The following is a 288358-nucleotide window of genomic DNA, read 5'->3' on the forward strand; positions in this document are numbered from 1 at the left end:
TTATTTTAATAGAAAAATGGCTCATTGTTGAGCTTTCTAAAAGGTACAGTCCAGAAATACCACTAAAGTCCTTAAAGCATTCTGTTTGAAAATGTACAGATAGCAGTATAAATAAGTGTTGTAATATCTTGAGAGATTTTTACTTGAATGCCTTTAGGCTTCTGCATACATGGATTGTGGCAGAGTCAAAATGACACCCTGAATTTCAAACCAATTCACATTTGAAAAGCAGCATTTATACCATGTTCATGGCAATAAGTGGCATTTAACATGTAATAACAGTAAATAGCAGCTAAAAATCAAGCAAATGCTTTGCACCCGATTGAATATTAAAAATGTTGAATTTGGAGAGTTAATCAGTTCATGAAAATATGAAATGTTAGCAACATAAAAGGTTAGTGGTGACAATTACCATTAACAATTAAAGTTATACAAGCTATATTCAAATGAACATCTGCTAAATAAAATGTTATTAAATCAATAAACCAGACAAAGGGATAGCTCACAAAAAAAGAAAGAAAACTCTATCATAAATCATTATCCTTTCACTGGAACAAAGGGGCCAAGCCCAACCTCTAAAAAACAACAACAACCCAACACCATAACCCCTCCCTCCATCAAACTTTACACTTGGCACAATGCAGTCAGGCAATAACCCATCTCCTGGCAACCGCCAAACGGTCGTCCATGGGATTGCCAGACAGAAAAGCATGATTCATCATTCCAGAGAACACGTCTCTACTGCTCTAGAGTCCAGTCGATGTGTGCTTTACACCACTGCATCTGACGCTTTGAATTGCTCTTGGTGATGTAAGGCTTGGATGAGCTGCATGGAAACCCATTCCATGAAGCTCTCTGTTCTTGAGCTAATCTGAAGGCCACACTAAGTTTGGAGGTCTGTAGCTATTGACTGCAGAAAGTTGGCGACTTCTGCGCACTGTGCACCTCAGCATGCGCTGACCCTGGTCTGAGAGTGCCGAGAGTCTGAGTCTCCTGAGTGCGACACATTCTTTCACACATGTTTGTAGAAGCGTATGCATGCCTTAGGTGCTTGATTTTATACACAAGGCCATGGAAGTGATTAGAACATCTGAATTCAATGATTTGGAGAGTGTATAGTTTATATATACACACTGTGGAAGTGAGTAAATAATGAGTTTTGAGCTATCCCTTTACACATTAAAACACAAATGTGATGCTTCTTTCACATGTCAATGTTCAGGAACATGACAGGAATGTTCTGGGTTCAGAATGTTTAGCTCTATCAGCATCTGCAGCGTTCTGCCAATTTCCGCAGACAACTATTTCATAATGTCCCTCAGTTTGTAAAAAAAAAAATGTTTTTTTTTTTTTTTCAGTAATGCATTTACAATGGAAGTCAATAGGGCAAGACTTTCCAGAGGGCATAAAAAAACAGAAATGTGAAGTTTGCAAAATCATGTTATTTGATCTGTAAATTGGTCCTGATTGCAGTGGCACTGGCGTTTAAACAGAGCTTAACTTGTATTTGACCCAGAACATGCCTTTAATCTAGTTTATTATGTTGCTTTACAAACATATCTATAATATACAAATTATATATAATGCAGCTGTTAAGGTTTTTGTTGTTTAATTCATTCAAATGGAATACAGTAAAGTAAAAAAATATAATTATACAAAATTAATGCTTATAAACTCTATGGGGAGCTGGGGCAGATTGCCACAATAGAGTAGTCACAAGGGCTAGTAACTATAAGGTTTGAGTCAAAAGCTTATTAGACATTAAATATAGAGAGGTGAAACCAATCAGTAGATTTGGGGCATGATTAGGAGGCCATGATAATGGACAGAGTCCAATGGGCAAATTTCGTGAGGATGCCTTATGAATGGTTTAGTTCAATTTCACTTAAACACCTAGACTGTTTAGGTTCCCCTTGTGATAACATACCCCTATTGAGTGTGAAAACATGTCTTGCTTTTGGGGCATGTTGTCACAGAAGTTCCATGTGTGTTTAATGTGTATTTTTTTTCTTCAATAATAAATGTAGAAATGTTTTTTTGTATCCAAGTCTTTAAGGTACACTACAATTCAAAAGTCTGGGGTCAGTGATTTTTTTTGTTTTTTTGTTTGAAAGAAATTAATACTTTTATTTAGCAAGAATGCATTAAATCGTTCTTTAGCACATGGTATTAATCAAAAAATTCTAGAGGAAAATTTAAAAAAGTGTATCAGTTTCCATTAAAATATGAAGCAGCACAACTGTTTTCAATAATCAGAAATGTTTCTTGATAATCAAATCAGTATATTAGAATGATTTCTGGTGGATCATGTAACACTGAAGAATTACTTTTATCAAATAAATGCAGCCTTGGTGAGCATAAGGAACTTCTTTAAAAAACAATTTAACCAATCTTTCCAACCCCAAACATTTAAACAGTATTGTATCTGTCCGTATAGAAACTGACTTTCAAAAATTAGCCTACCCAAAGGCGCTGATCTCCCCTATACAGACAGAGATGTTCTGGCCCTGCGTTCAGATGGATTTGTTGCTGTATTTCTGCATCTCTTTGAGGGTCAAATATCCACTCCCGCTGGGCTCAATCATGGAGGAGGGTCTGACCATGGCGCCCTCTGCAGGCTCAGTAGTGGAACCACAGCTGGGTGCTCTCACAGGTTCAGACCACGGTGTAATAATGGGCACTGGAGCGAAAGTCTCTGCTGGGCGAACAGCACCGAGGGAACCCTGCGACAGTGACATAATGAAGGAAACCAATGCGTGTCCTTCTGCCGCAGCCCTATCTTCACCATCGAACTCTTCGACATCTAGGTCTTCCTCATCATTCTTCTCTCCAGGCATGATGAACCCTGAATCTGGGCTCATCGGCTGTTCCATCTGGTAACTCGGGGTTTGCAGGCAGTCGTATGAAGACCCAGGTGACGAGAGAGTGGAGCTTGTGCCTCCTTCAGGGTGATAGGTGAAGTACACAGGGCAGGATTCCAGGAAAAGTGAGCCCGAATGCGACTTGCTATAGAAGTAGCCCATATTAGAGAAACCAGATGATGAAGCTTGGCTGGTGCCGCTGTTCTCGTGTCCAGAGTCCCTGTGACGAGAGTGAAAAAGCGGAGCAGTAGACATCTGAGCGTCGGGATCCATCAAGGACAGGTCCCAATTGTCAGAGATCTCAACAGGTGAGATGTCGTCACATGACTGAGGGGTAAGAAATGGCCCAACAGAGTTCTGACAGCCGAGCCAATTCTGTGGACAAGTAAGAGGAAATGCATGTGGTCAGTGTGTGTGTGTTCTTTTGGCTTGCTGAAGGAAGATATGAGTAAGCATTTTACAAGAAAAGCAGTTCTAGGCCACATCTGTACATTTGGGTATGTGTGAGAATTTGTACTGCAACGATTTTACATTGGAAGAAAAACGTGTGAACCTGAGAATCTTATTACATTAATGCATGCTCAAATGCGTTGGTGTGAATTCACAACATAGAAAGTGAAAGAGTGAATTGCCACTATACAGCTGAAAACAGCAATATAAGTACATGCTATGGTGAGTAAGACTGTTGTTTTAAAGGAAATGTATACTTAAATTCAGCAAGGTTGCATTAAAACAATCAAAAGTAAAACTAAACAAATGTATAATGTTACAAAAGCTTTCTCTTTAAAATAAATACTGCTGTTTTGAACTTTCTATTCATCAAAGAATCCTGAAAAATATACAATTTCTACAAGAACATTTTAATTTCACATTAAAAATAAAGGATTCATTTGCTATGTTTTTTTAAATTGATTGACAGTCCTAATTATATACAGCTCTGGAAAAAATTAGGAGACCACTGCATTTTTTTCTTAAATCAGCATCTCTACAAGTATGGAAGCCATTCCATGGTAATGTTTGTTGAATTCCAACACAGGCAGACCTCGTTCTACTGAATGAAGTGCTGATTAGATAATCACCTGAACCAAATCTTATTTAATAAGGAAAAGTATAAAAACACACTTCTGTGGTCATCACTATCCTCTTGCAGTAGGACCAGCTGGATGGCAAAAACAGTGCTTGTAGTACCTCCAAAGTAATTGGAATCAAAAAATAACTATTGACCGTGCCAAAAAAAGTTGAAAAGGAAAGTTTTGAGTGAGGAAAAGAAAGGTTCAATTCTGGCTTTACTGGCAGAGGGATACAGTGAGCGTCGGGTTGATTCCATCCTTAAAATTTCAAAGACGGCGGTTCATAAGAACAAGGTCAAGCAGCAGACATCGGGGACAACACAGCTACAGACCGGCAGAAGGCGAAACGACTCTCCACTGACGGAATCGATGGCAACTTATTCGAATGTCACTCAACAACCGTAGGATGACATCAAGTGACCTTCAAAAGAATAGCAAAAGGCAGCTGGGGTGAAGTGCACGGTTTAGGACGGTTCGAAAAAGGCTCCTAGGGGTAAGGCTGAAGTCATGCAAAGCTTGTAAAAAAGCCCTTCATCAATGAGAAGCAAAGAAGAGCCAGGCTGAGGTTTGCAAGAGACCATAAGGATTGGACTGTAGAGGACTGGAGTAAGGTCATCTTCTCTGATGAGTCCAATTTTCAGCTTTGTCCAACACCTGGTCATCTAATGGTTAGACGGAGGCCTGGAGAGGCCTACAAGCCACAGTCTCGCACCCACTGGGAAACTTGGTGGAGGATCAGTGATGATCTGGGTCTGCTTCAGCAAGGCTGGATTCAGGCAGATTTGCCTTTGTGAAGGACGCATGAATCAAACCACGTACAAAGTTGTCCTGGAAGAAAACTTGCTTCCCTCTGCTCTGACAATGTTCCCCAACTCTGAGGACTGGTTTTTCCAGCAGGACAATGCTCCATGCCACACAGCCAGATCAACCAAGGTGTAGCCGGAGGACCACCAGATCAAGACCCTGTCATGGCCAGCCCAATCTCCAGACCTGAACCCCATTGAAAACCCTCTTGAACTCACCTGGAAGTTTCCACCGTGAACAGTGTGAAGAGGCTGGAAATATCTGGAGGGGTCTGGAACATGTTGATGGTTTGATTTTAATAACCTGCAAAGAAACAATAACGCTATTACAGCACAAACAAACACAAATATCAGGTACAAAAACCAACGGGTGCATACCTACACGGAAATAGTGTAGGTAGAAACACACACACCCACACTACAGATGCCTACACAGCACTTTCCACAAATGGGGTAAAAACTAGGTCAAATATTTGTTCTTTTCTAACACAGGTTCAATAACAACTAGGTGTGTAACAATAAAAAATTTGGCATTATCAGGACCCACAAATATTACCCCATTGCATTATTACACATTACATTCAACATTATATATAGTAGTTTAATGTAGTACTGACTGGAGTACAAATTTTTCCTCGCATAGTAATTTTCATTTTGGATGAACTATTCACAATACATAGTTGCATTTTTGTATAGCGATATATCACGACGGCTTTACCCTTCAGGATATATTTGTCCACTCCAGGAGGTCAAACTAAATATTAATACTTTATTTTCTAAATATCTACATATACCCCAAAGTGGGTGGAGCCGGCCGTGACGTCACTCATCACTCCCAGATAACCAAAAATGGGCAAAGAGGCTGGATGTGGGTGGAGCTAAGATGGCAAACCACCTGTCACTCAAGTGGCCACAGCCTTAATTATGCAGAACTTTAAGGCTTAATATAATTTAAACAGATGAGTTATAAAAAAAAAGTATAAACACAGTTGTCACGAAGGGAGAAATTAGCTATATAGACCAAGACCACTTTTTGTACCAGACAGTAAACATTTTTTTCTTCTGCTGTAAAGTTGGGCATTTTACCATGTGGAGATCCAGATATGACTCCCTTTTGGAGCTTGTCTCTAGCGGCCAATTGATGAATTGCAGTTAAAGTTACTTCCGGTTGGCTTCAAGAGAGACAACGGCATGTTGCTGCTTGGTCTTAATACAGTTTAAAACTCTGATTTGTGTCAAAGATTTGTTGGGAAAAAAAATATAATTATAAATATAAAAAAAAACATTTAAAAAAAAAACAATTTAAAAAAAGAGAGAAGGGGCAAGAAAAGGTCAGTGACAATGGGTTACTAACTTAAACATACACATCTAATACTCACCGTTTGCTTTTTTTTGCCTTAGAGATCACCAAAGATAGAATGAGAGTACAAGCGAGAACAAGCAAGACGTGGAAGCCAATGATCAGAACTACACGTATATCACCAGAAACTGATGGAGAAAAAAGACAGAAACTGCTGTCATAGAATATATTATAATCTGAGCTCGCAAACAAATATTATTATATAATATTACTTGGCTTGCAAGAGGCCCCACCTGGTGATGATTTACCATTCTCCGTTTTCACTAGAAGCGTTCCAGTCTCAGACCTCCAGGACACAGCAGGACCCCAGTCGCTCCATTCCCCCCGAAAGTAACCATCATTTTTGGGTTCAACAGGCTTCACACGCACCCTGGCCTGGTACTCTTCTCCTACAGTCAGTAAACTGTTGTCCAGCTGCACGTAACTTCCATGAGTGATTTTCAAATGTTTTGCCATCTATAGTACGCAATTATACATGAACAAAAATAAAAATACACAAAATAATTTTGTAATTGACTGTGTACAGGATGCTTTCCAATGAATTAATTCAAAAGGTAAATGTTAAATAAAACAAATGTTTACTTACCTCCCAGCTTGTATTTGCAGTTGTAAACTGCAGTTGGAATTCATAATCTTTTATGGATTTCGGAAAATGACTGCCTTTACTCCAAGTTATGTTATCCCTGCTTACAGTGGGCTTATCTGGTGGTTGCGTCTTAACTGTTATTCAATGAAAAAATAAATAAAAGCACAAGTGAACAGTTAGGCTATACTGATAAACGTGCAGTGTATGGTGCTAGCGACACTTAACGTCATCACAGGTTCAATTGTTCTTAAACAAATCCAAAAAAAATGTATGCAATTTATACTTTGACTGTGATGCAAGTCACAAATGCATACATGTAAACGTAAACCAAAAAAGTAACATCTTCAGCCCCATCTCTTAGCAATCAGTGTTCAGAGTACTGTGGGTTTGCGATATCTGACACCTCTAATTATGGCTTGAACAGCAAAAAGACGTAACCCTCAGCCTCTTTGGTCAAAAGCGAAATCTGCAAAATTTTACTTTTTGAATTTTCTTTTGCTTCATTGGAATGGGATGACTTTTGTCGCATTAGTTATGTGAACACACATGGACATGATTCGGATATGTTAAAGGGTTGGAAAAAAGTCACACTGGGCTCCTTTGCAGTCAAAAATGACAGACATAGAAAAGGAATGGCAAGAAAAAGTGCACAACAATTAAGAAGTGAAGCTCTAAAAAAACAGATACATATACATATTGAGATACATATTGGATTGAGATCTGGGGGATTTGGAGGTCAAGTCAACACCTCAAACTCGTTGCTGTGCTCCTCAAACCATTCCTGAACTATTTTTGCTTTGTGGCAGGGCACATTATCCTGCTGGAAGAGCTACAGTCACCAGGGAATACCGTTTCCATGAAAGGATGAACATGGTCTGCAACAATGCTTAGGTAGGTGGTACGTGTCAAAGTAACATCCACATGGATGGCAGGACCCAAGGTTTCCCAGCAGAACATTGCCCAAAGCATCACACTCCCTCTGCTGGCTTGCCTTCTTCCATTGCTTAGTGGTCCAGTTCTGATGCTCACATGCCCAATGTTGGCACTTTTGGCAGTGGACAGAGGTCAACATGGGCACCCTGAGTGGTCTGCGGCTATGCAGCCCCATACGAAACAAATTGCGATGCACTGTGCATTCTGACACCTTTCTATCAGAACCAGCATTAACTTCTTGAGCAATCTGAGCAACAGCTCGTCTGTTTGAATGGACCACACGGGCCAGCCTTCTCTCCCCATGTACATCAATGAGCCTTGGCCACCCATGACCCTGTTGCCGGTTTACCACTCATCCTTCCTTGGAGCACTTTTGATAGATACTGACCACTGCAGACCAGGAACACCCCACAAGAGCAGCAGTTTTGGAGATGCTCTGACCCAGACGTCTAGCAATCACAATTTGGCCCTTGTCAAACTCGCTCAAATCCTTAAGCTTGCCCATTTTTCCTGCTTCTAACACATCAACTCTGAGGACAAAATGTTCACTTGCTGCCTAATATATCCCACCCACTAACAGGTGACGTGATATAGAGATAATCAGTGTTATTACCTTCACCTGGCTGTACTAATAATCTACCTTTCCTAAAATTGGATTTTAAATGGCTCTATTTTTACATGGAACACTTTAACATGGTTCAATAAAAAATATTATTGAAAAAAAATATATTAGCTACATTGGTTTACCTGAAAAAGGGGTAAATTTCAAGGCTTTAGTCACGTTTGACCACAAAGAAGCCAAGTGTGACCCCATAAACAAAGAGGATCAGAGGGTTAATGCTACACATTATATAAGGAGCAGCTCAACCACAGAGTTCATACGAGTGCATATGTCACGTTGCGTCATCAAACACATTCATTAACGGAAGTCACACTTGCAGAGAAGCAACCATTGCAACTGTGAACAATGCAAGGAACATCAATAAATTAATTACATTTTTATAGATTTACATACCAAATGTATGTACTGTTTACCAATAAATGCACTGTTTTTGTGTTTGTTTTTTGTGATTTTGTCGAGACCACTTAATTCCAATACCAAAAACAACAACAAAAACTTTTAACATGTTCTCACCAATTTTTGAAATGGCCTTATTATCAGATTAATTATTTTGTATTGCAAGGTTTTGTTTATTTAAATAGCAAAATCGTTTTCCAGGCAAATTTTTAAATTTCACTGTGTTACAATTACCCCCTTCTTTCCTCTAATTTCTGTATGTGTTTTTGCATTAATCTGCCATCTACAACTCACTAATACTAGAATTAATCCACTTACTGTGTCGGCTAGGCTGAAAATGCTGTTTAGTTCTGACAGATCCATTGCAGGTTACACTCAACCAGATTTTGTTAATGAAGAAAAAGTACTGTGTGCGAGAGAGAGGGGAACATAAGAAGAGAATGCATGCTGATCAATTGGTGAATAGTAATTTAACTTGAATTTGATCTATTTCTACTCACTTTGCTTCCATAGGTTAAAGAACAACTTCTGGTGGAATGTGGTTGACTGCTCAGTGGCACCAGCTCACATCTGCACACAGATTCAAATTTGATTCACATTTGAGAAGGTTTATTTATCAACCTTAAAATGATAAAGCTCTCTGACCCCTCTATAGACAGCAATTTATTTACCACTTTCAAGACCCAGAAAGGTAGGAAAAGCAGTTTAAATGTGACTACAGTGGTTCAACCTTAAAAGGGGAACTTCAGCGCTTAGAAGATTAATCTGTATTTAAACTGGGTTATTAATGTAGTAGAAATGTGAATTATTTTAGAATTTGGTGCTTTCTAGAATGAGAAGACGGAAAATGTAATTTTGTCTCATGGGGATGAAAGACTACAATTCCCAGAATGCTTCGCTGCCCTGTGAGGCCATTCCCAAAGCCACCGCTACTGAATCACTTTAACTTTCCCACCACCGCGTTTATCTTCATAAAATCAGTTCAGTTAGAGAACAGACACTACAATTAAAAACTGAAAGTGTCTGTTCAATATATTGTGATTTAGCCGCTGAGGAAGTGTCAGCACAAACGCAGCAGGAGTCAGATTATACGCATCGTGATGAGAGCTGAGGTAAACGCGTCCACGCTCGCGGCAGTAGTTCTCAGAGCGTGTTCAGTCTGGCGCGTTTTCAGTTCATGCCTTTGGAAGAGTAACTTTCAAAGGAATTAACTTGGGAAGATAAAATACTCACTTTGCTCCGCCAGCCGCACCGTTCCATGAACGCCTGAGCCACGTTGAGCTGCGAGTGGGATCTCCCATCCCCCATGTGCGAGTTGAAAACATGCGGAAATAGCTCCCTCTGCTGGCTGTAGTCTTTAGCGTCTGGCCAAACATTTTACCGATGACGCAAATGGACAATATTTGCATCACCGGAGTAATTTTTCCAGAAATAAAATGCATAAATCTCTCGTCTCAGGGAGATATGAGAGGGGGGAGCACGATCATTCGAATATACTCCAGGGTTTCTACTGATAGAAAGCCATATGCTAATTGCTGAAGTAACCCTTTAATGTTGTGATGCGATGAGAATACTTTTTAATTAGCTGAGTGACAGAAATCGCTCAGATTTAATCAAAAATATCTTAATTTTTGTTCTGAAGATGAACGAAGGTCTTGCAGGTTTGGAAAGACATGAGGGCAAGGAATTGAAGACAGAATTTTCATTTTTTGCGTAAACTAACCCCTAAATTTGTTTATTGTCACAAACCTTTTTTTTTCTACGTCCCCCATAAGCTCACATCGCTGGCCGGAGTCATTTGTAGAGCTCCTCCACACACAAGAAATCTTTGTCAAGTAGTCGCTCACACAGGAAAGATCTTCTGTTTTTGGTAAAACCAGAGGACAAATGACATTAGTGAATGGAAGTTAATATTTATCTTGTCTTTCAATACTTGTAAAGTTAAAGGGTTAGTTCACCCAAAAATGAAAATTCTGTCTTCAGTTACTCACCCTGATGTCGTTCCAAACCTGTAAGACCTTCGTTCATCTTCAGAACACAAATGAAGATATTTTTGATGAAATCTGAGCGATTTCTGTCCCTCCATTGACAGCCTACGCAACTATTGACTTGTGACGCAAGTGCTTTGTTTGCACAGAAAAAAAAAAAAAACATAATTTAACACTTTAGTTACAAAATATGAATCTCCAACATGCAAACAAAGCATTCGAGTCACTTCATAAAATGAAGATTAAGCCATTAGAGTTGCATGATATCTTTACTACCTTTCTAGGGCTTAAAAGTGGTAGTTAGGTAGGCTGTCAGTGAAGGGAAAGCTCTTATAGTTCATCAAAAAGATCTTCATTTGTGTTCTGAAGATGAACGTACGGGTTTGAAACGACATGAGAGTGAGTAATTAATGACAGAATACTTCCAAAATACTGTACCAAATACTAATGTTAGGGGAATGTTCTGCATTTGCTCGGTACCTGTTGGTGTGTTATTGGACTGTCCGGTGCCATAAAGTAAGATGAAGATGAAGAGAGGAATATACCAGTAATCCTTCATCACTACTTGGATCTGAAACACACATATAACATCTTTTGTACAAAATAATATTTCAATTATGTTCTAAACAATGAAAGTAAATGGAGAGAACTCAAAAAAGCTCAAAAATGATAAAAAGCTAAATGTGTCTTCTAAAGCAATATTTTTTTTTTGTTTTTTGTATTCAGAATAGATAAAAACAAATAAAAATAAAAAAAGCAATTCACTTTCACTGTACGAAACCGATTAGCTTGGACATTCTGCAAAACAGTTCTCATTTCTGAGTCGTCAAACACTTCAAAATGAATATACCGCACAGGTATTAACAATATTTCATCTATAAGTGATGCACACTCCATAAGCATATTAATTAAAAATCTGGCTTCCTTAGGTTATTTATATTAGGTTAACACTTACGACATTGGCTGCCGTATTAATAGTGTCTAAATATTAATATCTATGATGATATCTGTTGTGGTGATCAGGTGATATGATCTATGGTTATCTGTTAATAATAATCCAGCAGCAAAAAAAAAAAAAAATGAGATCAAAAACTGTCGTTATGGAGATACGACGAGCGCAACCACAAATGAAGCTGGTTTTTACCTGTGGCTGAAAGTGTGACACATTTAGAAACACAAAATTGCTCCTGGGAAGGAGAGCTAAGTTTAGTCACACTGAACTGGGATGGTAACACAAAGGTTCTGGGTTAAATGTCAGACCTGATATAATCTAATCTATGCAATGAAAAAATATTTGATCCGTTTTATCATCTGTAAGGCAAAAGGACTTGACCTGTTAATACTAGCACTTACTATTCTATCAATACATTTGTTTATGGTAAGGGTACTGTGCTAGACAAACTGGCTCTAGTCACATCACTTGCATATTGTTGCCCTGCTGTTGATTCGTTTGCTTTTATTGTTCTCTTTATAAATGAGTCGCTTTGGATAAATTTCTAAATATTAAAAAAAATATTACAAAGCGCTGCACTCTTCAGAAGCTGATTCAGTTATGCAGCAAAGTTACATCTTTAACCCAGACAGCAATATAGTGTCGGTTCAGATCCGGGGCCACATCAACACTCAGCATATGTGGGAACTACACGTATATCACCAGAAACTGATGGAGAAAAAAGACAGAAACTGCTGTCATAGAATATATTATAATCTGAACTCGCAAACAAATATTATTATATAATATTACTTGGCTTGCAAGAGGCCCCACCAACATAGTGTCGGCCGGATCCGGGCCGACACTATGTTGCTGTCTGGTAAACCTTTTCATTTATCAAAAAATATTTTTAGATTTTTTATTGTTGCTGCATTTTCATGTATTTATTTATATATCATTTACTCACCCTCATTTCTTTCTAATGATGTATGACTTTCTTTTTTTCTTTCTTTCAAAAGAAGATCATATGAAAAAATGTCTAGAATGACAAAACGCTGAAAAAGGTAACACGGCATGAGGGCGAGGTCAGAATTTAAATTTTTAAGTCATTCTAAATGTTTTTCGATAATTGTCAACTATTTTTTGTCAGCAATTTATTTGCTGCATTTGTGCATCATAAATAGCTAATCAGCCAGGGGAGCTTCATTTTTTTTTTTTTTTTTTTTAAATGTAGACTTTCATTTTTAAATGGCATGGCTGTGGTTTTTTACCTGACAGGATGTTGCCCAAAGAAAACGGTAAAACTGCAAAGTGCGCATATTGAATTCCATTGCAAAATTCTTGACATGAACTTTAGATACGCATTTATGACGCAAGCTAGCTTCGGCTCTTTTGCTGAGTGGGCCATTGTCAGCAGCGCACCCCTTTGTGAGTGGGTGGTCAATCTATATACAGGCAATTTCCACTAACACTACAAAAGGACTGTAACTGTAACTTCTCGTAAAAAGGTGCACTTGTATACTGCTGGCCCTGAAGATGCTTTAAGAGGTATCAAACTGTGACAGGACACTCTACAGCAAACACTGACGGTGCGGTTTCCCTCGAGCACTTTTAAAAGTGAGCGCTGAGTAATTTGGATAGCAGTTTATTTGACACAGACGCTCGAACCTCAACTTGTGTTCGCTGCAAACACTCTCGGTTTCACAAAAGACTTCAGCACTTCCTAACTTATTGGGTTACACTTAAGAGCACATGAAGTTTAATAGGAGCTTACTTGTACTTTGCATTGGTAAATGAACAAAAAAAAGTGTATTTACCAATGCGTAATGAGTTTTTACCACTCATTTATTTACTAATAAGTGCCAACCCATTCAATGACCCCGAGCATCCATGCAGACACTAAAATCACACTTAAAATGTCACCTAAAAGTGGCACCTGCTGAAAAACTATTCTCAGAACTCACTTTTGAGTCATTTTGAGATTAAGTGATTTTTAGTGACTGAAGTCAGTTTTTACAGGAGCACATTTTCCAGATTGATTCACGTCCACAAAAAGTCACAATACATTCAGTCGTTAACAGTACATCTATTTTAAAACCTAACAGATTTCTTCATGTGATATGTTTTGAAGTAAATGCTCAGTGTAGTATATAATGCAACGACATCTGTTTTTAATAGTGGCTTAATTGCGGTCGTCATCCCATACAATACATCATTGCTCAGCAGTTATTTAATCTTGGAAGTGTAAGACTTACCCTTTGCCTTCAGCTGTCTGCAGAGGCACCATGGATGCTGAGGTCTGTCTGTCTACCTGACCACCTACCCTTCATCCTCCTCTCTTTACTGCTCTCGCACTATCTGCCCCTCCCCTTCTACCTCCATCTGTCAGGAGGATCTCTCTTTCTCTATCACTCTACTTCTTCCTTTCTCTAACTCATCCTCTCTCTCTCTCTCTCTCTCTCTCTCTCTCTCTCTCTCTCTCTCTCTCTCTCTCTCTCTCTCTCTCTCTCTCTCTCGGCTCGACATGACTGAGTAACCACAATGTTTGCTGACATGTTTACAAAGCATAAAAAGCTAAACCAAGAGGTCATGGGGCCCAAAGAGAAAAAAAATCTCATCTCTCATCTTTCTTTGATGCAAGGATGTTCTCATTTATTCTCGTTATTGACATGTATTATTTTATTGCTGTATCTTAGTATAACACATTTTTTTGACAGTCTGACGTGTTGATTTTAGACCAAGATTATTACGTTATTGGAGAGGCCAGGAACATTTGAAGTTCTTGGCTTTTGATAAGAGTAAATATTAGCCACCTGGGCCCCACGGCGCCTGAGCAGTGCTAAGAAGCACAAAAGTTTGATGAGGACCACATCCTGTTTCATACAAACTTTTTATACCCACAGACTACACACACACACACACTAAAAATATGCAGATAAACAAACACATGCATGCATGCAAGAATCCACATGCACTGACAAATAGGCTCTGCTGAAGCATAAGGATAACCAAAAGTATGTAGAGAAATGAAAAGGAAAAGCATCTCTGCAACAATCTGTGCTTCTATTATTGAGAAGTATGCATCTTATTCAGTCTGTATAAAAGACCTAATTTACTAAATTTAGCAACACATCATCAGTCCATGAGTAACTTTGCCAATGGATGCTCCTAAACTAGTTTAGTATAAGCGATACCACATTGTATCAAGCAAATACACACCACACAGGTCGGTCATTTCTGCATCACTATACCAAAAAAGAAGAAAAAAAGAAAATGTTGTAAAAATGTTTCTGACACTGTAGAAAAAAAATTGGGTCTCCAATTGAAAATGTTCAAGTGACTGATCACATCTACATTTTTCAGTTGGCCGAACTGAATTTCTGTGAATAAAATTCACAGAATTTCAATTCGGCCAACTGAAAAATGTAGATGTGATCAGTCACTAGAGACTAGGAGACATTTCATTATTATAATTTTTTACAGTGTAGTAGATTATAAGTAGTTTTTTCATTCTGGATGCTCCCCGCATCTCCCATTGTTCGATCAGACAAATTGCCCCGCCATAAACTCACAGTCAAGGAGTTAATATTGCTGTGTCAGGTTGGTTGTGAAGCTTAAACAAACAAAATAAAATAATAATTTGAGGCATCACATGAGCAGATAAAACTGTATGATATGTATGTTTGGCTTGTATTAAAAGCTTCTACTATTTTCCCATTTTCGCTAATAATGGTTTTAGGTTTAGGGTTTGGATAAGGGGGTTGGAATGTATTAGGTTTGGTTTATAGGTTAGTTTATAAAAAAATTATAAGAACAAGATAAGAATCCACATGATCTAGAAGGCGTGAGGGCGATAGAGTTTCTCAAGTTTGCACATTTACCAACAGAAAGCTGCTTGGTTTGAAATATAGTATTGCTACACTATTGACAATGAACCATTATTACAACTTCTCATGAGACCTGCTAGAAAAATCGAATGGCTACGAATGGTTTAAACGGATAGTTCCAACTATCCATTTAATGTGCTTTCACATTTACCACAACTAGGCAACGGTTTTGCAGTCATTTCGACAAGAACCCACGCATTCGTGAATTTGAACTGGAATAGAAGAATACGCATGAGATCATTGTTTATATTTTCACATTCTCCAACAGTTCAGCCGCACGTACAATCCCACAGCTACATGCACAACCTCAAGGTATGGTTTTGTTAACAGCTTGTGAGCTTGCCTCTGTCGCCTTTGGCTTGGCTTGAACAGTTGGGGACACTACAATTTCAACTAAATATCCAAATAAATTTAAATACTAAACTAAATTAACTATATCAACTAAATTACTGATCTGCCAACATTGTCACTGTATAATAACTGAAATGAGCTGATGACATCACCGTTTTCTCAAGAGTGGCTGTACGCCCGAATCATATTCTGTTGTGTTTTTTCTTATTTACACTGTGAAGCTGCTTTGAAACATTTGGCATTGTTAAAAGCGCTATATAAATAAAGTTGACATACACATGAGGTCATTGTTTATATTTTCTAAAAATAAAAAATAAAAAAAGCAGACTGAACAATGATTCTTCAACAGTTCAGTCGCACTTACAAGCTCACGGCTACCTGCACAACCTCAAGGTCTGTTTTTGTTAACAGTTCGGCATTGTAAGCAGATAACGGTTTGTGCGATGATTCAAAAGAGAGCACAAAGTTTAAAGTCCTCAAAACTAAATAAAAACAATTGACATTTGGTGCTGCACAAGAACAGGAACTCAAAAGAGTGAGGTGAGCCGACAAGACGCGTAACACGCTGCTCTGGTAAAGGTCAGTTGTCTCGGTGAAGGGAAGGGGGAGGGATTGACACTCATGCAAAACAAGAAAACAGCCTCGGATTGCAAGACCGCAAAGAGAAGGTGTTTGAGGGGTCTTAGGTAGGTGTTAAGAGTGTTTGTGCACATGTGAGGGTAGAAACTTCAACCTAAATTCAGAGCACTTGTTTGCAAATTGACCAGCAATACCCTAAATAAACCAAATCAATGTGTTTTACAACGTCACCATATTAGCAATAGGATATTATTACCTGAGTACCACTTTTCAACAAGGCTGTAGCCTAAATATTAACATTAGTTAGCACAACAGTTTACATAGTATATAAAAAATTAAAAAGATTTGTTATACAAAAGATGAAAAATAACTTTATAGCAATGTTGTAAAGTTATTTTTCATTTTTTAATAACAAATTACAGTTAATTTGTGATGCATAAAGCATTAAATATATTTAAATCTACAAAACTAACATAATGTCACTATTATCTGATTCAGTGTTTACAGGTGATGCTAACACAATAACATTGTTAATATAACAGCAGCAACACATTTTCTCTCTTTCTGTCTTGCATTTTACTTCTGATCTAGTTTATGAATTAATGTTATACTTACAACAAGTTAGCTCTCATGGAAAATAGTTTTTGATGGTCCTCATTTGCATGTCACTTTAAACGACTGGTTCTGCAGGATACAGTGTCTGCTGAATGAATAAACATTCATGTTTAATGGCATAATATAATTTTTAAAAAGGACAAGAATGAAAATGATAGGAATACAATACAATAGAAGAGAACAAACTTTGACAGCATGCGTCATCCCATCGATTACACCAAAATGTTTTTGGAATATAAATTATGCAAAAAGAAAATATGTATAGAAATGCAGAATGAAAGATGTCTCTTTTTTGTTTTGTTTTTTTTGTTAACATCTCTAAAGAATGATCTCCTGAAATCGACAACATGGCACAACCAAGAGCTTCACTTATGCAAACTGGAATATTACAGTTCATTAATAAATTAATATTATTAATAAATTAATAAGAAAAAGTTACATTTGTGGAACAAAAAAAGCCTTCCTTTTCCCACCAAAGGAATTATTTAAAAAGGCCAGCTGCTTATATTAAAATACATTTCATATAAATATACTACGACATTCATAGCCGTGTGATAATGAGTGTTCACATATGATCAAAAATGAATCTCTTTGGCACAAAAACATGTAGATGTAAGTGAGATTTCAGCAAGTTCGGATTATTGTTGCTGATTTAAATATTGCCTATTTTAAGTATTGTGTTACTTAATGTTTAGTACTGCTGTGAACTTAAGGTTCCAAACTGTATCAGAGAAACTACCAGGCTTTAAAATAATAGCCTTTAAATAAATAATCTTTTAATTCTTATTAAAAGAGACTTAATGAGAATCAAGTGTTTGGTTATAAACTATATAAAAAACAACAACAAAACAACACACACACAAACTTGTGATTTAAAAGGCTGAGATGTTATTTGTTAAATCAGCAGTAGTGTTGCGAAGGTGTCTGTTTGCAGGAAGACCACAAATAGAGGAAAATATTATGCAACGAAGCACAGATCTTACGTAATATATTTACCCCCAAAATTCACTCAAATTCAATTCATGACAGGAATCCGTTCAAACAGCCTCATTACAATGCATTTGTCAGCATTGTGAAATATTTCAGCAATTCCGCATACAAACAACAACCTACAGTTTTTGTGCATTTGATGTGTGATGCAAACATGTGAATCACTCCTGGATTCTGAGTTGTGCAAACCACAGAAACAGCGGTATAAACAACCTGTGGTTCAACAACTATCGAGATAGGAAAAAAAACAGAATGTGGTGATAGTGAATTTTTTTTTTTTTTTTTGTGCTTGAAATCTGATACGAGTTGCGGTGTTTACTAAAAGATACTGATAAAATGGAGACAAACATGAGAGTGTAGAGTTTTCACAAACAAATATACTAATTAATTAATTAATTAATTAATTATCTTTTCATTTCAAAAGTGTTTTTTTTTCTTCCAGCCGATAAAGTATCATGTTTTTTGTTGTTTTGTTTGTACCACCTGATATCATCTCTTTACTATGGTACTATCACAGTACTTTTTTGTGCACTGTTCTGTTTTGGTGCTGAGTGGGTGTTAAAAAACCTCTTCTTAAGAAAGTGTTGTTTAATTATGTGTAATGCCTCTGATTTGACACCGGATTTACATGAAAAGAACAAGCCATCACAACCGGAGAGGGAAAAAAAGACAGGTTTCGGTGGTTTTTGAGATCAAACCACGCAAGTGAGACTGTCAATTTTACGTTATGTTCATACCACATCTTACAGCAAAATAAAGACATCAGTCACAGAAACTTTCCCCACAACACCTTGCCGAATGTCTTTAATGTCTTCTATATCTGTCATATACCATCTGCTTTTATCCAAAAATGCTAAACCTGACATTCAATCCATTACATTTGACTCTTTTATCCAAAGAGATGTGCGCATTGCATTCAACATCAGTACATGCATTCCCTGGGAATCAAAACCATGATCTGGAGTTGCTTGTACAATGCTCTACAAGAATATCCATAATGATCATGAGTATTCTGATAAATATATTCACTTTCCAAAAGCAAAGCTTTAGCACAACAGGGCTATAAAAAATGGTCTTTAAAAGCGCATTTAGGAACAGCACATGAAGCAAGAAGGAATGACTAACTTTTCAGAATAACTTTTGCACGTCATTTCTAGACACTTCTGGTCAAGTTATTTTCTCATAATACAGATATTGCTACATGTTCTATGTTGCTAAGATTACTAAATCAGTCAGAATTATGAAGTATCATATTTAACATTTGTGTTTGGAATATCTGACCGTTCAAGAAAGGTTCAGTTATATTTTCGCAAAGCTTCAGTGTATCAAAAGTCTTTTGACAACTTTTTCCCAGCATGAGCTACAGCATGATGAAGACTGAATTGTTCAAAGTTCGAGTTTTTCAGAAAACCGAAAATACAAGGAAACATAAATGGAAATTAAATATGGAAATTATTTTTCTAATATGCATTAATTCATGCTTAACTAATGCACAAATAATCATAAGTTAATGTGTGATTCATGAAGAACTAAAATTAGGATTCTATATGATTAATATATAAGTAATCAATAAATTGTTATTAGTTAAATGTGTAAATGTATTAATTCCCTATTATATTAAGTAATAGATTAAAATGATGTGTTAATTACCACAATGGTTTGAAGCCATGCATTTCAACTTCCAGATGTTTGCTTTAATGAATCATTAGATGATGATTTGCAAAGATATAACGGTAACACTTTACAATAAGGACACTTAATTTAAATGAATGGATTAGTTAACATGAACAAACTACGAACAACACCTCTGTTTATCATTAGTTAATATTTGTTAACGTTAGTTAATAAAAATGCAGCTGTTCATGGATTGTTCATGTTAGTTCATAGTGCATTAACTAATGTTAAGAATATTTTAATAATGCATTAGTAAATGTTGAAATTACCATTAACAAAGTTAAATAAATACTTTAAAAGAGCAATTCATTATTAGTTCATGTTAACTAATGTAGCTCACTAATGAAAATAATGTTGTGGTCGATAGTATCAAATACAGCACTAAGAGAGATAAAACCAGAATTGGATGATAAGAGCAAATAATTTCTAACTGTAATGAGATCAGTCTCAGTAATATAGAATCTAAATCTTGACTTGAAATCCTCACAGATAACATTTCTTTCGGAAAAGGAGCATAGTTGTGAAGACACTGCCTTTACTAGTATTTTTGACAGAAAAGGTAGATTTGAAATTGGCCTGTACTTGACTAATTCTGTAGTATCAAGTTGCTTTTTTTAAATAAGCAGTTTAATAATAGCCAGCAAATATCCTAATGACAAAGATTAATTAATTAATGATATTAAGCATTTCCTCTGGAAGCATCTCTTTTAATAGCCTAATCAATAGCTTAGTCAGTATAGGGTCAAACATACTTGTTGTTGATTTTGATGATTTAACGAGTTTAGACAATTTTTCCTCTCCTATAGCAGTGAATGAGTGTAACATTTTTCTCAGTGACACTACAATGCTCTGTACAACACAATGTACAAGCACCACTTCCTGCAAGTGAGGTCAAATTTACAAGATACAGCGTATCTCAATGGGATACAAGCGACGGAAGTGAACTATAGTTTCTTGTGAACTATCACTTTAAGTATGTGAATAGTACATAAAAACGTAGTAAAATAAAATATAAATTATATATATATATATATATATATATATATATATATATATATATATATATATATATATGCTACAAATCGGTCAATATCTAAGTGTATAAATGTGTATTAAGTGCAGTGATGCCAGTAACGTGTTACTTAGTAACCCGTTACTCTAACTCTTATCTGACTACTTTTTTCCAGTAACAAGTAATCTAACGCATTACTATTTCAAAACCAGTAATCAGATTAAAGTAATTTATCCAAGTCATTGTGATTTACTTTTTTTTTGTCATTTTCCTTAGTAAAACATTTTAAAATATATTTTTGCTTTCTTTTTGCATCTCGGGGAGAGTATTTTTTTCTGGAAATATTTTTTAATTATAACACTGATTAAGTGTAACATTCAACGTACATATGTAAAAATATTTAAACAGATTTAAAAAAATGCACGTATACAGTGCAAGTATATCGATCCAACTCGACCTGCTCCGAGTGAGATTCAAACAGACGTTTCTGGCATTGCGCATTCTTTACAAACCTAAACTTCACCTAAAAAGCCTGTAGGTGGAACACTGCCTTCACTTAAAGGAAAACTCCGGGGAATATAAAGAGTTAGTTCTAAAAATGAAATTTAGGTCATTAAAGACTCACCCTAATGTCGTTCCACACCCGTAAGACCTCTGTTCATCTTCGAAACACAGTTTAAGATATTTTATATTTAGTCCGAAAATAACAAAAACTACGACTTTATACAGCATTGTCTTCTCTTCCGGGTTTGTTTTCAATCTTCAAACAAAGATCCAAACAGTTATGAATCAGCGTATTGATTCATGATTCAGATCGCGTGTCCGTCCATCCATCCATCCATCCATCCATCCATCCATCCATCCATCCATCCATCCATCCATCCATCCATCCATCCATCCATCCATCCATCCATCCATCCATCCATCCATCGTCTTCGGCTTATCCGGGGCCGGGTTGCGGGGGCAACAGTCTAAGCAGAGATGCCCAGACTTCCTTCTTTCTGGCCACTTCCTCCAGCTCCTCCGGGGGAACCCCGAGGCATTCCCAGGCCAGCTGGGAGACATAATCCATCCAGCGTGTCCTGGGTCTTCCCTGGGGCCTCCTCCCGGTGGGACGTGCCCGGAACAACTCCCTGGGAAGGTGTCCAGGAGGCATCCAAAATAGATGCCCGAGCCACCTCAGCTGGCTCCTCTCGATGTGAAGGAGCAAAGGCTCTACTCTGAGCTCCTCCCGAGTGACCGAGCTTCTCACCCTATCTCTAAGGGAGCGCCCGGCCACCCTGCGGAGAAAGCTAATTTCAGCTGCCTGTATCCGGGATCTTGTCCTTTTGGTCATGACCCACAGCTCATGACCATAGGTGAGAGTAGGAACGTAGATTGACCGGTAAATCGAGAGCTTCACCTTAGGGCTCAGCTCCTTCTTCACCACGACAGATCGGTACATCGCCTGCATTACTGCAGATGCTGCACCGATCCGTCTGCCAATCTCCCATTCCATCCTTCCCTCACTCGTGAACAAGACCACCAAGATACTTAAACTCCTCCACTTGAGGCAAGAACTCTCCACCAACCTGAAGTGAGCATGCTACCCTTTTCCGACTGAGAACCATGGCCTCAGACTTGGAGGTGCTGATTCTCATCCCAGCCGCTTCACACTCGGCTGCAAACCGTCCCAGTGCATGCTGAAGGTCCTGGTCTGAGGTTGCCAACAGGACAACATCATCTGCAAAGAGCAGTGACGAAATCGCGTGGTCCCCAAACCGGACACTCTCTGGCCCTGGCTGCGTCTAGAAATTCTGTCCATAAAAACCCCTCTTTGAACTGTCACCTTATCATGGTGGAGGGGTTTGAGTACCTGAATGATCCTAGGAGCAATGTTGTCCGGGGCTTTATGTCCCTGGTAGGGCCTCCCAAGGCAAACCGGTCCTTGGTGACGGGTCAGACTAAGAGCAGTTCACAAGCCCACTATGATGACCAACTTAAAATCAAGGACAGAGACGTCTCCCGGCATGGCGCAGCCGGGGCCCCACCCTGGAGCCAGGCCAGGGGTTGGGGCTCGTATGCGAGTGCCTGGTGGCCGGGCCTTCCCCCAGCCCGAAAGAGCGACATGGGGCAGCCTTCCTGTGGGCTCACCACCTCCAGGAGGGATCATAAGGGGCCGGTGCATAGTGGATCAGGGGCGACAGTCGAAGGCGAGGCCCCCGACGACCCGATCTCTGGAGACGGAAACTGGCTTATGGATCGCGTGTCAAACTGCTGAAATCACGTTACATTGGCAATCCGAATCATGAATCAGTCCGCTGATTCATAATCATTTGAATCTTTATTTGAGGATTGAAAACAAATGCGGAAGAGAAGACAATGCTGAACAAAGTCGTAATTTTTGTTATTTTTGGACCAAAATGTATTTTCGATGCTTCAAGAGATTCTAATGAACTAACCGATGTCCCATATAGGTACTTCCACCATCAGCTGTTTTCTGTTCACCATCAGCTCTGTTTCTGTTTTCTGTGTTGGTTGATTGTTTGTAGTATTCTATATTTTTACTTGTTATTCATTTTTTGTGTTATTTCCTTGTTGCACTTTGAGATTCTTCGGAATGAAAAGTGCATTATAAATAAAATCTATTATTATTATTATTATTATTATTATTATTACTTTGATGATGCTTTTATTCCCTTTCTGGACATGGACAGTATAGTGTGCATACACTTAGATACGCTCTCGGACTAAATATAAAATATCTTAAACTGTGTTCTGAAGATGAACGGAGGTCTTACGGGTGTGGAACGACATTAGGGTGAGTCTTTAATGAAATAAATTTCATTTTTGGGTGAATTAACCCTTTAAGTTATACCTTTGTGAGTACATTCAATAGGAAAAAAAAACTGAACAGGATTAGTGCTTGAAACACAAAGCTGTTACAGTTAATGCCCAGAGCTATGTTATGGGGGCATAAATGTAAAGGGGGTCTTTGTGCCTCTTAACAGAGGCAAGGCACGGCAAGGCAAGTTTACAGTCCCTGACAAAAGTCTTGTTGCTTATCTATTTTCTAGAAAAACCTGATATTAACCTGACTTTAAATTAATTAATTTGTGTTAGAAATAGCTCCTATGAAAAGCTAAAACCCTCCCAAATGATGTTTAATGCACTGAAATAAATAATTTTCACAGAAAAAAATATTTATCATTTAATCAAGACAGAAAGGTCAAATTTTGGCAAGACAAAAGTTTTGTCGCCTATACAGAAATTGAACAAATTTACTGCAAATACAAAAATATGTCAGCAAATTAAGTTGTGGTGCTGTGAGATCCAAATTTAATATCTTGTATGACTTCCATGAGCTTGAAGGACTGCATCCATGCGGTTTGGCAAGGATTCATACAATTTATTGATGAAGTCATCAGGAATAGCTAAGAAAGCAGTCTTGCCTCCCAGAGTTCATCAATATTCTTTGGTTTCGTCTTCCATGCGTCCTCTTTCATCCTACCCCACATATGGTCAATGATGTTCATGTCTGGTGACTGGGCTGGCCAATCCTGGAGCATCTTGATCTTCTTCGCCTTGAGGAACTTTTATGTGGAGATGGAAGTATGCGATGGAGCACCGTCCTGCTGCAGAATTTGGCCTCTTTTATGGTTGGGAATATAAGAGGTAGCTAAGATTTCTTGGTATTTTAGACTATTGATGTTGCCTTCCACCCTGCAGATCTCTCGCACACCCCCATACTGGATGTAACCCCACACCATGATTTTTCCGCCACCAAACTTCACTGTTTTCTGGGTGAATCTCGGAGCCATTCGGGCACCAGTAGGTCTCCTGCAATATTTGCGGCGACTGTGGTGTAATTCAACAGAAGAATCATCTGAAAAATCCACCTTCTGCCACTTTTCCTGCGTCCATCCTTTTAGCAGGCTGTGGGCCTTGGCAAATGCCACACGGTTTTTCAATTGTTTTTTGTTTAGTGGAGGCTTCTGGGCACTGATTCGACCATGGAGGCGATTTCGAGACAGAATCTGACAAACTGTTCTGGTTGACACAGGGACTTCAGGTGACCAGGTCTTGTGGAGCTCTGCTGCAGTGGAAAATGGGCTGGCCTTGGATTTTCGAGCCAACAAACGGTCCTCTTGAGCAGTTGTCTTGCAGGGTCTGCCTGACCTGGGCTTGTCAAAAACGTCTCCAGTCTCTTAAAATCTTTTTTTTATCCTCTGTACTTGACACTGAGACACATTGAAGGTGTCTGCCACATCAGCAGTGGATCTGGTCTTCAGCCTCTTGATAATCAAAACTTTAGTCGCAGGGTGAATCTTAGGCATGTTTGCAGAGGTCTAGTTGCAGTTGATGTGAAGGTCTAGTGTACTGGGGATCTTTTTATACACACTTGAGACCTAATTGATCCATTATTAGTCACAGGTGAAGCTGTGACAAGGTGATAACACTTATGTCTTTGCAAAAATTGACTCAATGGGCTTTACCAAGCTGTGAATATTAGAATACTTTTTGAAAGTTTAGTTTTTCACTGAAACATTATCACAAAAGCTGGTGGGATTAAAATGAGCCATTTCTTGTAAAAAAAATCTTGATTTGAAATATATTTCAGCAGCACTTTAGTTCAATTTGTACACAAGCGACAAGACTTTTGTCAGGGACTGTATTTATATAGCACATTTCATACACTGTATGTATGTATTCAATACAATGTAAAGAGAATTAAAAATAATAAAATGATAACCAAAGAAAAGAACAAAGGTAAACTAAAACAGTTATAAAAAGAACTTAAAAAAAGATGCATAGATAAGGTGCAATCAGTCAGACATACAGTGGCTCAGAGCTCATTCAGTAAATGCACAGCTAAACAGATGTGTTTTGAGTCTGGATTTGAATGTGGCTACTGTTGGAGCACATCTGATCTGTTCAGGAAGCTGATTCCAACTACGGCTTGCATAATAGCTAAAGGCAGACTCTCCTTGCTTTGAGTGAACTCTTGGTATTTCTAACTGATTTGATCCTGCTGATCTAAATGTGATCTGTTGTGTTTGTATTTAATCAGCATATCTGCAATGTATTTAGGTCCTAGCTCATTGAGAGATTTATAAACAAGTAGTAGTACTTTAAAATCGATCCTAAATGTAACTGGAAGCCAGTGTAAAGACCTGAGGACTGGTGTGATATGGTCATCTTTTCTGGTTCTGCTCAGAATCCTGGCAGCAGCGTTCTGTATGAGCTGCAGTTGTCTAATGGTCTTTTTGGGAAGGCCAGTGAGAAGTCCATTACAATAGTCCACCCTACTGGTGATGAAAGCATGAACCAGTTTCTCTAAGTCTTGCCTGGAAACAAAACATCTAATTCTTGCAATATTTTTCAGATGATAGTATGCTGATTTAGTTATTGCTTTGACATGAAACTCAGGTCTGACTCTAGCCTGACAAGCCAGACCCATATCAAGATGTTTGGTCTGGAAACTCACCATAGACAGGGCTCAATCCGAGGGGCGGGATAAACGGTTGTCTTTCAAACTCCCTCTGCACAAGATAGGATAGCGCTACACCAACCAGAGCAACGAAGGTGAAACAGAGCTTGTTGATAGATTAAACATTCACCGTATCCGGTCGGCTAAACTCCGAACACATCTTCCCTTTGTAAGAATGACTTCAGTGCTGTTCTTTGTTCTTTTCACAGAGAAAAGCTTAACTCCAAGTCTTCCAGAGTCATGGTCAAAGCTGATTCGAAAGACCGCCGCCATTCGCCAGTTTCTGTGTTTACTAGAAGCACGCAAACGCAACTCGGCCGTCGTCATTATGGCCCCGCCCGCCGACTCTATACACAACGTAATGGGCCGTCCAGATTGTGAGGAATACAGCTCAGAAGGGTATTGAGAGTTCCTAGACGACACTTGCGGGCAGATTAAATTTGCTGCCGCTAGGGTGCGGCTAGATTTCTAGGCTAGTCTGACTTCAAAATCACTCCAAGATTCCTGACTTTTGTTATCAGACCTTTAGCCTCAAGATATGCGTTCACCTTGAGAATTTCATCTGTGTTTCTAAATGTAATGATTTCAGTTTTTTCTTTGTTTAACTGAAGATAGTTTTGGCACATCCAGTTGTTAACTTCATCAATGCATTTGCACAGTCAATGGGGCTGACCCAGTTTTCCAGCCTGTCTAGAAGTATGTTGTGGTCAACAGTATCGAATGCAGCACTGAGGTCGAGTAGAACCAGAATTGATATTTTACCTGTATCAGTATTTAAGCGAATATAATTTATAATCTTTATGAGCTCTGTGCTGTGATGCGGTCGGAAACCAGATTGAAAATTGTCAAAGAATCCGTTTGAGTTTAAGACATTTTTCAATGATCTTGCCAATGAAGGGGAGATTTGAGATTGGTCTGTAGTTGCTCAATATGGAGTTATCCAGATTTCTCTTTTTCAGAAGAGGCTTAACTATTGCAGTTTTAAGGGAGTTTAGAAAAGTCCCATAGAGAAGTGAGGAGTTTACCACTTCTAGGAGATCTGCTTCTAAACAGTTAAACACACTTTCGAAAAAAGAAGTGGGGAGTGCGTCAAGGGCGCAGGTAGATGTTTTAAGGTGCTGTTCTGTGTCTTCTAAGATTTTACCGTCAATCGTTTCGAAATCAGACAAAGTAATTTTCTGAGGTTTTGGTCTGATCTGTCTGACCCCAGAGACTCAAGGATGTGCCTTTCTGATATTTTTGATTTTCTCTGAGAAGAAGGAAGCAAACTCACTGCATTTGCTGTCTGAGAGCATTTCTCTTGGAATGTGACTCGGGGGGGTTTGTTAGTCTGTCTACAGTAGCAAAAAGAGTGCATGTGTTGTTAATGTTTCTGTTTATAATATTTGAAAAGAAGGTCTGTCTAGCTTTGCCTAGTTCAACATTGAAAGCATGAAGGCTGTCTTTATAGATGTTATAATGGACTACAAGTTTTGTCTTCCGCCACTTTCGTTCAGATTTTCTGCATTATTTTTTGCATTATTTGAACTGCTGTTGAGTTTCTCCATGGTGCCTTTTGTTTGCCACTCTTTTTCTTGACTTTCAGAGAAGCAATATCATCAATTACACTCTTAACTTTTGAGTTAAAGGAGTCAAGTAGAAAATCAACAGAGTCTGCAGATATGCTTGGTGTTAGAGAAAAAGCCTTCATAAACAGCATATTGGTGTTCTCATTTAAGCATCTCTTTTTTACAGAGACAGATCTAGCTTCAATGGCAGGAGAGATTGATATAGCAAAGAAAATACAGAAATGATCAGACAGTGCCACATCCTTAATAACAATTGATGAAATGTTTAGACCCTTACTGATAAGTAAATCTAATGTGTGTCCAGGATTGTGTGTGGGTCCATTTACATGCTGTGTTAAATCAAAAGTGTTAAGAACAGTCATGAGCTCTTTTGTTGTACTGGATTCAGCATTGTATATGTGAATGTTAAAATCCCCAGCAATAGAAAAAACAGTCAAACTCGGAGGAAATTATTGATAACAGTTCTGTAAATTCCTCAATAAAGGTATTTTACAGACACAAAATGCAATTAAAACATAGGGGTGTCCCTGACTAAGGATTTACACATTCAAATCAGAATTGTCGATCTTTCTATAGTTGACTGATAGTCGAATCATCTATGTATGTGTGTAAATGGGTTGGGAGGGGCACTAGTCAGCAGGGTGGTTAATCTTTTTTTATTTTCCTTTACACACTGCACACAGCAACAACTCGGTACAGTAAAAAGTCCCGGCCGAAACATCTTTCCTCACACCTCACCCTCACTCTCTCATTTCTGTCAATAGGGAGATGTGAGGGAAGATGTTTCGGCCGGGACTTTTTACTGCGCCGAGCCGAAGTACTCTCAGAAGTGCTATTCCGCCATACATTATAGTTCTCCTTTTTAATCCAATTAGAAACGTGTCACGTTTTATTTTGTCACCATACTTGATCGTTCAACTACTCGTGTAACTGTATTTAAATAGGGGAAACGTGGAGGTGTTTGGTACTTCTAACTTGATCTCTGTTTGGTTCCATAGTGAATGAACTGGGCTGAGGGAGCTAAGCTAAATGCTATCAGATCGTCACTGCGTGTCAGAGAGATTAAGTGCACGCACTGAGACGAGAGAGGTATGTATCAACTCGTTTTAGTTAAGGGAATAACATAGTTTAATATGAAAAGTCAGTGAAGTATCCCTTTAAGTTACACTCATTGAAAACAATGTGTTCGAATTTTAAAGGCGCTGCGCAGGGCCTAGCCTAGAGCCTAGCCTAGCCTCAGGGCCCGTAAAGGGGTCACACACCGGATGAAAAGCTCAGCGCCATGTCTTTAAAATATTGTGCAACCCCCTATATTGCCAAAATGGTATGATCCTCGTTTCATAAGTTTCGACTGTGAGATCAGTGGTCATATCCGGCTCCACATATCGATGTATCGAAACTTCGACTATTCGGGGTTACCCCTATTGAAATGTCTGCCAAAATGAACAGGACCCTTACATGACAACTAGATGCATTTAGCCACTTAGCCATTGTTAAAATTCACCTAAATAAAGTTTTAGACGGCTAGCTGTAGTCTCTCGCTTAAGTCCCGTGGGAACTCCCGTGGGAACCATTGTAGCTGGAAAAGGGTAAATAGTCCAGTTGGGAGGAGCGTCGGTAGTATGATGAGTAATCTCATTGCTCTGCTCATCTGTTTTCAGTATCGAACGTGTCCGGTTTTCAATTTTGTACTGGTGATGGGAGAACCGCTGTACGCTAGGATACATGCGCATGCTCAGTATCGGCTGCTCGTGAGTTCATCATTTCTCTCAGCAAAACATGTCTCAGTTCAGTTAACGGTTGGAGTTACAACATATAATTCAAGATATTCATTTATTTCTAGTCGGAGGGACTGTCACTCATGTCAGAAAGTGAGAAACTAAAGTAACTTGTGGGATCAGCGCTGATTAGAGACGCGGACCGTTTAGAATGATTCACTCCGATTTGGTGAACTGGCTCGACCGGTTCAATAAAAAGAACCGGTTAAAAAAAAGATTTGTCACTAGAGTGATGATCCGATCGGGCTCACAAGTGAAGAAGAAATGGTTCGCGTTTGTGCCTTTCCGAATTGTGGCAACAGAAAGCGAAAATACAAGAATTTACATTTTCACCGTCTTGCTTTCTATGAACTCAAGATTCTGCAGTTTTGGCCAGTTGTACTTCAACTTGATGTGCACACTCCCATAAAAGTACTATGTGACAAAGACATTTTTTGATGTATAAATCATACTAACAATATAAGTACACCTCAGGAAATATTATAATATAATAATAAAAAATCCATGCCATGGGACCTTTAAAGGTAAAAGCCTTCCTTAGAACTGTAGGAAATGTAGACTTTAACTTCTAACACTTATCAGTGGTAAAAGGAAAGATTCTCAAAGCCTTTAAAGCAGGAAAAGTCTTTATTAAGGTCAACAGTTACCTTTCCTTCTTATTCTCTGAGCCAAGCATTGTGAAACATAAGTTTCATGAGTGGAATACAAACACTAAAACCAACTGACTAAAACTTGAGATTCAAAATCTCTTTTTCAAGGGAGTCCTGGCCAAGACAGCAGAAAAAAATACATACAGTATAAACACAATTAACCCGAAGAAGACATTTAACAATTTAACATCATCTCAAAAATCAACAGCAGCACTCAGTAACATCACATGTGCATTTAGTATTCAAATAGTCCTTTATCCTAGTTTTAAATTGTGTCAACCTAATTTTACTTATGCCTATTATTGGAACATATTTCTATCAGCTGACCCGCTGCAAAGTCAGTTGTTGTTTGTCACTGCATTTGACCTATGTTATAAACACAGCACAGAAAGTGCAACAAAAAGCAGCTGAAGTGAGATTAGGAGGGTCCATGCGTGAACACTGAGGCTCACTTGTGGTTGTATTTGCATATGTTTGTGTATGTGAATAGCTAAAAGTGTGTGTGCAGTGACAACACTTCTCTAAAGGTGTGATTGTTAATTTGCTGCGGTTTTCAAAAATATCAGGCTCGTTTTGCCACACCCTTGACCTCCATTTCCTTCAGCAGCTTATGCAATTGCTTGTTGAGAAAATTCTGCTCTGTCCACTTCACTGCAGGGGGTGGGGGGTGGGGAAAAGGAACAAGACAAAAGTGGCTTAGATATGGCAAAATGATGATACTTCTTTATATATATAGTACAAAATAGGACTTGTCTTTAAAGAGTTAGTTCACCCAAAAATGAAATTTATGTCATTAAAGAATGTCGTCCCACACCCATAAGACCTCCGTTCATCTTCAGAACACAGTTTAACTAAGTGTATGCACACTATACTGTCCATGTCCAGAAAGAGAATAAAAACATCATCAAAGTAGTCCATATGGGACATCAGTTAGTTAGAATCTCTTGAAGCATCGAAAATACATTTTGGTCTAAAAATAACAAAAACTATGACTTCTTCCCTTCCCTGTTTGTTTTCAATCTTCAAAAAAAGATTCAAACGGTTATGAATCGATTCAAGATTTGGATCGCCAATGTCACGTGACTTCATTAGTTTGCAGTTTGACATGCGATCCGAATCATGAATCTAAATATAAAATATCTTAAACTGTGTCTGAAGATGAACGGAGGACTTACGGGTGAGGAACGACATTAGGGTAAGTTAATTACATCAATTTCATTTTTGGGTGAACTAACTAACTAACTAACTAACTAACTAACTAACTAACTAACTAACTAACTAACTAACTAACTAACTAACTAACTAACCTTTAAGAGTGGGAGACTTTTATAAAGAAGCTAAAAGAAACTTTCAGCAAAGTACTGATTCTTAAGTACTGACTGAGGTGGAAATGAAGTGAATTAGGAAGTGAACAAACAAGGACAAAGTCAACCCAAAATGGCCGCCCTCAGCCACTGAATCAGCTATTAGTGAGCCTGCAAGGGTGAAATCAAAGCAGCATGACATCAGTCATTTAATATAATTGTATCAAAAATCTTTAAGACACTGAATCTTTAAGTAAATTAATTAATTAGTACTGATGATATACACCGATTAGGCATAACATTATGACCACTGACAGGTGAAGTGAATGACACTGATTATCTCATCATCAAGGCACCTGTTAGTGGGTGGGAAATATTCGACAGCAAGTGAACATTTTGTCCTCAAAGAAGTTAATGTGTTAGAGGCAGGAAAAATGGGCAAGTGTAAAGATTTGAGTAAGTTTGAAAAGGGCCAAATTGTGATGTTAGTCGACTATAGGTCAGTCAGAGCATGTACAAAACTGCAGCTCTTGTGGAGTGTTCCCAGTCTGCAGTGGTCAGTAGCTATCAAAAGTGGTCCAAGGAAGGAACAGTGGTGAACCGGACACAGGGTCATGGGTGGCCAAGGATCATTGTTGCATATGGAGAGCGAAGGCTGGCCTGTGTGGTCCGATTAAACAAAAAAGCTACTGTAGCTCAAATTGCTCAGGAAGTAAATGCTGGTTCTGATAGAAAGGTGTCAGAATACACAGTGCATCTCAGTTTTTTGCATTGCATATGGGGTTGCATAGCCACAGACCAGTCAAGTTGGCCCACCCTTTGCAGCTTTGCACCTTTTGCAACCTTTCACAAGGTTTAGGAGTGTTTTTATGGGAATTTTTGACCATTCTTCTAGAAGCGCATTTGTGAGGTCAGGCACTGATGTTGGACGAGAAGGTCTGGCTATGTTATTCCCAAATGACCCTTCACTTAGCCACACCCGAAAACCGTCACAGGCCAATCGTGGCTTAGTAACTGTAACTAGGCATGGAAGGTCTGTCAAGCGTTGAGCGTATGGATTGTGCAAATCTGATACCTGGTATCCTAAAAGTTTGGACAGAGGAGGTAATCTTTTCCTTCCCCAAACCTAAAACCCAAGGTGAGAAATGCCTGGCGTGAATCAAGCAGTGTGTGAGGCTGCATTCACCACTAAACGTCAGGATCAACAAAAACACCTACATTTGTTCCAATGAACTAAAAAAACATGAGGCTTTTGATTGATGCAAATTATTACATATGATCCAGTATATAGACTATAAAAAGGACTGTCTTGTAGCTCTATTTATTAGTTTTGAATTGTAGTTTTAGCCAAATTGTTTGTAAATTAGGACCTTCATCATAAGATATTTGCAGTGGCTGTGTTTATAAAATTAATAAAACATGTTTGAGAGAGTTACTTTCTGTATTTCAGTAACTGTGGGGTTTTTGATGTACGACTCAGGTCAATATCTCTTGACTCTTGCTAGTGCCAGGTCAAAGGCGTAGATTAGACCCACAAAGTGTGAGCAGTATACCTGACGCACTAAATACAATCAGGAGAATCATTGCAAAGTGGTCAGGCTAATGTCTTGTGTTTATTCCACAAGATTTATGGATAAGCAGGTTCATTTATAATTATATGATAGTTTTGTAATTTCACTTACCCTGCTGTGCATAAACATATGTATGAGGCGGCGGCTGATTGCGCTGGGATTATAGGTTTTAGCTTCAATTTTAATTAAATTATTCTCTCATCTTATGCATAGTATGTCGTGGATATATCCCTCAAATGCATACTGCGGTCCCTTTTGTCTTGTTCTCTCAGGTATTTCACCTGTGTTCACAAAAAATTACTAATTATATCCACGGATGTGTCTTACACGGATGCATACATACTGTAATAGACGTGCCAGATGCAAGGGCGTGGCTTACCGAAGGGTCAATTACTTTAACTTTGTTATAATACCATTAACAGTTGACCGTGAAATATTTAGTAATGAGGAAATTTCACAAATGGACCACAGGTGGCAATCTATCACGGTATCACGCTTGAGGTCACTGAGCTCCTGAGAGCGACCCATTCTTTCCCAAATGTTTGTAGAATTGTCTGCATGCCTAGTCCTTGGTTTTATACAACTTTCGCCATTGGACGTGATTGGCACACCTGCATTCAATGATTTGGAGGGGTGTCCCAATACTTTATATATAAAGTATTGGGGTATATCCCAATACCCAATACTTTGGCAATATAGTGTATATTAGCAACAATCCTCATGTAGACTGTGGAGCCAAGAAAATATCCCCCACACTATAATACCAGCACCAGCCTGAACCGTTGTTATAAGGCAGGACAGATTCATGCTTTCATGTTGTTTACGCCAAATTCTGACCATAATATCTGAATGTCGCAGAAGAAATTAAGACTCATCAGACCAGGCTGTGGTTTGCTATAGTCCATCTGCTTCAAGGTTCGACGAATTGTGCATTAAGAGATGCTCTTCTGCACATTTCGGTTGTTGTTACGAGTGGAGCTCAAACCAGTCTGACCATTCATTCATCATTCATTCATTCATTCATATATATATATATATATATATATATATATATATATATATATATTCACCTTAAGGATTATTAGGAACACCTGTTCAATTTCTCATTAATGCAATTATCTAATCAAACAATCACATGACAGTTGCTTCAATGCATTTAGGGGTGTGGTCATGGTCAAGACAAGACCATGGTCAAGACCTGAACTCCAAACTGAATGTCAGAATGGGAAAGAAAGGAGATTTAAGCAATTTTGAGTGTGACATGGTTGTTGGTGCCAGAAAAGGTAAAATTTTTCACAACTTTGACTGAAATAACCACTCATTACAACTGAGGTATGAAAAAAGCATTTGTGAAGCCACAACACGCACAACCTTGAGGCGGATGGGGAACAGCAGAAGACCCCACCGGGTACCACTCATCTCCACTACAAATAGGAAAGAGAGGCTACAATTTGCACAAGCTCACCAAAATTGGACAGTTGAAGACTGCAAAAATGTTGCCTGGTCTGATGAGTCTCGATTTCTGACATTCAGATGGTAGAGTCAGAATGTGGTGTTAACAGAATGAGAACATGGATCCATTATGCCTTGTTACCACTGTGGTGGTGGTGGTGGTGTAATGGTGTGGGTGATGTTTTCTTGGAACATTTTAGGCCCCTTATTGCCAAATGGGAATTGTTTAAATACTATGTCCTACCTGAGCATTGTTTCTGACCATGTCCATCTCTTTATGACCATCATGTATCCTCTGAACATTTTAATACTTTTAATATAATTTTACATCATCCTTTGACCCCACTGGCCCCCTGGTTGAGATCTATTGATTTAAGAAATGAGCGAACAGGATTCAAATCTTCAAGCATACCTAGGTGATCTGTTTTGTGGCCGTGCCAGTGCTCTGCATCTTGGATAATTGCTGGTAAATGATGACGAGTATACGAGTCCTTAACCAAAGATGACCACACAACTGAGGGCCCTGTGAAAAAGAACACATACATGATTTCCAATAGGCAGACATTGGATATTGTGGTTGGTGAGTAGACATGTGCCGATTTTTCGGTAATGCAATATATCACGATAATGAATATGCACGATATTGTTATCGTGGGCACTTCAAAATATCTTAAATAATAATTTATTAACAATTATTAAAAATGTTATAATGCACTCAAGAATACTTTGCCCATCAACCATATAAAATGCTCAACACTGATGTAGTCTGCGTCAAAGGGACTCGCGCTCAGATGTAAATGAGAAGCACATGAACGAGTGAAGGAGACGCGCTGCTGAAGTGCCGCTCAGTGACAGCAGAGGGCGCTGATGAACTGCAGAATGCAGCGCTTACCCCGGAAACCAGCAAACAAAAGCAACCGCATCAGTGAAGTTTTTAAAAAACAGCGATTCGTTTTTCATCACAGCACCAAATACTTAACACTTAAAGACTTAATAGGCTATTTATTTTCAAACGTGAAGATTTTTGTTTTAATCTGGACTACAACATGCCCTAATGATTAGAATTGTTTTGATTATTTGTTATTGTTCAGTAAAACTTTGAGACATACGACTTCATTAGTTAACATGTTAATTAACTATTACAAAACTGACAATGAAAAATACAGAATTAATGATTCTAAGTAATGTTAATTTCTTAGTTACTGTTTAATAACATTAAAATCAAAATCAAAATAACTTTTTTAATGGACCTAAGATAAAACTAACAATGATCAGTATTGCTTAAAGGGGGGGGTGAAACACTCAGTTTCAGTCAATCTCATGTCAATCTTGAGTACCTATAGAGTAGTATTGCATCCTTCATATCTCCGAAAAGTCTTTAGTTTTATTATATTTATAAAAGAAATATAGGCTGTACCGAGTCTTAAAAACGAGTGGCTGGAGACGTATAGTGTGGGCGGAGCTAACGAATGAGGAGTGCGCAAAGCGGTGACGTCCTCAAGCGTGGAGAAACCCATGGCTATCGATATCAGCTAATAGATATATGATCCAGAATCAAATTCGGAGGCTGAAATAAATGGAACAGGAGAAACAGCAACACAGGACGTCCGTCTCTGTGGTATGTACTGTATTTAATGACCTGTCAACATTTGTGTGTGTTTACTCGCAGTTTATGAGGACATGATTTGGCTTATGGACTATTGTATGCGACTAAACCTTAGCAGTAGCAAGTAAAACGGTTTTGCACGTCAGACTAGTGTAACGTTATACATAGAACAACAATGGAGTAACGTTAACCTTTAGCGCATTTGAATGATGAAGCACACGATCGTGTCGTTTACTGATGTTTACTCACGCGACTATAGCCGACAGCATAGACATTTGAAGCAGTTTTACTCACTGGCTGCTTTCAAAGCAGGACCGAACCTTTATCGTTTCTTTGTTCGTTTCACTTCTTTGGTATGATTTGGTGAAGTCCTGTGACAGCAGTGACCGTGGAAATCCACTTTGCGACGCAACTGAAGCGATGTTGTGAAGCTTCCCCGTCATTTCTGCGTTAAAATCTTTTCAAATGCAGCGTTGCCTTCCCGGAATGCTGTGCTGAAGCGTTGAAGTCGATTGATGTCACCCAAAGGAATAAAGTGGAGCGCGGTGCGGACTATAACGACATAAGTGTTCACGGACGACTGGATCTGCAGCTGAAAGAGTGTTTACGGGCGTGCATTTCCTCTCTCTCTCTAGTCACGCGCGCACGCGCACATATATTTGACGCAGTATATTTGACACAGAAATACTCTATCAAACGTCCAACATTCGTTTTTGAAACTTTGTCTATGTTTAGGATGGGAATCCAAGTCTTTAACAGTGTAAAAAGCTCAGTATGCATGAAACAGCATTTCACCCCCCCTTTAACTAACATTACCAAACACACAATACTTTCATAATAAGACCTTATTGTAATTTGTTACCTGTCATTCTTTATAGCCTAATTCTTTTGCACTTTAATATGTTTGAAAATTGTACTTTTACAGCTCTGGAAAGAGACCTTAATTTTTTCCAGACTTTTATATATATATATATATATATAGCATTGTATTATTTTATTTAAATATTCAGCTTTTTTTGTTATTACAAAAATAATTCTTAAAGCTGTTATGCTATGACAACATTTTTTTGGAACTTATTTCAATATTGTAATACCGGGAATACCGTATACCGTGATAAAAGCTTCAGCAATTAATTGCAGCATGAAAAATTGATATGGGCACATGCCTATTGGTGAGTTGAAGTGATATACTAAAAGGATGTAGTTTGTGTATTTGTGTTTGAGACACACCAGAGAAGACGTTTGCACGCAAATAGTGGCCCATCATATGATAGGATCTGTGGCCATCTGTGTTATCAGAGCCTGCATCGGAGTAATGAGGAGCATTAAGCGGAGGAACCTGCAGACAGCACACTCCGCACACCTGAGCACATAAATACATATATACATGATGCAATAAGCACAATTTTAGCGTTATAAAATGATCAGTGTTATGGTGCAGATTAGACCTGATTACAGCTGTTTGTCCTCTTCTCTGATTGACTGATGGTGTTCATCCTCAAATTTCCCTATCAATAAGTATAAAATTATCAGCATGGTAATCAAAGTTACTACTACTGAAATGTTCATCTTGATAAACAGGCTTGGAAGTAGACAAATTATCAAGATTCAAAGTTCAAAGTAAAATATTGAGTGAATGCAGGCTACTTTAGTAATATGACAAATAATAGACTTTTGATGCAACATAAGCCATTACAAGTTTATTTTGCTAGACAAAAGAGTCCTTAATTACTTCATACAAATAAATTGACTGGACAAATGTCCTGAAACCAAAGGCAATACAAAATAAAATAAAAAAAACTGAATAATGCTTTTATAAGTAAGAGGTACCTACCGACCAGCGATTGGTCATGTTGTGGTTGGTGTGGGTGAAACGCTACCTGCGATATTAATAAATAATTGACTTCTACAGAGTATCAGTGGTTAGGGTCATCATGAAAGTCACACAAATATGGCAAAGCACCATAACAACAGTTTGTTTACTTAATTACAGCTACCTTAAAAAAAAAACTAATAAATGTGAAAAAGGAAACTGATAATAGAAACTACATAATAACAATGCTCATAGCAACCACTTTTTATTTTTATTTGAAATAATACATACTCATACACATATTATGGCCACGCATATTTAATTAATGTAATGAAACGGTAAAAAAGTAAATAAAAGTCAATAACTTTTAATATTTATACTATATATACAAAAACCCTCCACCGTTACCATTTCTGCTGTGTAAAAGTAGATTTTTAGCAACTGATCTGCAAACAGTTTCCTTAACAAAACAAAAGAAAATTCCACTATCACTGTGTAAAACACTGTTCACAGATCAGCAGCCAACATTAACTTTGCTTTCATTTTAAGAGTTGTTTTGCACCCATCCTCATTCAGTTCTGAAGCCAACTTGAACAAATCTTTATTTATTTCAACTCTCAAGTGCTGTTTTGCGATTTTTATTGAGTGGTGAAGGATTCTGGAGAGTCAGAATGGCAGCTATACAAGAACTGGATTTGTTCGGCACAGGCTTTCAGATTGTGCACTTGTTGCTCTATGTTGGAGCGAATCTCTTAGCTTGCGCCCTCACACGCTTTTCGTAGTCCATCCTGTTTTGACTGCAGGGGAATGAGAGCGAGATAAGATCAATGATGTGGTCATGGTAAAGGCTGAAAATAAACAATCATATGATAAATAGAGCCAGTGCTGTTTGGCTGAACTTACCAGTATGTCGTATATGCCTCTGCCTGCGCTGGGTCCTGAATGTTGGGCTCATTAAGGAGTTCCTGGATGCCCAACAAAATCTACAGCCACAACATAAGATACAAAAGGTTTTTTCAAATCATTAACATATTTTTTAAAGATATTAATGATTTTATTCACTAAGAATTTGTTAAATTGATCAAAAGTGACAGTAAAGACATTTATAATGTTACAAAAAAAAATTATATTCATCAAAGAATCCTGAAAAAAAAACTATATCATGGTTTCCCCCAAAATCTTAAGCAGCCTGTTTTTAACACTAATAATAATAATAAGTAAATGTTTATTGAGCATTAAATCCTCATATGATTTGATCAGTGATGCCAGTAACACGTTACTATAATCTGACTATTTTTTTCCAGTAACAAGTAATCTTACACATTACTATTTCCAAACCAGTAATCAGATTAAAGTAATTTATCCAAGTCACTGTGAGTTACTATTTTAGTCATTTTCCTTAGTAAAAAATAAAAATATATATTTTTGCTTTCTTCTTGCGTCTCGGGCAGAGTATTTTTTTAAGGAAATATTTTTTAATTTCAACTTAAAATGTCACGCGATACATTGTTAAAGTAACTGTCAAAAATGCACTTCAAATAAAGTGTTGGCAAAAACGGTTGTCATTTCTATGTTGAGGCGGCCGGGGTGTTGTCGGCAACTGCAAAATGTAACTAGTTAAAATTAGTTAATTTTAAAATCAAGTAATTTGTAAAGTAACTAAGTAACTTTTTAAAGGAGTAATCAGTAATGAGATTACTTTTTCAAAGTAACTGTGGTAACAGTGGTTTTGATTTATATGCCATTTAAAGGAGTCATATAATGCCCCTTTTTAAAAGATGTAAAATAAATCTCGGATGTCCCAAGAGTGTATATGCAAAGTTTAAGCTCAAAATACATCACAGATCATATTTTATAGCATGTTAAAAATGTCCCTTTTTGAGGGTGAGCAAAACTGTTTTTGTGTGTCCCTTTAAATGCAAATAAACATACATCTGCTTACATATCCTATTCCTTGTTTCTGCTTCTTTTTCCTGTGTTTTGATCAGGAAATTCTGTATTTTTTCAGAAGATGTGTAAAAGCGCACCTTACCGTATAACAGTGAAAACACAGAAAGCCGGAAATTTTTGTCAAAAGTGAGGCAGTATTGCCTCAAATTAAGAACATACGTCAACGGCAGGGAAAGAGTTCAAATAAATTAATATGGAAAACTATTTTAATTAAACTGTCATAATATTAAACATTTTACTGTAACTTTTAAATAAAAGATTACTTTTTTATGTACAGAGCCTTAAACTTTTGAACAGTAGTTGTATAACTGCACAAATTTTGTTTTTGGTATGTATTTTTGCATACTTGTTTAATGGTGATGGCTGGTCTCCAATCCTTCTCTTCCTCCAGTATGGACAGACACACTGTACCTGAAGGATAGACATTTGGGTGGAAGATCGGCGGTTCAAACTTGCCTGAGAAGAAAATTAACAAGTCAGGTTTATTATCACAATACATACTGTTTCAAAGCAGCTTGACAACAGGTGTGTCTCAACTTTCAATGTCTGTAGGTGCAAATGAACAGCTTTACAAAAAATATGCAAGTGGTATTATCAGGGTTCAAGAAATAAAACACTAGTATAAAGAGTTAAGTGTAGTGATGATGATTAAAAAAATAAGCACTAAAATACAAACTTTTAGGGTATAGCATCTTTCATGGAGGAGAAAACTCACATTTGGGTGGTGAAGATGGGTAGTCATCCTTAAATAACAGTCTCAGTTTGTACAAACCTCCCTCCCAAAGAGTCTACAGGACACAGCATGACAGATTTAAAAACTCCAGTAATTTAACACAGTTCACAGTTCAAACATGATATATGTATGAATTAGTCCAAGACACCATGGATTCCCATTAATTGTAGGGAATGTCATATAGGCGATAAAAACTACCTTAAAGGAACACTCCACTTGTTTTTGAAAATAGGCTAATTTTTCAAGTCCTTAGAGTTAAACAGTTGAGTTTTACCGGTTTTTAATTCATTCAGCTGATCCTTGTGTCTGGGAGTAGCACTTTTAGCATAGCTTAGCATACATCATTGAATCGGATTAGCCCATTAGCATCGCACTGAAAAAAATGATGACCAAAGACTTTCAATATTTTCCTATTTAAAACTTCATTCTTCTATAGTTACATCATGTATTAAGAAAAACAGAAAATTAAAAGTTGTGATTTTTTTAGACCGATATGACTAGGAACTATTTTCTCATTCCTGCGTAATAATCACAGAACTTTGCGGCCATCATGGGCACAGCGGCACAATGATATTACACAGCACATGGAAATAGGCAAACTTCCGTCAACATAACCAACGTGACAATCTGCTTGCACAGAGAGTGCGCCTTGTAACCATGGAGACGTTTGTGAGAGACGATTCAGAAGATAATTTACTTTGGTGCAAATGCTGAACCAAATCTATTTGAACTGGAATATCAGATACACTGAAGATGAGCTTTTGAAATGTGAAAGGCAAAAAAGTGTGGCTGAACAGTCTGGGGCAGAAGGGACGAGGAGAGCAGATTCGAACTGGTGAGTCAGAGAAGAGTCGATTCACAGCCAACGATAGTGGAGTAACGGATCACAAAACTCACGGTTTTGTCACGGATTGGATCAATTTTCGGATCAGAAAAAAGGGGGAGGAGACTATTTTTATTTGCTTTCCATAAACAAAACCTCTTTGGTGTTAACATAACCTATATGGTTTATAGGTTAACAAGGAACTTTTGGGGTTAAAAATATGGTTATGGTTTTAACAAAAATAAAATAAATAATCAGCTGATTAAATCAAATATTGCTCAGTTGTAACATGCGAAAAACAACCTGAGACGTGAAAATGGTTATGATAACTTTTTTTGTTTAAAGATTAGGATGTCAACATTCTCAGCAGAGAAAGTAGACCTCACATGCCTATTTCACGCAACATGTATTCATTATTATAATTTTTTTTAATCCAAAAATTGTTACTGAACATAGCTTGTCAGCATTGCAATTCTCATTGTAGGCCTATGATCTACAGTCTTTTATAGATATCATGTTTAAACGCACTACATTTAAACAATGTTTTATTCAATTCATCATATTTATATAGCCTAGTACCTACTTTAGAAACATAGGCTAGCTAGACTATGTTAAAATAATAAAAAATTTAAATTAGAACTTACAATAGACAAAAAAAGCAGACTCTCGTCTTTCAGAGTGGACTTTACATTATATGCATCTCAGGGCTCTACGCTAACTTTTTTCTTGAGGAGCACTTGTGCTCCTAATAAAAAAAATGTAGGAGCACAGTCAAAAATGTAGGAGCACTTCCTAATCCATTAAACACATTATAATTATAACTTTCCCATTACAGGACGATATGTGTTCCCTTAAATTAATGTCCAGGGGCATTTTTACCATTATAAGAGCAATGTTTTCTAATCTTATTAAATGTATGCATCATCTGTCAATTTCTTAAATTAAAGTTTTTAAAATTTTAATTTAAACAATACATTCAGTTAGAACAATTAGACACAATCAGACTGTTTCCAATCAAATGAGATAAGCATCAAAAGATCCATCTTTGCACAGCAGAAGTGGCACAGAAGCTCGATCTGAAGTGGGATTTAGACACATTTACATGTGTAAATAATGCTGTATGAATGTTTTACATGTAAGTTTTTGAATTTAGAAATATGTACAAATTAAACTTTAAAAGTTTAATATTTTAAATAAAAAGTCCATGCAAAGTATAAATATGAAAATAAAACCGCCAGTATGTGGCGGGAATTCATTCAGTCAATAGTTCAAAAAGCAGGTTCATTTGAATCGATTTGCTTGGAGATGTGCATGATCAGTAGCCTGAAAAGCCAGACCCACATCAAGATGTTTGGTCTGGAAACTCACCATAGACAGGGCTCAATCCGAGAGGCGGGATAAACGGTTGTCTTTCAAACTCCCTCTGCACATGATAGGATAGCGCTACACCAACCAGAGCAATGAAGGTGAAGCAGAGCTTGTTGATAGATTAAACATTCGCCGTATCCGGTCGGCAAAACTCCAAACACATCTTCCCTTTTTAAGAATGACTTCAGTGTCGTTCTTTGTTCTTTTCTCAGAGAAAAGCTTAACTCCAAGTCTTCCAGAGTCGCGGTCAAAGCTGATTCGGAAGACCGCCGTTCGCCAGCCTCTGTGTTTACTAGAAGCACGCAAGCGCAACTCGGCCGTCGTCATTATGGCCCCGCCCGCCGACTCTATACACGATGTGATTGGCCCGACAAGAGTTAGGCGAATACAGCTCAGAATTGTATTGAGAGTTGCTAGACGACACTCGCGGGCAGATTAAATTTGCTGCCGCTAGGGTGCGTCTAGATTTCTAGGCTACATGATCAGTGGTGTGGCTTTGATTTTCGCCGAATAGACAGCGTTAAGGCTAAAACGTTGTTACTTAATATCAACTTATCTTAACTTAACTTGTCTATTGGACTTTTGTACAAGATCAGTATCACATATGCAATCATGCCAATACTCGGAGCAATGACATTAGCAAGCTGTAACTTTTGGCACTCTGGCGCTTCATAAACAAAACCGCATGCGTCTTGCTGAAGAACATTAGCCGGATCTACTTCTCTCTGTTGGTGTCTATGGCGAGTCGCGCAGGTACTGTGCTAATCCGCAGCGGGAATATAAACACTTATTTTATGTCTACCATAGTGATTCAGGATTAGACAAAAACACGGTTTGGAAAGAATCTTCATGATATACTCGCTCATTATATAAAAATAATAAATTAAAAATTACTTAAGAAGCAATATCAGTAAGAAAAACTGATCAAGTCTTTTACTTTGCGATCGCTAAACAATTAAGATTAATCCACAAGTTTTTTTAAAAAGCGCAGTCGCAAGTTTAAATCTGCGAGTCACGTGCGTGCTGAACCGTGGGTCGTAATCCATACAGATCAAATGCAATCCGTTACACCCCAACTCAGAAAAGAGCAACTTTTAATTTTCCATTGGTCTTAGTAAACAATGTAATTATAGAAGAGTCAAGTTTTAATTAGGAAAAAAATATTGAAAGCCTGGTCATTTTTTAATGCAATGCCATCCAATTCAACTTAATTTTTTTTTTAATCTAATACTTAATTTAAACGAGGCCATAAAATTGAGAAGAAAACCAACCCCCTTTTTTCCTGGTATCGCACACTCCCAATTCATGAGATTCATAGTGCCATCTGGGTTCTTGGTTGGTACAGCCACAAAACCCTACAGAAGAAAAAAATCAAAAGTACCACAGTGCAAAATATAGTTATGAGTTAGATATATTTGTAAAGTTCTTCACATTTGATCTTGTGTATTTGTGTGTCCCTTACGAAAGGATGATCTTTCCTCCAGGCTTTGCGCTCCTGTGACAGTCTACTCAAAGCAATTCCAGACATTACTCAACAGCGCCACCCTGCGGACAGAAAACACACACCCCATCAAACGTGTCGTTGGAGAGCATCCCTAGACATAATCCCACATTATACACGAGCTTCTATGAATAAAATGTCTAAAGATACATTATATAAAGTTTTAAGTTCAACCACTTTCAATTCTGTGAGCGCTACCACTCAGCAACACGCATATCATCATTAGCATCATACGCCACTAGCTGTCAAAAATTACAGTCGCTCACTTACCTTAAACAAGTGTTTTAAAATGTATTTCCAGCTAAACCAAAACTGTTTTTAGTGAATGGTTTTAGCGAACACTAAAATAAAAACTCGAAATGGTAAAAAGATCTAAAGGTATAGGGAAAAGATATCGCGACCACGACCACTAGTGTTCGCGACTCAGCCTACCGTTTGGCTATCAACGGTCTGATTTTGAAATTTTAGAATTTCCAAAAGCCACATGAATTTGCCTGATCTTATAATAGACTAAAAATGACATCCAGCTTTTGTCTAAAATGTCGGAAAAATAGAAAAACAACGTTAAGTCATGAAGACAGTGGAACGAGAGCAGCTTGTTTGTTTTTATTCTCAGGACCATCAGGCAATTTTAGAGGCGACTATATGGATGAGTCCATTTAGTGGGGCACGAGGGGTATACACAAACAGAAATCTGACAATCCATGGATATCTACATTTATATTTATGTGTAAATTAAATTCACATTATTTGTCAGTGAGTGCATTATCACAAAACCCCCCTTTTTTAACACTAGCATGCAAGACATATATTTGTGTTGTGTATACTGCATTTATTAGATACAATCTGAAATATAAAGACAGGAACAACTGGGTAAGACCAGGGTAAGACACTAATTATATTTAGCTTTAAACTAAGAAGAAAACAGTAACCACATTTCTATTGCCAATAAATTCTATTTGGCACAATTGAGCATTCATTTCCCCTCAAATATGCTATCTGGCGTGCATTGTTATTTTAAATGCACAACTATTAAACATTATCTATATAAAAATACTCTTTTAATATCATTAAAAATTTTCTGATTACATTATAGAGGCTTTTTCTGAAATAATGAACATCTGACAGCTGAACTGAGCTATGAATTCTCTTCCTTGATTTATATAGCTATTTTACCCAGAAAAGGCATAAATGTATTAGCCTGTAAATCTAGACGCACCCTAGGAGCAGCAAATCTAATCTCCCACAAACATCTTGATGTGGGTCTGGCTTGTCAGGCTATAAATGTATAAAAATGAGGCCTCAATTAGAAGTAAATTGTGATTCCATTAGTCATCAGTTCTTTATTCCAAATTCCAATGAAAGGGTGTCGTACTGGAAACCATTAATCATGGCTGTTTCCCTTTCCCTCAGAGATCACATGTTCAGGTGCAGCCTTGGCGAACCACTCGGCCCACGCCCCGTCGTACAGACAGACCCCCGGGTGGCCGCACAGGTGAGCAGCGAGGGCGATGTGACAGGCTGTAACACCTGAGCCACAGGTGACCCAGAATGTCTTCTGCATGTCAACTCCAGCCTGCTGGAAGAGCTTGGTGAGTTCCTCCACAGGACGTTCTAGACCCGATGCTGAGTCCATGAAGCTTTGAAAAGGCATGTTGATTGATCCAGGAATATGACCAGGCTCTGTGTCTAAGATACAAGACACATGTAATTAATTTCTTTAATTACATTATTAAAGAATAATAATGTAATTATTTTTCCCTTTTCCATTGTTGCACTTTGGGATTTTTCGGAATGAAAAGTGTTATAAATAAAACCTATTATTAATTATTATGTGGAGAGAATGCACTTTTGCATTTCTGATAAATAAATGTGTTAAATAAATCTTTGGTTATAGTACCTTGTGTTATGTTCTATAAGAGTATTTTATACCTAACTTAGAAGTCCATATGAATGCAGTCACGAAATTCGTAATAAACACACAAAAGTTAATTGTGATGTAAAATGGTTGTAGATTAAGTATGGCACTGCATGACATTGCTTATACTGCATTACTGTGCAGAGAATTAAAAGGCTATCAATAGTTGAAATGAAAAGGCTATCAATAGTTGAAATTGACTAATGTATGCATGAATTCATAGACTGAAAGCATCTGCCTTAAGTTTCTTAAATCCACTCATCAGATAAAATTCTGTAACATAAGACAAAATATACATTTTGTGATGTCATATAGTGGTACATAAAATCTTTGGATATTGTACCTTGTGTTATGATGTATAAGAGTAGTTTACGAAAATGTAAAAATCCATATAAAGACCACCACCTTTATATGGAGTAGTAAGGTTTTAGCGGCCCTAAACTAACAGTATTGGTGATTACCAAAATATTTTTTAGGTTTCTGTAATGGTTAATCCACAAGTTTGTGTAAGCTCTTTAGTTACAGTTGGCAAAATCAATTTCAATTTATTTATATAGCACTATTAAAAACAACTGCCGTTGACCATAATGGTGTACAGGAAAATAATTAAACAGAATAATATTAAAAACACAAAGAAAATAGAACCACAGAAAACAACAACAACCTTCAAGACAGATGAATCATGAATTATAAGCCTTATCAAATAAAAAATGTTTTTAACTGTGATTTAAAAATGGATATGGGAGCATTTCTAATTTGCATAGGCAGGGTATTCCAAAGTCTAGGAGAAAATCAAATTCAAAATCAAAGTCCGGACTTGAATCCTGTTGAACAGATTTCAGAATCAAAGATAGAGCGCACACACGTTTCATTAGAAGCAAGTCTTTGGGAACAACTAGAAGCTATTTGGAAGTCAAATTGAAATGGAAAAGTACGTACAAAACAATGGCAGCAAGAAGACAAGCTGTATCAAGGCCAAAGGACACCATACAACATATTACATTTGTTTGGTTATTATGTGTGAATAAAGACTATTTAGTGTCAGTTTGTTATTTGCCTAATAAAAACTATTTTTTCGGTTTTGACAGATTCCTTCTCTTTATGAGAGGTGGTCTAATATTATTTTTTAATTCAAAATAATGAATGCAATCTTTTGTATCATATTTATTTCATATTTAAGTAACCGTATCTTAATTAAAGAATGTTTAGATATTTGTTATGGGGGGGGGGGGGGGGGGGTAGAGAGATCTGTGACAGATGACAACTAATTAACAACCATACTTACTTGCCCTTGGCTCTGGTTCAACCCCACGAAATCTTCCATTGGCTCTGGCGTCGACTACTTGAAATTCATTGCTTTTAATGTTGTTCAAAACGTCTTCATAAGTTTTGACCCAGGACTTGTTAAAGGACGTTTTGAACTCGGCACGCGATGGTTTACTATACTGCTCGGTAACGGGATGACCCTCCCGTAACCAGTTCTTCAACCCACCGTCCAGAACCGACACGGAACTGTGCCCAAACACCTTAAACATCCACCACACCCTTGGTGCAGAGAACGAGCCAAAGTCGCTGGCGTCGTAAACGACGACATGAGTGTTTTTCCCTATTCCCAGATCACCCACATAGTCTGCAAACTCGCCCTCGGTAGGCAGCATGTGATCAAAGTCGGAGCTTTTGTCACAACACTCGTCGATGTCGAAATACGAAGCTCCGGGAATGTGAGTTTGTTCAAACTCGGCCCTAGGGTTGCGTTTCATTTTAGGTAAATACCAAGATGCATCTAATATCCGCAGATTTGGTCCCACTCGGTTGGTTTTGACAGCGGCCGCGAGCCATCGCGCCGCTACGAGACCTCGAGCTTGAGCAGCCATGTCACTCACCTACAGTTCAAACTCTCGACGGTAGATGCTGCAAATAGAGAGCAATGAATTACGGCTCAGATATTACCTTGGCGTTATATTATGTTTACTGGAAAGGGGCAGACTGTAAATAGTGAGTTTTTTAGTCATTCAACCTAATATTTACGATCTTATTCAATATTACATGAAGTACGACATACTACAATGTGATCATATGGGAGATAAATACGGAGTAGAACCGCAAGGGGGTATAGCTCAGTGGTAGAGCATTTGACTGCAGATCAAGAGGTCCCCGGTTCAAATCCGGGTGCCCCCTACTTTTGTTATTTTATTCCTGTTTGTTTTTTGTGTCTTCATTGAATGCTTTTAGTAAATAAACATGTAAGATAACCAGATAACATTAGTAAAATGGCTTTGCTAATATGCTTATCTGTCTGGTACATGTTGTCTTTTATGTATTGCAATGCTATTTCACAAATAACAACAAATATTAAATAGATGAGTGTGCAGGGTTAGATATGAGTGTTTTTTAAAGTTTTTTTCTTCTTCTTCATGACAAATTCATGACTAGATAAAAAAGTTGACTCCATTTTAGTGATACATATTCGTCTTTTCTAAACAGTGTAGAAATGCATCAGAAATACTACACCAGAAACACAACAATGTTGGAAAGAATTGAGTGCAAGTTATGTAAAGTGTTAATAGTGCAAGGTTACTGAAATGAATGAACTGAGACACTCTGTGATGAATATACTAGCTCTCAGTATAAGAAGGGTGACAGTTACGTTTCATCTCGGTTTAGCTGGTATGTTTTTGTGTGTGTGTGTGTGTGGTTATTCATATGCTTACTAGGCTACATGATTGTGTGACTTGTGTTAGTTGGAGAAAGAACCACTGTTTTCTTTCACTGATACCCATTTTCAATTTGTGAAAGACTTTCTCGGCTTGTCACAAGGTATGCAGTTCGGTGGGAGTCATGAGAATAAAATTACATAGTCCGTGTTAATGGTTTTAGCACAGCACAAAATTAACTGTTAAGTGTTTTTTCATGGTTTTAGTGTCAGAAGAATCATCTACAATTGATTACTATAGTATATATATTGTGCTCTTTTGCTCATCAGTTAGGAGTTAAAATATTTGATCAGCTACATTTCAAGAATTGAAGTGATCACATATTCTGTAAGGCCATGGCATGCTTCCTATTCTTAGTCTTCTCTTGTCTTATCTTAACTTGATGCTTAATGATAAAATAATTAAAAGACAAGGGTGATTTATCTGTATTTTATTATTATACTTTGAAAGAATGTTATAAGTTTTATAATACATTTTTTTATAAATCAGTAAGCCAGTTTGTAATACATTCATATAATATTTTAGAAAAGTGTTAAAAAAGAAAGCAAAAAAGATACAGAGATAAAGATAAAAATAAATACAGTGTTTTTTATATGTAAGTGCAGTATTTAAATTTCTGCAATGCTCTAAAAGGTACATCAGTTCTTACAAACGTATTTTAAATCTTAGCTAAAACAAAGTCAGTAAATACAACAAGTATAGCAGAAACTGATTTACTCCAAACAGTATGTCAAGCTCAGCATGAAATATTCTGTTGTCAGAAAATGTAACAATCTTAAATGTAGTGAAAGAAAAATTCTTAAGAATATATCTGACATTGATTCCATACATTAGCCAATATGTCAAGCTATAACCCTGTAACTGTCAATATAAATACTGAGTATCTTGTGTCCTTGCACAAGATGTAGTGTTTGCAAACCATATATACTATTTATGGCATAAACTTTTTGGCTTTCAATCTGGGAATGATTTGCATGTCCCTGACATCATTGTGCTGCAGTAGCCAGCACAGGTATCTCTCTGTGCCCATACCCCATCCACTTGTTAGGAGAGGGAGGACTTGACGCATGTTGATGTACCATTTGTATGAGTCCTCTGGTACAGCATGGTGTTGTAAGGCCTCCCGTACCATTTCAGGTGTAGAATGACGTTCCCCAAGCCCTACTGTCTCACCTAACCCAAAGAGAAGGTCAGCGGCTTTAGCCTTGCTTCGGCCTGAACCTTCAATATATGCTTGGTAGAAGGGCACTCCAAGATGGTCCATTTCTGTCAGCCAAACAGCACCTCCATACTTTTTAATTAGGACTTTTTCTCCCTTTCGAGTTAGCTTCCTGCCAAACTGTGGTTGTCCCTCCTGAACCCATTCAAGGCAATCAGAGGATGGCATAATGTGAATGGCTTGATCCAAGGGTACTCTTGGAAGAGGTTTTTCTAAGCTCTTCAGTAGTTCTTGTGCATGGGAAAGTGTACCAGCTGTGTTTAAGATAATGTTGGAATGTTCCTTTAACATTGCCTGAGTCAAATAGGCAACATAGCCTTCAGCTATACTCATGGCAACATCCATGTCACCCAGAAGCTCACATTCCACATGGTAGAACTGGTTGAGATGTGTAGCGTCAGGATCTTCCCCTCTGAAACTGGGGACACATAGTAAGCTCCAGGAAGACCATCATGAAACCTCATGACGTACTCTAAAACAAATTGCATAGAGTCTGCAAGATATACATCTTGACCCAACATGTTGACAAAGACAGGTTCAGAATCTGACCCCAGACCCATTGGTGAGGAAATTGTGTCAGTTGTGATAGGTGTCAGTGCATAAGCATACTTGCATTTGTTGTTGAAGTACTCCACTGTGCTATGAAACAGGGTGTTTTGGATTTGAAAGAGATTGCGATACCACTTGCTCTTGATGGCTAATGCAGCATGAGTTTGGGGGTCTTCCCAGGACTGAGGTGGAGTAGCCTTTGTTATCTTGGTGTGGATCTCTGTAAGGTCATCTTTGTTAGCAAGAGGACCATCTACCGATGTTACATATCCTGTATAAGTTGGGCAGAACTGGGAAGCCACAACTGGGGGTTTGGGGGCATTGGGCTGAGGAACTAAAGGAATCAGTTTGGCATGGGCATAATCAAATTCAAACCCTTCAAAAATGAGAGCTACACCACGGGCATTCATTCCTTCTTGCACAAGATGAGCAACCTTTCGTATTGCGACAAGTAGGGCTGAATAGTCGCTTTCATTCAGACGGAAGATGTCACTGGTAAGAGGTTTTCTCGGCACTAGAACTGTAAGGCCTGGTGTATTTGGAAAAGGAGTAAGGAAGGCTACATGATCATTGTCTTCCCAGACACGCCACTGTTGCTCTTCACCACGGATAATGCGTGGGAAAAGGCCAGTGTCAGAAGAATCCCCTTGGAAGTCAAAGCAAGAAGGGGCATTGGGTGTTGGGAGTCGAGAGCGAATCTTTGCCTGCACCTGGTCAAGATGGGTATCTTCACATCGTGGACCACATTTGGAGCTACAGTATCCAGGGTCATAAGGATTAAACTCCATTTCCTCTGCTAGTTGAGGTTTCCAGTTTGGTTCTAGGCCATGAAGAGGCAAGACTTTGATGTAAGCCGGCTTGTCAAGTTCTGGCATGGACACAAGGGCACAGCGATGCACACCAAGTTTCTCGCAAAGGAGATTGGCAACAGTCTGTGCTCCCTTCATCATTGTTATGTAGTCAGGTAACACTAACTGAAAGATGCTTCTAGGGCCATTATTAGTCTTACGAGTAAGAACAGTGGCTCCGGGGGTCCAAGGATTAGACTCTAGATGAGCTATCAATTCATTAGTCTCCCAAATCACATTCATAAACTCTTTCTTAGGTCTTAAAACCTCAGTTCGAGGAATGCCATTGACCATTGAACCAACAAACATGACCCCAGCATTGGTTTCAATAATGGCTTCACCGTGATGATCTACAGCAATAATTCCTGCAGTTTTTTCTTCCAGATCATTGTGGATAACTTCTCGACAAGCCTGTCTGAGACTGTAACCTTTGAGGTTGTATAAGCTGGCTACTTTGTGAGCAACTGTTTGGCGTAAGAAGGCATCGCCATCACCAGAGCATGTCACGGCAAGTTTCTCATCAGCATAAATTCCTGCCCCCACTATAGCAGTGTCACCGACTCTACCTTTCCACTTGCCAACTAAACCTCCAGTGGATGTGGCGGCTGCTAACTTGCCCCACTTATCCAGTGCAACTGCACCTACAGTTTGAGGATGGTTATTCTTGCCATCACCTGACTTCATAAGCAACTCCTTGTATCTTATGTCTGTGTCAAAGTACTCTGGTTTTAGTGTTGTTTCTTTTTCTCCAAGACTGTCTACAAACTCTTCGGCACCTTCTCCAATCAGTAATGAGTGCACACTCTTTTCCATAACACAGCGGGCTGCTTTTATTGGGTTTTTCACTCTTCGCAGGCAAGCTACAGATCCAGAGTTCTTCCCATTTCCATCCATAATCGTGGCTTCCATTTCATGCTCCCCATCTCGGTTATATACTGATCCCTTGCCAGCATTAAACAGGAAACAGTCCTCCAACGCAACTACACTTCTTTGTACTGCATCCAGACTACTACCGCCATGAAAAAGCACTTGTGCTCCAAGAGTGAGAGCTGTTTGAAGGGCAAATTCAATGGTCCCAATCACCTTCTGATTCAACATCATTTCCTCTCCTGCCCCCCCATGGATCACTAAAGTGAAATCTGGCTTCATGGTTTTGTTGTGTCCTTTTTGCTCTAGAGCTCTAAATGCATCATCCACTGAAGATCTATTTACTAGTTTTTCTTCATTGTCTTGTAGGAGACATTCAATGGCTCCCATCTGCCCTGCAATGGCATATCTTAGTGCCAAAAGCATTACTAGTTTTAGATTGAGCTCAAGTCTTTCTTTGAGGCTTCCCAGGACATTGGCGAAAGTGCCCTTCCCATTCAGGACTAGACGTACTTTGTCCTTCCTGCCTAGATATGTGACGGCCAGCTGGTCTGTAGCATAGACGTTACCTACAGCACACTCAACTCCCTCCATTAGATCTGATCCAGTCAAGTAAATCGAAGGGCACCCAAATGGGTCAAGAAACTTCTTGAGTGGATTATCTTGAGACATAGATCTGCGCAGGGCTGCCAGATGAGGACCCACTCCAAGGCCAAGTTTTGTTGCTTTGATTAGGTTTTTGTGCTCTAAAAAGGCTAGGTGAAAGAGATAGAACAGCTCATTTGTGTACCGGGGAACATTGTCTGGCCCAATGCAGGATGCCAGTGCTGTAACAAGCTGGTGAGATCTAATAGTTGTGGAGTATGTGGGATCACAGCGGCCATGTTTGAAGTGGCGCATGTGAGTAGGTGTCACCATGATAAAGCTAGTAGCTGCTTCCCCAAGTGTTTGCCTCAAAGACAGCTGCAAAGTGAAATTAATCCATGCATCATATAGACCTCTGTGACCCCTTAAGGTGGTGAACACATCTTGGTAAGATGATAATTCAAAAGTCATGACAGACTGGCGGGCTTGTAGCAGACTAGAAACAGACTGATGCGGCACAGTTATGCCTTTCAGTGGCATTTTCAGAGGTTTAGGGTGAAGAGAACCAGCATTTGATGATGGACCTAACCCATTGGTTTTGGTGTTTATAATTTCTATGTTTTCAGATTCCGAGAGCTTCCACAGACGTTCAACAAGAAGTCCAGCTACCATACCATCCAGGGCACTATGCTCAAACAACATGCCTGCTTGGCCATCTTTAAAAACCACCAAGTTCACCACCTGTTGATGAAGATGATAAATAGTTATATCATTCTGCCATTCATATCTAAACATTACAGCCAGTTGAATCTGATATAGCATTACTACAGGAAGTCATTTAAAGGATTAATTCACTTTAAAATGAAAATTATCCCATAATTCACTCACCCCATGCCAGCCTAGGTGTATATGACTTTCTTCTTTCTGGTAAACACACGTTCCAGGGGATTAATAAAGGCCTTCTGAACCGAACTGATGAGCGACTAGATATTTTACTTTAGAATGTGTTAAATATGGATATTTATGTTAGACAAATGCATGGCTTCACTTCAGAAGGCCTTTATTAATTCCCCGGAGCTGTGTGGATTATGTTTGTGATGGAGGGATGCATTTTTTTTGGGCTTCAAACTCATGGCCCTATAGTCACCGCTATTATAAGGCACGGATATTTATCGATTGAACTCTGATTGTATTTAACAGAAAGAAGAAAATCATATACACCTAGAATGACTTGAGGTGAGAAAATATAGGGGTCATTTTAATTTTAAAGTTAACTAATCCTTTAATCCATGAATTTCAACTTTAATTGATTTTATCTTATTGTTTATTTTATTTGTAAATACCAAATTAGCATCAGTTGTGGGTCATTCAGAATTTAATTGCTTGGTAACGGTAAAACGTGTATAATGGCACAGATTTATTTTAAAAAAGTAAAACTTTTAAAAGCTCTGAAGTTTGGCCGCCAATTAAATTCCAGATCCCAACACGTTTTTTAAAAAGTGATTTCTGAAATTTGCCAAAGCCTGATTAGCATAGAAAATTAAGTTTACTGCTATACAGTACTAATTATAATGTTCTAATTATATACTCTTCTAAATAGTTTTTACATACCTTATCATAGTATCTCAGACATCTGCCATCTTTCTCCCCTAGTCGGACTGTATTAAGTATTTCTGCAAGGTCAGCCGGTGCTGGGTGGTCTTCCAGGGAAACAGCCAGAATAGCACTCTCCATCATTTCAAGCAAAACTGCAGCTTCACCTCCTTTCTTTAAGATATCCATTCTCAGAGAATGCCAGGCTTGGCGATGAAGAGAAGACAGACCACAAATAGTGGACGGGTCTTGTTCGGGGGCCGCTTCTGGGTGGTTCATTGCATGCATCAGTTGGGCGTAGATGTCATTGAGAGGTAAAGGAGAACAAGAGTCCCTTGAACTTGGTTTCCATAAAATCTGAATCGGAAATATACCCCCTTGACAGGTCAATATGGCGTGAAGGCTGTCTGGGTATGTCTGGAATATCAAGGCCAAGAAAATGTCATTAAGATACATTTTACTTTGTTAAAGTAACTAAATATAGTAGAAATTGGAGGTTATTTGAGGTTAAAAATATATATATATATATATACCTTTAGCTCATCCTGGCTCTTGCCTGGTAGGCGACTAGCTGCAAAAACCTGCGACTGTTGTGTTCGCTCAGTTGGTACATCCCCTTCCACCAGACATGGTTCACTGTACAGCTTAGCAGCTGCCCACAGCAGGGCCGTAGCCCGCTCTATCTGTGCGAACTCCCCCTTTAGATTAGACAAGGGCAGGACGGAGGGAACAGCCGTGGAGGTGGGCAGTGGGTCATAGCAGGAGAGCAGCCGCTTTTTGAATTCCTCAGTCACCCAGTTCTCACGTCCAGAAGCGTGATCTTTCAGATGTTTTTGGGCTTCCTGGAGTGCATCTCTCTGCTGAAAGAGGGCAGTTTTATAGTGTTGGTACTGGTCGGGATTTAAGGTGAGCTGAAGCACCCGGCTAGCTTCCTGGAGAGTAACATCCAGTTCTGGAATGGGATAATCAGGTAGCGCCATCCTGCAGAGTAGAGGATAAAACACAAAACTTTATAATACGTTCTTAAGTTGTGTCATGTGATTTAAATGTAATACCATGTTTGTATGATTACACCCAGAGCATTTTTTTTCTCAGGGTACATGAAACATGTGACTTTTTTTTCATGTGTATTTCAATTATTTCATTTACATGGCTAAATAAATTGGTTTATTTCCAGCACAATGGTTTCAGTGTGGTTTGGTAATGTACTTTACTACTCTACAAGCATGTTTCAAAGGCATACAACACATTTAAGAATGACCACTACATACATGATGACTTGATGACATTTAAACATTACAAATGTACAGATACTCCAAATCAATTTCTGTCAAGAAGAGTATAGCATGCTATTTGTATAGCCAGTCGTCATGGGAATCTGTCTCATGCTGCATGTTCCTAGTTGTTTAATTTGATTTTGGCTGATTTAATCACGCTCTGTCTCTTTTTGTAACTCTTGTAATGCTGTCTTTCTTTTTCCCATTTATGGTCCCTGGTGACATGGAAGTTCACTCTAGGCGACCTTGATCATGTGATGTCATTGATTACTAGTAAATCCATTCAATTTAAATCAGAACAACACCCATGTAAGTACGATTTCGAGACCTCTGTATTTTTTGCAAGAAAATCTAACAAAAAAAGACCTCTGCCATCATCTCTGTCGTATATATATGTATATGTATAATTTATATGTATAAGTGTATTGTATATCTTTATTGAATAAGGAGTACTCTGTAAAAAATATTATTGGTTTAACTAAAAAAATAAGTAACCTTGTTGCCTTAAAATGTAGAGGTTTTTTTTATTAAACATTTGAGTTGATACAATGAAGGAAATTTGTTTAATAAATAGAAACTCAAAATATTATTGTATCTGAACCACATAAAAAATTTGATAAATCATGAAAATAGCACATTTTGGTATGTTTCACTGCGTCATCACAAATAAAACACACAATGACCCAATATGCTTACAAAATATTTTAATAATATTTTAATAAAGGTTGTCGAATCTCAAAAAATGTTCATTGTATTAACTCAAAATTTTAATTTCAATGAACTCAAAATTTTAAGGCAACCAGGTAACTTTTTTCTAAATATTTTTTTTACAGCTTGTAAAGGTTTAAACTCCTTATTCAATTAAGCAATACAATACTTTTACAAAACATATTGCCTGAATATTTATTTTCAGTTATCCAGTATTTAACCCCCCCCCCCCCCCCCAAAAAAAAAACTTTCTTACGAATAAATTTGCTGCAAAAAAACAAACAAAGAATATATTTGTAAAAAATATATTTTCATGATTTGTTATCTTAACATTTATTCTTTTATCAAATCAACTTAGATATGTGGTTCAGAGAATATCATATTTTGAGTTTCGGATTAAACCAATCTCCTGCAATATTAACTGATATAAGTGAACTGATACATTTAAAGGCAACCAGGTTACTTTTTTAAGTTAAACCAATAATGTGTTTTTACAGTGTTTCCAGATTGAGCATCTAACTATTGAATTAAAACACGACTGTGTGTACATCAGTTTTGAAATCTTCGGATTTATTATTGAAAAATATATATTTTTATATATATAGTACTACACTAACATACCACTCCACATGGCTAGTGGTTTAAAGTTTGGTTGACAGTAATAATTCAGTGAAAACTTGACTACTTGATTTTAATGCCATGCATGCAAAATGCAGTTATTTAAAGTTTAACAAGCTGTTTTAATGTCAAATAAGAAACATTAAGCAAAATATACATTAAGCAAAATATAAGCAATATATAAACATTCAACTCACCTCAGAGCAGTAAAGACTTCCGAAGTAGATGTCGACTAGTCAATGTGATGAGAGCTAGAGTGCAACAACCTTTTGTTTCAGTGAACATACAAGGAGAGGACTGTAATCTGAACCTAGTGATTCCAATTAAGGAATTTAATTTCCTGTCTCCCCATAGACATTGACAGTATAACAGGAATATTGTCACACTGGTATGCCTTTTCTTTATATGCAGTAAAAGAGTATCAGCCTCATTTACAGTTTCTACAACCGAACACCATTTTTGATATTACAGTATCAACTCCTGCAGAAGCTACTTATTTAAAAGTCTTAAGTCCATATCGACCTTTCTAGTGTGGAAGGTCGATATGGTCATTTGATTCTTAAAAAATATTTTTAAACTGCTACTGTATAGGCTATACAGCGGTGTTGTTGTGTTGTGTGGTGTTTTAATATGATGTGAGATGTTTGTTTTTATGTCCTTTTCTTTTTTTTAATGATTGCTGAGCACTTTGAGCTATAAAGTAGTTGAAAAGTGCTTTATAAATAGAGGAAATCAAACAAATTAAATGTAACTGTATTGAGTGATAGTCTTGTTCTGTCTTTCACTCATTGAGGTAATTCATCTGATGTCTAATGCACAGATATTGTGGTCTTTCTGCATTCACATCCTTCCATCATTTAGAATAACCTGCAAAATGTAATTACACTTGAAGTTAAGTTAGCTCAGTATTGCTTTATAATCTCATTCGTCAGTTTTAGGATATCACAGTGTGACAGTAATATAGAGTTTGGGTAACTTATGCTCACTAATCAGGTTGCCTGTAAAGGACAAAATAAACACTAAAATACATTGGATAGTAGGATGAGTTCCTTTAACAGACATGGAAACCTAAAAAAAAGGGGGAAAAAAGTCATGTGATGTGCTGTGCGTTGATGATTTTTGTTTCCCGCTCCCTGAACAAAGAATGCATTGAGTGAGTCATCTTGTGTGTCTCACGTGATAATTATTTTTAGTGAAATTGCAGGTGCCCTTTGTTATCAGACATCCAGATTATGAACAATGTTTAACCTTGACACTCAGGCTGAACACGTACTGATCAACCATATCTTGAAAAATTGTATGATAATACGATGCTGATACAGAATTTTTAGCCTAACTTCCTCTGTTGTTTCTTGATTATGGAGATTAGGTTCCCGGTGTTTCTTCAACTATTTGCACTTTTGGCCCTTTGAATTTTTCTCTTAAAATAGCCTACACATTAACGAATGTTCTAATTTTCACACAGTAAATATTGAAATGTTTTATGTTTATATCAATAGTTACTATTTTCATAATTTAAGATTTAAAGTCTGGGTGAGAGTAAAATAAAATTAAAGCATTTTAAAGATACAATAAAAATTAGTGCTGTCAATATATGTCAATTATAAATATTTTATATATAAATGTACAAATCTTTTCTTAAATATATACATGAATGTGTGTGTAACTGTATTTATATATTTGTTTATATTCATTTATAAATAATCATTATACACAGTGCACACATACATATATTAAAGTAAATGCAAACCGTTGCATGCGATTAATCGATTAGACAGGACTAATTAAAATACAATATATTATATAATTCTATTTTCAAAACCCTTATACACGAGGGTCCGCCCGAAATACACGGATAATGTTAACTAAATAGTCAGCACACTTGGTTTTTGAGCCACGGCCCTTTTACTAATTTTACTCGCTTTTACTAACTTGTTCCAATAACCCCGGAAGTAGTCACTTAACAATCTTCTTCCGGAGAGACTTTGGTCGACCCTTCACTGGAGGCTGATCTCCTCCACCCTTTTAACAAGCAAACCATTAAATTCTGTCTGATTCAAACGTGAGTAAAAATTTCCGTTTGCTCCGGATATTAGTTTATGAAGCATCCGAGACCTCAGAGTTTGAGCTTATTGACATATTTAGACAGTGGAAGAAGGTCACTGGAGATGAGGCTAGCTAACGGTAGCATGCAAAATAACAACAGCTCTGCTTGTAAACCTCTCATTGTCATGCAAATCCGCCAGAACTGCTTCCCATAGAGTGTTTAATTACTGTACAAACGGATATATATATATATATATATATATATATATATATATATATATATATATATATATATATATATATATATATATATATATTTTTTTTTTTTTAGTCTGTACCTGAAATTCCTAAAAAATGTTCAACAGAGCAGGCTGTTTTACACTGGAAATCGCATTAACGTTAGGTGTAAAGCGGTGGTTCAGTCCTTTTATTCATCAATCAAAGCATTTAAAACAAGGCATGTTTTTTTTCTTCTAAAATCCCCAAAATTAATCATGATAACAACGAATGTCAGCATAATAACATTGCACATTTCGTTACAGGGTCCTATAACTGATAATGTGGTCAAGAAGCCGCACGTGCCATTATTGCTCTGCTTTTATGTGTTTTGTTTGGCCAGAAAGTTGAATTGTGGTGATTTGAATACGGTTTGGGTGTGTCAACTGTGTATTGAATCTGATGGCTTTATGACCGCAGTTACCACAGTACTTTGGTGTTTTCAATGACCTGTTGTCATCCCTCCAAAGGGTTGGTGTTACACACAGCCGGTCATCTACATCAATGCAAAGTATATGCTCTTAACCTTGCAGTTTTTCACATATCATGTAAGACCTCTAGGGAGAGCCCCCACACCTATTAAATCCCAATTTAACCACTGGTTAAAGTCACCATAACATTTAATTAAAAGTTATTTTGCAGTATTCATTATAACTGATTTATCTGTGGATGTCATTAATTTATTAAATTCATATGCCCTTAAAGGTGCAATATGTGAGATTTTTGGATTAAAATATATCTATTAAAAAAATAGAACAGTGTTATATATGTTGTTGACTTGTGTACTTACAAGAATATTAGCCTGACAAGCCAGACCCACATCAAGATGTTTGGTCTGGAAACTCATAGACAGGGCTCAATCCGAGGGGCGGATAAACGGTTGTCTTTCAAACTCCCTCTGCACGCGATAGGATAGCGCTACAACCAACCAGAGCAACGAAGGTGAAGCAGAGCTCGTTGAAAGATTAAACTTTCGCCGTATCAGGTCGGCAAAACTCCGAACACATCTTCCCTTTTAAAGAATGACTTCAGTGCCGCTCTTTGTTCTTTTCTCAGAGAAAAGCTTAACTCCAAGTCTTCCAGAGTCGCGGTCAAAGCTGATTCGAAAGACCGCCGTTTGCCAGCCTCTGTGTTTACTAGAAGCACGCAAGTGCAACATGGCCGTCAATATGTTAAGCCCCGCCCACCTACTCTATACACGATGTGATTGGCCCGACCAGAGTTTTGCGTTTACAGCTCAGAAGTAAATTGAGAGTTGCTAGACGACACTCGCAGCAAATTAGAGTTGCGGCCGCTAGGGTGGGTCTAGATTTCTAGGCTACAAGAATATATAAATCCAGAGGAATAAGACATTTTTTTACAAAGGCCGTGTACCGATGACATCGATACCTGTGTTACACTCGATTTTCTTGTCTTATTTCGTAGAAATCATGGAAACACCAAAGACACTTTAATATATTATGTTTTATTAGACAAGGGAACAACTGTTTTGAAGACCTTTATAGAAAGAAAACGAATAATTGCACAGCAATACAGCATTTTCATCTCATACAATATGTTTTAAAAGGAATTGCATGCCATGTAGCAACACAATACATCCATAATGTATTAATATGATTATCTAGTAATGATCTAGAATGGGATTATAAGTGTCTCATAGCAGCCGCTAAGCGAACGCACAGAGTAACATTATAACATAATTTTCAACACACTGAAATGTATTTAATCATTCAGCTCCACAGCACTCGGTCCTGCTCTGCTTCATATTACAGTAACGTTAATAACCGCGTCCATTAACATGATTTCTGGCTGAGTCCAGTCCCGATTCTTTTCCACTGGCTGTGAGGTGAAGTCCACATGTCCCAAGCAAATTCCATGCTCAATCTCAATCAAACTACAACTTTGTTTTAAAGTGCCCCCATTATGGATTTTTGAAAATGACCTTTCATGTAGTGTGTATGTGTAACAGTTCAAAGTGAATGAAAACATTCTGTAAAGTTTAAAATCTGAAAGAGCAGCGTATATAAAGTTATTGTCTCTCAAAAGTAAGATTCGACTCTGAGTCAAATAAACCAATCATTTTAATGAATCGCAAGCCATTACGTTGTGACGCCAAGACGAAACATTAGCATATTGCCCATCCACTTATTGCACCAGCGTTGTTTCATATTGTGTAGGTCTCTGGCTAAACTTCTAACTCGTGTTATTACTGTCTTCGTTACTGTCTTAACAGTGTGTACAATCACTGAGCTTTAGGAAGCCTCCTGATGGAGCTAGAGTTCAGTTATGGTAATAATGGACGTTTTTTCCCCGAAATACATGCTGTACACGGCAGTGTTGTAGTCGAGACCAGCTCATTCGAGTCCGAATTCAGAGAGGATCGAGACCGAGTCGAGACCGAGACCAGAGAGAGCCGGTGCAATCAAAGATATATTTATATAGATATATATATAAGGATTTTTTGTCTGTCTGTCTGTCTGTCTGTCTGTCTGTCTGTCTGTCTGTCTGTCTATCTATCTATCTATCTGTACAGCCTATTTTTACAAAGCTGCTGTTTTTTTTACCTGATCACCTGCTCCTCCTCTCCCTCTCTGCTGACTTTTCTACCCTGCTGGTATATTAATCTCGAATCTGTTATAAAAACATGTTAAGAGAATATACATCTCATGACGTTATGAAGTTTGTGTATAATTATTCATAAAATTCTAACTAGTAGAGATTATTAAAAGAAAGAAATTAAGTATTGAAACCACCAGTAGGTGGCAGCGATTCACTGTTTTAATGAGTGAGCCACTTAAATCGTTCATTCATACAATTTGTTCAAAGGTCAGATTAATTTAGGAAGAAAACAAAAACCGATGTGAATACTTTTGTCATTGACAATTACAGACAGTATTGATAAAAGAAATGGTAAAACAGACGGCTGCTTTGGTAACTTGTTATACTGATAGTTATAGCTAAATACATTGCAATGGATTAACTAGCTAAATATATGTGGTGTGTACTTAGCTATTACACAGTATTCTCATACTTCATTCTCAGTACATGCTTTATTTTTTTGCATCCCTCTCTGACCAGCAGTTAAATATAGTCCGCTGTGCAGCACTTTTCTTCATTTTTGCCGCTAACGTTTGCTCTCCCATTCAAACACCACTCGCGTTGTTTTGGTGAAGGTGCGACTCATTTGTTGGGCGTTACCAATCGGTTCAATGAAGGGGGAGTATTTTTTTTGTCCTATTTATTATGACAAACTCATGTTTGATCAGGAACAAAATTATTGTTTCAAAACAAATGAATTCTACATATTTTTCTTTTGATCTACTGTGATTTTCATGTTAAAATATTAGGAGGGTAGTAACTGAGGGATTTCAATGGGATTTGGTTACATCCCGCCCATAAAATACACCCGAGTCACGTGCAGTTGCGCTTAAGAAAACCACATCATTGGAAGTGTCAAACATCAATTATTAACTAGAAATATTAACATAGAGTAATAATCATGAATATTTTGAACGGGACTCGAGTGGACTAACATGTTTGAGTACGAGTCAATTCCGAGTCCAAATGGACACGAGTCCATGACGAGACCTAGACGATTCAAATTTGGTCTCGAGTCCGAGTCTCGAGTACTCAATAGTACGCGGTAGACCAATCACAATAGACTGGGCTGTCTGACCAGCTGAGTGGGCTCATGGAAAGGAGGGATTTAGAGAAACTGATTCATCCATCAAGTTGTTTGAGAATCATTGAACATTGTTTGTGATGTGCAATGTATATTATGAGAAAATGAAACCTTTGATGCATGTAAACCTGTTGTTGGAGACCTCAAAAAACTAAATTAGGAAACTTTAAAATAGCATAATAGGGGCACTTTAAATAGGTGAACTTTAGCGGCGATAAACAACATAGTGTGCCTTTAATCAAAACCACTTTCCTCCCTCTTGTAGCGAGCGCCATCTCCTTTCACTCACATGACGTTAGAGCAATAGCAAACCACAACCATCCAATCAGTTTCATGTTGGAGAAACCGTTTCATTCTTATATACGTCACAATATGTAAGAAAAGAAAAGAAAAGACTAATGCAACTTCCGTTTCATGCAGACTTTAAAGTGTCCGTCTTCTTTTTCAGGTGCGTGTGAGACATCGGTCTCTGCCCGCTCTGAGCTCTCCCTGATGGGCGGCTGGTCCCGCAGTGCTGTGCTGCAGCTGTACCGAGCTCTGCTCCGTGCTGGTCAACACCTTCAGTACACCGACCGCGATTACTACCGGCGCGCAGTGGCCCGAGAGTTCAGGCGCTGTCAGACCCTCAGCGCCCCAGCAGAGAGGGAGGACGCGCTGAAGAGAGGCCAGTTCTTCCTCAACAGCAGGCTGGGTGGCTTGGTGTAGAAGAAGTGGCCCATCCACACAAGACAGTCTGACTTAACCGGTAAGATGAGCATTTCTGCATTTGAAACATTAAAGGCAGCTTGCAGTCGCTGGAGGCTTGCCTATACAGGGGATGTTATGTTTATGTTATGTTTGTTATGGTATGGTATGTTATGTTATATGTTATGTTAATTGAAGTGAAGCTTAAATAAAATATGAATATTAGATGAAAAACTGAAACTATTTGAAAATTAGAAATATGATGTGATTAAATGTGAAGTGACAAAAGAATGAACGACTCCGATTCGAAGGTGAGGTGAACTACCAGACTGCATAGCCTAAAGACACAGCTGAGCAATTCATGAATCATTTCTTAAAGTTTGGCCTTGGCTGCATTAGCTTATAATTTATTTTTAATTCCAAATGTGATCATCCTTTACATAAGGACTAGATGTGTTGGTGAATTTAACATGTGACATTTTAATCATATTCTGCTGAAATGAACGTAATGACTCGGAAAAAAGATTATCTTATTTTGCTGAACGAGATTCAAAGATTGAGTCCGTAAAATGATCCGAACATCCCACTACTATGTGTCGCTCAAAATACGTCACTTACTCCTTTGCTTTGATTGGTTTTAGGTCTATTCAATTGAGTGCAGAGGCATTTTCGCACATATAATAATCCAAGCCCAATATCAGACTCATATTCTGACTAGAATTATGACCAAGTCAGGCTACTAATACTATATAAAAATACAAAAGTATATAAAACAATACTAAAAGAATATGCCAGTGAATAAAATTATGTCTTGTTTTCATATAACCATGTTACACCAAAAGTTTAGAGACCGGTATTATTTCACAATTCCCAAAATCACAGGCACAAATAAATAAAGTAGAGTAAAGATACTAATTAAATAAATTGTGCTTTAAGATTTTCAGGAAGGTCTAACAGTACCATTTAAGTAAGAAATACTACTGAAATTTTATGAAGTAATCAAATGTCAATTAACACTGGATAGTCTTCACTGTATAAATGAAATTTTGATCCTTATTAAAGCTATAACATTTATTCTGTCAAGAGTAGTGAGCATTTCTTTTTTTACATTAAGGACCCAGATGGCAACATGAATGTTTGGCTGATGCCACTTTAAAAGCTAATGCATGTATCTATATATGTATATTGATACACATTCGGTTTTCTAGAAGCTGTTACCATTTTTATATATATTTAACTTATTTTGCAATCGGACAGTTTTGAATCCGCCCATTTCACGCTGACCCCAGGCCATCAGGCAGTTCTTATTGTCGAGCCCTGCCATACCTGTTTCCCTTTGTCTAAACTTTTGACCAATAACAACACAAGCTATCTGTTGACATAACTGCAGTCTGTCATGTGACACTGATTTATGTGATAATGTCACCAGTAAGTAAACTGCATATAAGCTCTGAGTCTGCATTTTACACAATTTTTAATTAATGAAAAAAAATCAATCAACTTATTTTCCCTCTTTCTTGCTCCAACTTAGGGAGGGAAAAGATCGATGGCAGGAGTGAACGGGGATCGGAAGGGGAAGAAAGACGACAATGGGCTTGGCTCAGCGATCGACTTTGTACTCTCTAATGCAAAGCTGGTGCTGGGAGTCGGGGGAGCAGCCATGCTCGGGATCGCCACACTGGCGGTCAAAAGAGTGAGTACAAGAACATGATGTAATGATATTCTGTCCTATGCAATCACTTTTTCTGTGATGTTCCTCTCAATTAATTGTACTATATGAACTGTACTTTCTGGAATAGCTTTTATTGAAACTAAGCAGCAAAAATTATAGAATCTAAATGATAGGGAAGATCAGATAGTGTTTATTTAACCCTGTCCATCTCAACACTTTGAGCATCACATTTCAGTGTCTGTTGTTTTTAATCTCTCACAATGTAATTCAGCTTTGCAAAGAGTTTATTGAAGGAAAGAGAAGTCAGGTTTGTGAAGGCTGCACAGGTTCTGCAGATTATTAAAGTTAAAGGGTTTATTAGAGGTACAGTTGTTAAAAAAAGGTTGTTATAAAAAGTTATGGGTAATAGTGTTCTAATAAATTTTCCTGTATTGCAAAATGTGCTGTATGCTTGTTCAAAAATAAAAAACACTGAAATACAAAAAAAAAAAAAAATTATCCCATAATTTACTCACCCTCAAACCATCCTAGGTGTACATGACATTCTTCTTTCAGATGAATACAATTGGAGTTAGATAAAACAAATATCCAGGGGTTAATAAAGATCTTCTAAAGTGAATTGATGGGGTTGTGTAAGAAAAAAAATCCATATTTAAAACAAAGTAAAATATCTAGCTTCCGGCGGACCACCTTCCGTATTCAACTGGAGAAGAAAGTGTAACGGCTCTCTCAGTTCAAAAGGCTTATGCTACATCTGATGTCATGCGTTGTGCCAGTTACGCTTTCTTTGTAAGTTAAATAAGAAAGGCAGTTTGGCGGGAGACCTATTTTTACCTATTTTTCTTTATAACGCGTTAAATATGGATATTTTTGGTGAACTATCCCTTTAAGAGAGATTACAAACCGAATGGAGCAAACATGTTCAGTTTGAAGGGCACTGCAAACGGCGTAGGGAATAAGGGAACATCGATACATCACTTTACAGGAAGCAGAGAGGGAAAACCAACTGTCAGTGGGCACCACGTCACCAGTCAGAAGAGTTTTTCAGTGACTCTGTGAGTTCACGCATGTCATATGCGTTTTCAGTATTCATAAATCGTATTCTTATATGATTTGTTATAGCAATGAATGTTACATTTGCGTATAGTTCTGTATGAATAGACAAAAGTTAAAGTGGCAAGAAACGGCTGAGGCTCTAAGCTCTGGCTTTTTATTTGACTTTTTTTTTTACCTCAGGAGGGTTTACTATGTCTATGCGGCTGCTTGGAGGAAAGAAAGCACACAAGATGAGAGCACTGCAGTTAAATTAAGACCATGGATTCAGAACACATGCACATTGTTAACCAAATCAGAATTTGCTTTAATATGTCATGACAGTTACTGTACAGTTTCAACCATACAAGTTTATAATAAACACGTTTGATTATATTTATTAGATAGGCTTGCATAATGTGTGTTCTGTATATGTATTTTAAATGAAAGTGAATTGCAATAATTATGTTATATCGTAATCTGTGTGACAACGTACTTTGATGACATTGCAAGACGAAATGAGCAATTTATCTCAGCAAAGTCCACTTTAACGGATATCTTGTGCTTAGGACGTAGGGAGCATTGAACACTGTGTAGGGACCCTGTAAATCTGAACGCACCTCAGCACTGTAGATACAGTATATGATTACTATTATTGGTGTATAATTGAGTTTGGTTTGTCTCAGATGTACGATCGAGCTCTCAGTGCCCCATCCAGTCCCACTAAAGCTGACCCGTCTGGACGGAGAAGCTGGGAAGAGCCGAGCTGGCTGGGGTCGTCGCCACGGACGCTGAACCATGACATGAAACAGAACGTCAGCCGCTCTCTACAGACACTCCCTACCTCCTCCAGCTCCTTCAAGCCAGGTAATAATAATAATAATTATAATAATAATATTACATTTTATTTGTAACGCACTTTATATTAAACAAGTGCTACGAGACGGCATGTGCTTTTCATTACCCCTATGACCTCAAAAATAATTTCTACAATAATTCTGTTTTTATTTTTGTATTATTGAATTACATATTTTCATAGATTTGATGAAAGTTATTATAAATTTTGTTTATTTTCAATTATTTTATTTTAATCCTGGGCCACCATGGATATGGATTATCCATGGATTCATCCTATCCTAACCCGAATCCTTATTGTTTGCCAGGCTTGTACATAACAGAGTGTCTTCTCTTCTTGCTCAGTGGGTACCCTTCCTTAATTAAAACACTGTAGGTTTCTGTAGTCCCTTTATTCGTTTTTTTGGACATTAGGTATGTGTATATATATTTTGACTAGGTGAGCAGTTTGTTGTTAAATGACTAGTTCCCCATCCTGTGCCATCTCTCCTCCATCATAGTCCAAGCCTAGTATCAACCTGTGTCTGGAAAATTAAAGATTGTGTTGTTTTAGGCTGTGTGTTGTAATTAAGTAGAATCTATTCTACCACATGTTGACCTTTTGGAAGGTGTTTGAATATTTAAATATTTAAGTTTTTTTGTTTTCTTCTGCTTTTTTTAATAGATTCTTTTCATCGTGTTATGGGCCGCGGTGGTGGCGGCTCTGGTAAGGCTGAACTCCAGAAGGCACGGATGCGTCTCTCGCTTCAGGAACACCTCTGGGCCTTCTTTCATGAGCGAGTGGCGATCCCATCGGAAGAGCAGGCCGTAGCTCGACGTGCCGCACTGGATATCTGTGCAGAGCTCCGAGTCTTCCTCCATGCCAAACTACCTGATATGCCCCTACGAGAAATGTACCTGAGCGGCAGTCTTTATGACGACCTCCAGGTGAGAACAAAGGGGAACCATTCAGAGAGTGTTATAATTCTGTCCCATAATAAGCAAGAATATTGGGAAAAAAACATAACCTTCTTCTATTGAAGTACCATTTAAACATTTGGGGGATGGTAAGGTTTTTTATATGTTTTGAAAAAAAGCTGTGTTTATTTATTTATTTATGCAAAAATACAGTAAAAACAGCAATATTGTTACAATTCAAAATAGCTGTTTTCTATTTGAATGCCGTTCACCAGCTCCTGTTTACTAGTAGCGCAACTCATCTGTCGTTATGTTAAGCCCCGCCCACCGACTCTATACACGATGTGATTGTCCCGACCAGTTTGGTTTTTACAGCTCAAACGTGTATTAAGAGTTGCTAGACGACACCCACTGCAGTTTAGATTTGCTGCTGCTAGGGTGCGTTTGATTTCTAGGCTAGTGAAAACAGCAATATTGTTACAATTCAATATGCTGTTTTCTATTTGAATATACTTTAAAATGTAATTTATTTGTGTGATCAAAGCTGTATTTTCAGCATCATTACTCCAGTCTTCAGTGTCACATGTCATGATCCTTCAGAAATCATTCTAATATGCTGATTTGGTACTCAAGAAACATTTCATATCAATGTAAAACATTTTTTTACTAATTAATATTTTTCTGTAAACGGTGACACATTTTTTCATTGGATTTTTTAGGTGGTGACTGCTGATCACGCCCAGTTGATGGTTCCCATGATCCTTGAGAAGAATCTCTGGTCATCCATTCCTGGTGAGGAAACCATCATGAACGTTCCTGGCTTCTGGCTGGTTCGTCGGGAAAACCTTGAATACTTCCCGCGTGGAAGCAGTTACTGGGACCGTTGCATGGTGGGTGGTTACCTTTCCCCGAAGAGCGTCCTAGAAGTTTTCGAGAAGCTTGTTGCTGGATCCATCAACTGGCCCGCCATCGGCAGCATTTTAGATTATGTAATTCGACCCGTGGTCCCATCGGAAACGCTTACGCTAGAAGTGCAGTACGAAACAGACCGTCGCCTTTACGTGGACTTCCTCCCGTTGCTTGTTATGGAGGACGGCGCCTCGCTGATCGCCAAACCGCATCGATTGGCTGCCGAACGGCACGAGAACCTGTGGCGGCAAAGTTTTCGCGTGGCGGAAACGGCGAAGTTACGCGCCCTCGATCAGGAAGATGGCGGGTGCCGTTGCGCGTGTCTTAAAGTTGTTAAAGCCGTGTGTAAACTGAACCCAGCGCTAGCGCGATTAAACGCAAGCCAGCTCACTAACTCGATCCTTCTCCTGAGCGAACAGGAGGGTGACTGGACTCAAGAAGCGCTTGCCGATCGGTTCATGCAGCTGCTTCGTGCGCTAGTGGGACACCTCGAGGCTGGGAGGCTACCCTGCATCCTAAATCTCAAAGTCAATCTGTTCTGTGAGCTAACGCCACAGGAAATAGACGAACTGGGATACACGCTCTACTGTGCATTGTCCGACCCAGAGAGCCTTTTGAGAACTGTTTAACACATGCACACACACACTACCACTGCTTTAGTCCCCACGCAAGGCATCTGTATGGAGTTGATACACAAACCAAAATAATGGCAATGTTCTCATACGTGTCCTGTTCTGAGTAGATAAGTAACCTCAATTGTTTTTCAGTTATACCATCAGTTATTTTCAGGTACAAAAAAAACGCATCTATTAGTCATATTTTATGTGGCCCTTCATATATCACCTAAGGTGTTTTAGGCTCTCTTAATGCACAGTGATGTGGCATGAAGATTATATATTTATCTAGTGGGAATCTGTTTGTGATAATCTTTATAAATTCAAATCTCATGTTTTTGTTGTTACACAAAATGCGTTGAGAGGTAATTTGGCATGTCCCATTGATACATTCAGTTTTATGTTCCCTAGTTTTTTATGTGGAACATCGTTCAGTATTATTTCCCTGATTTGTTCATAAATGCTTACTACAAAAGATAACTTCTGTCCATTATTCAAAATTCATTGCAAAGAAAAAACAATAATATCGAAACCCCCACGCATATTTCTTATCGGTTTGTGCCATTAAAATATGCATTTTACCTGTGTTATAAGCAGTGCTACTGGAGTAATATTATGTCATGGAAATGATGTTATTGAAACGGGTCATCACACACTGCTGAAATCAGAAGGAAGCTAAACACCTGAATTAACAATCAAAAGATGTGTTTAAATGCCTTCAGGATGGCTAAACAAAGAGCAGATGTAATTTTTATTGTATTGAAGCTGCCTGATAAACCAAGACAACCCATTTAAAAGGTTTGGGGAAACCGAAATGGAAGTATGTTTGTTTCCCCTCTTGTCTATATTGTGTGAGGAGGATGTATGGATAGAAGGAATGTTTAAATGAACTGAAATGTATAGCGTGCAAAAGATTTAAAAGAGCCTAATAAAACAGACTTCAAAGAGACATTTTAGTATTTTTGTACGTATTGTACAGATGTAACCAAAAACAGGTGTGAAACTATTTATGTATGTCTTACGATCATACTTTGTGCTTGGAGAGTGTCTTTGATAGAACAAATATAAAATAGGCTACGTCTTCACTATGAAATGCCAAAACTCAAAAGATCATGTGTATTGAAGCATAATTTATTTTGCTTGCGTATAACCGGAACACCTTGTCGACCTGTGTGATGTAGCACATAGACATTTACCTAGCCAATGTTATGAAAGCAGAACCAAATCCGAAGTAGATCTGCTTGTGGAGTTCAGCTTGGCCTAGGACTTTGCATGTGATGCTTCTGTACTCGTTTCTTCATTTCATGGTGATTTTTATTTTTATTAAACGGCACTTTGCATCATTTGTTCTGTAAGTTATTTGTGCATCTGGTCTCTGTACTGCTATAGAGAGCAAAGGATGGCAATACAATAAAATAAAATGGAGTTAAACTTTATTATGGTGTTATTGTGACTTATTTGTGCAAGTCTGAGTACAGTTATAACTCCAATAGCTGCACTGTGCAAAAGTTTGGAGTCAGTATTCATTCGTGTTTTGGGGGGGAAAATCATTCTTTTATGCAATTGCCAAAAGCAGCAGTGAAGACGTATAATTTTATAAAGATTTACATTGCAAATAAATGCTGTTGAACTGTGAAATTATTGGGGAAAAAGTCACAGTTTTGACAAAAAATATTAAGCAGTACAACTGTTTGTAACATTGATAATATCAAATCATCATATTAGAAATGTGTGACACTGACAACTGATAAAAATTCAGCTTTGATCACAGGAATAAATTAGTAAAAAAAAAAATCGTAAAATAGAAAATTGTTTTCAGTTATATTTTACAATTATTGCACTTTTATCTATTACAAAAAGAAAATGTTTTTTCAAAAACATTTAAAAATCTGCCTGACTACAATTTTTTTATTTGTAGTGTACAACATTCATAACATCAGGCATAACATTATGACCACTGACAGGTAAAGTGAATAACACTGATCATCTCATCATCACGGCACCTGTTAGTGGGTGGGATATATTAGGCAGCAAGTGAACATTTTGTCCTCAAAGTTGATGTGTTAGAAGCAGGAACAATTGGTAAGTGTAAGGATTTAAGCAAGTTTGACGAGGGCCAAATTCTGATGGCTAGATGACTGGGTAAGAGGATCTCCAAAACTGCAGCTCTTGTGGAGTGTTCCCCATCTGCAGTGGTCAGTATCTATCAAAAGTGCTCCAAGGAAGGAACATTGGTGAACCGGCGACAGGGTCATGGGCGGCTAAGGCTCAATGATGCACATGGGGAGCGAAGGATGGCCCGTGTGGTCCGATCAAACAGACGAGCTGTTGCTCAGATTGCTCAAGAAGTTAATGCTGGTTCTGATAGAAAGGTGTCAGAATACACAGTGCATCTCAGTTTTTTGTGTATGGGCTTGTCCATGCTGACCCCTGTCCACTGCTAAAAGCACCAACAGTGGACATGTGAGCATCAGAACTGGACCATGGATCTATGGATGAATCATGTTTTCTTTTACATCCTGTGGATGGCTGGTTGTGTGTGCGTTACTTATCTGGGTTTTTTAACACATGAACGCACCAATAAGATGGCAAGACGGCGGAGGCAGTGTAATGCACTGGGCAATGTCCTGCTGGAAAACCTTGGGTCAAGCATCTGTGGGATGTGCTGAACAAACAAATCCAATCCATAAGGTCCCCACCTCGCAACTTACAGGACTTAAAGAATCTGCTGCTAACATTTTGGTGCCAGATCCCACAGCGCACCTTCAGGGGTCTAGTGGAGTCCATGCCTCGATGGGTCAGGGCTGATTTGGCAGCAAAAAGGGGACCAACACAATATTAGGTCATAATGTTATGCCTGATAGGTGTATTTTCATTATGTTCGTACAGTTTTCATGACTTTGAAATTAGATCTGTCGAAGGAAAATCAAATTAACAGTGGTATGACAGAAGTTCAGCCAAAGGTTAATATTATAATCAACATTTGTTGCAGTTCTATTGATGTTAGATGTATTTGATATGGTTGCATACATATCTAATTGTTAAATGTAATGTCCTATTAAGTCATGTGATGCATATTTTTGCAACATCTCAGACAACAGACTGAAGATGACACTATAGGGTAAGAGATGTAGTCAAAAAAATGAAATCAGCTTTTGAAATACCTGCTTACAAATCGCACTATATATAACTATTTAAGGAACTTCTAGAAATAAAGTCCTGGAAAACACCCTTGTACTGGTTTTCCCCACATTGGCTTCAACAAATCAATAATTACTAAAACCCCCATCAGTCTAGTAGTTTAGTTCAGTTTTCAGATAACTCATTTATTGGAATGGCCTCTTTATGACATTTTTCCTGTTTGAGTAAGTAAATTCAAAGCCATTGAAAAACAATGTTTGAGCTGAACACAAACCGAGCACACAACTACAAACAAAACTTTATTGAACTCCAGGTTTGGAAGATCTTTTGCTTCAATTTTTAGTTTAATGATAATGGACAATTATTAAGAAACTCAAGTGGTCTTGGTCACCTTTAACAGAAAGTTCACCTCAGTTTGATCAATCGAGCATAATTACACAAGTGTCAACATTATCGAAAATGATACACACACATTCAGAAGTCAACTGACAAAAAACTCAAAAACATAAGTTACAAAACTAGAAATCTACTAGCCATTTATAAAATGTACTACTCAATTAATAGCTAAAGAATAAAATAAAACTGCATAGTTTTTTGCTCCATCTATTGAAACTTAGTGCAAAATAAAAACACAAGGCAGGCTTCGAAGGGAAGTACAGAGAAAGTTTCAATCTTGAAAACATATACTATCACTTCAGGCGTTTGTTGACTTCATGTCAATGTTGCGTATTTCAAATTGCAATAAAATTAACTTCAAACAAAACAGTGGTTTCTGCATAGCCAGTGGTCCTTTAGATCCAGTACAATACAATAATGTCATTCACTCTGTGTTTACTTGACAGGTGCAAAGCCCACGCGGTCTGCCTCCCTGTCAAACACAGTGTAGTAGCGTCCGATGAACACGTCTCCCAGAATCCACAGCGGCCCGGCGGGAGGCGGGATATCCATAGCCATAAAGCCAGACAGACAAACACTGACACCCATATGAGTCACCTGAGAAGAGAGGGAAAAAAATAGGTAAACTGATTTAAATAGAGTGCAGCAGTCAGGTTCCCCAAGTAAAAACTCAAAAAAAAAAAAAAAGGAAAATTGATTTTTACATGATAATATTTAAAAACAGAATTACTGTTAGCTTAGAGGTTGTTAATCGATGATATTTGCTTCTGCAGAAACCTGATTTTAAAAGCCTGCTTTATTTTAGCAAAAAAATTAAATAATTGTGTTTAACAACGGAATTACTACTGGAATTCCAGTAGTGAAAAACTACATTACCCATGGCAGTCAGAGTCGAAAAGGCAAAATAACTTTGGCTCCTCCCACTTTTATGAAGCTCTGCGAATAACAGTCAATCTCTTTCTACTCTCAAAATACTTAAATGTTTGTACATGGATATTATGCATTAAATGTTTACAAAAGTTGATCATGCGTATAAAAGCAACTTTTCTTGATGCTTCATGGAATTGTAGTTCTTTTCCCTTACTAAAAACGTTAAGTACCAAACCTTAAGTTTCAAAAACTTTTTTGCAGTAAATCAAAGTTTGTAGTGTTGTGATTCATCTCGTAGCTGATTGACTTAGTTCATGACTTATAACTTTAACAAAGACTTAAAATTCTTATGGGGAAATGAACTGAAAAAATATGGGGGGGGGATACACATTAATGTTCACATAAAGTGTAACCTCGCCAATTTTCAACCTTTGTATTGTTACAATCTCTGTAGCGTATGAAAATTAACAATGACTAGATAACTAGATTCAAAAACTTAAAAGCAACAGTGACTACTTGTAATACATTTAAGAGATACCGTGACGTTTGAGGTTCTAAATTTTAATGTTGTACTAAGTTCGTCTATAATGTCCCTTTCTAACCTCTGCAGACTAAAAGGAAAACCCCAGCAGATTCTGTACCTTCATAACATAGTCTTCTCCAGTTAAGTTGAGCATCTTCCCTCCCAGGCTGAAGGAAACAACAGGAAGTGATGGAATCTTCTTACAGTCAATCCAGTACTGCAGAGGAGGAAACAGCAAAATATATACATTATAACTTCCTCACTTTATGGTAAAATAAATAAATAAAATAAAATTGACAATTACAAATATTAGTTAAGAGGAAAAGTTTCAAATTCTAAAAGAAAGATATAGTTATTATATTATATTATTTAGTTGTATATGAGGTTTTCTGCATAGTTTATTAAGGTAAATTTAAGACCTTTTTGAGAGCAACTGAAGACAATTTAAAAGGAATAAATTAAAGGAAACTCAATATGGTCTCCAAAGTTATATTTCTAGGGAGAAGCACAGTTGTATTAGCAACACTTTGCAGTTTCAGAATACAGCATAGCGATTACTTTAATTCATTTTATGAAAAAAGATTGAATTGTTCTGCTTCCAACAACTAGGATATTCTGACCACACCATTTTTACAGTGCAAATGTTTTTAAAGATTCTTAAATCAAGATATATTTACTAGAGATACAAAATATGAAGTCTTGTTTCCTGTGAAATTTATCAAAATTAAGTTTATGATTAAAACGAAACCAAATATTTGCCAGTGATCAGAGAAAAATCTATTTAATTTAAAGGGAAGTTTTGATAACTCGTTGACAGATACATTTTCTTGTTCCATGCATAAAGAAACTTAATTTTTTTCAACTTACACTTGCTTCTCTAAATCATGTATCCTGATTTAGAGAATTTTTTTAAAATTGGAAACAGGAACTTTTACAATGCATGTAACATTTAATGCAATTTAAGAATTTCTGCTCTGATTTAAGACCTTAATTTGTCTTTAACTTTTTTAAAACCTGCAGAAACCTTGTATATGTTTTGATATTTTAGCTGGAGTTCTCCTCACCTCTCCCATAAGCAGTGGGATGGCTCCGATGGCTTTCTGCAGGGCCCGCACCTCTTGAACCGGCCCCGTGATCATTGATGTTCCTGTGTCAACAATTGCCTGGCATCCACTTTTGCAGAGGGTAAGAGTGCCACCCACCTGAACCCTGCAGGAAAATTACCAATAAATGCAACAAACCATCATAGAGATGCAACCCCCCCAAAATGGTTGATTATCTGGCAAACCAAAATCAAGTCTCTCTTTCTAAAACGAGGGCTCAACCTTGAGCAGAATCTTTGAAAAGCTGTTGAAAGATAGTAATGGTGATCATCACATACTTATCCATCTGTATCTGCCAGTAGGCTTTTCGAGTGATGTTGACGTAATGCAGCTCGCCGTCGAAATACTGCTGGTCAAAACCTCCCAGCATCAGCTCACCTCCAACCTCACCTGCAGGGTTCCTGCACAAGGTTTAGCATGTTCATTAAGCCATCGCACCTTTGGCTGCCAAACCGTAGGCAAAAACTGACCACATACACGCATTTGTTACAAATCATTCATTTAGTAAAAGAGTCTTTTTATACAGATAGAACAATCAACTGTTGTGTGATAAATTGGCCAGAACATGCACGTGCATTTTGGAAAGCAAGGAGGGGGTGGCACTGCAATGCAGGCGGTAATGAGTCATGAGTTACCGTTTAACACAAGAATAAATACAATTCTTTCATGCTCAAGGTCAAACTATCAGCCTACATCTGTGGCCACATTCTTCAACATTATGAAACTGAAATGGAGAAGAAAATAGAGGAACCTCGGTTAAGGGAAACAAGATCATTTCCCTGTTCCTTCCCAAAATCTCCCTTGTCAATATTAAATGTCCACCATTTGGTTATGAGAATTTTTTTTTTTTTAAACAGTCAAATGAAACTTGAAATGGAGTAACGTGGTCCAAGAGCTGACGAGAGCCTTACCGGTTGATATAAAAAGAGAAGATATTCTGGGGCAGGATTTTGGCAGCCATGGCCGAGTCAAACACCGGCGTAATCCCATCTACAGAAATGGCAGGATATCCCATGCCCAGGACGCCGTCAAAACGTGCCACTGCGAAAACAATCCCAGGCTGTTTAACCGCCTCTGCAAACTGCTGGCCTGGCACCTTCAGCCCTGCCAACTACAGACAGAAACAAATGAGAGGCCATCATGTTAGCGTTAACTATTAAAATGGCTATTTGGAATAAAGCTGAAATAAAACATTTTACACTGTTGGTCAAAAGTTTTAAAATGTAATGTAGTTCCTGTGATGTAAAGCTGAATTTTCAGTATGTGTCTGTCACACGATTCTTCAGAAATTGCTCAAGTAACATTTCTGATTATTATCAGTGTTAAAAAGAGTTGTGCTGCACCAATTATAGTGATAAATTATCATATCAGAATGATTTCTGAAGGGTCATGTGACACTGAAGCCGTGAGTAGTGATGAAAATTCAGCTATGCATCAATAGGAATAATTTATTAGTGTATAATTATTACTAATAATTATTACTAATAATTTATTAGCAGTAATAAATAATTACTAATAACGAATTACGAATAAATTATGAATAAATAATTACTAATAAATAATTACTAGTAATAAATAATAACTAATAAATTATTATTACTAATAATTTATTAGTAGTGATGAAAATTCAGCTATGCATCAATAGGAATAATTTATTTCTATTGATGCAGAGCTGAATTTTCATCACTACTCAAGTATAAGAATAAACTACATTTTAAAACATCCAAATAGAACTGTTATTTAAAAAATCTAATATTTCACAATATTACTGTTTAGCGGTGTTTTTGTTCAAATAAATTCAGCTTTGGTGAGCAGAAGAGACTCCAACTTTTTAAAATTGTATTTTTGATCACGGTTGTAAATATTAAATGAGAAAATGTAAAAAAAAAAAAAGATTATGAACTGAAATTATGTTGAAATTCTAAAATTACTAAAACTAATAAATTACTAAAATAACTAATAAAAAAAAGAGACAAACATTCAAATAAAAACTAAAAATATAAAAATAAAAGATAAGAAAAGATATTAATAAATAATATAAAATGTATAAATAATACTAAAATAAGACTGGCAACATGTCTAAAAGTTCAAAAGAAACAACTTAAATCGGTGTCTTAAAGGGGGGGTGAAACACTCAGTTTCAGTCAATCTCATGTCAATCTTGTGTACCTATAGAGTAGTATTGCATCCTTCATATCTCTGAAAAGTCTTTCGTTTTATTATATTTATAAAAGAAATATGGGCTGTACCGAGTCTTTCTGGAAAAAACCGAGCGCCTGGAGGCGTATCGTGTGGGCGGAGTGCGCAAAGCGGTGACGTCCTCAAGCGTGGAGAAACCCATGGCTATCGAGCTCAGCTAATAGATATATGATCCAGAATCATTCAGAGGCTGAAATAAATTGAACAGGAGAAACAGCAACACAGGACGTCCGTCTCTGTGGTATGTACTGTATTTAGTGGCCTGTCAACATTTGTGTGTGTTTACTCGCAGTTTATGAGGACATGATTCGGTTTATGGACTATTGTATGCGACTAAACCTTAGCAGTAGCAAGCAAAACGGTTTTGCACGTCAGACTAGTGTAACGTTATACATAGAACAACAATGGAGTAACCGTTAGCGCATTTGAATGACGAAGCACGCGATTGTGTCGTTTACTGATGTTTACTCACGCGACGATAGCCAACAGCATAGACATTTGAAGCAGTTTTACTCACCGGCTGCTTTCAAAGCAGGACCGAACCTTTATCGCTGGGACCGCTCCGTCAAAAACACACTTCTTTGGTATGATTTGGTAAAGTCCTGACAGCAGTGAACGGTGGAGATCCACTTTGCGACGCAACTGAAGCGATGTTGTGAAGCTTCCCGTCATTTCTGCGTTCAAATCGGTTCAAATGCAGCGCTGCCTTCCTGGAATGCTGTGCTGAAGCGTTGAAGTCGTTTAATGTCACCCATAGGAATAAAGTGGAGCGCGGCGCGGACTATAACGACATAAGTGTTCACGGACGACTGGATCTGTAGCTGAAAGAGTGTTTACAGGCGTGCATTTCCTCTCTCGCTCTAGTCACGCGCGCACGCGCACCCTACCGGGAGAAGAGCCCGTACGGCCCATACAAGGACCTTCCGCTCTATTAACGTCAAGTCGACCCATACTCGAAAAAAACTCTCCGAAAATTGTGAGAAACCGGAAGGAGTATATTTGACACAGAAATACTCCATCAAACGTCCAACATTAGTTTTTGAAACTTTGTCTATGTTTAGGATGGGAATCCAAGTCTTTAACAGTGTAAAAAGCTCAGTGTGCATGAAACAGCATTTCACCCCCCCTTTAAAGAAAGCCATCAGATTGCTTTGAAGACCAGTAATATAGTGTTGGAGTCAGTTCTATGGTGCTTCTCTTGTTATATTAAAGGTTTACTGAAGTCTTTACTCACAGTGACTGTATCCTGACTGATGAAGCCAGTGAGACTCCCTCTGCCATACCGGATCGCGAACGCAGTGCCGTTCTGAACGTACGTGCTCGACTTCTTAGAGTTGTAGCGACGGTGCAGCCCTGATAGGACGAGTAAAACACAGTTAAGAAAACAAAACAAATCAAATACAGATCAATTTAATCCTTCAAAACATCACTCACAGCATGCCAGATCCAGGTAGGAGCAATGGATGGATGGAACCCAGAGGTTGGATGATCCTGTGTCAAACAGCACAGTGAAGTCCTGAGGAGGGGTGCCAATACTGATCACTCCAAAATACTGGGCCTGAAGAGGGAGATGGACAGCCAGACTCAGCATATTCCTTATGGAAGAATTAAAAGCATAAAACAAGGGATACAATACCACGTTCTCTTACGTCCATGAAGTTGGTGAGTTTCTCTACAGGTGGGGGTAGTTGTGTTGGTGATGCTGTGGTATTAGGGCTTGCAAATTTGACATTGGAGGTTCTCTCTCTGGACATCTTGGCCATGGATTTGATCTCATCAATAGTCTTCCCATTGTCTGCCAACATGCGGCGCACAGTGCGCGTCTTGTGCAGAGGAATTCTGGAGATACAGCAGAGATAAAGCAATAAAGCACCAGAGAATGAACACCTGCTTCAAGTGTAAAACTGCATCACAAAATGATTTTTGCAAGTACCACATTACAAAGGTGTTGCTATGTTTTTGCTATGGTGTCATAGTGATCATTCTAGCTAACACAAATGTACCAAAAACGTTTTGCTAACATTCATCAATGTTCTCTAACCATCTGAACCTTATGCTAACATTAAAGCTACACTATGTAACTTTTCCTAGAGGGCGCCTATTTAAACCAAAGGCGTAGTTTGATACTGCCAAGTTTGAGCTCAGGATCTTGGGACATGTGGTCTTCACCTCACAGCTGGCGGAAAAGAATCGGGATAGGACTGGGGCAGAAATCATGTTAATGGATGCGGTTATTAACGTTACTGTAGTGTAAAGCAGATCAGGACCGAGTGTTGAGGAGCTGAGCAAGGCCGCTGGAGCGATTGTTACACAAACACACAGCTCGTGAGCAACAGGGCTTTTATTATGACGGGACACAGTCGCCGGCGCCATTTCTGCTTTCCCGGTCATGAGTATGAGGTAACGCAGCTCTGTTTATCATATTAGATACATTTGAGTGTGTTTAAATGTTATGACGTTACTCTGTGTGTTCGCTCTGAGACACTTGTTCACACTGCTAAGAGTAAAGCGTTTCTGCAGAATAAAACCGGAAACCGAGGGTAACGCAGATATGACGCAATATACAGAAGACTCCCTCAGACGTCCGGGCTCCTTGGTTAAAATAGCAATTTTCTCACAATTTACAAATATTTGGAAACATTTGGGATATTGTAAGAACACAACTGAACAAAATATATAACACTGGCCTGGTGGTTTTTGGATATTTTACTGCAAAAATACTACATAGTGTACCTTTAACTAAGGGAATATTCCATTTTATATTTTTGCGTGTATTATGGGAATGTTATTTTTGAATGTTCTCTGAATGTTCTGAAACAGGAAGCAATAAACATTAGATGTTAAGTGAAGGCCCAACTCAAACGTTTTGTTGCTAACTTTGAGTGAATCCTGCCCCTGTTAGTTGGGTTAGCATGTTGTTTGTTTCTGTACAGTCATTCGTTTAGACTTCAGCGCCATTATTTAAATATTTTCCCCACACTTATCTATGTTTGTGATTCATTAAAGGGATCGTTCTCCCAAAAATGTATTTACTCACCCTCAAGCCATCCTAGGTGTATATGATGAACATAAGCTGAGTTATATTTACTAATATTATGGCTCTTCCAAGATTTATAATGGCAGTTAACGGGGGATGAGACTTTGAAGCCCAGAAAGTGCATTCATCCATTATAAAAGTGCACCACATGGGAGCAAAGCGATGCCTTTGTGTAAAAAAAAATCCATGTTTTTAACTTTGTAAACTAAAATATCTTGCTTCCGTCAGATGGCCGCAAGCATCGATTTACAGCGAAAGAGTGACCTCTGACCTGATGCACGGCATATTGACGAATGCTGCAAAACAAAACGCTGATCATCAATTAGAAGTCTAAAATGAGAATTCTTAAAAGAGAAATGTCGGAGGATTTTGATGTAAGAGAAGAGGAGCTTAAGTTTGTTGCCTAGCCTATTCTTTGAACCCCGAGAGGTGTCAAAACTTACACTACTCCAACATCCTGTCATGCATCTCTTTTGCAGATTACTTTTATGATGGATTTTTTTGGGCTTCAAAATCAGGACCATCACTACCATTATAAAGTTTGGAAGAGCATTGACTTTTTTTTAATGTAACTCTGATTGTATTTGTCTGAGTTAAAGTTATATACGCCTTATATACTGAGTTATATACACCAAGAATGGCTTGAGGGTGAGTAAATCGTGGGATAATTTTCATTTTTAATAAAGCTTCGATAACCTTGCCCCTTAAAAAACATTACGTATGAGCAAAGCAAACGGTTATTGGACGCTTTACAATGGGCGGTTCTTGACTCAGAACAAGAGTGGGCGTTTCTAAATTTGTGGGTGTTTTCAAAGTGATGGGTGTTTATAAATCATGAAATAAGAATGAGCACCTTCACCCAACCCCACACACACTGTGATGGAGGCAAATCAGGAAACAATTGAAAACGTCCCTCTGTTTTGGCCACGCCCACTGATGTGGTTACGCCCTTTACTAACCTGCAGAGACATACTTGGGAATAAACTACTAACTGGACCATAACTTATATTTGCAAGTGAGGGGTTAATCGTTTTTATCGGGAGACGGGCACAAACCGCTCTTAGTGAATGGTAACCTCTCTTTTACTTTTATTAGCCTACCTGAATTTATTTGTTAATTTATTAAATGTATTCATTTCTTTATTAAGTATATGTATTCCCCTTTATCTTACGATACTTGTCTGTTGCCTGATTAAGGGCAATTTTGTTTGTTTGTCATATTGTTTAATAAAGTTCTTGAAAGATAACGGGGGTGTGTGAATGGTTTCATTAAAAAGATCCGACTCTTAACAATGACTCGTTCACGATGCGCATGAATGCCAGATTCTTTAATTAGGAGTTTCGATTTGTTGCGTCGCTCGTTTGCAGTGTAACCACACAACGTCGCGCTGCAACCACAAGCAGTTCACGCAAAACTGTTTACTAACCGGTTACTCGGTCGAGTTCAACTTCCTGATTTTAGCACAGTTGATGCTGTAGTAAGCATTTACACAAACGTCCTAAGCAGCATTATTGCAGCCTAACTAATGCGAAGAAATATAATGATCGGTTGATTATTGCAGTAGCATACAGACAAAATTAAATGCAGTAAAAGTTAATGCTAGAGACATCATGGGGCTGTTTACATCTTTTTGCAAGCAAACTATTTTCATGCTATTTTCACACCTTTATGCGAATATGTGCGGAACACAACACGCTTACATCGATTAAAATGAGAGAATTGATCATCCATTACCTGATTAGTCCTTGGCTGTCTTCAATTAACAGCCACATTAAAAACGCGAACAGGTGAAAGTGATTCATTCTCTAATCTTTAAAAGAAACAAATAGTTTTACTTCAGATCTGATACTTCAGAACAAATTCAGACTTGCAGAAGCAATTGTGAAGTGCGTTTTCCACCTCCGCCCCTTGTGCGCAACTTCTATATCCGCATTTCGGGCAGCTTCGTGCAAGTTCGGGGGTTTCCGTTCTCCTTAAACCTGATTGGCTAGCAGCATTGATCTAACACTACTATTGGGTATAGAACAAATCAATTAAATTCAATTTCACACCCGCTTCCTCAAAATGACTGACTGACTGACTGACATGCTGAAATGTGGTGTAACTGGTTTGCAATGACAGATCCTGATTATGTTTTAGTAGCATAGGCTATTTTAAATTTGCCTCGTTTGAATAGGCTTCCAAATTAACCACGACACATTTCAAAGATCAATACATTTTTATCTTTGTTTGAAATCTAGGATACTGTAAATAATGATAAAAATATCCTTCCTCTTTTTCGTTTAACAGATTGCCATAACCAAAGGAGGAAGTGATCAGGCAGGCTTAACCAACAAAACCTAAACACAGAACTAGTCCCCAATCCCACCCCTACAAAGGATAGCCTACTTTTGACGCTACATTTCAAACAACTGCATTTTGTTTTTCTTTTAGGCTACATGCTTAGCCTACATTACATGATGATAGCATGGACCCTGCTGGTAGATGCCAGAACTACGCCATTTTACGGGCAACACTCATGGCAACACTCCTTCAAAGGTAGCCATATATTTTGATAGAATTATTTTAGTCATACTTCTACTTTTTCTTAAAAGTGAGGTAGGCTATAAAGAATTTATAAATGCCGTAAAACAGTTAATTGTTATTTTTTCCCCCCTGTAAATAGCCTAGCCTATATTTTCGAGTAGCCTATGTTTTGGAATTCGCGGTCAACTAAAATAATTCTAAAAACATGAAAAAAAAGAAATTTGGATAAGGATGTGATAGCCTACATTGTTTGGACGTTCGTTACGTTTTGACAAAGTGATCTCCTCCCAACCTGACGTCTCCTCCCAGTCTCGCGCTCATCCAGCGCTTGTAGACTGCACAGATGCAGGTTTTTGACCCTAACCTCATGATTATTTGTAAATTTCGCAAAACTTGTAATGGAAAGTAACACTTTTTTCCCCCTCATCACTGTCAAGTATAGAACTGCTTGAGTTTGTTGTTAAACAGCTGATTCCATATAGGCCTACTGATTGAACTACCTTTCTGGGATTATATAGCCTAACGCGCAAGAATTTGGGGAATATCCCTAAGCAAGTGTTGAATCAGAGGTGAGTTACAATAATTATTTACAAATTAATAGCAGTTAAATGTTATGTTTTCCATCCCCAGTCTAATCAAAAGAGGCCTAGGCTTCAACAATTATTGTTTAAAGGTTTGCATTCAGTAGCTATTAATGAAATCCTAGTAATTAAATTAATTTAGAAAAAGGGAAATTATTAAAACAGTTCTTTGTCTTTCTCCATTCATTCACTTAAGGTTGGAGCCGCTGTGAAATGCTATGGTGAAATGTGGTACCACTGTGTTAATTTGAGCAGGGCAGAATGGGATCAGAGGTCAAAATGCAAGAATTTACCAATGTTGCTTAAAAAAACAACACTAGGCCTACATGTTGTGTTTAGGTTGAAATAAGAATAAAACCTGTAAAATAGTTTAAAGGACTGTAACAATGTTTGTTACCATATGTTAATTGTGTTGATCACTCCCATATAAAGGTTTGGGGTCAGTATTAAAAACAAAAACAAAACAAAACAAAGGAATACTTTTAATTAAGAAAAGTGCATTAATTTGTTACAGTAATTAAGATTTATTTAATTGTTACAAAAAAACTATTCCAAATAAATGCTGCCCTAAATGCTGTCCTATTTTCTGAAAAAAAGTATAAACGGTTTTCAATAAATATTAAGCAGCAAAACTGTTTTCAGTAAGATAATAATAATCAGAAATGTTCCTTGAGCATCAAGTCATCGTATTGGAATGATTTCTGAAGGATGGTTAGACTGAAATAATGATGAAAATTCAGCTTTGATCACAGGAGTAAATTGCATTTATATTCAAATAGAAAACAGTGCTTTTTATATTTTTGGGAATTACAGTTAGACCACATAAAAAGACCAATGTGAGTTGAATTTCAATTAGTTGACAGTGTTCTCCATCTCCACACTTTCATAGGCTGTACAAAAAAGAGGACCCAGCCTCGAACTAACTTATGATACAGAAACACTTTTAATCAGATCGATAATCACACTCTAAAAAGGCTGGGTTGTTTCAACCCATGTTTGGGTCTAATATGGACAAACCAACTGTTGGTTTAACATAGGCTGTATTATTATTATTATTATTAGGGGTTCAAGCACGAAGTGCTGAAACACTATTGTAATTGTTAGGGTTTTTATTAGGGGTTCAAGCCTGAAGGGCTGAAACCCTATTGTTATTGTTAATTTTCCCATGATGCATCATTCTCCATCTAAAACTGATCGGGCAGACCAAACCGTAAGTCGCAGAGACTTGAAACTTTCAGGGCTGGTGGTACTCACACCGACTACCTACGCCACCGAGGCACGCCCCTATCGGCCTGACGGGGGCGCTATAGCGAGCAAAAGTACGAAACGGCTCTTAACTCCTTAACCGTTAGGCGTGGGCTCAAGTGTCTTATATCGTTGGAATCCTTGGCTCGGGACGGACAAAACGTATGCCTCGGATTGCCTCGTCACCCTGGGAAAAATTTCGGGAATTTTGGCATTTTCCAAAAACCTACTTTTGCGAACTAGTCCTAGGTTTTTGGCCCGACCGGAACCAAACCAGCGCAGCCAGATTCTCTGGAGTCTGAATGTCAATAATTATTAAAAAAAAGTGCAAATTTGGGTTCACGGTCCCTAAGGGCCGCCAAAACGTTTGAGGTGGGAGGGGCCCCTTTTACTCAATTGGCTATTACTCGTCAACGGAACGAGATATTTTCACCAAACTCAGCACGCCTATGTAAGAGCTCACTCTGTGGCTGCGTGAAAAAGGACACGGCGGACCGCCACTCGGTGGCGCTATAGCAACTAAAAAGCTGTCAAAATGATGCATTTCTATGGAAAATCCCATTCAATGGCTGAAAGCGGCCCTCTTCCTGCCTGATTTGCATACAGCGTCACCAAATCAAGCGTGCGCATGCGTCACGTGATCCTAAAGAAGCTGGCAGACTTTAATGGTGCTTCAACTCTTATAAAGGGGGAAAATGCTCCATATTGTTCTGTGCAAAACGACCTTTAAATGACCGAAAAAGGGTCTGCTCTGCGCAAAACTTCACCAAATCGGCTGAGGACGTGCGCCATATTATCCCAAAGAAGCGTGCAAACTTTTACGGAGATCGGGCCATCGGTAGAGGTTTTACAGTTTTAAAGGTTAAAAAAAGCACCACATTCGCATGATAAATGAGCTGAAAATATGAAAATCGACATTTTTCCCCCCCGATGGGCATGTCAAAACGCTTGATAAAGTTTTTGTAACCAGCAGCCCGAAAATCAAGTTCTCAGACCCTATCGTTGTTTTTTTATAGGCTTTTTAAGGCTCTTTTTATGCCCTTTATTATTAGGGGTTCAAGCCTGAAGGGCTGAAACCCTATTGTTATTGTTAATTTTCCCATGATGCATCATTCTCCATCTAAAACTGATCGGGCAGACCAAACCGTAAGTCGCAGAGACTTGAAACTTTCAGGGCTGGTGGTACTCACACCGACTACCTACGCCACCGAGGCACGCCCCTATCGGCCTGACGGGGGCGCTATAGCGAGCAAAAGTACGAAACGGCTCTTAACTCCTTAACCGTTAGGCGTGGGCTCAAGTGTCTTATATCGTTGGAATCCTTGGCTCGGGACGGACAAAACGTATGCCTCGGATTGCCTCGCCCTTCAGGCGCCAATTTCGAGATATTTTGGGTTTTTTGAAAAACCTACTTTTGTAAACTTCTCCCACATATTTTCCCTGATTGGAACCAAACCACTGTAGAAATGTTCTTTGGAGAGAGACTTTTAATAATTATGAAAAAAATTCAATTTTCCAATTCATGGTCGCTAAGCGGAACCAAAATGTTCAACTGGTCGGGGGCCACTTTTACGAAAATTACTATAACTTGTGAATGGAAAGAGATATTTTCGCAAAAGTTGGGTCACATGTCTATGAGCTCATACTTCGGTCACTTGATAAAAATTGTGATGATTGTCCACTTGGTGGCGCTATAACATGAAAAAAACACAAAAACGGTTATAACCACACGACGACTAGTCCGATTGACTTGAAAATTGGTGTGCGGTGTCTTGGCCCAAGCTACCATTTAGACCTATGAGGACATTGGCGTATCTCAAAAAACATGGCCGCCATAGGCCAATGAAATTTGAGCACCTATTATGTTTATGGGTCTGTAATCACGTGGTGTTGCACACATCCGCAAAATATTGCATATCATATGACAGTTCTCCTCATGTTGAACAACTTTGCCTCTTGGGCCATTGCTGTCAATCAAATCGTTAATTAAATATTTGTAATTATGTCAAAAACCTACTTTTGTGAACTTGTCCCTGTTTTTTTGCCCAATCAGAACCAAACCAGTCTAGGACATTTCTTTGGACTCTTTAGATCAATAACTATCAAAAAAAGTTGAACTTTTGCATTTAAATGGCTATAACAGGGCCATTTCAAAAAGAGGCGTGGCAAAATACACTCAAAAGCCTATAAATCCTAAGGGGAAACTCAAAACTTCACGAAAATTGTTGGGTATATATGGCATAACATGCTGATGAAGCATGCAATGTTTTTAAAGAGATCTATAACTGTAACTGTGAAAAAGCTTTAAAAACCATACATTTCCTACACTGAAAAAAATTTGGAGTGACATTTACTTAAAAAAAGCTAGGCAACTTTTTCCACACAAAAAGTGCTTGTAATATTTACTCGGGCTATTCTAAGTAATATTTACTTACTAGAACCACTTATTTTTTATGTAAAATACACAAGTAAATTGTACTGGCAATACTCATCTATAGATTGTAATTTTCACTCAGATTACCATTGCATCCAATTACAAACCCAAGTGAACATTGCTGATATTTCTGAGTTTTGCATGATGCCCCCAGAATGCATTGTGGCAGGAAGCATGTCACCATTGTTGAGATTCTTAGGCTGAATCTTGATATCTGTGTGTGAGAAAAGCTTGCAGGAGTTCAAAGTGCTTAGTGTACAGTCTGTTATAAAACGTATTTAACTTTTCTGGTTAAAACTGTGATGGATCTTTTCTAGAATAAAACAAGGTTAATAGTATATTGCTCATACTCAGGTATAAGATTGGTGAATTAAGCCACTACACAATGATCTTTGAGCTACAGGAATGTCTTTCCTGTAGCTCAATGAGTAGAGCATGGCGCTAGCAACGCCAAGGTCATGGGTTCGATTCCCAGGGAAAGCAAGACTTGACAAAAATGTAAAATGTGTACCTTGAATACAATGTAAGTCGCTTTGGATAAAAGCGTCTGCCAAATGCATAAATGTAAATGTAAATGATCATATTCTGATCATCAAGCGGCCAAAAGCATCTGATCGTGTTTTCTCTGCTTTTCTTGCCATAACAAACCCAGATACAGCAATGAGAGAAACATTAACATTAAAAAGTAATCAAACTGCCCAACTAAAGAAAACACTAATCGCCATAATGGTGACATAAAAAAACTCTCTTAATTCTCAATAAGAGCTTATGTAGCTTTAGCTATCGTTTTTGTGATTACAACTCACGTTCAGTTAAAAGTCAAAACTTATTGAGAATAAGTCAGCCACATAAAAAGCAACATCCCGAAATGACCATCTCTGCCACCACTGAACAAGTGGGATCTCTGCGAAAAATCTGTGCGCATTTTCAAATGCACTTTGCTTTTCACATTTAAATTTACTTAATATTTTAGGTGCATGTGCTGTGACTATAAAACATTAAATATTATTTATAAATATATGATAAAATTCACTCTTTTTTCTCAGTTAAGTTATTACATGAATAGACTGTACATTTTACTTAAGATATATAGTTCCAACTTAAACTTGATTTTACAACGTAATAATCACATGAATTAATGTAATAGATTTTACCATACCACAAAGTCATTTTTATCAGTGTATGGTAAATTGCCTATATTGGCTGTAAATTGACTTTTCCATCTATTATTTCAGTATAAATAAACTTAATGTCTTTAATGCCTCTGTGCTTAAAAGGCCTTAAAAGCTTGAACCCCGCTAAATGCTGCTTGCAGCTTTAATTATTATTATTATTCTCCCCTAAAACTCATCGTGCAGACCAAACCGTAAGAGCTAGAGACTTGACACTTTGCCACATGGTAGCCCAAAAATCGAGGAGAGCTTATCAAATTATGACCCCGATTGGCCAATAGGGGGCGCTACAGCAATCAAAAGCGCAAAATGGCTCATAACTCCTAAACCGTTTAGTCCACACTCAAGTGTCTTATATCATTGGAAAGCTGAGACCATGGCGAACAAAACGTATATCTCCGATTTTATTTCCGTCTGGAAAAATTTTCCGCCATTTTGAATTTTGTCGAAAAACTACTTTTGCGAACTAGTCCCTGGTTTTTTGACCAATCGGAACCAAACCAGTGCCAAAATGTTTTCTGTAGTCTGAAAATCAATATTCATTGAAAAAAAGTTGAAATTTCGATTCACGGAAGATAAGGGGATTCAAAATGGACGCTCAGGGCGGAGCCTATTTTACTAAAAAGACTATAACTCAATAATGAAATGAGATATCTCCACCAAACTTGGTACACATGTGTATGGGCTCAATTTGAGGTCACGATAAAAAAATCGCGACGATTGGCCACTTGGTGGCGCAATAATGTGAAAAAAACCTGCAAATAGCTATTACCATGCGACTGTTTCTCCGATTTACCTGAAAATTGGTATGCAGTGTCTTGGCCCAAGGTAGCATGTATGTTTCTGAGGATATTGGCGTATCTCAAAAAACATGGCCGCCATTGGCCAATGAAGTTTGAGCACCTATTAGACAAGGTTATCGGAGGCCGATCGGAACGAAACTCGGTGGGCATGTTTGACTCATGGTCCTAGAGGTCTGTAAGAATTTTGAAAGAAATCGGCCACTAGTTGGCGCTAACGAGTTTTATGGCTCTGTAATCACGTGGTGTTGCACACATCCCCAAAATATGCATATCATATGATAGAACTCCTCCTGCTGAACAACTTTGCCTCTAGAACCAGTGCTGTCAATCAAATCGTTAATTAAATATTTGCAATTATGTTAAAAACCTACTTTTGCAAACTAGTCCCTGGTTTTTTGCCCGACCGGAACAAAACCAGTCTAGTACAATTCTATAGACTCTCTAGATAAATATTCATTGAAAAAAAGTTGAACTTTTGCATTTGGATGGCTATAACAGGGCCAATTAGAAAAGAGGCGTGGCAAAATATACTCAAAAGCCTATAAATCCTAAGGGAAAACTCAAAACTTCACGAAAATTGTTGGGTATGTGTGGCATACCATGCTAATGAAGCATGCAACGTTTTACAAAGATCGGAGTATAGGTGGCGCTATAAGTGTTAAAAAGCTTTAAAAACCATGCATTTCCTATGGTAAATTGCCTATATTGGCTGTAAATGGACTTTTCCATCTATTATTTTAGTGTTTAAAATCTTGCTAAATAAAACTTAATGTCTTTAATGCCTATGTGCTTAAAAGGCCTTAAAGGCTTGAACCCCGCTAAATGCTGCTTGCAGCTTTAATTATTATTATTATTATTATTATTCTGCCGTAAAACTCATCGTGCAGACCAAACCGTAAATGCTAGAGACTTCAAACTTTGTCAATAGGTAGTCCAAAAATCGAGGAGAGGTTATCAAATTATGAGCCAGATTGGCCAATAGGTGGCGCTACAGCAACCAAAAACGCGAAATGGCTCATAACTCCTAAACCGTTCATCCTAAGGGTCAAGTGTCTTATATCATTGGAAAGCTGAGACCTTGGCGAACAAAACGTATATCTCCGATTTCATTTCCGGTATGCAAATTTTTCCGCCATTTTGAATTTTGTCAAAAACCTACTTTTGCGAACTAGTCCCTGGTTTTTTGACATATCAGAACCAAACCAGTGCCAAAATGTTCTCTCTAGACTGAGTATCAATAATTATCAAAAAAAAGTTGAAATTTTGACTCATGAACGAAAAGGGGCGTGGAAATGTACATTTAAGGCGGAGCCTATTTTACTAAAGAGGCTATAACTACAGCAAGAAATGAGATATCTTCACCAAACTTGGTACACATGTTTATGGGCTCAGTTTTTGGTCACGATAAAAAAATCGCGACGATTGGCCACTTGGTGGCGCTATAACATGGAAAAAACACAAAAAGGGCTATAACCACGCGACCGCTAGTCTGATTGACTTGAAAATTGGTAAGCAGTGTCTTGGCCCAAGGTACCATGTCTGTCTATGAGAACATTGGCGTATCTAAAAAAACATGGCCGCCATCGGCCAATGAAATTTGAGCACCTATTAGACAGGGTTAACGGAGGTCGACCAGAACGAAACTCAGTAGGCATGTTTGACTCATGGTCCTAGAGGTCTGTAAGAATTTTGAAAGAAATCGGCCACTAGTTGGCGCTAACGAGTTTTATGGCTCTGCAATCACGTGGTGTTGCACACATCGGCAAAATATGCATATCATATGATAGATCTCCTCATGTTGAACAACTTTGCCTCTAAAACCATTTCGGTCAATCAAATTGTTAAATAAATATTTGCAATAATGTTAAAAACCTACTTTTGCGAACTAGTCCCTGGTTTTTTGCGCAATCAGAACCAAACCAGTCTAGGACAATTCTCTGGACTCTCTAGATCAATAATTATCAAAAAAAAGTTGATTTCTTGCATTTGGATGGCTATAACAGAGCCATTTAGAAAAGAGGCGTGGCAAAATACACTCAAAAGCCTATAAATCCTAAGAGGAAACTCAAAACTTCACGAAAATTGTTGGGCATATGTGGCATAACATGTTGAAGACACATGCAATGTTTTATGGAGATCGGAGTATAGGGGGCGCTATAAGTGTTAAAAAGCTTTGAAAACCATGTATTCCCTATGGTGAATTGCCTGTAAATGGTATTTTCCATCTCTGTAATCAGGTGGGGTTAAAACAGCCACATAATATGCATATATTATGATAGATCTTCTCATACTGAACAACTTTGCCTCTAAACTAGTCCTAGGTTTTTTGCCTGATCGGAACCAAACCACAGCAGTATGATTATCTGCACTCTCCTGATCAATTCATATTTAGACTTTATAAAGTCACTATTATAATATTTAAAATCACATTTTGTCAGTTTATCACTTCATTTCACCTGATATCTCTCAAATTCATTCAGTGCTTAAAAACCTTTCATGCAAAAGGCGTCAAATGCTTAAAGACCTTAAATGGCTTGAACCCCGCTAAATGCTGCTCGCAGCTTTAATTATTATTATTATTATTATTATTATTATTATTATTATTATTATTATTATTTACATAGGTGAGTTTTGTCAGGACTTCACTGGAACAGAACATGAAAACTACATCCACGCCAAGCACTGATATAAACTTCTACACGTGATTCACTGTAGTGACAAAACTGTGCTACAAATCCTAAAAGAATTACACATACTAAGTATGCATATAAGTTAGTGGATACGTGTAATGTGTGGCTGACCTTCTTGACCTTAGACACAGTTGTCTTTACATTTCTCATACAGCCATCAAGAAAGGGGCAGAATAAAATGTATAAGAATAGTTAAAACTGACAATTCTCTTTCTGCAAAATATGGCTCTTGAATAATTTGGTTGTAGGAGCAAAATAATTAATTTAAAAAAAAGTACATATTTATTCTCTGGAAGCTGGGATAAATGATGAGCAAACACTGTCACTGCACTGCTAACATGGGTCAGATCCTCAGTCCCCCCTCAGATACCAATTACAGACTTTGTAACAGAAATACTTGAATATATACACTTTCATTACAAGAAAATGGATTGTAAATCCCCACTCTTTAAATAATGCTAATAATATTTCCCAATATCTTTGTTTTACATCAGTATTTTTACACTTTAATCATATAAATGCAGCCTTGCCAAGCATACTACTTTCAAAAGCATTTATAAACATGTACTAACCACAAACTTTTGAATGGTAGTGTCATTTTTCATTTTTATATTAAAATGTCATGTACATAAATAAATGGACAGGCTAAATTCTTTGCACCTACGTATATAGAAAATACAACAACAAAAACGTTCTACCAGCTTGTCAGTATATTTTTTCCCCATTATGTTCAAATGCACATAATAATCATTGCAGTTTCCATTGTAGTCCTTCAGTTGGAGGAGGTTGCTGCCATGATGCGGATAGTGGCTTGTCTGCTTCTGTTTCTAATGACCTCTGTGCCTGCGGGTCAGACTGCGAAGTGTCCGCGCGTCTGCGTCTGTGACAACACAAAGCTCACTGTGACGTGCACTGGGAAGAATCTCACACATATTCCACCTACTATAAACGAGGTGAGTGGGACTTTCCACATTCATTGAAGAAACCACATGAAAATCATACTTGTGTCTTAAAATAATTATATTAGTTAATTGAATGATCCTAAGAAGTTTGTTTTGCTTAGGCTTCATCAAACAAGCAGAAGATGCATGCCATTATATGAGATTCAAATGGACTCAGGAATAAAGGAATGTTTGAAACTTTATTCCTTTTATATATTTTGGCATCGTGAACTAGAGCCTGGTTAAACCAGACCCTTCTCAGTAGTAACTGAGTGATGATCTGGCAAAGCTTCATAGACAAATCATTTCCAAAGGGGTGTCATCAACAGACGTTGCTCAAATGCCTCTGGGCACAGTTGGATAGACCTAAATCCAATCACAGCGATTGCAGAGCGACTGAGAAACATCTGAGACTGACAGCAATTCTCTGTTTGTGATTTCGAGGAAGATTTTGCAATGGCTTCTGACGACTTTTGCCATTGTTGTAAAATAAATATGATAATAGCTGGTGTCCACCGCCACTCCATCAACATTTTTGCAAAATTTGGAAACCCTAATGCACCTCAGACCGACGTAAACATCTCGGATTGACGGTCGAACAGAAAGCATCGAGCTCTGATCGCCTCTGCCCCCGTTGTAAGGCATTTGTATTGCGATTAGAACGCAATTTGCAATATTTTGAAAATAAAATATAATATTGAGTCTTTGGAAAATTGTGTCTCACTAACTTTATTCAAATTTAGTCATATCAGATGTGTTAGAACATTTTCAGACTTGAGCATAGTTACGCTAGTTAATTATTTACAATTGTTACATGAATGCCAGATCTAGTGTGAGGAAATCACAGAAAGGTCAGATCCAGAGGTGTGTGTGGTGTTACACTCCCTATCCTCCTCATCAGTAGCCGGTGTAATCCACATCTGGTAGCCAAGTGTTGTTCTTTGCTCGGGTTTTAACAAAAAGGAAAAGTTTAAACCGCTTTAAACAGACACGATTCGAAAAAGTGATATTCGACAGCGGCATCCTGATCCTGCTTGTGCTGTTGTCATCGTGTAAAGCCCGACCCAACGTTTCTGATTGGTCCCGCGATTTTGATGGATTAGAAATGGGTTTGGTTTGAATGGGCTCTTTGCCAGACTACTTGCAGGGCAAATCTAAATTGGCTAGAAGTTGTCTGGGTTTTCCCAGGCTACCTGAACTGCCTTTCAGTGTAAAAGTTGTTTTTGTTGTTGTAATTATTAAGCAGTTTAATTTTGTTGATCTGCACATTTCTGATACCTAAAATGAGACACCCTGCGGTCTCGTGACCTTTACGGACACACGCACGCAGCACCCATAGTAAGTCCACAAGACCGAAAACGCACATGAAGTGTGCCATTTGGGACGGGGCCTAAAAGTGAAGTGGAATGCAGCTGTAAGCTCAACAGCTAGAGAATACCCATAATGCACTGTGAGAGTCACGCACTTAATGAATTCCATAGACTGTAAAAGAAATGGACACAGCGACCCCAACGGCGGAAAAGAAAGTCAATTAGAAGCACTCACTTCCTGATGGCTGAGCGAACTGCGCAGTATCAGACTGAGCTTGATGACGTAGATGTGACGTGAGCAACCTGTCTGATAGCTGTAGGTCTTCTAGTAGATGTGGAAAGTGAAATCTGAATCACGTTGTTTAAATATTTTCTCCCGTTGCTTTTGGCTCACTACGGGCTTCTCCCCATTCTTCCCCCTTGACTTTATCAGACTTTATGTCTCCACGTCCCCCCGACTGTCTCATAGACAGTAAAAGATTGCTTCTGAGCGTCTCCTCAGGTCTATACGGTAATTTCTCAACTGTGCGACAGAGTTGCGTTGGTTATGACGCAATCGTTAGCCTATTTTTACAAAAACAGCTTCTACGGGGCGATAGTGTAAGATACAAGGTAACGGAGCATCTTATGCATTGTCGTGTTTCTTTAGAAATAAACAATGGACAAATGGAGTCTTTAAACGCCTCAGATGTAAAGTTATTCACTGTCAAAGTGACTCAAAAATGAATGGGAGTCAATGGGATCCTAACAGCAGGTGATGGCTTGGTTAGCAATGGGTGGAACACTTTCCGAGTGCTAGATTACCTCCTTGATGAATTCCCGCATCTCGCCAGAAGATGGCGCCCGCAGCTGAATCATTCATTTTCCAAACTGTGCTGGTAATATCATACAGCTATAAATTATTTTTTAAGTGATTATTAAATTAATTGTTTAATTACGGTTTTATACATACAGAGTTAATACAATGAACATTTTTTGAGAATCGACAAACTTTGTTAAAAGATTATTAAAAGATTTTGTAAGCATATTGGGTAATAATGTGTGTGTTATTTCTGATGACACAGTGAAACATGCCAAATAGTGCTATTTTTATGATTTATCACATTTTTTATGTGGTTCAGATACAAAAATATTTTGAGTTTCTAATTATTAAACAAATTTCCTTCATTGTATCAACTCACATTTTTAATTTCAATAAACTCAAAATTTTAAGGCAACCAGGTTACTTACTTTTTTAAGTTGAACCAACAAAAAACACCACAAATTTTTTACAGTGTACGTTTCAAATGATTATAATACAGGGAGCACAAACTATGTGGCACTCAATGTCTGAAAATCACTCATTTTATTCACTCCTTCAAGTGGACTAAATTAGTGGAATAATGTAGGGAAAATTGAATGAGGGTATGGGGGCGATTTTGGACACAGCAAGGGTAAGATAATTAACTTGAATAGAAACAGGTGCGTAAATAATCTGAAACCATGGAAACAAACAAGCAAAGGGAACACAGGAAAACAGAACAACTATTTTTTACACGACACCGTTTTCAAATAAAAGTATTTTATGGATTTTGGACATTAATTTACACGACAACAGCGTTTTAGGGGCCTAAAACCACAAGCTTTTGAAAACCTCGAAAGCAAAAGGAAAACCGCTTCTGTTTTTAGTACATCGTTTTACAGTCTATGCCTAAAAGACAATATGGGTGCGTCTCAACCAGCTACTTAGCTTTCTAGGTCATCATTCGTGAATAAGTAATCGTGTACACAAATTAGGACACTGTTAAGGACCCTGGCTCAGACAGTAAAATTGACCCTGGCTCAATACACATTTAAACACCTGACTATTTCCGGTGACATGACGTCCTCATTGTACAACACCACTATACTGGTATTCATAAACTACAGCAGAACTGATATCTTTCTGACATTATTCTTAAATGTTTTTCAAGGTACATTGCTTGTTATATATGTGCAACATTTCAGCCGTTAATAAATTATAAATGTTAGCTAGATTATGTTCATTACCTGTTTAGTATGTTTATGTTGAAATATAATAAAATAATGACTTTATATTTTAAAAGTCATCTATCGTGTGTCATTATGTGTAGTGAGTTGGGTCACATGATTTATGTTTCACGCTTCACAACTTATGCATTGGAAGGATTTTGCAATTAAGATAGCACTTAAAATGGCCGACTCCCTGATCAGTGCCCTGATTACTGACCAAGGGAGCTAATCGAGATGCACACTAAACACATACGTGACACATACCTGTATATGATCTCTTAGCATTATTATAAGCATGGGGATCAACATCTTCATATGCAGTATTTGTAATTCTTTTGATCTCAGATCACAGTGAAATTGGACCTGAAGAGGAATAATCTTGGGGAGCTGGCTAAAAGTGCTTTCAAACACACCCCCTACCTGACCCAGCTGAACCTACAGAGATGCAGTATCCAGTCTGTACGAGAGGGGGCGTTTCGGGGACTTTCTCGTTTGGTGCAGCTCGACCTCACTAACAACAACATTGACATCCTCTACCAGGTTTGTGCCAGGTATCTTCTTTGAGATGTGAAAGCGTGTTCATTTTAGATTTGTGTGTGTTTTTATCTATGTTTTTTACTCTCTCCCCTCCTGTAGGAATCATTTGATGGCTTATCATCACTGAAGCAGTTGTATTTAGACCGGAACCGCATTGAAGAGATCCACCCTGGAGCGTTTGCTGCTTTAAACTCTTTAAACCTGCTCTCCCTCACTCATAACCAACTTGTCTACCTCCCCAACATGGCATTCCAGGTACACTAGTGTTCAAAAGTTTGGGGTCAGTAAGATATTTTTTTTACTTTTAAAAGAAGTTAATAAGTAAATGTTGCTTTGTTGAGCACAAGAGACCTCTTTCAAAAGCATTACAAAACTTACCAGTTCAATCTGAATTAATTAATTTATATTTTGATGGTTGGTATGAAAGGGTAATGCTTTTTTTTCTCTTGTAGACCATTTTGACATATAAATAATTTTCTTCCTGAATAATTCATAAATATCTGTGTCTTCTAGGGAATGTTAAATATCCAGTTATTGCGTTTGAGTTATAACTCCCTAAATAATCTTGCGAACGAAGCCTTTGGTGGTCTTCTTGCACTTACTCACTTAAACCTGGACCATAATGAACTCCAATACTTTCCTACCAAAACTATGACCAGGTAACACACTCGACCACTGAATTATATTTTATTCTGGCACAGAAATTGGCAAACTTTAAACACTGTTTGATATTCTCTGTTTCTCTCTTTTTCACTCAGATTGTTGGAGCTGACTCATCTAGATCTGAGTTTCAACCCCATGACATATCTGGTGGAGGAGAGTGTGTCGATGCCTAAACTTACACATCTGTCTTTGAACCACATGGCCCTGCAGGACCTGTCTGAGTCGGCTCTGTCTCTATCTCCCTTCCTCTCTCACGTGGACCTGAGCTACAACCAGCTCCCTTACATACAGTCCCTCACAGGGCCCTCGCTGCTCACCAGCCTTAACCTCACCGGTAACCATGAATACAGCACTGTGCCAGTGGTCTCTCAGTATTTACTGCGTTACCACGCTTTTTAGTCAATATTATATTTACATAACAAACATTGCAATTACTTGATTATTTATTATTTTGAATGCTTTGTATTCTTTACACACACACACACACACACACACACACACACACACACACACACACACACACACACACACACACACACACACACACACACACACACACACACACACACACACAGCACATTTTTGTGTTTATATATAGAATCAATACAAAATTATATTAATATAAAATTTAATTGTATACACTTTTATAATATTATTAACGTAATTGAATGACAATAATAATACAAACTTTTTTATTTTATATTATTTAACATTCAGCATTCAATTATATTTAAACTTTTAAAGGGATAGTTCACCCCAAAATGAAATTTTTGTCAAAATTTACTTGGAACAAGTTGTTCCAAACCTGTATGAATTTTCTTCTGTTGAAAAGATTTTTTGAAGAATATTGGTAATGAAATAGTTGACGGCACCCATTGATAGTATGAAAAATATGATATATATTAAAAAACATATTATTATTTTTTTAAAATTTATATTTATGAAAAAATATTTCATACCATTATATAGTATGAAAAAATATGATGTAAGTCAATGACTACCATCACCTGTCTGGTTACAAACATTCTTCAAAATATCTTCTTTTGTGTTCAGCAAAAGAAAGAAAGTCATACAGGTTTGGAACAACATGAGGTGAGTAAATTAGTAACTGAATAGTACACAAAAAAACCTAAAGAAGAAATGTGAACATAGGAAAAACTGTACATGCAGTGCTGAAACATCATATATATATATATATATATATATATATATATATATATATATATATATATATATATATATATATATATATATATAATATTTATATATATATATATATATATATATATATATATATATATATATATATATATATATATATATATATATATATATATATATATATATATATATAACTATCTGCTAGTGGATGTTTCATGAGAAGCACCTTCGTTAGAGAAAGTCAAGATTCACCTGGGAGCAATTTACCAATTCAGGACAGATTTAGAAAAAAGTCTAATGGAAATATAGAAAGTATAGAAATATGCTTGACATATTATGATAACTTGTTCAACAATTTTGCATGTAAAGACTTATGCTATGAGCTTGTGCCTAAATGTTGTGGGGGGTGAGACTATTCAATAGAGACCCAATATTATACATTTTGATAAACATGACATAAGCAACTGATAATGTAGGAAACAACAGAGAATTGTACATAATCATTTGCATGGATGTACCAAAGCATTTGCAACTTGTTCAAAGTAATGAGAAACGACTTTTTTAATGTGCACAAGTGACACAATGATGTGAGAATTGAACAGGTAGTTTTGAGAATTTCAATTCTCATCTGAGAAATGTACCAAAGCGACGGAGAAAAACTGTAATACGTTAGAGCCCATAGAATATGGGAAGAATCCCTTCCCATATTCCCAGAGCCCATAGAAGAATCCCTTCTGCATTCTTATCTAAACGTAAAAATCATCTGATCTTACCTTTTAATGGTCGTATCCAACTGGGCTTAAATGGTGTGTTTTGTTTGTTTTTTCCTTCAAACATTACTGCTTTGGCTCTGATGGTCCAATCATACTCATCTTTGATGACTAGTTTGACTGTTTGAAGTAACTATTCCAAAAAAATGTATTGTCTGGATCTCCACTGGGAAGGAAATATAGAGACCGGACCTCTTGGAACTTTAATTGAAAACCCCTGTTGTATATTATCTATATATTATTTACATGTCTGTAATTCTGAAGAGTATGTCATTTATTATTAATTTAATAAAGATTCTAATGATTTTAAAATCAGACTGCAATGTGATCTCTCTCTCAATCATTGTCTTTTAGGGAACCCCATCAGATGTACATGTTTACTGCGAAGGATAAAGACATGGGCGCTGAGCTCAGGAATCAAACTCTATGGGGCCTGTGCTTGGCCGCCACACCTCTCAGATGAACCTCTAGAAAATGTTCAAGAACAAGACCTCCGCTGCAGACCACAGGATGTGATTGAAAAAGAAGAAAAAGGAGATGGAGTGGGCGAAAAGACAGTGCCAACAGTCAAGCCAAAGAGAGAGAGCAAATGCCCAAAGAATTGCCAGTGTGAGGTGAGAAAGGGTTGGAGAAGGGTGGAGGGAATAGTTATTTATTCTTAATGTACTCTAAATATCTCTGTCTCAACTCATTTTCTGTTATCCTTACTCTCACTATCAAGGCTGGAGCTCAGCACGCTACATGTGAGGACCGTGGTCACACTAAAGTGCCCACTGGTTTCGCTGGCAGCACACTTCTGCTTGACATGCGTGGGAACCATTTTCATTATCTACCTCGCAACAGTTTCGCCGGCGTCCCCAAGGTGGTGTCGCTTCACCTGGATCGCTGCAAGATCCATGATATTGAGGGTGGAGCTTTCCAGGGCATGAAGGCCTTAATGTACCTCTACATGTCCGACAACCAGCTGTCCTCCCTGGATGCCAAAGCCTTTAAAGGTGCCCATGAGATCATGTACCTTCACCTAGAAGGCAATAAGCTCACTCATTTTCCTTCTTCAGCTGCACTAGCTCACATTCCCAAACTCCTCGAGCTGCATCTGGAGAGAAACCTCATAGCTAAACTAGAGCCTTCAGGGCTCCTTTCCACTGTCCCTCAGCTGACAAGCCTCTACCTCAACAATAACACCATCGCAACCATAGTGCCAAAAGCTCTGGATCCAGCACCCAAACTGGACGTCCTTCATCTTGGAGCTAATTTGCTAAGGGAAGTGCAGAGTGATGCTCTAGGCCACGCTCCTCTTTTAACAGAGATCCGCCTCTCAGGGAATCCGATTCGCTGGATTGGGCCAAATGCATTTCGGACAGTGGCTGGAAGTCTAAAGCATCTGCACATTGATAAAATGGGTCTTCAAAAGGTAGAGGAGATGCTGTGCTGTTTTATTTTACAAACTACACAATATATTTTATTACATGCATTATTGAATGATAAATAATCAACAGGTAATCTTTGCTTTAACTAATCTCTGTAATGGGCAACGTTCTCTCTCTTTCTTCTTTGTGATTTGTGGTTCATAGATGAGTGCCAGGTCTCTGGCAGGGTTTGGTCCTGGTCTGCTCTCTCTGTCTCTGGAAGAGAATCAGTTGGAGGAAATGCCTGACCTATCACCTCTGACTGGCCTTCAAAACCTCACTCTCAACAAAAATCCGCTAATGTGTGACTGCAAATTGCTACCATTTTATAGGTGAGATTGCACACCAATGAAAATTCATGTCTGTCTGTCTGTCTGTCTGTCTGTCTGTCTGTCTGTCTGTCTATCTATATATCTGTCTGTCTGTCTGTCTGTCTATCTATCTATCTATCTATCTATCATCCATCCATCCATCCATCCATCCATCCCGCTCTTTCTTTCAGATGGTTGGAAAGAGCGCGTCTTAAGGTTGAGGCTGTGTGCGGTTACCCCCCTGAACTGCGAGGCCAGTCTGTGATAGAGGCGGCCATCTTTAAGAACTGTTCTAAAGAAAATACTTGTTCCTTCAATGAGACCACCATCCTCATCAAAGCCCCTAAACCCAACAAACACAAACTCATCCAGACCACAGCAAAGGCCAGACTTATACCATTTGAATCTAATCCTAAACCAGCAAAGACCAAACTGACAGCAGCACCAAAGAAAAATAAGTCTAACAAACTCAAACAATTCCAAGCCCTGAAAACAACCAGGCCTAACAAGAAAAAAAGAGGAAAGCAACCATGAATTATCAAGGAAATGTGTCATCGAGTTTTTGAACTAAATGTATAATTTACTATGTGGTAGTATTGCTGTTGTGGTTGTATTTGGTTATGAGTAAAGCTAACAAATATATAAAGTCAACACTGTATTCTGTATTCTAATTTTTTATTCAGAACATAATTAATTTGTATAATCCGTGAACCAGTCTAGCGAAAGCTGTTTAGGCATATCTTTAAATATAAAAATGTGTATATTCAAATAAACCCTTTATTTAAAAAAAAAAATGTGTTCTGAATTTCCTTACAAATCTATTTTGACGATGTCTACACATATGAGGAATGTAACAAAATGACTGGTTCCATGGTGTAATGGTTAGCACTCTGGACTCTGAATCCAGCGATCCGAGTTCAAATCTCGGTGGAACCTACTGTTTTCCATTTACCACAAAACAGTGTAGTCAACTTTAATCTGGAAATTCTGGAAAAAACAACAATTTGTTATTATATTAATATGGTTAATAAAAGCAGAATTCTAAAAAAGACATAACTTTTCTTTATTTTAATCATAACCTATCGCCGATGATTAAACTAAGAACGATGTCACTAATTCTCGCGAGAGCACACCATTAGCAAACATGGCGGCCGCGATGGATGTGGACACCCCAAGTGGAGCCAACAGTGGGGCCAGTAAGAAGCGTTTTGAAGTGAAAAAGGTAACCGATTGTGAAGCCAATGTTAATGATTTGATGTTAGTTATACATACATATATATTTGTAGTCTTCTTAACATTTAAACTCTTCCATAGCGGCGTGATTATAATCCCCGGTTAGCATTAGCGGCGCTGCTCTTTCACATCATCATAGCATAATTTTCAACCGATGAATGTTTTTTATTTTATTTTATGATTACAACCAGCTTTTAAAATGTCCCGAAAATATGTAGAATCTGATATCAAGCAGACACGTGTAACCTGGCCGTTCCTAACACGTTTTATTTGAATTCTAGTAAATTTTGCGACGTAATCCGAGAGATTATTAAACCAGGCCATTAGAAATGAAACAGATGAAATCACTCAGAAACCGTGAGCTGCCAATCTACACAGTTTTTGGACGCCATATGTGGGCTCCAAGCGTTGCATCGTTGACTCCAATAATCAAATGCGCCTACAGAACATTCATTTCAAACGGGTTTGGGCTTCGTCTGATTCTAACACTTTGAACTTGTATCAGTATAGTAACGTTAAATTGCCATGTTTTAAATATATATATATATATATATATATATATATATATATATATATATATATATATATATATAATTTTTTTTTTTTTTTTTTTTTTTTTTTTCAATAATTCATTGAACCATTCAATACCATGGTATATATTAACGTATAATTACATATTCTGACTTTTCCCCTTTAGAATTGTGAGCTTTTTTTTTTTTTTTTGCAACTTCGAGTTTATATGTCAATTCAGTTTTTTTTTTTTTTTTTAAGATATTAACTTTCATGAATTGAAAGTTTATACATCACATTGTTGTTGTCAAGGCCATTTAATCTAGGACCAAGAAGATACCAAGACCAAAGTGTGCTAAAACCAAGGCTGGGCGAGACTGAGGAAAGAGCAAGACCAGAAATCCTTAAATTCATAAAGATTCACAGAGCCTGAGAAATAACTTATTTTTAATCAATAAATCAAATTAGAATAATACACTATATAGAGCTGTTACCAATAAAATGAAATCGCTAATCAAAAAATTCCTCTTTGCACTGCAGAGGTGGTACAGAAGATGCATCTAAATTGGTAAATTACAAATGCATAAATAATAATAATAATAAAACAAGATTTATTGAATGTTTGTATAGAATCAATATATAGTTTACAGGCATGCTCAAATTTTGAAAATGGTTCTCTTGCTCTTGAGATGTTTCTTAATTATATCACGTTATAATATAAAAATCCAGATCTTGTGAGCATTTGTATTGACCAAGACCGGTCTCGAGTACTACAACACTAATATCACAATTCTGACTTTTCTTTTCCTCAGAATTGTGAGACATGAACTAGCAATTGTGAGATAGAAAGTCACAATTGTATTATTCTGTAGCTGAAACAAGCGTGCGTAATTAAAACACACAATTTATAGAAAGATACATATCTAGTTCCACCTGAAACCCCACCCCTAAAAGCAGATCATACCAAAGAGAGCAAATTAGAAGAGCAAAAAGAGACTTCTTATTGGTTGAACTGTTTGCTTTGCAGTGGAATGCCGTGGCTCTGTGGGCTTGGGACATTGTGGTGGACAACTGTGCCATTTGTAGGAATCACATTATGGATCTCTGTAAGTATCAACTCCCATTTGGTCTTTGTGATCTTTTAATCTGACCGCATTAATTTGTTTCTTGTTTAACACACTGTGAACTGCTATTAAGTCAGTTGTCATGATCCTTTAAGTGCAGTTCATTTTTAACACCTGCATTTCCTTCAGGTATAGAGTGTCAGGCCAATCAGGCTTCAGCTACATCAGAGGAGTGTACAGTGGCCTGGGGAGTCTGCAATGTGAGTATTAACACACACACACACACACACACACACACACACACACACACACACACACACACGCCTTGAGGTCTGTTCATTTTGGTCCTAACTGTGTGCTTTTGGCTCTGCAGCATGCGTTTCATTTTCACTGCATCTCTCGCTGGCTGAAGACCAGACAGGTGTGTCCCCTGGACAACAGAGAGTGGGAGTTTCAGAAGTAAATACATTTTTTCTTCTTCATTCAAAGAGTGTTTTAAAGGTTTAGTTCACTTCAAAATGAAATTTTCCTGATCTTTTACTCACCCCCCATCTCATCCAAGGTGTTCATGTCTTTCTTTCTTCAGTCAAAAGTAATGTTTTTTTGAGGAAAATATTCCAGTATTTTTCTCCACATTAGAGACTTCTATGGCAAACAAAATGTTGAAGGTCCAAATCAATGCAGTTTCAAAGGGCTTCAGAGGACCTGCACGATCCCAGTCGAGGAATAGGGACTTATCTAGCCAAACCATCAGTCATTTTCGGAAAAGAAAGTCGATATACTTTTTTGTGTGTGTGAAAATGACGGATGGTTTGGCTGAGATGTGATGAGTGTAAAATATCAGGAAATTTTCATTTTGAAGTGAGCTAATCCTTTAATAGAAAAAATCTAGTTGATGTTAAATGCATAAAATGGAAGTTTTGATAGTCTTTACTTCCCTATTGTGACATCTGATTGTAACGGCTTCTTGAACAAGACTAAATTTAGGGCGGGACTTGATTTTGTGGAATCCCTTCTCTGGAATTGATTGGATGGTTGTGGTTTGCTATGACTGTGATGTCATGTGAGTGACAGGTTGTCCTGCCCTTGGGCCAGTAAATACATCATGAGAGAAGAGATACCGCTGCAAGAGGGAGAGGAATTTATTTTGATTAAAGGTTACTTAAGTTTCCCCCCCATTATTAGTATTTTCTAGAACGTTATCATTGGAAAGTTGCATGGGTGTTCTTGACACGTCATTTGTTGGTTGTAAATATTCACTTTGTTGTTGCTGATGTAATTTTGCTCTGTTTTTCAGGTATGGCCATTAGCAGCGTATGGGCGGCCCACTGTTTGTGCTCCAGATCCAGGATTTGCTTTTCTTCAGCTGCATTTTTTTTTAGATGTCCTCATTTTCTCTATCCCTGTTAAAGACCATTTGGTCCGCATTGGAATTATGCTTTGTTTTTTGTTCTGTGCTGTGTGCAGCAAAGCTGTAAATTATCATTAAAATCCCTCTAAATACAACTGACATTTCCAATATTTCTATAATGCAGTTGCATCCTATTCAACACATAACTATTATTCAATGATATTTTTATGCTGTTATTTACACGATGGCTTAATGTAAGAGAACTTCTCTAAAGAGAAATTTATGTGGATAGAATTCTCAATTATTAGTTCTGGTCTAAAAAACATGAAAGTAGGTTTTAAATAAGTGCACAAGTGCCCAATATTAATATAATTTTGTATATACACTCACATAAAGGATTATTGGGAACACCTGTTCAATTTCTCATTAATGCAATTATCTAATCAACCAATCCCATGGCGGTTGCTTCAATGCATTTAGGGGTGTGGTCCTGGTCTAGACAATCTCCTGAACTCCAAACTGAATGTCAGAATGGGAAAGAAAGGTGATTTAAGCAATTTTTAGCGTGGCATGGTTATTGATGCCAGACGGGCCGGTCTGAGTATTTCACAATCTGCTCAGTTATTGGGATTTTCACACACAACCATTTCTAGGGTTTACAAAGAATGGTGAGAAAAGGGAGAAACCACCAGTATGCAGCAGTCCCGTGGGCGAAAATGCACAGAGGAGAATGGGCCGACAGAAGCTGACAGAAGAGCAACTTTGACTGAAATAACCACTCATTACAACTGAGGTATGCAGCAAAGCATTTGTGAAGCCACAACACACACAACCTTGAGGCGGATGGAGAACAACTGCAAAAGACCCCACCGGGTACCACTCATCTAGATTATAAACAGGAAAAAGGCTGCAATTTGCACAATCTCACCAAAATTGGATAGTTGAAAGACTGGAAAAATGTTGCCTGGTTTCGATTTCCGTTGAGACATTCAGATGGTAGAGTCAGAATTTGGAGTAAACAAAATGAGAACATTGATCCATCATGCCTTGTTACCACTGTTTTGAAGACCAAAATGTTGGTCTTGGTGGTGTATGTTTTCTTGGCACACTTTAGGCCCTTTTACATGATTTTATATATATATATATATATATATATATATATATATATATATATATATATATATATATATATATATAATGTATGTACACAACTAGACACTAAAGGCCCATTTACACCAAGGACTATAAAGATATAGATCTAAAAATGATCCAAATTTTAAAGAATAGCTGAGTCCACATCACAACTATAAGGATAACGGCACAGAGAAGCCTAACAATGGAATCACTCTTGGGAATATTTTTCCAGCTGATGAACAATGACGATCAGAATCCGTTCTGCTTTAAAAGGCTTGATCATTTAATGCAACAGAAGATAAAACTGCAGTGTGCAATTATAATAAACAGAATGATATTCTGTGTTGGTGTATAGTATAATAGTTACATAGTATATAGTATAATAGTTTTTGTTCTTGGTGTATTGGCCTTAATGCAGGGATTCCTAAGCCACACGTGTCTTCACGTGTCTTGTGCAATAAAACATTTGGCTTATAAATATGCCTATATTTTACATTGTACACTGAGCGAATGCAATTTCACTCAGTCTGTCATCATTTTATCATGTAGCTTCAAACTGGTATGACTTTCTTAAATAAATTAGCCCATCGTTTTCTTTTATATTAAAACATTTATATTAAGACAACAAAAGTTTCATGGCAATAAATAAACACATCTTACATTTGCAACAACCAAAATGTTTATTGATTTAAATCATCATGAAATTCACATGATGGAAAGGTGAAAATGTCACAATAAGGAAGTTGTTTGAAATTACATTTTTTGGGGGGATTGATGAGAGACAGAAAGCAATGCCAGGTTACACTTGAGGGTGAGAAGAATTAATGAAAAAAACAAACTTAAGAACAAAATACAATCAAAAAGAGAACACCTGTGAAATTTAAACAAAGTGATTGATTGCTCTGGACAGGAAATGTGTATTCATATGTATTAATATAGTCTAGACCCCCAAAAATATATGAAACCAGATCTCCAGTCCGTCATATAAGACCACAAACAAACCATCTACCAAACTGAATGAGTAAAGGTGATGAGAAGACTAAATCCCTGGAATGGTTGGCTGCTGAATGGACATATTTGTTAAATCCAGTTTGTCTATGCAGCAACTGTCAGCTAGAATAGCCTTTCAAATCCAGAATCCGTGACGATCTGGAGACCAGGATCATAAGTGCTGAATATTTTAGCCTCAGTGAAGCGCACAAAATAGTTTGTCCCCAACAAAACGTTTCAAGAATAAACCCAATTCATAAAGTTCATGCTTTCCTCAAGCAAATCCCGCCCCCCACCCCCAAAAAGCACCCCCATCTCTCTGATTGTGTTCCAAAACTCTTTCATAGTTTCTTCTGCTTTCCTCAGCACAGTCCAGACTTGTTTAAAATCAGTAACTCTAGTTCAATGGCTTCTAAGTTAAGTACTGTCTGTAATTTATGGCAATAAACCCAGTGAGAAAAAGCAAAAGCAGAGTATTGGAACTGGACATAAACTCTTTAGGCCCTTTTTAGGGCTGCTGGCCGCCAAACTTGGAGCTGAGTTTGTTGATCAGGACCATGATCTTGGGGTTGCCCTGGTACTTGGCGATATTGGCGGGGTTCTGCGCCACATCCTGGAACGCTGCCATCACCTCTGGGTCCTGGAAAATGAGAATGCATTAACAATTTACCCAGTAGATATTACTCTCTGTCAGATAGTGAAGAAGTGATCATCACAAAAATATTAAGCTACTAACGGTTTTCAACATTGATAATGAGAAATGTTTCTCCAGCAACAAATCATCATATTTTAATGATTTCTGTAGGATCATGGGACACTGAAGACTAGTAATAATGCTAAAAATTCAGATTTGACCAAATTATTGGAAAGAACGGACTCAAAAAAACTCAAACCATCTTTGCGAGCAGGTGTCTCTCTACATAGAGCAATATCTAGACATAAAAAAAATGTACAATCAAAATTTCCATGACTACAATGATTTATTGATTAAAGGGTTAGTTCACCTAAAAATGAAAATTCTGTCATTATTTCTTCACCCTCATGTCGTTCGACACCCGTAAGACCTCCGTTCATCTTCAGAACACAAATGAAGATATTAGTGTTGAAATCCGATGGCTCAGAAAGGCCTTCATTGACACCAATGTCATTTCCTCTCTTAAGACCCATAAAGGCACTGAAGACTTCGTTACAAAGCCCATGTTTCGGATTCATGATTCGGATCGCGTGTCAAACTGCTGAAATCACGTGACATTGGTGATCCGAATCATGAATCGATACACTGGCTTTGTATCGACGTCTTTAAAGCCTTTTATGGGTCTTGAGAGAAGAAAAGATAGAAGATATTTCAACAGAAATATCTTAAACAGTGTTCTGAAGATGAACGGAGGTCTTACGGCTGTTGAACGACATGAGGGTGAAGAAATAATGACAGCATTTAAATTTTTTGGCTGAACTAAGCCTTTAAGATCCAGGTCTGAAACTTTTTCAATACCCTGATAATTCCAGGTTTTGTGGGACAAGTGATTAACTAGGAAACATAAAGGTTGTCAACTCCTGCTGTAGTGCATGCAATTGTTAAACCTCAGTGTCCTGCAGTGTGTGGTTCCTTTTACCTGCATGGCCATGAGGACCTCAGGGTCATTAAATAGCTCATTTAGGCCAGGCATTCCAAACGGAGGAGCTCCACCTGGGAAACCAGCACCTCCTGAAGGATCAGAACAAAGGTCAGCGATACACAGATCTTTACATGACGTGACAGAACCGTTCAGTGCATACGAGGTGAGAGATGTGCTGAATTCGGCTTTACATATTACCTTAATCTGTTATGTCAACATAAATCCCTTTTCATTTATTTTAGTAGTGCACTTCTCTGAATAAAACATCGTTTATTATATACACAGATAGTTTAAATGGAGGATACCATACCTGGGAATCCTGGGAACCCTCCATGTGCCCCTCCAGCTTGTTGTCTGGCTTCCTCTTCCTGCACACACAGATGCACATTAACGGACTAACTCTGCAGGAAGTGGCTTGATGGAAATCAGTTCATGTCTTACCCTCTGTGCTTTTTCATGCTCCTCCCTCGCTTTTTTCACTCGTTCTTGCCGCGTTCTGATCTCCCGTTCCTCTCGCTTGCGTTCATATTTGCGCCTGTGCTCAATGATTTTGTTGGCCTGTGAGGGAGCGGTAGGATCAAATGAGACACATTAAAGTGTTATCATTTTTGCCAGTAAGATTTTCTTAAAGAAAAAATATACACCGTATTTTATAAATAATATAAACAACCGTAATAGGCTTTAAAGTTGATTTTTGGGTGAACTTACCCTTTAAATAAAATCTTAAAACTAAAACAAAGATAGAATTTTTTTTATTCTGGGGCTGGACACAAGCTTCCATAGCTTCCCACTAGGGGAGCTATATATATATATATATATATATATATATATATATATATATATATACACACACACATATACAGTGCCTTGCGAAAGTATTCGGCCCCCCTTTGAACTTTGCGACCTTTTGCCACATTTCAGGCTTCAAACATGATATAAAACTGTTATTTTTTGTGAAGGATCAACAACAAGTGGGACACAATCATGAAGTGGAACGAAATTTATTGGATATTTTAAACTTTTTTTAACAAATCAAAAACTGAAAAATTGGGCGTGCAAAATTATTCGGCCCCCTTAAGTTAATACTTTGTAGCGCCACCTTTTGCTGCGATTACAGCTGTAAGTCGCTTGGGGTATGTCTCTATCAGTTTTGCACATCGAGAGACTGAAATTTTTGCCCATTCCTCCTTGCAGAACAGCTGGAGCTCAGTGAGGTTGGATGGAGAGCGTTTGTGAACAGCAGTTTTCAGTTCTTTCCACAGATTCTCGATTGGATTCAGGTCTGGACTTTGACTTGGCCATTCTAACACCTGGATGTGTTTATTTTTGAACCATTCCATTGTAGATTTTGCTTTATGTTTTGGATCATTGTCTTGTTGGAAGACAAATCTCCATCCCAGTCTCAGGTCTTTTGCAGACTCCATCAGGTTTTCTTTCAGAATGATCCTGTATTTGGCTCCATCCATCTTCCCATCAATTTGAACCATCTTCCCTGTCCCTGCTAAAGAAAAGCAGGCCCAAACCATGATGCTCCCCATGTTTGACAGTGGGGATGGTGTGTTCAGGGTGATGAGCGGTGTTGCTACTACACCAAACATAACGTTTTGCATTGTTGCCAAAAAGTTCAATTTTGGTAGTTCAATGTTAATAGAACGGAAGGTCCTTGTATGGGCCGTACGGGCTCTTCTCCCGGTAGGGTGCGCGCGCGCGGAGCGAGAGAGGAAATGCACGCCCGTAAACACTCTCTCAGGTGCAGATCCAGTCGTCGTTATAGTTCGCGCCGCGCTCCACTTTATTCCTATGGGTGACGTCGAGCGACTTCAACGCTTCAGCACAGCATTCCGGGAAGGCAGCACTGCATTTGAACCGATTTGAACGCAGAAATGACGGGAAGTTTCACAACATCGCTTCAGTCGCGTCTCAAAGTGGAGTTCCACACCACTGCTGTCAGGACTTCACCAAATCATACCAAAGAAGTGTGTTTTTGACGGAGCGGTCTCAGCGATAAAGGTTCGGTCCTGCTTTGGAAGCAGCTGGTGAGTAAACCTGCTTCAAATGTCTCTGCTATTGGCTACCGTCAAATGAGTAAACATCAGTAAACGACACAATCGTGTGCTTCTTCATTCAAATGCGCTAACGGTTACTCCATTGCTGTTCTCGGTATAACGTTACACTAGTCTGACGTGCAAAACTGCTTTGCTTGCTACTGCTAAGGTTTAGTCACATACAATAGTTCATAAACCGAATCATGTCCTCATAAACTGCGAGTAAAGACACACAATTGTTGACAGGCCACTAAATACAGTACATACCACAGAGACGGACGTCCTGATGTTGCCGTTTCACCTGTTCAATTTATTTCAGCCTCAGATTTGATTCTGGATCATGATCTGTATTAGCTGAGATAGCGATGGGTTTCTCCTTGCTTGAGGACGTCACCGCTTTATTCGCGATCGTCATTCTTTAGCTCCGCCCACAAGATACGCCTCCAGGTGCTCGTTTTTTTCCGGAAAGACTCGGTACAGCCTATATTTCTTTTATAAATATAATAAAACTAAAGACTTTTCGGAGATATGAAGGATGCAATACTACTCTATAGGTACTCAAGATTGACATGAGATTGACTGAAACTGAGTGTTTCACCCCCCCTTTAAGAAATGGCTTTCTTCTTGCCACTCTTCCATAAAGGCCAGATTTGTGCAGTATACGACTGAAGGTTGTCCTATGGACAGAGTCTCCGACCTCAGCTGTAGATCTCTGCTGCTCATCCAGAGTGATTATGGGCCTCTTGGTTGCATCTCTGATCAGTCTTCTCCTTGTATGAGCTGAAAGTTTAGAGGGACGGCCAGGTCTTGGTAGATTTGCAGTAATCTGATACTCCTTCCATTTCAATATTATCGCTTGCACAGTGCTCATTGGGGTGTTTAAAGCTTGGGAAATCTTTTTGCATCCAAATCCGGCTTTAAACTTCCCCACAACAGTATCTCTGACCTGCCTGGTGTGTTCCTTGTTCTTCATGATGCTCTCTGCGCTTTAAACAGACCTCTGAGACTGTCACAGTGCAGGTGCATTTATACAGAGACTTGATTACACACAGGTGGATTCTGTTTATCATCATTAGTCATTTAGGTCAACATTGGATCATTCAGAGATCCTCACTGAACTTCTGGAGAGAGTTTGCTGCCCTGAAAGTAAAGGGGCCGAATAATTTTGCTTGAAATAAAAGGGTTAGAGGATTTTATGGATGGCAGTTAACATGACTGTTCTCCTTCTTTGTGGAAGGGTCATAAACCAGAGTTTTGCACAGATACCTTTGGTTGAACTTCTTTCAGCATGGCACTGGCCTCGTCATCATAATCCAGCTTACAGGCCATCGCAAGGTCCCGGGCAGATTCCTCCCAATGGCCAAGTAACCTGTGAGAATGAGAGATCTTCATCAGCAGGAAAACACTGAGCACAACACAAGTGAAGTGGCAAACCAGAAATGACGTCTCTTGAAAATGTACTGCAGTCTGTTACCTGTGTGCCTTCCCCCTCCATTTATAAGGCTGGGCTGAGTCTGGGTTGATGTCGATGGCTCTGTCACAGTCTCTGATGGCAGCGTTGGGTTTCTGCATCTTCACATAAACACTGAATGACACAAACCGATACAAGCAATCAGCACCGCAGCCAATCAGAAAATGGGTCAGTAAAAACCATAGCAAAGATTAGTTGATACCTGGCTCTTTTGGCATACAAAATAGCCAATTTTGGATTGAGTTGGATGGCCTCCGTGAAGAGATCTAGAGCTTTCTGTAGGTCACCTGAAAAGTTGGCATGCTTTGTTGAACCCCATGATTTTATCATTATTACCACAACAAAAAGGAAATGTAAACTATGTTTACATCATTGCAATTACAAGCAAGAGGCAGCTCACCGTCTCCCAACATTGTGATGGCTTCCATCTTCTTCTCATTGGCCTGGTCCATCATCTCATCTGTGATCTGAGATTAAAGGAAGCAGTTCCATCATCCTGTTTGCATAATTTCCCTTTATACTGTTTATGCTCAAGCAGCAACATTACACACTAACTAAAGTTAAAAAAGTCAAATCGCATGCAATCATCCCTTTAACAAACTTTGATCACAAGCAGATCCAGTAAATCAGTCATTTAAGACTATTTTTGAAAGCGCAATCTAACACAAAAGTTAGACATCAATGGTTGTCTACAATGACCAATATTTACAATATCACTCTTTAAACAGATTTGAAATTGATTTTAATAGATCACATCTGGTCAGATTATAATGTTATTCAAGGCTTGGTCAACCCTCCCCCTTTTCTACTTTTTATTTGTCCCGTTTTGAGCTACATAATCCTTAAGACTTCTATCTAAAACACCTTCTTTGCACCTGAAATGAGTAACTGTGGTTTCCTGTGCTGCTTACTACTACTACATCATGACTAGAAAACCGTGACTCAAATATCTGAACACTAAACAGGAATTGTTGAGGTGTAAATGTGAGCGGTCATGTGTTCATATCTGTCTGAACTCAAAACACTGCATGTCAGACCATCAGGTCTTTTGTCTGATTTAGTAACCTAAAATGGCTGAATTTGCAGCAGCTTTTATTAAACATTTTTCTAATATTTGTTGTATTTTTCAAATTAGAAACTCACCAATAATAAGTATGTACTTATGTAGTTAATATTAGAAACGGTAAGAGTACAATTACACTGCTGACAAAACAATTGTGATAGACAGATGCGTGTACAATTGAACTGATTATTAAATATAAAAATGTACATAAAATTTATACATTAATTTTATTTTTATACATACATTTTTTTATCAAATAAAATGTTTTATACATAATATAAAAACATTTAATGTTTATGTTAGTAAATGGACTGCATTTATATAGCACTTTTAACAGACCCTATGGCCATCCAAAGCGCTTTACATATTGCCTCACATTCACCCATTCACACACCAACGGCAGTGTCAGCCATGCAAGGCGCCATCCAGCTCGTTGGGAGCAGCTGGGGTTGGGTGTCTTGCTCATGGACACCTCGGTCAGGTGGAACCGGGAATCGAACCACCCACCTTCTGGTTTGTAGCCAACCTACATGACCCACTGAACCACTGCCGCCCCTAGTCTATTTTTGTGATATTGATTTTGACATTTTAACAGCATGCATGAAAAACAAAAAAACAAGCAGCCACAAATAATTTAGTGATAGCTTAAATTTGCATTTTGCAAGATTGCAAAATCATAAAGGGACTGGCTTTGAGTTTGGCACATTGCTGTATGCTATCATACTACAAATAACTCATCTCAAAGGAGAATGTAAATTTAGATTTTTTCATGATATAAGCTCTTTATTGCTACAAATAAAATGCCCATTGTGTATCCACTGCATTTACCTCCAGGTTCTCGTAATCGCCCATCTCCTGAGGATCATCTGTGTCAGGTTCAACCACTCCTTCATTGTCGATTTCTAAAGAAATAAATGCAAGTTCACGTTCACATAAATGTAAGAATCAAAAATAAACATTTGTTACAAAATAAGAGCATTTCTTCAATCATTTAACCATAAAAAAGTAATTAAATATACACATCATAAAAATGTTTAGAGATTCAGCAAAGAAGCATTAAATTGATTAAAATTAGCACTAAAGACATTTATAATGTTACAAAATATTTCAATTTAATGCTGTTCTTTTCAACAGATGTCAATGATGTAAATCTCAAAGAGATTTAAACAGTTACTAAACAAAACATCAGTGACTACTGCGACTAACATGCCCCAGAGTCCTGTGCGGGTCCACACCGCCCCACAGTAATAATAACTATATTTTGTCATATATGTATATCGTTATCGTTAAAGGGTTAGTTCACCCAAAAATGAAATTGATGTCATTAACTCCTCACCCTAATGAAGTTCAACACTCGTAAGACCTCCGTTCATCTTCAGACACAGTTTAAGATATTTTATATTTAGTCCGAGAGCTTTTCTGTTCCTTCAATGTGAGTGTATGCACACTATACTGTCCATGTCCATAACGGGAATAAAAACCTCATCAAAGTAGTCCATATGGGACATCAGTTAGTTCATTGGAATCTCTTAAAGCATCGAAAATACATTTTGGTCCAAAAATAACAAAAACTACGAATTTATTCAGTGTTTGTATTCAATCCTCAAATAAAGATTAGAACGGTTATGAATCAGCGGATTGATTCATGATTCGGATCGCCAATGTCACGTGATTTTAACAGTTTGGCATTTTGACACAAGAGCCAAATCATGAATCATTACGCTGATTCATAACCGTTCAAAACTTTATAAATTATATTTAATAAAGTCGTTATTGTTATGTTTTTTCGATGCTTCAAGAGATTCTAATGAACTAACTGATGTCCCATATGGACTACTTTGATGATGTTTTTATTCCCTTTCTGGACATGGACAGTATAGTGTGCATACACTTTAGATACGCTCTCGGAATAAATATAAAATATCTTAAACTGTGTTCTGAAGATGAACGGAGGTCTTACGGGGTGTGGAACGACATTAGGGAGAGTCATTAATGACATACATTTCATTTTTGGGAGAACTAACCCTTTAAATAAAACTAATCATACTGTGATGTAAGATTTTGGTCTTATCGTCCACCCATAGCAACACTAATTTATTTCCGTACCCAACTTGGTATCCACGTATCCACCAAACGTATCCACTTTTGGCAGTTTAACAACAGAAAAAACGGTTGTCGTGCCAGGCACATGGTCCAAAAGTGTTGTACCTAGTCTCTTAATGAGTCATGGGTGTGTTTTAGGAGTAAAGTGCAATAAACCAATCAGTGTGTCATCTCACATTCCCTTTAAAAGCCAGTTGCGCTTGCACCGTGGCGGATTCGCTATTTACATGGAAAAATTTGAGCGGAAAGACTAAACTCTATTCCAGAGACGAATCCTTTTATTTTTAATATTTAAAAATGTTTGATTGCTGCTTCACATCTCTCTGTATTTAATAAGCAGTGAGCGCGCGTTGCATAAGGTGCTATTTAAATAACACAAAAAATACTATGCTATTGACTTTAGACCAGTTTTTTGTTGGTCAATGGCTTAGTCGTTTTTAGTTGCCTCAAAATAGCAACATGCCATCAATGCGCCAGAACATACCTCGTTTTCAGACCAGGACGCCCATGTATGAACAGATGGGTGTGAGTGCATTTGCTGTGGTGCAGGACGTAAAAATGATAACTGCGTTGGACTGAAACTAGCAAAAAAAAAACACTTGCGTCACGCCTGGCGTCCTATTGCGCCGATAGGGCCCTATGAATTAAGGCATTTACACCCAACATTGTAATAATTCAATTTGAAGAAAAAAAATTATTTGAAAATATGTGGTGTTACGGTCATATAACAGGCTATCAGGGATATTTTAGCGGATTCCTTCTGCATTTAAATGCAGTTGTCTCTCTTGAAACTCTGCAGTGTAGCCTATATGTGGTCGTTGATCCTCTTAGCAACATGAAAGATGAAACTTTTATTCAAATTGCGAATAGATTATCAGGAAAAGCAAGCAAAAAGCGCTCCTTTAATGACTGAAGCTGTCAATCACTTCAGTTGCAGCGTGCAAACGCTGTGCTCAGCGTGGTAATTAGAAACCTTTGATGTTCTTTAGACTGCAGAGGGTGAACACAAATAAGCATGGGACCGTTTGAAAACAGTTGCCTATCAGTGGGTACCGAATTGAGTCTAAATAATCTTGGCTATTGGACCCTCAGTCTGCCCGTGGCTATTGATCCCCGAACCGCAACGCAAATGACCATGTAAATATTATTCCACCCGTTACATCAAATGTTAGCGGTTCATCCGTCGGGTTCCCGTCCGTGTCTGGCAGGACAGCTTCTTTACCTTCAGAAGTTTAGCTATAACATTACTCAAAAAATGTCAGTCTCTATTTAAAGTCTTCATGATACTGCAATAATGACTTTGATGTGGCTTTAAAGGTTAATTTTGGAGCCTGGATATCAACTTCACATCACTCTATTGGCATCCTTTTCATTGTCTACTAATTGCCCTAAGTCTGAATATCAAAAAGCCAGGCTGACTGAGTAAGAAGTCATGAGAAGGGTGACATCCACAATAACTGGAAAAGGTTTAGAGCTATTACCAAGCCATAATAAAGGCCAGAGCGAAGGCATATCAAGATGGCATACGAGGAGCAAACAAAAGATATTAAAGGAGATATTGGAGTCAACATACCCACTTCACTCTCTTCGGTCTCAGATGCCGGAGCAGGTTCGTGTTCTGGAGCTGCTTTGGGAGCCCCGTCACATGGACAGCTTCCCTACAAGCACATACAAACGCAGATAATGATAATCTTTTAGTAAAAATCACTTTAGTAAAAACAGCCCCGCCACAGTAACAGCACAGCTTGGAATAATCTAAACCAATGATAACATTACATATGATGATTTCTTGTTCTAAATTTGTTCCCTGCAGTATGAAGTATATACCATAAAAGTGCACCAAATTACTTTGTTTATACTTTGCATCTATTAGTCATCATCCAAAACTGATCTTGATTTTGGACTTTATACCAACACATTTCCTGTTCTACGGTCATACAACAGGCTATCAGGGATATTTTAGCGGATTCACTCTGTATTTAAATGCGGTTCTCTCTCCTGAAACTCTGCAGTGTAGCATATACATCAAGGGTGTCCAATCCTGCTCCTGGAGTGCCGCTGTCCTGCTGAGTTTAGCTCCAACCCCAATTAAACATGCCTGAAACAGCTAATCACGGTTTTATTTGGCATAGAAACTTCCAGACAGGTGTATTGAGGCAAATTGGAGCTAAACTCTGCAGGACAGCGGCCCTCCTAGACACCCCAGCTATACATGATCATCCTCTTAGCAACATGAAAGATAATACTTTTAATCAAATTGCAAATATATTATATATACAGAAAGTATAGTCTGGTTTACTATTTTTATGGGGACTCCCTATGGACATGATGGTTTTTTTACTTTACAAACTGTATATTGTATCCCCTTACACTGACCCTACTCATTACACAAACCTTTCTGCATTTTTACATAAAAAAACCCTCAAACTGTATGGTTTATAAGCTTGTTTCCTCATGGGGACCTCAATTTAAGACCCCACTAGGATAAAAAAAAAACATGCGTACACATACATATAAATATGTGTTTTTATTTAATGGTGAGTAATAATGCCTTTGAATTATTGATTCCTTTTCCTACCTTGCAGGATGAGCTGTCATTCTTTGTCGGTATTGGTACGTTTGCTCCCATTCTATAATAAAAAAATGAACATACTTGAATTTAACAGTTGTCATACAGGCATGCTCTGTGGCTCCATTGAAAAGGAATGAAGCTGGAACTTTCTGTTAAAAAAATGCAGGATGTGGGTGTGACTGCTCACATAAGCACTAAACTTCGGCATTATTACACAATGTATTTCGTATTTTAACTTTACTATAACATATGGAATCTATGCTAAATATACAAATCTATATAACAACTCGGATCCATAAGCCACTGACCCCTGCAGCCAGGTCTTAAAGAAGCCCATCTCGGGTTGATGCAGTATGGATGGATTCTCTTTGCACAGCTGCACAAAGGCCTTTAACTCCGACACTTTCCGTGAGTCCATATTCCACAACAGGAATCCGACTCAAGCAGAGAAAACAATGTGCTGGAAAACAAGGAAGCGTGTATAATTATTCCCGTCGTATGACGTGTCCGATCAACACCCGAGATTAATAAATTATGCATAGTTACCACTACAGCCAAAAAACGCAAAGAAGAACTGTCTAATGCAACAGTGCAGTAAATAACCAGTAATTAATGGTGCACGGGATTAACGCACGCGCTGCATAGAAGCTTCTGGAAATTATGCGCGAGGAAGCGGGATTTGTTAAATAAGCATGGTATTTTAATCATTCCTTTATGCAACGGTCTCAATTAACGTTAATTGTAAAATGAATAAACCATTAATGCAGTACCTGAAAGAGCAAAGTCCCTAAAACGCGCTTCCCAGACAGCGATTTGAGGGTCGCGAGATTGAACTCGCTCTGCACGCGCGAGTCAGTGAACGCGAGACTGTGAATTTGGCGCAGGCGAGAATTAAACCCTACGACAAAACCAAAACAACAAGGGGTCCTTCTGGCATTGCGTTCATTTTTGAAGAAAATATTTTTGTCTTTACATTCTTTGTTGCCACATTTATAACGAACATTTTATTACAACAACTGCTTGTATTGTTTGGTTTCCATAAATCTACATTTGGGGAGAGTAAACTGTGTATTATTTTTTATTTATGAAATTAAATTACAACAAAACAACAATAAACGTAAGAACAAATAACAGAATTAAAAAATAAGAAAAATATTTAAACATGTAATATGAGCGTTCTAATATTACACACTTAACACTTGAACGCTATCAAAAAATACAGAAACTAAAAGGGTCCTATATCAACCACAGTCGCGGATTTTAACTGTCACAACAGAGTCGTCCAATCAGAGTGCTGGAGTCTTACATAGCAAAGTGACAGTCACCTTCCACGCGATCATGCTTACATTTGTATGAGTAAATGTTCAAAAAGAGTTAAACTTAAATGTGCATTGTTGCTTCAGTATGTTACCTTTAGGTTAACAATCCGAAATAATTTCTGTTCATCTGTTTTTAATGCACACGGTTGTTTCTACCTCATGGTGAGAGTTGAGCTGAGCAGGAGTCTCGTGTACTTGGGGCAATGCTGTCCTCCAGCTGCGGTGCAGTGAGAGCCGCCGTCCAGCACGCTGCTCGCTCTCGCTGGAAGCCAGGTAAAACTCTGCACGCACACCACTTTACTTTTCTGTCGACCTGTCATTCATTACAATGTATTGTTTTAATTTATAGCTGGGTAGTGATAACATGGCAGGAACATTGTAGCTGTGTGTGAAGTTAGAAGCCTTTAGTTAGTTTTCTCTCTCCACATTTAAAACTCAAATTAGAATGTTTATGAATATGCACAAAATAATAAAATGGGATGTTGACGTGACATGGCATTTTGAATGAATAAATGAATTAAATTATTTTATTTCAGTCAATATATAAGGACACATAACAAAGGCAGTAAAGAAGTATTTTGATTAGTCAGTACAACTAGTTAAATTCATCATACTTTGACATCACAATTCCAACTGTTGCTTGAAAAGGAGTGGGTAGAAGACAACTTATTTAAACCCACCCCGGTTACAATCAAACAGGAAAAAAAAAAGTTTTTCACTGTAACCCAAGATAAAAATAAATATAATTATTATGTCGTCATTTCAAATTCAGTAAATTGTTAAACGTTTCCTTGTGTTACATGGACATCTTGATATACATTTTTGTTGTTTGGTTTTGTTGTTGTTGAGCCAAATCACAAAATTGTCCTATGGTGTGACTGTCTCAAGCATTTACAAATTAAAAATAAATACTTATTTTAGGAAAGGACCATAATTTTTTTCCATCCATATAATTCTAAAAGCTTAGGAACTTGATACATTTTGTCCCTGAATACCATGTCCTCCGGTGATATCCTGATTTTCGACCAATTCCAGTGACTAGTTTAATTAGTTAAGGACCCCATTCAAGGTCATGTTACTGAAGCCCATGACATGAGCACGTGTAAGATTTTGTCTCAGAATTGTTGAAACCACTGCTGGTTGTAAAACAGTACAATCAGCATGGGAAAATCTCACAGTGAAAATAGCCAGATGAGAAATTAATCTATGAATCTTCTTTTTACTCTTTTTACATTTTTTTTTTTTAAATATGACTATATCTTTTCATTCAGTTTTAATTTTCCTTGCTTTTGATTATTTGAATTCCCATTTCTGTGTAAAGCATGTTGAATTGTCACAGTGACATGTGCTAAATAAATAACCTTGCCTTGCCAAAAGTGTTCATTTCTGTTGTCCTTTGGTGCGACATCCATCCCTATTTTCTTAATTCTTTCTGTCACACCATAAGACACATTTCAGTTAATGTTTTAAAAAACTGTGAAAGAATTGACATAGTTAGTAACCCCTTATATTTTCTCAAACATCAGACTTCACACTACATAACAATGCGCATTTTTCTTCTTCAAAAGTGGTGTTTTACAAAAAAGCATTTTTTACTGCTTATTTGTCAAATTGTTACCGAATTACACTGATATCACCACCCTAACCTTATCATTATAATGATTCTGTAGTTCACACTTCTGTTCCTCAACAGTCAATGTTACATCAAAGTTGACCCGTTGTATTGTCTTAATGTTAACGGGTATAATCTGAAACAACTTTCCTTTTTGACTGTTGTTGGTGTTTGTTTGAAGGACACGCATTTCTCTCTTTTTTTTTTTGAAGAGTCATGCAGGTAAATCTCTTCACAATCAAATTTATTTCACATAAATAATGTTTTGCCCCTACTTTTCTTTCCTCATTTCACTCAGATAAACAATACCATTCAGAAGTTTGGGGTCAGTACGATTAAAAAAAACGAAGAATACTTTTAATAAGCAAGGATGCATTAAATGTATCAATATTAATACTTTTTTTTACATACATTTTTATTTTATTTAGAATAAATGAAACTTCAAAAGTCAAAATACAGAACATCAAGTCATCTTATTAGAATGATTTCTGAAGGATCATGTGACACTGAAGACAGGAGTAATGAAGTTGAAAATTCAGCTTTGACATTAAATTTTTAAAATGTATTCTAATAATAAAAAAAAGGTTATTTTAAATTTAAATTGTTTTAAAATTTAAAAATAATGCAACCTTGGTGAGCATAAAAGTTAACAACGAAAATTTTGGGGTCAGTAAAATTCTGAACAGTAGTGTACATCAAATTACGGAAGTAAAACGGGTTGCAAACTATGTTTTTTGTTTTGTTGTACAGGGTCTGTGTGGTGTTCATGCAGGAATGTGTCTGTGAAAACAGGGGGATGGAAAACCAAGAAAGTTCCTCTGAGATACCTGGGACAGCCAAGCCCGTACACACACCCTCACCTCATCAGACATGGTGAGAGAAACCAAGACTGGTCTCCACTTCACTTTTCATTTGAAATCAAAACTGACCCTTATGACTTTTTAAATGTATGTTTTTGGTCTTTTTGGTCTGATAATCTTTAGACCAAAGAAGAATACTTTTTTTTGGTAATCTTTAGGGATGGATGATATATTGGCCGAAGTAAAATGGGTCCGATCTTACTGGCCCGATAAGAACATTTGACTGATATATTAATAACAACAAATAATGGATTATTTCCTTCAGTGGAGACACTTCAGATGCACACAGTTCACCATGATAGTTTTAAATTGCTTGAAATATGATTGAAATCACTTCAAAAAAAGTGCAACATGTGCAGTGCAAGTCTGTCATATAAAATGAGATCGATAATGAGAACATTATAATCGTATACTTGGGACATGATTTTTAATGGAGAGACTTTAGTTTTTTAATCAGCCTCTCAAGAATTATATAAAAATTGTATTTATATTTATCGGCCCATATATCAGTTTTAGCTCTCAAGTATAAAGAATTATCTGCTATCAGTTTCGGACAACATTTTCATATTGGTGCTTGAATTGTTTTTTTACCAAAATGCAATAACTTGCTCCCCCTCTGAAATTTGGGGTTGATATCTCTTATGCCATGCAGGCTATTGATTTATAGAATCAAAAGCTAATTAGCCCTTGTTTTATGTTGTTTTTAGCCCTTTGTTTTTTACTGCTGTAGTCAGCCTTTACAAATCTTGTAGTTTGATGTAGATTAAATGTAATGATACACAATGCCCATTTTCATTGTCCAATTAATTCACAATTAATAAAATACAATTCCCATCTTACATTTTTTTTGTCATTGAATATACTGTTTCACTTCAAAATACATTATTGTTAAAAAGTTTGGGGATTTTAAAGGAGTACTTCAGCGCTGGGAAGATGAATCTGTATTTAAACTGGGTCATAAATGTAGTAGAAATGTGAAATAATTTTTTATTTAGTGCTTTCTAGACTGAGAAAAGAAAGCAAAAGTATTTTTGTCTCATGGGGATGAAAGACAACAATTCCCAGAATGCTTCGCTGCCGTACGAGGCCACTCTCAAAGCCACCACTACTATATTACTGAATCACTTTCACTTTCCCACCGCAATTGCGTTCATTTTCATAAAATGAGTTCAGTTAGAGAACAGACACTACAATTTAAAACTGAACGTGTCTGTTCAATATGTGATTTAGCCGCTGAGGGAGTCTCACAGCCCAAAACATTGCAGGAGTCACATTGACAGTCATGAATGAGCTCATGATGAGAGCTGAGGTATATGCGTCCGCGGCATAGATTGACAGCACGTTCACTCTGGCGCGTTTTCAGTTCATGCCTTTAAAAGCTTAACTTTCATAGGAATTAGTTTGACTTACTTTGCTCTGCTGGCCCATGAATGCCTGAGGACAGGCATAAAAGTATAATATACAATATTTCCGTTTGCATTGAACTTGCATAGAACTTTCAGCGCTGTAACTTTGCAGATACTGTTTATGCTCAGCAACATTACACACTAACTAAAGTTAAAAAAGTGAAATTGCATGCAACCACCCTTTAAAGCATATTAAATTTATTTTCTTTCATTTTGATGAATGCATCATTACTGAATAAAATATTATTCAGTAAAGATGCATTCAGTATTTTTTTTTCTTTGAATGGTAGTGTACATCACATTATAGGAATAAAATAGGTTGCTTTGGGTTGTTTAATGTCCTCTCATAGGTGAGGTGACACCAGGTCTTACCCAGACGGAGTTTGAGTTCCGTCGGCAGCGCTTGGCGTCTCTGATCGAGATGCAGGCAGAAAGACTAACAGGTTCTGGAGCCTCTTCAAACTCCTCCCACATTGTCATCGTCCTATCGCATCCCATTCGCTACATGTCCAATGACATCCCTTACCCGTTCCACCAGAACCAGGACTTCCTGTACCTGACAGGAATTATGGAGCCGGACAGCGCACTGGTGATGTACGGATCGGGTAAGCCGGACCAGGCTGTTTTGTTTGTGCTCCGACGAGACCCAGCGCGAGAGCTTTGGGACGGGCCTCGCTCTGGGAAAGACGGAGCAGCTGCTTTAACAGGTCTGGAGCGGGTGCACAGCACAGAGGAACTGGGTGTGGTACTAAAAAGCATAAAAGGTAAAAGAAAAACAGATCTACATTTACATGCATTCAAACTTAACATCTGCATCAGTATTTTACTCTGTTCTCCTTCTCTTAGGAGGAACTATATGGTATGACAGCTCTCAGCCTTGCCATCCACAGTTACACCAAACTCACGTGCGCCCCATATTGGAAGGAGGACAGCTGACAAAGTCTCTCCGACCTCTCACTCATTCCCTCAGAGCCATTAAGAGCCCAGCAGAGGTCGCTTTGATGAAAGAGGCAGGACGGATCACTGCCCAGGTAATAAATCCCTAATAACAGTAACTTATGTTGTGTCAAATGCAATATATTGAGCTATGCGTTTATCTACAGGCATTTAAGAAGACTATGGCCATGTCAAGAGGAGACATCGATGAGGCAGTTCTCTATGCAAAGGTGAGCCAAGGGACTAAATGCATGATTGCATGTGCAAACAGTCAATTTGAACACGGTAGTCTAATGTATTTTGCAACCTGTACTCTGTTACATTGGTGTTTCATTAACTTCCAAGAGTTTTTTCTGTCCCAGTTAAGGATGATCATAAATATTGCGATGGCAGAATTAATTGTCATAAATGGTGATATAGAGCCATATCGCACGGCTACGAGTGTGATATTGTGTTTATAAAACAATTTGACATCACAAGTGTGTAAAAAAATATGAAAAAACAATGGAGTGTCTTTAAAAACCCTCTTTTGTTCAGAACTACTTCCTTCCGCTACGGATTCAAGTCTAAAGTTGATAGTTTGACAGTTGTGACCAAGCATTCATTACTAATCCTAAAGCGACACTTTAAAACTAGTAACGAAGCAACGTTGAGTCGCTTTACTTAAGCTTATTGTATTATGTTGAGTAGAGAATTATGGTCTTATGAGCGAGAGATCAAATAAACGAGTGCATTACCTGCATCTAGATGATATTCTTCTGGTCATTCTTATATTCATAATCACAAATTTAGTTTGAATGTCTTTGTCCTTTTAACAGTTGAAGGGGTTTCCCATGGCAGCGTTAGTTAATGCATTTGTAAGATGAGTCTTATTGTTTACAGCCTTGTTCTGCCTTTCAATATAAAAGTCTTTGTTATTTACTTACTCATTAAAACCATCTTTTATAATGGTGTAGTAATGTAACTTTCACTGAAGTCGAAATCACAATCACATATTACTTATTGATCAATGATATTTAAATGAACAACATTTTAAGTATAAGAAGTTGTACAATAGGAGATAAACACAAGTAAACAGTTCAGGCAAAAGTACAAAAGCAGCGATTGTTATAGTACAGGATTTCAGTTAAAGAGTTTTGAAACTTAACTTGCCCTTAGCCATAAAGCTTTTGCAACATTATAAATGTCTATACTGTCACTTGATTAATTTAATGCATCCTTGCTGAATAAATGTATTCTTTCCCAAAAAAGACAAAAATCTTACCGACTCAACTTTTGAATGGTAGTACAATGTTACAAAAGTTTTCTGTTTCAGATAAATACTATCCTTTTGAACTTTCTATTCATCAAAGAATCCTAATTTATTTTTTACACAACTGTTTTCAAAACTGATAATAATCATAAATATTTCTTGAGCAGCAAATCATTATATAATTTCTGAAGAATTATATGACACTGAAGACTGGAGTAATGATGCTGAAAATACAGCTTTAATCACAGGAATAACTTACATTTAAAAGTATTTCACAATAATACTGTTTTGCTGTATTTTGGATTAAATAAATGAAGAATTTTGATTGACTTTTGGTGGTGGACAGGGGTCAGCATGGGCACCCTGACTGGTCTGTGGCTATGCAGCCCCATACAAAACAATCTGAGAAGCACTTTGCATTCTGACACCTTTCTATCCGAACCAGCATTAACTTCTTGAGCAATCTGAGCAACAGCTCGTCTGTTTGATCGGAACACACGGGCCATCCTTCGCTCCTCATGTGCATCAATGAGCCTTGGCCGCCCATGACCCTGTCGTCGGTTCACCACTGTTCATTCCTTGGAGCACTTTTGATAGATACTGACCACTGCAGACCAGGAACACCCCACAAGAGCTGCAGTTTTGGAGATGCTCTGACCCAGTCGTCTAGCCATCACAATTTGGCCCTTGTCAAACTCAAATCCTTACCCTTGTCTATTTTTCCTGCTTCTAACACATCAACTCTGAGGACAAAATGTTCACTTGCTGTCTAATATATCCCACCCACTAACAGGTGCCGTGATGAAGAGATTATCCGTTTTATTCACTTTACCTGTCAGTGATCAAAATGTTATTCCTGATCTGTGTATATTTGTAGCAGAATGTGCCTGTTATTTATTTGTAAGCCTTTTAGAAGTTTTTGTAAGTAATTTTTGGGGTAGAATTACTTTGTAAAGTTGCCATTGTTTGGCCTTTGGGCAGTACAGAGGTAATGGAGCGTCTGAGAACTGAAAATGTAACAAAAACCAAGATTACATCAGCAAGCTCTTGGAGAGTAAATTTTTAGTATCCAGCCCACATGCTAACTAACATTTCTGCCTTCTTCTTCCTTTCTCTTCTGTGTCTCTTTTTGGATTTCTGTATAGTTTGATTTCGAATGCCGCGCTCATGGTGCGAACTTCCTGGCATATCCGCCTGTGGTTGCCGGTGGAAACCGAGCCAACACACTTCATTACATCAACAACAATCAAATAGTGAAGGTGAAGTACCAAAAACACTCATAATCATTTCTGCTGCTTTTTTCTAAGAGGGCGAGTCTGTAGCAGATAAAGATAAATGCCAATAAGATAAAGTCTCTCTTTCTTTCTCTTGTTCTTAAACAGTATGTGTGTTTGTAAGCTTATTGTGCAAGTTTGGTTTTCACAAAGCAAATGTACAATACACATTTTATACAAAACAAAAAATATTATACCAATATTCTACTATCTTTTTCTTTCTCAGGATGGAGAAATGGTCTTGTTGGATGGGGGCTGTGAGTATTTCGGTTATGTGAGCGACATCACACGCACTTGGCCGGTGAATGGAAAGTAAGTCTTTTTTTAACAGAACTCTCATTGTCTTAGGCCTAACGTAGCTTTAAATTCATGCTAGTAAATAATCAATTAGCGCTCCAGTCCTTACTCTGTGTGCGTCTCCAGGTTCAGTTCTCCCCAGAGAGAGCTGTATGAGGCCGTGCTGGAGGTGCAGTTGGCCTGTCTGTCCCAGTGCAATCCTGGCGTCAGTTTGGACTATATATACTCCACCATGCTCGCGCTGTTGGCCCGGCAGCTTAAAGAGCTCAGGATCGTCCCACAAAGCACCAGTGATACAGACACCCTGAAGGTATTCTGATTGGTTTTAAAAAGCAGGCGGTTTAAAGGGAAAGCTCACCAATAAGATAATTTTCTGGATATTATTTACTCAAATCAAATATAACCAAATACCATTTTAAATCAAATATTAGCAAAATCACAGGGATGGGGTTAGTAAGATTGTTTTTAAAATACATTTTTAGTTAATAATTAAAAAAAAATGTATATTTATTTGACCAAAGTGAAAATAAAGATAATCATAATTAGGGCTGTGTTGAAAAAAATCGATTTTCATATTAATTTCTAAAGATCGATCCGTAACACAGAGGATCGATTTAATAATAGGCCTACATTGATTTTTAATTTGCCGCGTCATTGAATTCACTCATGCGCGCGAGGTGGAAGGACATTAACACAACGAACATAGCAGCTTTGAAAACTCCAGAAACGCCGCGGACAGAGAATACTGGCTGGCGTTTTCAATCGTTTTCAATGAGAGCGCCGCGTTTTTAGAACGGCCGGAGCGCACCGAGGCGCTGAGCGAGTATTTCACGCGCTGAGCGCTCAGCGGTTTTTACTGGTCGCAGAGAGTTGAAGAACGTTCAACTTTGAGTAAAACGCAGCGCTCATCACTGTCACTTTTCACCCAGCCGTCCAATCACAGTGGAGGAGGGGCGGGACAAATACAACACAGCCCAACTGCCACATGCTGCGTGTCGTCATCAGATGACAACAAGCAATAATAATAAAGGAACAAAATGATTTAAAACAAATGCCAGAGCAAATACTTCACATTGTATCTGCAATTTGATGTAGAATCAATACAGGAACAAACTATCTGTGAAATTAGAAGACCTCTGCGGATTTTCCGTATCATAACAACAAGCAAGTCTCAACTGAGGAGAAAAAACGCTGCCTGCCAAAACGCTCTCAAGCACTCACAGCGAGGAGTTTTCAGCTGAGCGCGTAGCGTTTTCAGCTGGCTAAAAACGTTTTGGTGGACACACGGCCTAACGTTATACCGCTGTCACCGTGCTGAAGAACACAGCCGTTCTCACTGCAGCGCGCTCTTAACTCATTAACTCTTAGCTCTTTACTGCCAAGGAAGTTGTAATTGCTGCGTTGTCATGACGGCGCGCGACAGCACAGCTCCACAGTGCGCATTCGCTGACTAGAGCAGCCTGGAAGGGGGATTGTTCTTTACAACCATCAATACTCCATTCATTTGCAGTTGAATGTCTATAATAGTATCGATATGTTGCATAACTACAGTCCTGTAATTCAGGTAACAGCTGGAAAAAAATGCTTTCTTCAAAAACACTTATCTAAATCTCGAAGATCGGATCGAATTAAATAATGATAATCGATTCAAGATCTTGAGAATCAGAATCGAATCGATTCTTAAAATTTGAATCGAAACCCAGCCCTAATCATAATCTTTAAAAAAATTCTGATAATTAAAGAATCTTTAAAAAATGTATGATGGTTTCCACAAAAATATGAAGCAGTACAACTGTTTTCATTGTTAATAATAATAATATAATAATAATAATAAAGTATATTATATAATATAATCGTCATATTAAAAAGATATCTGAAGGATCATGTGACTGAAGACTAGAGTGATGATGATGAAAAATGTTTACTGGCGGTGCTTAAGATAGAGTTCTTCCTTGTTGAAGGTATTATAATACAGGTGCTGGTCATATAATTAGAATATCATCAAAGAGTTATTTCACTAATTCCATTCAAAAATTTAAATTTGTATATTATATTAATTCATTACACACATACTGATATATTTCAAATATTTATTTATTTTAATTTTGATGATTATAACTGACAACTAAGGAAAATCCCAAATTCAGTATTTCAGCAAACTAGAATATTGTGAAGAAGTTCAAAATTGAAGACACCTGGTGCCACACTCTAATCAGCTAATTAACTCAAAACACCTGCAAAGGCCTTTAAATGGTCTCTCAGTCTAGTTCTGTAGGCTACAAAATCATGGGGAAGACTGCTGACTTGACAGTTGTCCAAAAGACGACCACTGACACCTTGCACACGGAGGACAAAACACAAAAGGTCATTGTAGAAGAGGCTGGCTGTTCACAGAGCTATGTGTCCAATCACATTAATAGAAGGAAAAAATGTGGTAAAAAAAAGTGTATAACCACACTCTGGAGAGGATTGTGAAACAAAACCCATTCAAAAATGTGGGGGAGATTCACAAAGAGTGGACTGCAGCTGGAGTCAGTGCTTCAAGAACCACTACGCACAGACGTATGCGAGACATTGGTTTCAGCTGTCGCACTCGTGTCGAGCTACTCTTGAACAACAGATAGCATCAGAAGCGTCTCGTCTGCGCTAAAGACAAAAAGGACTGCTTAATGATTATAAGGTATGTTCTCTGATGCAAGTAAATTTTGCATTTCCTTTGGAAATCAGGTTCCTAGAGTCTGGAGGAAGAGAGGAGAGGCACACATCGGTTGAGGTCCAGTGTAAAGTTTCCACAGTCAGTGATGCTTTGGGGTGCCATGTCATCTGCTGGTGTTGTTCCACTGTGTTTTCTGAGGTCAAAGGTCAACGCAGCCGTATGCCAGGAAGCACTTAATGCTTCCTGCTGCTGACCAACTTTATGGAGATGCAGATTTCATTTTCCAACATGACTTGGCACCTGCACACAGTGCCAAAGCAACCAGGACCTGGTTTAAGGACCATGGTATCCTGTTCTTAATTGGCCAACAAACTCGCTTGACCTTAACCCCATAAAAAAACGATGGGGTATTGTGAAGAGGAATATGCGATATGCCAGACCCAACAATGCAGAAGAGCTGAAGGCCACTATCAGAGCAACCTGAGCTCTCATAACACCTGAGCAGTGTCACAGACTGATCGACTCCATGCCATTACTGCAGTAATTCAGGCAAAAGGAGCTCCAACTAAGTATTGAGTGCTGCACATGCTCATACTTTTCAGTTGGCCAAGATTTCTAAAAAGCTATTTTACTTTTATTAAATGCAGCTATTATATATATATATATATATATATATATATATATATATATATATATATATATATATATATATATATATATATATATATTTTTTTGCCTGTTTATTTGTTGGTCTTGGTCTGTTTTCAATATCTGTGTATGGATGTAAATGGGCATGTTTTGTTATTGAGTATCATGTCTTACATGATAATTGTTCATTTTGCTTCATTTTGTTTTGCTCAATGCAGTTGTTTTTGAACACAATAATGCATCCAATGTGACCATCATTCTCAAAGCCAAGAATAATCTTTAGTTTTTACGTTTGTGTCCATGACCTGAATTTAATTTGCACAGTATGTGCGTACTTTACATGCACAGCTAGATTATGTTCAAGCTCGCAAGTGGTCATTTTGAAGGTTTTGCCACCTATAAGTTTGTCCACAAGCTTGAAACACTGGAAGAACAACAACAGCAAAACGAATTGAGACTGAAACAACAATTGGCATGCATTAGATTGCCCCATTATGGATTTTTGAAAATTATCTTTCATGTAGTGTGTCACATAGTTCTAAGTGAATGAAAACATCCTGCAAAGTTTTAAATCTGAAAGTGCAGCATATATAAAATTATTGTCTGTCAAAAGTCAACTGGAACTAATCGTTTTTCAAACAAGTCATAAGCCGTTTCGTTGTGACATCATGATGAGCATATTGCCCGTCCAATTGTGCGCACATGCCATCCAGAGACCAGGGAAACCTTGAACGCTGCAGTGGATAGCATCATGGTGAGAAAATTCTGCGCTCTACAATGTGTTTTTTGTGTTTCATATTGTGTAGGTTTAACTGGCAAACTCGCGTTATTACTGTCTTAACGAAATACTACTGTAAATCAGCTCTGGGCTGCAGTATTTCTTAAAACTGTGTCTATTAATGCAGATTGTCTGTCATTCTTACTATATTTAGTAAAAATAAAGTAAAGCTGCTGATACAGTTCCCACATACACACACACTCACACATACACTATTAATCCTGATGGTGAGGAATTACTGTTGAAAACGTCTCACTGAGAAACGTCCTGCTCAAGGTGCAGGTTGAATAACTAGATATTCCAGTGTCATCATTATTGTCTTTACCGTGTGTACAATCACTGAGCTTTAGGAACAGAAAGCCTCCTGAATGGAGCTGGAAGTCAGTTGTGGTAACAGTTTTTTTGTACGCAGTAGACCAATCACAACAGACTGGGCGGTCTGACCAGAGTTGAGTGGGCTCATGGAAAGGAGGGATTTAGAGAAACTGATTCATCCATCGAGTTGTTTGAGAATCATTGAAAATTGTGGTGATGTGTAATATATGAGAAAACGAAACCGCTTCTTGACTTTTGATGCATGTAAACCTGTTGTAGGAGTCCTCTGAAACTAAATTAGGAAACTTTAAAATAGTATAATAGGGGTTAGGGTAAGGGGGACTTAAGTCCTTGTGTGAAAGGGTTATGTGAAACTTAATTTTAAATAAGTACAAAGTTGACCATATGTGATTCTTGCCATTCTTGATTGTCTTATATTGTTTGTTTGTGTGTGTGTATATATATATATATATATATATATATATATATATATATATATATATATATATATATACACACACACACACAAACAAACAATATATATATATATACAGTTAAACTTTGGTTTAACTGACCAACATGTCGGTTTAATATATTTGGATAAATAAATATATTACAAAATATATCAAACCGACATGTTGGTCAGTTAAACCCATAGTGACTGTGGAGATATAGGGGTGCATTTATTTCACTTTAAATCAGTTTTCCAGTTAAGAGTTTTGTGACTGATCACACTACATGCCCTAAGTTATTCCTTTGTTTTTCTTAATATACATCTGGTCTTTTCTTTCCCCCCCTTCCAGGCTGCTCGGCAATTTTGCCCCCATCACGTGGGTCACTACCTCGGCATGGATGTTCATGACACCCCTGAGCTGTCCCGTTCACAACCACTGCAGCCTGGCATGGTGATCACAATAGAGCCAGGTACAGATCACTTTCATTATTTATTTTTTTACAATTATGTCAGGTCACAGTAGCTGCATGTGCATTGTGGTGGCAGAAAAACCGTGGTAACAAGTGGAGGAAAACGGGTGATATCCACAGAATAAGAGAAAAAAATTTGTTGTGCCTTTGGATGTCAGAACCGGAATGCAAAAAAAATATGGTCTTCATTTTTACAGTATACTGTTGTGAAGACACCCTTTAAAGTTAAATGTAGGCATTTATGGTTGTCATGCTTAGACTGGACTGATGAAACCTGCGAAGATTACCTTTCTATTAAAGCTTAAATTTAATGCAAACAATAGATCAGCATAATATTCACATATATGCAGTTCATAGGGGGCATAATGTATTTGCCTTGCAGTTAAAGAATATTATTTAGCAATAATGGCAATAATATTTAAAACAATAACATTTTACATTTTAAAACATTTTTATCTCACAAATCCGACTTTTTTTTTTTCTTACAGTTGCGAGTTTATATTAGCCTAACAAGTTTTTTAAAGTCTCCGGTGAATGACACATGCGGCGATCCAACAATCTGTGCGTGTTCTTGTGTTTTGGAGGAGGCGTGGGATTGTATGTTTTTAATGCTAGCAGGCTAAAGTTAGAGTTTCCCAGATTATCCAGATTATGATTTTCTGCCGCGAGGTAGGCTCCACCCACAAAACATGTAATCGACAAATACCGCAGTTATAATGCAACATGTCTGTTTCAAATCAAACTTTCTATTAAATCAATGCTTTCTAGCTGTCAGATTATTAAGATAATCATATGAAGTTTCATCTCCTGCTTTCTGCTGCACCTCCATTGATTTGTAGGTGCTTCTAATGGACTTTACGATCAGATCAGCACCTTAAACTTCATTCATCCACAATAATAAATTGCCATTCAGTTTTGTATTATTTTCCCCATTCTACCCTTCTAATTTTATGTGCCTGTGTCAGATGTGGCTTTTTCATGCATGGCGTAACCTTCATCCCTCAAAACAACAACAGTCTGATAAGTTTCTAAAAAATGTGTTTCCTTTGCCTATTTTTAAAAACCAAAATTGGACTTGAAAGTGACTTGTAATGCAAGTGTACTCAATATTTCAGCAACGGTATTATCATTTCCACCGTCCATTGAGCAGCACAATCATTTCCAAATTTTCTAATAAGAAAAGTTTCTCAAGTAGCAAATTTGAACATTTCAAATCATTTCTTAAGGACAAGGCCGAGGTAACGGTGTTTTTAAATAATGACTTCTGAAAATGAGGCATTGCCATTACAAATTAAGAAAACACATTTTAAAATAAAAACTCAAAGCCATTCGTGTTGAAGCTGAAATAAAATATAAGTATTCATGTAAAAACTTAAAAAATGAATTACAAATGTGTAACACTAATTATAAGTAATAATATTGCATATTACTGTTTTCGACTGTATTTTTCAGTTAATGCATGTTTGTGATGTCTTCATGAGCCCAAAGTTTGAACATTAGTGTAACAAATAGAATTCATAGTAAATAACACATGATATTTTTAATTAATGTATTTTATTGCAGTCATACACAGAAATTACAGTCTAGCTGTACATACAACTAAAGTTAAAAAGAAATGTCATCTGAATGGATGTTGCAACACACTGCAAGGGCATTTGAGGTGTTTATAATCGGAGCGATCTGGTCAATTTAGCGATCTAGAATTGAGGGCATTCATGCAGGACCCCGCTAGATGATACTGATAAACCACAGACGTATCACTATAATGACCTTTGGACTTTTGCACACAGCTCAAAGTAACATTCTACTTCTTAGCATTCGAGCTCTACTCCAAAATCAGTTTGTGCATCAAAACAGAAGCTCTAAACTCTCTTCTCTTGCTCCCTTAACCCAGGACTGTACATCAGTGAGGCCGACAGCTCATGTCCAGAGCGATTCCGGGGTCTCGGGGTGCGAATCGAGGACGACGTGGTGATCCGAGACCATGGAGGACCCCTTATCCTGTCTGCACACACCCCGAAAACAATCGCTGAGGTGGAGAGAGCTTGCACACAAGAAGACTGAAAGGAAAGAGTCAATGATAGCAAGTCTTTCCAGAATTAGTCTGTTTCTCCCATCTTTTGTTAATACTCTGGAGCTCTGGAACCTACATAACTTGCTCCAGTTATGCACTTTAAGTGCATTAAGAGCCGGACATGTCTGGACAGCGTGCAATGTCTCCCTGATAGCCAGTTCACTCCCACACTAGCTGATGGGTCGTGTAATGTATTGGCCCACCTATGATGTAGGATGACGAGGGTTTATAGGAGACTTTAAATGAGGTCAGAGGGAGAAACAGGTGACTGTGGCTTAAGGGCATGGCAAACCATTTATGTTTGTGAGCCACTGTAAGACTCTACTTGTGATTGAGTATGACTTGAGTTTGTTTGTCTGCTGAGGTTTTATTGTCATGAATGTTTTGTACTGTTGTCAAAATAAATGTCTAGTTCATGAACGTTGCTGTAGTTTGTAACGCCACCTTTACTTTTATAGCGCTTTGTATAGTACAGATTGTTTCAAAGCAGCTTCACAGGGATAACCAGAAAAATAACAGAATCAATTATGTACACTTTAAAATTTAGCTTTAAAGCAGTGTCATTATTCAGCCCAAGTCAGTTCGGCTTTGATTCAGTTCAGCTCATTAGTGTAACGTTTCAAGTATCGATGTTGCAAAATTTGTCTATTATGAAACAAATTCCGCTAGTTAACCACATAGTCACTGAACCGAGGTCCTTTGCAAAAATTGAGCTGAAATGCTATGTAGTTTAGCAATATTTGAGCTCTGACTATAAAGGTTTCCATGACATCCAACAATGCTTTCTAGGTTTTGCCGTTTTTGAGCTGAATCAACTCTGAACATGTCTTGGATGCCCCAAAGTGTTTCTAGGTTTTCAGTTTTTTTGAGCTGAGCTCAGTCAGAATGTGCAGAAAGTTCTCAAAAAGGGTTCTGAGACACATCTCTCAGCTGAGATGACTTGCAATGAGTTTATGACCAAAAAATGCGGGGTACGTAACTTGGAGGTTTGACTCTAAAACACTTTTATGATGCCCAAAAGGCTAGCTCCCTTGGTTTTGAAACACAACCTCTCAGCAGAAATGATTTGTAATCATGCCCAAAAATGTGGTCTAGGTACTCAATGTTTTTAAGCTAAGCTGAATGCCATTATGACATCAAAAATTAGGTTGGAACCCCACTAGGGGCTTTTGCCACTTTTTGTGAGACAGCTCTTGAACTGAAATGTCTCGGTATGATGAGCAAAGTTTGTGTACTTGTGCACTATTCTATCTTTTTGCAGTGTTAATAGTTTGAGTAGTGCTGAAAGTTGCAACAAGAAAAAGAAAAAAGTTTTTTGCACATTAAATACCTGGTTAATGCATTTAATTTAAAATGGGGGGAAAAGTGTGTAGAGTTGGACACTTCAGGCAATCAACTGCTTTAATAATTGTGTAGCGAAGTTGGACGGGCTATCAGAGTCTGATGTTGAATGACAAAATAACCTTATAAAATTCATACCCTACATGGTTGAGTGCATAGCCTAGTAAATATTGTATATTGTGTCATTTGGGACACTACAGTCTCTCAGTATCTCAGCTTAGATTATTCTTAATGTGGTCATGCCTACAACTAGCTAATCAACTTTGCCTTTATGATGTAAAAAAGCCCACTAGGCTTTGCGAAACAGCCCTTGAACTGAATAGACTCAGTATGCTGTCTAGGTATGCAACTCACTGGATATTAAGGTTTTCAAGCTGTATCTCTGAACTCATTTATGAGTCAACATAGACAGGTACGTCTCTAGGTTTTAAGCTGAGCTCAATCTCAGACCACACCAAAGGTTGTCCAAATGCTTATGCAACTTTTTTTTTTTTTTTTTTAAATGAACTGACTCAACACGATGATGCCCAAAATGTTTCTAGGTTTTTTTAAACTGAGCTCAGTCAGTGCAAAAAGTTTTCAAAAAGTCGGCAGCTCACTGGGTTGTGAGACACATCTCTCAGCTGAGATGATTTGCAATGAGTTTATGCCTAAAAAACTGGGTAAGTAACTTGAGTGCTTTGAGCCGAACTGACTCGATGATGCCCAAAAGTCTGGCTTCATAGTCAGTTCTCTTGGTTTTGAGACACAAACTGAGATGATTCGTAATGTGGTCATGCCCCCTAAAAAAGCAGTCTAGTTTTTGAGCTAAGCTTCCTATATGAACATGTTTATAATGTCCAGAAATACTGGCTAGGTTGGAAGCGCTTAGCAAAACAACCTCTGAACCGAGACCACTCAGAATATATGACGGCCAAAGATGCCACTGCTTGTTCTCGCGTCTATCTATCACTGCACTTCATAAGGGCACTTGACCCCTGTCCCTCCAGGTATTAATTCTGCGAAACAAGCCACACTGACTGTGGGCATAATTTCGCTATTAGTGACTCCATCATCTGCTGATGCTGAACGCCGTCTCGCCGCTCAGAACAGTCGCAACTCCGAAACAGTACGGAAACAGCACTGTCCGGGAAATCCCGATCGCCATCTCCCCCCTCCACCCCCCTTTACTAATGTTACCGCACCTCCAACCTTCCCTCCCCCCAGCCAGAGGAGTAGAAACAACAAGCCGCCATTTTGTTTGTGCGGAGAGAGTGAAGGAGGCAGGAGCGACCGAAAAAAAAGCCACTCGAGCGGCGACCACTGCGACTCTGAGCGCCGCCGGCTCCGTCCTCGAGGATCCGAACCGGATAAAACACAGCCAGGGTGATTAGCGGAGGAAGCGGAGGGAGATTGTAGATTCTCCAGTGTGGAAATAAAAAAGCAGACCGGGTTTTCCTTTCTTTTTCTGCTCTTTTTTTGAAACGGAGCGGAGAGGCGGAAGAGGGCAATACATTTAAACCAAGGGAAGCTCGTCAGGGGAAAAAGGAAAATAACAGCGTCACGAAGTGGGAATATCTGTGAAATTACATCGCCGGTTTCTGGCGGACGACGGCGAAAGTGGGAACAAATTGCAGGAACTGTGCAAAAGAAGGGAGAAATTTAAAAGGGATGAACGCGCAGGGGGGTTCACAGCATCACAAAGCCTATGAAAGGGGTTTGAGGACCCCCAGATTTTGGGGGGTGCAGCTGGCAATATCACCCGGATCGGCAGATGCTTCAGACCCGAAATATTACTGAAGCCCACCTCGGTTCGGTTCATTCTATTTCCGACCCACTGCTGTTCCTCTTTAATGCTCCGCAAGGCTCTTCTTCGTGCACTGACAAAATATTCTTATTTGCTTGATGTGACTGACAGTGCATTGAAATACAGGCAAATGCATTGACCAACTTCACTTGATTCCCATTCTTTAGACTGCGAGACGAGCGACTAATTGAATACATGTTCTGTGCATTACTTTTGAAATCATTTCTTTGCCTTTTGCATGCAAGATCTGTGCGCAGTGCAGGGTGGTCTCGTGGAGAGCAATGGTCAGAGATTTTCTGCAAACACTTTTAACTCGTGCAGTGGACACATTCACACAGAGGGCGCACGAGCCATATTCAGATATGAATGCACAATAAACCATTTGACTTGTCACTTTGAAGTGTTGTTGCAAAATACTAAAACATGAACACTGGAATATGCAAGTTGTTTGGAATCATCTAGCTCGTGCATGCAAAGTCATTTCAGTCCGTGGATACACGTTTCTCATGTTATTTATTCTGCAAAGAGTACCTTTTTAAGGATGAAAGGAAACTTTTACATTCATACGATTGCCTAATTATATTCCGATTTCCAAGTATTTATTTTTTCTCTCTACCCCTCTTAGTTACTTGGTAGGAAATAAAGACATTGACGAAGGAGATCCATACGTCCGTGTCGATTTTAAGGAGCTTGGTGGACTTTTAATCTTCTAAGTAAAGTGATGCTGGCTGAGAATTGCACATGCTACGATGCAAAGAGAGACACAATTCTAAATCTTAGTGTTTGCTTATAAGCATTGCAGTGACTTCGGTATCTCGTACACAACGCCTTAAAAAAAACCAACACTTCTGTTCGCCGCCGACAATGGCGGAAAAGACGGATGCAAGCAGCGAGGATAAATCTTGTGAAAATTGCTCCGCCGCCGAGGAGGCTACGTGAGTTTGCGGCGAGCTTGCATGACCGTCTGTTCCTCCCTTCACCTCCTCCATTCGGAATTATACTTTGAGGAACTAAAGACTAGAAAATCGTAAAAGGGAGCATTAAAGGTGGACTGAACATTGAACGTTGCATTGTATGCATGTATCGTCCCATGAAAGGGAAACGGGAATACGTCCGGAGCTCGTGAACGAGGAGATTTCATTCGCACATCGGCTCGCGACTGCACAGGAAGGGCTATCCTACGCGGGATATATGCATTAACACTAAATCGGAGGAAAACTATGGCCGATAATGTGCTGGACTCCGGTCCGCCTTCAGCTAAGAGGCCTAAATTGTCTTCCCCGGCTCTGTCGGTCTCCGCGAGCGACGGAAACGGTAAATAATAATGTTCACGCGCTGCGGTGTGCGGCGAGTCTCGATCCTGCACACTGCCGCCGTTCGCGTGCATGTTTTTTTGGGGAAAAGACACGCGACGCGTGTTTTAAGAGCTTTCTTTTGTTATGTTTGTTTGTTTGCTTCATCCCCCGCTATTTAAATAACTTAGCAGCATAGCTAGCTGGCTAATTTACTCCATGTTTTCATTTGAAGTTGATAAGGTGCGTTACAATACTGTTTGTGCACGAGCGTCTGAGTGTGAAGTGTTTTTCCGGGTGTGCGTTACACAAACTTTTGGCTTTGTACGTCGTTTTGCGATGTCGAGAGCTGGGGTTGGTGTCAAAGGTTTATGATGTGATGCATTTTGAGCTTGTCAAGAAAAGGAAAATTCGACATCCACGCGTTGTAAATCACGTCGCTTTATTGACACACGGTTAGGAACGAAGTTGGTTTAGTGAGTACTAAGTAGTAGATCAACTAAGCAGTAGATGCTACCTCATCTAACTGGTTTGTCCTATATCTTAGACTAGTTTATGGTGGTTTGCTGTTGTTCCTGTTTGACCAGAAGACAAGTGCCCAAGAGTCAAGTCCATTCTAAAACCAGCCTACCATCTTAGACTGGTTTAAGCAAATTGTCCTTTTCTTACAGCTGATTAATGTCAAGAAATCTGGTCATATTGTCTTTATATGAACTGTAGTGATCCACCATACAGATAAAAAAACAAACATTTTTTTTAGTCAACACTTTATTTCATACAATATTTTCATAAAAAAAAAAAACTTTTGATAACTGAAAATAAGTTTGGGGTAAGTTGGGCCAGTGTTTATGTTGTCATCTAGGCAAGGAGAAATGAGATGCATTTAAAATGAATTATTTTAACTGTATTATTAATCAACACTTTATTATTATCAATTGCCCATAAACCAGCCAGTTTATGAGAGAAGGTTATTTTAATATGTTTTAATTTTATATTTTAATGTTACATTTATAGTTTACATAGATGCTAAAGTTATAGCTAAATCTATAGATGTTAAAATATGTCCCTTTTCTCAAAGGCATCTCTTGAAATATTCATGTGTATTTTTAAATATAAGTTGATGTGACGAATTATGCCTTTTATATAAGTGGGCAACATAGTACAGTGCTCTTACCTATCCTATCCATTAAAACGATTGTCTGTAGATTTTAAAACAATGATAGCACTAACAGAAGTGTTTAAAAAAACATTTTGTCCAAGAGGATAATCTCAAACCCAAATATTGTCTAATAAATTATTTTTTTGATACATCAATCTGTCACTAATGTGGAGACCATACTCAACAGTTTGCTTCATATTTAGAGTATGTTGCATGTATTAATTGTTGGTGTGTTGCTGTTATCAGGACCTGCCATTATGTAGGAAAAAGCCCCCATTTTGTCCCACCGCTTGTCCATTGTTATGCCATGTGTTTTTTATTAGTATGAACCATTAGGACGTGCACACACCGGCTCTACTACTGACTGCTGTCCTGTGAGGCGATAATCTCAGCCTTTCTCTCATCACGAGAGCTGCTATAATCTGTTGCGGTTTTCTAACCATCAGCTGAGATTTGTTGATTTTTACTGGTCAATTTGTGTAGATGTCTTGCTGTATGGTGTCTGATAGATTGATATACGGATATCCGATATCTTGTCCGATTATTGTCATTGTGTAGTACACTGCCTGGTTTAAATTGGCAAATGCTTAAGAGTCAATGATTGGATCATTATTGCAATGATTTTTGTGTTTTTCAGCATGCTATATGTTTTGGAAAAGTTCTTCTAACCCTAAATGATGGAGTGTGAAGCTTCTGATTTATTAAACAATGTAGGAAGACACTTCATGGCCCTATTCCAGGACGACAATGTCAGGATTCATCAGGCTGAAATTGTAAAAGAATGGTTGAGAGGAAGCATGAAGAATCATTTTCACACATGATTCGGCACCTCTGAGTCCAGACCTTATATGCATTTAAAGTCTTAGGGATGTGCTGGAGGAGACTTTACAGAGTGCTGGACTCTTGCATTGTCAATACAAGATCTTGACCAAACATTGATGCACCTCTCGACGGAAATATTACATTTGTTTCAATCAACAACAAAAAAAGATTCTTCATGCTCTTTCCCAACCATTCTTTAACCTCATTAGAATTAATACAGTCTGCTCAGAGCTTTACATACAGACTCACAGCTTTGCTGGAAACTTCAAGTTTTTATTTTTAAGTTTATATTCTAATTAATCTCTAATGGATCTAAATATGAGTGTTTTTTCCTGTGAGCAACAATCTGATTAAAGTCTGTTCTTCTGTCTTTCAGATTTTGGCTCTCTATTTGACCTGGAGCATGACCTCCCAGATGAGCTCATTAACTCCTCCGACCTGGGCCTTCCTAACGGGATGGACCCGGGCCAGTTGCACACCAGTCTGGGTGGCGGAGGGATGTCGGGGCCTCTGGGCGTTTTGGGCCAGGACACTGCGGCCAAACACAAGCACCTGTCTGAGCTCCTCCGCCCCGGTGCCCCTCCATCCACCTCCACGGCCACCGGCAGCCCCGGTAATGCCGCCTCCCTGGGGATGATGGGAGGTCTGAGTGGCTCACAGGTTACTCAGGGACTCGGTGGCCCTCAACAGCAGCAGCCTGGCATGATGCCACAGCCCGGCATGGTGGGGGGATTGAACCGGGGCATGATGGGCACCCAGAAAGGGAACGGACAGCCGCAGAGCATGATGGGAGGGCAGATGATGAATGGTGCACCCAGAATGAGCTACGCCAATGTGAACATGAATGCAGGCATGGCTGGTAACGGGAACATGCTGCCCGATTCTCTGCAGCAGCAGAACGCAGGGCAGCAGATGGCACAGGCAGTAATGAGACCGCAGCAACCGGGAACGGTGAACAAGGTAACTTGTGAACAAATCAGCACCTCAATATAATACTGAAAAAAGGGATTCTGTGTGTTTTTGTATAGTTTAAAATGCATTCATGCACCTCAAACAGTAGAGTGTGCACAAAAGGGGTTTTCTCCTAACTTTATAGCTAACCTGAATTGCTTTTTTACAACTTATTCACACTTCTGTTTTTCTGTTATTAATCATAAACTTCCTAATCATTTTTATTTTTTAAGTATCACAGTATACACTAGGGCAAATATCAGTAGGTGTATCTGTCACAATCTTAATTATTTGTATCTGTATTCGGATAAAACAAAGTGCGGAAGTCCGTAAAATGACACGAGAAGCTTGTTTTGATTCTGTTCCCTTCATATTTTTCATTCAACAAATATATACAAAGTATAACTTTATAACTTGTATATTTTTGTTACGAATATACATTTTCTTTGAATATCTTCTAATATTTAACATTAATACTACATGCTATATAAAAGGAAAAAGAATGTGTACAGAGTTAAGTCATTGCAATCAACCTGCCAACCTTAAATTAAAGGATTCTATATAAAATAGCTGATTAGAGAGCATGAAAGTTCAAAGAACATAACCAATTGGTGAACTTTTCTAAAAGTTTTACTATGCATACAAATCTGAACAAATTATAAAGAATGCATAAATGCCTGCTCCGGGAGAGATTGAGACAGAGAAACATGTATCTGTCTAATAGTATTCGGTTGAATTTGTTATTTGATTTTAAGGCTTTATGACTTTCCGAATAAGATAATCGACTTCAGGCACATCCCTAGTATCCAAAAATGGCTGGATCGGATCGGTTCAGCACATCCCACAGATGCTCGATTGGATTGAGATCTGAGGAATTTGGAGGCCAAGTCAACAACTCAAACTCGTTGCTGTGCTCCGCAAACAATTCCTGAACCAATTTTGCTTTGTGGCAGGGCACATTATCCTGCTGAAAGAGCTACAGCCACCAGGGAATACAGTTTCCATGAAAGGGTGTACATGGTCTGCAAAAATGCTTAGGTAGGTGGTATGGGAATTATCAGACCAGGCCACCTTCTTCCACTGCTCTGTGGTCCAGTGCATCAATGAGCCTTAGCCACTCATGACCCTGTCGCCGGTTCACCACTGTTTTTTATTTGGAACACTTTTGATAGATACTGACCACTACAGACCGGGAACACCCCACAAGAGCTGCAGTTTTGGAGATGCTCTGACCCAGTCGTCTAGCCATCACAATTTGGCCCTTGGCTCTTGCTCAAATCTTTACGTTTGCCCATTTTTCCTGCTTCTAACACATCAACTTTGAGGAAAAAATGTTCACTTGCTGCCTAATATACACTCACCTAAAGGATTATTAGGACCACCATACTAATACTGTGTTTGACACTCTTTCACCTTCAGAGCTGCCTTAATTCTACGTGGCATTGATTCAACAAGGTGCTGAAAGCATTCTTTAGAAATGTTGGCACATATTGATAGGATAGCATCTTGCAGTTTATGGAGATTTGTGGGATGCACATCCAGGGCACGACGCTCCCGTTCCACCACATACCAAAGATGCTCTATTGGTTTGAGATCTGGTGACTGTGGGGGCCATTTTAGTACAGTGAACTCATTGTCATGTTCAAGAAACCAATTTGAAAGGATTCGAGCTTCGTGACATGGTGCATTATCCTCCTGGAAGTAGCCATCAGAGGATGGGTAGATGGTGGTCCTAAAGGGATGGACATGGTCAGAAACGATGCTCAGGTAGGCCGCGTTCTTTAAACGATGCCCAATTGGTACTAAGGGACCTAAAGTGTGCCAAGAAAACATCCCCCACACCATTACACCAACACCACCAGCCTGCACAGTGGTAACAAGGCATGATGGATCCATGTTCTCATTCTGTTTACACCAAATTCTGACTCTACCATCTGACTGACTCAACAGTAATCGAGACTCATCAGACCAGGCAACATTTTTCCAGTCTTCATTTGTCCAATTTTTATGAGCTTGTGCAAATTGTAGCCTCTTTTTCCTATTTGTAGTGGAGATGAGTGGTACCCAGTGGGGTCTTCTGCTGTTGTAGCCCATCCGCCTCAAGGTTGTGCGTGTTGTGGCTTCACAAATGCTTTCCTGCATACCTCGGTTGTAACGAGTGGTTATTTCAGTCAAAGTTGCTCTTCTATCAGCTTGAATCAGTCGGCCCATTCTCCTCTGACCTCCAGCATCAAAAAGGCATTTTCGCCTGCAGGACTGCTGCATACTGGATGATTTTCCCTTTTCACACCATTCTTTGTAAACCCTAGAAATGGTTGTGAGTGAAAATCCCAGTAACTGAACAGATTGTGAAACACTCAGACCGGCCCGTCTGGCACCAGATGCTTAAATCATCTTTCTTTCCCTTTCGGACATTCAGTTTGGAGTTCAGGAGATTGTCTTGACCAGGACCACACCCCTAAATGCATTGAAGCAACTTCCATGGGATTGGTTGATTAGATAATTGCATTAATGAGAAATTGAACAGGTTTTCTTAATAATCCTTTAGGTGAGTGTATCCCACGATCAAACAGGTGCTGTGATGAAGAGAGAATCAGTTTATGCACCGAAAGCTGGTCTCCCAACCGCCAATAAATCAAGAAGAAGAAGACAATCATTGTTATTTATATTAGTTATAGTTTATATAATTATTTTTAGGGCTGTTACCAATAATACAAAGGATTAATTTATAAGTTCCTTAATGCATTCAAATAATTTAATGCAATTAACGCAAATAACAGAAGTACATGAAGCTGCGTCATTAACATAATTTTGTCACACAGTTAGATGATCTTAGAAGTCAGAAGTTAATCACAATCACACAGAGTACTCGAGTAAATCCAGGAATCGAATTCATTCAAACAGTCCAAAACAGCACTAAAGTAAAGGCGGCCAGGCTGATTATATCAGACATATCAGAGAGAATAGAGACTCACATTGTGATTTTAGTGGATTTATTAATTCCAGTGTGTGCTTTGCTTTAAAACACAAGCTCTGTTGAATTCTGTGATTGTTTCTGAAGTGTAATTTTAGTGTCAAACAGTAAGCCCATGAGAGTCTGTTATATTGATGCACAATGAACAAACCATGTATGTGTACACTCTAGATTACTGATCTCACACTGCATTCATGTACACACACACAGTACATTCGCGTTGTTTCCACACACACTTGTGAAGGATAATGTTTGATTTGTCATGTGTATGTTGTTGTGTTTAGTAATTGTATGTTTATGCAGTCAAAGCAGTTGATTTAGGAGGGTTTTTTTGCCGTCTCCATGTGCTCCTGTTCAGTATCGCAGCTTGACTCGTCTAAAATGAAAACAATCTTGTCGCTCTGTACACATAATATATACATTGAATTCTGTAAAGTTTTATTTTCTGTAATTTTTTCCCCCACGGTTGCTTAGGTGTGTATACATTTATCATATAATTATATGGACTCTTATATTTGGTGTCCTTATGGAGTCTCTAATGATCCTTGAAGCTTGTAGAAAATACAGTTTTCTGATTGTTTACTTTCCTAGATATAGCAAATGAGGACAAAATAATAACATAAATGGCGTATGCTTAATTTTAGGATATGTCTGCGATTAATCACGATTAAATATTTAAATCTATTGACAGCTCTATTTAAAAAATATTATGTATTATTTCACTTTTTTACTTTTTATTTTATTTTGAAAAGGCAAGCTCTTCTATGCTTCACCCCAACTTCCTGTTTCAACAGTTCTTAAGCTTTTATGAAGCAAAAAGGGCAATGTTCTGATCCTGTCACATACTTATCAGTCCTGTGGACCTAGACTTTATGGTTTCGTTGCTTTGGGAAGTTAATATAAAATATTAAAGGTCAAACTAAATTTAAGTTTTGTTTTTTCAAACTTTATAACTTGAAAATTCATGTAGTGTTTACTCACTTGAAGACTAGAATTGTTTGAATTAAAAACTAAATAAAAAAAATTCTGGGTTATTGTGACAGCTCTGCATTCCCCGGCACTGTGTTTTTTTCCTCCCTTAAAAACACACTCCGTTGCTCACTTGTTTTGTCTAGTAAGACTGTAGTGAAATGGACTACTCAAGTGAATTAATAAAAATCTTGTGATGGTTTGGAATTTTGGATAAGACATTCAGTGATTGTGTGTGATCCTTGGACACATCTGAAACAGACCTCAGTTTGAAAAACCTTCTAAACTCGCTCATACGAGGAACTGTGCACCATTTTGTTGATTCACAGGCGATTGCACAACCTGGACCACAGGAAATGGGCAGAAAAAAAGAGGGAATGACATTTTCTTTTTTGTTTTGCTGGATCTGTCTAGATTTTTAGCATTTGTTTGAGGTTTGTTTTACGGAATTGAGACCACAGTGTCACTAACATACACATGTATGAAGTGAGTAGACAATGTGAACATAACATGCAGAACAATGTTTTTCTTTTTTTGCTGGTCATAACTCATCATTGATGGTTGATGATTCTGCTCTGGATGAATTTAATCTTTAAATTTGGACAATTGAAACCTTTGCGTCTGAAATACCTGCTCATTTTCATTATTAATAAAACTTTTCCTCCTTTTTCTCCCTCTTTTCGCTCTCAGATGGGAATGATGGCTGCCCCGGGCCCCTACGGTGGTTCGTATGGTCAGTGTGGAGGACAGCCCCATGGACCTCAGCTCCAAAACAAAGCGGGTCAACCCAACAGCATTAACCAGTTCAACATGGACAAGAAACCTCAGCATGGGCAGAATATGGGTGGCATGGTGAGAGATCTATAAAGGAAATGTCATAGTAAAACAACATCCACACACATTCACTGACCCTCTCTGACTGTAGGGATTAAGTCCTTTTCTAACTGGCCACCAAGATTCTTTTACTATCATGTCCCCACAGACCCAAATTCTGATCCATCTATCTATCTGTCTCTATCACCTTATAACTTAAAGGAATAGTTCACCCAAAAAGGAAAATGTGATGTTTTTTTGCTTACCCCCAGGGCATCTTAAGATGTCTTTGTTTGTTTCAGTAGAACACAAATGAAGATTTTTAACTCCAACTGTTGCAGTCTGCCATTCATATAATGCATGTCAATGGTAGCAAAATCTATCAGAGTACAAAAAAAAAAGCACAGTCAAATCAATATTAAACACAGCGGCTCGTGACGACACATCGATGTCTTAAGACACAAAACGAACGGTTTGTGCGAGAAACCGAACAGTATTTATATAATTTTTTACCTCTGATACATGGCTAGGTCCAACAGTCCTCAACGCACAGTAAGTGAGGTCAATGTACACAGTATGGTTGTGTAGTTTACGCAAGCGCCGGAAGTGATCTCACGCGTATATCTACGCCAGATCGTGTACATTGATTTCATGCACCGGAAGTGATTGCGTGCTGAAGACTGCAACAGTTAGAATTAAAAATCTTCATTTGTGTTCTACTGAAAAAACAAACACATCTACATCTTGGATGCACTGGGGACAAGCAGATAAACATAACATTTAAATTTTTGGGTGGACTATCCCTTTAAATACTAAAAAATAAAATAAAAACTTTTATTGTATAGATCTTGCTTGCTTTATGTTGTGTAGTCGAGTCTCAGTATTTCTCTGCATGCATCTCAATACGCATTGAACAGTGTGGGTAGTGTGGTGCACTCCCCATCCTTTATTTAGCAAGGATGCATTAAATCAGCACTGGGTAACTTTTGCTCTCGGGGTCCCCCTACAGTTGCCCGCGAACCCCGTATGTCTATTTAAAGGGGTACTTCAGCGCTGGGAAGATGAATCTGTATTTAAACCGGGTCATTAATGTAGTAGAAATGTGAAATTATTTTTTAATTTGGTGCTTTCTAGGCTGAGAAAAGACAGAAAATGTATTTTTGTCTCATGGGGATGAAAGACTACAATTCCCAGAATGCTTCGCTGCCCTGTGAGGCCATTCACAAAGCCACCGCTACTGGATTACAGTGACTACAATTAAATACTAAGCGTGTCTGTTCAATATAACGATCGAGTTGCCGCATGAGTCTCACAGCACTAACTCAGATTAGGAGTCAGATTTAACGTCATAAATGAGTTGATGAGCTCTCGTAATGAGAGCTGAGGTAATCGCGACCACATTCGCGGCATACATTCACAACGCGTTTTCAGTTCATTCCTTTGGGAGCTTAACTTTCATAGAAATTAATTTGAGAAGTTAAAACACTTACATTGCTCAGCATCTGTTTAAATTAATGCCTGTAGCTGAGCTGTGCTGTAAGTGTGATCTCCATTCCCCATGCACGAGTTGAAAAACATGCGGAAATGGCTCCCTCTGCTGGCTGTAGTCTTTAGCCTCTGGGCAAGGAATTTTTCCAGAAATAAAATGCATAAATCTCTCGTCTCAGGGGGATATAAGAGGGGAGAGCACGATCATTTGAATAAACTCCAGGGTTTCTACTGATACAAAGCCATATGTTAATCGCTGAAGTAACCCTTTAATGGTCGCGGGTGCGCAGCGGGTTGTAAAAATATATACAATGGTGTGGGGCGGGCCAAATAACTCATAAAAGCGGGATCCGCGGGTTGAAAAAAAATCCCGCGAATCACTAACAGTTACCCTGAACACTGCAGGAGTTCACATGCGGGTGTTCTACTTGCGTCGCGTGTGAAATGTCTTCACCCCAGGTGCAGTGGCTTATGTTTCAGCATGTCATATGAATATAATTTCATGGGTTTTATTTTTTTCAAACGCCAAATGATCGCGATGCTCACGTTTACAAGCCAGCGTCATTAGGCTATAGTAGCCTAGTCTATTGGTTACCGTTTTACAGAATCTATATGATACTTCAGTTCAATGTTTGAGTGGTAGGTAATCACCGTAACAAGCATGACAGCATCGGTCGGGCACGCCTCCTTCAGCTCACGCCGACGAGCAAACGCTGGTCCAATGTTGATCCTCGTCCTGCCTTTAATCCCATCACTTTTTCGTTTCCTCTTATTGCTTTCCTCCTGAAAAACCTTTGCTTTCTTATTTTTCTGTGCTGCTTCGGATATGATTATAACATCGACAAACAAACGATAGTTGGGCCCGCACGTCCGAATGTAAAGAGAAGTGTGAGTGTTAGTGGAAGTGACGTATATGCCGTAAAGCAGTCGAATTTTGTAGTTCTTTTTGTTCTCGGGTTACTACCCGAAACCCAAAGTTTAAAAGTACGATTAAAAACGATACAGACCCCATCAGGCTATGGCAGACGTGTCATTCAACCTATTGTAAGTCGATGTATCACATATCTTGAAAATATATATTATGAAGGTTGAAAAGTTACCTAGTGCTGCTTTAAATTGATCAAAAGTAAAAGTAAATACACTCCTAATGTCTGTTTCTATTTTTCAAACAAATGTGTTCTTTAAGAATCCTGAAAAATACAGCATACAATATATCAAAAATATTATGCAGCACAACACTGTTTTCAACTTTGATAATAACAAGAAATGTTTATTGAACAACAAATCAATGTGACAGCGAAGAAAATGTGGCTTTGCATGAGATAAATAAATTACATTTTAAAATGTATGCAAATATTATGTTACAAATGTTATTTTAAATTGTAATAATATATCACAATATATCTGTTTTAATGTTTTGTTGACCAAATGAATGCAGCCTCGATTAAAAAAACAAATCTTACTGATTGATTTACGCATGTTGCCACTGCCATCATTCGTAAAGGACACTTCTGTGTTCCCCCCCCCCGATCCTTAAAGGGTTAGTTCACCCAAAAATGAAAAATCGTTTGACACCAGTAAATCCTCCTTTCATCTTCAGACACAAATGAAGATATTTTTGTTGAAATCTGATGGCTCAGAAAGGCCTTCATTGACACCAATGTCATTTTCTCTCTCAAGACCCATAAAGGCACTAAAGACGTCGATACAAAGCCCATCTCACTACAGTGGCTCTACCACATATTTCAAAACAAAGCTTCTAGCCGTTATGAATCAGTGTATTGATTCATGATTCGGATCTTCAAAGTCACGTGATTTCAGCAGTTTGTTACGTGATCCGAATCATGAATCAATGCACTGATTTAAACGGTTTGAAGCTTTGTTTTGAAATCGGCCCATCACTATATAAGTCGTTATTTAGTTTTCTTGCGCACAAAAACTATTCTCATCGCTTCATAAAATGATTGTAGAGCCACTGTAGTGAGATGGGCTTTGTATCGACGTCTTTAGTGCCTTTATGGGTCTTGAGAGAGGAAATGACATTGGTGTCAATGAAGGCCTTTCTGAGCCATCGGAATTCAACAAAAATATCCTCATCTGTGTTCTGAAGATGAACGGAGGTCTTACGGGTGTCGAACAACATTAGGGTAAGTAATTAATGAGAGAATTTTCATTTTTGGGTGTACTTACCCTTTAAATCTGTAAATCAATCTGAAGCTGCAGGAACTTGAAATCCTGACCGTTGAAAACCCTTCTTTTTGTCTGTTTCTAGCAGAGCTCAGGTGTGGTGGGTGGCGTCACGGGCCCGGTTGGAGCGGTAGCGCCACCTGCAGCCGACCCCGAGAAGCGTAAACTCATTCAGCAGCAGTTGGTTCTGTTACTGCATGCTCACAAGTGCCATCGCAGAGAGCAGACCAACGGAGAGGTCCGCCAGTGCAACCTGCCTCACTGCAGAACCATGAAGAATGTCCTAAATCACATGACCCACTGTCAGGCCGGCAAATCCTGCCAGGGTAAGCGGAATCACCCATTTATAATCTTTCGTTTTTTATTTCATCTTCCCCACACATAAAAAAGATGACAGCACCTCACTTGCGTGCTTGTGTTCCCCGACAGTGGCTCACTGCGCGTCATCGAGGCAGATCATCTCTCACTGGAAGAATTGCACGCGGCATGACTGTCCCGTCTGCCTGCCGCTCAAGAGCGCCGGGGACAAAAGAAACCAACAATGTGAGCTAATATTTGTACTCAAATTGTTAAAAATCTGTATGACCTTCTTTTTTCTTTGGAACACAAAAGAAAATCTGTTTCAGCTTTGTCCATAGAGTGAAAGTCAATGGGGTCCTATCTTCTAGTACTCAACACATTTTAGTATTTGAAAGGGTTTTTCCTTTCTTATCTCTCTCTAGCTCTACTGGGAGGTGCTGGGATTGGCATGGGTGGTCAATTAGGTGGGTCATTACCTGGTGGCCAGCCTTCAGCCCCAAACTTAAACCCACCCAGTCAGATTGACCCAAGCTCCATCGAAAGGGCATATGCCGCTCTTGGACTCACCTACCAGGGCAACCAGGCATCCAATCAGAATCAGCAGACCTCTGTACCTGCTCAACCCGGCATGAGGACGCTTAACAACATAGGTGAGAGTTTCCGTAACCTTTAGTTTTTTGGGCCTGTCCAAATACCCGCACTTGCTGCTTTGGCCACTTGAGAGTGCAAAAGACCATCCCTGGAGTGAAAACTTCTAAAGCTCAGTATGCTTAATGCACTCTAAATCCACTATCGCTAATACCACTTCGGAGCGGTCTTTGAGGCTAAGAATATCCCGTCATTCTTCACTTTCTGGAACTTGCATGCCCCGATTTTGCATCTTAATCATGCAGTGATTAAGTGTGCCCTATTGAGTAAACAAACATCTTAAAAACGCTTCTGGTCTTCACGTCCACTTGAACACTTTGGCCAAACTCCGGAAATACCTCATTTGTAAGTGATGTAAGTGGCCAAGTGCAAAAACTGCAAGTGTGGTTATTTGGACAGGCCCTCTGAATGAATGATTATCCATTAATGTTATTAAAATGTATTTGTTGCATCTGTATTGGTGTAGAACTAGCAATTTACATCCTTCACTAACATTATTTTCCAGATTAAAATTTCAGCCAAAAAGTGTTGCTTTATATATCAGTATAGCTATAAAATTACAACGACAACATTAATAACAATATAATTACTTATTATTATTTCCATTTTACATAAAAAGAGTTGATATGATATCATAGTTATTTTACTTTACGTTATTTTACATGCATTACAATACTAATATTTATAGATGTCTTAATTTCTTCATTTTCAAACCATCAAAGCCCTTAAAGCTTCTCTTTTGTTGAGCACTTCTCGTTACAAGAATGATGAGATGGTTGGTGCATGTTGACTCCCAAATGCGTTAAGTGATGCAAACTCAAAGCAGATGCCGAGATGGAGTTTGTGTGGAGCTGCATTTACTGTAAATCAAGCTACTCTGAGCCTTTGCATCTCTGGCAGATGATGAGATGCTCATGCATTTAAACACTGAAACATACAGCGCATACATTTACTGCAAAAAAATGATTTTCTTACTCAGTATTTTTGTCTTGTTTTTCATTACAAATATCTGATCATTCTTAAATTGAGATGCATTTACTCCAGCTATTAAGTCTTGTTTTCTGAAAAAAAATATGCCTTAAACGAGTTCACCCAAAAATGAAAATTCTCTCATTAATTCCTCACCCTAATATTGTTCGACACCCGTAATACCTCCGTTCATCTTCTGAACACATTTGAAGATATTAGTGTACGGGTGCCGAATGACATTAGGGTGAGTAAATAATGACAGAATTTTCATTTTTGGGTGAACTAACCCTTTAACCTCAGTTTTATGAGTTCACTTTGAATTAGGTTTATTTAACATATTTTACCTGTAATGTCTTATACCAGGAGGTGGGAACTCAATGGGAGTGAACGGTGGAGTCGGGGCTCAGATGACGAACCAGCATCCAGGAATGCTGCCTGACAGCATGTTGCACAGGAACATGACGGCTCAGAGGTACTGAACATCACTGTGGTTCAGCGGACCGGCATCTGGTTTAAACGGGTTGGTCAATGAATGCTTAATGTTGATGTTTGGGGGTTTTGTCTCTCTCTTGCAGTCTGATGAATGACACCTCTGGTGTTGGCAACATGGGTTCAACAGCGACGGCTGCGCCCCCCTCTGCAGGAATGAGGAAGAACTGGCATGAAGACATCACACAGGACCTCCGGAATCACCTCGTACACAAACTGTAAGTTTTATATATGTTTGAATGACCTCACACTCTCACTCACTAACCATCTACAGTCATTTTATGCACCCATTATTAGAAATGGTGTAGACTGTTGAACATCTGGATTTAAAATGTTTAGTTATTCCATATTTAAAATAACAGTTTCTTTGTTAAAAATGTAATGTATTCCTGTGATGGTAAAGCTGAATTTTCTGCAGTCTCATGATCCTTTAGAAATTATTCTTTGATGATGATCTGATGCTCGCTCACCATAAAATGATTTAAAAACACATAAGGTGCTGTTTAATTCCATGACCTTGCAATCAGTCACGTGTTTGTGTGTCTGTCTGTGTGTGTGTGTGTCTGTGAGTAGTGTGCAGGCTATCTTCCCCACTCCAGACCCTGCAGCACTAAAGGATCGGCGGATGGAAAATCTTGTAGCTTATGCACGCAAAGTGGAGGGCGACATGTACGAATCTGCCAACAGCAGGGTAAGAAAATGTTTGCAAAGTCTCATGTCTGGGGATTATATTTGGAGAACTTCTGAGGGAATTGACAGAATCACATGTTTCTTCACTTTTTACCCATGACACAGATGTCACAGTCTAGTGTTGGACAGGAAATTGAAAAAACCACCCTAACAAGGCACAAATACGTCCATAAATTCTTCTGTTTTTACTAAAAGTGCATGAAAAAGACTGAATGGAATCAGTTTAATACATGTACAATGTATAGTAAGAATGGTTATCCTCATGAATGTTTTTCTTTTCCAGGCGGAGTATTACCACTTGTTGGCGGAGAAGATTTATAAGATTCAGAAGGAGCTGGAGGAGAAGAGGAGAACCAGACTGCAGAAGCAGGGTATGATGCCAGCTCAGTCTGGCATGCCCAACAGTGCTCTACCTCAAGCACCAGCTGGCATAAATCAGGCACAGCTGCCCAGTACGTACACATACACACCTGCATACATCCATAGGGGCTTTCGCAACAGGTACTTTTAGGAACTAGCCACCAGGGTGGCTCCCAGAGAACTAAAAATTCCTCATGGGCCATTTTCCTGGTTGCTTTCTCACTGCCAGTAGGAACTCTGAAGTGACGTAAGCTGCGCTTGTTTAATGTGACTTTTATTTTGACGGATTGGCGGACCTTTATTTTGACGATGGTGAGAACGCCAGAGCCTGAGCCCACAGCTCTCACATTCTCTATCTTCATTCTTTTACGATCTGTTTCACAGTCATGTCTAATACGTTATTCGATAGAGCTGTTATACAAAGAAAGCAGACAGTATATGAAAAGGTATTCACATTTGCTGTGTGGTTTGTGTCCAATTTCGCTAGCTGAGCTTTCACTTGGTCCCTTCAAATTTGCGATGGATTTTCTCTTTAGCGTAAATGTAGATTTACGAAAATATAACTAAAAATGTTCTTTGACAAACTTATTTTCCATGATGAAGAGGAGATGAGACAAACTTCCTTAAAAGATAACTGAATATCAGAGACTAAAATCTAGTTTAAATAATAACTTGACCAAAATCACCTCTGTGTGACAATAATGTTTTTCTATTAAAACGACAGTAAAAAAGACTTGGTAATGTCGAATTTTACATTTTTTTTGGAGAAATAATTTTTTTCATAAGGCCTAAATGAAAAATAGCTTGTAATTAAACTAGACGAGGTCAAAAAAACTAGGGATATGGGATTTGTGATTTGTCCTTATATTTACATTTACATTTATGCATTTGGCAGACGCTTTTATCCAAAACGACTTACATTACATAAACATTGCAGGTAAACATTTTTGTCAATTCTATGTGAAAGTTCAAAAATTCTGATGTAATGTAAAAATACATTTCTCAAATGACAACAATCCAATTGTTCTGATTATAATTTTAAGCAAAATATTCATGATTACAGCATTACGAAAACTAGACTAAAATGCTCAGACATTTAGTTGACTAAAATGACTGGATATGATAAAAACAAAACAAAAAAAACACATTTGATTCAGGACTAAGACTGAGACTAAATTAAAAAATAGCTGACAAAATGAACACTAGTGTAGACAGCTTTTTTAAAATGGTGGTTGTGTGCGTTTGGCCATTCGGCGTACATTTGCGTCACTGCTGGTTCCTATTGTGTTGGGTTAGACCCATTTCTGAAGTAGGAGCTAAATTAGTTCCCCCAAAAGAAGTTCCCAGGACTAAAATCTGTCTGGGTACTTTTGCCAGTAGTTCTAGGAACTATGAAAAGGTTCCTCCTGTGCGAAAGCCCCTTATGTACGCCGGGTACCTATCAAAATAAAAGCATAATGCTTGAAAAGGAAGTTTTTCTTCCATTTTGTGACACATACTCAAGTTAAATCAATACACAAACATATACATATGTGAAATATACTCAAAACAACAAGAAATGTAGGCAGAGACTTGATTTCATCCATCTGGAATTGATTTGATGGTTGTGGTTTGCTATTGGTGAGTGACAGATTGACAGAAGTTTTTTCTTAAATCTCAATTTAGTGATTTAAAAGTTTTTATTTAATAAAGATGAATGTGTCCGTATATATGATTTATTATCAAAACAGCAGTATTCCATAAAATAATTGTTCATGGTGAAAATTAAGACACATATCAGTATTAGTATTGTAATTTTACAATTGTACTATATAATATAATTTTTTTGAATTATTTTAAGATACAATAATATCTTTGGATGGATATTATTAATGGATTAAGTAATGGATTATTACTTAATTATTTTGTTTAGTATATTGTTAATAATAATCACAATATTAATAACAATTAATATTATTTTATACTGAATTGGTCAAAAACTGTGGGAATGTGCTGCATGCAAGTTTTTAAATAACTTTTTTTGTTTTGTTTTGAATTGGTTCTGGTAAAGGGTAAACCCAAGCCTAATTTAATAAAATTAAATATAATTATTCCAAGTCATTTAGCCCTGAAAGGATGTTCACACTCCAAAAATGATTTAGGAGTAAAGGCTCATTCACACCAGTAACGATAACTATATTAGCGTCTACAAAAACAAAAAATGTTGTTTTGTTAATTATAAGCGCACGCTGCAGTTTTGTTTTCTGCCGCTTTAAATGCTGGAGCTCTTCAAGGCAGATTGGCTGTCAATGTTTTTATTTTTCATCAGCTAGATAAAAAATCATTCCAATGATATCATTTCTCTGTGCCTTTATAGTTGTAGTGTAGACTTTTATATTAAGAATGATTTGGATTTTCAATATACTTATCGTCCTTGGTGTGAACGGGCCTTAACATTTTTTCCAGCATTAATATTATATTTATCTGGCTCTCACTGGAAAAAATTCACCCCACTCATTATTCATTCTTTCAAGAAACATCTCAGAAAGTCATCTGGTGGACATTCCTGTATGTCTTCATCTCGCAATAGGTATCGCAGTAAAAGTAAATATCACACTGTCAGTTTTTGCCCCTGTTGTGCAGCCCTAGCACAAGCACATGCTGAGGTTTGTTTTTGATTGCGTGGAGTTGTTCTGATGGATGTTCTGGTCACTCCTAGATGGTCCCCATTCAGATCCATCCTTAGTTCAAGCCACTGGGCCCAATCAGATGGTCAACCGCATGCAGAATCCTGCCGGTATGGCACACTCACTAAATGGTCTGTAGTTGAAGAACTTTTTTAAATAAATCAATATATTAGTGTTTGTCTTTTTTTTTTTTTTAAACTTTCATTCTTGCTTACCCATGCAGGTATGAATCAGTTTTCCCAGGTGGGGATGCAGCAGCCAATGGGTCAAAGGGCAACCCCGCCGCTGCCGATGGGCGCAAACCTCAATCAGGTAAACTCACTTGTGACTTGAAGGTGGATTACTGATTTAACTTTATGGGCATTTTTACACTGGGCACGTTTGCTGTGGTCCGAGTGTGAGCACGGATGTTCCCATATCCCCCCCGAAGCGTTGGTCTGGTTTCACAACTCGGTTTGATTATATCCAACCCTGGTGCATTTGTGTTCACCTAAAAATGAAAATTCTGTCATCATTTAGTTCCACGCTCATGTTGTTCCAAAGATTTCAATTTTTTTCCAAAGACAGCCAGTGTGCGGAGCTAAAGAGAGATCCCAAACAAACACACACATACACACACACGCCCAATACATTCTTGGCATTATCCCTCCCTGGATAACTTTCTATTCAATATACGTTCGTATTGTTTACATTATATGCACTCACACGCCAATTGCCAACAAAACACAGACTTTTGATACAGTTTCGACTCATGAAAGGGACCAAACGCACACACTTGCAAAACTCATAGCTGCTCCTGAAACGCAAACTGCACCCACTGTTTAACACTGGGTTATTTGGGAACCTGAACAAGGTTATATTTTCCTCACAGCTAGATACACACTTCTTTAGTGAGGTTGATTTGACATTGAGATATCCACGGCATCTGTAACCCTGAGGAAGCTCGTTGATCGATGCTCTGCACAGAAATACTCCTTAGCCTGACGTGGTCATACTCAATTCTAGTCAGAAAATGAGTCTGAAACTGCTCCATTGGGCTGTGATTATGGGGCGTGTTTCAACTGAACCAGGAAAGACTTCAATTGGATAGACCTACAACCAATCAGAGCAACGGAGCGACGCATAAAGCTAGTTGTCAAATGTCAACAGAACTCAACTTCACTGTGTTGCCACGTCTGGGGTTTTCCCGTGGGTTGTTTTCAATGTTGTCAACCAAGCCTGCAGCACCCTCTCAGAAACTGAAGCCTCCGTGCCTCGATCGCCCCCTGGTGGCCGGTCCCATTATCACCGAACCTCTGTGTTTTCTAATGGACTAACTAGTTATAATGCAAACTAAACAATTAAATTACACTTCAAATATTTTTTCCCCAAAGTTAATGTCATTGAAGGCAGTTATCATCACAATGATTTCAAGTGTTCGTTTTTTAAAGGGGGGGTGAAATGCTGTTTCATGCATACTGATCTTTTTACACTGTTAAAGACTTGGAATCCCATACTAAACATAGACAAAGTTTCAAAAGTTAAGGTGGACGTTTGATGGGAGTATTTCTTTGTCAAAAATACTACTTCCGGTTAGTCATAAGTTTCGGCAAGTTTTTTGAGATCATGCGTCCACTTTGACGTTAATGGGGGCGGAATTTCCTTGTATGGGCCTTACGGACAATTCTACCGGAAGCGCGTGAGAGAGAGAGAGGGAGAGAGCGAAAGCAACAGGCTACGCCCATCAAAGCGCTGGCTTGTAGGCTGCTGGACAGGTGATGTGCACATAACAATGTCACCAAAAAAGTGCGTTTTTGGTTGCCAGACCAAGACAGTCCTGCACAGATTCCCCCAAAACCCCGCGTTAAGGCAACAGTGGATGTAATTTGCTTTTCCGGATCAGCAACTGAGTTGCGCGAATGTTTATATCTGTTCGCTGCATTTCGGTGCCGACTGTTTCATAAACAAGGCCCAGCTCGACACCGGATTTTCCAGATCGCCTAATGCTGAATGATGGAGCAGTCCCAACGATAAAGGTCCCAACCTTAGAACCGCAGGCTGTGAGTAAGACTGATTCAAATGTCTGTGTTTTTGCCTATGCCCATCAAGTAGCCCAAACATGATCACGTATAGTTAATTGATCAATGGAGCATGCGATGTGTAGTGCGTGTACATTTGTTTAGCTGGCCACTATATGTGTAACTTTATGTTTGTGTATTGTAAAAGCACTCCAAACAACAATACACAAAGAGGGGGGAAATATGTTGAACTAAATAAGCACGCTTCTTCATTCAAATGCGCTACTATTCTGTGTCTTTCTATGTAAACACTAACTTAACCTGCCGTGCAAAACCAGTCCGCTTACTAACGTCTACACAAACCACGCGTAAACACACAAACACACGTGCACAACTGCACTTCCCACATGTACACCTTCAAAGACAAAAATACCACGATATAATTCAAGTATAAATATGTAAATAACACAAGCCGCTAAGCATATTATATAGTTAGTGTATAACTTGTAACTTACCACATACAGACGTCCTGCTCTAGTCGTTTTTGCTGCTGCTCCTGTTCAACTGCAGCCTCTGGGTCTGATTCCGGATCATAGATGTATGGCTGTATCTGATTAAAAGCCATTTTTTATTTTGAATAAAGTTTTTTTCCCGCTGTTAGGGATGACACAGCTTTACGATGCACTCGACTCAACACAATAGCAGCAGCGAGCACACGACACGCCCCCACCCGCTCGGCTTTTTTCGGAAAGACTCGGAACAGCGCATCTTTCTTATATAATTATAAAAAAAATAAAGACTTTTCGGAGATATGCAGGATGCAATGCTACTCTATAGGTACTCAAGATTGACATGACACTGACTGAAACTGAGTGTTTCACCCCCCCTTTAAATAAGTTTAGTTTTAGTTAGTTATTTGATGCTATAAAACAGGTGTGTGACGTCATGATTGACAGCTGAGATCGACGTCTTCTCTGAGTGAAGTTGTCACTGAGGCACTAACAGGTTATTTTTTTAGGTTTTTGGGAGCAGATTGGAGCTTTAATTTCTACATTTCCATTACTGTTTATTTCACACCAACATAATTAATTGTTCTGCATCTGTGAGTGTGTGGACGGGCTTTTGATATTGCGACTGTACTTCCTGCTCTACTTCCTGCTCTCTACTGCGCAACTCCGGTCCCATTATCACTACTGCGCAGACTCAGTCCCAAGATGTCAGTGTTGGCAGACCGCCTGAAAGCTTCAAATCTGCTAAGTGGAAATGTATGATGTCGTGTTGTCCATATTTTTTCCGGGTCTATGGTCCGAACAGTTTCTGTTCTGGCTTAATTACTCCTCTGTGGAGTAAGTTCAGACCGAACTGCCCGAGCTCAAATGTTGTGGACAGGGGCTGAGTTCGGCTGGCATCCAGGTTACTCTGTCATATGTCCAACTAATTATTTTAAATGTTGGCCATGTTTAGCACGAGAATCCAACTCTTTAACAGTGTAAATAAGTCAGAATGCATGAAATGGCATTAGACCCCCCCTTTAATGTGCTATTATGCAACACTTTCGGTTCACTCTTTTGAGGAGATGGTGGATTGTCATCCATTTACTGCACTGATTCCACTCGCTATGCATGAATACACTGCAGGCTCACTCTCCCTAGTATCCAAGGTAAATCATCAACATTTTCATCCCTTAAATGTGTTTTATTGAACTAAAGACATCATCGTTGGCTAAAACGCATGCCTTTACTTTTCCTTCCTGAACAAGTTCAGGCAAAGCACTGCACAGTTCGAGTGCAACCCAACTCAGACCACCTCCTCAAGGTATTCTTTGGTCCGGCACCTCAGTGAGCTGAGCTCCCAGGTCCACACGACAGCTTTCACATTAGCCAGTTTTCATGCAAACCCTGCCCCGCTCCGAACTAAACAGCCAGTGTAAAAATGTTGTGTTTATTTGGTGTATTTTTGTATTTTTAGATGGGTATGCAGGGAGCACAGCGAATGGCTCAAACCAACGCACCCCAGTTACAAAACCAGTACATGCAGAACCAGTTTCCAGGCACGGGTGCCGGACTAGGACAGGGTGTGGTTGGCCTGAATCAATCTGCAGGACAGGGAGCCATACCACAGGTCAGCTATTATTAAAGCACATTCATACCATATTACATACCATAATACGAATTGTTTTTTGGTGGTTATAAGAGTGTATAACAGTTTTTCTGTTATTATCTCTTGTGAAAGATGATGTAAATTAATTAGCATACAAAATTTTAAGATAAAATACTTTTATTTAGATATAAGCACAACTTGAGGTTAAGTAAGGTTTGCCCCTTTGGAATCTATTTTGTTCAGTTATGTTGTGTGTGTGTGTTACTCAAGCCCCATTTCCACCCAAATTATTAAAAGGATGTAAATAAGGGTGGATGATGTAGCCCACCATTTACATCGTAAAATTACTGTTTATTGACTACCTGTTTAGGACATTAAATGCATTTATAATGTTATGAAAGATTTTTATTTCAAATAAACACTGTCAAATAAATGTTTTGAACTTTCTGTTTATTAAAGAATCCTGAAAAAGTGCAGTATCACAGTTCGCACAGAATGTTAAGCAGCTGTTTTCAATATTAATATTTAATGTGTGTTTTTAATCTAATAAATGCAGCCTTGGTGAGTATAAGAACATTTTAGATTCTAAAACTATTCATAATTATAATTCATAATAATATATTCAACAACAACAAAAAAAAAAAATATATATAAAAATATTTAAAATCTAGTGTAGAATGTTTTTCACTGATACTTTCTCACTACAGAAACTTAGTCATTTGTCCATATTTATTTATATGTACCAATATACATAGTAATACACACATACAAACATTTAAAAACATGAGGTGACTCAAGTTAATTAATGTATAATTTTTTTTACAGATTCATTGTAATCATTGGTTTAAAAGAACTGATTAGCGATTAGTGAATATAGTGTTATCACCAACAAAACTGTCAGGAATATGACTTAAATATTACATATAAAAAATTAAAAAAATCACCCAAAATTGAAAATTCTGTCATTATTTCTTCACCCTCATGTCATTCGACACCCGTCAGACCTCCGTTCATCTTCAGAACACAAATGAAGATATTGGTGATGAAATTTGATGGCTCAGAAAGGCCTTCATTGACACCAATGTCATTTCCTCTCTCAAGACCCATAAAAGGTTTCGAACATTATGAATCAGCGATTCATGATTTGGATCGCATGTCAAACCGTCAAACTGCTGAAATCACGTGACATTGGCGATCCGAATCATGACTCGATTCACTGATTCATAACGTTCGAAACCTTTTATGGGTCTTGAGAGAGGAAATGACATTGGTGTCAATGAAGGCCTTTCTGAGCCATCGGATTTCAACAAAAATATCTTCATTTGTGTTCTGAAGATGAACGGAGGTCTTACGGGTGTCAAACGACATGAGGGTGAGGAATTAATGTGTTGCCCTGCCCTTGATGCATAGTTATACCACCCAGTTAAATCTCAATTTTGTTTGTTGTCTTTTTCCTCTCTCAGAATCAGATGCCCACTCCACCGTCGCAGGGAGTCAGTAGTCCGGTAGCTCATACTCAGTCTGCAGTCTCAAGCTCTGGAGCCTCTGTTGGCCCTCAAGGGCCTCCGTCCAACCTCCCCCCACCTGCTCCACAGCCCGGATTGCACACGCACTGTCCTCCCTTACGCCAAAACTCGCCTTCTCCCGCACGTAGCCTCACCCCTACCCCCGCCCCGCACCAAACGCCCCCGCAGTTGCCGGGTAACCAGACGCCCCAGCCCCACACCCCCACTTCTTCAACCACTATGGCCCCGCCTGCAATGCAGCTGCCCCCGATGTCACAGGGCGTGGGCTCAGAAAAAGGCAGTCAGCTACAGCAGCAGTCACATGGGGGCGGAGCCGCCGGAGGCCCCCAAACCGGACTACCGTCATCTGTGCCTTCCCAGAATGCCCAGGGGCTTTGTGCACACCCACACACTCCTGTGAGTATCACAATTGAGAATGTTTGCATTGAGAAGTTGAGTTGAATGCCGCTGAAGAGCTTCTGATTATTGTATTGTTTGGATCTGCTATGAATTTAGGGGCCTATGATTTCTGTGATTTAATGCTGACAAAATTGTGGAATCCACTCTTAAAAACTAAAAACAGAATTTACTATATAATGTGGAATGCCACGGAATTTGGCCAAATTTGGATGAATGGATCGAATAAATGGCTGTACAAATATCAAATTGCGATGTGGACAGTGTGTGTGAATATTAAATCGCAAAAAGGCTTCTATTGACATATAAAGTCTGCATGTTCTGCGCGTCGTTGTGTGAGTGAATGGCATCGTTTCGACTGCTACACACACACTATATAGTAGTGAAGTATGCAATTTCAGATGCACCCCCAAATTGGGCTTCATGGGGACGTCCACGGCCCCCTCTGATGATTAAAATTAGGCCACGTTGGACCATCCGAGCAGCAAATAAATGCCCTGCTGTTTTTTTAAACAAGATTTTTTGTGCCCAGCAAAGAAGCCGCCTTTTTACAACTTAGTCAGAAGTGTCATTCACTCTTCTGCGCTTAATTATAGCACCAAATTAAAAAACACTTTGCACATTTGTGACTTGGATCAGATTCGTTTTTGCTTGCTATTGGCTGTTCTCTTGCTCGACTGATCTTTGACTTGTTCTAACATTTGTTTCTCTATTAGCTCCTAAGCTGTTCTTTTTTTTATTGGCTGTTCCTACTGACTTTTGTGTCTTATTTGGCTATTTGCTCTTACTCTACTCCATTTTGTTCCCACCTTTAGCTGTCTCAGAAGTCGTCTCTGACTGCGGACGGTCAGGCCTCAACTCCTGCATCGGTCAGCAGTGCAGACCCCAGCTCGCAACTGACGTCGTCCGAGCCCACCGCCCCACTCGACCCCAAAAGTGAGGTCAAGCAGGAAGAAGAGGATGAGAATGGGATGGAGGATAAGGCCTCAGGGAAAATGGCCGCCATGCAGACTGAGATTAAGAAGGAGGAGAAACCAGAGGTGAGCAGGAATAAAGGCACTAAAACAAGAATACACGTTTACATTTTGTTAACTCGCAACCGTTTTGGTCAATTTCATCACAAGTTGATGACGCTGAATAAAGGCGTTAACGGGATCTAGAACGTTTGAGCGTGTCCAGTTTCGACCACTTCCAGAGGTAGTCAAAAACTCTTTCGACCTGATTGCTTTGGTGGTCAAACAGCCCCAAAAGACCACCTATTCTACGCCTACTGAACTGATGCATAAACATTACGGGAAGTGCGCTAGCCAGACGGGATTTAAAGTTAGTCAGCTGGAGACCAAATCTTGGGTTGCGGACGAAAAACGCGTTTTTCAGTGTTCCCTCACCATTCCTGATTTGTGGCACGCACTCACAGCGTTGTCTCGCGGCTCTCAGAGCAGAAACGAAAGCTGAGCTAGGTTTTTCTGTCATCTCCGTATGTTCATAGGTAAACTGCGCAAGCTTATTTTTCCCATTAGATCGAAAGATGTGAAAAAGCCCATATCTAAGCCCATAATGGATTTATACACCAGGTGTAAATGGGAACGCGTTTCCCTCGTCTACTTGCGATCCAATCGACCAAAACTCATCTTAATACCAGCTGTAAACAGGCAATAAGATGACTGATTCATTCCCTATCCTTATTTTGATTGGGCTGCTAGATAAAGAAGGAAGAGCCTGCAGATGACGAATGCAAGACAGAACCAATGGAAACATCGACTGGGTCGGCAGATGAAGACAAGAAGCCGGAGGTCAAAACCGAACCCAAAGAGGAAGAGACTGCGGGAACGAATAGCACTCCCGCAAACACACAAAGCAAGAAGAAAGGTAAAACAAACTCGTCGACACATTCGTAGAGACATTTTATACAACATACCTTTGTTTTAGGGGAAATCTTTCATCCTTAAAGGTGATGGTTTTTCAATGATAAAATATCTTTGAATAATGTGCTGAGAAAACTATATGTTGGTTGGTAGACTGTAAAAATGGGGCTTTCCGAAAGCATTGCCGTTCATGTGCAATTGTCATATTGCAAATCAATATCATATGCTTCACCTTTAAGGATTCCTATAGACGTTCTTATATAATTTGCGTTACATTTATCAAAGGGTTAGTTCACCCAAAAATGAAAATTTTGTCATTAACTACTCACCCTCATGTCGTTTGACACCCGTAAGACCTCCGTTCATCTTCAGAACACAAATGAAGATATTTTTGTTGAAATCCGATGGCTCAGAAAGGCCTTCATTGACACCAATGTCATTTTCTCTCTCAAGACCCATAAAGGCCCTGAAGACGTCGATACAAAGCCCATCTCACTACAGTGGCTCTACAATCATTTTATGAAGCCACGAGAATAGTTTTTATGCTCAAAAAATCTAAATAACGACTTATATAGTGTTATGACTCGATAAAACGGATTCATAAGGTTCAAAACTTTGTTTTCAAATCGGCCCCTCTCTATATAAGTCGTTATTTAGTTTTTTTGTGCATAAAAACTATTCTCATCCCTTCATAAAATGATTGTAGAGCCACTGTAGTGAGATGGGCTTTGTATCGACGTCTTTAGTGCCTTTATGGGTCTTAAGAGAGGAAATGACATTGGTGTCAATGAAGGCCTTTCTGGGCCATCATATTTCAACAAAAATATCTTCAGAGGTCTTACGGGTGTTGAACGACATGAGGGTGAGGAATTAATGACTGAATTTTCATTTTTGGGTGAACTAAACCTTTAACCAAAGCATCTTACAAAAAGGTAAAACAACATGCCAGAATTGCTGTTGTTATTAATTTGATATGGTGTTAAATCTAGGGAAAAACATCAGGTCTCATTGCATGAAATCTACTAATTCTGTTCTAGAATCAGCAGGTGCTTGTTCATATTCCTTTCTGCTGTTTAATATGAAGGACAAACACTGCTTTGAAATCATTAGTCATGATTTTCATATGAATATGTACCTGATTCCTGACTGCTACTTCCTTCATTCCTTCCTCTCCATCAGTCTTTAAGCCCGACGAGCTCCGCCAGGCTTTAATGCCCACTCTGGAAGCTCTGTACAGACAAGACCCAGAGTCGCTGCCCTTCCGGCAGCCGGTGGACCCCCAGTTACTGGGAATACCCGTACGTATTCGAACTAGTAACAAAACTAACCTGGTAAGGGCCTGCGCTGGCACGCATTATGCTACAAACAACCTAGCACTTTTCAGTTCTAGTCTCATTACTTTTCTTTTTACCTTTACCCCCTTCTTTTCTCTTCTGCCTACTGTTGTGTGTTTTGTGTGTGGATGTGAGAGAGACGTTGCAAGCTTGCTTCTGTAGCGTTTCTGTCAGAAAAGAAGAGTGAAAATAAGGCAGCACAGACTATGAACATCTTTTCTTGCAGTCAATGTATCTTCATCCCGTACAAAAAGACTGAAAAAGACACATTACACATCAGGGTATGGTTGCACCAGTCCTTCTTAATTGCTTAGTAAATACTAGCTAGTTTGTAACTAACTGTACTTTTTTTGGTTGCACCATTTGTTCTTGAGGCAGAACGTAGCTCGCAGGTCGTTAGCTCTCCATAAAGTCGCATATGACATTTACCCTCAATGATCCAATAATAGCCGTCCAATATGTGCGTCCAAGTTATGTTGAAATGCCCTGAATTTCAACATAACTTGGACACACATATTGGATGGCTATTATTGGATCATTGAGGGTAAACGTCATGTAAACCGGCCTCAGGAGAATTTAAAACCTTAAAGCTTATGTACTTAATTCACATTACCATTTTAGATTGATATGCTGAGATGACATAAGCCAGTTTTTTACCTGTCCAACACCACAACTTTGATTTGAACCAATGGTGTGAGTGTTTTTTTTTTTGTCAACCAGTGGCAGAGAGACTAAACAAAATTGTAATCCAATGGTAATGTTAATGACGCAAATATTACAGACTTGAGCTTTAAAATGTTTTATTTACACAATTGACTTGTGTATTTACTGATCAGTGTTATGTAGACATACTGAAGTTATGTCAATTTACTGCCACTTTTAACTAGTTCGTTGTGAATCTTCAGTTGGCAATAAATCTTGCTGGTTTTTTGTCATCAACAAAATGAAACTGCTCTGAATGATCTCATAGCCTGTGCTGGCCTCATTGTTTGTTTAGTATAGTTTTTGCTGTCATCTGCTTAAACTCAGTGTAATTCATTATTTTAACCTGAGATGTTCATCATATTTGTTTTATTTTGCCACATAAAGCCTCATGCTAAGTTTACCATCAATCCCCAGAGTAATGGCCATTTTTGTTTAGCTATAACCAGCATAGCAGATTAAAATGTACTGATTGATCAATGCAACACATTAAAGCAAAATACAATTTAATTTATGTTTATTAGCCACAACTGATTAGTTTCATGTGTTGCATAATTGGATCAGTTGACTGAGAATGACTTTCCTGCTGTTCTGGTTATTTTGCTTAAGCTGTGATATGATTAAATGATGCACTGGCCCTATTTATGGTATGAGAAGCAAACATTACAGACAAAGAGAGAGATATATGTATAAAAATATAAGTTGTACTTTCTGTTCCATGAATCGGGTAGCATCCCACCTCTGCCACCAAATCTCACAAAGTGACCCTGGAGACCTGGGTGTCCGTTATTCGTACCTTGCTCAATACATTTGAGATGATTTGACAGATGCCACATTTTCTAATCGAGATAACTGATCTCTGGATCATTTGTTTGTTCAAATGAACTTACAGATTTTTATCTGGATTAAATATCTAGGTCTGAGATTACTGCGCATTCTTGTGTTCCCCCGAAGAGGGTAGATGTATCGATACTCAAAACCGTGATCTCAGCAATGCAGCGATTGGCTGGTGACATGACTGCAACGTAATGACATCATATAGTTAAAAAAGACACCTGACGAAAAACATGACGAATTTCTGGACCTTTATAAAAATAAAATGCCAAGCGACCAATATAAACAGTATAACCTATTGGTTAAAACAATATAAAAGTTATAATAGGTAAATGAAATGCGCACTGTATTATATATTTTTTTTTACATGATTCCCAATCATTTATATTCATGATTTCTAGTATTTGTAAAGCCTTTAACATTTTTATTTCAATGTTGTATTTAGCGATTCTCTTGATTTTCAATAAAATTTTAAGCAGATTTGTTACGTGACAGCGTTAATTAAAGTTTCTTAAGGGGCAAGATCAAATTCTCTTGATCTCTTGCGTTGCATCAAGCATCCCATAATATCTGTCAGCACTCAAATGAATGCACAGCTCGGATTAACTGTAGTCTAATTATAAAGTAATTATTAAATCTCAAGTAAGTCTCTATAGTATTACAACATTACTACACAACATTGAATATTATTTTCAACGTACTATAAGTTATTAATTTATCATTAATATTATTGCCCCAGGTTCAGTAAGGAACTCTTGTAATAAAGTATAAATGGCTGGGACAGATTTTAAGTATTAACGGTGCTTAAAAAGATGCAATCTAATCCTGTTTACATGAATTAAGCCTGCTTCCGAGGCTTATTCGAATAACCAAACAATCCAAGACCAAGCCAAATCGTCAACAATCAAATCCAGCTGAGTTAGTGATGTACGAAGAACGGACCCCTGCTTTGGATGGCGAGAGGGTTCATTGGGATATAAAAGTGCAGAGTGTAATTTAGTGACAGCACTGAAAACCCAAAAGTGAATTTGAACAAAATGTCTAAAAATCCTCATCCAGTTTTCACAGACAACTCAAAAAGTCAGACATGAATTGGTTAAAAGGTGTGGAAGGTGGACTCAATTTTAATGTAACTTCTGAGTGCTTGTAATGATTCTGTCCTCTCGTCACTGCTCTCAGATCAGTGTTTGTTCATGTATGTTTGCTTGAAACACCTCAGTTTGTCCTGGCATTGGTGTCGTCCCCATCGCATCTGTTTAAAGCAGTGCTTCTCAACCCTGTCCTGCGGGACCCCTCACCACTGCACATTTTGTATGTCTCCCTCATCAGACACACCCAGTTCATGTCTTGCGGTCTCTACTAATGAACTGATGAGTTGAATCTGGTGCATTGGATGAGGGAGACAAAATGTGCAGTGGTGGGGGGTCCCCAGGACAGGTTTGAGAACCACTGGTTTTAAGGACCCGTATGGTTGTGTGGGCATAGATCAGGAGAGCATTGTAAAACACTACACTTTGTAATATTTTAATAGATGGTATTGCAACACTGTCAGATGCTGCTGGTGGTTACAGGAAACCTGCAGAGATCTTTTGATGTGAACCAAAACCTCAAAATAAATAGCTGTAAAACTCTAGTTTAAAAGAATCATTGACACTTTGTGGCACACAACCGGAATACTGTGGGGTCGACACCTGAAGGAATGTATTTTTTACTGTCTTTGATGATTTGTGCTGTTGGACTGTAAAGAAGGGAGTCCAGCTGTGCTTTGTGGCGTAAACGCTCATAGCTGCGCTGATGTAATTGAATGTGTCTGTGACGATATCACCCCGCTTGTGCTCACCTCAGCTTACTGTACCCTAAATGCCAACCCTGCCAACATCACCCTAGAAAGCCTGTTGATTTGGCCAAATGGGTTCATTTTGCATCCAGGCTGTCCTCCAGATGTGAAATGAACCCACCAAACCTGGACTTAAAATGAGTAAATGTTTTCTTAAAGCTAAAAAAACAATAGAGCAATAAATTACATTCCTAATGGCTATGGGGTGAATCTCATAAAGAAATGCCTGGATCATATTTTACGCCAATATCCAAAGAAAAACAAATAAATTATATTTAGCATAAAGTAAATGTTTATTTATATATACATCTCTGGAAAAAATTAAGAGACCACTACAAAATGATCAGTTTCTCTGGTTTAACTATTTATAGGTGTGTGTTTGGGTAAAATTTACATTTTAGTTTTATTCCATAAACTACTGACAACATGATTCCCAAATAGAAATATTGTAATTTAGAGCATTTATTTGCCGAAAGCAAAAACTGGTCAAAATAACAAAAAAAGATGCAGTGTTGGAAGACCTTGAATAATGGAAAGTTCATATTCATTTTAAACAACACCATACTTATGTTTTAACTTGGGAAGAGTTCAGAAATCAATATTTGGTGGAATAACCCTGATTTTGAATCACAGCTTTCATTTTTTGTTTTTCCTGGTGCAAAAAATTGATTCATGCGTACTTCACAAAGGCAAATCTACCCAAATCCGGTCTTGCTGTAGCAGCCCCAGATCATCACCGATCCTCCACCAAGTTTCCCAGTGGGTGCGAGACACTGTGGCTTGTAGGCCTCTCCAGGCCTCCGTCTAACCATTAGATGACCAGGTGTTGGACAAAGCTGAAAATTGGACTCATCAGAGATGATGACCTTACTCCAGTCCTCTACAGTCCAATCCTTATGGTCTCTTGCAAACCTCAGCCTGGCTCTTCTTTGCTTCTCATTGATGAAGGTTTTTTTTCAAGCTTTGCATGACTTCAGCCTTACCCCTAGGAGCTTGTTTCGAACCGTCCTCACCGTGCACTTCACCCCAGCTGCCTTTTGCTATTCTTTTGAAGGTCACTTGATGTCATCCTACAGTTGTTGAGTGACATTCGAATGAGTTGCCATCGATTCCGTCAGTGGAGAGTCGTTTCGCCTTCTGCCGGTCTGTAGCTTTGTTGTCCCCGATGTCTGCTGCTTGACCTTGTTCTTATGAACCGCCGTCTTTGAAATTTTAAGGATGGAAGCAACCCGACGCTCACTGTATCCCTTCTGCCAGTAAAGCCAGAATTGAACCTTTCTTTTCCTCACTCAAAACTTTCCTTTTCAACTTTTTGCATAGTCAATAGTTATTTTTTTGATTCCAATTACCTTTGAGGTACTACCAGCACTTTTTTTGCCATCCAGCTGCTCCTACTGCAAGAGGATAGTGATGACCACAGAAGTGTGTTTTTATACTTTTCCTTATTAAATAAGATTCTTTCAGGTGATCACCTAATCAGCACTTCATTCAGTAGAACGAGGTGTACCTGTGTTGGAATTCAACAAACATTGGTATGGAATGGCTTCCATACTTGTAGAGATGCCGATTTAAGAAAAAATGCAGTGGTCTCTTTTTTTTTTTTTTTCAGAGCTTTTTTTTTTTTTTCAGAGCCATGATCGGTCTTCATTTTGAAAAAAAAAATCTGTATTAGGAAATATTTTATCATAATAGTTTCAAATCATACATTTATTACAATTCAAGTAATATATCATTACTATAGGGGAGGTTAATTGTCGTTTAGTACAGCCAATTTAAATGTCATGAAAAAACTCACTGGCTTTACTTTATGCAAAATATTATTTTCCAGGCATTTCTTGACATTTTTTGAATGCGATTCAGACTACTATATGACCATATCATGTTCAAATATCTTTGCCCACCCCAGTTCGTCTGCCATCATTGGCGCTGGCCCAAAGATTTGTGTGTGTTTTTGTGTGTGTGTGGGAGAACAGGAGAGAAATAGGGTACAGATTTGAGTGAGGCAGTGGGAGTCTGTTACGTTTTTCTCTGTTTGTGCATGTGAACCTCTTCTACAGCGCTCAACATTGTCCCCCTGCACCCTCTTCTCTCCCCCCGATTCTCAACCTGCCGGGCCACCATCCACCGCTCCGTCTGATTGGAACTCCATTTAATCTCATGATGATGATGATGACAATGATGGCCTTCATCCTTCGTCCTGTTTAATGTGGTCTGGACTCAATCCTCCAGGACTACTTTGACATAGTAAAAAACCCGATGGACTTGTCCACTATCAAGCGTAAGCTGGACACGGGTCAGTACCAGGAGCCCTGGCAGTACGTGGACGACGTGTGGCTGATGTTCAATAACGCCTGGCTGTATAACAGGAAGACGTCACGGGTGTATAAATACTGCTCCAAACTGGCTGAGGTCTTTGAACAGGAAATAGACCCCGTTATGCAGGAAATGGGTTACTGCTGTGGAAGGAAGGTGAGCCGTTTGTGTGTCTGTGCATCATATTTCTTGTTTTTTAGATTTTTGTTTTGTTTGTGAATTTATGTTTGAATGGGTTTAATAAAAGGAAGGTGCCTCAACCAATCTGATTTTAGTAAGAATATACAACCATACTGAATGTCTTTAATCCAGATTAAAGTTATTAGTATCAATAATAACCATAATAATAATAAATAGTTGTTGTTATTATTATTATTAGCATTAATGGTGATAATTATTATTACTGTTGTAATAATACTATTCTAATAATAATAATACACTTAACATATTACGTTTGTTTTTATATAACTATCATTAGTATTATCATTGCTTTATTATTACTACTACTAGTAATAGGAATTCTTATATACTACCATTTAATATAAAACTGTAGTATTATAACTGGTATTATTATTTTTATTATAAGATATAAAAAGTAAATCATTCTTAATGCAAACTGTATGCTTGCCTTGTACATGCATTATTATATTCTTATAAATACTTACTATTATTTATTGAGAAATATAAACTGCTACCATATACCAAACCAAACTTATTTATTAATAACTATCATTAGTAATATCACCATTGTTTTATTATTATTAATAATAACTTATAATAATGTAATATATTTATATTTAATACCAATTTTAATAATATAACTATTATATTTATGAAATATACAATGATTCTTCCAATAAGCAGTATTATTAATACTTGCCTTACACTGCTTAATAATTATGCACACCTAAATACTTTTTAAAAAAATGTTATTAGTTTATTTGATAGGGACCAAGCATATTCATGAACATTTTTGTATAGAAATACACCATGTAAATATGCCAGAATTAGTTAAAATTACTATTTTACATCTGCAGTCCCTAGTCCCCTTAGTTCACCCAAAAATGAAAATTATTTCATTAATTCTTCACCCTCATGTCGTTGGACAACCGTAAGACCTTTGTTCATCTTCAGAACACAAATGAAGATATTTTTGTTGAAAGCTGGCTGAGAAAGGCTTCAGAAAGGCCTCCATTGGCATTTAGTTTGAAATTTGTAAATATTATTTACAAATATTATTTACAAATTTACAAAAAATATATTTCCACTGACCCACTCACACGGCCCAATAAGGCACTAAAGACGTCGCTACAAAGTCCATCTCACTACAGTGGCTGTACAATCATTTTACAATGCAACGAAAATAGTTATTGTGCGCACAAAAATCTAAATAACAACTTTATCCACAAAGTTATTGAGGTGAACATGACGCATGTGCGAGAATATGACGCAGCTCCACCGTTCAATACGTGACCCGGAAGAGGAGGAGCGCCGCTATCGTGTGAGTTCACGTCCGAGACCTACACAGAAGACAAACGACTTAATCCGCCAAGTTATTTTTTGATTTTTGTGTGCACAATAACTATTTTGTCGTATTGTAACTTTATTGTACAGCCACTGTAGTGAGATGGGCTTTGTATCGACGTCTTTAGTGCCTTTATGGGTCTTGAGAGAGGAAATGACATTGGTGTCAATGAAGGCCTTTCTGAGCCATCGGATTTCAACAAAAATATCTTCATTTGTGTTCTGAAGATGAACGGAGGTCTTATGGCTGTCAAATGAGGGTGGGTAATTAATGAAATAATTTTCATTTTTGGGTGAACTAACCCTTTAAAGTGATAGTTCACCCAAAAATGCAAATTCTGTCATTTACTCACCTCATGTTGTTCCAATCCTGTATGAGTTTCTTTGTTCTGCTGAACACTAAAGAAGATATTTTGAAGAATGTTTGTAACCAAGCAGATTCACAGAGCAACCATTCACTACCCCAGTATTTTTCCCCTACTATGGTAGTGAATGGTTGCTCTGTCTACTTGGTTACAAACATTCTTCAAAATATCTTCTTTAGTGTTCAGCAGAACAAAGAAACTCATACAGGATTGGAGCAACATGAGGTGAGTAAATGACAGAATTTGCATTTTTGGGTGAACTATCCCTTTAAATATGCATTCTTATATTATTATAAATTCCTACTTTAATTACCGGTATTATTATACATTTTTGTTTTTAATATTATGGTTAAATAACAATCAATGCAATCGTTTATCATTGCTACTTTCATGTACAAAAGCATTACGCCACTTATTACAGTGTTTTTACCACGGTTGAGTTTGCGGTGTTTGGCACATTGTGAAGTGGATTTTTTTTTATGGTTTATTGCTTTAATATCATTATCTGTACAGAAATAATGGGATATTGCAACCCCTTTCTCTTTTAATCTCTTTACCCTTGTCTCTCAGTTGGAGTTTTCTCCTCAAACCCTGTGCTGCTATGGCAAACAGTTGTGTACTATCCCCCGAGATGCTGCGTACTTCAGTTACCAGAACAGGTCAGTATCATACACACTACACACTGTTCACACTACACACATAATCACTCACACTCTTATCTTAACACTGTGCAGTATAGCCATTCAAATATTGAGCTGTCAGTGATATTAGAGTAAGAATAACTACTTGCAAGTTCAAAGAGACTTAAATTGGGTCTGTATTATGCATACAAAATGAAGCATGTTGTTATATTCATAAGAATAGTTATATCATGGTGAATGTGGCCTGATGGGTAATTGACTGACCTCATCAGGCATATCATCACACATTTAAAATCAATTTCATGTTGCCTGGCTGCATTAAAACTGCCGCTATGAAGCCTCCCAGCGGTAGAATGAAGTCTCGTGAAAGCTGTTGGTTTTTCTGAACACTTTAACAAACACAAACATACTCAGTTCTGATACACATTGTGTATTTGCATGTTAAAACATGCAGGTGAGTATTTTTAAAAGTGCTTTGTGGAAATGTAAATGCTGTTCTGCTGCGAGCACACATTTCCCACATCAGGGTGTTGTTGAATTACAGGCCTGTTGATTTGACTCTCGGTGGCAAATTAGACCACATTTCACATTTTCACTCTTTTTCTGATTTTATATGGCCATTTTAAAGAGGGTCTGCATTTGTCTCCAATTTTGTTTTGAGGTTTTCGTTGATTGTTCTTACATTTAACTTGTATTGGCAGGTGTGTTGGCAAGTATTTGTGTTGATCACCTCAGTTGGTAGCTACGAACACAGACAAACCAAGCGCTAATAAGAAGAGGAAGCACCAAAACTAATGCAGTGCACTTCCTCTAATGCATTCATTAAAAGCATTTCATTGCCAATGAGTTACTGCATCTTAGTCTTTGCCAGACGGTGCGAAAAAAGAGATCTGCTGTTAGCATCTTTCACCAGAATCACAGGTTTCGGCACAAAATAATATGTAATATGATTTTTTTTTTTAATAATTTGGCTGCTTTAGAGTTAATACAAGTTACTTTCATTTTGGAAAAATGCTACTAATGAATCTTAATGCTAATATAGTATATATAAGTCAATATTAATAATAGTTATTATAGAAATATTTCACTTATATTTTCATAAAGTTAACAGTGATAATTGTTATATTTTATAATTGATCATTTTAATAACATTAAAAATGAACGTTTATATTAAACATTATTTTATATTACATTTTTAATGTTGTAGTAATCATAATAATAATCAAAATAATGTTATATTATATTATTTTGATATTTATTAAAAATATAATAAATAAAAGGTGATGAAATATAAAATTATATATTTTGTTAGTATTATTTTTAGCAAAACATTAAAAATGTTATAACCTTTTTAAAATAATAATGTAACAAAGTAATTTGTGTCCTTATATTATTTTGATAATTATAACAAATCTATTAAAATAAAAGGTTATGGCAAAACACAAGATAGTGTATATTTGATCATTATTTTTTTGTAAAACATTGAAAATGTTGCATCATAACAAATACATAGTGATGTTATAAGCTTTTATTCTTATATTTTAATAATAATAAAAGTAAATGACCATTTCATTTTGATTTGTTATTAAAAAATAAAAGGCTGTAATGTAATAACACTTTTTATTATTACGTAATTGTATTGCCGTTTATTGTGCATTTGAATAATTTAGCATGATGATCAAATCTTAATCGTCTAATGCAAAATATAATTTTTTTTTGTTGATTTTTGGGGTGTCATGTGACCTGGATATGTTTTGTGAGACAAAAAGTACAATATATCAATTTCTAAAAAGAATCGTCTTCTTTCACAAGAGTTCATGCTGCCAACTTCAGGGTGTACTAACTGTTGATGTGTTGGTAATAACTCTTGGGACCCTCTTTAAAATGCCCAGGAAGGATGATGGGTCTCTGTTGCTCCTGTTCTCATTCACTCTGTCCATTGTTGTCCCTCGCTCCTCTGGGTTGATTTGGAGCTCAGTGGACGTGAGGGAGAACGTCTGTGCTTTGCCTCAGCTTCTTGCTCTCTCTCTCTCGTCTCTCTTTTGGTTTAATTTTCTTCTTCTACATCTGACCCACCCCTCCACCTGTCCAACACTTAGCTCTTTGTCCCTCATAACGGTTTTGTTTCTCACACTTTTTTAAAATATTCATTCTGCCCTCCTCCTCCCCCCTTTCTCTCCCTCCTTTTTTAACGCTTGTGATGTCTGCATTGGCCTGCTTTGATGTGACCAATCATCCGCTCCGAAATTTACACGCAACCAATCAATCAATCTGCCCACACAAAATCCCTGCTTCATGATTGGCTGCTCCTGGCGACGAACCTGCCTTCTCCTGTGTGTGCCTGTCTCCTGGCCTGCCCTGCCCTGATTGGTGGCTGCTTCCACGTGCCCTCACTGTGATTGGCTGTGCTCTTGGCGAACGGTCTAGTTCACCCAAATATGGGCTTCTTGCTGACAGGTACCACTTCTGTGAGAAGTGTTTCAACGAAATCCAGGGGGAGAACGTATCCCTGGGGGATGACCCAACCCAGCCCCAAACGTGAGTAACCCGTCCACACGCTTGTGTTTTGATCTTCTGCTTCATTGTTATTGGCGTGATGTTATTATTCCTCAGTATGTCATACCGTTGAGCGTTCGTTCGGTGATTCTCATGACCCACTCGATTGGGCGGCCTCCTCTTCTCTGCCTCTCGTCTTCTCTCCTCAGGTCCATCAATAAAGATCAGTTTCAGAGGAAAAAGAACGACACCCTCGACCCCGAACTGTACGTTTACTTTCACACATTTGCTCGCTCCCAACTCGGTTTGCGTGGATCTGTGTTTGTTGTTGTTGTCGCCGTCTTACCTTTGTTTCCGCTCCTCAGACTGCTGGAATGTGGCGACTGTGGTAGAAAAATGCATCAGATATGCGTTCTGCACAATGAGACGATATGGCCGTCAGGGTGAGCTAGTTTTATTTGACCTTTCCACTGCAAAATAGGATTAAAAACTCTTACTAAATGAAGGCAACAAATGGTCCATGAATGTAAGGGTTTTTCAAAACGTAGCTTAATATGAATTTAGCCGTTTTAATTTATCTTTATTTTATATGAGCTTCACAGGGGTTTTAGCCTATCAAATGCAGTTTAAATCTTTGACGCATCAATTTTAAGTAATACATTTGATATTAAAGGGTTAGTTCACCCAAAAATGTATGTCATTAATGACTCTCCTAATGTCGTGCCTCATCCGTAAGACCTCCGTTCATCTTCAGAACACAGTTTAAGATATTTCATATTTAGTCCGAGAGCGTATCTAAAGTGTATGCCCACTATACTGTCCATGTCCAGAAAGGGAATAAAAACATCATCAAAGTAGTCCATATGGGACATCAGTTAGTTCATTAGAATCTCTTGAAGCATCGAAAATACATTTTGGTCCAAAAATAACAAAAACTACGACTTTATTCAGCATTGTCTTCTCTTCCGCATTTGTTTTCAATCTTCAAATAAAGATTCAAACGGTTATGAATCAGCGAATTGATTTATAATTCGGATTGTGATTACTTTGATGATGTTTTTATTCCCTTTCTGGACATGGACAGTATAGTGTGCATACACTTGGAAATGCTTTCGGACTAAATATAAAATATCTTAAAGTGTGTGTGAAGATGAACAGAGGTCTTACGGGTGTGTCATTAATGACATCAGTTTCATTTTTGGGTGAACTAACCCTTTAACATTTAGACTAACACGTTGGAGACTATCTAGGTTGGACCAAATGTTGGTGTGTGTATACTTATTATTGGTCATATTTAAAAAAAAAGTATGCAAACATGGAAGATGTAGAATGACGATGTCATTTATTACTAATTTAGTTTTTATTTTACTTTTAAGCTATTAAATCTCTCAACTGTATGATTGATTTTCTAATTATTATTATTATGCATATAGAGCAAAGTTATCAGCATAACCAGAGATCTGACACAGTTTTCTCTGTTTACACATTTCCCTCTCTCTCTTCATCACGTCTATTTCAGGTTTGTTTGTGGAGGCTGTCTGAAAAAAGCCAATGCAACAAGGAAGGAGAATAAATACTGTGCGAAAAGTAAGTGAGAGCTTTTAAGAATTTTTAGAACTCTTTTAGTGTTTTAGGGAGCCATGTTAATTTTTTTGTTGAGTGTGGTTGATTTGTGCAGTTTTGCACTAATTAATCATGCTGTATTGCATTCTTTTAAATGCCCTGCTCTTCTTTTTCTTTTTATCCCAGGGCTTCCTCAGACAAAGCTTGGTAACTACCTGGAGACTCGCGTGAACGACTATCTGAAGCGTCAGAGTCATCCAGAATCTGGCGACGTCACCATCCGTGTGGTCCACGTCTCTGATAAAGTGGTGGAGGTCAAACCTGGCATGAAGTCCAGGTGAGGGGCAGGGCAGACTTTAATGTTCAAGAGTTTTATTTGTCACATACACAGTTATACAGAATACAACCGGCAGTGAAATGTAAACAGGTCCGCTCCAAATCGGACCAATAATGTTGAACCAATAATGATGAACCAAATGAACCAACCAATAATGTTGAACCAATAATGTTGAACCAAGACCCAATAATGTTGTTGGTTCTTTTAAGGTTTTGGAAATTTTAAATTTGGATCTGTTTGCTTTTATCTCTATGAATTAATCTTGTGATGATTTTTTATTTTTTTTATTATAAAGCGCAACAACAATGATCCAAAACCTTACATGCATTAATACACACATGTTCATACAATGATTTTGTCATTTGAAGGTCATCAAGTTGCTGTATTGTTGGTTGTAGTAGGTATTTACACGACTGAATGTCCTAACAAGTGTTATTTCAGTATCATTTATATACTGTTATACTATTAATTAATATTTTTAATTGGCTTTTATTTTTATATTTATATATTAGTTTTTAGTTTTTTTTTTTCATCAAACATTTATATTTTATGTAAATTAACATTTAAAAAAATAGATTTAGTTAACAGTAACAACTCTGCATCTTAGATTTTGAATATCTTGTCATAGGTGGGGATTGCAATGCCTGTAAAAAAAATCACGTTGGGTTTTGACAAGAAATCCGTTTGAGGGAAAAGTGTTTGTAGATAATCATTAATCTTCTTCATGATGCAGTGCTGCAATGTGTATCAATGCATGAAGCGACACTTTTAATGCCCATGATTTCCCATACTAAACATGAACATCTTTGCTTGCACTCAACTACAGTGTCTCAGAGGCAGCAGCTTACTGTCACACTTTGGGATGTCTTTTTTACTGACTTTAACTTGGACTTAACCACACTGCATTGGGATCATTGAAATTGAAGGACTTCAGGGTGCTTTGACTCTGTAACTGAAGGCTTTTAGGCAGATAAAAAAACAACAACATTGCAATAACCAAGTTTGTATAGTATGTTGATATAGAGAAATGGAACAATGGATAGATATTTTATTCTATACAATCTTTTTTCAATAAATATTCATGCTTGATTATTTGAAAAATCCAAAGACCTCATTCCTCATGGTAGTGTGTCTTTTTGAGATATGGTCTTTTTAATAGTCACCATGAAAATATCTGAAAATGTACTGTATTCTGTCACAGGTTTGTTGATAGCGGCGAGATGTCGGAGTCATTCCCGTACAGGACAAAAGCTCTGTTTGCATTTGAGGATATTGACGGGACAGATGTCTGCTTCTTTGGAATGCATGTGCAAGAATACGGCTCCGACTGCCCTCAGCCTAATCAAAGGTAAAAAAAAAAAAAAACGAAGCACAGTGTAACTTCTTCAAGCACACACTGAATCCTCCCTAGTGTGCACATGGGTGGCATTACAAAGGGGTCTGAGAAACTCAAGTAACTTAGTGATATCCTCTATCTCTCTCTTTCCATGTAGACGCGTGTACATCTCCTATCTAGACAGTGTGCACTTTTTCCAACCCCGTCACCTGAGAACAGGAGTCTATCATGAGATCCTCATTGGATACTTGGAGTACGTTAGAAAAATGGGGTTTGTGACTGGCCACATCTGGGCTTGCCCACCGAGCGAGGGTGATGATTACATCTTCCACTGCCACCCAACGGATCAGAAGATTCCCAAACCTAAACGCTTACAAGAGTGGTACAAGAAAATGCTTGACAAAGCAGTAGCTGAGAGAATTGTACATGACTACAAGGTATTGCAACAGCAGCACTTCTGATTGACTACAATAGAAGTTTATTCTTGAGTCCACATACCTTAATACTCCTAGTCCTTTACTAACTATTGAATGCTTCACCTCACATAGGATATTTTTAAGCAAGCAACAGAGGATCGTCTGACCAGTGCTAAGGAGCTCCCATATTTTGAGGGTGACTTTTGGCCTAATGTGTTGGAGGAAAGTATTAAAGAGCTGGAACAGGAGGAGGAAGAACGGAAGAGAGAGGAGAACAACACCTCTAGTGAAAGCATTGATGTAAGTGATTGACCAAATTTGTAATCATTTCTAAAGGAAAACGTTTGTTGGGCATAACATTTCTACCATCAACAAACTAAGAAACTGGGAACTGAAACATCTAGAGACACTAATATTTATTATTAGAGCTTAACTATTATAACTTAAGATGAATGACTTTTGACCATCTAGGCAACCAATGGTGACAGCAAGAATGCCAAAAAGAAGAATAGCAAGAAGACTAGCAAAAACAAAAGCAGCATGAGCAGAGGCAATAAAAAGAAACCAGGCATGCCAAATGTCTCCAATGATCTCTCCCAAAAACTCTATGCCACGATGGAGAAACACAAAGAGGTATGAAAAAATTTGAAGCTTTTTTCATTACATGTTTAGGCCGAATTCACAAGTGTCAACCCTGCTTTGTTCCAAGGTTTTCTTTGTTATCCGTCTTATTGCTGGCCCTTCTGCCAATTCCCTTCCGCCCATTTTGGACCCTGACCCCCTGATGGCCTGTGATCTGATGGATGGACGAGACGCTTTTCTAACACTTGCACGAGACAAGCATCTTGAATTCAGCTCGTTGAGGCGGGCCAAATGGAGTTCCATGTGTATGCTAGTAGAACTGCACAATCAGAGCCAGGACCGCTTTGTCTACACGTGCAATGAATGCAAGCACCACGTTGAAACACGCTTCCACTGCACTGTTTGTGAGGTAAGAAATGTCAGGTGGGATGAATGATACTTTGATTGTCAGGAGTGAGGTTTGTTGGATAAAACACTGCAATTTTTGTAACTATTCTTTTATCTCCCGTTTGTAGGATTATGATCTTTGCATCACTTGCTACAACACCAAGAGCCATGAACATAAGATGGAGAAACTTGGACTGGGTCTTGATGATGAGAGCAACAACCAAGCTGCAGCTTCCACTCAGAACCCTGGTGACTCGCGCCGTCTCAGCATCCAGCGCTGCATCCAGTCACTGGTGCATGCGTGTCAGTGTCGCAATGCTAATTGCTCTCTGCCATCTTGCCAGAAGATGAAGAGAGTGGTGCAACATACTAAGGGCTGCAAGCGAAAGACCAATGGTGGCTGTCCCATCTGTAAGCAACTCATAGCACTATGTTGCTATCATGCCAAACACTGCCAGGAAAACAAGTGTCCTGTGCCCTTCTGTCTTAACATCAAGCACAAGCTTCGTCAGCAGCAGCTGCAACACAGGCTTCAGCAAGCCCAAATGCTTCGTAGGCGTATGGCCACCATGCAGCGAGTAGGGCAGCCACCACCATGCGGAGGTGGGCCACCTGGAGGTCTTCCATCACCCAGTAACAATGGGGCCACAGGTCCCAGCACACCAACGTCGGTCGGTACGCAACCTGCAACGCCTCAGACACCCACTCAGTTGACCCCGAACCATACGTCTCTGCCCCAGCCTGGTGTGGGTGGGGTCCCAGCTGGAGCTCCCCAGCAGCCTCCTCAGCATCCAACTCAGCATCCAGTCCACCACCAGTTTCAGCAGATGCAAGGTGCAGGTGGGATGATGACCTCACCACAGCATCAAATGGTTCCTCAGCAACCTTTGGGGCAGGTCCCACATCCACACAATCAATATGGTCCCCATTCCACAGGTCCCTCCCCAAATCCACAGTCCCAAGGTAAACCAGGCCTTGGCCATGCGACACCTCCACAACTCCCAAGCAACCCAGGCACAGCACCTATGTCCCAGCAACAGCAACCTTCAGGTCCTCCGCCTGCAGCTGTGGAGATAGCCATGAAGATTCAGCAAGTAGCAGATGCACAGCGAAAGATGGCACATGTTCAGTTGCTACAAAGGCAGGCTGCGCAAGCTGGCATGATGCCACAGCACCAACAGCCACAGGGACAAATGGGAGTAGCCCACCCTGGTATTGGCATGGTGGGGCCACAAGGGTTAGCCCAGCAGGCACAAGCATCAGCGAACAGGGTGCCAATGGAGCAGCAGCAAGGACCTCAGGGAATGATGTTGGGAGCTGGGCCCATGCAGCAGCAGCAGCAGCCTCAACAGGCAGGTGTGCAAGGTCAGATGCCACAACAAATGCATCTACAACAGCCGAGAATGAACCCACCACTTCAGCCTCAGCAGCAACAGTGGGCAGGGCAGGGTATGCCAACCCAGCAGAGACCTTCCATGATGGCTCAGCCAGGAATGGTTGCAATGCAGCCCCAACCACAGCAGCAGCAACAACCACAACAATTGCAACAACAGCAAGCACCCCAAATGAATCGCAATGCCTTGATGAGTATGGTGCAGGCTGGTCTGCAGAGTGGCATAGCAAGCGGGGCAGCAGCTGGCAATCTGCCCCAGGGAGCCCTGCAGGAACTCTTGCGGACCCTGCGATCTCCAAGCTCTCCCCTACAACAACAGCAAGTTCTCAACATTCTTCGATCTAACCCACAACTTATGGCAGCATTTATCAAGCAACGGGTTCACAAGTATAAAGGAGGCACAGGTGGCCCTGCTGGACCCCAGGGAGGACCAGGACCTATGGGAGGCCAACCAGTGGGTGTCAATACTGGGGTGCCCCAGCCTGGCATGCACCTTGGACAGGGTGTTAACATGCAGACTCAACTTTCTCAACTCCAACAGCAGCAGCAACTCCAACAGCAGCAGCAACTCCAGCAGCAGCAGCAACTCCAGCAGCAGCAAATGCAACAGCGGCCGCTTTTGCAACAGCAGCAGCAAGTTGCTGCCTTGCAGCAGCAACAACAACAACAACAACAACAGCAAGGTATTCAGGGCCAGGGGGCAGCGAACATGGCCTCCATACCTCCACAGTTCAGAGATCTGGTCATGAGAAGGCAACAGCAACTACAGTTTCAGCAGCAGCAGCAACAACAGCAACAACAACAGCAGCAGCAGCAGCAGCAGCATCAAATGAGCAATCATGCTGCATTTCAACAGCAGCAAGGGTACATTGGTCAGCAGGGTAACATGCAAGTCCCACAAGGAGGCCAACCACTACAAGGGGGGCAACCTGGCCAGCAGCAGAGCTTTCCAGGCAATCCTGCACAACAGCAAGCAGCTGCCTTGCAACAGAGACTTGCACAGCAACACCAACTACAGTTGCAGCAGCAGCAGAACGCGGCATCGCAGGGTGCCGACATGGGTCCCGGAGGAGGTCCACAGTCCACACAAGGAGGTCCTGGTCTTCAGACATCACAGGTATTACTGCAACAGGCCTTGCATCAACGTATGCTTCAGCAGCAGCAGCAGCAACATCATCTCAGTGGCACCTCGCCTGCACAGCAGAACAACCCCATGAGCCCGCAGCAACAGATGTCTCAGTCGCCGCATTTGCAGGGTCAACAGCTCTCATCCTCCCTCAGCAACCAGGTTTGTTCCCCTCAGCCCTCTCCACGACCCCAGTCCCAGCCCCCTCACTCAAGTCCGTCCCCGCGCCTGCAACCACAGCCCTCGCCCCACCATATCTCACCTCAGACCCAAACGGGTTCGCCGCACCCCAGCCACCTTCAGCAGCACCACTCAGGCATGGCTCCGCCTCCTCCACCTCCCCAACAGTCTCAGCACAACTCTAAAGACCCGGGCGGATTTGGTGCAGATCAGAATGCCATGCTGTCTCAGCTCAGTGGAATGGCAGGACTCCATGGACCTGGAGCTAATGATATGCTTCCACCTAATAGCCAGGACCTTGGCATTAACATGAATCTAACCCTTTAGACATCATATAGTTATTATGAAATTTACAAAACCTCACCAGAGACAGTGTTAGCTTTTTTTTTTATACTGCAAAGATGCTGTGAAGATTGTGTTTTTCCAGCGCAAATGCTTTGAAGACGGACCTCCTATGAGAGATAGCAATTATTCAACACAAATAAGTATGGGGAGTTTATTTTCTTTTTTTTTGCCAGTTGTGTACAAAGAGAGGATTGTTTCTCAGCCTCAGAGAACAAACCACAAGTAATATTTTCAATGTCAGGTCCAGGGGAGTACTTTTCCTTTTTCAAGAGATATTTTTTAAGATTTTAAAAGTGGTATAAAATTAAAGTGCAAATGATTAAGGACTTTTTTTATATATATATATTTGGCCATGTACCAGTCTCTGTTTTGTGTTTTACAGTCATATGGAACATTTCAAACGTTGTGATGCCTAAATTGTTATTATAATTATCTGAACATCATGCATATCTTCCTTGTACATTTTGAGTTTTGCATTTTATTTATTCTAGCTTTTTCATTTGTCATGATGGATTTTGTTCATGCGTGTTCCCAGAGATTGCTACAGTTCACATAGAATATATTTTTGTTAATACCTATTAAAATGGGGAGCTATTCCTTTACTTTTAGCTGGAGATTTAGGTTATTGAGTATAATATAAATTACAGTGTTGGGGGATCGGGTTTGGTGTGCGCTCTGCTGCCCAATGGATCTTATTTCATGCCATATTGGAAATTCCATTGGACATCACCGCTTCTGCAACAGGACAAGTTCTTGGACGCATACACCCGCCCTCAGAATGTGTGCACTCCTTAAAAGACTTACTGGATAGTGGAGGTGTTTGTACAGGTTGGATGAGAGTTTGTGTACGTGTGAGTGTATATGTATGTATGTGTGTGTGTGTGTGTGTACTGGATCTGGTGCTGGAATTCATCTGCTCGAGCCAATGTCATATTGAGCAGCGTTTCACATATGAACTGTATGGTGCAGTGAAACGACTGAGGAACGACAGGCCACTGATTTCACAAATTTCATCCTTCAGTACCACTCCTAATTTTTCTCCACTTCCAGAATTTTCTTTGCTCTGAACTTTGGGAGTTTAATTTGAATATTTTGTACTGTACAAAGGAAACACAAACTGTGGACTTCTTACTTTTTTTTAATAAAATGAAGATACATTTAATTTATTGGTCATTTTATTATTGGGGATTATTTGAAAATGTACTATCTTTAACCACTTGCCTTTCTGCTTAAATCTTTGTGTTTATATGCCTCACTCAGAACGTGCTCAGTGCACTTGGATTTTGTTTTGTTAAAGTGCTGTTAGGCTGGTCATAGTTGACTCATCAGCCAGCTGTCATTGCTTGTTGATGTTCAGACCGACGCGAAAGAACCTGTTGCTCCTGAAAATGATGATTAAGGTGATAACTAAAGATTGCCTGGCATTAGTGGCTTTCTCTGAGTGGTTAATATTAAATAGATTTGATGAAAGCTGCCTTACCATTAAAAAAAAAACAGCGTCATGTCTTAAAATTGACACTTTCTATCTAACTTTCTTGTAATTGCATCTTTATAAATCACAATGTGACACTTGCAATTGCAACTTTGTGTCTGTACTTGACTGCATAAACCGCAACTTGTATCTCAGTGTGAGTGTGACTGAAGGCAGTTAAAACACCAAAAAGTGTTACAAGTCAATTGAATTCACCCACAACTTTATTTTCCCATTTATTTGCTGTAAATACAGGCAAAAAAACAGTGTAGTTGTCACACGTGAGAGCAACAACAGAGCTGACAAGCCATGTTCAACTATCACGACCAAAACATGTCATTTAAACTCTGCTTTGATTTCTGCCATGCTAAAAGCACACCTAAAGCACATGTGTTCGGATGAACAGGATCTACCCCTACAAAAGCGTCCACTGTAGCAGTTGTGAATGTAAACCAATACTGTCTCTTTAAAAATGCACAAAGGCCTCAGAACAGAGTGAAGAGAGCTCAGGCGCAGATATGGAAACAAAGCCAGGTGGCCTTTCCTTTTCCCACCTGGTTAGTTACAGGACAAAAGAGGCGATGTAACAGTAGTTTTGTCTTTGATTCGGAACTCAAAAACGGTTTCTTTTTATAGTAAGTGCAACGACTGCTGCTGATGGAGAAGTAGTGGTACAGATATAAAGATTCGCTTTACATGCTTAAAGTCTTCACATACAGCATCACTGAGTATAATCAGAAATGTCGTCCTCCAACGATTGTTTTACCACAATGACACACGGACAAACGTAAGAAAAAAATGCCTTTTAAGTGTCCTTACCTTGCCTAGACAATATCTGCTTCACTACTGCGAACTGTGTTATTCACTTGGTCCTGACTAAATGTACATACATCTATTGTAATGTTGCTCTTGGGTATCTTAGACCTCTAGCTCATAGCTGCTGAAAAAGCCTTCAGCAGTCATGGCTTCCTTAAAGGTCACAGTCAAGGAATTTATCGTCACCTGAGTCACAACGACTTTCTCGGGATACACTGTGGTGACGGAGGAAGTCTGCGATTGGTCAACTGGAACTTGTAATGTTGTCGTGCATTCTGCTGTGATATCATCATCTATCCTTTCATTTTCTTTGGCCTCTGAACGGTCTGCCTCACCTGTTTCTCTCACCTCTGTCTGTTCACATCTAGCACTCAAATGTACCTCGATAACCGAAGGTCTGTTCTGTACATTGTCAAACACACACTTCTCTATTCCTGACTTGGTGCTGTTGTGTAGTGATTGGTCAGTGTTTGTTGTGTCATGTGATACCCGTACAGAGTCCTCACCCCCTGCAGTGTTTGTGACTGGCTCGTTCTTTTGTGTGTCGGAGATTGGACCTTGGTTTTCTGTTGCTCCGAAGACTTGAAGGGTATCCTCGTTTGGCTTCTCCGCATGGTCAAAAATGGAAGAGCAGTTATCTTTGATAGTTATTACAGAGTCCTGTTCTGTCAAAGAGTTGAACACCTCAGACATCTCATCACCTGGAAGAAAACGACAGAAACTCAGAATAAACTTTCAAGGAACGGTTCATGTTTTGAAATATTAAGAGGTTCAGAAGACATGTCTTTCTTTCGTGTTGTCTCAAGATATGTAATGGTTTGACGGCAAAGTCTCCCCACTTAAAAACCTGGTGTGATGCATCTTTAACAGCAAGTGTGAATGTGCCCGGATGTGAAAGGGATTCAAAAGCGATTGCAGTTGATGAATAACAATTAAAATATCTGGGGGGGTTTTCTCGCACATCTAAAGTTTAACTTTGTGAAATGTGTTATTTTATAAAATAACCTGGGTTGTTTCCCTAAAGCATTTTGAGGCCATATCGATCATAGCAATTATTGGCACCAATGGTCTCTACTATCTACTTAGGCTTAAGGTGTTTTTGGGAAAAGCTCACATTTAGACTTGCTGCTTCATGGCGACACATCCAGTTTTCTCATTGATGTTTGATCACAAGACATGATCAGTGTCACTGTCATTAAACGGTTAGTTCACCCAATAATGAAATGTGTGTCATTAATGACTCTCCTAATGTACTTCCACACCCGTAAGACCTCCGTTAATCTTCAGAACACAATTTAAGATATTTTATATTTAGTCCCAGAGTGTATGCAAGTGCATGCACACTATACTGTCCATGTCCAGAAAGCGAATAAAAACATCATCAAAGTAGTCCATATGGGACATCAGTTGGTTAGTTAGACTCTTTTGAAGCGCCGACAATACATTTTGGTGCAAAAATAACAAAAAATACTTTATTCAGCATTTTCTTCTCTTCCGTGTTTGTTTTCAATCCTCAAATAAAGATTCAAACGGTTGTGAATCAGCGGATTGATTCATGATTTGGATCGCCAATGTCACGTGATTTTAGCAGTTTGACACGCGATCCGAATCATGAATCAATCCACTGATTCATAACCGTTTGAATCTTTATTTGAGGAACCCGGAAGAGAAGACAATGCTGAATAAAGTCGTAGTTTTTGTTATTTTTGGACCAAAATGTATTTTCGATGCTTCAAGATATTCTAATGAACTAACTGATGTCCCATATGGACTACTTTGATGATGTTTTTATTCCCTTTCTGGACATGGACAGTATAGTGTGCATACACTTAGATACGCTCTCGGACTAAATATGAAATATCTTAAACTGTGTCTGAAGATGAACGGAGGTCTTACGGGTGTGGAAAAACATTAGGGTGAGTCATTAATGACATCAATTGTATTTTTGGGTGAACTAACCCTTTAAAACCTGACACAACCCTGTGTCTCAAGATGGTTTTAATAGATTCTCAACTATTTAAACGAGTTTGTTCTTCACACAAATGGTGAAATGGCTTCAGAAGATTTGAAATATACCACAATTGTCTCATTGACTGCTTTCATTGTTTTGAGTTTGACAGCCTATCTACAATCTTGCAGAATTGGAATGAAATGATACATTGTCAGTTTTGGGTAAACTACTTCACAGTTGAGCATAATCAATAATAATTCTCTAAATCTCATCAACCATGTGTTAGCTGGTTGTCACTGTGATTCAGAAATATCTGACAATATTTTTCAGAATAGCTCTCATGACCCCTGAATATGCTCCACGCAGAGTATCTTAGCAACAGTTACTGTATCGATGCCATGCAACACCTACCACTTGGAATGTCCGGGTGCACTTCTGTTGTGTTTTCTTCATTTATTCTCATCTTCTTGACCTTTTTCTTCTGCTCATCTTCCTCGTCTCCATTCCACTCTTTCTCTGCAGAGTCTTTTGCTGGAAGTAGAAGTCTGGTTGGTTGCTGGGATAGTTTGATGTCATCCATGAGTTTGGACCTGCAATGCCTGTTCTTGCGCTTTTCTATACGGCGGAAGCCTTCCCTACAGCGCCGTCCGTTCTGGTCTAGTTCTGTCCCCATTGAACGGGTCAATGACAGGCGGATTCTCGGGCTGGGTTTATCGGGAACCTTGTGTGCACTTCGTAGGTCCATTGGGTAGATATTCTGTTGGATGTTTTAATTATGCACAAACACACAAAATACAGATCCCCTAGCAGCTCTGGGATGCCCAAGTACATCAGATTTGTAAAAACTGCACTTAAATAATGAAAAATAACGAAGCTAACTCATACCCGCAGGATAACTCGACGTGGTCTCAGTCCTTTCCTCTTATAAGCCAGAGCTCTGTCCTTCTCCTCTCTGTTAGAAAGACAGATGTATGATAAGGAATGGGGAGATCGTTAAAGGAAATGCAGCAGTTGCCCTCTAGCCTATTCATTTCATAACTGAACTTTCCCAAAGAGTGACTTACTTTTCTTCGTAGGCGAGGACCAGACGAGGGTCCAATATGTTGTCCTCTGGTTCCCAGGTGCTGTACCTGACATTCACACAAGCATATCATTGGAGCAGAACATTACCGAAACGGTTTCAAGCAGAGATTATTTTTTGCCCGGAATTAAAATGCAATTTTTGTCTGATAATGTTCAATTTTAATAGTTTATTGCTACTTTTTAATTTAAAAACAAACAAATTGCACAACAAATTCTTATTTATTCTTATTACTTTAAACACAGCATCCCATTGTCTTCTCTTGTGTGATATCCTCCTGAGAACCAGAAAAAAAGTTTTGTGAATTTTTTTTTTTTTAAGTCAATGGTGCATAACAAACACATAAAATTATAATAACGACTAAAGGAATAAAGACATTTAATATATTTTATTCCTGTTATGCTATGTCCTCTGCAATGGACACCAGGACCCATTTATTAAGATACATGATAAAACATGAATAGGCAAAAACGAACAATCAATTTTTATGTTTGAAGCTTTTTTTAATCCAAGATTCTCAATTATGTTATGAAAGATACAACAGATTTTGATATACCACTTTACTTTATGCGGTATGCATGTAAACATGGCCATAAATGACCCCCCCCCCCACACACACACACTATGCAATGTATCTATACACTGTATCTAATTTGCATATTAATGTATTCTTTGGGCAACCTGTAATAAAAAAAATGGGGAAATTTTTCATAAGAATATTGATATATAATTTCAAATGTGTCTCCAAATGAAATGCATGATGTAAGTCCTGGTGTCTTCTACAGAGGTCATGTATGAAATCTCTGAAAATTAGTCAAATTAGTCAGACTTCAATGATAATTACAACATATTATCATATTTCTATAAGAGTTCTAAATTTGATCATTCAGTCATTTTTAAAGACCAAGTGGAGAGTGAGTTGTCAAGGTAAAACCTCCAAATATTTGGCATCTCTGAAATTCACTAAAATATGTCCTCTACAGAGGCAAATCATCTATTCCTGGGTCGCAGGAGGATATCTTTTATGACATGGACACGTGGATTTCATGAAACCTGTCAAGAACATACTTGAGTCTTATTTCACCCCTAACTCAAAAGATATAGAAATAAGCATTGCAACATTTCCATGACATTGATTGAGTCTCATTTTTATTGGAAAATAATTATGATAATGCAATGTATGTATACTTAATAATAGTATTTATTGTTCTGCCTCAGACCAATACAAATTAATGAATTACAAATCACTAAAGGGAAACCAGCAATAGGAATTGTCATGAACGTAATGTTGCAATGCACAGCATTATAATCAAGTTATTATAATCAGGACATGTTCTTGACAAGTATTGAGAGATTTTTCCAATTTGGCCATAAACTCTGAAACTAATGTGATGCTGTTTTTTAATCGAAAATCGAAGAAGAAAAAAAAAAATATATATATTTTTTTTTTTTGGAAATGGAAGCTTGTTTCTGCCACTGAATAAAAATGTGTGTTATAAAGTCAGAATTGTGGGATATAAACTTGCAACTGTAAGAGTGCCAGAATACATCCTTTTCACGTTTACAGGTTTCTCAGAGTGGAAGTCTCACAATTGGGTTAACTTTTATAGCGGTGAATGAAAAAGATGTTTTAAAAAGATGAGTAGTGAGATTCATAACAGCAGTGAAAAGAGAGCAAGATGTTCATTTTTACCATCACTCCCATTGACGCAGTATTAAAAACACCCTCACAGCAGCGGTAACTTGTTTTTTTTCATTTAATGCATAAGTAAAATAATACATAAAAAAGTATTAGTGTTATAAATGCACATACATAAAAATAAAAAAATTAAAATACAAAAAACATTTACAGAATTTATTTTTATATTGATGAGTGTTTAAACGCATCATCAGTCTGTGAAAAGGGTCTATTGTGTGCATTTAAGAGTTTATGTCTTTCAATACCTTGAGAGTTACCTATTATCTTCTGAAAGAGTACTGAATCTCCGGATCAAAACACAGGTGAATAAGAAGCTGAAACAAGTGATAGAAGATTGCTCACGCAAATGTAAAATAACGCGATCTTCAAACATTAAACAGCATGTAAATCAAAAGTGCCTAATGTTACGGGATGAAATGTCGGGTTAACGTCTGTGACGCTTTGGGGGTCTTAATGGCCTCGATTTATTCCATCTACACTCTTAATCCCATCGGGACATAGTCTTTGACAAAAATGCACTTTTTTTCAAATTTAATTTTGCTTTCTTTATGAAACGTGCCCACATTCAAGTGTTAATAAAAAGAATGCATGAAGCTAGAATGAAATGTTTTTAAAATGAAAAGATTTAACAGTTAAAGGTATATTTCAAGTGGTAAGTAGAAGTAAGTAAGTAGCTAAGCCGTCATAGTAGTATACTTGAAGTGCATAATATACTACTATAGTAGTATACTTACACAATATATAAATAGTAAACTACAAGTATTGTGTTCACTTTAAGAAAACTTACAAACATATAGTATAAAACTAGTAAACTCACTTCAAAGTGTACTTTCATAAACTAAAAATGTGCTACTTAACTAGTAATCTGTTAGTATACATATAAGTTCACTTGTAGTATAGTTGCAGTACAAACTAAAAAACTTAAAACTGGTCCCCTAAATATACTTAAAAGTATACCTTCAAACAATAAAAAGTGGGCTAATTTAGTATTGAACCAGTAAACTTACAAGTATATTTCTTGTTCATTGATTAGTATTAGTACACTAAAATATACTTAAATTTTACTTAAGTATACTTAATAAAATGAACTTGAAAATATACTTCTTTTTTTTTTTTTGCAAGATAAGTTAGAATCGAGAGATATAGGCTAAACTTGTATTTGCAAGAAAAAAGTCAGAATTGTTTGTATCTCAATTCTGAAAAGAAAAAAGTTCCTCATTTACCATTCCATAGCAGAAACAAGCTTCTATAGAAAAGTGCCCTTGACATGTTGTTGTGGGAATAACCCACATTCTGTGACTGTTTTGGTCTTTTGTTAATAAAAATTACCAATATGAGAACTTACTTAGGCGACCATCCTTGCCACTTTAGCAGGTATTCGACATTTCCCTGAAACGAGAGAAAGAACGAAAACGAGTCACGTTCCCTTTTAGAGTTCAGAGGGAGACATACGTCACCATGGTATTATTCTCAACAAATCAATGATACAAACATCCCACAGATTCATCCCACAGGCATGCCTGTGTCTTTAAGATGTCAACACTCAGTAGTATTTTGACATGGACGATTATGCAGGATGAAAACGGCGCTGCACTCGCTACTGTTACGGCGCGCGTGATGTCACAGAGGGGTGAGCGAGTTCCAGTTAAAAAAAAACAAACATCGGGTTTCAGGAACATTCACGGGATGGAAATAGGTGGGGCCATGGAAACGCGTAAACAACTCGTTTTGTGCAACGTGTGGAGCGGCGAAGGTCTTTCCCCCGTCATGCTCGAGCGTACGAAACGAAACCCGCGTGCACATACAGCGTTAGTCATCGTCACCATCTCTAGAGCTATTACTGTACATTACAACATCTGGCTGAATAACACAAAATAATAGATAAATAACACAAACACCTACCAAAGAGATAGTTGCGTGCTCTATTAATAAACATGACCCATTTTATTCATCCGTATTTAAACATTTTTAATCTTGTTCATTCAGTTGGTCTTAACTGGTCCGATTATAATTGACAACTGCGCGGACGTTACGCGCATCATCCTTGACCCCTGCACCAGTATAAATAAACTGCGTAGCTACGAAACGCGGCGATTTTCCGAGCGAAACGCGCATCTATGGCGAGGATGATGACAAGCGCGCTGCTCTCACACACCCCCTTCATCTATAGCGCTCTCGATTCAAGCGCGACACGTTATAAAAAAAGCCACAAACTTTGGAGAATTGCATACACAAGCTACTGCAACGTTATGCACGCCTGAAGTCATGCAACGAAAAAGTTCCGAAATGTTACGCAAGCTTTAGGTGTTATTCACTCATGAGTCATTCCAGAACTGGCAATAGAAAGGGACTGTGCGGACTTTGGGGGAGGATTAATCATTTCAAAACAGAAAGTAAATATGTGCGTGCAGAACACATTGCATTAAAAGCAAATGAACGCAATGCATTTTTCCACGCACAGCAACGTCCTTACCTTTCTTATCCTCTTCTTCGTTATTGCCTCCACAGCAAACACTTGCTCTCCTATTGATGACAGCTCCATGTTAATGAGATCATCCAGTGCAGCAAATATAGTTTCTGATCTCTCCCGTTTTTCCTCTACAGAGGATAAAATGTCGCTTAACTACACTGCGTAGACTCGGAAAGTGCTTTTTTTTCTGGATTTAAACCCACTGGTACTCCTGGTGCACCATCAGGTCCGCTGCTGTTCCAGCTCTTTCTGAGTTTTAAAATCTGCGACACATGCACGCACTGGCTTGGCTCGGCGCGTGCACGCTCTACGCGCTCGCGCCCACCCACTTCTCCGTCTATGGCAAGCAGTTTTAACATTTATTCTTCTCACAAGTAACTATTTTTGTTATATTTTACAATTAAAAAAATATATAATTCGCAATCAAAGTCAGTTTCGCAAGGTCATGTTTAGTAGTTAGCAGTTAGTATTTCCTGTTATTGGTAACTATCCAATTTGTGTTGATATAAGATAAAAAATTACTAGAAAGATTAAAAATGTTATACTAACTACTGGTTAAGCATACAATTGCCTAATAAAGGTATCAGAGTTAATTCAACTGGAAAACTATAATATTTACCCTCTACCCAGATAGCACAAGTACATCTCAAAGACGTCCATTTGATGTCTTAAAGGGGTACTTCAGCGCTGGGAAGATGAATCTGTATTTAAACTGGTTCATCAATGTAGTAGAAATGTGAAATTATTTTTGAATTTGGTGCTTTCTAGACTGAGAAAAGACAGAAAATGTATTTTTGTCTCATTGGGATTAAAGACTACAATTCCCAGAATGCTTCACTGCCCTGTGAGGCCATTTCCAAAGCCACCGCTACTGGATTACAGTAACTGAGTTCAGAAAGTCCAATAAAATACTGAACATGTGTTTGATTGAGTTGCCGCGTGAGTCTCACAGCACTAACTCAGATTAGAAGTCAGATTACATTTAACGTCATAAATGAGCTGATGAGGTAATCGCGACCACATTCATGTACATTAAGGGGGGGTGAAATGCTGTTTCATGCATACTGAGCTTTTTACACTGTTAAAGACTTGGATTCACATCCTAAACATAGTCAAAGTTTCAAAAACTAATGTTGGACGTTTGATAGAGTATTTCTGTGTCAAAAATACTCCTTCTGGTTTCTCACAAGTTTCAGAGAGTTTTTTTCGAGTATGGGTCGACTTGACGTTAAAAGATCGGAAGGTCCTTGTATGGGCCGTACGGGCTCTTCTCCAGGTAGGGTGCGCGCGCGCGTCACTAGCGCAAGAGAGGAAATGCATGCTGTAAACAGTAAACTGCTCTCAGCTGCAGATCCAGTCGTCTGTGAACACTAATGTCGGTTATAGTCCGCGCCGCGCTCCACTTCATTCCTCCACTTTGACATTAAGCGACTTCAACGCTTCAGCACAGCATTCCGGGAAGGCAGCGCTGCATTTGAACCGATTTGAACGCAGAAATGCTTCAGTCGCATCGCAAAGTGGATCTCCACACTCCAAGAAGTGTGTTTTTGACGGAGCCGTCCCAGCGATAAAGGTTCGGTCCTGCTTTGGAAGCAGCTGGTGAGTAAAACTGCTTCAAATGTCTGTGCTGTGCTTATCGTCGCGTATGTAAACATCAGTAAAAGACACGATCGCGTGCTTCGTCATTCAAATGCGCTAACGGACTTCATTGCTGTTCTATGTAAGTTATAACGTTACACTACTCTGACGTGCAAAACCGTTTTGCTTGCTACTAAGGTTTGGTCGCATACAATAGTCCATAAACCGAATCATGTCATGTTGACAGGCCTCTAAATACAGTACTTACCACAGAGACGGACGTCCTGCTGTTGCTGTTTTTATTTCAGCCTCTGAATTAGATTCTGGATCATATCTATTAGCTGAGATAGCTGGGATGGGTTTCTCCACGCTTGAGGACGTCACCGCTTTGCGCATATGTCATTCTTTAGCTCCGCCCACACGATACGCCTCCAGGCGCTCGTTTTTTTCCGGAAAGACTCGGTACAGCCCATATTTCTTTTACAAATATAATAAAACGAAAGACTTTTCGGAGATATGAAGGATGCAATACTACTCTATAGGTACTCAAGATTGACATGAGATTGACTGAAACTGAGTGTTTCACCCCCCCTTTAAGAATGTTTCAGTTCATGCCTTTGGAAGCTTGACTTTCATAGAAATTAATTTGAGAAGTTAAAACACTTACATTGCTCAGCATGTGTTTAAATTAATGCCTGTAGCTGAGCTGTGCTGTAAGTGTTATCTCCATTCCCCATGCGCAAGTTGAAAACATGCGGAAATAGCTCCCTCTGCTGGCTGTAGTCTTTAGCCTCTGGGCAAGCATTCTAAAGATGACGCAAATATCATCAATTTGCGTCACGAGAGGAATTTTTCCAGAAATAAAATGCATAAATCTCTTGTCTCAGGGGAATATAAGAGGGGCGAGCACAATCATTTGAATATACTACAGGGTTTCTACTGATACAAAGCCATATGCTAATTGCTGAAGTAACCCTTTAACGTGTCACTCTGCTGTCGTCGACTGTCTGTTGCCATCTTGTGACTGAAAATCACTTTACCTACACGGGTTGTTATTGAATGCCTGTTTTTTCACTAGTTATTTGTCAAAATTCTATAGGGTCGCTAACGACCCGAGGTGTGTAGGATTGTACGTATATATTTTTTTGCACAATAATAAATTAATCTTTAATGACGAAATATAGCGCAATTCACCTTTATTCCACAAGGTGGCAATGTCTGATACCCAATGATGAAGTGACGTTTCACTCATAGTTACCTAAACAATAATAATTATAATCTGCAAAACTTAAAATGGCTTAGTGATTTACAGCACAGAGCAAGTACTAAACACAATCAAATATTAGTGTCACTGTCTCTTGATGATGGATGTGGTCAAGAAGCTGTCAGTGATCATAATATTGATTTTGAAGACGTTGAAAATGAGTTTGTGGGAATATGCTCGAGATCGCGAATATGAGCAGATGCTGAATGCTCAAACTGAATCCTTCCAAGCTCCAAAAGATAACGAAATAGGTTTTATTTTATTCTTCTGTAAGTGTTACTCTTATATCAGGAGTTTTATATATTATCACGACAGGTAGAGGTCTATCCATGTTAAATATAGATCCGGGTCGCTAACGACCCGAATATGTAAGAATGTTTGGCGAAACAGTCATGCATTTAAGGGTTAAAATATCTTCATTTGAGTTTCGAAAATGAACGAAAGTCTACGTTTAAAACTACATGGGATTCAGTAAAAGTTAAGTTTTGGGCGGTAACTAGCCCTTTAAAGAATAAATGTTAATTTGGCTTGCCAAGCTCCGTCCGTCCCTTTAGCGCTGCACCGAGAGCGAGTCGCCACGAGAGTTCGCGCGCGCTGAGGAAGGAGCGCGACTGTTTTTGCCAAGAAATGGAAATGAAAGACGGGAAAAGGTGGTCTCTCTCTGAGCGATAAAGACGTATTAGTACGATGAGTCACTTTTGAGTTACATGAGAATTTCGGGTCATTGCAGAGGCTGATGTAAAGTCCTGTACAGCCTATCGGAACGTGATGTACACATTCACCAGAACAGGATGAAAGTAGTGCTTTCCGAGAAACACGCTGAATAACATTGATAATTAGTCCTTCCCGGAATCTGCGCCAGCAGAAAGTTCCGCAGATTTCCAGAGAATTCCAGCGCGTCCTCATTTACAGTTATACACAGCTCCCACCCCTCGCGTGCTGATATCACTGTTTTGGTTTATTCGATATGTATTCACCAAATTTAAATCAAAACGACATAATTCCGCCGATATCCCTCAACAATCAACTCGAAAATGTGAGGAGGTGTAATTTTAAATCACAAAACAGTGAAAGCGATCGAAGGATGAATTCGGTATGCAACTTGATAATGCAGGCAAGCTGATGAGCCCAGAATATAAAAGCAGCGCCCAAAGTTACACGTTAAGCATTTTCCACAGAAAACTAAATGTAAGGCAGTCGTGAACCAAATTCGGTATGGCTACATCTTGTTGATGATGCAAGCTTATTGTAGCTATACAGGCAAGATGAGCACAACATTGATGCATTTTGGTTGTTCATTGTCAGTAGCAAGGTTTTCTTTATAATGGTTTAAGCTTAACGTGTAACTTTTTGTGTTGCGTTATATTCTGGGTCTGTGTGCTTTGCCCTCTTTACAGATAAGTTGAATTGTTATGAATTCGAGTAGCATAAGCGTTTTTCACGGTAAGCGTTAGAATATCTCGAAACGAGCGCAAATAACCTAGTACACGAGGATCTAGCTACAGTTTGCACACACTGTGCGAAATTTGCTTTTTGGTTCCAAACAGAATTTAATTTCAAAATGATTTGATAATTCAACTTTTTAAATTTAAAGCTCGCTGCTTACTAAGATGCATCTCCTTCAGATAAATGGATGGGTGGAGAGAGAGAGAGAGAGAGAGAGAGAGAGAGAGAGAGAGAGAGAGAGAGAGAGAGAGAGAGAGCCCGTTGCCTTAAATTCATTAAAAAATAAACCAATGCAAAATTGAAAAAAAAAAAAAAAATTAAGTTACTTAATAATCCTAAATCAACGGGTTTCCTCACCTTTTAAACAAGTCAACTGATCTCTTTTTTATTTTTTTTTATTTTTTTTAATTATTATTATTATTATTATGGATGGATGGATGGATGGATGGATGGATGGATGGATGGATGGATGGATGGATGGATGGATGGATAGATAGATAGATAGATAGATAGATAGATAGATAGATAGATAGATAGATAGATAGATAGATAGATAGATAGATAGATAGATAGATCTCAATGGCATCACATTTCTTTATCATCTTTAAAAAATATATTGCGATCTGGAGTTTCTGGCTCATTTAGGCTAGTATTAGGCTACAGTATAAGAGTAGATAATAATAAGTAAAGGAAGAATAGAGCCGTAAAACGATTTGTCAAACTGGACCTTTACAAAATAAAAATACAAAACAGCAACAACAACTGTTGAATAGCTGATTTGCATAGTCTTCATATGGATGAAGAAAAACATTAATGGACGAAATGTGATAGAGGAGCCAGTCAACGGACTTTTATAATGATAAAACCGATTTAGTTTTTTTTTAGTTCACAGTTGATTTATTTTGTCGGGGGCATGTGGTGAGGTAATCGCGTGCACATACAATAGATGGCGCTGTCGTGCCGTTGAATTAATGCGCTTCTTCTTTGACGACTTGGAAGGACATTGCTAGCCTATTTATCTTGCTTTCCTTTTGATTGTTTTTTTTTTTTTAAATCAAACTCTCCTAATGCCATTGATTCTCAAAAAGTCCGATATAGCTACAGTATTTCAGACATTTCAAAACTCAGATATCAGACTGCGGTGATCATTTTGTGAATATTAAGGCCGTGTAACGCAAGAGCTGCAGACAAGCTAGTCACCCGCATTTATCACCAACATCTCAAACATGGATCAGCACAACACGACGTTTGGAGTGCAGCTTTACATATATGATCTGTCGAGGGGAATGGCCAGACAGCTCAGTCCGATAATGTTAGGTGAGTGATGTTGTATATCTTTACCGCTACATTGATGAGGGCCGAGACATTTCCAATCCTATCATGAAGAAGGTTTCGCTCATATATATTACTGCTATAAGGCTTCGTTGCCTGGCCAACTTCCAATAAGAACTCTTGGCTAATGAATATTAATGAGCTGATGCAAACGTTACTTGGTAACCTTCCAATGGCGAACACCAAGCCTGATTATTAATGATGTTATACTGACGTTGCATTCTTACCGTCCAATGGCGAAAGCCTTACTAATGAATATTTATGACAAAACCTTCACTGTTCTAGGATGTATAAATTGACGTTACAGCTGATAGATAAAACACTTTTATCAACAAAATCTTGTATTCAAATAACCTCAAGAGCTATATTCACAGCGAGACCCGTTTTCCTGGTTATCTCAGTTATCTAGCATGATTTATAAACAACAAAAAGAACAACTGCTTCTAACAGCTTTAGAACATGATGTTCTTTATGGTAATTAATCGTGTCACATGCTTTTAGCACTAGTCAGTTAAGGTTAATCAGATTGAATATATATTTTAATAATATGAATATAATACAATTGTTAACTGTTTTATGGGGAATTTAGTATAACTAATATCTAGTATTATATATATCAGATTTCTAAAACATTCTTTCTTACAGGAAAACAGCTTGATGGGATTTGGTAAGTGAATTACCTTTAATTAATATTATAATATTCTATTAATAACATGTTTAAAATCCTTTATCTATAAATAAGTAAAATATATACAGATATGGAAAAAAATTAAGTGACAGCATTTTGAACTGCATTTCATGTATGAAAAGTTAATAATTTGTATAATACTATAATATTTATTTTACAGTATATTTAATATTGTATAATGCTATAATATAAAATAATATAATATATTTCTAATATCTATCAAATGTTTTAACTATATGCATTTCCTGTTATATGTCAACACAGGCACACATCTATAGTGGTCTATGGAGAGGAATTTTTCTATGGTGGTGCTGGGATCTCTAGTTGTCCACCGGTAAAATCTCAACCCATTTCAACGCTTGTTCTACTCAAGATAGGACAAGCACTTAAATATCGCCTGAAAATATATAACTTTCTACTATTGTGCTTCTGGTTAGACCTAAACTGCATTACGTTGCCTTGTACCTGTACTTGTGTCATGACAATAAAGTTGAATCTAATCTAATCTAATCTAATCTAAAAATGTGCTCAACATACTCTGCATTGTGTGTGTGAGCCCTCACTTTACATGTTTATGGTTCATGGGGAGCTCTGAACAGCACATTGTTCTTTTTCATTTATTTTTGGTTGTTGAGATGAACTGGCCTTAGAACAGAATTGTTCTTAAGAGGTGCATTTGTTCTGGGGCGGCGGCAGTATGTGCCATAGTGTGTGCGTGTGTTTACAGGGCGGGACGATGCTCGGACCTCCAGACACAGTGGTGGAACTGGGAAATACAGAGGTGACAGAGGAGATCTTTATGGATTATCTGTCCTCACTTGGAGAGACAACATATAGGCGAGTGTGTTTTTGAGTATTGTTTATTAAAGGAAGTGTATGTAAGATTGTGGCCAAAACTGGTACTGCAGATGTATCCCCTCTCCCCCTCCCCCCTGACTCGAGGTTGCCAGATAGTCTGCAGGATCAGCAGGAACGTTTGTAGATCTGCAGCTGAGGTAACTAGAGCAGATCTGGCAACCCGGATGTCCAAACACTACTGACTTTGTGATTGGTTGAGCTTCAGGCCAAAACACAACATGTCCACATCAACATCAGTTGAGGGCTGCAACAACAACTTTATAATGACAATATCCTGGCCGGACTACTGTTGTCAGTGATAGTATTTGAAATGAACATGATTTCTTAATGTATAGTGACATATCAGGGCCATTTTATGATTAATTGAAATACATTTCTTACATACAGTTCCTTTAATGAAAAAAAAATCGAATTCCTTTCTTGCAGTTGGAAGTCGTTGTACTGTACACTCGTTGTGCTTTTCATTCACTGCTTGCATTCATAAGCCTATTTTTCTGGTTCTCTCTCTCTCTCTCTCTGCAGTGGTGACAAGTACAGATTGTTTGAACACAACTGTAACACGTTCACTAATGAGGTGGCCCAGTTTCTCACTGGAAATAAAATTCCCTCCTATATCACAGATCTGCCCTCTGAAGTGCTCTCCACGTGAGTATGCTAAACATAAACTCGTTCAGACAGGCTTATATATTTCAAGATTTTCAGGGTTATTTTTGGGAAGGTATTCAGTAACTACATACAGGGAATAAATAAACATCTTGAGACCTGTCTCTTTATTCTCAAAGGGACAAAAGCATAAACAATAAAAGTAAATTGAACTGAAATTTGACGGGAAAGTGATTAAATGTCAGATGTATGATTTGTATTCTTTGAAACACAATATTTTGAAAAATGTTTTTGTCCATATGATAACAACATTGGATTCCAGTGACATTTTTATTGTATGTGTAGCAGGGGTATGTTGTTACACCAGATTAAAAATAATTTTCATTATTTTACGTTTTATTTGTTATTAATTTAATATTTGTTTTGGGGGGATTTTATTTTGAAAACTGCGTGCTACTGAGGTGTATGTACGTCGGCTGACGTCATGCGTGAGTGCGGGGTTCAAAACGCTGTACAATCGGAAGTTCGTCCTTTTTTCTGCGATGACACTTGAGAGGAGAGGTGCTGAAAATAAATCGCCTTTTGAGAAACCAGATTTGTGTGGAACAATATTTTTCCTTATATTACATGAAAAATTAAACACAACGCAGAGGAACAACCGCTACATATGGACAAAAATATATTATTTTTTATATATTTCACTGAAGTAAGTTTTGGATCTTGAAAGATAAAATGTTTGTTTTTTTATGTGTAGTATCCATTTAATGGTCCCCTTCATTCATTCATCTTTAAAAAAAAAATTGATTTATGTTGTAGTGAAATGTGACCATGGCCATGTTTATGTGAGAATCTCCCATTTGTGATTGTATAACTGTAATGTTCTCACATTTCCAGTGCTGAAAATTTATGCAAGAAGATGCTTGTTTATTTCACAGTTTTCACAGAACTTCATGCTCTCTCTCTCTTTCTCTCTCTCTCTCAGGCCATTTGGTCAGGTGTTGCGGCCAATCCTGGACTCGATACATATTGCCCCTCCAGGCGGAAACGTGATCAGCAGCCAAAATCATCATAGCTAGATCAGCTTTGTAATCTCACACACACACACATACACATGCAATAATTCTCACATAGGCTCGTTTATACACACATTTGTCCAGTTATAAATGAAGTTGGCTCAAAAATGAACAACACTTCTGATCCACATTCACAGTTGCCCAAATATTTTGAGACCGTTTTGCAAAACGTGTTTCATGCGAACACAAGGTGTTGGGTCATCCTTTGGGATCATTGGTGGTTCATATTTTTCTTGGTGTCTCTGGGTTTCATTTAATCCATCCTTATTTTGTTTCACTCCAGCCCACCACATGCAACAGTCATTTGTTGAATACAATCCAACTTTCCCCTATTTCTAGTTTGGATTCATATGCCGTTTCCCCCCCCTACTAATATGTCTGTTTATATGTATTAATATTGGCAAGCCAAAAAGAAAAAAAGACTCTTTAATTTTATTTATTCATTTGTTTATTTTTCTGTGTAACTTTTGTGGCAAAGACACGTGCTTTAGTATGACTTGCATTCATTTTTGCTCTGAAGATCTTATTGAATGTGACCGGATGGACCATGATGCAGCACATGTGGCTCAGATTCAGAGAAATATATATGTATCTGTGCCTTTGTCATGGCAGCTTGGGTACAAGTAACATTTTTAACATAACTATGCTATAAGATATACATTATTTATACGTGTTATGCTTAAGGAAGATGCCGTACTCTATTTATTTACCCAGAGAAATGCTTATATATATGCTTTACGCTTGTTTTATTTTCGTGAAAGGAACGTTTGCTGCTGTTGTCAGTATTATATAGCTGAGTGTGTCTTTGTTGTTGGTATTTATTAACAAGTTCCTATTTTTAATCATTTAATTTAAGCGATGTATGTAACATCCAGAGATGTTTGATGAAAGACCCTTTTTATTTAGCTGTTTTCATGCTGTTGTTCTCATTGTCAAAATGTTGCTGCAAATCCTAAACTGCACTGATTGGTTTAAGCTATATCCTCATGTTTTAATAGAAGTCCTTCATCCTCATGTTTTAATAAAAGTCACCTCATTAAAGAACCAGCAGTGAGTCTACATAAAGAGTCCTTATGTGTGTTTTTCTTATCCTTATTTTTTTGCAACTCGACATAGTACTTGACACTACGAATGTATGTACATTTCCATACATACATTTTTCAACACTAAGAAATCACAACATTCATTCCGAATTAATAAAAAAAAAACAACTGAAGGTCAACTGACAGCTATTTTTTTTTTCCATTAAAAGTACAGTGTCATTTTTGGCACATGTTGTTTTGATTGTGCTTCAGCTCTGTGTGGATGAATATGGTTCTCATAACTAAAGAAAGAGAGATTATCCTACAGCTCATAAAACATACACTATATGCTTATATCTATAACCAGTGTAGATGGAAAGAATCTCAAGCTGACTAGCTGAAGATTTTACTAGCTATACCCGTTAATAGACACGGTACTTCCTCAAAAAATTCATTCCAGCACAGCGTTTCAACAACCATAATGAAATGACCCTTAATAATAGATAATGCTTTACATTAATAATCTTTGTTAAGGAATGACTGTTGTCACCTCGCTTCAACTGCGTCGGGGGAAAATACAGCACCTGAACACACTAAACGGACTATACTCTCAAAAAGATGAACTTGTACTGTTGTTAGTTGCACTCAAATCGTACTTGTTCACATTACTTAAAAAGTTTACTGAGTTGTTTCTACGAAAAATGACTATTGTCAGCTTTACTTAATAAGTGTTTGTTCGGTCAACTTAAGATTGCTGAGTGAAATGAACAAACTGGCTGGTGGATCTGTAGTTCCCAGCATGCTTTGCAAGGGACTGCATTAGGAGAGTTTTTCAGTAAAAGGAAAGATGTTTTTAGTGTATGTTAGTGTTTAATGTTCAGTTATGTTGGACATTTAGAGGAGTTTCTGTAATTATGGTTACCGTTATGCAGAAAAGTGGTGCCTGTGTTTAGGCTGTGGGCACTCAAACACATTTATTGGATGGACGACCTGCCCTCAATTAAGTTATTTTTGAATTTAGTTTTTAAACATTCACTTGTAGAAGTAGTAGTTAATTAAAAAAATGAATTAAATCGATAAATGTGTTCACCTAACATAATAAACTTAAATGTTACATTACATTATTAAGTACACTACACATATAAATATTATGTAACAACGACAAATTAAAATGATTTGTATTACTTAAAGAAATTTTGTTTGCTTTACATGACATTCTTTTGCTTATATAACTAAATTGTTATTTGTAAAACTTACTTAATATAGTTGTGTGAAATCAGAAGTAAATTCAACCAATTTTTTGAGTGCAGGCGACTGTCAACTAGCATGTGTGTTCTGCGCCTGTGTGTGAAGGAGATAACTTAGGCAGATATATTTGTCTATATTTGTCATTCAAAAAGGGACAGTGAAACTAAGACTGCTGGTATACAAACCACAAACAAAGCAGTGTTTGCTTACCGTCTTGAATGTCAGTCATGCTGATCACGTTCTTTATTCCACTCCGCTTATGTTATTATGAAAATATTTAGGTGTTCTTAAGTGTCAGGTAAGATGACATAAAAACAGCCTTCTGTCTGTTCAGTTTTGATTCACGTGCTGGCTTTCATCACTTTTACTTTTATTCTCATGTACTGACTAATTTACTAAGATAATTCTACATTTTTAATTGGTCACAAAAAAACAAAACTAAAAAACAGACAGCATCCGACTATATCCTGTGTCCAGGCCCAGATTAAGAACACCCTGGACCCTGAGGCTATAACAAACCCAGGGCAACCATAGTAGCTGATCTTGGTACCACATTGTTTTCTACCACAGAAATAATGTGTTTTTTGTTGTTGTTTTTTTTTACAAAAAAATCTTCAAAGCACAGAGATACAATGAGTATATACGGTCTGAATATTCAATTTTAATATAAGGTAGGCCTATATAAATATTCCAGACAGTAAAACATATTTACCAGTAAAACAGTAAAAGACAGTAAAACATATTTAACAGCATAAACAACATTTACTCCAGATATGAGGTCAAAGCAAACAGGTTTCCAGAAACAGCCAACAACTTTTGAGCATGCAACTGCCTCAAGGAGTTACATCCAGCGAGGTCCCAAATTTTAACTATTTTGGGGGGCATTGTCCCCCAAGAAATTTTAGATTTCTCTGCTCTATTTGTGCATTTTAAGATGTTTGAAGGCTAAAAAAAATTCTTTCAAAACCATGTTAGTGGGCAGTAGATTATCTGTCATACCTGTTTTCTCCTCATTTCATCACTCTCATTTCTATCACTCCTCATTTCCATCATTCTTTCAATTAGTCTCCTTCTCATCCCTCCAAAAGCTAAGCTCTGGCTGATAGTCTTTTCATTGTTTAACATTTCTATCCTAAAACAGCTGTCAAACATTTACTGAAACATTACGCGACTTGTGAAGCAGCTTCTGTTAACATAAAGCTAGCCTACTTTAATTTGATTGATCATTTCAAATATTTTGACATTGACGAGTGGTGACAGACCGCAGGTAGGGCAGCTCAGATAAGAAGAAAACATTGCAGCACTAAAGTAGTTTTAATACTCTTTTAGTCAATTATTTCACAACATTTATTATGTACACCTTGAAAAATACCTCATAGCTGGCTACGGCCATGACAACAGTCGTGTGGGCCACCTATAGTTTACCTCAACACTTCACTTTACATGGTCGGAGCTATTCAGTCTGGTTCAGCTAGTTTTGCCACAGAGCCTTTACTGTACATATGATGTTGCACTTGTATTAAGTTGGATAAAGTGACTGCCTGGTGCTCATTATCACTTCAATAGAGCGATGAAAGCGGCGAACGAGTTTGCCAGCGCTGTGCGTGAGACGGTCCATCTGCTCTCACGCTGTGACTGCTGAATGCACGCATGGTTTTACCAGGTAGCGCCGTTTCATTACCTGGCTTTTGGTGTTTGCTCCCATGCACTTGCAGCACACCCGTAAATAACAGCACTTTATATGTGGGGAAGTGGTGAGATTTGGCAAGCGGCCCACCGGGAAAAGTTTAGGTGCTCCTGATCGACTGTAAATCATTTCCTCTTCCAATCACGGGCCCCCTCCGTCCCTGTCTGTGTCACATTTACAACATTTCAAATCTCTGTTTTTGTCATCTCAGAAAAGTCAAGCCAATGTTGATTCTGGTTTTATTACGAGCTATGTCACATTTTTTTCCCAGCTCTCCTCTGTTCTGCCTTTTTTTTTTTTTTGTGGATGATTCCCGAAGGTTCAAGATTTAATAAATAATAATAATGATTTGTTATATTTATATAGCGATTTTTCTGGGTCCTCAAATCGCTTTACATTTAGAAGGGGGGAATCTCCTCAACCACCACCAATGTGTTAGCCTGACAAGCCAGACTCACATCAAGATGTTTGGTCTGGAAACTCACCATAGACAGGGCTCAATCCGAGGGGCGGGATAAACGGTTGTCTTTCAAACTCCCTCTGCACGCGATAGGATAGCACTACACCAACCAGAGCAACGAAGATGAAACAGAGCTCGTTGAAAGATTAAACATTCGCCGTATCCGGTCGGCAAAACTCTGAACACATCTTCCCTTCTTAAGAATGACTTCAGTGTCGTTCTTTGTTCTTTTCTCAGAAAAAAACTTAACTCCAAGTCTTCCAGAGTCACGGTCAAAGCTGATTCGAAAGACCGCCGTTCGCAGCGTCTGTGTTTACTAGAAGAACGAAGCCCGACAAGAGTTTGGCGATTACAGCTCAGACACTCAGACACACACTTGCGGGCAGATTTGATTTGCTGCCGCTAGGGTGCGTCTAGATTTCTAGGCTACCAATGTGCTGCATCCCCTGGATGATGTGACGGCAGCCATATTGCACCAGAATGCCCACCGCACAGTAGCTGATTGGTGGAGAGGAGACCGAGTGATTAAGCCAATCAGAAGACTGATGGGATAATTAGGAGGCCATGATGAAAAGAGGCCATTGGGCAAATTTGGCTAGGATGCCGCGGTTACACCCCTACTCTTTTTCTGAGAGACATCCAGAAATCCAGAGGATTTTTAACAACAACAGAGTCAGGACCTCTGTTTAATGTCTCATCCGAAGGACAACATTTGGCTTCTCCATGTTAAACTTTTTGCTCCTTGTTACAACTTTCCACTCTCACATGTATACAGGTATGGTAATTATACTGTTAAATGTATGTAGTGTGAAATAGAATTCACGCAAAATTGTACTTCTACTTACACCTGATGTAGTTTCTGGTCTGTCTCCTCCTCTTCCCTTTTGCACTGTAACTGAATGGAAGCGGTGGGTTGGTTTCTTTCGACGTCTGATAATCTTATTTAATCTTTATTGTAGTTATTGATTTTATATCTATTTCTTCACTCCAATGTATGTCTACAGTGTTATTTTACTTGTGTGATTATTTGTCATTTTACACTTTTTGAGTTATATTTTGCACATGGTGAAATATACATATTTATTTAAAAACAAAGGCAATTCCCTCTCTAAGAGGCTGCTTGTTTGTCAGGTATGTTTTCTCTGTTGTATTTTTTTGTTTTGTTTGTATTGTAACTGAATATGAGCGAAAACAAGGGCGAGTCACTCTCTAAGAGGCTGCTTGTTTGTGTTATATCAGGGAGAGGATTAAAAGATCCAGTGAAACTGCTGCCTGCTATCCCGTAACACCACAACACTACACAACACAGAACCCAAGTGTTTCATAACTGGTGTCAATGGCCGCGCGTCACACTTGGCATCGGGTGTCACCGGTTATGCATACACGTGTCAAAACAGCCGGAGCAACTTTTCTCTATTTCCTGCAAAAACCATCCCGCTTGGTCTAAAAAACACTTATAACAGAGGGTAAGACAAAAACACGTTTTGGAAGATGGCTTGATGATGTATTGACTCATTATGTAAATGTAGCAAAAAGTTACATAGTGTACCTTTATTATATAAGTTTTTATATTAAAGTATCTAAAAATGATTGTATGTGTAATGCTATCAGCTAATAAACAAATCCATAATACAACATGGTAATTGTATTGGCTCTTTAAAAAACAATTTCTCTCTCTTATCACAGAGAGAAAGACAGATTCAGATTTTGTGGATTATCCTTGTCATGTGACGTATACATCTGAGAACATGAGAAGGGAGACATTTATTTTTAACAGTGTACTACCCTAGAAAAACACAAGATGGAGGCGTTACACAAAGCAACACAGTTGGACTTCAGCTCTCTGGTACTTTCCTCCAGAATGGAATAAAAACAACAGCATGGGACACTTCTCCTTATTTGCTTCTGATCAATAGTGTGTGATCTTCTTTGTGAGGCAAGATAAGACCGATAACAGGTCCTTCGCCTGTTCCATACTTGAAGATTTTTTCAGCACATCAGAACTTAATTCTATAGTGTGTAAAGGATAATATTTATTTGCCTTTAGAAAGGGAGTCCCGCACAAGGGGATCACCATATTTTAGGGTCCCTGCGCTGATCACAAAAACACCTATCTTTCCTCAAATGACATCTTTCTCATCCATTTCTTTAGTACTTGAGGACAATGTCCATCCGTAGCATTGTGACCGAATGCATCACTAGAGAAGGGGCGCCTGTGTTCCCCCCCGAAGTCAACCCCGTTACACTCATTCCCTGACTCATTCTCTCGTCGGCTCTCTCCAGCTAACACTGTCACTGCGGGAGGTGTGACCTCTCGGAGACGTCGCCAATGCTCTCACACACTTGCGGTCACAAGTGTGTGTGTTTTTGTGTTATGACTGTGACAGACCCTCGATCTGACAACCCAATGTCTTGGCGCACACGTAAACATGACCCAGAAAGGTTCTGAAAGTACATCTCAGAATAGAAATAAGCAGTTTATCCCAAACTTAATCCTCACATAGAGACCTGTGATGGAGTCTCTTGTTACTCTGTCCTGTTCTGTTAAATGCTTTGTCATTTATGTGAAATGTCAATGGTGGAGCATTAGAAAACACTTCCAGCAAACAGCGTCACATAAAAATGTATATATATATGTATATATATATATAAACAATTATGGTGTCAAGAGCTATGTTTCCATCCAAAGTTCAGAATTTAATTTTTTTTAACAAATTAAACTAAATTGGTTTATCGCATGAAAACTTTGTGAATACAGAGCTGTTTCCATCCCATGTGTTCAAAAGAAGAAAATCATCCTGTGAAAATAGCACCAAATATCTTCAATAAAAATGGAAGTAACTGCAATCAGGGAAGAAACTGTCTCTTTTTTCCTACATCATAAATGACTTGACATAAGTGCCTCTGAGCTCACAGACAAATCGCAAGAAACGATGTCATGTTATCTTGCATTCGGTTGCTTGGTGTTTGTGAACACAATCATGTGAGACGCTTCTGGGAGGTCATTATACCAAATCATTCTGATGACAGACTTTGGCTCAGACATCTCAGAATGATCAAACCAACATTTGAGATGCTGCTGTGCAATGAAACTGGTCGAGTTCAGTTATCCAACCAAAGCAACTGTCAAGGCAAAGTCATGTAAGTTTCTTTTTGTCGTGCATCAAGGGGTTTCCATCGTAGTTAAAATCTATCTGCCTCAACTGAGCGCGCATATTTTCAGCATCTTGGTTTTTCCATCCAGCTTTTTTTATGCAATATCCCAAGATTAGCATAAAATAGGTGGATGAAACAGCTAGAGATAACAAATAGGATAAAGGAACCGTTAACCTAAATTTTTTAATTCTGTCATTGTTTACTTACCCTCGTGCTGCTTAAACCTGCGTGACTAAATCTGAAATTTGCAAATGAGATTATGAAATGTGATATGCAAATGAGAGCTTTACTATAAAAATATATACTTTTTCAAAGTTTAAATAAAACAAGGATTACTGATTTTCACATCTAATTCAATGTTACTTGCTGTTTCATTTCACATTTCCACTCAGAAATAGCTAGTAATTTTCACAAATTAAAAATAATTCTGAGTTAGAAAGTCAGAATTGATCGAGTGACATAAACATCATAATTGTAAGTATAAAGTAAAAATTGTGAGATATAGTCAGAATTGTGAGATATAAAGTCAGAATTGTGAAATATAAAGTCAGAATTGTAAGTTATAAAGTCAGAATTGTGAGATATAAAGTCAGAATTGTGAGTTATAAAGTCAGAATTGTGAGATATAAAGTCAGAACTGTGAGTTATAAAGTCAGAATTGTGAGATATAAAGTCAGAATTGTGAGTTATAAAGTCAGAATTGTGAAATATAAAGTCAGAATTGTGAAATATAAAGTCAGAATTGTGAGTTATAAAGTCAGAATTGTGAGTTATAAAGTCAGAATTGTAAATATAACGTCAGATGTGCGATATATAAAGTCAGAATTGTAAGTTATAAAGTCAGAATTGTGAGATATAAAGTCAGAATTGTGAGTTATAAAGTCAGAATTGTGAGATATAAAGTCAGAACTGTGAGTTATAAAGTCAGAATTGTGAGATATAAAGTCAGAATTGTGAGTTATAAAGTCAGAATTGTGAGATATAAAGTCAGAATTGTGAGATATAAAGTCAGAATTGTGAAATATAAAGTCAGAATTGAGAGATATAAAGTCAGAATTGTGAAATATAAAGTCAGAATTGTGAGATATAAAGTCAGAATTGTGAGTTATAAAGTCAGAATTGTGAGATATAAAGTCAGAATTGTGAAATATAAAGTCAGAATTGAGAGATATAAAGTCAGAAATGTGAGATATAAAGTCAGAATTGTGAGATATAAAGTCAGAATTGTGAGATATAAAGTCAGAATTGTGAGAATAAAGTCAGACGTGCGAGATATAAAGTCAAAATTGTGAAATATAAAGTCAGAATTGTGAAATATAAAGTCAGAATTGTGAAATATAAAGTCAGAATTGTAAGTTATAAAGTCAGAATTGTGAGATATAAAGTCAGAATTGTGAAATATAAAGTCAGAATTGTGAAATATAAAGTCAGAATTGTGAAATATAAAGTCAGAATTGTAAGTTATAAAGTCAGAATTGTGAGATATAAAGTCAGAATTGAGAGATATAAAGTCAGAATTGTGAAATATAAAGTCAGAATTGTGAGATATAAAGTCAGAATTGTGAGTTATAAAGTCAGAATTGTGAGATATAAAGTCAGAATTGTGAAATATAAAGTCAGAATTGTGAGATATAAAGTCAGAATTGTGAGATATAAAGTCAGAATTGTGAGATATAAAGTCAGAATTGTGAAATATAAAGTCAGAATTGTGAGATATAAAGTCAGAATTGAGAGATATAAAGTCAGAATTGTGAGATATAAAGTCAGAATTGTGAGATATAAAGACAGAATTGTGAGATATAAAGTCAGAATTGTGAGATATAAAGTCAGAATTGTGAGTTATAAAGTCAGAATTGTGAGTTATAAAGTCAGAATTGTGAGTTATAAAGTCAGAATTGTGTGTTATAAAGTCAGAATTGTGAGTTATAAAGTCAGAATTGTGAGTTATAAAGTCAGAATTGTGAGATATAAAGTCAGAATTGTGAGTTATAAAGTCAGAATTGTGAGATATAAAGTCAGAATTGTGAGATATAAAGTCAGAATTGTGAAATATAAAGTCAGAATTGAGAGATATAAAGTCAGAATTGTGAAATATAAAGTCAGAATTGTGAGATATAAAGTCAGAATTGTGAGTTATAAAGTCAGAATTGTGAGATATAAAGTCAGAATTGTGAAATATAAAGTCAGAATTGAGAGATATAAAGTCAGAAATGTGAGATATAAAGTCAGAATTGTGAGATATAAAGTCAGAATTGTGAGATATAAAGTCAGAATTGTGAGAATAAAGTCAGACGTGCGAGATATAAAGTCAGAATTGTGAGATATAAAGTCAGAATTGTGAAATATAAAGTCAGAATTGAGAGATATAAAGTCAGAATTGTGAGATATAAAGTCAGAATTGTGAGATATAAAGACAGAATTGTGAGATATAAAGTCAGAATTGTGAGTTATAAAGTCAGAATTGTGAGTTATAAAGTCAGAATTGTGAGTTATAAAGTCAGAATTGTGAGTTATAAAGTCAGAATTGTGAGATATAAAATCAAAATTGTGAGATATAAAGTCAGAATTGTGAGATATAAAATCAAAATTGTGAGATATAAAGTCAGAATTGAGAGATATAAAATCAGAATTGTGAGATATAAAGTCAGAATTGAGAGATATAAAATCAGAATTGTGAGTTATAAAGTCAGAATTGTGAGTTATAAAGTCAGAATTGTGAGATATAAAGTCAGAATTGTGAGATATAAAGTCAGAATTGTGAGATATAAAATCAAAATTGTGAGATATAAAGTCAGAATTGAGAGATATAAAATCAGAATTGTGAGATATAAAGTCAGAATTGAGAGATATAAAGTCAGAATTGAGAGATATAAAATCAGAATTGTGAGATATAAAGTCAGAATTGAGAGATATAAAGTCAGAATTGAGAGATATAAAATCAGAATTGTGAGATATAAAGTCAGAATTGTGAGTTATAAAGTCACAATTGTGAGATATAAAGTCAGAATTGTGAGATATAAAGTCAGAATTGTGAGATATAAAATCAAAATTGTGAGATATAAAGTCAGAATTGAGAGATATAAAATCAGAATTGTGAGATATAAAGTCAGAATTGAGAGATATAAAGTCAGAATTGAGAGATATAAAATCAGAATTGTGAGTTATAAAGTCAGAATTGTGAGTTATAAAGTCAGAATTGTGAGATATAAAGTCAGAATTGTGAGATATAAAGTCAGAATTGTGAGATATAAAATCAAAATTGTGAGATATAAAGTCAGAATTGAGAGATATAAAATCAGAATTGTGAGATATAAAGTCAGAATTGAGAGATATAAAGTCAGAATTGAGAGATATAAAATCAGAATTGTGAGATATAAAGTCAGAATTGAGAGATATAAAGTCAGAATTGAAAGATATAAAGTCGGAATTGAGAGATATAAAGTCAGAATTGTGAGATATAAAGTCAGAATTGTGAGATATAAAGTCAGAATTGTGAGATATAAAGTCAGAATTGTGAGATATAAAGTCAGAATTGTAAGATATAAAGTCAGAATTGACAGATATAAAGTCAGAATTGTGAGTTATAAAGTCAGAATTGTGAGTTATAAAGTCAGAATTGTGAGATATAAAGTCAGAATTGTGAGATATAAAGTCAGAATTGTGAGATATAAAGTCAGAATTGTGAGTTAAAAAGTCAGAATTGTGAGTTATAAAGTCAGAATTGTGAGATATAAAGTCAGAATTGTGAGATATAAAATCAGAATTGTGAGATATAAAATCAAAATTGTGAGATATAAAGTCAGAATTGAGAGATATAAAGTCAGAATTGAGATATAAAATCAGAATTGAGAGATATAAAGTCAGAATTGTGAGATATAAAGTCAGAATTGTGAGATATAAAGTCAAAATTGTGAGATATAAAGTCAGAATTGTGAGATATAAAGTCAAAATTGTGAAACATATAATCAGATGTGCGAGATATAAAGTCAGAATTGTGAGAAATAAAGTCAGAATTGTGAGATATAAAGTCAGAATTGTGACATATAAAGTCAGAATTGTGAGATATAAAGTCAGAATTGTGAGATATAAAGTCAGAATTGTGAGATATGAAGTCAGAATTGAGAGATATAAAGTCAGAATTGTGAGATATAAAGTCAGAATTGTGAGATATGAAGTCAGAATTGTGAGATATAAAGTCAGAATTGGGAGATATAAAGTCAGAATTGTGAGATATGAAGTCAGAATTGAGAGATATAAAGTCAGAATTGTGAGATATAAAGTCAGAATTGTGAGATATGAAGTCAGAATTGTGAGATATAAAGTCAGAATTGGGAGATATAAAGTCAGAATTGTGAGATATGAAGTCAGAATTGAGTTATATAGTCAGAATTGAGTTATAAAGTCAGAATTGTGAGATATAAAGTCAGAATTGTGAGATATAAAGTCAGAATTGTGAGATATAAAGTCAGAATTGTGAGATATAAAGTCAGAATTGTGAGATATAAAGTCAGAATTGTGAGAATAAAGTCAGAATTGTGAGATATAAAGTCAGAATTGTGAAATATAAAGTCAGAATTGTGAGATATAAAGTCAGAATTGAGAGATATAAAGTCAGAATTGTGAGTTATAAAGTCAGAATTGTGAGATATAAAGTCAGAATTGTGAGATATAAAGTCAGAATTGTGAGATATAAAGTCAGAATTGTGAAATATAAAGTCAGAATTGAGAGATATAAAGTCAGAAATGTGAGATATAAAGTCAGAATTGTGAGATATAAAGTCAGAATTGTGAGATATAAAGTCAGAATTGTGAGTTATAAAGTCAGAATTGTGAGATATAAAGTCAGAATTGAGAGATATAAAGTCAGAATTGTGAGATATAAAGTCAAAATTGTGAGATATAAAGTCAGAATTGTGAGATATAAAGTCAGAATTGTGAGATATAAAGTCAGAATTGTGAGATATAAAGTCAGAATTGTGAGATATAAAGTCAGAATTGAGAGATATAAAGTCAGAATTGTGAGATATAAAGTCAGAATTGTGAGTTATAAAGTCAGAATTGTGAGATATAAAGTCAGAATTGTGAGATATAAAGTCAGAATTGTGAGTTATAAAGTCAGAATTGTGAGATATAAAGTCAGAATTGTGAGATATAAAGTCAGAATTGTGAGATATAAAGTCAGAATTGTGAGTTATAAAGTCAGAATTGTGAGATATAGTCAGAATTGTGAGATATAAAGTCAGAATTGTGAGATATAAAGTCAGAATTGTGAGTTATAAAGTCAGAATTGAGAGATTTAAAGTCAGAATTGTGAGATATAAAGTCAGAATTGTGAGTTATAAAGTCAGAATTGTGAGTTATAAAGTCAGAAGTGTGAGTTAAAGTCAGAATTGTGAGATATAAAGTCAGAATTGTGAGATATGAAGTCAGAATTGAGAGATATAAAGTCAGAATTGTGAGATATAAAGTCAGAATTGTGAGATACAAAGTCAGAATTGTGAGATACGAAGTCAGAATTGAGAAATACAAAGTCAGAATTGAGAGATATAAAGTCAGAATTGTGAGATATAAAGTCAGAATTGTGAGTTATAAAGTCAGAATTGTGAGAATAAAGTCAGAATTGTGAGTTATAAAGTCAGAAGTGTGAGATATAAAGTCAGAATTGTGAGAATAAAGTCAGAATTGTGAGTTATAAAGTCAGAAGTGTGAGATATAAAGTCAGAATTGTGAAATATAAAGTCAGAATTGTGAGTTATAAAGTCAGAATTGTGAGATATAAAGTCAGAATTGTGAGATATAAAGTCAGAATTGTGAGTTATAAAGTCAGAATTGTGAGTTATAAAGTCAGAATTGTGAGATATAAAGTCAGAATTGTGAGATATAAAGTCAGAATTGTGAGTTATAAAGTCAGAATTGTGAGATATAAAGTCAAAATTGTGAGATATAAAGTCAGAAGTGTGAGATATAAAGTCAGAATTGTGAGAATAAAGTCAGAATTGTGAGTTATAAAGTCAGAAGTGTGAGATATAAAGTCAAAATTGTGAGATATAAAGTCAGAATTGTGAGTTATAAAGTCAGAATTGTGAGATATAAAGTCAGAATTGTGAGATATAAAGTCAGAATTGTGAGTTATAAAGTCAGAATTGTGAGATATAAAGTCAGAATTGTGAGAAATAAAGTCAGAATTGTGAGATATAAAGTCAGAATTGTGAGATATAAAGTCAGAATTGTGAGATATAAAGTCAGAATTGTGAGATATAAAGTCAGAATTGTGAGATATAAAGTCAGAATTGTGAGATATGAAGTCAGAATTGAGTTATATAGTCAGAATTGAGTTATAAAGTCAGAATTGTGAGATATAAAGTCAGAATTGTGAGATATAAAGTCAGAATTGTGAGATATGAAGTCAGAATTGAGTTATATAGTCAGAATTGAGATATAAAGTCAGAATTGTGAGATATAAAGTCAGAATTGTGAGATATAAAGTCAGAATTGTGAGATATAAAGTCAGAATTGTGAGATATAAAGTCAGAATTGTGAGATACAAAGTCAGAATTGTGAGATACGAAGTCAGAATTGAGAGATATAAAGTCAGAATTGAGAGATATAAAGTCAGAATTGTGAGATATAAAGTCAGAATTGTGAGATATAAAGTCAGAATTGTGAGTTATAAAGTCAGAATTGTGAGAATAAAGTCAGAATTGTGAGTTATAAAGTCAGAAGTGTGAGATATAAAGTCAGTATTGTAAGATATAAAGTCAAAATTGTGAGATATAAAGTCAGAATTGTGAGTTATAAAGTCAGAATTGTGAGTTATAAAGTCAGAAGTGTGAGATATAAAGTCAGAATTGTGAGTTATAAAGTCAGAATTGTGAGTTATAAAGTCAGAATTGAGAGATATAAAGTCAGAATTGTGAGATATAAAGTCAGAATTGTGAGTTATAAAGTCAGAATTGTGAGAATAAAGTCAGAATTGTGAGTTATAAAGTCAGAAGTGTGAGATATAAAGTCAGAATTGTAAGATATAAAGTCAAAATTGTGAGATATAAAGTCAAAATTGTGAGATATAAAGTCAGAATTGTGAGCTATAAAGTCAGAATTGTGAGTTATAAAGTCAGAATTGTGAGTTATAAAGTCAGAATTGTGAGTTATAAAGTCAGAATTGAGAGATATAAAGTCAGAATTGTGAGATATAAAGTCAGAATTGTGAGTTATAAAGTCAGAATTGTGAGTTATAAAGTCAGAAGTGTGAGTTATAAAGTCAGAATTGTGAGATATAAAGTCAGAATTGTTAGTTATAAAGTCAGAATTGAGAGATATGAAGTCAGAATTGAGAGACATAAAGTCAGAATTGTGAGATATAAAGTCAGAATTGTGAGATATGAAGTCAGAATTGTGAGATATAAAGTCAGAATTGGGAGATATAAAGTCAGAATTGTGAGATATGAAGTCAGAATTGAGTTATATAGTCAGAATTGAGTTATAAAGTCAGAATTGTGAGATATAAAGTCAGAATTGTGAGATATAAAGTCAGAATTGTGAGATATGAAGTCAGAATTGAGTTATATAGTCAGAATTGAGTTATAAAGTCAGAATTGTGAGATATAAAGTCAGAATTGTGAGATATAAAGTCAGAATTGTGAGTTACAGTCAGAATTGTGAGATATAAAGTCAGAATTGTGAGATATAAAGTCAGAATTGTGAGAATAAAGTCAGAATTGTGAGATATAAAGTCAGAATTGTGAGATATAAAGTCAGAATTGTGAGAATAAAGTCAGAATTGTGAGATATAAAGTCAGAATTGTGAGATATAAAGTCAGAATTGTGAAATATAAAGTCAGAATTGTGAGATATAAAGTCAGAATTGAGAGATATAAAGTCAGAATTGTGAGTTATAAAGTCAGAATTCTAAATATAACGTCAGATGGGTGAGATATAAAGTCAGATGGGTGAGATATAAAGTCAGAATTGTGAGATATAAAGTCAGAATTGTGAAATATAAAGTCAGAATTGAGAGATATAAAGTCAGAAATGTGAGATATAAAGTCAGAATTGTGAGATATAAAGTCAGAATTGTGAGATATAAAGTCAGAATTGTGAGTTATAAAGTCAGAATTGTGAGATATAAAGTCAGAATTGAGAGATATAAAGTCAGAATTGTGAGATATAAAGTCAGAATTGTGAGATATAAAGTCAGAATTGTGAGATATAAAGTCAGAATTGTGAGATATAAAGTCAGAATTGTGAGATATAAAGTCAGAATTGAGAGATATAAAGTCAGAATTGTGAGATATAAAGTCAGAATTGTGAGTTATAAAGTCAGAATTGTGAGATATAGTCAGAATTGTGAGATATAAAGTCAGAATTGTGAGTTATAAAGTCAGAATTGTGAGTTATAAAGTCAGAATTGTGAGTTATAAAGTCAGAATTGTGAGTTATAAAGTCAGAAGTGTGAGTTATAAAGTCAGAATTTTGAGTTATAAAGTCAGAAGTGTGAGTTATAAAGTCAGAATTGTGAGATATAAAGTCAGAATTGTGAGATATAAAGTCAGAATTGTGAGTTATAAAGTCAGAATTGTGAGATATAAAGTTAGAATTGTGAGATATAAAGTCAGAATTGTGAGATATAAAGTCAAAATTGTGAGATATAAAGTCAGAATTGTGAGATATAAAGTCAAAATTGTGAGATATAAAGTCAGAATTGTGAGATATAAAGTCAGAATTGTGAGATATAAAGTCAAAATTGTGAGATATAAAGTCAGAATTGTGAAATATAAAGTCAGAATTGTGAGTTATAAAGTCAGAATTGTGAGATATAAAGTCAGAATTGTAAGATATAAAGTCAAAATTGTGAGATATAAAGTCAGAATTGTGAGATATAAAGTCAGAATTGTGAAATATAAAGTCAGAATTGTGAGTTATAAAGTCAGAATTGTGAGATATAAAGTCAAAATTGTGAGATATAAAGTCAGAATTGTGAGTTATAAAGTCAGAATTGTGAGATATAAAGTCAGAATTGTGAGATATAAAGTCAAAATTGTGAGATATAAAGTCAGAATTGTGAGATATAAAGTCAGAATTGTGAGATATGAAGTCAGAATTGAGTTATATAGTCAGAATTGAGTTATAAAGTCAGAATTGTGAGATATAAAGTCAGAATTGTGAAATATAAAGTCAGAATTGAGAGATATAAAGTCAGAATTGTGAGATATAAAGTCAGAATTGTGAGATATAAAGTCAGAATTGTGAGATATAAAGTCAGAATTGTGAGTTACAGTCAGAATTGTGAGATATAAAGTCAGAATTGTGAGTTATAAAGTCAGAATTGTGAGATATAAAGTCAGAATTGTGAGATATAAAGTCAGAATTGTGTTATAAAGTCAGAATTGTGAGATATAAAGTCAGAATTGTGAGATATAAAGTCAGAATTGTGAGATATAAAGTCAGAATTGTGAGATATAAAGTCAGAATTGTGAGTTATAAAGTCAGAATTGAGAGATATAAAGTCAGAATTGTGAGATATAAAGTCAGAATTGTGAGTTATAAAGTCAGAATTGTGAGAATAAAGTCAGAATTGTGTTATAAAGTCAGAAGTGTGAGTTAAAGTCAGAATTGTGAGATATAAAGTCAGAATTGTGAGATATGAAGTCAGAATTGAGAGATATAAAGTCAGAATTGTGAGATATAAAGTCAGAATTGTGAGATACAAAGTCAGAATTGTGAGATACGAAGTCAGAATTGAGAGATATGAAGTCAGAATTGTGAGATATAAAGTCAGAATTGTGAGATATAAAGTCAGAATTGTGAGAATAAAGTCAGAATTGTGAGTTATAAAGTCAGAATTGTGAAATATAAAGTCAGAATTGTGAGTTATAAAGTCAGAATTGTGAGATATAAAGTCAGAATTGTGAGATATAAAGTCAGAATTGTGAGTTATAAAGTCAGAATTGTGAGTTATAAAGTCAGAATTGTGAGATATAAAGTCAGAATTGTGAGTTAAAAAGTCAGAATTGTGAGTTATAAAGTCAGAATTGTGAGATATAAAGTCAGAATTGTGAGATATAAAATCAGAATTGTGAGATATAAAATCAAAATTGTGAGATATAAAGTCAGAATTGAGAGATATAAAGTCAGAATTGAGAGATATAAAATCAGAATTGAGAGATATAAAGTCAGAATTGTGAGATATAAAGTCAGAATTGTGAGATATAAAGTCAAAATTGTGAGATATAAAGTCAGAATTGTGAGATATAAAGTCAAAATTGTGAAACATATAATCAGATGTGCGAGATATAAAGTCAGAATTGTGAGAAATAAAGTCAGAATTGTGAGATATAAAGTCAGAATTGTGACATATAAAGTCAGAATTGTGAGATATAAAGTCAGAATTGTTAGTTATAAAGTCAGAATTGAGAGATATGAAGTCAGAATTGAGAGACATAAAGTCAGAATTGTGAGATATAAAGTCAGAATTGTGAGATATGAAGTCAGAATTGTGAGATATAAAGTCAGAATTGGGAGATATAAAGTCAGAATTGTGAGATATGAAGTCAGAATTGAGTTATATAGTCAGAATTGAGTTATAAAGTCAGAATTGTGAGATATAAAGTCAGAATTGTGAGATATAAAGTCAGAATTGTGAGATATGAAGTCAGAATTGAGTTATATAGTCAGAATTGAGTTATAAAGTCAGAATTGTGAGATATAAAGTCAGAATTGTGAGATATAAAGTCAGAATTGTGAGTTACAGTCAGAATTGTGAGATATAAAGTCAGAATTGTGAGATATAAAGTCAGAATTGTGAGAATAAAGTCAGAATTGTGAGATATAAAGTCAGAATTGTGAGATATAAAGTCAGAATTGTGAGAATAAAGTCAGAATTGTGAGATATAAAGTCAGAATTGTGAGATATAAAGTCAGAATTGTGAAATATAAAGTCAGAATTGTGAGATATAAAGTCAGAATTGAGAGATATAAAGTCAGAATTGTGAGTTATAAAGTCAGAATTCTAAATATAACGTCAGATGGGTGAGATATAAAGTCAGATGGGTGAGATATAAAGTCAGAATTGTGAGATATAAAGTCAGAATTGTGAAATATAAAGTCAGAATTGAGAGATATAAAGTCAGAAATGTGAGATATAAAGTCAGAATTGTGAGATATAAAGTCAGAATTGTGAGATATAAAGTCAGAATTGTGAGTTATAAAGTCAGAATTGTGAGATATAAAGTCAGAATTGAGAGATATAAAGTCAGAATTGTGAGATATAAAGTCAGAATTGTGAGATATAAAGTCAGAATTGTGAGATATAAAGTCAGAATTGTGAGATATAAAGTCAGAATTGTGAGATATAAAGTCAGAATTGAGAGATATAAAGTCAGAATTGTGAGATATAAAGTCAGAATTGTGAGTTATAAAGTCAGAATTGTGAGATATAGTCAGAATTGTGAGATATAAAGTCAGAATTGTGAGTTATAAAGTCAGAATTGTGAGTTATAAAGTCAGAATTGTGAGTTATAAAGTCAGAATTGTGAGTTATAAAGTCAGAAGTGTGAGTTATAAAGTCAGAATTTTGAGTTATAAAGTCAGAAGTGTGAGTTATAAAGTCAGAATTGTGAGATATAAAGTCAGAATTGTGAGATATAAAGTCAGAATTGTGAGTTATAAAGTCAGAATTGTGAGATATAAAGTTAGAATTGTGAGATATAAAGTCAGAATTGTGAGATATAAAGTCAAAATTGTGAGATATAAAGTCAGAATTGTGAGATATAAAGTCAAAATTGTGAGATATAAAGTCAGAATTGTGAGATATAAAGTCAGAATTGTGAGATATAAAGTCAAAATTGTGAGATATAAAGTCAGAATTGTGAAATATAAAGTCAGAATTGTGAGTTATAAAGTCAGAATTGTGAGATATAAAGTCAGAATTGTAAGATATAAAGTCAAAATTGTGAGATATAAAGTCAGAATTGTGAGATATAAAGTCAGAATTGTGAAATATAAAGTCAGAATTGTGAGTTATAAAGTCAGAATTGTGAGATATAAAGTCAAAATTGTGAGATATAAAGTCAGAATTGTGAGTTATAAAGTCAGAATTGTGAGATATAAAGTCAGAATTGTGAGATATAAAGTCAAAATTGTGAGATATAAAGTCAGAATTGTGAGATATAAAGTCAGAATTGTGAGATATGAAGTCAGAATTGAGTTATATAGTCAGAATTGAGTTATAAAGTCAGAATTGTGAGATATAAAGTCAGAATTGTGAAATATAAAGTCAGAATTGAGAGATATAAAGTCAGAATTGTGAGATATAAAGTCAGAATTGTGAGATATAAAGTCAGAATTGTGAGATATAAAGTCAGAATTGTGAGTTACAGTCAGAATTGTGAGATATAAAGTCAGAATTGTGAGTTATAAAGTCAGAATTGTGAGATATAAAGTCAGAATTGTGAGATATAAAGTCAGAATTGTGTTATAAAGTCAGAATTGTGAGATATAAAGTCAGAATTGTGAGATATAAAGTCAGAATTGTGAGATATAAAGTCAGAATTGTGAGATATAAAGTCAGAATTGTGAGTTATAAAGTCAGAATTGAGAGATATAAAGTCAGAATTGTGAGATATAAAGTCAGAATTGTGAGTTATAAAGTCAGAATTGTGAGAATAAAGTCAGAATTGTGTTATAAAGTCAGAAGTGTGAGTTAAAGTCAGAATTGTGAGATATAAAGTCAGAATTGTGAGATATGAAGTCAGAATTGAGAGATATAAAGTCAGAATTGTGAGATATAAAGTCAGAATTGTGAGATACAAAGTCAGAATTGTGAGATACGAAGTCAGAATTGAGAGATATGAAGTCAGAATTGTGAGATATAAAGTCAGAATTGTGAGATATAAAGTCAGAATTGTGAGAATAAAGTCAGAATTGTGAGTTATAAAGTCAGAATTGTGAAATATAAAGTCAGAATTGTGAGTTATAAAGTCAGAATTGTGAGATATAAAGTCAGAATTGTGAGATATAAAGTCAGAATTGTGAGTTATAAAGTCAGAATTGTGAGTTATAAAGTCAGAATTGTGAGATATAAAGTCAGAATTGTGAGTTAAAAAGTCAGAATTGTGAGTTATAAAGTCAGAATTGTGAGATATAAAGTCAGAATTGTGAGATATAAAATCAGAATTGTGAGATATAAAATCAAAATTGTGAGATATAAAGTCAGAATTGAGAGATATAAAGTCAGAATTGAGAGATATAAAATCAGAATTGAGAGATATAAAGTCAGAATTGTGAGATATAAAGTCAGAATTGTGAGATATAAAGTCAAAATTGTGAGATATAAAGTCAGAATTGTGAGATATAAAGTCAAAATTGTGAAACATATAATCAGATGTGCGAGATATAAAGTCAGAATTGTGAGAAATAAAGTCAGAATTGTGAGATATAAAGTCAGAATTGTGACATATAAAGTCAGAATTGTGAGATATAAAGTCAGAATTGTGAGATATAAAGTCAGAATTGTGAGATATGAAGTCAGAATTGAGAGATATAAAGTCAGAATTGTGAGATATAAAGTCAGAATTGTGAGATATGAAGTCAGAATTGTGAGATATAAAGTCAGAATTGGGAGATATAAAGTCAGAATTGTGAGATATGAAGTCAGAATTGAGAGATATAAAGTCAGAATTGTGAGATATAAAGTCAGAATTGTGAGATATGAAGTCAGAATTGTGAGATATAAAGTCAGAATTGGGAGATATAAAGTCAGAATTGTGAGATATGAAGTCAGAATTGAGTTATATAGTCAGAATTGAGTTATAAAGTCAGAATTGTGAGATATAAAGTCAGAATTGTGAGATATAAAGTCAGAATTGTGAGATATAAAGTCAGAATTGTGAGATATAAAGTCAGAATTGTGAGAATAAAGTCAGAATTGTGAGATATAAAGTCAGAATTGTGAAATATAAAGTCAGAATTGTGAGATATAAAGTCAGAATTGAGAGATATAAAGTCAGAATTGTGAGATATAAAGTCAGAATTGTGAGATATAAAGTCAGAATTGTGAGTTATAAAGTCAGAATTGTGAGATATAAAGTCAGAATTGAGAGATATAAAGTCAGAATTGTGAGATATAAAGTCAAAATTGTGAGATATAAAGTCAGAATTGTGAGATATAAAGTCAGAATTGTGAGATATAAAGTCAGAATTGTGAGATATAAAGTCAGAATTGTGAGATATAAAGTCAGAATTGAGAGATATAAAGTCAGAATTGTGAGATATAAAGTCAGAATTGTGAGATATAAAGTCAGAATTGTGAGATATAAAGTCAGAATTGTGAGATATAAAGTCAGAATTGAGAGATATAAAGTCAGAATTGTGAGATATAAAGTCAGAATTGTGAGTTATAAAGTCAGAATTGTGAGATATAAAGTCAGAATTGTGAGATATAAAGTCAGAATTGTGAGTTATAAAGTCAGAATTGTGAGATATAAAGTCAGAATTGTGAGATATAAAGTCAGAATTGTGAGATATAAAGTCAGAATTGTGAGTTATAAAGTCAGAATTGTGAGATATAGTCAGAATTGTGAGATATAAAGTCAGAATTGTGAGATATAAAGTCAGAATTGTGAGTTATAAAGTCAGAATTGAGAGATTTAAAGTCAGAATTGTGAGATATAAAGTCAGAATTGTGAGTTATAAAGTCAGAATTGTGAGTTATAAAGTCAGAAGTGTGAGTTAAAGTCAGAATTGTGAGATATAAAGTCAGAATTGTGAGATATGAAGTCAGAATTGAGAGATATAAAGTCAGAATTGTGAGATATAAAGTCAGAATTGTGAGATACAAAGTCAGAATTGTGAGATACGAAGTCAGAATTGAGAAATACAAAGTCAGAATTGAGAGATATAAAGTCAGAATTGTGAGATATAAAGTCAGAATTGTGAGTTATAAAGTCAGAATTGTGAGAATAAAGTCAGAATTGTGAGTTATAAAGTCAGAAGTGTGAGATATAAAGTCAGAATTGTGAGAATAAAGTCAGAATTGTGAGTTATAAAGTCAGAAGTGTGAGATATAAAGTCAGAATTGTGAAATATAAAGTCAGAATTGTGAGTTATAAAGTCAGAATTGTGAGATATAAAGTCAGAATTGTGAGATATAAAGTCAGAATTGTGAGTTATAAAGTCAGAATTGTGAGTTATAAAGTCAGAATTGTGAGATATAAAGTCAGAATTGTGAGATATAAAGTCAGAATTGTGAGTTATAAAGTCAGAATTGTGAGATATAAAGTCAAAATTGTGAGATATAAAGTCAGAAGTGTGAGATATAAAGTCAGAATTGTGAGAATAAAGTCAGAATTGTGAGTTATAAAGTCAGAAGTGTGAGATATAAAGTCAGAATTGTGAAATATAAAGTCAGAATTGTGAGATATAAAGTCAGAATTGTGAGATATAAAGTCAGAATTGTGAGTTATAAAGTCAGAATTGTGAGTTATAAAGTCAGAAGTGTGAGTTATAAAGTCAGAATTGTGAGTTATAAAGTCAGAAGTGTGAGTTATAAAGTCAGAATTGTGAGATATAAAGTCAGAATTGTAAGATATAAAGTCAAAATTGTGAGATATAAAGTCAGAATTGTGAGATATAAAGTCAGAATTGTGAAATATAAAGTCAGAATTGTGAGTTATAAAGTCAGAATTGTGAGATATAAAGTCAAAATTGTGAGATATAAAGTCAGAATTGTGAGTTATAAAGTCAGAATTGTGAGATATAAAGTCAGAATTGTGAGATATAAAGTCAGAATTGTGAGTTATAAAGTCAGAATTGTGAGATATAAAGTCAGAATTGTGAGAAATAAAGTCAGAATTGTGAGATATAAAGTCAGAATTGTGAGATATAAAGTCAGAATTGTGAGATATAAAGTCAGAATTGTGAGATATAAAGTCAGAATTGTGAGATATGAAGTCAGAATTGAGTTATATAGTCAGAATTGAGTTATAAAGTCAGAATTGTGAGATATAAAGTCAGAATTGTGAGATATAAAGTCAAAATTGTGAGATATGAAGTCAGAATTGAGTTATATAGTCAGAATTGAGTTATAAAGTCAGAATTGTGAGATATAAAGTCAGAATTGTGAGATATAAAGTCAGAATTGTGAGATATAAAGTCAGAATTGTGAGATATAAAGTCAGAATTGTGAGATACAAAGTCAGAATTGTGAGATACGAAGTCAGAATTGAGAGATATAAAGTCAGAATTGAGAGATATAAAGTCAGAATTGTGAGATATAAAGTCAGAATTGTGAGATATAAAGTCAGAATTGTGAGTTATAAAGTCAGAATTGTGAGAATAAAGTCAGAATTGTGAGTTATAAAGTCAGAAGTGTGAGATATAAAGTCAGTATTGTAAGATATAAAGTCAAAATTGTGAGATATAAAGTCAGAATTGTGAGTTATAAAGTCAGAATTGTGAGTTATAAAGTCAGAAGTGTGAGATATAAAGTCAGAATTGTGAGTTATAAAGTCAGAATTGTGAGTTATAAAGTCAGAATTGAGAGATATAAAGTCAGAATTGTGAGATATAAAGTCAGAATTGTGAGTTATAAAGTCAGAATTGTGAGAATAAAGTCAGAATTGTGAGTTATAAAGTCAGAAGTGTGAGATATAAAGTCAGAATTGTAAGATATAAAGTCAAAATTGTGAGATATAAAGTCAAAATTGTGAGATATAAAGTCAGAATTGTGAGTTATAAAGTCAGAATTGTGAGTTATAAAGTCAGAATTGTGAGTTATAAAGTCAGAATTGTGAGTTATAAAGTCAGAATTGAGAGATATAAAGTCAGAATTGTGAGATATAAAGTCAGAATTGTGAGTTATAAAGTCAGAATTGTGAGTTATAAAGTCAGAAGTGTGAGTTATAAAGTCAGAATTGTGAGATATAAAGTCAGAATTGTTAGTTATAAAGTCAGAATTGAGAGATATGAAGTCAGAATTGAGAGACATAAAGTCAGAATTGTGAGATATAAAGTCAGAATTGTGAGATATGAAGTCAGAATTGTGAGATATAAAGTCAGAATTGGGAGATATAAAGTCAGAATTGTGAGATATGAAGTCAGAATTGAGTTATATAGTCAGAATTGAGTTATAAAGTCAGAATTGTGAGATATAAAGTCAGAATTGTGAGATATAAAGTCAGAATTGTGAGATATGAAGTCAGAATTGAGTTATATAGTCAGAATTGAGTTATAAAGTCAGAATTGTGAGATATAAAGTCAGAATTGTGAGATATAAAGTCAGAATTGTGAGTTACAGTCAGAATTGTGAGATATAAAGTCAGAATTGTGAGATATAAAGTCAGAATTGTGAGAATAAAGTCAGAATTGTGAGATATAAAGTCAGAATTGTGAGATATAAAGTCAGAATTGTGAGAATAAAGTCAGAATTGTGAGATATAAAGTCAGAATTGTGAGATATAAAGTCAGAATTGTGAAATATAAAGTCAGAATTGTGAGATATAAAGTCAGAATTGAGAGATATAAAGTCAGAATTGTGAGTTATAAAGTCAGAATTCTAAATATAACGTCAGATGGGTGAGATATAAAGTCAGATGGGTGAGATATAAAGTCAGAATTGTGAGATATAAAGTCAGAATTGTGAAATATAAAGTCAGAATTGAGAGATATAAAGTCAGAAATGTGAGATATAAAGTCAGAATTGTGAGATATAAAGTCAGAATTGTGAGATATAAAGTCAGAATTGTGAGTTATAAAGTCAGAATTGTGAGATATAAAGTCAGAATTGAGAGATATAAAGTCAGAATTGTGAGATATAAAGTCAGAATTGTGAGATATAAAGTCAGAATTGTGAGATATAAAGTCAGAATTGTGAGATATAAAGTCAGAATTGAGAGATATAAAGTCAGAATTGTGAGATATAAAGTCAGAATTGTGAGTTATAAAGTCAGAATTGTGAGATATAGTCAGAATTGTGAGATATAAAGTCAGAATTGTGAGTTATAAAGTCAGAATTGTGAGTTATAAAGTCAGAATTGTGAGTTATAAAGTCAGAATTGTGAGTTATAAAGTCAGAAGTGTGAGTTATAAAGTCAGAATTTTGAGTTATAAAGTCAGAAGTGTGAGTTATAAAGTCAGAATTGTGAGATATAAAGTCAGAATTGTGAGATATAAAGTCAGAATTGTGAGTTATAAAGTCAGAATTGTGAGATATAAAGTTAGAATTGTGAGATATAAAGTCAGAATTGTGAGATATAAAGTCAAAATTGTGAGATATAAAGTCAGAATTGTGAGATATAAAGTCAAAATTGTGAGATATAAAGTCAGAATTGTGAGATATAAAGTCAGAATTGTGAGATATAAAGTCAAAATTGTGAGATATAAAGTCAGAATTGTGAAATATAAAGTCAGAATTGTGAGTTATAAAGTCAGAATTGTGAGATATAAAGTCAGAATTGTTAGATATAAAGTCAAAATTGTGAGATATAAAGTCAGAATTGTGAGATATAAAGTCAGAATTGTGAAATATAAAGTCAGAATTGTGAGTTATAAAGTCAGAATTGTGAGATATAAAGTCAAAATTGTGAGATATAAAGTCAGAATTGTGAGTTATAAAGTCAGAATTGAGAGATATAAAGTCAGAATTGTGAGATATAAAGTCAGAATTGTGAGATATGAAGTCAGAATTGTGAGATATAAAGTCAGAATTGGGAGATATAAAGTCAGAATTGTGAGATATGAAGTCAGAATTGAGTTATATAGTCAGAATTGAGTTATAAAGTCAGAATTGTGAGATATAAAGTCAGAATTGTGAGATATAAAGTCAGAATTGTGAGATATAAAGTCAGAATTGTGAGATATAAAGTCAGAATTGTGAGAATAAAGTCAGAATTGTGAGATATAAAGTCAGAATTGTGAAATATAAAGTCAGAATTGTGAGATATAAAGTCAGAATTGAGAGATATAAAGTCAGAATTGTGAGTTATAAAGTCAGAATTGTGAGATATAAAGTCAGAATTGTGAGATATAAAGTCAGAATTGTGAGATATAAAGTCAGAATTGTGAGTTATAAAGTCAGAATTGTGAGAATAAAGTCAGAATTGTGAGTTATAAAGTCAGAAGTGTGAGATATAAAGTCAGTATTGTAAGATATAAAGTCAAAATTGTGAGATATAAAGTCAGAATTGTGAGTTATAAAGTCAGAATTGTGAGTTATAAAGTCAGAAGTGTGAGATATAAAGTCAGAATTGTGAGTTATAAAGTCAGAATTGTGAGTTATAAAGTCAGAATTGAGAGATATAAAGTCAGAATTGTGAGATATAAAGTCAGAATTGTGAGTTATAAAGTCAGAATTGTGAGAATAAAGTCAGAATTGTGAGTTATAAAGTCAGAAGTGTGAGATATAAAGTCAGAATTGTAAGATATAAAGTCAAAATTGTGAGATATAAAGTCAAAATTGTGAGATATAAAGTCAGAATTGTGAGTTATAAAGTCAGAATTGTGAGTTATAAAGTCAGAATTGTGAGTTATAAAGTCAGAATTGTGAGTTATAAAGTCAGAATTGAGAGATATAAAGTCAGAATTGTGAGATATAAAGTCAGAATTGTGAGTTATAAAGTCAGAATTGTGAGTTATAAAGTCAGAAGTGTGAGTTATAAAGTCAGAATTGTGAGATATAAAGTCAGAATTGTTAGTTATAAAGTCAGAATTGAGAGATATGAAGTCAGAATTGAGAGACATAAAGTCAGAATTGTGAGATATAAAGTCAGAATTGTGAGATATGAAGTCAGAATTGTGAGATATAAAGTCAGAATTGGGAGATATAAAGTCAGAATTGTGAGATATGAAGTCAGAATTGAGTTATATAGTCAGAATTGAGTTATAAAGTCAGAATTGTGAGATATAAAGTCAGAATTGTGAGATATAAAGTCAGAATTGTGAGATATGAAGTCAGAATTGAGTTATATAGTCAGAATTGAGTTATAAAGTCAGAATTGTGAGATATAAAGTCAGAATTGTGAGATATAAAGTCAGAATTGTGAGTTACAGTCAGAATTGTGAGATATAAAGTCAGAATTGTGAGATATAAAGTCAGAATTGTGAGAATAAAGTCAGAATTGTGAGATATAAAGTCAGAATTGTGAGATATAAAGTCAGAATTGTGAGAATAAAGTCAGAATTGTGAGATATAAAGTCAGAATTGTGAGATATAAAGTCAGAATTGTGAAATATAAAGTCAGAATTGTGAGATATAAAGTCAGAATTGAGAGATATAAAGTCAGAATTGTGAGTTATAAAGTCAGAATTCTAAATATAACGTCAGATGGGTGAGATATAAAGTCAGATGGGTGAGATATAAAGTCAGAATTGTGAGATATAAAGTCAGAATTGTGAAATATAAAGTCAGAATTGAGAGATATAAAGTCAGAAATGTGAGATATAAAGTCAGAATTGTGAGATATAAAGTCAGAATTGTGAGATATAAAGTCAGAATTGTGAGTTATAAAGTCAGAATTGTGAGATATAAAGTCAGAATTGAGAGATATAAAGTCAGAATTGTGAGATATAAAGTCAGAATTGTGAGATATAAAGTCAGAATTGTGAGATATAAAGTCAGAATTGTGAGATATAAAGTCAGAATTGAGAGATATAAAGTCAGAATTGTGAGATATAAAGTCAGAATTGTGAGTTATAAAGTCAGAATTGTGAGATATAGTCAGAATTGTGAGATATAAAGTCAGAATTGTGAGTTATAAAGTCAGAATTGTGAGTTATAAAGTCAGAATTGTGAGTTATAAAGTCAGAATTGTGAGTTATAAAGTCAGAAGTGTGAGTTATAAAGTCAGAATTTTGAGTTATAAAGTCAGAAGTGTGAGTTATAAAGTCAGAATTGTGAGATATAAAGTCAGAATTGTGAGATATAAAGTCAGAATTGTGAGTTATAAAGTCAGAATTGTGAGATATAAAGTTAGAATTGTGAGATATAAAGTCAGAATTGTGAGATATAAAGTCAAAATTGTGAGATATAAAGTCAGAATTGTGAGATATAAAGTCAAAATTGTGAGATATAAAGTCAGAATTGTGAGATATAAAGTCAGAATTGTGAGATATAAAGTCAAAATTGTGAGATATAAAGTCAGAATTGTGAAATATAAAGTCAGAATTGTGAGTTATAAAGTCAGAATTGTGAGATATAAAGTCAGAATTGTTAGATATAAAGTCAAAATTGTGAGATATAAAGTCAGAATTGTGAGATATAAAGTCAGAATTGTGAAATATAAAGTCAGAATTGTGAGTTATAAAGTCAGAATTGTGAGATATAAAGTCAAAATTGTGAGATATAAAGTCAGAATTGTGAGTTATAAAGTCAGAATTGAGAGATATAAAGTCAGAATTGTGAGATATAAAGTCAGAATTGTGAGATATGAAGTCAGAATTGTGAGATATAAAGTCAGAATTGGGAGATATAAAGTCAGAATTGTGAGATATGAAGTCAGAATTGAGTTATATAGTCAGAATTGAGTTATAAAGTCAGAATTGTGAGATATAAAGTCAGAATTGTGAGATATAAAGTCAGAATTGTGAGATATAAAGTCAGAATTGTGAGATATAAAGTCAGAATTGTGAGAATAAAGTCAGAATTGTGAGATATAAAGTCAGAATTGTGAAATATAAAGTCAGAATTGTGAGATATAAAGTCAGAATTGAGAGATATAAAGTCAGAATTGTGAGTTATAAAGTCAGAATTGTGAGATATAAAGTCAGAATTGTGAGATATAAAGTCAGAATTGTGAGATATAAAGTCAGAATTGTGAGTTATAAAGTCAGAATTGTGAGAATAAAGTCAGAATTGTGAGTTATAAAGTCAGAAGTGTGAGATATAAAGTCAGTATTGTAAGATATAAAGTCAAAATTGTGAGATATAAAGTCAGAATTGTGAGTTATAAAGTCAGAATTGTGAGTTATAAAGTCAGAAGTGTGAGATATAAAGTCAGAATTGTGAGTTATAAAGTCAGAATTGTGAGTTATAAAGTCAGAATTGAGAGATATAAAGTCAGAATTGTGAGATATAAAGTCAGAATTGTGAGTTATAAAGTCAGAATTGTGAGAATAAAGTCAGAATTGTGAGTTATAAAGTCAGAAGTGTGAGATATAAAGTCAGAATTGTAAGATATAAAGTCAAAATTGTGAGATATAAAGTCAAAATTGTGAGATATAAAGTCAGAATTGTGAGTTATAAAGTCAGAATTGTGAGTTATAAAGTCAGAATTGTGAGTTATAAAGTCAGAATTGTGAGTTATAAAGTCAGAATTGAGAGATATAAAGTCAGAATTGTGAGATATAAAGTCAGAATTGTGAGTTATAAAGTCAGAATTGTGAGTTATAAAGTCAGAAGTGTGAGTTATAAAGTCAGAATTGTGAGATATAAAGTCAGAATTGTTAGTTATAAAGTCAGAATTGAGAGATATGAAGTCAGAATTGAGAGACATAAAGTCAGAATTGTGAGATATAAAGTCAGAATTGTGAGATATGAAGTCAGAATTGTGAGATATAAAGTCAGAATTGGGAGATATAAAGTCAGAATTGTGAGATATGAAGTCAGAATTGAGTTATATAGTCAGAATTGAGTTATAAAGTCAGAATTGTGAGATATAAAGTCAGAATTGTGAGATATAAAGTCAGAATTGTGAGATATGAAGTCAGAATTGAGTTATATAGTCAGAATTGAGTTATAAAGTCAGAATTGTGAGATATAAAGTCAGAATTGTGAGATATAAAGTCAGAATTGTGAGTTACAGTCAGAATTGTGAGATATAAAGTCAGAATTGTGAGATATAAAGTCAGAATTGTGAGAATAAAGTCAGAATTGTGAGATATAAAGTCAGAATTGTGAGATATAAAGTCAGAATTGTGAGAATAAAGTCAGAATTGTGAGATATAAAGTCAGAATTGTGAGATATAAAGTCAGAATTGTGAAATATAAAGTCAGAATTGTGAGATATAAAGTCAGAATTGAGAGATATAAAGTCAGAATTGTGAGTTATAAAGTCAGAATTCTAAATATAACGTCAGATGGGTGAGATATAAAGTCAGATGGGTGAGATATAAAGTCAGAATTGTGAGATATAAAGTCAGAATTGTGAAATATAAAGTCAGAATTGAGAGATATAAAGTCAGAAATGTGAGATATAAAGTCAGAATTGTGAGATATAAAGTCAGAATTGTGAGATATAAAGTCAGAATTGTGAGTTATAAAGTCAGAATTGTGAGATATAAAGTCAGAATTGAGAGATATAAAGTCAGAATTGTGAGATATAAAGTCAGAATTGTGAGATATAAAGTCAGAATTGTGAGATATAAAGTCAGAATTGTGAGATATAAAGTCAGAATTGAGAGATATAAAGTCAGAATTGTGAGATATAAAGTCAGAATTGTGAGTTATAAAGTCAGAATTGTGAGATATAGTCAGAATTGTGAGATATAAAGTCAGAATTGTGAGTTATAAAGTCAGAATTGTGAGTTATAAAGTCAGAATTGTGAGTTATAAAGTCAGAATTGTGAGTTATAAAGTCAGAAGTGTGAGTTATAAAGTCAGAATTTTGAGTTATAAAGTCAGAAGTGTGAGTTATAAAGTCAGAATTGTGAGATATAAAGTCAGAATTGTGAGATATAAAGTCAGAATTGTGAGTTATAAAGTCAGAATTGTGAGATATAAAGTTAGAATTGTGAGATATAAAGTCAGAATTGTGAGATATAAAGTCAAAATTGTGAGATATAAAGTCAGAATTGTGAGATATAAAGTCAAAATTGTGAGATATAAAGTCAGAATTGTGAGATATAAAGTCAGAATTGTGAGATATAAAGTCAAAATTGTGAGATATAAAGTCAGAATTGTGAAATATAAAGTCAGAATTGTGAGTTATAAAGTCAGAATTGTGAGATATAAAGTCAGAATTGTTAGATATAAAGTCAAAATTGTGAGATATAAAGTCAGAATTGTGAGATATAAAGTCAGAATTGTGAAATATAAAGTCAGAATTGTGAGTTATAAAGTCAGAATTGTGAGATATAAAGTCAAAATTGTGAGATATAAAGTCAGAATTGTGAGTTATAAAGTCAGAATTGAGAGATATAAAGTCAGAATTGTGAGATATAAAGTCAGAATTGTGAGATATGAAGTCAGAATTGTGAGATATAAAGTCAGAATTGGGAGATATAAAGTCAGAATTGTGAGATATGAAGTCAGAATTGAGTTATATAGTCAGAATTGAGTTATAAAGTCAGAATTGTGAGATATAAAGTCAGAATTGTGAGATATAAAGTCAGAATTGTGAGATATAAAGTCAGAATTGTGAGATATAAAGTCAGAATTGTGAGAATAAAGTCAGAATTGTGAGATATAAAGTCAGAATTGTGAAATATAAAGTCAGAATTGTGAGATATAAAGTCAGAATTGAGAGATATAAAGTCAGAATTGTGAGTTATAAAGTCAGAATTGTGAGATATAAAGTCAGAATTGTGAGATATAAAGTCAGAATTGTGAGATATAAAGTCAGAATTGTGAGTTATAAAGTCAGAATTGTGAGAATAAAGTCAGAATTGTGAGTTATAAAGTCAGAAGTGTGAGATATAAAGTCAGTATTGTAAGATATAAAGTCAAAATTGTGAGATATAAAGTCAGAATTGTGAGTTATAAAGTCAGAATTGTGAGTTATAAAGTCAGAAGTGTGAGATATAAAGTCAGAATTGTGAGTTATAAAGTCAGAATTGTGAGTTATAAAGTCAGAATTGAGAGATATAAAGTCAGAATTGTGAGATATAAAGTCAGAATTGTGAGTTATAAAGTCAGAATTGTGAGAATAAAGTCAGAATTGTGAGTTATAAAGTCAGAAGTGTGAGATATAAAGTCAGAATTGTAAGATATAAAGTCAAAATTGTGAGATATAAAGTCAAAATTGTGAGATATAAAGTCAGAATTGTGAGTTATAAAGTCAGAATTGTGAGTTATAAAGTCAGAATTGTGAGTTATAAAGTCAGAATTGTGAGTTATAAAGTCAGAATTGAGAGATATAAAGTCAGAATTGTGAGATATAAAGTCAGAATTGTGAGTTATAAAGTCAGAATTGTGAGTTATAAAGTCAGAAGTGTGAGTTATAAAGTCAGAATTGTGAGATATAAAGTCAGAATTGTTAGTTATAAAGTCAGAATTGAGAGATATGAAGTCAGAATTGAGAGACATAAAGTCAGAATTGTGAGATATAAAGTCAGAATTGTGAGATATGAAGTCAGAATTGTGAGATATAAAGTCAGAATTGGGAGATATAAAGTCAGAATTGTGAGATATGAAGTCAGAATTGAGTTATATAGTCAGAATTGAGTTATAAAGTCAGAATTGTGAGATATAAAGTCAGAATTGTGAGATATAAAGTCAGAATTGTGAGATATGAAGTCAGAATTGAGTTATATAGTCAGAATTGAGTTATAAAGTCAGAATTGTGAGATATAAAGTCAGAATTGTGAGATATAAAGTCAGAATTGTGAGTTACAGTCAGAATTGTGAGATATAAAGTCAGAATTGTGAGATATAAAGTCAGAATTGTGAGAATAAAGTCAGAATTGTGAGATATAAAGTCAGAATTGTGAGATATAAAGTCAGAATTGTGAGAATAAAGTCAGAATTGTGAGATATAAAGTCAGAATTGTGAGATATAAAGTCAGAATTGTGAAATATAAAGTCAGAATTGTGAGATATAAAGTCAGAATTGAGAGATATAAAGTCAGAATTGTGAGTTATAAAGTCAGAATTCTAAATATAACGTCAGATGGGTGAGATATAAAGTCAGATGGGTGAGATATAAAGTCAGAATTGTGAGATATAAAGTCAGAATTGTGAAATATAAAGTCAGAATTGAGAGATATAAAGTCAGAAATGTGAGATATAAAGTCAGAATTGAGATATAAAGTCAGAATTGTGAGATATAAAGTCAGAATTGTGAGTTATAAAGTCAGAATTGTGAGATATAAAGTCAGAATTGAGAGATATAAAGTCAGAATTGTGAGATATAAAGTCAGAATTGTGAGATATAAAGTCAGAATTGTGAGATATAAAGTCAGAATTGTGAGATATAAAGTCAGAATTGTGAGATATAAAGTCAGAATTGAGAGATATAAAGTCAGAATTGTGAGATATAAAGTCAGAATTGTGAGTTATAAAGTCAGAATTGTGAGATATAGTCAGAATTGTGAGATATAAAGTCAGAATTGTGAGTTATAAAGTCAGAATTGTGAGTTATAAAGTCAGAATTGTGAGTTATAAAGTCAGAATTGTGAGTTATAAAGTCAGAAGTGTGAGTTATAAAGTCAGAATTTTGAGTTATAAAGTCAGAAGTGTGAGTTATAAAGTCAGAATTGTGAGATATAAAGTCAGAATTGTGAGATATAAAGTCAGAATTGTGAGTTATAAAGTCAGAATTGTGAGATATAAAGTTAGAATTGTGAGATATAAAGTCAGAATTGTGAGATATAAAGTCAAAATTGTGAGATATAAAGTCAGAATTGTGAGATATAAAGTCAAAATTGTGAGATATAAAGTCAGAATTGTGAGATATAAAGTCAGAATTGTGAGATATAAAGTCAAAATTGTGAGATATAAAGTCAGAATTGTGAAATATAAAGTCAGAATTGTGAGTTATAAAGTCAGAATTGTGAGATATAAAGTCAGAATTGTAAGATATAAAGTCAAAATTGTGAGATATAAAGTCAGAATTGTGAGATATAAAGTCAGAATTGTGAAATATAAAGTCAGAATTGTGAGATATAAAGTCAGAATTGTGAGTTATAAAGTCAGAATTGTGAGTTATAAAGTCAGAATTGTGAGATATAAAGTCAGAATTGTGAGTTATAAAGTCAGAATTGTGAGTTATAAAGTCAGAATTGTGAGATATAAAGTCAGAATTGTGAGATATAAAGTCAGAATTGTGAGTTATAAAGTCAGAATTGTGAGATATAAAGTCAAAATTGTGAGATATAAAGTCAGAATTGTGAGTTATAAAGTCAGAATTGTGAGTTATAAAGTCAGAAGTGTGAGTTATAAAGTCAGAATTTTGAGTTATAAAGTCAGAAGTGTGAGTTATAAAGTCAGAATTGTGAGATATAAAGTCAGAATTGTGAGAAATAAAGTCAGAATTGTGAGTTATAAAGTCAGAATTGTGAGATATAAAGTCAAAATTGTGAGATATAAAGTCAGAATTGTAAGATATAAAGTCAAAATTGTGAGATATAAAGTCAGAATTGTGAGATATAAAGTCAGAATTGTGAGATATAAAGTCAAAATTGTGAGATATAAAGTCAGAATTGTGAAATATAAAGTCAGAATTGTGAGTTATAAAGTCAGAATTGTGAGATATAAAGTCAGAATTGTAAGATATAAAGTCAAAATTGTGAGATATAAAGTCAGAATTGTGAGATATAAAGTCAGAATTGTGAAATATAAAGTCAGAATTGTGAGTTATAAAGTCAGAATTGTGAGATATAAAGTCAAAATTGTGAGATATAAAGTCAGAATTGTGAGTTATAAAGTCAGAATTGTGAGATATAAAGTCAGAATTGTGAGATATAAAGTCAAAATTGTGAGATATAAAGTCAGAATTGTGAGATATAAAGTCAGAATTGTGAGATATGAAGTCAGAATTGAGTTATATAGTCAGAATTGAGTTATAAAGTCAGAATTGTGAGATATAAAGTCAGAATTGTGAGATATAAAGTCAGAATTGTGAGATATGAAGTCAGAATTGAGTTATATAGTCAGAATTGAGTTATAAAGTCAGAATTGTGAGATATAAAGTCAGAATTGTGAGATATAAAGTCAGAATTGTGAGTTACAGTCAGAATTCTGAGATATAAAGTCAGAATTGTGAGATATAAAGTCAGAATTGTGAGATATAAAGTCAGAATTGTGAGATATAAAGTCAGAATTGTGAGATACAAAGTCAGAATTGTGAGATACGAAGTCAGAATTGAGAGATATAAAGTCAGAATTGAGAGATATAAAGTCAGAATTGTGAGATATAGTCAGAATTGTGAGATATAAAGTCAGAATTGTGAGATATAAAGTCAGAATTGTGAGATATAAAGTCAGAATTGTGAGTTATAAAGTCAGAATTGTGAGAATAAAGTCAGAATTGTGAGTTATAAAGTCAGAAGTGTGAGATATAAAGTCAGAATTGTAAGATATAAAGTCAAAATTGTGAGATATAAAGTCAGAATTGTGAGTTATAAAGTCAGAATTGTGAGTTATAAAGTCAGAAGTGTGAGATATAAAGTCAGAATTGTGAGTTATAAAGTCAGAATTGTGAGTTATAAAGTCAGAATTGAGAGATATAAAGTCAGAATTGTGAGATATAAAGTCAGAATTGTGAGTTATAAAGTCAGAATTGTGAGAATAAAGTCAGAATTGTGAGTTATAAAGTCAGAAGTGTGAGATATAAAGTCAGAATTGTAAGATATAAAGTCAAAATTGTGAGATATAAAGTCAAAATTGTGAGATATAAAGTCAGAATTGTGAGTTATAAAGTCAGAATTGTGAGTTATAAAGTCAGAATTGTGAGTTATAAAGTCAGAATTGTGAGATATAAAGTCAGAATTGAGAGATATAAAGTCAGAATTGTGAGATATAAAGTCAGAATTGTGAGATACAAAGTCAGAATTGTGAGATACGAAGTCAGAATTGAGAGATATAAAGTCAGAATTGAGAGATATAAAGTCAGAATTGTGAGATATAAAGTCAGAATTGTGAGATATAAAGTCAGAATTGTAAGATATAAAGTCAGAATTGTGAGATACGAAGTCAGAATTGAGAGATACGAAGTCAGAATTGAGAGATATAAAGTCAGAATTGTGAGATATAGTCAGAATTGTGAGATATAACGTCAGAATTGTGAGTTATAAAGTCAGAATTGTGAGAATAAAGTCAGAATTGTGAGATACAAAGTCAGAATTGTGAGATACGAAGTCAGAATTGAGAGATAAAAAGTCAGAATTGTGAGATATAGTCAGAATTGTGAGATATAAAGTCAGAATTGTGAGTTATAAAGTCAGAATTGTGAGAATAAAGTCAGAATTGTGAGTTATAAAGTCAGAAGTGTGAGATATAAAGTCAGAATTGTAAGATATAAAGTCAAAATTGTGAGATATAAAGTCAGAATTGTGAGTTATAAAGTCAGAATTGTGAGTTATAAAGTCAGAAGTGTGAGTTATAAAGTCAGAATTGTGAGTTATAAAGTCAGAAGTGTGAGATATAAAGTCAGAATTGTAAGATATAAAGTCAAAATTGTGAGATATAAAGTCAGAATTGTGAGATATAAAGTCAGAATTGTGAGATATAAAGTCAGAATTGTGAGATATAAAGTCAGAATTGTGAGATATAAAGTCAGAATTGTGAGTTATAAAGTCAGAATTGTGAGTTATAAAGTCAGAAGTGTGAGTTATAAAGTCAGAATTTTGAGTTATAAAGTCAGAAGTGTGAGTTATAAAGTCAGAATTGTGAGATATAAAGTCAGAATTGTGAGAAATAAAGTCAGAATTGTGAGTTATAAAGTCAGAATTGTGAGATATAAAGTCAAAATTGTGAGATATAAAGTCAGAATTGTAAGATATAAAGTCAAAATTGTGAGATATAAAGTCAGAATTGTGAGATATAAAGTCAGAATTGTGAGATATAAAGTCAAAATTGTGAGATATAAAGTCAGAATTGTGAAATATAAAGTCAGAATTGTGAGTTATAAAGTCAGAATTGTGAGATATAAAGTCAGAATTGTAAGATATAAAGTCAAAATTGTGAGATATAAAGTCAGAATTGTGAGATATAAAGTCAGAATTGTGAAATATAAAGTCAGAATTGTGAGTTATAAAGTCAGAATTGTGAGATATAAAGTCAAAATTGTGAGATATAAAGTCAGAATTGTGAGTTATAAAGTCAGAATTGTGAGATATAAAGTCAGAATTGTGAGATATAAAGTCAAAATTGTGAGATATAAAGTCAGAATTGTGAGATATAAAGTCAGAATTGTGAGATATGAAGTCAGAATTGAGTTATATAGTCAGAATTGAGTTATAAAGTCAGAATTGTGAGATATAAAGTCAGAATTGTGAGATATAAAGTCAGAATTGTGAGATATGAAGTCAGAATTGAGAGATATAAAGTCAGAATTGTGAGATATAGTCAGAATTGTGAGATACAAAGTCAGAATTGAGAGATATAAAGTCAGAATTGTGAGATATAAAGTCAGAATTGTGAGTTATAAAGTCAGAATTGTGAGAATAAAGTCAGAATTGTGAGTTATAAAGTCAGAAGTGTGAGATATAAAGTCAGAATTGTAAGATATAAAGTCAAAATTGTGAGATATAAAGTCAGAATTGTGAGTTATAAAGTCAGAATTGTGAGTTATAAAGTCAGAAGTGTGAGATATAAAGTCAAAATTGTGAGATATAAAGTCAGAATTGTGAGTTATAAAGTCAGAATTGTGAGTTATAAAGTCAGAAGTGTGAGTTATAAAGTCAGAATTGTGAGATATAAAGTCAGAATTGAGAGATATAAAGTCAGAATTGTGAGATATAAAGTCAGAATTGTGAGATACAAAGTCAGAATTGTGAGATACGAAGTCAGAATTGAGAGATATAAAGTCAGAATTGAGAGATATAAAGTCAGAATTGTGAGATATAAAGTCAGAATTGTGAGATATAAAGTCAGAATTGTAAGATATAAAGTCAGAATTGTGAGATACGAAGTCAGAATTGAGAGATACGAAGTCAGAATTGAGAGATATAAAGTCAGAATTGTGAGATATAGTCAGAATTGTGAGATATAACGTCAGAATTGTGAGTTATAAAGTCAGAATTGTGAGAATAAAGTCAGAATTGTGAGATACAAAGTCAGAATTGTGAGATACGAAGTCAGAATTGAGAGATATAAAGTCAGAATTGTGAGATATAGTCAGAATTGTGAGATATAAAGTCAGAATTGTGAGTTATAAAGTCAGAATTGTGAGAATAAAGTCAGAATTGTGAGTTATAAAGTCAGAAGTGTGAGATATAAAGTCAGAATTGTAAGATATAAAGTCAAAATTGTGAGATATAAAGTCAGAATTGTGAGTTATAAAGTCAGAATTGTGAGTTATAAAGTCAGAAGTGTGAGTTATAATGTCAGAATTGTGAGTTATAAAGTCAGAAGTGTGAGATATAAAGTCAGAATTGTAAGATATAAAGTCAAAATTGTGAGATATAAAGTCAGAATTGTGAGATATAAAGTCAGAATTGTGAGATATAAAGTCAGAATTGTGAGATATAAAGTCAGAATTGTGAGTTATAAAGTCAGAATTGTGAGATATAAAGTCAGAATTGTGAGATATAAAGTCAGAATTGTGAGTTATAAAGTCAGAATTGTGAGAATAAAGTCAGAATTGTGAGTTATAAAGTCAGAAGTGTGAGATATAAAGTCAGAATTGTAAGATATAAAGTCAAAATTGTGAGATATAAAGTCAGAATTGTGAGTTATAAAGTCAGAATTGTGAGTTATAAAGTCAGAAGTGTGAGATATAAAGTCAGAATTGTGAGTTATAAAGTCAGAATTGTGAGTTATAAAGTCAGAATTGAGAGATATAAAGTCAGAATTGTGAGATATAAAGTCAGAATTGTGAGTTATAAAGTCAGAATTGTGAGAATAAAGTCAGAATTGTGAGTTATAAAGTCAGAAGTGTGAGATATAAAGTCAGAATTGTAAGATATAAAGTCAAAATTGTGAGATATAAAGTCAAAATTGTGAGATATAAAGTCAGAATTGTGAGTTATAAAGTCAGAATTGTGAGTTATAAAGTCAGAATTGTGAGATATAAAGTCAGAATTGAGAGATATAAAGTCAGAATTGTGAGATATAAAGTCAGAATTGTGAGATACAAAGTCAGAATTGTGAGATACGAAGTCAGAATTGAGAGATATAAAGTCAGAATTGAGAGATATAAAGTCAGAATTGTGAGATATAAAGTCAGAATTGTGAGATATAAAGTCAGAATTGTAAGATATAAAGTCAGAATTGTGAGATACGAAGTCAGAATTGAGAGATACGAAGTCAGAATTGAGAGATATAAAGTCAGAATTGTGAGATATAGTCAGAATTGTGAGATATAACGTCAGAATTGTGAGTTATAAAGTCAGAATTGTGAGAATAAAGTCAGAATTGTGAGATACAAAGTCAGAATTGTGAGATACGAAGTCAGAATTGAGAGATATAAAGTCAGAATTGTGAGATATAGTCAGAATTGTGAGATATAAAGTCAGAATTGTGAGTTATAAAGTCAGAATTGTGAGAATAAAGTCAGAATTGTGAGTTATAAAGTCAGAAGTGTGAGATATAAAGTCAGAATTGTAAGATATAAAGTCAAAATTGTGAGATATAAAGTCAGAATTGTGAGTTATAAAGTCAGAATTGTGAGTTATAAAGTCAGAAGTGTGAGTTATAAAGTCAGAATTGTGAGTTATAAAGTCAGAAGTGTGAGATATAAAGTCAGAATTGTAAGATATAAAGTCAAAATTGTGAGATATAAAGTCAGAATTGTGAGATATAAAGTCAGAATTGTGAGATATAAAGTCAGAATTGTGAGATATAAAGTCAGAATTGTGAGATATAAAGTCAGAATTGTGAGTTATAAAGTCAGAATTGTGAGATATAAAGTCAGAATTGTGAGTTATAAAGTCAGAATTGTGAGTTATAAAGTCAGAATTGTGAGATATAAAGTCAGAATTGTGAGATATAAAGTCAGAATTGTGAGATATAAAGTCAGAATTGTGAGATATAAAGTCAGATACAGTCAGTATCGACAAGGTCTACTTACTTTTGCCAAATAATTTTAAGTAATCAAGATAACCCTAAAAAATTGTTTAATTCAATCAATAATCTTTTAAACAGAAATAATATTTCCACTGTTTCTGCTTGTGTTAATTATGTAACAGGTTTCTTGTGTTTTTTGGCAAAAAGACTGAGCGGATAAGAGATCAGATTATTACTACAAATACAATTGTTACCCCAAAACTAAATAACATAGAATTCGTTGGTGATAATCTTTCAGAATTCTCCATGATAGATTCCCAATCCTTATGTAATGTGGTTCTAAAAATGAAGGCTATCACCTCAATTGTTGATCCTATACCATCTAAGTTGTTTCAGTCATGCTTTTCTTCATTGTGTCCAGCTGTTTTAAGTATTATAAATGATTCTTTGTCTTCCGGTGTTGTGCCATCAGCACTTAAAGTTGCCGCTGTTACCCCTGTTCCAAAAACAAATAGCCATGACTTTGAGAACTTAACAAATTTCCGTCCCATCTCTAATCTGCCTTTTATGGCTAAAATCTTAGAACGTATTGTTGCTCTCTCATCTGTCTGCAAATAACCTTTTTGAACCTCTTCAATCTGGTTTCCGTAAAATGCATAGCACTGAGACAGCATTAGTTAAAGTCACAAATGACTTATTGATGGCTTCCGATTCTGGACGCTTATCAATATTGATTTTGCTTGATCTCAGTGCCGCTTTTGACACTATTGATCATTGTACCTTACTTTCTCGTCTAAAGTCTGTCTTTGGTGTATCTGACTCTACTCTGAGCTGGTTTAAGTCTTATTTTTCAGATCGCAAACAATTCGTTGTGCTGGGTGGCTGCAGATCTGAGGTTGGCGTGGTAAAATATGGTGTACCTCAGGGTTCAATTTTAGGTCCTTTACTTTTTAGCCTTTATATATTTCCTCTTGGCCAACTTTTGAGGTCTCTTGGTCTTGATTTTCATTTTTATGCTGATGACACCCGATGACACCCAGATATACATTCACTCAAATTCTGATGTTAATATGGCTGCTGCACATCTTTCTGACTGTATCACAGATATAAAAAATTGGATGTCTGTTAATTTTCTATGTCTAAAAAGTGATAAGACAGAAGTGTTGCTTTTTGGTTCGCCCTACCAGTTACGCAGAGTGAAACCTGTAGGCTTGCAGGTGGATGGCTCTGTTATACAGTTCCAATCTAAATAAAAAAACCTGGGAGTAATTTTCGATTCTAATTTAACATTTGATCTTCATGTATATAATACTGTTAAAGTTTTTTTTTCCCATCTCAGAAATATATCCAGATTACGGTCCATGCTGTCTTTTCCTGTAGCTGAAAAATTAATAAATACTTTGGTTTTCTCCAGAATTGATAACTGTAATGCCTTGTTAGCAGGTGCATCAAAATCTATTCTGCACAAGCTTCAATGGGTACAAAATTCTGCTGCACGGATTCTGACTAGGACAAGACATAGAGATCAAATAGAACCTATTTTAGAGACCTTGCACTGTCTACCGGTGAAATTTCGTGTTAATTTTAAGATCCTTATGCTGACATACAAGGCATTAAATGGACTTGCTCCTGAATATCTTTCTGAGCTTTTAACACCTTACATTCCGACACGTAATCTACGCTCGGCCGACGCTGGTCTTTTAGTTGTTTCGGTAACGCACCAACAAAAAATGGGTGATAGGGCGTTCTCTTCAGTTGCCCCCAAAGTTATGGAATTATCTGCCTGCCGACATTAGAAATGCACCATCCTTGAAAATGTTTAAATCTTTACTCAAAACGTATTATTTTAAGGAAGCATTTGGGTGAAAGGGGATTTCCTGTGGTTGGTTAAGAGATGTATTTTATGAGTTTGCTATATGTCTTGGATATTTTATTTTTATATATATATATATATATATATATATATATATATATATATATATATATATATATATATATATATATATATATATATATATATATATATATATATATATTTTTTTTTTTTTCTTTTTTTTCTTTTCTTTTTTTTCTGGTTTGTAAAATTGTTTGTGATGCTTTATTTATAGTGTTATACTGTGTTTACCATCCCTGTTTTATCTATCTAAATTTTAATAATGTGAAGTGCTCTGAGAATTGACTTTTAAAAGCGCTATATAAAATAAAGTTATTATTATTATTATATAAAGTCAGAATTTAGATATAAAGTCAGAATTGTGAGATACAAAGTCAGAATTGAGAGATATGAAGTCAAAATTGAGAGAAATAAAGTCAAAATTGAGAGATATAAAGTCAAAATTGTGAGATAATTTGTGTGTGTGTGTGTGTGTGTGTGTGTGTGTGTGTGTGTGTGTGTGTGTGTGTGTGTGTGGTGGAAACAAGCTTACATAGGAATCAGTGACTAAAGACAATTTTTGTTGTCTTTTTCTCACACAAAACTATTGCATGACTAAATAAATATTCTGAATATAGTGCAAAAGGCATCTAGACCACTTTTAAGGTGCTTTTTTGCAGGCTTTATTGTATGGTTACAGGTAGCATGCATTGTTTAAAGCATCTCGTTCCGTGTGCCACCACAGTAGAAAGATCACAATCATTGAGGTTTGAATGACAGAGTGAGTTAATGAGTGACTTTTCAAATTAGAACTGTTCCTTCCTTTTGAGCTGATTATGATGTCATAGAGGCAGTTTTAGCTCCCGCTCAGCCGTTCCCGGAGATTCTTTTGGTGTTTCATCATAATGTCCAGACATGATGTCTCACACTCGCTCTGACTGCATGCGATGTCCCATCATAAGTGGGTCGCCTCGCAGACAAAAGCAGAACTAAGCTTCTCCAAGGGTTTAATTCCAGCTTTATCTGGAGATCTCATGTCTGACTGTCGGTTAAAGTATTTCTGAGACCGTTCAAACCCTCTCTGTTTCTCTGCCACTGTCATAAATGAACTGAATAAATTGAAACGAGAGCGAGAGTCTCATGCTTGAGTGCATGTACTCGTGTCTCTTCCACTTTGGCTTCTAATATCTCTCCATCTATTTTTCTCATCACTTGTCCCTCACAACAATTTCTCATGACTCGTCAGATTCTTAAGGTCACTGACATAAACTTTCACACAATAACAAGAATCTTTTTTAATATATTGCTTAATTTTGCCTTTCAGCCTCTTTCTCTCTCTTGTAACTTTCTCCAAAGTTCTTGGAGAACATAACTTTTATAACTACAAAATAATAATGATAAAAAAGAGAGATTGGAATCAGATACACCAAATCAAAGCTTGCTGCCTCTCCGAACAAAGCTGCAGATATTCTACAATAACTTGATAATAAAATGAAAATAATATTAAAAGTAGTTTTTAAATTAAATTGGTTTAAATTAAATGAGTACTTAAAATAAATAAAAAACTTAATTTGGAAAACAAAAAGTTCAATCAAACAAAAATGGGTTTGTTGCAGAAAGTTAACTGAAGTTCCTGTGGAGTGTAAATTAACTTGATCTAGCAGTGCCATATTAGCCTGGATGCCAGCCGAACTCAGCCCCGCCCACAACATTTTAGGTCTGGCAGTTCGGTCTGGCCTCGCTCCATAGAGGAGTAATTATCCCCGAACAGAAACTGTTCACACCAATGAAATCATCAGGGCGGGCTTTAGATGATGACGGACAGATGATCAACCGTAATGTAATCATGCACCTCATCAAAGAGGCTTGGATTATATTTGTTCAAATCCTAAACGGAGAGCTTGTTTGTATATGCATTCACCTTCACAATTTCTCTCAAAAATTATGATCATGTTGGGTAAGTACTCTGTGTATCATTGAATCATTTTTTTTTTTTTTACAACACCAGAAAAGATTGTGTATTCCAGCCTGATTTCAGCACGCGTGCAGACAGGGTTGCCAAGCTTTTACAACAAAACCCGCCAACTACTAGCCCAAAACAATAGCTTCTCAGGGGGTTCTCCGGGGGAAAAATGGTGTTTGGGGGGTAAAATGTGTGTTATTTTGGCAAGGTTGCCTGCTAAAATTCACACTCATGGGTCTATATATCACATAATAATCGCTTCAACCCGCGGACAGAGAAAACAACCCACAGGGGGGGAAAAACGCGGACTTGGCAACACAGTGCAGTTGAACTATGTTGACATTTGACAATGCATTGCTCCGTTGCTCTGATTGGTTGTTGGTCTATCCAATTGATGTCTTTCCTGGTTCGGTTGAAACACGCAACATAATCACAGCCCAATGGAGCAGTTTCAGACTCATATTCTGACTGGAACTGAGTATGACCACGTCAGGCTAGTGCCATATATTAGAATGCAAAACATAAAAACATACAAAAATGTTTTCTACTGACCATCAATTATGGTATAACAAAAAGTGATTTGCCACCTGCTAGTTCCACATTCGATGGGAAAAACATAATTTTCAAGTAGACCACAGCCTAAACTAAAGCTACACTCTTCTGCTGATCATAACTGTTGAATCCTGTAGTTTGTTTTCTGTATTACCAGTTCTAATTTGTGATTTGTTACAGTTGCCTGGCAACTCACCTGTGACTAACTGGTTAATTGATGACACCTGAAGGGAGCCATTTTAAATCCAGGGCACACGCTCATTCTCTCTCTCTCTCGTCTCGCAGCCAGCACTGCAGTAGCCGCATTATCAGCTCTGCAGCCCTCTTTTTCTTTTATAATTCAAATAAACTTTATTTGTTGGCTGACGTAGTCTGTGTGTTCTTTATGCTGCTTACAAGAGCCAGGGTTGTAACAATAACTAAGTCTATAAAGTAAGACTTATTTTCAACATTTACTGCATCAGAAATTGCATACTTCCCTACTATATAGTAGGTGAAAACCAGTATGTGACAGAAGTACATGTATATCTTCAATCACAATAGGCCTACTCATAAAAGAAAAGGCAAAAAGTATCCGGATCTACTACTTCCAGCAAAATTCTGAAGTTCGCCGCATACGATTGACACTTTACTATACCATGAGGCCACAAGAGATGCTTCACTTCCAAGTGAATAATAAAATAAAGATTGTGTAGACACCACATAGTAACATGGTAACCAATAATTGGTACACAACAAACAATGATGGTAATATTCAATGGATTTTGAGTATGAATGTGTCATTTTGAGTAGAACATGAACTCCAAACATCACAAAATGGCAAGTAACTAAACCTAACAACACAAGCAATGACAATACAGTGTAAATGTATTGCTTTAAAAAAAATGCAACCATACTAATTATTCATGCCCTAGTGCATGATGGGAACACCAGTAAAAGCTGAGTAGGATTTACTTAATTTTATTAACAGCCCATTGTGTCCGAGCCCGGCCCGGCCCGACACATTAACTGTGATTATGAGCCCGAGCCCAATTTAAACCCGACCATTTTTTAATGTGTGGCCGTTATGACGAGAACAAGCCTGTAATGAGCGGAGCGGACCGGTGAACATCATAAAATGATGTTCGCTCAAATCCAGCTCATTCATCACATTTATCTGTAGCTTACAATACTTGTTGTATATTAAACAATGTTATTTTTTCCTTTCATATTTATATTTAAATATAATATTATTTAAAAATTTCATCCGATTATGATTAAAGGTGCACTATGCAACTTTGCGATAGTTTTATGATTAGTTTCACCTTTCATAAACTATGATTAGTTTATGATAATTTCAACTTTATGATTAAAGGTGCACTATGCAACTTTCCGTCCACCGGAGGGCGCCTATTCTAAACAAAGGCGTAGTTTGATGACACCAAGTGTGAGCGCATGATCTTGGGACATGTGGTCTTCACTTCACAGCCGGTGGAAAATAGGACTCGGGCAGAAATCATATTCATGGATGCGGTTATTAACGTTACTGTAGTGTGAAGCAGAGCAGGACCGAGTGTTGTGGAGCTGAGCACGGCCGCTGAAGTGATTGTTATACAAACACACGGCTCGCGAGTACCGGGACTTTACTTATGACGGGACGGGACACAGACGCGGCCGGGCGCGCGCACTTCCACTTTTTCCGGTCATGATTAGGTAAAGCAGCTCTGTTTATCATATTAGATACATTTAAGTGTGTTAAAATATGATGTTATGACGTTACTCTGTGCATTCGCTCTGCGCTGCTGTGACATGTTCACACTGCTAAGAGTAAAGCGCTTCTGCAGAATAAAACCAAAGGTAGTGCAGATATGACGCGATTGACAGGCGACTCGCTCAAACGCTATGCTGACATGTCCCGGTCCTTAGTTAAAATAGCAATTTACAAATAGTTGGAAACATTTGGGATATTGTATAGTACTCAACTGAACAAAATATATAACACTGGCCTAGTGGTTTTTGGATATTTTACTGCAAAAATACTACATAGTGCACCTTTAAGTGCATAGATGCGAGTGGGTCAGAAATTATTTTGGTGGTTATATTTTATTTAATATTAAGTTTTGTTTTGTAGAAAGCCACGACTATAATCGTGACATGAAGTCGCTTTCATTGCTCATGAACTGTAGCGCATCTCATAAATAAACCGAAACTCAGCTGGCTACTTGCCTCACAGACATGAAATATATGTATAGAAAGCTTGAAATGTCCACCTGTAAATGAAACGATTCAAAATAAAAGGATTTAGTTAAGCAAATTGCACTGTTCACGCGAGCAGCTGCGCTCCATCACTGCATGTGCTGTGAGTTTAATGCGCATTTCAGACTAATCCTGACTGGTGCAACTTTGTAGCCTGCACATTTGTTTCTTATAGTTCAATCAATCAACTTTATTTATATAGCGCTTTTACAATCACGATTGTGTCAAAGCATCTTCACAGTGTCAAACAGGATAATATTGCAACAAAATTAGATTTGGCCTTACAGTCGTTCTGGAGAAAACAGTGATGTTATCAGCTTATTTTCATTTATCATATAGCAAAAATGTTGGCAGATCAGTATTATAGAATTAATTAAAACCTAATTTATACATTTTATTTGTATAATTAGTTGAATAACTTAGATCATAATTTTAGTGTCCCCAACTGAGCAAGCAAAGCCAAAGGCGACAGTGGCAAGGAACCAAAACTCCATCAGGACATGATGGAGAAAAATAAACCTTGGGAGAAACCAGACTCATAGTTGTAATATTAGTTCTTACTTTGCTAAAAATATATACTATTTCTGATTATGGCATAGCTTTCTGCCCACACAAGCTAATAAAGTGATGATTAAAAAAAACACAAAAGCTTGATCAAAGGCCTGGCCCGTTCGGGTCAAATTTAGGCTCGGGCAGGGAATCTAAACTACAGTTGCAAGTGACTTTATACTAGATGAAACATTTTTATGAATATATTATATCAATAATTTATACATATTGTATTAATAATTACAATGAAACAAATATCTCTTGGTCCAGCACGCTTTTATTTTCCATGAAAGTTTCATTTGTCCTTCTGTTCACTACTTTGTGTTTTCGAAACTTTTGTGACATTGACCCGGAGGGGAACCACTGCAGGGCAGGAGCCATATGGGTTTCTCCCGAGATTGGCATTGGACAGAGTTTGTTCACGCATATGTGACTTTATTTGAAAAAGCACTGCATGTACATTGGCCTGAAACAGCAGGAACACCGTGACCAATGTAACTTTAATGTCCTCAAGTATACACTCAACATGCACAATGCATAAATATACACACGCTCATTCTCACAAAGCATATCACACTCATTAAGACTCGCATACAAACACATACAACGCATGTAACAGCACATGATTTACAACTGGCATAATAAAAACATGCATATTAATTATTTAGTTTAATTTGATTTAATTTTTTTTTTTTGTGGACAGTGGTTCCAAAGATTTTAATTGAGTTTTATTAACACATAATTACCACGTAAACTCAACTCACATGTACCTTGTGTTGTGGAAACTAAACTGAGTTACTGAGTAAGTAAAATTAGAGGTACTGTATTTGTATTCACTGTACACTGAACAACAATCCACAAGTGATAACGACAATAGAAACAAAGAGTAACCAAGGAAACGGAGCCAAACATACACTGGCGGTCAAAATTATTAGAACACAGATCTGCAAATATTGACCTTTTTTGCCTCCAAACCATGATTTCATTTCATGTTCATGAATTATGCAGAAGGTTTCTCTGACCATCAAATATCAGAGGAAGCGAGTCATACTGTTTTTTATCCACTTTAATATTTGGTATGTCCAGCTTTCGCAGCAATTACAGCAGCACATCTCCCTGTGTCAATATTTCCTCTGAGATCTTCAACACTAATGTTATCCCATGCCTTCTGCAACTGAAGCCAAAGGCTTTCCTTTGAATGTACAATAGATCTGTCCAGTTTATTTTCCAACTCGCCCCAAATGTGCACGATAGGGTTAAGGTCCTGGACATTGAGGGAGCCAGTCCATCATTTTAAATGTTCCAGCTTTTTCCTTCCTTCACAGGTAGTTCCGTCAATAGTTTCGGGTCATTGTCCTCTTGGAAAATAAATCCAGGCCCAATAAGAAGACTCCTAGATGTCAAGTGTTCTAATAATTTTGGCCACCACTGTAAGCAAAACCCACCCACAACAGAAACTAACACAGATACCCGTAACACTACAGAATCATTAACACTGTGTGTACTTTGTAAGAAATTAAAAGAAAATTATACATATTTTTTTTTTAATAACATTTTTCAAAAACCATCTAACCCTGTTAAAATCAAACAATTTTTTGTGCTGAGGGTCAGAGAAAAAAGCCTTTGACAAACTTATATTAGTTAACAAAGATATCGAATAATATGATCATACCCACTGTCAGTCGACATAAGTTAAACCCCCCACTGCCTGCAATCTGTGAGTTTTGATTCTGGAAGTAGTGTTTTTTTTTCTACATCTAAGTGCAGATCAATATAAATGCTTTTCACAATAGATGCAGCCGTTATATTCAAATGGTTATAAATGGCATTCAAATGCACATCTCTGTCCGCTATTAAAAAGCATCAACTACTGGGTAACCAGATACAACAAAATAGTTTAGACAAACACTCACAATGCCCAATGCTATTTCCTATGTGTGTGTGTTTGTTCAAGAGGGATGTGGAGTGAATTTGTTATCTGTGACATTTTCTCTTTGTGACTGCGAAGGCAAAAGGAATTGTATTATTTCACTGGTGAGTGACCAGCAAGCTCTCCAGGTACCGTACATTTCACAAACGCCGCTCATAACTTACATTCAGTACTGATGTGGCTGATTCCAGTTGACTTTAAACAGTGATTCAGAATATGAGGTTTGATATCACAGCGACCATACATTGACAGTGAATATTGACTCATCTAAGCAGTTTTTGCCTGGGGGCAGGACAGACAGTTACTTAGTCCGACACATGGATGCTCATGATGAAACTGGACTGAGAATTGCTGGGGTTGTACATTTTACTAGCATGCAGCATCTGGACAACAATACACAAAAACACCATGAAACCAATTCAGGGTGTAATGTCTACATGTGTTTAACCAATACAGCAGGCGGAGTAAAAGCTTTAGAAAATGTACTTTATTGCAGAAAGTGTGAGTCATAGACTATTGTGACATACAGTAAGCCTGTGGCTAGTCTCAAAAGATCATTTTGCACTCCCATATATTTCTTTTTTCCCCCTTCTCATGGTTTGTATAAATGAAAAGGGCATAAAGAATCAGTCATTTATAACACAAAGAAAAGCGAGTTATTTAAATGAGCATGTAGACAGAGGTAATTAATAATCCTCAGACGACTCAAATTGCTTCTCTGTCTTTCTTTTAAAGTGCATTTTTGATTCACAAACTCACTTGGCAATGAACCCTTTTTATTGGTGTAAAACATGACGCACACCCTTCAATATTTACATGGTTGATCAATGTGGGTTTTGTCAATGACTGATTCTTAAAATTTTACCTTCCCTTTCCCTTCAGTATTGCCTTTTTTTGTTTGTTTATTACATACTTGCATCAAGTCACCTGTGGACAATGTTCCCTCTAAGCTGTGCGCGTGCACTTGTGATGCCATGGCCGTGCAGAAAGAATAAAATGCCATGCAGACGACAGACGTGAAATGAGACTCCACTGTTTTTAGTAATAGGGCTTATTTAACTTCTTTCCTACATTTAGATATGTGGGCAAATGCATTTTTGACTCTGTGCATGCATTGTTTTAGTTTGGCAGGGTCACCGCTAGCTTAGATTAGCATAATGAATGGAATCCTATGTTACCAGCTAGCATGTCCTGAGCTCTCTCACGTGGAGAAGAGCGCGCATTGAGCGCTTGCATCTTGCCGTTATGGTAAGAGGCGGGACCTTTCCGGGCAAAGTGCGCTAAGCTGCTGTCCAATCACAACACGGGAAGCGCTGGCCCAATCAGAACTCGTTATGTCTTTCTGAAGGAGGGACTTCATAGAACAAGGAAATCATCAGGCTGTTTTTAGGACAGAGGAAACAGCGCTGTACAGATAAGTAAACTGTGTGAAAAATACTGTCTTTTTACACACGAAATATGTACTCATGTTATATTGCACACTGTAAACATAATTAAAACGTCGAAAACACGCGAAGAAAGGGACCTTTAAAGTTATAAACATGATGAAACCACTTTGTGTGTGTGTGTGTGTGTGTGTGTGTGTGTGTGTGTGTGTGTGTGTGTGTGTGTGTGTGTGTGTGTGTGTGTGTGTGTGTGTGTGTTACGTATGCTGTACAGGTTTGATTTTTGCTCAAGTGACCAAAATGTCCGCCCAATAGAGAAAAGTTTTGCTTAGCTTGAAAATAAATTAGGGGGAACATTGCCTGTGGGTCATACACAACAACTCACCATTTAAGTATGATCTATAATCAATAAGCTACAAAAGCTACAGCATGCGTGAAATATTTGTTTACTTCAGTCTCATGTTGCAATGCTTTATTATCCTAAATCTGATCCTGTTCCTCATTCTTCACCCCATAATTTACTTAATTGTCTTTACTTTCATTATATCAATAACATGTAGCCACAAATTCTCCACAATTTCCCCAAATTTAAAGTAAAAAAAAAAAAGCTACGCTAAGAATTTGGGCTGAACCTAGAGTACCAGAGTAAATTTAAAGGGATGATGAATTGAGAAATCAGCTTTCCCTTGAGCTTTTGATATATAAAAGGTCATGGTAATATAAGAATATCCTGTAAGTTTCAGAGCTGAAAACTTCCTCAATCCTGTGCTTCATCCTTACGTTATTGCGCGACAAAACACACCTCTACAGAGCGTATAATTCAGTAACCCCGCCCACCGACTCAGGGAGCTGATCGGATCCCGCTAGCCAGCAGCAATAAACATGCCAAAGAAGATAGCAAGATATTGTGGAAGAGCACAGTCGCTGCATAAGCTTCCTTCAGATCATAATATTAGGAATGTGTGATACTACATTTATTTTTAATGAAGTTCCAGCTCACGTGGGGAAGACATTTTTTTTTATTTACCAGTATTTAATATTATTTCTGAATGTGATAATAAAATGTGACATATCTGTTTTATGTTTTTTACTCTTAAAAATGCAATTTTGACCTGGTACAATTGACAGTCATGTGCAACTTGTTCTCTAAAAATGTTGTCAAATTATGTATAAAGTGCGAAAATATAATGTATTTGTGTATTAATGATACAGAAGATGTGAACTGACACTGTGGTGAGAAATTGTATGGCTTTCAGAAACAATGACAGAAGTCTCTTGTGACATGTATACACTGTTGTTGTGTATACACTGTTAAACTGTAGACAAATCAAATAAACTAATGAGAGTGCGTCATCAGGGCCAAAAGTACCCATAAAAGTTCCAAAAGGGGTCTTTCACAGCAATGTTCCCCATTCCACAAAGAACCTTTCAGTTAACAGTTCTTCAAAGAACCATTTTGTCTAAGTGTAAAGAACATTTAAAAAATCTAAAGAACCTTTTCCACTACAAGAACCTTTTGTGGGATGTTAAAGATTCTTCAACATGGAAAAATCTAGTCCAATAAAGAACCTTTATTTTTAAACACCCATGAAACACTGCGGCAATGCACATGTAGATTTTTGAACCTCGGGACATATTCATAATCAGCATAATTCTCCCTGCCTTCTCTCTGCTGTTTCCTCCAGATCTATGATAAACTGACGTTTCTTTGCTGATATGCACATTTTCCCAATCACCCCATCTCTAGTCCTTCACACACGCATACACAATCTGTATCTGAATCCCGCAGAAATTCTCTTGCTTGTTGCCTCAGTGAATTCTTTGATGTTATGGGCCGTCGCAGCGGGGGAGGTGGTGACGTCACAGCATGCAAACTCAAAGCCCAAACATAAACAGGGCTCGCTGCAGGATTATAACACTCCAGTCACGCAGGCCTCTGATGGATATAACACTGCGAAGAAGCAGCATTAAAAGAATGTTCCGGGCCCAATACAAGTTAATATTCTGCATGTGAGGGGCATCCTGCTGAAAATGTGAAAAATGCAATAGGCTTCCATCCTAAGAGTACTAGTGTAAAGGTGTTTACCCTTCACTTTTTCAAATTGAGGAATTCATCTGAATTATTGTCTGTGGTAACAACACACACTCCATCTTTGGGTTGTTTTAACCCAATGTTGGGTCAAATATGGACTAACACAGCAGTTAGTTAGGTTGTTTTAACCCAGCGATTGGGATGTTTTAATCCTGCGGTTGGGTTAAATATTTGCTTAAGACAACCCAATCGCTGGTTTAAAACAACCCAACGGCTGGGTTAGTCCATATTTGACCCAACATTGGATTGTTTTTTACTTGATTTATTCAATAATGAGTATAGCTTATGCATGATCAAATATTAAAATATATTAGTTTAAGTACAATGATTTAATAATAAATATAAAACAAATATATGCATTCATAAAATAAATATATATATTTTTTTTGTATTTTATTTGTATTATGCTTAACTTTAAATGTTTTCATAAATATAATACACATTTACCGTAATTCCTCAAATAAAGACCGGGGCCTTTATTTACCTGAACTGCCGATGGGAACCGGCTTTTATTTTGAAGCAGGCTTTTATTAGGGGCAGGCCTGTATTTCTAATTCCATCTGTTTGAAATATAATTGCTTCATGTAAACCGTTATCAATTTAAAGTGATCGTTCCAGTGAACAAATATCATTGATTTTTTAAAAGAAACATTTGCAAAAATATCACCATACAACAAAATAATACGCATTTTTTGTAATTCCGCGCGCAGCTCCGCATCCGAAGATGAACGAGGTCTCGGTGAATCTAGCCGAGCATGACGTCTCATCACACCGGTCCCCAGTTTGCACATACAAATGAGGTGCTTATATTTACTGAATGATCCTACAAAAGCAGAAATTAGCCATTTTAAATAAAGATCAAGGTTTAAGCAAATAAATAAATAAATAAATCACAACATTAAAGTTTAGTGAAATTAGGAAATATTTAAGAGATCGTTAATTTAGTTTATATTTTGTTCTCATGTCACAAGTATTAATATCAAGCAAAGCTTTACTGAGTTTTACACGATTCTTTTGTAGTGTGGTTTATGGTGAAATCTACTAAAATAAATATCATCACCTGTTTGGCTACGTTAGCCCACTTCTTCTCGATGCGTTGGTTTATAGAACAATTACTCCGAATCGCCCTCTGTCGTTTCAAAGAATAGCACAACGGCGAGCGCGTCAAGTATATGACTTTATTTTTTCGTGCTGACCACGCCTCCAGCCACTATCAGAGGCCCGGCGTTTAATTGACTACAGGCTTTTATTTGAGGAAATACGGTAATATCATTTTAAGTGCCATTATACAGTGCCTTGCCAAAAGATTCGGCCCCCTTGAACTTTGCGACCTTTTGCCACATTTCAGGCTTACAAACATAATTATTTGTGAAGAATCAACAACAAGTGGGACGCAATCATGAAGTGGAATGAAATTTTTTGGATATTTCAAACTTTTTTAACAAATCAAAAAACTAAAATTATTCGCCCCCTTTACTTTCAGTGCAGCAAACTCTCTCCAGAAGTTCACTGATGATCTCTGAATGATCCAATGTTGACCTAAATGACTAATGATGATAAACAGAATCCACCTGTGTGTAATCAAGTCTCCGTATAAATGCACCTGCACTGTGATAGTCTCAGAGGTCCGTTTAAAGCGCAGAGTGCATCATGAAGAACAAGGAACACACCAGGCAGCTCCGAGATACTGTTGTGGAGAAGTTTAAAGCCGGATTTGGATACAAAAAGATTTCCCAAGCTTTAAACATCCCAAGGAGCACTGTGCTCCAGGTCAAATCTACCAAGACCTGGCCGTCCCTCTAAACTTTCAGCTCATACAAGGAGAAGACTGATCAGAGATGCAACCAAGAGGCCCATGATCACTCTGGATGAACTGCAGAGATCTACTAGCCTGACAAGCCAGACCCATATCAAGATGTTTGGTCTGGAAACTCACCATAGACAGGGCTCAATCCGAGGGGCGGGATAAACGATTGTCTTTCAAACTCCCTCTGCACGCGATAGGATAGCGCTACCACCAACCAGAGCAACGAAGGTGAAACAGAGCTTGTTGATAGTTTAAACATTCACCGTATCCGGTCGGCTAAACTCCGAACACATCTTCCCTTTTTAAGAATGACTTCAGTGCCGTTCTTTGTTCTTTTCTCAGAGAAAAGCTTATTATTTATTATGTTTGGCGTAAAAGCAACACGGCTCATCACCCTGAACACACCATCCCCACTGTCAAACATGGTGGTGGCAGCATCATGGTTTGGGCCTGCTTTTCTTCAGCAGGGACAGGGAAGATGGTTCAAATTGATGGGAAGATGGATGGAGCCAAATACAGGATAATTCTGGAAGAAAACCTGATGGAGTCTGCAAAAGACCTCAGACTGGGACAGAGATTTGTCTTCCAACAAGACAATGATCCAAAACATAAAGCAAAATCTACAATGGAATGGTTAAAAAATAAACACATCCAGGTGTTAGAATGGCCAAGTCAAAGTCCAGACCTGAATCCAATCGAGAATCTGTGGAAAGAACTGAAAACTGATGTTCACAAACGCTTTCCATCCAACCTCACTGTGCTCCAGCTGTTCAGCAAGGAGGAATGGGCAAAAATTTCAGTCTCTCGATGTGCAAAACTGATAGAGACAAACAACTTACAGCTGTAATTGCAGCAAAAGGTGGCGCTACAAAGTATTAACTTAAGGGGGCCGAATAATTTTGCACGGCCAATTTCTCAGTTTTTGATTTGTTAAAAAGTTTAAAATATCCAATACATTTTGTTCCACTTCATGATTGTGTCCCACTTGTTGTTGATCCTTCACAAAAGATTGCAGTTTTATATCATTATGTTTGAAGCCTGAAAAGTGGCAAAAGGTTGCAAAGTTCAAAGGGGGGCCGATACTTTCGCAAGGCACTGTATTTGTTTAAAACTACATTTTAAATATCAACATAATATGATTGTATTGTACACTATATTGCCAAAAGTATTGTGAATCCCCTCCAAATGATTCAGGTGTTCCAATCACTTCCATGGCCACAGGTGTATTAAAACAAAGACTAGGCATGCAGGCGCTTCTACAAACATTTGTGAAAGAATGGGTCGCTCTCAGGAACTCAGTGAACACAAGCGTGGTACTGTGATAGATTGCCACCTGTGTAAAAAGTCACAACTAAATATTCCACAGTCAACTGTTAGTGGTATTATAACAAAGTTGAAGCAACTGGGGGAAACAGCAACTCAGCCATGAAGTGAAAGGCCATGTAAAATCACAGAGCAGCCAATTTCCATGGCCGAGCAGCTCATCCAAGCCATCACCAAGTGCAATGCAAAGCGTTGTGGATGCACTGGACTCTAGAGCAGTGGAGATGTGTTCTCTGGATTGAGAAATCACACTTCTCTGTCTGGCAATCCGATGGATGAGTCTGGGTCTGGCGGTTGCCAGGAGAATGGTACTTGCCTGACTGCAGTGAGTGTAAAGTTTGCTGGAGAAAGGGTTATGGTGTGGGGCTGTTTTTCAGGGGTTGGGCATTTCCCTTAAGTTCCAGTGAAAGGAACTTTTAATGCGTTCAGCATACCAAGCCATTTTGGACAATTTCATGCTCCCAACTTTGTGGGAACAGTTTAGGGATGACCCCTTCCTGTTCCAACATGACTGCGCACCAGTGCACAAAGCGTCGGTCCATAAGGACATGGATGAGTGAGTTGGTGTGGAGGAACTTGACTGGCCTGCACAGAGTCCTGACCTCAACCCAATAAGAACACCTTTGGGATGAATTAGAGCGGAGACTGAGAGCCAGGCTTTCTTGTCCAATATCAGCGCCTGACCTCACAAATGCACTTCTAGAAGAATGGTCAAAAAATCCCATAAACACACTCCTAAACCTTGCGGAAAGCCTTCCCAGAAGAGTTGAAGCTATTATAGCTGCAAAGGGTGGGCCAACTCTATATTAAAACCTACAGATTATACAAATATATACAGATTAGCCATGCCTATTATTTCTAATGTTGGTCCTCATTTTGCTGAAAAAACAAAAAAACAGCCCTGACCCATCGGGGCATGGATTCCTCTAGACCCCTGAAGGCGTGCTGTGGTATCTGCGGTATATATCTATATGATGGATGGATGGATAGATAGATAGTGCTTTAGAATATATATTTATATTAAAACAAATACATGCATTTAATTAAATTATATATATAGCTCTGAAAAACAATGTTAAGTAGTCTCTTAATTTTTTCCAGAGCTGTATATATTACGATTCACTGCTGAGAGAATTTACTGATCCCAAAACAATCTAAACTAGGCCGAATCCAAAGAAACACTGGAACAGGGAACAAGAAAACAGCTGCTCAGAAACACAGAGTTAACACTAACAAGACTAGACAACAAAAGCAAAGCAGAACACAGCTTAAATAGGCAAACACAAAGCAGCTAATTAACCACAGGTGGAAAAAAATCTAATCATAATTCCTATTCCGAGCAATGGATTATAGGAAATGTAGTTCATAACATGAGACAGTCTGTAAGAGTGCCCTCTGGTGGAAATCATGGGCACTCCAGCTGGTTGCTGTTATATATATATATATAGCTGGAAACATATACATATTTACATAATTATTTTTACATAATTTTACATAATTATTTTTTAATCAGCAGAGCATCAGGCTCTGTAAAAGATTTAACTGACCTTTTTAACTGGATTTCATGAATACTTTCTTTTGGTTAACATCATTGACAGGACACATGCCAGCAGTAAAAACAGAAAAACATGATGCAATTCCACCTAGTTTATCAGTCTTACAAAAAATAATGTATTCTATCAGGACTTGACTGTGCCAGCACCTACTCTCTCTCTCTCTCTCTCTTTCTCTTTCTCTATGTGTGTGTCTGTTTTACCAGAGCAGCCAGGCAGGAACTGAATGAGCTGAAAATAGCTGTGCTCCTGTTAGTGTTAAGAATACCTGACTGTCTTGCAGATGATTATGTGTGTGTGTGTGTGTGTGTGTGTGTGTGTGTGTGTGTGGTGTGTGTGTGTGTGTGTGTGTGTGTGTGTGTGTGTGTGTGTGTGTGTGTGTGTGTGTGTGTGTGTGTGTGTGTGTAAGAAGTGAAATTTCCCTTCTCTCTAATTATCAGTGTACAAAAATTAATTAACAACAAGTAATATATGCAAGAAAGAGCACATTGCTCAGAAAAGAAGACCTGAGAATTGCTGAATTCTCAGGTTGCTGAAATAATGAAGCAAAGACTGCATTTGAGTTGTTAAATGTGTCAGGAATGTGTGTTAATTGTGTAAGTGTGGGTGATGTAAACCAGGCCCTTCTGTTCTGGGGTTTAATGGGCGGGAGAGTTTGGGAATTTTCATAAATCGCTGCAGCCAAACTTTCAATGGAATCCAGTGTGTTGTAAGCAGTCGTATAGTGTTTGTAATGTGGGTCAATAGCTTTGGAAGGGTGGCACTTTTGTGGAAACCGCCTGAGAGTCCACAGTCAAATAATGGCTAATACACACAACTGAATTTATCTAGGTCAGCCTAGTGGTGGAGACAGTGACCCTTAGACAAAGAAATAAAATGAGTTTGACTGCTGTTTAGTTTGGAGAATGTGTGTTGAATGGGTTCCAAGTAGGAAAAAGGCCTTCGCATGATTTCACACATCTACAGGTATTTATTGGTCGTCATCCTCTGGTAAAGACTTTAAATACTCTGATAAAAGCACAGAATAACAAATATGTGGATGTTTAGGAAAGGAACTAAGTGGAAAGGAAGTCCACTTACAAGAATGGTTCAGAGAGAACTGGATGTTTACATTTTCTAATGCGAGAGGTGCTTGCCTGTGCAAAACTTGGGACAGATGGATGAAGGATGAATGGATGGACGGACAGACAGTCAGATGGACAGATGGATGGACAGTCAGAGATGGAAGATGGATGAATGGATGGATGGATGGATGGATGGATGGATGGATGGATGGACGGACGGATGGACGGACGGACGGACAGTCAGATGGCCTGCTAGTCAGATAGATGAACAAATGGACGAACAGTCAGAAAGATGGACAGATGGACAGATGGACGGATAGTCAGATGGATGGATGGATGGATGGATGGATGGATGGATGGATGAATGGATGGATGGATGGATGGATGGATGGATGGATGGATGGATGGATGGATGGATGGATGGACGAACAGTCAGACGGATGGATGGATGGGCAGTCAGATGGACAGATAGATGAATAGATGGACGGATAGATGGACGAATAGTCAGACAGATGGACAGATGGATGGATGGATGGATGGATGGATGGATGGATGGGTGGACGGACAGTCAGATGGACAGATGGATGGACAGTCAGATGGATGGATGGACAAACAGTCAGAAAGATGGACAGTCAGATGGACAGATGGATGGATAGTCAGATAGATGGACAGATGGATGGGTGGACGGACAGTCAGATGTACAGATGGATGATTGATGGACGGATGGACAGATGAACAGACAGACAGACAGACAGATAGACATCAAACTTATTATTCTCAAACTATACATTTAGTAGGCCTAAAAGAAGAATGAGCGAGAGAAAGAGACAGAGCAGCAGGCTGATGTGTGTGTACATGTGCGTGTGTAGGAAGGACACAGGCAGCTAGAAGAGAAAATAACAGGATCTGAATGGACACTAAAGAGATCATAGAGAAACCCAATCTTAAATGTGGGGTGTTCGCTCCTCTGCTTGCTTTTGGCGAGTTTCCTGCAGACAGATCCAGCCTAAACCAGACAGACAAGTGAGACTCAAACTGGGCACAAAAATCAGACACTTTTTTTCTGCATCTACAAGATTCAGCTAGAAATAATTTGTTTGTCCACAATGAAAGTGAAAATATGTGCAGCAGAGTGTAATTTTGGACCAGCAACACTGTGGACGGAGATACCTAGAGCAAAACAGCAGAAATAGAAACCTAAGTGACCAACAGAAAGACATTTAAACATTATTAGGTTGTTGTCAGGGCATTGCTGCGTGGATTGCTAAAGAAATGACTAATCAGTTAACATGCCTGTAGTAACTCCCATGACCTGAATAAATCCACGGTAATTCAAGGTTTTATCTTGACGGTTTAAATTGCTCATATGGAATGTCAAATTAAAGGGGTACTTCAGCGCTGGGAAGATGAATCTGTATTTAAAATGGGTCATTAATGTAGTAGAAATGTGAAAGATTTTTTTTATTTAGTGCTTTCTAGACTGAGAAAGGACAGAAAATGTATTTTTGTCTCATGGGGATGAAAGTCAACAATTCCCAGAATGCTTCGCTGCCGTACGAGGCCACTCTCAAAGCCACCGCTACTATATTACTGAATCGCTTTCACTTTCCCACCGCAATCGTGTTCATTTTCATAAAATGAGTTCAGTTAGAGAACAGACACTACAATTAAAAACTGAACGTGTCTGTTCAAGGTTTAGCCGCTGAGGGAGTCTCACAGCCCAAAACACTGCAGGAGTCAGATAACTTTGAGTCATGGATCGTGATGAGGTAAACACGTCCGCGGCATAGATTCACGGCACATGTTCAGTCTGGCGCGTTTTCAGTTCATGCCTTTAAAAAGCTTAACTTTCATAGGAATTAGTTTGAGACGTTGAAAGACATACTGTGCGTTCACACCGCCGGCGGCGAGAGCGGCAAGGTGGCCGGAAGTCATTCATTTTCAATGGGAGCCGGGCAGCGAGCTCCAGCGAGAGTGGCGCGTCTTGGGCGATTTGGGCATCGAGGAGAGTTGAAATCAGCTCAACTTTATGGTAATGAGCTATGACACGGTTCGGCGGCAACCAGTCAGAATGTAAAAGTGCTCCGCTTGAGAGAACTCCAGAGAACGCAGAACTGTAAACTTTGGTTCCGACCACATTAGTTCCCAAGCAAAATGTAGGAGAAGTTGATCATTGCTGTGCGGGTTTCCCTATCATTCATGACAAGATCATTCACAGTGATGTCACCCAGCAGCCATATCACCCTGTAGCCCAAGACTGGTTTCCCACTGAAGCTAAGCAGGGCTGAGCCTGGTCAGTACCTGGATGGGAGACCAACTGGGAAAACCAGGTTGCTGCTGGTAGAGGTGTTAGTGAGGCCAGCAGGGGGTGCTCACCCTGTAGTCTGTGTGGGTCCTAACACCCCAGTATAGTGATGGGGACACTATACTGACAAAGAGCACCGTCCTTCGGATGAGATGTTAAACCGTGGTCCTGACTCTCCGTGGTCATTAAAAATCCCAGGATGTCCTTCGGAAAAAGAGTAAGGGTCTAACCCCGGCATCCTGGCCAAATTTGCCCATTGGCCCCTGTCCATCATGGCCTCCTAATCATCCCCATATCCTGATTGGCTTCATCACTCGGTCTCCTCTCCACCAATCAGCTGGTGTGTGGTGAGCGTTCTGGTGGTGGATGCTGCACATTGGTGGTGGTTGAGGAGATTCCCCCCTTCAATGTAAAGCGCTTTGAGTGCCTTGAAAAGCGCTATATAAATCGAACAAATTATTATTATAAATTATGTGTAATTTGTTAAGAAGTCGCGCAACACGATTTTATAGGCGCTAGAACGCTCGTTGTTCAGCGGGTATGCAATTCATTCTTACTTTCACATTTAATTGATTTCATGAGGTTAATTTATACCCTACTTGTGGTCAGTCTATCAGTCAACATGCTTGTTTGATTTGTGGTCTCTTTAAATACAGTTTAAAATAAGAAAAAAACATTTGATCTACGTCAGAGGGGCAGCGCGATCTCCCATCCCCCACGCGCAAGCGGAAAACATTCGGAAATGAATGAAATACCGCCTCTGCTGGCTGTAGTCGTTAGCCTCTGGCAAACAATTCCTCCGATGGAGCAAATTGACGATATTTGCGTCATGGGAGGAAATTTTTTTTTTGGGGGGGAGAGCACAATAATTTGAATATACTCCAGGGTTTCTACTGACACAAAGCCATATGCTAATCACTGAAGTAACCCTTTAAGAGAATAAGCAAAAGATTCAGGTTTAGACTGTAAAATGTGGCTGTATCTCAGCTGTTCTTGTTCTCAGTTGGCTATGACCTCTGCTGAGGTTCAATCACTGATGTTTTCACAACCACTGGCGTGAAATTATGCTTTAAGGAAAGTGAGCTTTGAGCATATTAACACTGGCTAACATGCCTGCAGATAAGAACTGGGCCTCTGTAGGAGCCGGCTGCGTATCGCTTATGACATGCTGTGTAATATAATTTATGTGGCTGTGAAACTGTTGCAAACCATTGCTTTAATGTAGTGTTAGGATGCAGCTAGCCACAGAAATATAGTGAATTATGCATTAAACAATTTAAAGAGTGGAAATCGGGTTACTCACAAACAATCAAGGGTTTCATCACATCAAAACAATTATGCATTTTTACAAATGTATAGTGACAGTAAAAACAAAATAATACCAATAAAATCATTACATCCATGAGATTGACAGTGTGTATTGTTATGGAAATTGGTGTTTGCAGTGTAAGCAAAAATTGTTATAGTATTAATAGCTAACTAAAGCAATAAGGTAAATCCTCCAAACACACACATTTCCTAACCATAATGTCAAAAAGAAAATGAAGCACATATTAAAGACCATTAAAACATTTTGCATTGTAACATTTATTTTCAAAACAATTAAGCATATTTAGTGTATATATATATATATATATATATATATATATATATATATATATATATATATATATATATATATATATATATATATATATATATATATATATATATATATATATATATATATATACACATGTATATAATATAAAATGTACATGTATATAATATAAAAATATTTATATACAAATTCTAATATATATATATATATATATATATATATATATATATATATATATATATATATATATATATATATATATATATATAAATTAGAATTTGTATATAAATATTTTTATATTATATACATGTACATTTTATATGTTAATTCATCAAGGTAAAACACGCTTTTTGTTCTGTTTATTTATTAATTTCTATAATAAATTATTCATTAAGTCCAGTAATGATAATTTGTGGGGGAACATGCTTCATTGCCATAAATAATATTACAATGGAAAAAATCCTAATGGTCCTAAAAAGTAGACCTTATTTTCAGTGTGCAAATGTTTTCTTTTATTTTTGAGGTGAAATGTGACCTACAAATTATCATGATATTCACACGATCAACTACTTATACATTAATATAGATTAATTCAATACATTGCCAATGTTATCACCTTATTCAATCAATTTTATAATTTCATGTTTATCCACACTGCTGACTGTAATTTGTACTCTATGGTATTTTTTTAAATCGTTGTACCTGACTACCTGACTGCTGTCGTCCCTTTTGCAAAATAGGTTGGAAAACTTCAACACCCACTGTGCATGTTGCCATCCAAGGCCACTCCCACCAGTCTGCTATAGATACGCTTGACCAGAGTCAAATGCTGCCTTGCTTTGGTAGCAAATACTACTTAGTAAACTTTTAGTTATAATGGTGCCGCCTTGTATGGCTCCCAGGAATTTAAAGAGTAAATGTTTAGTGGGACTGTTTTATTTTAGGTTTTCAGTAAAGGATCCAGTGCTTTGTAGGCAGCGGCTAAACTCTGCAAAGGATCATAAATACGGAGAAAACAACACAACAGGAAACCAGAAAAATCTCAGGTTGTAGTCAGCATTTCAAACTGGATGACACAAAAACAGCATTTTAGGCCAAACGGAGGGGAAAACTGAAAGAAACTGCCGTTTTGTCAGTTCCAGATGAAGCAAAGTGTTTTCTCATACAGGTAAGACAGCTGTTGTCATAGTATTTTTACCATGATGCTGTCTAAAGAGAAGTAGTATGATACAATTTTCAGCGATTAATCTTCCCCTTACAATAACTGTTCTGTTAATAACCCTCTGATGATCTGACTGTCCGTCGGCGGGAATAAAAAAATGCAAAATTATAATCTGTATTTTTCACAAAAGCCCTGGAGTTGTCAAAAGTCTGCCGGACGAGCCTTTTGCTGAATTTCTTGGTTTAGGTTACACAGAGAAACACTGTTAATTTACATATACAATCGACAATGTAACAATACAAAGCAGGTTGAAAATGAGCAAAATTACACTTTAAATAACTACCGTATTAATCCTTCGTTAACACTTTAACTAATCTTTCACTATAACACATTTACATTTTTTACCAGTGTCTCTTTTTTCTCTGCTTTACTCTCACTTGAGTCTGTCATTCCTGTACTAACAGTCTTACTTGCCTAATATCAAATCTCTAGGATCTTTTTTTGAATCTTTCTATCTTCATCACTCTCCCTCCCTCTCATCCTCTCCACTATCTGTGTCTCACATCTTAGATTGTCTGGATTGAAATGATCTGATGTAAATATTTAGTCTTGTAAATAAAGCCATGATTGGCATTTTTAAATACGCCCGTGAAAGTCTCTTGAAGCCCGTCTTCCTTGCCAGATAAAACATTTAAATCCTAATTCAACATTAAAGACGTGTCGCCATTCCTCAGGCCATGATAAGGTCTCAGCAATTCCCAGATGAGCTGAAAAAAGCTGAGCAACCTCAGCGATGCCTAATAGTTTCTCTTCCAGAAACAGATCCTGCTTAGTTCATGTTGAAAACGCAAGATTTTCATGCTGAACAGGAAACAGCTATTGTGAATATAATCGTGTTCACCTGAAAAAAACTGGAAGTTGTTTGGCATAATATATTTAATTGGGCTACCATTAAAGCATGTTAATTTAGTGTTAATTATAAAATAAAAATAAAAAAAATGATTAAAATAAATAAATAAAGCAATTCATAATGCAAACAATGACTTCTATAGCCACTTTTCTAGTATCTCCTCAAAGATGTACTCATCTGCCAAAATAATGTTTTATTTCTCTCCCTGGAAATACATTATATGTAGTATACGTATATGTTAAAAAGTATACAGTATCTGTGATTAATTAACCAACATATCATGCAGTTATTAAATTTAAAATGTAAAATGTAAAAATTATTAAAAAAATAACTTGTTGCAAACATCAACTATTAAGCTTGGCAACAATTGACCGTGTTCTACAGCACAACCACACTTAGATAAAACAGTTACACAAGAAAGCTGGAAATTTGTACATCTCAGGGCCTATTTACGCCTGGTCACTTCATTAGTTTTTTTTCTGATCTGCAATCCGATTGTGAAAAGACCAGGCGCAAATGCCCTCCAAAACGTTTTGGAGGCGGATTTAAATCCATTCACTCAAACCGCTTGGTGGTTAGGAGACGCATTCCAGGCGAAACTGGACAAGAGTAAATGTGTCTGGTTGTTAAAACCACATATGTAAATTTTACTCCTCCCAAAATGTAACCGATTACAATTTCATTCGGTTTGGGCATTTTTATTCCAAATGAGGTGTTTATATGGAGCATTTTGATTTATATTGGACTTTTACACCGGTTACCGTGCTCCATGTAAACGCACCTAGTGACAGCAGGCCCATGACTGCTGCGAGTAAATCAAGCAAGAAAAATTACTCTTAAATCAATAACTTTTGTAGTTTTAAAAAAGGATTAATCTATATTTAACGTATACAGCTATTTTGTTTTTCATTTGATTACATTTATGTGGCCAAGTGTAAATGGAACCATTTTAACAAATCAGATATCCAGTAAAAATGCATTAAGTGACCAGGTGTAAAAAGGCCCTCAGAGAAAATCAAAGAATGGACAGCACTATGATGTGCAGTGCAAGCATGCTATATTATACTATCACAGTGCTGATTGTGTCCTATCAGCACTACACAGACACATTGCTCTCATCTAGAGTATAGTGCTACACTTGATTGACTGCTCTAGGTATTTTCCTGTTCCTGTGCTGTACTTTTATCTGTTTCAGCTAATCTTATAGCTAGTAGTCACCATAAATCATTTTTTATTACAGGCAAGTTCAGATTTACCCTTATAAAACCAAGACACCAGGATTCAAACACCTTAACCGTGTGACTGTCCCAAGATATAGTGGTGCAAACAGCCCAAACATGTCCAGTAATTAACCAAGATGATGGCCAACAACATTGCTTATACTCTATCTGCTTGTAGCTACTGCATGACCTTCTCCTGCCAATAGATTAAATGCATGACCCACAACAGCCAAGATTTGTTGTCATCTGGGACAATGTATGTCTACACCAGGCTGCTCCGCTCTTGAACTTGTTCATCGACCATGATTTTTATGTCCATTTTTAATCACGTACAATACATATTTCTATATCTTGAAGTATTGTATTGGGACAGTTTTTCCTAATTGCTAACACACTATGGGACAGATTTACTAAACAGGGCAAATTAGCGTGAGAGCACAATCCCATAAAAGCACCAATGGGAGTGGAAAGTTCTGCCGGTGATCTACTGACGACGCGCAATTTAAAGCTACACTGTGTAACTTTTTTAGTTTATTTTTAAGCTAAAAACACTTAGTTCTTTCAAAAATATATGTACTCATTAATGTATATTTACTTCTTTCAAGTAATAAAGTATTCTCGTAAGTTTATAATATGCCACTGAAAATACATACAGGTGAGGGGTTCGAATCACGGTCACCATGTTGCCCCTCCAACTTGAAAGTATATTAGCCAAAGAGGGACATACCCGTAAATTCAAGCTTCGCCTTTCGCGTTTTAACACTGGATTGCACCATGTCTAATGTGAAGAGGGGGATTGCCATGTTAATCTTGGAGTAAATCGGCCACCGTAGGAGTTAAAACGAAATCAGAATTGAGAGGAACAGAAACTATTATTCACTGGATGGTCATATACCTTTTCACCGCTAGATGGGGGAAAATATCACACAGTGTAGCTTTAAAGAACACAGACACAGCCGGATAATTTTCAGAATGACCAACGTAATGTACCAAGAGCAGCGCAAATTGGCTTAGATGTGCTTTCTGGGGTATTAAATAATAACACAAACACCAGTAAATTGACTAGCGCAAACCTTAGTAAATCACCTTGCCTGATTTATTTAAATACACTCCTCCAATAAATTTTGCATCTGAAAGGGATACTCCTATAAATGCCAATGCAATTAGATAAGCCTCAAAAATAACCCTCTTCACACCTTGTCAGCTCTAATTTTTCACTGCGTATCTTCTGTAAATCCAGACAGTCAAAAGAGCCAAAAGAGAGTTTGCGCAGACGCAAGCTGTTGGTAAATCTGGCCCTATAACTGATTAATTTGGCCCAATTTCCAGAACCATTCATTCTGTTCTCATTCAAGTAAGTACACTGTACAAGTAAGTACAGATTATAAATGACTCAAGCCATCACATTATGAACTCAAATAACACACATTTATCATTTTGTAAACATTATGGAGCAAAACCGATGACACACTAATCAGAATCTCAGGATAATATAAATAAGGCCACAGGTGATTACATCTCAACACGTGTGGGAGAGATAAAAAATGTGGGAGAGAGAATAAGATGAACTTGAAGAGGAGAGGAAGAGGAAAATAAAGGGGAGGCAACACAAACAACATTGGTTCCTGATAGAGCATTAAGCACTTTAGTTTATCATGTTCTTGTGCATGGAATGAGCACGAGGGAAGCCAAATTGATTTGTAGCCAAGCACTACTTACATAGTGGTAGACATTTTGCCAGATGACCAATGCTATGCTATAGTACTATAAATGTGGTCATTGCCAAATAATACTCCAATGCATTTCTGCTGAGGGTCCCAAGAATGCTGATATTATTTTCTTATTTATACTGTGTACTAACCGACAGTATATTGTATTTTGTTGCATACAGAGTTCAATGCTTTTCATTTTATAGTGGTGTAATAAAATACACTTTATTTAAAGCTCATTATTGTATTTTACTGTATCTGCACCAGTATACTGCAATTACCTGAATGATTCCTGATTCCTGATTTAATTAGAGATTTTTTAATAGTGTTTTGTATTGATCTTACTAGTGTTCTGTAGGCAGTGAAGTGTGTATTTGTTAGGTTTGTGTGTCAACTGAGGCCAAAGTTTGTTTTTGACAAAGGAGAATATGTTTTTGACTGAAATATTTGATTTTGACATGAAATCTAGAGACTACACTCTAGACTTTACTTAGCCCACTAAGCCCAGTTCATTCACTATGGTACCAAACAGAGATCAAGTTAGAAGCGACCAAACACCTCCACGTTTCCCCATTTAAATACAGTTACACAAATAGTTGAACGATCAAGTATGGTGACACAAAATTAAAATGTGCTGCTTTTCTAAGCGAATTAAAAAGAAGAACTATAATGTATAGCGGAATAGCACTTCTGAGAGTACTTCGACTCGGCGCAGTAAAAAGTCCCGGCTGAAACATCCTCCCTCACATCTCCCCCATATTGACAGAAATGAGAGAGGGGGAGGGAAATAAATAGGGAAGAGCAACTACTGCTTAGAAAAGCGTCATGTTTTATTTTATGTCACCATACTTGATCGTTCAACTATTCTTGTAACTGTATTTAAATAGGGGAAACGTGGACGTGTTTGGTCGCTTCTAACTTGATCTCTGTTTGGTACCATAGTGAATGAACTGGGCTTAGAGGGCTAAGCTAAATGCTATTAGATCGTCACCGCGCGTCAGAGAGATTAAGAGCACACACTCAGACGAGAGAGGTATGTGTCAACTCGTCTTAGTTAAGGGAATAACATTTAATATGAAAAAGTGGTGAAGTATCCCTTTAAGCTTGGGACGTACTCTGCAAGAACAAAGGAATGTGTTTGTTTTCTCAAGGTGGCAAGAACAAGAACCACATTCTGGCCAGGACATTACATACTTCACGAGAAAAGCAGTTGCCAAACATCTGCGTTTCTCCGCATTAACCCCGCTCACTTTAAATGTATGACCAATCACACAATAGTTCTCGGATTTTTTTTTGCACAGACAATAGGCGTTTCTCAATGTCAAGGAAGTATCCTCGGAAGCCAGAATTCGTCACGACATCTGTCGAAGGGCTGTTCCAATGTCGAGGATCCTTGAATTTCAACCAAGCGGCAACCTCCCGCGATCTCTCTTGAAGCCAATACGGAAGTAATGTAAACTGCAATTCCTCAACTGGCCACTAGGGACAGGCTCCAGAAGGGAGCAGAATCTCATTGAGCCCCATGTTAAAATTCTCAACTTTAAAGCAGAAAAAAACATGTTTACAGCCTGGTACAAATTGTGGTTTTGGCTTATAAGGCTAAGGTTGATCTTCATGACAACTCTGAGGGGGGTGAATTTTTTTATAACTCATTCGTTTACGTTATATAAAGCCTTAAGGTTCTGCATAATTAAGAGCGTGGTTACAAGTGGATAGCCATTTATCTGCCGTCTATAGTTATTGCGTCACCTCAGCTCCGCGCACATCCTGCCTTTTTGCCCATTTTCTGTTATCCGGGAGTGACACGCGTTGACTCGCTCACAAGATGGCAACGCCCTGCTCGGCCATACTTTAAGCTTCAGAACGGCTTATCAGAATCCTATGGGTGACGTCACGGACACTCCTTTGTTCGAAAAAATATGCCATATACAGGAAAGGATGCATATGTGTAGCCTTCGCGCTCTTCGAGCTCTCAAATCACCCACAATCCTATGCGTACAGCTTTTCTATCTTCAAAATGTAAGACGCTGGCGGAGTCGGAGTGGGGCAATATGCTTGTAACGGGGTTCGTAGATGGGAAGGAAGGAGACTAGTTATAAATAACAAAATTACAAATTAATTTAACGTTAATATTATACCATTCACAGCATTATTAATAGCTTTCTCATCTTTTTTAACAGGGACCAAGGAACAAACGGAGGCGTTCATTCCGAAATCAGACCTTTTCACTAACGCAATGACGTGCACTTGCTAGCCTGTTCCATTTACGTGTTCTCCGAATGCTAAAGAGGAGCCTCGCCTTGCCTCTGAAGGAAGTGACTTGGAAGGATCAGTCCTTCCAAGGAAGCATCCTTGACATTCAGAAAAAGCTGATGTGTCGAGAACAACCCAAAAATCCAATGCCATTTTTGTTCTTGCAGCCCTGGGAGCGAAAACTTTTTCTCTGTTCTTGTGGAGTATGTAACAGCCTTTAGTCGACTAAAAGTCTTGTCATTTTAGTCTAGTTTGAGTCAAAAGAAAACTACATCTAAGTACATGTGCACTGAAGCTACATGTAATTGTTAAAACTGATCTCCTTACATAGGCCTATAAATTTGCTGTTATGCATAATTACATTCTTTTTTATTATGATGTGAAGGCCCACGCACGCATCTGGCAAAATAAAGTGCAAAATAGTTACATAAAATATATACAGTACAACCTGCATAATGTATGTGCCACAACACCATAGCTAACTGGTAAAATCAGCATCAGCGTGTTGTTGTTCTAATGCCTTACTATGCCCTTCTATCTTTTTCGGACCTCAAAAGCAGACATTTTAAAAATAGTCCTGTATGCGCTTCTAATACTTGCAGTGAATAGCGACCATGCTAAAACCATTACAAAATATATATATATATATATATATATAAATATATAAAATAGTCCAGAGTACAAAGGGTTGGGTTAGGGAAGGGGGGAGTTCATGTGTAATAGTGGTCTAATAAGTTCTTTCAAGTATTGCAAAATTTACTACTTTTTTAAATTAATAAGTATTCACGTCAGTTTATAATATGCCATTGAAAATACATATGGGTGAGGGGTTCGAATGCCAGTTGCCGTGTTGCCTCTCCATCTTGAAAGTATATAAGTATGCCGTGTTAATCTTGGACTAAATCGGCCACCGTAGGAGTTAAAATGAAATCAGAATTGAGAGGAACAGAAACGTCTCGGTTACGTATGGTAACCCTCGTTCCCTGAAGGAGGGAACGTAGACATACGTCGGACTTAGACTGACGAATTGGGATCACTTCTGGGAGCCCCTATCAGCTTCCAGATATAGAAAACGGGCCAATGAACATTGCCGCGCGGGCTTTGCATATCGCACCCCACCCCACTGCGCGGGTATAAAGCGGAAGCGATCACCACACACCGTTGTTTTTCACTGAGGAGCCGAACCGAGGCTCGAACTGCAGTGATGGTACAGCAACTGTGGCGACGGGACGTACGTCTCCGTTCCCTCCTTCAGGGAACGAGGGTTACCATAGGTAACAACGACATTCCCTTTCAGTCGGTCACGTTCGACGTACGTCAGACTTAGAACGACAAATTGGGATCCCTATGGAAAACGCCACAGTTACTACCACTTCCAGCACCCTGCCGGAGTCCCTCAGACCCCATCTCAGCGGGCGGAGAATTTCCTGCAGGGAGAGCCCCACTGCTATCCCACAAGACCCAAACAGTGGACTATTGGATAACGCTGGGAAAGCGTGCCCTGGAGGCCACACCCCCCCCCTGAAGGAGATAACGTGTAGAAATGACACGTATGGACTGGCCGTGGGCAGTGCTATATACGGGAGTCCCAGTCACCGCACTGAGACGGCAGAGCGGGCTCTACCAACGGAAAGACACGGGCTCGCCGTAGGGAGCCGTACCATGGAGAATACACATATGGGACCCGCCCACCGACTCTATACACGATGTGATTGGCCTGACCAGAGTTTGGTTTTTACAGCTCAGAAGGGTATTGAGAGTTGCTAGACAACACTCGCGGGAGATTAGATTTGCTGCCACTAGGGTGCATCTAGATTTCTAGGCTACAAATTTACATTTTAAAATATGTTTATTCAACTTTTTAGCATTCAATTCTTCTCTAGATTCTAGAATTCATCATGTTTTCTACCTCAAATTAAGAAATTGAACTGGTATTAAATAAAATAAAAATATAAAAAAATCATTCTCAATTAAAACATTTTTTTTAATAATGCTTGACTATAAAGAAAAACTGACCTTTCTGATTAAGCTGGTTAAAAAACCTAATGAGTACAAGAGCATGCATTGTGAAATGACTCCTAAAATCCCAAATCCTCATAGTAAAGTGGAGTGACTGAAACCAAACATGTCCAATAATACACTGGCACTAAACAAACAACAGCAAGCACTCAGGCACTAAAACAAATAAATAGCCGCAAATTACAGAGCCCAATCAGAAAGAAGAGATCCAGAGGAGAAACACACAGCATGACACAAGCAGTAGAAAGGAAATAAAAGCTGTATTTTGGGAGCAATGTTATTTATATTTTAATGAGCAGGAGAGAAAGAGAGAGAGACTGTCTAATTGCACAATAACAGTAGCTCAAACAGTAAATCTTTGGGGACGTTACCATGACTGTCAGTCTCTTTGCCGCTTTTCAACCATAATTAATTCAAGCTTCTGTTACTAATTAATTTGGCTCAGCTAATTAAACAAAAGAGGCACCTTGGGTTCATATCTTTCTTTCCCTCTTTCCCTTTCTCTTCTGTCCTCTGTCGTTGTTCTGCTTTTTTCTCCTAGATTTTCTGTGTCAGTGGGACAATTCAAGTAACAAATTTTTGCTCTCTCCGTCTGATGTTATCATGTCTTGTATTATAAGTATAATAAATATGTTTTGTATCATCATTAGAAATGATCATATATTTATGTATCAATGGCAATATGTATATTTCAAGATCATCTTTGGTAATTGCGGAGAGTGAAAAAATGCTGTGAATGGTGCATCATAATAAATAAAAAAAATACAGAGACTTCAACTTCAATTATCAGTGGATGATACAAAAGGAGGTTGGCATCTCAATAAGGTGAGCAATGACTCCGGTGACACTTACATGTCTCTCTAGTTGCAACAGGAAGCAAATGAAAAGCATCGCCCAAGCTCCTTCTGCTTGTTGACAGACAAAGAAGCACTTTTTCTGCTCTGAAGCATCACCTAGACAAGCACCAGATCACCCACACTTAGTATGCACATTTAGTTTGCACTAAAAAAATCCCCTCTAGGTTTAATTTTCATCTACTTTACCTGTTATTTTTTCTTTCCGCAGTGATGTAGAATGAGGTTTTGTATGTGTCACCACGGCTAATAGACTCATTGCCAAAAGCGTGTCACGACACAACAAGTACGGAAAAGTATAGCAGGATAATGAGGAAGACTTCCTTCATACACGTTGAGGTCATCGCCTAGTGCAGGGTGATTCAAAATGGGTTCCGGGGACCCTCAGGGGGCCGCAAGGGAGTGCTAAAAAAGGTTAAAAAAAATAAAATAAATACATTTGATTAAAATAAATACGAAAATTTGAACACAACAAAATAATATACATTTGATTTAAATAAATAATAACAGTAAAGTACTATAGTTAGAATATATAATAATGTAAGATCAACTAAACACTTTCAAATTTATTTTACACATTTTATAATGTTGATTTGTCACAGTATATTATATAATATAAAGAATATAAAGATTAAATTTAATCTAAATTTAAAGATTGAAATGCCCTTGCCTTTACATGAATGGAAAAGTGATGGCATGCAACCTAAAAGTGCTGTCAAGCGATTAATTGCCATTAATCACATCCAAAATAAAAGTTTGTTTATGTAATATGCGTGCGTGTGTGTGTGTGTGTGTGTGTGTGTGTGTGTGTGTGTGTAATTATTATGGATATTTGAAAACATACACATATATTTAAGAAATATCTGCATGCATATACTGTATATACATTTAAGTGATATATATATATATATATATATATATATATATATATATATATATATATATATATATATATATATATATCACTTAAATGTGAATCTCTCTCTCTCTCTCTCTATATATATATATATATATATATATATATATATATATATATATATGTGTGTGTGTGTGTGCGTTTGTGTGTATATACACCCACACACACATTATAATTATACACCACACACACATATATTATGTGTCTCTTTTATTTTGGATGATACAATATTTAATAAAATATATTTTGGACAATTAAAAATAGAAAATGTAGGCCCATACTCATTTATTTACCAAAAGGGGGGATTATTTGTGTATACATTAATAAGTGTTTCATCCATAGTGCAAAAAGGCACAAATGTTTTAGGAGTACCTGAAGTACAGGTCTGTGCCAACTGATCTATACATAGGCTAACTGTTACATAAATAATTATAATGACGCATCAAGCCCTGGCCCAGCATCTACCTCTCAAGATGGGTGTTTCTATCAGGGGTTAATGTCTATTATCTATAAGCATGACAATGTCAGGGGCAATAATTACAACAAAAAAATGACATTGGGATTGTAAAGAAATTGGCTTCCTGGTCCTACTGGTCTACTAGAAAGCACTAACAGTTTGACAGCAGCTATATTCCAAAACAAGGTTCACATCTACTCTGGATCTCACCCTGGAATACTAGCAAGGTCACTTCTCGCCCACGGTGAAGGGAAAGACCTTATGGCCTGTATGGGCCACCTGCCACAATCTAGAGATAATGCATAAATTGCAGCCTCACTAATGCTAAGCATCTGCTTTCCTAGATGACGTCGTTGTTCACCTTGAAAGCTGTGGTGTTTAATGCTGCCTTCACGTGCTTGTAATCAGAAGTGGGAAGTAACGTTAGGACATTTCCGATAGCACGCGAAGGCAGCATAACATTGCGAAGTAACCCGTTGCAACGTTCAATTTAGTACAATGGCTTAAGTAGTTACAAAAATAAAAGTTTTTTTTTATTTAAGTTTTTAGTCGACAGATATAACAAGTTTATGTGCCTATATATGTGGTAGCCTACCTTTAGATATTAGGGACTTTAAGCAACAGCCACTGATGGAACGGCAACAGCGACCGGAAATAAACATTTAACTGCCGTAGCCAAAGAACGCAAAAATCACTAAGCAACAATACGACAATTCACCATGACGTCACAACAGTAATAAACGTTCTTCCGGGTGGCAAAAGCCGAAGCGTTCCTATGGCAACGCTAGTATTCAGACATAGTTAACATGATTATTGAGGGACCGATTAATTAATTCAGGAGATAGCAATACATGAAATGCCTAACCTTGGTCTAGTAGATGTAGTGCTAGTCTAATACCACAATTTTTAAATGAGCTTCAGCCTACCATTGAGTAGTTATTTTAGTGACTGTTGCTGTTTGAATTACAATATGTTAGGCTATCGTAGATAGTCTATTTCCCTGTTCTCTGCTTTTCAACAAATCCTATGCACACATTTTTTCTTTATTTTTTGTATCTGAAGCTATAGCAGCAACATTGAAAGTTCCGGTGTCTGTGTTTAACACGAAACCTTGTGTGATTGCGGCCGGCTCGCGGTGCAGTCATGCTGTTTCCCAGCTGATTTGATGCAATGATCCACTTTAATGACTCGTGGCATCTGCAATATCTCACAAACTCCCGATGTTAAAATATGTTATATTTATAATTTTATATGGAACTAATCACTACACCTGTTAGCAGTCATGTAAACATCCATTATTGATATAAAATAGCCGAAATCACATGAACAATCACACAAAAACCTTATTCCATAGTTATCGTGTGTTTATTAGCTTCTTAGTTCACGCGTAGAAATTTAGAATAGGCCCGTTCGAGCCAGAATGAGGAAATGTCCGAGACAGTAGGAGAGAGGTCTGCGCATGTTTTAACTCTTTTATATCGAATAATTCCGTGAGAAATGAATAGAAATGGTATTCTGTATGACGAAATATTTTGCAAACGTGATATGTCAATATTTCTCCAAATATGAGGACTTTTAAACTAAGAGCTAAACTGAAAGCTGTTCTTTGCGATCTCTGTGAACACAAATGAGCCAGTGACGAGAGAATAAAGTGCGTCTGATAATCTATTCAAAATATCATTCATAACGGATCGATAATAATGCACTCCTGACATAAATTAAGAATTGAATGTCACTGCAACCCAGTTTTATCATAAACAGTGTTCAAATATCAAAGCTGGAGTCCTTAATCTTTCTGATGATACTGAGTTTGTCCAGATAATGTGTGATGAGCAGTGAATGTTGAACAATAGTAATCTGAGGCCGTATGATCTTTGAATCGTAAGGGGTTAAAAGAGATCTAAAGTTTACTAATATTAGTCTCGAAATTCCCCAGCTGAAGATAATTATGCTCTGCTATGATTTTGTAGATGGACCATTTTGAGAATACTCAGGGTTGCCAACTTTTAAGTTCAGGTTGGAGTGAGATTTTTTGGGGGCCGGGGGGGGGGGGGGGCGGGGGGGAGCTTTTGATCTTGATTCAGTATCAGTTTATATCTAGTATATATACTGTACATAATAATATGTTTGTTTTGGCACTAGTTTAAAGATTTCTTGGGTCAAATTATATGTGCCATTCCTTAATATTCACTTGTGAGTGCTTATATAAGTATCATTATTCATTAAAAAGATTAGGATGCAAGTTATTTAAGTTTTGAAATTTCACATTTAAAGAAATCTAGTGTTTGATCATCATATCTAAATATTTATTAGAATGCAAAGACTGCAATATATTTTTGAGCAACTAGATTAGATACATGTATATTTATTAAAGAGCCATAAGGCACCTAATAGCATTACAAATAAACATTAATATTTTTTAGCCACAAAATGACTCTAATTTGCCTCTTTGAATTTGAATTCTCTATTTTAATATTAATTACTACACTAATTGTAATATAAATTTTAGAAGAAATACAAATATTAGAAGAAAAATATTTTAAGTGGTCATTTATTGAAAATAATTGTTGCACAAATAGTATTTAGTACCCAAAGATCTCCTCAAAATATTCAATAAATATAATTTAATGAGTATGAGTGTGACCTATTAGTAAGGAATACCTGAGGGCTAAATACAAGAATAACATTAATGTTAACAATGTTGAATCTCTATCACTCTCCATAATAAAACGATCCTGTAAATATGGCTGACTTAATAATCAATAAACACTAACACTATGCTGTACTGTTTACCAAAACTTGCAGCAAACATCTATATGGTGAAACTGTTGTGTATTCGCTTAAGCCATTTTAATGCATTGGCAGAGCGCTAGAAGTATTGAGCGCTCATGGGCCACGTGACCAGCGCGCACCGCAGGGAGACGAGAGCATGCAACTCCGCTTTTCAACGCCTCTGGCTTTAACATTATGCCACATTAGCGCCAAAACGCTATTTATTGTTTGAATTTCATTAAAACACATTAAAAAAAATTAAAGCTTATAGCTTTGTTTAATATCAAAAGCAGGTTTGGCAATTTGGCGTGAGATTGAGTTGGGCGGAGTGAGAGCGTGAGACAGAGCCTGAAAGCGTGAGAATCACGCCAGATGCGTGAGAGTTGGCAACCCTGAATACTTCTCTGTAGCGCCACTTTTGACGACGTCCACTCGCTTTAGCCTCCTCACCCACAGGTTTTGCTGCATATATTTACTTCTTTCTGAATGAAATCGATAAAATCCTACACCTTTTCCTGTATATCTGATGGCGCAACCCCAAACACAACACGTTTTCGTCATAGTTTCAACTTTAAACAACAGCAATGTTCTTAACTATGTTACTATTTACAGTAGCCGGCTGATCTCTTCAGTTTGTCAGTAGAAGCCGCTCGCGTTCTGCCACCCGGAAGTATCTTGAGGCAATTGTTTACAAACATTCTGAAATGGTCTATAAAGAGACGGCGTAAGGGTTCATTTAACATAATTTGACCAAATATAAAGAAACATGTAATTTAAAAAGCAAGGAAATGGTTGCTTTTGGCATTAAATTATAAACAGATACAATTAAAATGCCACATAACTATATTTACTTATCTAATCTGTCACGTATTAATGACTACGGCAAATCAGCTGTTCTCCCGTAGTAGACGGTTACAGTAGAACGTCACGAAGTAGCAGTTAAAGTCGCGCATGCGCAATAGAACGCCAGAACGCCGTTGCCGTTCCATCAGTGGCTGTTGCTTAAAGTCCCTAATATTCTCCAGTGAGGGGACGGTATGAGGCCTTCACAGACAGCGCGCGCCCAGGCATCAACAATAAACACACTGTGCGAACCGCGATGCCTGATTCGCAAATCGAGTCACTCAATACTGTAACCCCGATTCCGTGAATCTTTGTTAGAGTATGTACGATTGGAAACGAAAATAATCGTTTCAGGAATTGAAATACAATAAAATATCCAATATCTAGCCTAAATGCAAAAACTTTAGAAACTTAAAATAAAATTATAAATGTTACCTTTGGTTGAAGTAGGCTGCTAAATTACTCAAACCGAAGTAAAAAGTAATTAATATAGATATATTGTTACTTGAATATTCTCTGATGTCGTGTTTACCACTGGGGAGTTTGGAAATAATGCTGCCTTTCACATGCTATATCGTAAACTGCAATGAGCTCGTAATTATGACTTTGGAAGTGGGAATTATGAATTTTTTTGCACATGAAAGCAGCATAATTTTGATACCCAAATTCCGGAGATGGGCGTGCCATAAACTTTAAACATGGTGGCGGGAAGAACCAGCCTATGCTAACAGGTATGATGTATTAGTTTTTTTTTATTTTTTTTTATTGCAGATATAAATAAACATTACATCCAATTATCTTAACAAGAAACAATGGATGACAAGGTTCTATAAGTAGAACAGTGGGAAGGAAGGGAAGAGAAAAAAGAAAAAAAAAGAAAAAAAATTACAGAGGCAATAAGTAAGTTATATAATTTCTAACAAGTCATTGTATAGTTCCACAAGTTTGACACTTTTTTTGGTATTAATTTTTTAAGTGTCCTAATTAAATAGTCCCAAAACAGCATATCATCTATTGAGAATGAGATGTCGTCATGACACCGCGCCCCGCCCCCTTCCGCCATTTAGGGAGGATGGTCCGCCAGGCGCCAGGTATTGGATTCGGACGAAGACTGGAGAAGAGATATTCTGATGATTACCATGTTACATGTACATAATTTTCCAAACTCAATGGAACATGAAGTTTTAATCCACCCCAGCCGATCTGAGAAAGCAGCTGCTGGTAAACATAAGTTACGCCATTATTTCACCACAGGGTGTCAGTCATCGTCTTACTAGTGCCGCGATGCTGGAGCGTGTTGACACCTGATGAACACGATCCTTTTTGTTTATTTGTATTAAACATTTTGAAAACTAGTCATTTTTCATTGTCAATATTTTTTTAAAGCCGCACTTGGCTACTTTTGCTCTCGGGGTCCCCCTACAGTTTGGAAAAAATAATGTCCTCAACTACTGTCATAAGAGCTGTCATCCTACAACAGGGGATGCCATCGCACGTGCATTTGTTGACATGACAACCCTGATAGCCCTGAACTAGTGATGCGCGGGTCGTCCCATAACCCGCGGACCCCGTATGTCTATTTAATGGTCGCGGGTGCGCGGCAGGTTGTAAAAATATATACAGTGGTGCGGGGCGGGCCAAATAACTTCATAAAAGCGTCCCGCGGGTCGGTGCAGCACTAACAGTTCCCCTGAACACTGCAAGAGGAGTTCAGAGTTCTTCTGGCGTCGCGTGTGAAATGTCTTCATCCCAGGTAACGTTACAGTCAGTGGCATATGTTTCAGCATGTCATATGAATATAATTTCATGGGTTTTATTTTTTTCAAACGCCAAATAATCACGATGCTCACGTTTACAAGCCAGCATCATTATAGTAGTCTATTGGTTAGCGTTTTACAGAATCTATATGATACTTCAGTTCAATGTTTGAGTGGTAGCTCACCGTAACAAGCAGGACAGCATCGGTTCGGGCACGCCTCCTTCAGCTCACGCCGACGAGCAAACGCTGGTCACATGTTGATCCTCGTCCAGCCTTTAATCACATCACTTTTTCGTTTCTTCTTATTGCTTTCCTCCAACAAAACCTTTTCTTTCTTATTTGTCTCTGCTGCTTCGGACATGACTATATTATCCGACGAACAAAGTTGGGCTCGCACGTCCGAATGTAAGGAAGTGTGGGTGTTGGTGGAAGTGACGTATATGCCGTAAAGCAGTCGAATTTTGTAGTTCTTTTTTTTTCTCGGGTTACTACACGAAACCCGAAGTTTAAAAGTACGATTAAAAACGATACAGACCCCATCAGGCTATGGCAGACGTGTCGTTCAACCTATTGTAAGTCGATTTATCATCACAAGAGTCTTAAAAAATATATTATGAAGGTTGAAAAGTTACCTAGTGCTGCTTTAAATGTAATTGACATGTTAAATTCTAAAATTATTATTTTTAGGCCTATGGATAGTTGACTTTTAGACTTAAGACTGGACTAAAAGCACCAGCGCACACAAGCGTTCCTTTTTATTAGTTAAATTCATTTAAAAATGTAAACTTGTCATCAGGTATAAAATATGGTCAGTATGAGAAAAACACTGTTAATGAGTGGACGAGCACAGACTTTTGCAGGATAGTGGGGAGATATATTTGTTTATTATTCAGAATGCACAAAAAAAAAAATAGAAACATTTCAGGAACGTGCAAGGTAATAAGTTAAAGCGTCTAACGTCTCTGTTCCATTCTTCTGCAGGCATGGATTGACGTTTTTAATATCATCCATCTCCTCTAAATACCTCTGCCTGGTGCTGATAGCAATTTCTCCCTGTAGTTAACCTCCATTTCTTTTTATTTTCCATTTAAAAAAAAAAAAATCAGTTTAAACGACGTGATAATTCCTCCAGCCGTCTTTCCTGCTCTTACAGTGTTGCCCCTGGCAACCGATAGTCAGATCCCAAAATGGTGGACGGGCTCAAACACCGCCCAATTTGTCACGTGACAGCAAGCTACCATGACCTATGTCCCCATTCTCAATAGTCTTGTCTTTTATTGTAGCTAGTTTAGGCCTACATAGGCAATAATCATTTGGAGTATAGATTGTAGCCTACGTTTTATATAGGCTACACAGCGAAAATTTGACCAAGATTGCAGAATCTAACATCGTAAATGTTTATTGTCACTGTAGGCTATGTGACACTACATATAATTTTGGGTTTAATAAAATTTTCGCAATAAATATAGGAGAGAATAAACATGGTGTCCTCCATGATTCCTGTCCATTCCGACAACAGCACTTGAATGCAACAAGCTCGTAATCACGGCTTCTGAAGTGGGAAGTAGGACATTTCCGAAAGCATGTGAAGGCAGTATAAGTATGTAAATAACATTTATAGCCACTGCTGTGTGGGCAACATTTTGGAACCACATTCTTTCAGGACAACTTTCAGGAGTGTTTAGCATGGTAATAGCATATTCGGACCTCCGGAGGCTTCAATTACTTTAGCAGAAGAGAATGAAGTCACGGTCATATTTTTTATGGTCTATGTGTCCAAACATACCACGCACCTTTATGATAGACTTTTATATATGCCAGGTGACCTGTAAATGCGAGGGGAAAAAAACTACCCAGTTTTGCTAAATATTCCTTTTTCGAATTCCCTGAAAAACAACCTTGTACGAGAGTAAAAACTTGTTTGCGATATATGGGAGTTGTGAGCAAGTAAGACGCTGCTTATGATGCTGCTGTACAACATAGAATTACCCATAGCATATCAATACAGGTGGAGCTATAGGGAAGGTTGAGGGTTTCTGAAAGTGCGCTGCTGCTTCAGTGCTGACAAGTATTTGAAGGTTGAGCTATGAAGCTATGGACTGTTTGACTGTATGGACTCACTGGCTATGAACTTTGTATTTGACCTAAACCATTAATGAACAACCATCTTTACTGAGCAATTCTGTAATATTTCAACAACCTATTTAATTTGTCTCTTAAATGTTTAAGCTCTCTGTCCTAAATATTCTGCTTTGGTATTCGCTTAGTTTATTTTTGTTTGTTTTGTGCATTGTTAAACTGACATACATTCTCAAGCACATTTTGTAACAGTGTGAATCACAATAGCTGACACACTGTCCCAGAAATAATGACAGCAACAAACACATCCATGATCCTCTCAGCTATATTACTGCTGTCACAGTGACAGCTGTTTAAGAGCTCTGCGATTGATTTAGCCACAAAGTGAGTTCAATTATTTCTATAGTTTGTTTAGAGATTTGGTTACTTTACGGTTAAACATCACTGAGGGGATCAAGCAAGGTTGTTCTGGCCCTCAGGGGCCTTTGGTATATATGGTGATGTCCTTAATTGATGAATTGATTGCCTTGATTAATGGGAAGCAAGAGCAAAGACAGATGCTCAATGCTGTTGAACAAACCGACGGCCTCAAACGCCGCTCAGAATCATGTGGGAGGAGCACCTTCATGAATGTAAAGTGATGTAGGCTTCATAGCACTCTTGCTGTGTCAGCTTGTGTTAACCTCGCAATTCATTTTAAAGACGTATAGCTGATTGCATTTCAGGATCTGTTTTCAATGTCTGACTGCTGCACTGCTGCATTTAACATGAACTAAAAAATGAACAATACTTCTACAGCATTTATTAATCTTAATGTTAATTTTACAATTTAATAATACATTTAAAATCAAAATGTTAATGATAATTTTACCATTTAATAATACATTGAAAATGTTAATTTCGAAATGTTAATGTTCGTTAATACAATGTGATGTAACAAACAATGGACAATTTTATTTTTACTAGAACGATTTATAAAATACATATACACTCGAAAAAATGATACCTTGGATTTTTTACCAAAAAATTGTCAACAGGTTGCACGTAATTGGGTTATGTTTAATTTAATTAAAGGGGGGGTGAAATGCTGTTTCATGCACACTGAGCTTTTTACACTGTTAAAGACTTGGATTCCCATCCTAAACATAGACAAAGTTTCAAAAACTAATGTTGGACGTTTGATGGAGTATTTCTGTGTTAAAAATACTCCTTCCGGTTTCTGAGAGTTTCGGAGAGTTTTTTTCCGAGTATGGGTCGGCTTGACGTTAATAGAGCGGAAGGTCCTTGTATGGGCCGTACTTCTCCCGGTAGGGTGTGCTATGACGCGACGCGCTCCACTTTATTCCTATGGGTGGCATCAAGCGACTTCAACGCTTCAGCACAGAATTCCGGGAAGGCAGCGCAGAAATGACGGGAAGCTTCAAGGCATCGCTTCAGTCGCGTCGCAAAGTGGATTTCCACGGTCACTGCTGTCACAGGACTTCACCAAATCATACCAAAGGAGTGTGTTTCTGACGGAGCGGTCCCAGCGATAAAGGTTCGGTCCTGCTTTGGAAGCAGCCGGTGAGTAAAACTGCTTCAAATTAAGGACGTCACCCCTTTGTGCGCATTCATCATTCTTTAGCTCCACCCACACGATACGCCTCCAGGCGCTTGTTTTTATTTTTCCGGAAAGACTCGGTACTTTCATAAATATAATAAAACTAAAGACTTTTCGGAGATATGAAGGATGCAATACTACTCTATAGGTACTCAAGATTGACATGAGATTGACTGAAACTGAGTGTTTCACCCCCCCTTTAATCATTGCCCAGCACTAATATAAACTTAATAAAGACTTTTAAAAATGGTGGTTGAAATAAAATGCTGCGTGGAGTCAATCAATCAGCATGCTCAGTGCCTAAGTCGCACCCTGAAAGTTCCTGAACTCTGAAAAAGTACCTCGCGAGCTGGGACTTTCTGAGGGGAAAATTTAATTTAGACCCTGGTCCCTGCGGTCGAAACACAAACTGCGTACCAACTGAAAGTCCCTATAGTTCAAAGTTCCTGTGGTGGAAACGTGGCTATAGATCCAAGCCAAATTTATTTGTGCTATTCACAATATTGCAAGGCACGTTTATTTATATAGCACATTTCATACACAGTGGCAATTCAAACTGCTCTACAGAAATGGAATTAAAATATTTATTAGACATTAAAATAAAATAAAACAATATAAACTGAATCATCCCTATCTGGAGTGGAAGAAAAAATGGAGAGTCAGGTTTGCGATCTTACTAATTATATTTGTCAGGTAACTGTGCATTTAAACAGTACCCTTGCAGACAAATTTTCTTGGAACCACTAGGGCTATACATATGTATCCATCAGAGCATATGCAATGTTTAAGGCAGCTTTGCAGGAAATATATCTCTTATGGTATCCAGTTTTTTCTCAGTGCTTTATTTTATTCTTCTGACAAATAATGCATATAGCTGCCTTCCTGTTTGATGTTCATTTGCATCGTCGGAGGGCATTTACTCTGTGCAGCTGTGTTCCAGATGTGCGTCATTATGTCTGCAGCAGCTGTTGACACTGAAATTACTGGAAAAAGAAGGTGTTACAAATGTATTCTGTTTTTTTAAGCGTGTAAATAGGACTTAATCAGTCGCCCTCCACATGTTCTACCCCTCTCTCTCTCTCTCTCTCTGTCTCTCTATCCTGCTGTATCTCTGTTCTCCAGGTAATCTAGGTACTAAAATAGAGCTCATAATTTCAGAATAAGACAGACTTAAACAGCCTCTGACAGCCATTTCCAGCATCTTTTCCCAAGATGCTTTGCTTCACAAGTAAATGGCCTCTATCTGACATTTACTGCCATTTACTCGCCTCTATGAAATGCGAATGGGTCGATCTCTCTCTGTGAATTAGTGACAACCGCAGCAAGAAGTAAACCTTGTTTTGGAAACCAAAGACAGGAAATAGGTCTTTCTAAGAGCCAGACAGACCAGTATATATTCAACCTAGTTTAATGAGTCTGCACCCAGAACAAAAATATGTGTTATATACCGATACTTCAACAAATATTACAGTGCTACAAGGGAAATGTGCCATCTTTTTACATAAGTGTGATGAAATAAATGTTATTTGTTTGTAGGCAGAATTATTCTTCCTTGCAATTCAAGGGTATTGTCGTCTTTTATGATCACGTTACAGCGCCATAAGATCTTTTTCCTTCTTGTTTCTAGGTCACTGTCTCATTGGTTGTTGCTATTCCAGCTATTAGGTGGTAGGAATATCATAAAGGGTTGTTACTTCCTGCTGACATGGAAATCTCTCTCTCTCTCCATGAGTTAAGTCCTGCTTTTCCCTTCCTCTCTAACTCCTCCACCGTGTTATCTGAAATGTGAGCTGTAATTTCAACTGTGATTGTGTGCAGGTCTCAAGGATGAAGAGCACCTCCTGTGACTCTTTCTTTTTTTTCTTTTTTAAAGAGTTAAAGAGTCATATAAGCACCCGAAGGTTTGAGTTCAGTAAAAGTATTTTTTAATTAGTCAATATTTCTAAAAATACTTTTAGAAATTAAAAAATGTTTACAGCAAGGATTAAAGGCATTAAATTGATCAAGTGACGGTAAAGACATTTCAGATAAATCAGTTTTATTTAAAAAAATATTTTTTTAAAAAAAAGTTTCCATTGAAATATCTGTTCTCAACATTGATGCATAAATGTTTCTTAAACAGCAAATCATCATATTAGAATGTTTTTTTGAAGGCTCATGTGACTGAAGTAATTATTCAACTTTGCCACCACTGGAATAAATTGCATTACTTTT

At 37.2% G+C, this 288358-nt stretch overlaps 14 protein-coding genes, 1 long non-coding RNA gene and 2 other non-coding genes across 33 annotated transcripts; 9 read left to right on the forward strand and 8 right to left on the reverse strand.

Moving 5' to 3' along the window:
• Positions 1-1329: 1329 nt before the first annotated feature.
• il2rb (interleukin 2 receptor, beta) lies at positions 1330-38005 on the reverse strand. 2 transcript variants are annotated; one of them, XM_067459350.1, is made up of 14 exons: positions 37892-38005; positions 37506-37565; positions 37288-37420; positions 34864-34974; positions 16983-17070; positions 11100-11190; positions 10381-10492; positions 9132-9201; positions 8950-9037; positions 6681-6814; positions 6328-6550; positions 6114-6222; positions 4954-5038; positions 1330-3236 (listed from the first exon to the last, which is right to left on the reverse strand). In XM_067459350.1, the coding sequence occupies exons 6-14, from the start codon at positions 11176-11178 to the stop codon at positions 2514-2516; spliced, it is 1623 nt and encodes a 540-aa protein (XP_067315451.1). In that variant the 5' UTR covers positions 11179-11190; positions 16983-17070; positions 34864-34974; positions 37288-37420; positions 37506-37565; positions 37892-38005; the 3' UTR covers positions 1330-2513. The 2 variants fall into 2 exon arrangements, with proteins under 2 accessions (XP_067315451.1, XP_067315442.1); XM_067459341.1 differs by lacking the exons at positions 16983-17070; positions 34864-34974; positions 37288-37420; positions 37506-37565; positions 37892-38005 and adding an exon at positions 13806-13954.
• Positions 38006-38119: 114 nt separating this feature from the next.
• Positions 38120-44840, reverse strand: LOC137094096 (SUMO-conjugating enzyme UBC9-like). Its single transcript, XM_067459374.1, has 7 exons — positions 44516-44840; positions 44207-44289; positions 44016-44099; positions 40536-40608; positions 40167-40276; positions 38774-38853; positions 38120-38667 (listed from the first exon to the last, which is right to left on the reverse strand). The coding sequence occupies exons 2-7, from the start codon at positions 44270-44272 to the stop codon at positions 38604-38606; spliced, it is 477 nt and encodes a 158-aa protein (XP_067315475.1). The 5' UTR covers positions 44273-44289; positions 44516-44840; the 3' UTR covers positions 38120-38603.
• mpst (mercaptopyruvate sulfurtransferase) lies at positions 44837-48180 on the reverse strand. Its single transcript, XM_067459362.1, has 2 exons — positions 47449-48180; positions 44837-45934 (listed from the first exon to the last, which is right to left on the reverse strand). The coding sequence occupies exons 1-2, from the start codon at positions 48035-48037 to the stop codon at positions 45630-45632; spliced, it is 894 nt and encodes a 297-aa protein (XP_067315463.1). The 5' UTR covers positions 48038-48180; the 3' UTR covers positions 44837-45629.
• An 89-nt stretch (positions 48181-48269) lies between these two features.
• trnac-gca (transfer RNA cysteine (anticodon GCA)) lies at positions 48270-48341 on the forward strand. The gene has a single exon. It is a non-coding gene; the product is annotated as a tRNA-Cys (tRNA).
• A 1255-nt stretch (positions 48342-49596) lies between these two features.
• On the reverse strand, positions 49597-51178 carry si:ch211-256m1.8 (asparagine--tRNA ligase). The gene is given in 2 exon segments (XM_067428834.1): positions 49597-50518; positions 50521-51178. Coding segments are annotated over 2 exon segments (1245 nt in total). The 5' UTR covers positions 51056-51178; the 3' UTR covers positions 49597-49808.
• A 7920-nt stretch (positions 51179-59098) lies between these two features.
• LOC137094114 (mitochondrial ribosome and complex I assembly factor AltMIEF1-like) lies at positions 59099-63850 on the forward strand. Its single transcript, XM_067459398.1, has 2 exons — positions 59099-59203; positions 63594-63850. Exon 2 carries the CDS (start codon positions 63638-63640, stop codon positions 63848-63850), a length of 213 nt encoding a protein of 70 aa, XP_067315499.1. The 5' UTR covers positions 59099-59203; positions 63594-63637.
• A 1525-nt stretch (positions 63851-65375) lies between these two features.
• mief1 (mitochondrial elongation factor 1) lies at positions 65376-71244 on the forward strand. Its single transcript, XM_067459386.1, has 4 exons — positions 65376-65522; positions 67220-67400; positions 68053-68315; positions 69005-71244. The coding sequence occupies exons 1-4, from the start codon at positions 65376-65378 to the stop codon at positions 69821-69823; spliced, it is 1410 nt and encodes a 469-aa protein (XP_067315487.1). The 3' UTR covers positions 69824-71244.
• A 1991-nt stretch (positions 71245-73235) lies between these two features.
• On the reverse strand, positions 73236-83011 carry napsa (napsin A aspartic peptidase). The gene is made up of 9 exons (XM_067459447.1): positions 82812-83011; positions 79690-79879; positions 79475-79598; positions 79275-79393; positions 76753-76952; positions 76120-76242; positions 75803-75947; positions 74857-74955; positions 73236-73942 (listed from the first exon to the last, which is right to left on the reverse strand). The coding sequence occupies exons 1-9, from the start codon at positions 82877-82879 to the stop codon at positions 73781-73783; spliced, it is 1230 nt and encodes a 409-aa protein (XP_067315548.1). The 5' UTR covers positions 82880-83011; the 3' UTR covers positions 73236-73780.
• chadla (chondroadherin-like a) lies at positions 82966-102334 on the forward strand. Of its 4 annotated transcripts, none has more exons than XM_067459434.1 (12): positions 82966-83094; positions 83367-84172; positions 93297-93481; positions 97135-97329; positions 97426-97581; positions 97840-97985; positions 98085-98323; positions 100275-100534; positions 100642-100915; positions 100979-101334; positions 101495-101661; positions 101832-102334. In XM_067459434.1, exons 3-12 carry the CDS (start codon positions 93323-93325, stop codon positions 102172-102174), a joined length of 2295 nt encoding a protein of 764 aa, XP_067315535.1. In that variant the 5' UTR covers positions 82966-83094; positions 83367-84172; positions 93297-93322; the 3' UTR covers positions 102175-102334. The 4 variants fall into 4 exon arrangements, with proteins under 4 accessions (XP_067315535.1, XP_067315528.1, XP_067315510.1 ...); XM_067459427.1 differs by having other exon boundaries at positions 83367-83952; positions 84046-84172; positions 100642-101334; XM_067459409.1 differs by having other exon boundaries at positions 100642-101334.
• Positions 102335-102504: 170 nt separating this feature from the next.
• trnaq-cug (transfer RNA glutamine (anticodon CUG)) lies at positions 102505-102576 on the forward strand. The gene has a single exon. It is a non-coding gene; the product is annotated as a tRNA-Gln (tRNA).
• Positions 102577-102707: 131 nt separating this feature from the next.
• rbx1 (ring-box 1, E3 ubiquitin protein ligase) lies at positions 102708-105953 on the forward strand. Its single transcript, XM_067428835.1, has 5 exons — positions 102708-102862; positions 104411-104489; positions 104637-104707; positions 104821-104906; positions 105745-105953. The coding sequence occupies exons 1-5, from the start codon at positions 102785-102787 to the stop codon at positions 105755-105757; spliced, it is 327 nt and encodes a 108-aa protein (XP_067284936.1). The 5' UTR covers positions 102708-102784; the 3' UTR covers positions 105758-105953.
• A 1635-nt stretch (positions 105954-107588) lies between these two features.
• st13 (ST13 Hsp70 interacting protein) lies at positions 107589-119721 on the reverse strand. 2 transcript variants are annotated; one of them, XM_067459475.1, is made up of 13 exons: positions 119563-119721; positions 119101-119252; positions 118799-118850; positions 117794-117878; positions 114946-115019; positions 113455-113521; positions 113257-113341; positions 113058-113168; positions 112850-112952; positions 109980-110096; positions 109849-109906; positions 109536-109627; positions 107589-108562 (listed from the first exon to the last, which is right to left on the reverse strand). In XM_067459475.1, exons 2-13 carry the CDS (start codon positions 119208-119210, stop codon positions 108431-108433), a joined length of 1086 nt encoding a protein of 361 aa, XP_067315576.1. In that variant the 5' UTR covers positions 119211-119252; positions 119563-119721; the 3' UTR covers positions 107589-108430. The 2 variants fall into 2 exon arrangements, with proteins under 2 accessions (XP_067315576.1, XP_067315584.1); XM_067459483.1 differs by lacking the exon at positions 119563-119721 and adding an exon at positions 119339-119456.
• Positions 119722-120082: 361 nt separating this feature from the next.
• xpnpep3 (X-prolyl aminopeptidase 3, mitochondrial) lies at positions 120083-135567 on the forward strand. Its single transcript, XM_067459462.1, has 10 exons — positions 120083-120384; positions 122474-122596; positions 124340-124753; positions 124836-125020; positions 125093-125155; positions 127323-127436; positions 127678-127763; positions 127875-128058; positions 132949-133069; positions 134964-135567. The coding sequence occupies exons 1-10, from the start codon at positions 120315-120317 to the stop codon at positions 135131-135133; spliced, it is 1530 nt and encodes a 509-aa protein (XP_067315563.1). The 5' UTR covers positions 120083-120314; the 3' UTR covers positions 135134-135567.
• A 2125-nt stretch (positions 135568-137692) lies between these two features.
• ep300b (E1A binding protein p300 b) lies at positions 137693-185804 on the forward strand. Of its 11 annotated transcripts, none has more exons than XM_067459599.1 (30): positions 137693-139584; positions 141920-142503; positions 147128-147289; positions 151014-151251; positions 151355-151468; positions 151648-151875; positions 153206-153314; positions 153418-153549; positions 153905-154022; positions 154305-154473; positions 157080-157178; positions 157271-157359; positions 161013-161165; positions 162608-163066; positions 163882-164106; positions 164770-164935; positions 166111-166262; positions 171868-172107; positions 174411-174499; positions 176909-177019; positions 177187-177243; positions 177343-177420; positions 178497-178564; positions 178727-178877; positions 180079-180225; positions 180371-180650; positions 180762-180929; positions 181101-181262; positions 181339-181620; positions 181727-185804. In XM_067459599.1, the coding sequence occupies exons 1-30, from the start codon at positions 139491-139493 to the stop codon at positions 184622-184624; spliced, it is 8022 nt and encodes a 2673-aa protein (XP_067315700.1). In that variant the 5' UTR covers positions 137693-139490; the 3' UTR covers positions 184625-185804. The 11 variants fall into 11 exon arrangements, with proteins under 11 accessions (XP_067315700.1, XP_067315690.1, XP_067315719.1 ...); XM_067459589.1 differs by having other exon boundaries at positions 137694-139584; positions 151011-151251; XM_067459618.1 differs by having other exon boundaries at positions 137694-139584; positions 151011-151251; positions 176939-177019.
• Positions 185805-186319: 515 nt separating this feature from the next.
• Positions 186320-194432, reverse strand: cbx7a (chromobox homolog 7a). Of its 2 annotated transcripts, XM_067459974.1 has the most exons (7): positions 194134-194432; positions 193006-193049; positions 190196-190238; positions 189945-190010; positions 189766-189832; positions 189292-189637; positions 186320-187630 (listed from the first exon to the last, which is right to left on the reverse strand). In XM_067459974.1, exons 3-7 carry the CDS (start codon positions 190207-190209, stop codon positions 187032-187034), a joined length of 1092 nt encoding a protein of 363 aa, XP_067316075.1. In that variant the 5' UTR covers positions 190210-190238; positions 193006-193049; positions 194134-194432; the 3' UTR covers positions 186320-187031. The 2 variants fall into 2 exon arrangements, with proteins under 2 accessions (XP_067316075.1, XP_067316067.1); XM_067459966.1 differs by lacking the exon at positions 190196-190238.
• Positions 194433-199359: 4927 nt separating this feature from the next.
• desi1a (desumoylating isopeptidase 1a) lies at positions 199360-204016 on the forward strand. Its single transcript, XM_067459494.1, has 6 exons — positions 199360-199735; positions 200396-200417; positions 200703-200772; positions 201166-201275; positions 201819-201941; positions 202882-204016. The coding sequence occupies exons 1-6, from the start codon at positions 199645-199647 to the stop codon at positions 202973-202975; spliced, it is 510 nt and encodes a 169-aa protein (XP_067315595.1). The 5' UTR covers positions 199360-199644; the 3' UTR covers positions 202976-204016.
• A 58007-nt stretch (positions 204017-262023) lies between these two features.
• On the reverse strand, positions 262024-276119 carry LOC137051671 (uncharacterized). The gene is made up of 3 exons (XR_010899923.1): positions 275908-276119; positions 275717-275817; positions 262024-262692 (listed from the first exon to the last, which is right to left on the reverse strand). It is a non-coding gene; the product is annotated as an uncharacterized lncRNA (long non-coding RNA).
• Positions 276120-288358: the final 12239 nt, after the last annotated feature.

Source organism: Pseudorasbora parva, chromosome 2 (genome assembly GCF_024679245.1).
Source record: "Pseudorasbora parva isolate DD20220531a chromosome 2, ASM2467924v1, whole genome shotgun sequence".
Classification (NCBI taxonomy): domain Eukaryota; kingdom Metazoa; phylum Chordata; class Actinopteri; order Cypriniformes; family Gobionidae; genus Pseudorasbora; species Pseudorasbora parva.

Excerpts from the sequence above, each read along its gene's own strand:
- il2rb (XM_067459350.1), bottom strand. The coding sequence starts at position 11,178 with ATGAAGGATTACTGGTATATTCCTCTCTTCATCTTCATCTTACTTTAT. Across the intron at positions 5,039-6,113 it reads AAGGCAAAAAAAAGCAAACG|GTTATTAAAATCAAACCATC; the intron begins GTGAGTATTAGA and ends GTTTCTTTGCAG. Across the intron at positions 3,237-4,953 it reads TTCACGGTGGAAACTTCCAG|AATTGGCTCGGCTGTCAGAA; the intron begins GTGAGTTCAAGA and ends ACTTGTCCACAG.
- ep300b (XM_067459589.1), top strand. The coding sequence starts at position 139,491 with ATGGCCGATAATGTGCTGGACTCCGGTCCGCCTTCAGCTAAGAGGCCT. Across the intron at positions 177,421-178,496 it reads GAGACGATATGGCCGTCAGG|GTTTGTTTGTGGAGGCTGTC; the intron begins GTGAGCTAGTTT and ends CGTCTATTTCAG. Across the intron at positions 180,651-180,761 it reads GAATTGTACATGACTACAAG|GATATTTTTAAGCAAGCAAC; the intron begins GTATTGCAACAG and ends CACCTCACATAG.
- xpnpep3 (XM_067459462.1), top strand. The coding sequence starts at position 120,315 with ATGCTGTCCTCCAGCTGCGGTGCAGTGAGAGCCGCCGTCCAGCACGCT. Across the intron at positions 122,597-124,339 it reads CCCTCACCTCATCAGACATG|GTGAGGTGACACCAGGTCTT; the intron begins GTGAGAGAAACC and ends GTCCTCTCATAG. Across the intron at positions 133,070-134,963 it reads GGTGATCACAATAGAGCCAG|GACTGTACATCAGTGAGGCC; the intron begins GTACAGATCACT and ends CCCTTAACCCAG.
- napsa (XM_067459447.1), bottom strand. The coding sequence starts at position 82,879 with ATGAATCACTTTCACCTGTTCGCGTTTTTAATGTGGCTGTTAATTGAA. Across the intron at positions 79,880-82,811 it reads GACAGCCAAGGACTAATCAG|AATTCCTCTGCACAAGACGC; the intron begins GTAATGGATGAT and ends CTGTATCTCCAG. Across the intron at positions 79,599-79,689 it reads AACTCACCAACTTCATGGAC|GCCCAGTATTTTGGAGTGAT; the intron begins GTAAGAGAACGT and ends CTCCCTCTTCAG.
- LOC137094096 (XM_067459374.1), bottom strand. The coding sequence starts at position 44,272 with ATGTCTGGAATTGCTTTGAGTAGACTGTCACAGGAGCGCAAAGCCTGG. Across the intron at positions 44,100-44,206 it reads GGAGGAAAGATCATCCTTTC|GGTTTTGTGGCTGTACCAAC; the intron begins GTAAGGGACACA and ends TTTCTTCTGTAG. Across the intron at positions 40,277-40,535 it reads CCCATCTTCACCACCCAAAT|GCAAGTTTGAACCGCCGATC; the intron begins GTGAGTTTTCTC and ends TTTTCTTCTCAG.
- mpst (XM_067459362.1), bottom strand. The coding sequence starts at position 48,037 with ATGGCTGCTCAAGCTCGAGGTCTCGTAGCGGCGCGATGGCTCGCGGCC. Across the intron at positions 45,935-47,448 it reads TGAACCAGAGCCAAGGGCAA|ACACAGAGCCTGGTCATATT; the intron begins GTAAGTATGGTT and ends CTTGTATCTTAG.
- cbx7a (XM_067459966.1), bottom strand. The coding sequence starts at position 194,202 with ATGGAGCTGTCATCAATAGGAGAGCAAGTGTTTGCTGTGGAGGCAATA. Across the intron at positions 189,833-189,944 it reads GTCCTCGCCTACGAAGAAAA|AGAGGAGAAGGACAGAGCTC; the intron begins GTAAGTCACTCT and ends TCTTTCTAACAG. Across the intron at positions 189,638-189,765 it reads CACGTCGAGTTATCCTGCGG|AATATCTACCCAATGGACCT; the intron begins GTATGAGTTAGC and ends AACATCCAACAG.
- LOC137094114 (XM_067459398.1), top strand. The coding sequence starts at position 63,638 with ATGGGCGGCTGGTCCCGCAGTGCTGTGCTGCAGCTGTACCGAGCTCTG.
- desi1a (XM_067459494.1), top strand. The coding sequence starts at position 199,645 with ATGGATCAGCACAACACGACGTTTGGAGTGCAGCTTTACATATATGAT. Across the intron at positions 200,773-201,165 it reads GGATCTCTAGTTGTCCACCG|GGCGGGACGATGCTCGGACC; the intron begins GTAAAATCTCAA and ends GTGTGTTTACAG. Across the intron at positions 201,276-201,818 it reads CTTGGAGAGACAACATATAG|TGGTGACAAGTACAGATTGT; the intron begins GCGAGTGTGTTT and ends CTCTCTCTGCAG.
- mief1 (XM_067459386.1), top strand. The coding sequence starts at position 65,376 with ATGGCAGGAGTGAACGGGGATCGGAAGGGGAAGAAAGACGACAATGGG. Across the intron at positions 67,401-68,052 it reads CTCCAGCTCCTTCAAGCCAG|ATTCTTTTCATCGTGTTATG; the intron begins GTAATAATAATA and ends TTTTTTTAATAG. Across the intron at positions 68,316-69,004 it reads GTCTTTATGACGACCTCCAG|GTGGTGACTGCTGATCACGC; the intron begins GTGAGAACAAAG and ends TGGATTTTTTAG.
- chadla (XM_067459409.1), top strand. The coding sequence starts at position 93,323 with ATGATGCGGATAGTGGCTTGTCTGCTTCTGTTTCTAATGACCTCTGTG. Across the intron at positions 97,330-97,425 it reads ACATTGACATCCTCTACCAG|GAATCATTTGATGGCTTATC; the intron begins GTTTGTGCCAGG and ends CCCCTCCTGTAG. Across the intron at positions 101,662-101,831 it reads AAATTGCTACCATTTTATAG|ATGGTTGGAAAGAGCGCGTC; the intron begins GTGAGATTGCAC and ends TCTTTCTTTCAG.
- rbx1 (XM_067428835.1), top strand. The coding sequence starts at position 102,785 with ATGGCGGCCGCGATGGATGTGGACACCCCAAGTGGAGCCAACAGTGGG. Across the intron at positions 104,490-104,636 it reads GAATCACATTATGGATCTCT|GTATAGAGTGTCAGGCCAAT; the intron begins GTAAGTATCAAC and ends CATTTCCTTCAG. Across the intron at positions 104,708-104,820 it reads TGGCCTGGGGAGTCTGCAAT|CATGCGTTTCATTTTCACTG; the intron begins GTGAGTATTAAC and ends TTGGCTCTGCAG.
- st13 (XM_067459475.1), bottom strand. The coding sequence starts at position 119,210 with ATGGACTCACGGAAAGTGTCGGAGTTAAAGGCCTTTGTGCAGCTGTGC. Across the intron at positions 113,342-113,454 it reads CATCACAATGTTGGGAGACG|GTGACCTACAGAAAGCTCTA; the intron begins GTGAGCTGCCTC and ends CCAACTTTTCAG. Across the intron at positions 108,563-109,535 it reads AGGTCCTCATGGCCATGCAG|GACCCAGAGGTGATGGCAGC; the intron begins GTAAAAGGAACC and ends CTCATTTTCCAG.